Here is a 288,358-nt window from a genome sequence, read left to right as displayed (position 1 = left end):
CGTAAATGTGGTTCCTGCACAGTCACACCAGCAACTTGTCCAGGTGACGCGGCTTCCGCCTCCACGCCATTAGTCCAGCCTCTGCCTCCTCATCCTCCACCATGTCCTCAGCCTCCACTGCAGGGACAATTCACAGTGACCCTCCAGCATACCACATGTGCAGGGTACGGCGGTGTCACACTGTTCTGCACCTCATTTGCCTGGGCAAATGGAGTCACACAGGCGAGGAACTGCTCAGTGTGCTTCATCAAGAAATCGAATCCTGGCTTTCTCCACGACAACTGAAAACCGGAACCAAGGTGACCGACAATGGGAAGAAAATTGTGTTGGTGCTGCGTCAAGGAGGGCTGAGCCATGCGCCCTGCATGGCACACGTGTTCAATCTGGTTGTCAAGCAGTTCCTGAAGTCTTCCACCCATCTGCAAGACATCCTAAAAATGGCTAGGAAACTTTGCATGCACTTCAGCCACTCGCACACACCGCAAAGCACACCCTTCTTGAGCTGCAGTGGCAGAACGGCATCCCCCAACATATGCAACATTTCCACCCGTTGGAATTCCACCCTCCATATGTACGAACAGAGAAAGGCCATAAACGATTTCCTGATGATCCAAGCAGACAGTGTAACTTCGATGTCAGCCAGTGGCAGCTCATGCGTGACACCTGCTGTTTGCTCAGGCCCTTTGTGGAGGCCACGTTATTTGTCAGTCGCCAGGACTACAGGATGAATGATGTCATTCCATTGCTTCATGTCCTGGAACAGATGCTGGTAAATCTGGCTGGTCAGGGGAATGGAGATGTGGCGCCTAGACCTCACGACCACATGAGCCCTGTGAGGGCTGAAGTGGAGGAGGAAATTGGAGCACAAGCAATGTGTAGCGAAATGGGTGGTTTTGCTACACAGGTGACTGGAGAGGAGGAGCAGGAGCAGCCGGAGGAGCAAGAGGGAGATGAGGAAGATAACCCAGGCATACCATGGCAGTATGCAGTGTAGTTGGCGGCAGTGAGTCCCTCCGAGTTAATGACGCAAATGGCCCGCTGCATGCTCACTTGCTTGGGTAGTGACAGCCGAATTGTTAGCATTCAGCAGAGGGATGACTTCTGGCTCTCCACCTTGTTGGACCCTTGCTACCGGTCCAAAATGGGGGCCTTTTTTACACCAGCTGAGAGGGAGGACAAACTGAACTACTGTAGAGACATCCTATGTAGTCAGTTGCGCCATCGTCCATCCTCTCGTAGGTCGTCCCCGGGCCCTCTGCACTCACGTTCCACTGCCATGGCTGCCGGGGAGGGGTGGGGTGGCAGGAGCAGTACCAGCTCCATCAGCAGCAGCCTGAATCTACAGTCACTGATGAGCAGCTTTCTTCACCCGCCTATTGAAGAAACTTCTCACCAGCAGCAGCATTTAGACCTGGAGCAGAACCTGAACCAGCGGGTGGTAGCATCCTTGGAGTGTACCCTGCCAGCCGTCATTGAAGATCCGCTGAACTACTGGGCAGCCAAACTGTATTTGTGGCCGCAACTGTCCGAGTTTGCCCTGGAAAAGCTGTCCTGCCCGGCCAGTAGTGTGGCATCAGAGCGGGTGTTTAGTGCGACGGGGGCCATAGTTACCCCAAGAAGAATTTGCCTTTCCACCCAAAATGTGGAGAGACTGATCTTTATCAAGGTGAATCAGGCGTGGTTCAGCCAGGATTTCTACCCACCAATTCCTGATGTGTCAGACTAGATCATCCATGGTGCCACACCAACACTTTGACAAAAGAGACCGGTTTCCACCTGCCTCAACTACTATTCTGATGCTGCCACCACCTGATGCCACACATCTGATGCCAAGTGCTCCTTCTTTCACCCACCATCTTCAGTGGGTACTGGTATTGCCACCCACCTCCACACTATGTTACTTTGCCACTCTGTGGCCTCCTGATGCTGCCACCACCTCCACACTATGTCAACTTGCCACTCCGTGGTCTCCTCATGCTGCTTCCACCTCCACACTATGTCGCCTTGCCACTCTGTGGCCTCCTGATGCTGCCGCCACCTCCACACTCTGTCATTGTGCCACTCTGTGGCCTTCTCATGCTGCTGCCACGTCCACACTTTGTCATTGTGCCACTCTGTGGCCTTCTGATGCTGTTGCCACCTACAGAATCTGTCATTGGGCCACTCTGTGGCCACTATGTTACCTTGCCACTCTGTGGTCTTCTGATGCTGCCGCCACCTCCACACTCTGTCATTGTGCCACTCTGCTGCCTCCTGATGCTGCTGCCACCTACAGACTCTGTCATTGGGCCCATCTGTGGTCTCCTCATGCTGCTTTCACCTCACCACTATGTCATAGGGCCACTCTGTGGACTTCTCATGCTGTTCCCACCCTCCCCACTTCATGACTGGGCCACCATTTAGCCTTTTTGGCTTGGCTGACATCATCATTTATTTGACCCTTCTTCTGATCTGTCATAAGGAAGGTAAAATGAGATGCACAACATACCCTGTCTGTGTAGCAGCTGTAAGGCCTGTATGGTCCCATCAGAATTGGCTTATGACTTGGTAGCCAAAAGTAGGAGGGAGTGAGTGCAAAACACAGAAGACTTGCAAATATTCTGTTCACATGTCATCTCTGTTTTGGATCCACTCCTGTTTTTTTTGGCACTAGCAATACTGATGGATTACTGACCAAATGCTGACCGAGTAAAGGCAGATGCTCCACAGACAGGATCAGTTTTTTGGGGGTTATTGTTCTGACGGATCAGAGGAAGGGCAAAATAATCATTGACGTCAACACAAACTTACTGCTGACACCCTCTCCAGAGTCAGGGGACTCTACTTGTATCAGCGTTTAATAGAACAGGTTCTGTAGACATCTATGTGGAATCAGCTGACGACAGTGTAAAAGGAGTGCGCTTCTTCTTGGCGCTAACATAGACCTGTAAGGCTGAGTTCATACTTGAGTTATTTGGTCAGTTTTGGCCCTGTGACTGCCCTAATAAGTGAAGTGTGCAGTGATTCTAAGAGCGACGCCTGTCATCTGCATGTCATACTGACTCACAGTATTATTTCACTACCAAAGCAGACTCCCTATACGTGCTACTGCAAGGCTCTCTGCAGCCAGGCAATAGCCGTTTTTAATGGAATTCGCTGCAAATAAATTTGGATCGAACCAAATTTATTTATTTTTTTAATCGGCGAACCGGGTAAAACATATATTTTTTTAATTCGCTCATGTCTACTCATAATCATTCCTCCACTCCAATTAAAGGTTCACACTATGCAGATTTGATATGGTATTTTGATACATTGTTTTAAGCCTAGGCATAGTATATCATGAACAGAGAAAGACATACGGTATACTTGTACTACTCCTTAGATACAATTCGAGTTTTGGATTTAAAAAACAAACCTCATCCTATACGAAATACACACTATGGTCATGTTTTTGGTTATTGGTTTGTCTTCTGCTGGACCTTTGGGTGCTATTATTGGGTCAGAGTCTAGCTTAATACAATATCTCCTGGTATTCAGGTACCCCTCCATCCCTATCTGTATAGAAGTAGATCCAAAAATACTAAAAGTGTTTATGTAGAACTCAAGTAATTAAAATATATTTTGTATTTTCTATATCCATTTCCTCGTGTTAAACATGTGGTCACAACTATGATTTACAATAGACATATGTTCCATTCTTAGCTATAGCGCATTGCTTTATTCTCAGAGATATTTTAGAAAATATACTTTCTATAAACATTTTGATATATGTATGTTGTAAAAGTCACATCCGAGGAGTGGAGTGTTTTGTATAGAAAAATGTATGTCAAGAGCTCTTTAAAACAATAAGCACGTGTCAACTGGTACCTAATGACTGTTTATAGCCACGCGTCTCTCTATTTGGGTACAGTTTTGAAGATTTAAGGGCACATTGTAGCACACAGTAATATATCATCATTTTACAATTTTAGATGTTTATATGTCAGTAAATAATTTTCTTATACCAGTAGAACATCCACCCAAGTCAATATTATCGTAAATCAACTCTAGGGTCCTTTATTTGTTCATTTTGCCTCCTAATGCAAAAAATTGAGGTGTTTACCTACTGATGAGTTACCTACTGATGACCTATCCTTAGGATAGGTCATCAATTTCTGATTAGTGTGGGTCTGACTCCCAGGACCCTGACTGATTAAGGAGAGTGGCACCTACATGAGCATTGTGGCCTCTTCATAGTTTACCAAGCATAGCACTATATATTGCATAGTGGCTATGCTTGGTATTGCAGCTCAGTTTCATTCATTTGAATAGTTCTCCAGAGTGCCACTGCTCCTTCTGACAGCTGATCAACGAGAGTGCCGGGAATTGTACCCACAGAAATCAGATATTCATTACCTATTCTGTGTCAGTCAGGGCTACCACAGTGCATCAGGCTGTACTCCCTGGGTTCAACCAGTCACCGAAACACAGATTTCCCCTGTGGTGATACTGCAGAAGTATAAACACAGAAAATACATTTGATTAAAAATGGTCACAAAGGGGGTAATTTACTATCAGATATACGCCAGTTTTCTAGCATATATCTGTCGCAGATTTCTGCGCAAAGATTATTTAGGCTGCAATCTGCAACTTTTTATCCGCTCACGCCAGGTCTAAAAAACTGGTGTGGTGTAGGCAGGAAAGAGGCGGGTTGGCAGGCCCATCTCATTAATCATTTTTATTTATTTCACTTTTGACTGCGATTGCGTTCTGATGTTCAGTTTTTATCGAGCGGGTGCAATTCATTTTGCACGTGCGTGATAAAAAACTGACTGTGGTACCCAGACCCGTACCCGGAAGTACGGGTTTGGGTTCGGTGTTCTGTATATTTTATTATTTTCCACTATAACATGGTTATAAGGGAAAATAATAGCATCTTATTACAGAATGCTTACTAAAATGTGGCTTTAGGGGTTAAAAAATAAAAAAAATTAACTCACCTCATCCACTTGATCGCGCAGCTGGCATCTTCTTCTTTCTTCTTTCAGGACCTGCCAAAAAGGACCTCTAGGTAGGACCTGCTCACCACAAGCATGATTACATAATCAAAGGTTCTTTTGCAAGTCCTGAAAGAAGAAGAAAGAAGATGATGCTGGCTGCGCGAACAACAGGATTTTTTTTTTAACCCTTAAAGTCACATTTTAATATGCATTCTGTATTAGGAATGCTATTATTTTCCCTTATAACCATGTTATAAGGCAAAATAATAAAATATACAGAACACCTAAACCAAGCCCGAACTTCAGTGAAGAAGTCCGGGTTCAGTTCTTGTTACCACAGTCAGTTTTTTATCACGCGTGTGCAAAATGCATTGCACCCGCACGATAAAAACTGAATATCGGAATGCAATTGCAGTCAAAACTGACTGCAATTGCGTACCTACTCGCACGATTTTCCCTGATCACAGACGCAATGCATCCGGACCTAATCCGGACACGTTCGTCTGCAAGGGGCCTAAGAATTGCTGGATTTTTTTTTTTTCATTGATTGCCCTTTCTCCAGAATGTTCTATGTACCTGTGGGAAGCAGTGAGGTGAGCGGGTCTTGTTGCTATTTGCTCTATAAAAAGATGAGAGCAACAGAAATTGAGAAGAAAAGCACATGGCAAACAGTATACCTGACAAACAGACTTAAGTGAGGTTTGGATATAAGTAGACTCAACCATAGCACTCCACCCCAATCAACCAGACAAAGCTAGATACAGTCCTGATCAAAAGTTTAAGACCACTTGAAAAATGGCAAAAAATCATATTTAGCATGGCTGGATCTTAACAAGGTTCCAAGTAGAGCTTCAACATGCAACAAGAAGGAATAGGAGTGAGACAAAACATTTTTTGAGCATTCAATTTAATGAAAACAACGAATAAATTAAAACAGGCTGTTTTTCAGCTGATCAAAATTTTAGGACCACATGCCATTAAAAGGCCAAATCTGTGCAAAGATGTGGATTCATTGTCATTTTCTGTCAGGTAGTCACACGTTGTGATGGCAAAGGCAAAAAAACTCTCCCTTTTTTAACGTGGTTGGGTTGTTGAAGTGCATAAGCAGGGTCTCTCACAGCGCGCCATTGCTGCTGAGGTGGGACGCAGTAAGACAGTGATTTGGAATTTCTTAAATGATCCTGAGGGTTATGGAACATAAAAGTCAAGTGGAAGACCCAAAAACATTTCACCAGCACTGAGCCGGAGGATCCAATTGGCTGTCCGTCAAGACACTGGACGATCCAAATTAAGGCCCTTACTGGTGCTGACTGCAGCCCCATAACCATCAGACGGCATCTGAGACTGAAGGGCTTCAAAAACAAAAAAAGTCTTCAAAGACCTCATCTCCTTGAACGCCACAGAACTGCTCGTTTGGACTTTGCAAGAGAGCACCAAACATGGGACATTCAAAGTTTTATTCTCTGATGAGAATTTTTTTTACCTTAAAGGGGTTATCCCATCTTAGACAATGGGGGCATATCGCAAGGATATGCCCCCATTGTCTGATAGGTGCAGGTCCCACCGCTGGGACCTGCACTTATAAGGAGAACAGAGCAGAGAAAGTGAAGGAGGGCGCACTGCGCATGCGCAGCCGCCCTCCGTTCATTTCTATGGAGCCGCTGAAAATAGCCGAGCGCTGGCTCGGCTATTTCCGTCGGCCCCATAGAAATGAATGGGAGCGTTGGCCGCGCATGTGCGGTGCGCTCCCATTCACTTCAATGGGAGAGGCGGGGAGCTGCGCCTGGTGGTGGTCGGACCCTGGGAAACCTGGGGTCCTCCAGCCACAACTCTCGCTGGCTCCGTTCTCGTTGTAGGTGCGGGTCCCAGAGGTGGGACCCGCACCTATCAGACAATGGGGGCATATCCTAGCGATGTGCCCCCATTGTCTAAGATGGGATAACCCCTTTAATGGTCCTGATGGTTTCCAACATTACTGGCATGACAAGCAGATCCCACCTGAGATGTTTTCTATGCGCCACAGTGGAGGGGGCGCCATAATGGTCTGGGGTGGTTTTTCCTTCAGTGGAACAATGGAGCTTCAGGAAGTGCAGGGGCGTCAAACGGCCGCTGGCTATGTCCAGATGTTGCAGAGAGCATTCCTGATGACTGAGGGCCTCGTCTGTGTGGTAAAGACTGGGTTTTTCAACAGGACAACGCTACAGTACACAATGCCCGCAGGACAAGAGACTTCTTCCAGGAGAATAACATCACTCTTTTGGCCCATCCTGCGTGTTCCCCTGATCTAAATCCAATTGAGAACCTTTGGGGATGGATGGCAAGGGAAGTTTACAAAACAGTTCCAGACAGTAGATGGCCTTCGTGCGTCCGTCTTCACCACTTGGAGAAATGTTCCCACTCACCTCATGGAAACGCTTGCATCAAGCATGCCGAAACAGACTTTTGAAGAGATAAACAATAACGGCGGAGCTACTCATTACTGAGTTCATGTTTGGAAGTTGGATTTCTGTTTCGGGGGGGTTTAGTTTTTCTTTTAGAGGTGTGGTCATAAACGTTTGATCAGCTGAAAAACAGCCTGTTTCAGTTTATTTGTTGTTTTCATTAAATTGAACGCTCAAAAAATGTTTTGTCTCACTCCCATTTCTTCTTGTTGCATGTTGAAGCTCTACTTGGAACCTTGTTAAGATCCAGCCATGCTAAATATGATTTTTTGCTATTTTTCAAATGGTCTTAAACTTTTGATCAGGACTGTAATAACCCAATCTAGGTTCAGATGCATAGCAACTGCACAAACAGAGTTAGTAAGTAGGAGAGGTTAAAGAAACACGAAGACTCCTGTTGCTCTTAACAATAAGGGTTGGTTTGCATACATGTAATTATAGCCATAGTTCAGGAGAGCCTTCATATTGACCTTTTTAAATGTAAAAGGGGTATGCACAGTCTCCTGTCTATTGAGGTGGTGTGAGGGTCTTTATGGTTGTTATTACACGTACACCGCATATCTGTTTGACCATCTCAGGTTCTCTACTTTTTGGCAGGTTTATATGTTATGGCTGCTTCTCTGTTCTCTACTTATTACATTTTGAACAGGGTACCAGCTGTGTTCCTCAACTCCTAATTTGACATTTCAACCATGTTCTGATTGGTCAGGGGACATTAAAAATGGCCACAAAATATGAATAGATGCAGCATGTCTTTATTGGTAGTGCCATTGTTCAGCACCTTTCGTGTTCTAGTTCTAAGCCCTAAGGATCCACCCTTGCATCTCAGTGAGGAGCATTTAAAGAACATGGTGGGAACCTTGACTAACGGAAGGCACACTGGCATCAGTAGGCTACCTTGGCTTTGGAACCTGTGTATTTTCTGATAGGTAGCACAGTATGGTGGTATTGCTTGGTCGAAATGGCATGCCATGACCCCCATATCAAGGTAGCTAAAAATCAATGGAAACCATTAAAAGCAATGTCAGATGGAATAATCCATTCCATGAATATGAAGAAAAGAAATAGAATTTTTATTTCATGTCTTAAAGATATATTGAAAAGGAAATTCCTTTGGGTTTTAGGTGGTTTTGTGATGTCATTTTACCTGTTGATTGATCCATTATAATGTAATTTGCCTAAGACCTCGGCATGCAAAATCCATATGCATCAGTAAACCTCTAGGAATTTAGAAGATATCAGAATTTATACCTCTAACCTCATAATAACAGACAGGTTCAGGGCACAATGATATCACAGAAACACAAAGACTTCTCATGTTTATAATACACTTACTATATGATAGTTGATGACTAAATATCACTTATCCAATAATATTGATGTAGAACCTTCCAGGAACCTAAGACCCTAGAGTAAACTTGCCATAACACATCCTTAGCAAGATAATATAGATAGTAGAAGACACTTCAGTGTTAGAAATGACTCTGTAGGGGTCATTTTTGTAATATATTGCTTTGGCTTTAGTCCACTGGCCCAGCTTCTTTTACTAATAGGTTTTATTACCTGCATATGTGAATAAAAAATGGAATATCAGCCACACAATTCAATGATCTTTATTTAACTGTTGGGTATATATACTTTGCAGCATGGCGTGAACGTGAGAGGGAGAGTACATATGGGTAGGACCGCAGGATTAGGAAGCTCTTAACAAGCTCTGCTTCTAATGCCACCAGATGTACCCAAGGAGAGATAGTACCCCCCAAATCCAGGCTTAGGCCTCTCACTGAATGAATGCAGTACTCTCTGCTCTGCACTGATGAGGTGCAATCACCCCAAAACAGCTGTCTGCAGATGAGGTGCTGGCTTATTTAACATCCGAATCATGACTCAAGGCATATTTAAGGGTCGAACATTGACTCATAGGATAGCTGCCTTACATCTGGTGGCATTAGAGCTTGTTAAGGGTTCAGAAGAGAAGAACGGGGACTTTATCAGGATATAGTAAATATGCAGGGAATGCGTTTATTCATTAATTTGCAATGGGTCCAGATCAGACTCTTCATCAGGCATTCATTGTATTAACAGTTAGTGTTAAGTGTTAATTAGGGATGAGCAAATCGACTCTGGATGAAACATCCGAAGTCGATTCACATAAAACTTTGCTTCAATACTGTACGGAGCCAGCGCTCTGTACAGTATTAGAATGTATTGGCTCCTATGAGCCGAAGTTATTACTTCCCAAAGTCTCGCGAGACTTCGCATAATAACTTCAGAAATTAATTTGTACTGTACAAAAACATTTCCTCGGGTTCGGTTTCAAGGTACAGTATTGAAACTAAGTTTTATGCAAATCGACTTTAGATGTTTCATCTGAAGTCGATTTGCTCATCCCTAGTGTTACGCCTGACGAAGGGTTCAATCCAAAACGTGTTGCATATTAACTAATAAAAGCATTCCCTGCTGTGTCTTGGCTGTATTTTGGAGGTAAAGCAGCAAACCGAAAATCCCTGTTCTTCTCTTCTGAACTTTCACATACACCTCATAGCATGACGTGGCAAGTAGATACAGTAGAAGCTTTGCTAGGGATGACATTTTGTCTGCCGCACCCACCAGCCTTTATAATAAAATAGTATGCAGCTAACTTATAAGCCCCCATGCCACCCCTTTAAAGACCAATGGCATACAATGCAATATATGAAAAAATAAATGGGGCCATTAAAAAGTACAACTTGTCTCAGAAAAAAAAATCACCTGCGTTCATTTCTAAGAATTTTTCCAATAAAAGGACAGGTCACCATCAGGACACAACAGCTGCAGCATGATTCTGGGACAACAGCAGTGGTTGCCAAAGCCACCTCTTTCAATGGTCTGAAGCTATTGGTCATAGCTACAGGACATTGCTGTCCACGCAATCCAGTGCCATTCTGTACAGTGTTGGAGAGCTCTACATTCTCTTGCTCCTACTGGGAGGTCAAAGAGTTGTGTAATGACCATTATGGGTCAATTTAGCGAAAAATGACAATATTTTACATTACAAAAAACAAAATGGCTGCACACCGTTATATATACAAACAATAGAGCTAAGAAATGGGGGTAATTTTAGATAAAAGTGGTACAATACCGACTATAAATGAGTAATGGAAGCTCTTAGTGATAGGGACCCATCTGCGGAAGCCACCTTAACGCCTGGTAGATGGGCCCGACACGTATGTGCGCTAATAGCTTCCATTACTCATTTATAGTCGGTATTGTACCACTTTTATCTAGAATGACCCTCATTTCTTAGCTCTATTGTTTGTATATACAGTCCTGAACAAAAGTTTAAGACCACTTTAAAAATTGCAAAAAATCATATTTAGCATGTCTGGATCTTAACAAGGTTCCAAGTAGAGCTTCAACATGCACCAAGAAGAAATGGGAGTGAGACAAAACATTTTTTTGAACATTCAATTTAATGAAAACAACGAATAAACTGAAAGAGGCTGTTTTTTAGCTGATCAAAAGTTTAGGACCACACCTCCAAAAAAAAACTAATGTAATGAGTCGCTCCGCCATTATTGTTTATCACTTCCAAAATTCGATTCGACATGCTTGATGCAAGCGTTTCCATGAGGTGAGTGGGAACATTTCTTCAAGTGGTGAAGATGGCCGCACGAAGGCCATCTACTGTCTGGAACTGTTGTCCATTTTTGTAAGCTTCCCTTGCCATCCATCCCCAAAGGTTCTCAATTGGATTTAGATCAGGGGAACACACAGGATGGGCCAAAAGAGTGATGTTATTTTCCTGGAAGTCGTTACCACACAGACGAGGACCCTCAGTCATGAGGAATGCTCTCTGCAACATCTGGACATAGCCAGCGGCCGTTTGACGCCCCTGCACTTCCTGAAGCTCCATTGTTCCACTGAAGGAAAAAGCACCCCTGACCATTATGGCGCCCCCTCCACTGTGGCGCGTAGAAAACATCTCAGGTGGGATCTGCTTGTCATGCCAGTAACGTTGGAAACCATCAGGACCATCAAAGTTAAATTTTTTCTCATCAGAGAATAAAACTTTCTTCCACCTTTGAATGTCCCATGTTTGGTGCTCTCTTGCAAAGTCCAAATGAGCAGTTCTGTGGCTTTCAAGGAGACGAGGTCTTTGAAGACGTTTTTGTTTTTGAGGCCCTTCAGTCTCAGATGCCGTCTGATGGGTTTGGGGCTGCAGTCAGCACCAGTAAGGGCCTTAATTTGGGTCGAGGATCGTCCAGTCTCTTGACGGACAGCCAATTGAATCCTCCGGCTCAGTGCTGATTACATTTGTTTGGGTCTTCCACTTGACTTTTTTGTTCCATAACCCTCAGGATCATTTAAGAAATTCCAAATGACTGTCTTACTGCGTCCCACCTCAGCAGCGATGGCGCGCTGTGAGAGACCCTGCTTATGCAGTTCAACAACCCGACCACGTTCAAAAAGGGAGAGTTTTTTTGCCTTTGCCATCACAACGTGTGACTACCTGACAGAAAATGACAATGAATCCACATCTTTGCACAGATTTGGCCTTTTAATGGCATGTGGTCCTAAAATTTTGATCAGCTAAAAAACAGCCTGTTTCAGTTTAATCGTTATTTTCAATTAATTGATTGCTCAAAAAATGTTTTGTCTCACTCTTATTTCTTTTTGTTGCATGTTGAAGCTCTACTTGGAACCTTGTTAAGATCCAACAATGTAAAATAAGATTTTTTGCCATTTTTCAAGTGGTCTTAAATTTTTGATCAGGACTGTTTAACGGTGTGCAGCCATTTTGTTTTTTGTAATTATGTTTGCTTCATGGATATGCACCTGTGATTCTGAAGGTTCTAGTCTAAATTTTCTTGCAATATATTGAGGGTAGCACCTCTTTTAGACTGAACACGCCCATCTACCTGGGACTTCTGAGCAGAGGACGTTTGTAGCTGGTTCCTACACTGCCCTGAATATTGTAGGCTTAAGTAAGTCCAAAGTGAGGCAGTATTTTTAGTGATAGGGACCCATCTGCGGAAGCCACCTTGACGCCTGGTAGATGGGCCCGACACGTATGTGCGCTAAGAGCTTCCATTACTTATTTATAGTTGGTATTGTACCACTTTTATCTACAATGACCCCCATTTCTTAGCTCTATTGTTTGTATATATAACGGTGTGCAGCCATTTTGTTTTTTTGTAATTATGTTTGCTTCATGGATATGCACCTGTGATTCTGAAGGTTCTAGTCTAAATTTTCTTGAAATATTTTACGTTAAATACTTATAGACCAGGGTTCTACATTCTGCATAGAAGAGGCCTTTTTGGAAACAACTGCAATAAAGTTGTAGAGAAACACAATCCGACTACCCCCTCTGGTAATGATGGAGGAATGGATTTAAACTTCACCAGCCCTCAGGTAAACACTGTAAGGAAAATCCAGGTCTTATTTACCGATCTATAATGAATTTAGTGAAGATTGGTAGTTTTACAAAACTGACATCTATTACTCATTTACTTACAGATATTCTGTTGAGTGGTGAAGATTTCATAACTCTATAATGCAGGAATCTTATAGATCACCAGGAGTCAACTGTAGGTCGATCAGGTTGAGCTTGCTAGAATCAATCCTGTCAGTGACACAAAATTTTCACATGGAAATAACCTGTACTGTTTTACCTTCCAGATACAGCAAACAGAAGCAGAACCAGTGTAAGGAAGACAGAATGGAATGAAACACTGATGGCTTTTTCTTCTGAGAAGGACTTTGCCAGTTCCTTATCCCTCTGTTTCAAATCGTTGGAATTGGCTTCTATTCTGATGGCATTAGACTCTTCTGACTTCAGTGATAGATGCTCACAAAAGCTCTGCTTAGAATTACCCCTCAAAAAGGTGCCCAGTAAACGAACCTGCAGTAGAAGTTCCACAGTCCTTGGTTGAGCTGCTGATGGCTATAATGGTAATAGACCAAACCGCAACCGACTTCTAATTAGTTTCTAAGATTTTCTGCTGTAAACCCGAACTGGCTCTCTACATCAACACATCATGAAACGACTAAAGTGTAATAGACAAGGAATATTTGGCCAAATAATTAGCCCCTCGATTGCCAGTAGATGGTAGCAATGATAATAAGTGATAAAAGAGTGTAGGTGTGAAAGAATATGAAGATCCTAGAACAAGCTTTCCTGATAACCTAAGCAGCTTACAGGGTTATCCACACTCTATAGTCAAAGAGTAGCACCCCCTAAATGTTCAGGAGAAGAAGAGCTGCGTCCACCACTCTACCAACATAATAGCCATTGAAACCGGAGTAAATAGAAGAAGCAGGTGATGGCTCTTTTGGTGAAATATTTACACAGCAGCGAGAAAAAGAAGCAGAATACATCCCAGTCGGGCAACCAGAAACACACAGATAAAAAGGTTTGGGTCCTTAAGTCTCAGTCGATGTGCCTTTCATAAGAAATTCTTCCAGAAACTGAGTAATAAAAAGATCCTAGTGGTGGTTCGGCAAAATAATGTCAGGCCTCCTTCACACGTCTGTATCCATGATGACATCAGTGACAACATGGTCAGTGGTTCATCTGTAAAGATGTCCGTGAAGAATCCGTGTTTGGTCCATGTGTCTGTTTTTTTCCTCTCCATGTGTCATCCGTATTCCATGGACTGCTCAGTTGAAAATGTATTTCAAGAGCATCTCCTAGCAACGATTTGTGAAACACGGATGAAACACAGATGTCATCCGTGCTGTGTCTGTGTTTTTTCACAGACACATAGACTATAATTAGTGCAATGGATCACGCACTTTAAAGATATAGAAGATATGACATAGGAGAACAATCCGGTTTTTGGGCATGCACATACAGTGTAGCTAATATAACTGCAGAGGTTTTTAGAGCTGAAAAAACATGGAACCCCTGAATTATAGCGATAACCCCCTTAAAACAGTAGATAAATCCTGCAGCCTAGCGGGCTGATAACAGAGAACCATCGCTGTTGAACACTAGAGCTGTAATGACTGACAATAGAGAAGAATAGTGGTTGCAGTACTGACCTAACGGCCATTTACACTTCCTGATGTCCGGGCAGATTATCACTAACAAGTGTTCGTACAGATGCTCGTTAGTGATTATCTGGCGGTGTAAAAGTGCTGCCGATTACCTGATGAACGAACAAAATGCTCATTCATTGGGTCAGGTCATGGTGTCTAAACAGGACTCAGCTCCCGGTAAACAATGATTCTGTATGGGGACGAGCAACGGCTTACAGATCGCTCCTCTCCATACTGTGGAGGAGATCACTCCATATAATTGCAAGCATAGCTCAAGTTTTTGTGCAGAAGATGCAATCTAATGAATATTATAAGAGAATAATCAGTGTACATCTGGACTACAATAGAGACCATAAATCATACACTTATAGACTTCAGTGGCAATATAATGACTAATAGCACAGTGGTCAGTATTAGGGCTCATGCACACAGCCGTATGTTTGGCCTGCATTTGGACCCATTCATTTCAATGGGGCTGCAAAAGGTGCAGGCAGCATACTGTCCTATTCTTGCCTGTTTTGCAGATAAGGATGCAATATTTCCACAGAAGTATAAAAATAAATGGCAGCATGAGGCCTTACGGTGGGTGCACAATGCAGCAGCCGGTTGTCGGGAAGGAAGCGCGGGTGCAGAGCTGCATTTACATGCAGCAATCTCCTTCACAGTATGTGGATGAGCAGTTGCTACGGCTATCCCTCGCCCCCCCATACAGAATCATTGTTTCTGGGCGACAGATCGCTGTTTAGACAGCACGATGACTGATGTGTCTGCACGAACTACAGGATTACCCAATGACCGAGCGTTTCACTAATTCATGCGGTGATCGGCGAGTGTTCCGGATAATCTGCTTTATAATTGGCTCATGTAAATCTAGCTTTAATCTGGACTGTAGTAATAAGGTAATAACAAGAGAAAACAGAGGACAATAGCTCCTATACTGTATTTCTGTGCTGCAGTAAGGGGGGGGTTCACATCTGCAGTTTTGTCTCCAGCAGTCTGTTCCGGCGAAGGAACAGACTGCTGGAGTTTACTGTATCCGGCACAGCCGGAAACCACCGCACACTGCCAGATCCCCATTTAGCCTGGACCAAAAAACGCAGATGTGAACCCAGCCTTACAACTACTGACTGATAGCAGAGAACAAAACGGTAGCTCATATATTTCTGTGCAGCAGGAGCCGTCTAATGACTGATAACAGAGTAGTCAGTGTTCCCCTGGACTGTTGTTACCAGTTACGTAAGGCGAGTTTCACACTAGCACTAAACTGTTCCGGCAGAGGAACAGCCTGCCGGACTTCATCTCATCCGGCATACTGGGAAACTGCCGCCCCATTGACTATAGTGGGACCCGGTGGGGATCCAGACTGTTTCCAGTGTTAGTGCTGAGATGCGGCCGGACAAATATCGCTGCAAGCAGTGGTTTTTGTCCGGCTGAATCCTGGTACTAATGCTGGAAAGAGGCCAGATCCCTGCCGAGTCCCACTATAGTCACTGGACTCCAGTGGGGAAAGGTAGCGGCCGGCTATGCCGGATACGGTGAACCCCGACAGGCTGTTCCTCTGCTGGAACAGTTTAGCGCTAGTGTGAAACTCGCCTAATAAGAGAAAACAGAGAACAATGGCTCATATCATATACTTCTGTGCGGCACCAACTATTAATTGACAGAAAGCAGAATAAAAAGCCATATACTCAGCGCTGCAATATCAAACTGTCTGATGACTGGTCAGAGACAAAAGCTCCTTTCCTCTGCACTGCAGCAGTAATATACCTAATGACAGATAACAGAGAATAATAGCTCATATTTCCCAAAGCTGCAATATCAGTATATGTAATAACTGATAACAGGAGCAAAAATGTACAGAATTGCAAGCTAAGGAGAAGATACCCGCATCCATGGTGTACTAAACATAGAAGCCAGAGCTGCCCATAAGGCCTAGTGCACACCTGGTGCCAGTCTGGCCTGCTAAGTGCTGGCTGGCAGGAATATACATGGTGTGTGATATAAAAAGTGCCTGGATATCTATGGCATACAATACCTTAGATGCTGGGATAGAATCAAGTTAGGAACGTACCTGATATAATCCTGGTGGACAGAGTACAGTGGTCCCTCAAATTACAATATTAATTGGTTCCAGGATGACCATTGTATGTTAAAACTATTGTAAGTTGAGTAATCGGTTCTAAAGCCCCAAAATGTCATCCAAGATAAGAGAAAATGAAGATTTAAGAAAAATAAGCAGATAAAGCAAGTCCTTACATATAACAGTCAGGAATAGCTGATAACTAGCAATAATCCAGCTGTTTTACCAGAGAAGTGGCCTTGATTGGTTGGCTCTGAGTCTGAAGCATTGTATGTTGAGTCTAGTTTCAACTTACAATGGGTCAGAAAAGACCATTGTATGTTGAAAATATTGTATCTTGAGGCCATTGTATCTTGAGGGACCACTGTATTAGATAAGGATAGATGTCTCCATGGGCTTTAATTAACATGAAGCCATACACATTCATCCTCAAGCCAGCATGTTGTGTAACATGTCCGATGCCAGGGACGCCCCTAAATGTATTTCAGGCCAGGGACACCCCCAAGACATGAAACATCCCTGATGCCAGCATGGCGTGTAACATATGAGTTGCCAGGGACACCCCCCATTGGCAAGCAATTTCAAATGATGTCAGGGAACCTTCAAGGCACTCTTTGTCTGCTGTGTATGGTCTGACCTTGAAGCTGGAAACACTACCATATTACATGGTGTGTACTTGGCACCACAATCACCTGGTCTTTTGTTGCATAATTAAAGCAAGGGGAAGAAACCCATGATGAAACATAAATCCTAAATAAGGCATGATCCAAGATACAACTAAAGAAAAGAAAATCTGTACGAGAAGTCCCTTGTAGCTCCAGCAATTAATTATTTTAAAGTACTATGTACATTTTTTTATTTATCTTGTTCGGTTGGCGGTTCTAGGGTAGAATCTGGGGGTCAAAATATCCCAATGGTGCATTTAATGAATAAGAGAACTCTAAATCAAATCAATAATTGGTGTGACCGGCCTTTGCCTTCCAAACACCATCAATCATTCTAGGCACACCTACACACAGTCTTTGAAGGAACTCGACCGGGAGGTTGTCCCAAACATCTTGGAGAAATAACCACAGATCTTTTGTGGATGTAGGTTTGCTCAAATCCTTCTGTCTCTTCATGTAATCCCAGTCCCAGACAGTCGTGATGATGTTGAGATCGGGGCTCTGTGGAAGCCATATCATCACTTCCAGGACTCCTTGTTCTTTCTTACACTAAAGATAGTTCCTAGAGACATTGGCTGTATGTTTAGGTCGATGTCCTGCTGCAAAATAAATTTGAAGCCAATCAGATGCCTCCCTGATGGTATTGCATGAAGTATAAGTATCAGACACCAATCAGATAAATGTGCCGGGCAAACCCTACCCTCGCCCCGCTCCCTTTTTTAGAAAGTAGTCAGGGTGGTGTATAAACACATAAAGTGTGGCATAATTTTGTTTTGGCCTTTAAAAAGTTGTAAACACTGGGTTTTGTGACTTTTTTGACACCATAAAAATGGCATAAATTCCTGCTGTTTTGTTTATGAAGTAATTATCCGCTCTGTTGATTGCCCATTATTAGACTCATTAAACGGTATGTGCCATTAATTACTTTTCACTCTAAAGTAGTATTTTCATAAATTATTCCAGCTTCCATTCCTCGTTGGATAGTTTTTCCCCCTCAAATTTGCCTCATTTGCAGCTTTCTCTTACTCCCCATGCTTGAATCCTACTTCCTGGTGAGCTGTGTATCTAATCCTATCATGTGTGATACTGTCTGCTGAGCCGTGTATCTAATCCTGTGTGATACTGTCTGCTGAGCTGTGTATCTAATCCTATCCTGTGTGATAGTCTGCTGAGCTGCGCATCTAATCCTATCCTGTGTGATACTGTCTGCTGAGCTGTGTATCTAATATCCTATCCTGTGTGATCCTGCCTGCTAAGCTGTGTATCTAATCCTATCCTGTGTGATACTGTCTGCTGAGCTGTGTATCTAATCCTATCCTGTGTGATAGTCTGCTGAGCTGTGTATCTAATCCTTGCTGAGCTGCGCATCTAATCCTATCCTGTGTGATACTGTCTGCTGAGCTGTGTATCTAATATCCTATCCTGTGTGATCCTGCCTGCTAAGCTGTGTATCTAATCCTGTCATGTGTGATACTTTCTGCTGAGCTGTGAATCTAATCCTATCATGTGTGATACTGTCTGTTGAGCTGTTTATCTAATCCTATCATGTGTGAAACTGTCTGCTGTGTATCTAAGTCTATTGTGTAATACTGTCTGCTGAACTGTGCATGTCGTCATGTAGCCCTAGCCTAAAGCTAACTTACAGCAGTGAAGAAAAATGGCTGGGTTGTTCTGGAAAACTGGTTTAAAACTATGTATATGGAGACTAAGAGCCTGCAGGCTTCTATTAGCTGATAAGGGACATGTGACCATGTGTATGGCATTTGGGGGCTTGAATTGGCTAATGCAGGTCATTTGTTGGGAATATCTCATAAACGGTACATCCTAGAGAGTCGAGACCCACTCTAAAACCTTCCCGGACACCTAACTGTGGCAGAATCTCAGTTGAGGTCTCTTACTCAGGGGGACAGACCAGTAGAGGAGTACTGTACTCAATTATGCAAGTGGTGTGTTCCCTGTGGCTGGAATGAGCCAGCACATAGGTGTCAGTTTAGATCAAGGCTCTCTGAAAGTCTCAAAGACATGTTGGTCAGCTATCCCTGTCCTGACACCTTAGAGCAGACTATGACCCTAGCTGTTAGACTGGACCGACATATCAGAGAAAGACAGCGGGAACATCTGTTCTTTACACAGGCGGTGGGCAAACCAAATTCCTTACCTATGGGAGTCAAGGTGGAAAATCATCTTGAAGAACCCATGCAACTCAGGATGACCAGAAGAGATTAACGACGCCAAAGGGGTACATGCTTCTACTGTGGAGACTCTGACCACTGGGTACAACTATGCCCCAAGGTCCTTTCCTCCGGGAGATCATCCAAATAGGACGTCCCGAAGGATAAGGTACTCCCAGAGGTGGTAAAAAAGAAATTACTAGTACCGGTGGCTATTTCTTTGGGTTCTTGTAAAGGTCACAGGGAGGCCTTTATTGATTCAGGCTCTGCCTTAAATTTTCTTGATCATAATTTTGCTCTCTCTATTGGGGTACCCATTTTGTCTCTCCCTAACCCAATCTACATTGTTGCTATTGATTCTACTGCTTTGGTGGGCAGGACGGTCAAATTTTGTACTCCTGAGGTGACCTTGACTGTGGGGGCTTGTCATACTGAAATTTATTATTTTTTGATATTAGAAAATTTACCCGTGGAGGTGGTTTTGGACATGCCTTGGCTCCAATTTCATAACCCTGTCATTAATTGATCCACGGGTGAAATAGAGAAATGGGGACCTAAATGTAATTCATATTGTCTACCGGTTATTCAGGCTAAAATCACTAGTGGGTCAAAAACTCTTCCCCCATACATTTATGACTTCATTGATGTTATTTTCCCATCTGACGTTGAGAACCTTCCACCCTAATATGATTGTTTCATCAATCTCATTGCAGGATTCAAATACCCGAAGGGTCGTATTTATAACTTGTCCGGTCCTGAACGAACCTCCATGAGGGAATATCTAAAGGAAAGTTTAATAAAAGGTCATATCAGACCCTCGGTATCACCTATGGGGGTAGGGTTCTTTTTTGTGGAAAAAAAATAGGGGTCTGAGACGCTGTATTGATTATAGAGAATTAAACAAAGTTACTATTAAAAATCTGTACTCTTTGCCGTAGATTCCAGACCTGTTCAATCAGGTGCTTGGTGCCGTTGGTTCACGAAATTCGATTTAAAGGGGGCTTATAATCTGATTTGAATTAGGGAGGGAGACTTGTGGAAAACTGCCTTTAACACTCCTGAGGGTCATTTTGAATATTTGGTCATGCCGTTTGGTCTGAGTAATGCTCCGGCGTTTTTTCAAAATGTTGTTGTTATTTTCCGGCAGTTTATTGGAAAATTTATGATTGTATATTTGGATGATATCCTGATTTTTTCATGGAATTGGGATTCCCATGTCACTCAGACCAGACAGGTTCTGGAGGTCTTTAGAAAAAAACTATTATTTGCCAAAGAGGAGAAATGTATATTTGGGGTACAAGAAATTTTGTTTTTGGGATATATCCTTATTCCTCAATCTTTTAAGATGGATCCGGGGAAGGTGCAAGCCATTCAGGAATGGGTGAGACCCTCTTCCCTTAAAGCGTTGCAACGTTTTTTGGGGTTTTCCAATTATCGAAAATTTATTTAAATAAATTCTGTGGTCGCTAAACCTCTAACCAACCTTACCAGGAAGGGGGCGGATCTAGTGAATTGGCCATCTGAGGCCATAAAAGCCTTCGAAACTCTCAAGAAGTGTTTTGTTAACGCTCCAATCCTGGTTCAGCCGGATCAAGAAAAGCCTTTTGTAGTTGAGGTCGATGCATCTGAAGATGGAGTAGGAGCGGTTCTCTCTCAGGGATCATCAAATCTCAAAAATCTGAGACCTTGTGCGTTCTTCTCTCATAAAGTCTCTCCCACTGAGAGAAATTACGACATTGGGAACCGAGAGTTACTCGCTATTAAATGGGCCTTTGAGGAATGGCATCATTTTTTAGAGGGGGCTCAACATTGGGTTACAGTTCTTACTGATCACAAAAATTTATTGTAGTTGGAATCTGCTAAACGTTTGAATCCCAGACAAGCAAGAGTTTTAACTTTTGTATTACTTTTAGGCCAGGAAATAAAAATGTTAAAGCCGATGCCTTGTCCCGAAGTTTTTGTGCTTTTAAACCTTTGGATACTCCCCCAGAACCAATATTGCCGGCAGGTATCATTGTGGCTTCGGTGTCCTCCGATCTAACTACTGAAATAGAGGCAAGATAACACCTAGCTCTGCTACAATCCTCTACAGATAAATAGTTTGTTCCAGGTCATTTACGCCTCCGACTGTTGAGTGAGTGCCATAATTCAGTTTTTAGTGGACATCCGGGTATTATTGCCACCAAGGAGCTCGTCTTCAGGTCCCACTGGTGGCCCACGTTATATAGAGATGTCCACTCTTATGTGTCTTCATGAGAAGTGTGTGCCAGAGCCAAAACTTCCAGATCCCGTCCGGCGGGTGAGTTACAACCACTGCCCATCCCTAGTAGACCTTGGTCTCATATTTCCATGGATTTTATCACTAACTTGCCGGTCTCTGAGGGTTAGTCGGTAGTATAGTTAGTGGTTGATAGGTTTAGTAAGATGGTGCATTTTGTTCCACTGGAAAAGCTGCCCAATGCTAAGACTCTGGCTTCTCTGTTTATAGATCATGTGGTATGTCTACACGAGATTCCAGAAAATGTGGTCTTGGATAGAGGCGTTCACTTCATCTTTAGGTTTTGGAGGGCTTTTTGTCTAAAGTGTGATATTTCTTTGTTTTTTTCTTCAGCCTTTCACCCTGAAACTAACAGTCAAACTGAACATTTGAATCAGTCTTTGGAGCAGTTTTTGAGATGTTATGTTTCTGACAACCAACAGTTGTGGGTGAGACATGTACCCTTGGCCGAGTTTGCCATTAACAACCAGGTGAACTCATCCACTGGGGTGTCTCCTTTTTTCTACAACCTTGGTTTCCATCCACGATCTAATTATTTTTCACCATCTTCCTCGAAAATTACGGAGGCGGATAGGTTGGCTAGAGAACACACAGTCTGGGCCCAGGTTCAGTTGAACCTAAAAAAAGCTCAGGAGGTTCAAAAGATCAAGGCTAATAAAAAGCGCTCTTGTGGGGTGTATTTTAGGGTGGGTGAGAAGGTATGGTTATCCACCAAAAATCTATCTCTAAAAGTACCTTCAAATAAGTTTGCACCGCGATTTATTGGGCCTTATGAGATTGTGAGTATTATTAATCCTGTATCTTTTAAACTAAGACTGCCTGACTCCTTTTGCATCCATAATGTGTTTCACAAATCTTTACTAAAAAAATATGTGTCACCTGTATCTCCTTCACAAGATTCTCCGCCACCAGTGGAGGTTGACGGACAATTTGAGATCTCTAGGATTATCGATGTAAGAAAGGTCCGGAATTCTTTCCAGTATTTAGTCCTTTGGAAGGGTTTCGGTCCTGAAAAGAGGTCTTGGGTAACGGCGAGTAAGATGCATGCTGCCAGATTGGTAAAAAAAATTCCATCTTGCCCATCCAGAGAAGTCCACTCCAGTGACTATGGGTCCAGTGGCCCCTCGTGGAAGGGGGGGATACTGTAACGAGAGACCGGCGACACGTGCTTCCTTTGCAGTGCCTGCCGGCGCAAGGAGGGGGTCAAGAAAGCAGCCTGCATGGTGAGCAGCAGAGGATCTGAGCGCCGATAATGATGATCGGTGCTCAGCTGTGTTGCGCTGTGTACTGTGAGTCATGTGACTCTGGCCACGTCATTTGACTCACCAACAAGGGCTATTTAAACAGGTAGCCTGCTGGCCACAGGTTGCCTGTGATTGGTCTTATTTAGTTCACCAGCATATCCTCTGTTAGTGTTTGTTGTGTTTTGAACTTGGCTACGTATTTTGACTTTACTCTTTCTACTTTTGACGTGATTTCTTGGCTTTGACCCTGGCGTGAGTTTGACTTGATCTTGTTTTTCTCTTTTGTAATATTATTCCTCCTGGCTCCTGACCTTGGCTCGTATTGACTTTGATAGTGCCTGCCTGTCACTTTGTTTATTGTTTTCTCCTTTATTTTATTCTTACCTTTAAGGCCCTGCACGTACTCAGATTAGGGACCGCCGTCAAGTTGTACACCATCGCCTAGGGCGGACCGTGCATGTAGGCAGAGGTGAGGGTGGAGCTCAGGGCGGCACACACTCCTCCCTTACGTGACACCAAGTTAGGGGTGAAGGGGTTATATGGCAATGGCGCGCACAGTTGGTCTTGACTAGCTGCAGTAGGCAAGTGGAGGGTCGTGGGGAAATTGTTAGGGGAGGGTAGGGGGTGTTCAAGAATTTGCTATGAGGCACAACTTTTTCTAGTTACACCCCTGTTTGAATTAATATAAAGGACATACCCAATGAAGTCCTTCATCCAGTAGTAGGAGCATAAAGATGTTACAAAAAGCAATTATTGCTCTGAACCTTACATGTCCATGCATTACACACCCAAGCAATCCATTTTAATAAGGACTGTGTAATGCTTAAAGGCTATGTACACCTTTGGGGACATTTAAATTTATTTATTTTTTATTGTATTCATTTTGAGCGAATTAAAAAAAAAAAAATTGGTCTTTATTAAAAAATATGGCGTCCTTTTTTTCTGTACAGAGCTGAGATGCTCTTGTAGCACCCTTTAGATTTTCAGTCTTTTCCGTCAGACCAGCTGACGGGCTCCCTATCTCTGCTCTTTGACCTTATAAGCACTCATTATAGCTTAGGTCTTATCTTACTGATAAGAATGTGGCTTAAATAAGTGTTTACAACCTCTTAGTAGTTTAGAGATAAGGTTTATTAGATGACACAAAGTAAAAATGAAAGTACCAGTCACACAGTTAGAAAAACTGTTAACCCTTTGTGACTGAACGGCTTAACATTTTTAATAAAAGCCAGTTGAAAAAATGATTTTTAGCCAAAAATTAGTAATATTAAATCATTAAAAAAATGGCCTCCGAAGGTGTAGGTAGTCTTTAGGGTCCATTCACACGTCCGCAATTTCGTTCCGTATTTTGCGGACCAATTCATTTCTATGGGGCAGCACGATGTGCTGTCCAGACACGGAATTGTGGACCCGCACTTATGGGTCCGCAATTCCGTTCCCGAAAAAAATAGAACATGTCCTATTCTCGTCCGCAACTGTGGATAAGAACAGGCATATTCTATTAGTGCCGGCAATGTGCGGTCCGCAAAATGCGGAACGCACATTGCCGCTGTCCGTGTTTTGCGGATCCGCGGAAACGTGGATCGGCAAAACTCGTTGCGGACGTGTAAATGGATCCTTAAAGGGATATTCTTAATGGGATCACTAGAACAGGTTGCATCTTTGTACATTTACATGTTTCCTCTTTGAAAATAATATAATAAAATATAATATATATATATGTATCATAAAATAAAATTAATGAAAGAGAAAGAGTTGTCTGAGATTGGCTGAAAATAAATGAAAAAAAAAAAATTACTCTTCTTGTCGGCGTACAAGTGCTGCACTTCTGGTCTCTGCTGCTTCCTATGCCTGCTGGACCAGAAGAGTTTAAATGATGAAAACAGGTCAGGAGAGTCCAAAAAAAAAAGCATGGGGAAGCTGTACATGAGACCATAGTAATCCCAGAAAACCCATTTAAAGGGGTTTTCTCATCTCAGACAATGGGGGTATATCGCCAGGGACCCTCACCTACACCGAGAACTCAGCAAGGAAGGCGTGTCCGGAGGACCCTGGGTTTTCCCGGGTCGAGCCACCACCAAGTACTCTCCCCATAGAGAATAGGGGCGCACCACGCTTACGGGGCTACCACTCCCTTTCATTTCTATGCGGACGATGGAAATAGCCGACCCAGCGCTCGGCTATTTTCGGCTGCCCATTGTCTCAGATGGGAATACTCCTTTAAGGGGCTACTTTCATGGGCTATGACTGGGAGCAAACCATTTGTACCAAGCCACTGCCAGCTCATTTAAAGCTGCATTTACAATTTCCCGTATTAAACGGGGATGAACTGTGATCGATCATCCCCACACAGATCCATTGTTTGTTGGCAGTATATCGCTATTTACACAGGGTGATGTCCAGCTGATAAATTGTGATTTTATATGCCACATAAATGACAGCTCACCCAACAACTGAACACTTTGCTCTTATGTCAGGTGGTTGGTAGAACATGAACATGGGGCTATTATTGGGAATGATTGTTCACACAAATTTTCATTCCCGACAATTGGCCCAATACTTGGCCCATGTTAAAAAAGGCCTGAAATCTCCTACCCCCTGATGATGAGATGACTTTGTTTCTAACTATCTTTTCTAAGATGGTACAATGAATCATCGTAGATGATAGGTACGTGTCACCGAGGTTCCTGGCCTCGGTGGAGTAAGAGACGTTTTTTATGTGTCAGCAGCAGTTGCTGTTTGACACCTTAATACTTAGTATGGCTGTATAGCTGATCCAGGACGGCTCTTACTGGGAGAAGTCAAAGTGCTGTGTGGGTGACTACTGCCAGGCCTAAAAACCAGCCAGCACTGCCTGGTGAGGAGGATTACCTCAGTCTGACAGTGGAGCTCAGGAGGTGTGTGTGCTGGGATCTGAGGCTTGTGCCGTGCTGGAGGGCTGAGATCCATCTGTAAGGGAAACAGGCCCCCTAAAAGCCTGCTATGGACTGCTGGAGGCAGAACTGCCAACAAGGTGATTTTTGCTATGTGGACTTTCCATTGTGTGTGAACTAACACCAAGACTGAAAAGTGACGTTTTGTTTTTGCTTTATGTGTGAATAAACACAGAAGTTTGATTTAAGAACTGGCAGTTTGCCTCTGTACTGCGTCCCCACACCCTGTCTACCAGAGCGAATCCCCACACTTTGTTTAATATGAATAGTAACAAAGCACAACAAATGAAAATAAAAACCTGCTTTAAATTGAAAATAAATTAATATATATATATATATATATATATAATTTTCCCTTTGATGATGCAGTGGTACAGCTGGAAAATGTAGCCTTCATTCATTCGAAGCATTAATAACAAAAAGTAATCATCCAAAGAGGACTGCCTCTTTACACAAATATTGTCTAGATACGTCCACATAGTATTAACACATGGCTGCTAGTTTTATTCATTACTAGCTGATCATCTTTAGTTTAGTTCAGTTACAAAGTCGTTCTTGAGTAGTGGCATAAGTTTGGAGAGCAGCCAAGCCACAGTCATCTAGTATGTCACAAAGCTTAGATTAATTATATAAGTATGCAGAAGACTTTTCAGAGCAGCTGTTTTAAATAACTGGACTGCAATTTGACTTTTCAATGTCTTGGATTTTAATGGATTTTCTCATCTGACGGTTTTACATTATCACTTGGATTCCATTCAGATATTTAGAGATCGACTGATATCCAAGTTTTTAATTTTTGGAATTACTGGGAATTTTATCACAGGTTTTTGGTGCAAAACACGTGCAGCTTTCTCTTATTGAACAATGGGTTGTGAAGGTCTGCTTAATTAAAAGGAAAACAATCTGGAATGACTCATAGCCATACAGATAAAGTCTAATAGGTTCAACTGGTTCTAGTAGAAGGTGTTTGTCATAATATTCCTCTGATATAGGATATGATTTACTTTACGTATGCAGTCATGGCGGTCATTTATCAAACTGGTGTAAAGTAGAACTGGCTTAGTTACCAATAGCAACCAATCAGATTCCACTTTACATTTTTGACAGCTCCTTTGGAAAATGAAAGGTGGAATCTGATTGGTTACTATGGACAACTAAGCCCGTTCTACACAGTTTTACACCAGTTTGATAAATGAACGCCTATGTGTCTTGGGAATATTCATCATACTCATATATTTGAGATATTTTTCATACTCAGATATAGTGTTGAGTGAATTGAAGTGTCCAAAGTGAACTTCGATCCGAATTTCAGGAAAAATTTGATTCGCAGAGAAACTACATTTCCTTCTGCTTCGTTGTAACTAATTAAGTTTTCCTGAAATGGCGGTAGAAATAAAAAAAAATAATACTTATCTCATCCATTTGAGCGTGAAGAGGCCGACGTGGCCATCTTGGTTGAAGATACTGCGCAAAATCTCGTGAGTGGTGACGTATGAGGTCACCAGGATAGCCAGCGTGATGCCGTCATCATGTACCGCTCGAGATTTCATGCTGGATCTTCAAGTAAGATGGCTGTGGCGCCCTCTTTGAGCTCAAATTATTGAGGTAAGTACAATAAAAAAATAATAATTTTAACGATCAACACCTAAAATGCTTTAATATTGATCTCAGATGCTGCGATGTAACCGATCACACGTGGGAGCCGGGTGAAGAAGGGACTTCATTATCATCATCATCAGATGAAGAGGGTGACAGCTTGCTTGTGAAACAGCGGCAGGGTGGCAGTGTGTGGCTGAGGCAGTAGGGTGCAAGCGTGGCCGTGAGCCAGCAGGGTGGCAGCAGTGTAAGATCTGGAACCAAACGTGCTCGGGTAGACCATCTGCTACTCATGAGCCTACCTGTTCAGAAACAACTAGTGGTGCATGACTTCATAGAGGCAGCGGCAGGCAGTCAGCACGCAGTGGTGGGGGAAACTGGCATACTCGCCGATGTGAGAATGTTTAATTAAGTCGCCGGAGGTGTGGCCATATGTAGGATGTGTGGGCAGAAGGTGAAGCACTGGCCAGGGTACAAATGTTGGGACCACTGCCCTGGATCAATACATGGAGGGTCACCATAAAGTGGTCTGGGAAAACGGTGGCACTAATGTAGTGGTACAGCCTGAAGCACTGCATCTCCCAGTGGGCCGCACCCCTTCTCCAGCAGTCAAGGCTCCACCACCTCAGAAGAAGGAAGCTGTGTTTTCTTCCCATGGTATACTGGTCCCGTTGTTCCTCCTCCTCGTCATGCATTTAACCAGCAATTTATCACTGAGGTGATTGCAAAAAAGGCAACAGTATGTGTGCACTCATCCAACGGCGCAGAAGCTGAACATGCTCCTGGCCAAGTTGCCGATACTACTGTCCCTCCCTTTCCATATGGTTGACTCTGCCCGTTTCAGAGAACTGATGGCTTGTGCCGCACCAAGGTGGAAAGTCCCAAGCCATCATTATTTCTCTAGAAAAGCTGCACCAGCCCTGCACATGTATGTAGGTGGGCCAGTCCTTGAGCCTGTCAGTGTCTGCTAAAGTTCATGGCAGCACTAACATAAGGAGCTGTAACTACGGTCAAGGAAAATATATGTCCTTTACAGCCCACTGGGTAAATGTGGTTCCTGCCCAAGCACACCAACAACTTGGACAGGTGACGGCACTGCCGCCTCCACGTTCTCAAGCTGTGAGTCCAGCGCCAATGTCCGCCTCTGGCTCCTCATCCTCCACCTTGTCTTCAGCCTCAACTGTAGGTGCTGCTCCAGCATGCCACATGTGCAGGGCACAGCGGTGCTAAGGGATACCAACTTATCTACTGGTGAGCTAAGGATTGGGCACATTGAAATGTAACATCTACTTGATGTCTCCCCACTGGAGTTCTACTTGATAGGGGAATTTCTGGATTAGAAACAAATGGAGTCATTTATGAAACTGGTCTGAAGTAGAACTGGTTTAGTTGCCCATAGGAACCAATCAGATTCCATCTTTCACTTTTGACAGCTCCTTTGGAAAATGAAAGGTTAAATCTGGTTGCTATGGGAAACTAAACCCAGTTTCATAAATGACCCCAATAGTATCCAAATTATTATTATCATCAGGGGACCCTTCTGACAAACAGGAATGGAACTGGATGACCTCTATAATATAGTTGCACTACTAATTTAGCATCTTGACATATTCACTCGCTTTTTAGTGCATTAAAATGTATTGTTTAGCTCCTTTCGCTGTGCCTCTCTATTTAATATAAATGTATATACATTATGTACAGTATGTGTATATATATATATATATATATATATATTTTCTATAAACATTTACTGTATTCCATAAATATAGAACAATTATGTTTTACAAGTATTTAAAGAATATTGTCGCTAGCTCACCCGGGCAGACATATGTGCTCCATAATACCAGCATCCCAGGCAATGTATAGGCAACACTTGTGTTTCTCCATAAATAAATATTTACATTGAAGTGATATTTACTAAAGCTGTTCAGCCGTTTACAAACCAATTCATCATTTTGGCATTTTCACCCAGATTTCTAGCAGTATGCTGGAATATTCTTCCATTGGTAACAGATGTGGCAATATTGGTTTGAGATGAAATATTACAGACCTTCCGGTGAGTATATTTACTCCAGTAACTCCACTGCAGTGGTGCACCTGAGCTACAACTAATTCTAACATTTTTTAATTTATAAAATTAATTTTAGTTATTTGTATTGTGTGTGTGTGGGTGGGGAATGGCTCCCCCTAGCAGCGATCGGGGTGCTGTTCATTCCCTAGGGCAGCCTTGGTCCCCCTGAAGGCAGGACTGTGGCAGGGCTCCATGCTAATGCATTAAAGTCTATGAGAGACATTATCTGAAGATCGCTTGTTTAAGTCCCCTAGGGAAACTTTTAAAAAGTGTAAAATTGTAAAGAAAGAAAAAGTTTTTAAAGATATAAAAAAAAATATAAACATTCAGTAAACATTGAAGAGGAGGCAGCACTGGCAGAGAGCATGCCTTCTCCTCAAAAAGCTGATCGGCGGGAGTGCGACGCTTGAAGATAGGTCATCAATCAAAATAACTTGGACAACCCCTTTAACATAGCTCTGCTGATTTGTTGTGTATAAAACTCAACCGTCCAGGTCTTATGCACTCACAAGTCTTACTCAAAGAAATGTTCTAGGCACAATTAAGGGTTCTCTGGTTTCCTATATAATGGTTTTACCTGCTCAGAGTAACCCAAACCCTGTATATTTTTGACCTATATACCTGTTTTTCATGCATGCTGGGTTTACCTAATAAAGAAACAGCAGGAAGCTGATGAAAACAGGAAGTTCTGCATGTTAACATCCAGCCAGGATGCAGTGAAGCTGAAAAAAGGGGAAGGAAAGTTCTCATGACCTCAAGACCTACCTAACTTCTTCCTTATGTCTGCCTGTTGCACCACTTTCATTGGCAGGCTATGTTAGTGTGTCATATGAGTAATTCATGTTGCATTATTAGCAGGAGCTAATTAACTGACCCACAAAGCTTGGAACCCACTAGTAAAAAAAATATTACTGAACAGTATACCCCCCAGTCCCAGGGCTAAAGACATATTTAGACATTGCACTCAGCTCTACCAAGCATACAGAAAAATAAAGTACTACCTGCCTTCTACTGCTTCTCTTTGTCTATGTATGCCCATGCCAAAGAGATAAAAAAATTGAATGAGCAAGTGTGATGGGCCATGGCAGATTTCTTGTTGTTGGCCAGGTTGGCAAATTTTGTCTGCTCATTTACCATTTTGCTCAAGGACCAGGGTGCCAGATATTTTTTTTTTAACCACTTCCCATCTGGGCCATTTGCCCCCTTCCTGACCAGGCCTAATTTTGCAAAACTGACATATCTCACTTTATGTGGTAATAACTTTGGAACGCCTTTATTTATCCAAGTCATTCAGAGATTGTTTTCTCGTGACACATTGTACCTCATGATAGTCATAAATTTGAGTCAAAATATTTCACCTTTATTTATGAAAAAATCCCAAATTTACCCAAAAATTTGAAAAATTTGCAATTTTCTAAATTTAAATTTCTCTGCTTTTAAAACAGAAAGTGATACCTCATAAAATATTTATTACTTAACATTCCCCATATGTCTACTTTATGTTGGCATCATTTTGGAATTGTCATTTTATTTTTTTAGGACGTTAGAAGGCTTAGAAGTTTAGAAGAAATTCTTCAAATTTTTAAGAAAATTGCCAAAACCCACTTTATAAGGACCAGTTCAGGTCTGAAGTCACTTTGTGGGGCCTACATAGTGGATACCCCCATAAATGACCCCATTGTAGAAACTACACCCCTCAAGGTATTCAAAACCGATTTTACAAACTTTGTTAACCCTTTAGGCGTTCCACAAGAATTAAAGGAAAATGGAGATCAAATTTTTAAATTTCACTTTTTTGGCACATTTTCCATTTTAATCCAATTTTTTCTTTAACACATCGATGGTTAACAGCCAAACAAAACTCAATATTTATTACCCAGATTCTGCGGTTTACAGAAACACCCCACATGTGGTCATAAACTGCTGTATAGGCACACGGCAGGGCGCAGAAGAAAAGGAACTCCACATGGTTTTTAGATGCCATGTCCCATTTGAAGCCCCCTGATGCACCCTTACAGTAGAAACTCCCAAGAAGTGACCCCATTTTGGAAACTAGGGGATAAGGTGGCAGTTTTTTTTAGTACTATTTTTGGGTACATATAATTTTTTGATCATTCATTATAACACTTTATGGGGCAAGGTGACCAAAAAATTGGTTGTTTTAGCACAGTTTCTATTTATTTATTTTTTCAGCGTTCACCTGAGGGGTTCAGTCAAGTGACATTTTTATAGAGCAGATTGTTACGGACGTGACGATACCTAATATGTATACTTTTTCTCATTTATTAAAGTTTTACACAATAATAGCATTTTTGAAACAAAAAAATTATGTTTTAATGTGTCCATGTTCTGAGAGCTATAGTTTTTTTATTTTTTGAGAGATTTTCTTATGTAGGGGCTCATTTTTTGCGGGATGAGGTGACGGTTTTATTGGTACCATTTTGTGGGACATACGCGTTTTTGATCACTTGGTGTTGCACCTTTTGTGATGCAAGGTGACAAAAATTGCTTGTTTTGACACAGTTTTTTTTTTTTTTTTTTTACGGTGTTCACCCGAGGGGTTAGGTCCTATGATATTTTTATAGAGCTGGTTTTTACGGACGCGGCAATACCAAATATGTCTATTTTATTTTCTTTTTTCTATTTTTTCTTTTTTCTTTTTTTAATTCCTTACTTGGGGACCTTTTTTTTTTTACATGTGAAACTTTATTTTATTTTATTTTTTCAACCCTTTATTTATTTATTTATTTTTTTAGACTTTTCGTCCCCCATAAGGTCATACAAGACCTCTGGGGGACATTTGCTTCACTTTTTCATTTTTTTTTCACTGTTGATTTCTCCTGTAACTGGGGCTGACATAGTAGCCCCAGTTACAGAAGAAATGCACCCCCCAGAGAGGCTGTACAGCGTGATTCTGCGCTGTACAGCCTCAGAGCAGGGCTGATCGAGGTCTCTGTAAGACCTCACACAGCTCCTGCACGCTCCGGTCCCGGCACTCGGTGAGCGCTGTGTCTGCAGCGATCCGGAAGGCAGGGACACCTGGGAACTGTCCCTGCCTTATCTCTGGGTTGCCCTGCTGTCACTGACAGCGGGCAACCCGATCAGCAGCTGCACGATTAGCGTGCAGCTGCTGTTTCTGAAAGGACGTTTTAAAACGTGCTTTCAGAAATAGAGGTCCACCCATAGGACGTTTATATCCTATGGGCGGACGTAAAGTGGTTAAATGGTCACTAGTTTAGTCTGGCAAGTTTTTGGTGGGATTCTTAGTATGTCATATCATATACACGGAAGCAGCAGCAGCAATTTGGAGGACACCAGTAATAGTGAAAAATAGTGAGACATTGGGGTGAGAAGATCGAAGACTTACTAGAAATTACACTCACTCTCCACTCTCCATAGACTTCTATGCGCAGCACCTCTGGCTGATGTATCCTGAATTATCAGCAATTTTAGAGTAATTGATTAATAGACGAAGCTGGGAGGAAGTGGAAAGTAGTCTGCTGGGTGAAAAAAGTAGGAAGATTCTCTTCCTCTTTGTCATCTATCTGGCGGAAGATTCAAGTTAATGTGAAAAAAATGGGTGAAAGATATAAACGGATGGCTGACAAGAGACGTATGACTGGTCCGGACCTGTGTGTGGGTGATTTGGTGTGGTTGTCCACTAAAAACATTAAGCTGAAGGTACCCTCTTGGAAATTAGGTCCAAGATTTATTGGCCCTTACAAAATCTCGGCCATTGTCAATCCAGTGGCGTTTCGTCTGGAATTTCCGCAGGCCTGGAAGAAGAAATATGTGGAACCTGCGGAACCATCTCCTTTGCCTCCTCCCCCTGTTTTGGTTGATGGTAATCTGGAGTTCCAGATCTCTAGAATTCTCAACTCACGTGTTCTTCAGGATTCCCTTCAGTACCTGGTGCATTGGAGGGGATACGGTCCTGAAGAAAGAATGTGGGTTACGGCTACCGATGTTAATGCTAGCCGCCTTGTAAATGCCTTTCACAGGGCACACCTGGATAAAGTTGGGCCTGTGTGTCTGGAGGTCATCTGTAGAGGGGAGGGGGGTACTGTCACGCCCTGCCCTGTGGGTGTTCCGAGGAGATCTGTCAGAGTTGCTGTATGTAACTCAATCTGACAGTTTTTTTTGTTGTGGGTTTGAACAGAATCCCACCGCCTCCCAGGTGTTGTTCTTTAGGTAATTGGTGAGGCTATTTATTTCTCCCTCTCCCTATAGCCTTTACGGGTTATAGTTATGCCTTGTGTGAGCTCTGGAAGTTTGGTGGATTGTCTACTCATCTCTAGATAAGTCCCTTTTACTTTTTCCTTCTGTGTCTGTTTCCTTCCCTTATCTTACCTACCGTGACAGGCGGTCACCGTATAACAGTTTTACTGTTAGCCAGTTAGATTACAGACCCCAAAAATTATGCATTTACCGTACAGAAAAGATCAAGTGATTATGTGGCTGGAGGTATATTAGACGGTCATTGGATATAAATTTTACTGCAGGCCAGTGGAGTACAGGCCCCAAACATTAGGCATTTAATGGACAGAAAAGATCAAGTGATTATTTGGCTGGAGGTATATTAGACGGTCATTGGATAACAATTTTACTGTAGGTCAGTACAAATACATGTCAAATACATATGTTTAAAAGAACTAAAAAAATAAAATTGGATTAATGGCTAACGAAATCTCCCCTCTTGAATAAACCCCAAATGACAATAGGTGAAATTCGATAACAAGTGGTCATCACAAGTGTTGAATTCTTCAGAGGCTCCAACAATTAGGCATTCACCGTACAGAAAAGATCAAGTGATTATGTGGCTGGAGGTATATTAGGCGGTCATTCGATACCAATTTTACTGCAGGCCAGTGGAGTACAGGCCCCAATCATTAGGCATTCACCGGACTGAAAAGGCCTTTTATGCCGTTGTATTTACATAAGACAGTGACCATTCTTTGTTCCGGTTTGTGGCGGATATGTGTGGGCTGGCATGAGAAAATTCAATTAAACGTGGTCATCACAGGTGTTGAATTCCTTCAAGAATTGCCTCATTATGAACTTTGCCTCATTATGAATTTTGAGTGCTCTTATTGGTCACGATCCCCCTTGTTGCGCTGAACGTCCTTTCGGACAGGACACTTGATGAGGGGCAAGCCAAGAGTTCCATGGCAAATTGTGCCAGCTCTGGCCACAGGTCAACCCTGCACACCCAGTAGTCCAGGGGTTTCTCGCTTCTCAGAGAGTAAACATAGGCCGTTAACCCCATGTAGTCTAAGCTTTCCCTGAGGCTGGATCCGGAGGGCTGCTGTCAATGGGTTGTTGAATGATCTCATATCCAAAGTTACCAGCACATCTTCAAACCGCCCTCTTCTTGCATGCGCGGTACGATTGGTACCCGCAACTTTTTCTCTGTGGGTGAAAATTCCTCTGCCAGTGCTCGAAACAGCAGAATGCAGCATCTCTCGCGGCAAGGCCTGGAACTGCTGCTTTCTGACAGCCCTTTGTGATGCTGGTAACATGTCCTCCATTTTGTGTTTGTACCGGGGCTCTAAGTACGTTGCCACCCAGTATTGGTCCTTGCCCTTTATGCTTTTTATATGGGAGTCCCTCTTGAAACACTGGAGCATGAAGGCCCCCATTTGCACTAAATTTGAAGCGGTGGAGTGCCTTGGCTCCTGCTCATCGCCCAGGAGAATGTCATCCTCGGTATCCACCCCATCCACGGACAACACCAGGGATCCCCAAAAAATTTTAAGCCTGCTTTTCTTGCTCCTCATCCTCCTCCCAGGCACCATCCTCCTCTGACTCCTCTTCAGACTCCTGCTGACTTGTCTCAGATGGAGTAGCCCCCCCGGGAATTCATTCAGCATTGCGACTTCCTCATCTTCCAGCTCATGCTCCTCGACGGCTTGATCAATGACACAACGCAATGCACACTCCAGAAAGAACGCGTAAGGCACGATGTCACTGATGGCGCCCTGGCTGTGACTGACCAGTTTGGTGATCTCATCAAATGGCCCTAGAAGTCTGCATGTGTCGCGCATGAGCAGCCACTGGTGTGGTGAAAAGAAACCAAGCTCCCCAGAACCTGTCCTGCCGCAGAGTTCGTACAGATAATCGTTAACGGCACGTTGCTGCTGGAGCAGCCTATCAAGCATATACAAAGTGGAGTTTCAGCGCGTCGGGCTGTCACAAATCAGATGTCTGACGGGCAAGTGGTGTCGCCGCTGAACATCATCAAGGCGAGCCATGGCCGTGTAAGATCTTCTAAAATAGCCAGAGATTTTCCTGGCCTGCCACAAGATGTCCTGGACCCCGGGGTATTTGGCAACGAATCGCTGCACAACTAAGTTCAGGACGTGCGCCATGCACGGCATGTGTGTCATTTTTGCCTGTTTCAGTGCGCTTAGCAGATTGGCACCATTGTCGCACACCACTTTACCAACTGTCAAATTGAGCGGGGTTAGCCACTGATCGGCCTGTGACCGCAGAGCTGAAAGCAGTGCAGGATCGGTGTGGCTCTTGGCTACCAGGCACAACAGCCGCAGCATGGCAACGTTTCACCTGGCACGTTGAATAGGTTCTGGGGAGCTTGGGGGCTGCAGAGGAAGAGGCGGTAGCAGTGGAAAAGGAGGAGTCAGCCGAGGAGGAGACGGAGGATGAAATAGGAGAAGAAGAAGAGACAGGCCTGCATGCAATTCGTGGTGGTAACACCAAATCCACACGGGTGCCATGGGTTGCATTCTTTACAGCCGTCAGAAGGAACATCCGGTGGGCAAGTTATGTACCTTCCCTGCCCGTGTTTGCTAGACCACATGTCTATGGTCAGATGTATCTTGTCACCAACACTGTGTGCCAGAGATACATTCACTTGCCGCTGAACGTGGTCATATAGCTCTGGGATGCCCTTCTGGGAGAAATATTTCCTTCCGGGGACCTTCCATTGCGGTGTGCCAATGGCCACAAATCTTCTAAAGGCCTCCGAGTCCATCAGTTTATATGGCAGTAGTTGGCGGGCTAGCAGTTCTGAAAAGCCAGCGGTCAGCCGCTGGGCAAGAGGGTTATCTAGAGTCATCAACTTTTTACGTTCAAACATTTGGGCCACGGAAGCCTGCCTTTTGCGACGACGGACAAATGGGAGGAGAGAGGAGAAGGAGAAGAGGCAGGATGTGGAGCTCTGGGAGTGTGGCTTTGTGGGTTCTGACAGTGTTGCTCCCACTGGGCTCGGTGATGGGAGGCCAGGTGCCTTCTTAAGGTGGTCGTCCCTAGGTGAGTGTTGGGCTTACCGCGACTTATGCGTTGAGAGCACAGGCTGCAGATGGCAACACTATTGTCAGCAGCTGACACGTTAAAAAAAAAACACACTGCGGAGCCATGTGCCGGCGTCCTGGGAGCACCAGATGTGACCGTGCATGGTGGATGGCTCGCTCCAGATACATTTGCAGTCTGCTTTTTGCCTCCTGTGCACTGCGAGTTCTGCCTGCTTCTTCTCCTTCTACCCCCTATCTGCTGCTCTGTCTCTCCCTCTGAACTCCACTCCTCTTCCTCCTCTTGTGGGCACCCACATGACATCCATCGACACGTCATTATTGTCACCTACACCACCACTGACATTAGAGATCTCGGAGTAGGCAGCAACAGCGGGGACCTCTGTCCTTGGGTTGATCTGGGTACTGTTGTCAGACTGCTGGGTGGCGGACGTTGCTACCTCCTCTTCCTCATCCGATGCCAAGAATGGTTGCGCATCGGTATGGTCTTTGAATGGATGGGAAAATAATTCATCTGACTCGAGTAGAGGGGCTATGGAGGTGGTAGTGGTGTCTTTGGGGGTGCACACAGCAGAGAGTGAGGAGGGTGCAGATGCAGAGGATGAGGAGGGTGCAGAAGCAGAAGGCTGAGTGAGCCACTCAACCAACTATGGTGCATCCTTTGACATAATCGCACGCACCTTGGCCTACCTCTTCCTCTGCCTGTCATTTTCAAAATTACCCTGTGACAAAGTCCCTATAGAAGAGCAGTATTTGTGGAAGCAGGTATATTGCGGCCTCAATCAATATTTGGTGGAAGCCGGTATATCAATCCCCTCTATCAGTATTTTGTGGAAACATGTATATAGAACCACTTAATGAGTATTTGCTGGAAGCTGGTATATCAAACCCCTTAATCAATATTTGGTGGAAGCTGGTGTATTGCAGGCCTCAATCAATATTTGGTGGAAGCTGGCATATCAATCCCCTCTATCAGTATTTTGTGGAAACAGGCATATAGAACCCCTTAATGAGTATTTGCTGGAAGCTGGTATATAAAACCCCTTAATCAATATTTGGTGGAAGCCGGTGTATCGAAGGCCTCGATCAATATTTGGTGGAAGTTTGTATATCAATCCCCTCTATCATTATTTTGTGGAATCAGGTATATAGAACCCCTTAATGAGCATTTTCTGGAAGCCAGTATATCAAACCCCTTAGGGCCCAGTACTTTCACACTTGCGGCAGAGGATTCTGGCAGGCAGTTCCATCTGCGGAACTAGCTGCCGGATCCGTCAAAGCGTATGGAAACTGATGGAATTTGTCAGACCGATCAGGATCCTGATCCGTATGACAAATGCATTGAAATGCCGAATCCGTCTCTCCGGTGTCATCCGGAAAAAACAGATCCGGCATTAATTTTTTCTAATTTTTTGCGGTCTGAGCATGCGCAGACCGCAATGCCGGATCAGTTTTGCCAGAGCCAGATTATTAATGCATGTCAATGGGAAAAAAATGCCAGATCCGGCATTCCGGCAAGTGTTCCAGAATTTTGGACGGAGCTAAAACAGCAGCATGCTGTGGTATTATCTCTGTCCTGAAAAGTCAAAAACACTGAACTGAAGACATCCTGATGCATCCTGAACGGATTGCTCTCCATTCAGAATGAATTAGGATAAAACAGATCAGATCTTTTCTGGTATTGATCCCGAAACTCAATGCTGGAAAAGAAGAGCAGCCAATCAACAACTGTTTAACTTGTCTGCCCTTAGAAGCCATCACAGCAATGCCTACTAATGGCATGGCTGTGATTGGCCAGTTAAGCATGTGACCCAGCCTCTATGTAAGCGGGAGTCACGAAGCGCTGCACGTCACTCTGCTCTGATTAGTGTAGGGATAGCAAGCTGCTGCGAATAGGACAGAATCTTTAATCTGAAGTGCTTGTTAAATCAGCGATCTACCTAGATTTTGTTTTGTGGGTGCAGTGCACAATTTTTTTACCCTGCCCTGAGCCCAGTGACACAGAAAAATAACTTTTATCCGTCTGTTAGTTAGGTGGGCGGTGGCGGCCATTTTATGCAAGTTCTGTCTACTAGCACAGCATATGTGTATTTGTGAAGCTTTAAATACTGCAATTATATTCTGGGTTAAAAAAAATCACCCATTTTTGGCAAGACCCTACATCTGTGGCCTATGCAGCATTTGTCAGTGTGCAATTTAAGCTTGAAATACTGCAATCATTTTCTGGGTTTTAAAAAAAACACCAATTTTGGGAAAAATACTACATTTGCAGGCCTTTGCTGCATCGGTCAGTGTGAAATACACACGTTAGATACTGCTGTTATCTTCTGATATAAAAAAACACCCATTTTGGGCAAAAAACTACATTTTACAGCCCTTGCTGCATCTGTCAGTGTGAAATACACGTGTTAGATACTGCTGTTATCTTCTGTTATTTAAAAAAACACCCATTTTGGGAAAAATACTAAATTTGCAGCCTTTGCTGCATCTGTCAGGGTGAAATACATGCGTTAGATACTGTTGTTATCTTCTGCTATTAAAAATAAACACCCATTTTGGGAAAAATACTAAATTTGCAGCCTTTGCTGCATCTGTCAGTGTGAAATACACGTGTTAGATACTGCTGTTATCTTCTGTTATGAAAAAAAACACCCATTTTGGGAAAAATACTAAATTTGCAGCCTTTGCTGCATCTGTCAGTGTGAAATACATGTGTTAGATACTGCTGTTATCTTCTGCTATTAAAAAAAACACCAATTTTGGGAAAAATACAAATTTTGCAGCCTTTGCTGCATCTGTCAGTGTGAAATACACGTGTTAGATACTGCTGTTATCTTCTGGTATGAAAAAAAACACCCATTTTAGGAAAAATACTAAATTTGCAGCCTTTGCTGCATCTGTCAGTGTGAAATACACGCGTTAGATACTGCTGTTATCTTCTGCTATTAAAAAAACAACAATTTTAGGAAAAATACAAAATTTGCAGAGAATGAGGAGAGCGTTGAATAAGGGACGTGGCCCCGGTCGTGGTGCTGCTGGTAGAGCTCCTGTTGCAGGGAGATGACGTGGTCGATTTGTGCCAGCTACACGCACAAGTGAAACACCTTCCTCATGTGTGAGTAGGCGACAGAACCTTCAGCGTTATTTGGTCGGCCAGAACAAGTACAGGCGATAGTAGATTGGGTTGCTGACAGTGCCTCCAGTTCCTTCACATTGTCTCCCACCCAGTTTCCTGCTGAAAAATCAGAGTTAGCACCTGCAGCCGATGTCCATCAGTCTTTCACCTCACCCCCTTGCAAATCAGCCAAGCAGTCTGAGCCCCAAGTCATGCAGCAGTCTCTTCTGCTTTTTGATGACTCTGCTAGCAGGGTTTCCCAGGGCCATACACATAGCCCTGCCCCAGAAGTGGAAGAGATTGAGTGCACCGATGCCCAACAACTTATGTTTCAAGATAAGTACATGGGAGGACCACCGCAGAACGTCCCGGATGATGACAAAACACAGGTGCCAACTGCTGTGGCTTTCTGCAGTGTGCAGGCCAACAAGGAGGGCAGGGGTGAAGACTGGTTGGAAGATGATGTGGAGGACGATGAGGTCCTCGACCCCACATGGAATCAAGGTCATGCGAGTGACCTGTGTAGTTCGGAGGAAGAGGCGGTGGTCGCACAGAGCCACCAACACAGCAGAAGAGGGAGCAGGGTGTAAAAGAAGAGGGGCCGTCCCCTAGACAGTACGCCTGCTACTGCCCAATGCAGCAAGGGACCGAGCACACCAAAGCCTGCTCCATGGAGTTCCCTGGCGTGGCAGTTCTTCAGACAATGTGCTGACGACAAGACACAAGTGGTTTGCACGCTGTGCAATCAGAGCCTGAAGCGAGGCATAAATGTTCTCAACCTGAGCACAACCTGCATGACCAGGCATCTAAGTGCAAAGCATGAGCTGCAGTGGAGTAGACACCTCAAAAACCAAGAAAGGTCTCTGGCTCCTCCTGCTTCCTCTTCTGCTGCGGCCTCTTCATCCACCTCTGGAGTGACAGTGGCACCTGCCACCCCGCAAACAGAGGATCTGCCAGCAACACCACCACCTCGGTCACCAAGCATCTCCACAATGTCCCACGGAAGCGTTCAGCTCTCCATCTCCCAAACACTGGAGCGGAAGAGGAATTACCCCCCTAAACACCCGTGATCCCTGGCCCTGAATGCCAGCAATTAATGGCCTTTGAAATGCTGCTGTCATTCCGTCTGGTGGAGACGGATAGTTTTAAAAGCCTTATGGCGGAGCCATCCCTTCCCTGCACAAACAAGTGGGGGACAAAATCAGGTGCGCACTGCGCAACGCCATCTGTGGCAAGGTCCACCTAACTACAGATACGTGGACCAGTAAGCACGGTCAGGGACGTTATATCTCCCTAACAGCACACTGGGTAAATGCAGTGGCGGCTGGGCCTGAGCTGGATAGCAGTTTGGCGCATGTCCTTCCACCACCGAGGATTGCAGGGTGCTTCTGTTTGAATCCTGTTGCTTCCTCCTCCTACTCCGCTTCCTCATCCTCTACCGCCTACTCATCCGGTCAGCGTAATACCTTCACCACCAACTTCAGCACAGCCAGGGGTAAATGAAAGCAGGCAGTTTTAAAACGTATCTGTTTGGGGGACAAACCCCACACTGCGCAGGAGCTGTGGACGGGCATGGAACAACAGACCGATGAGTGGTTAGTGCCAGTGAGCCTCAAGCCCAACCTGGTGGTGTCCGATAATGGGAGAATCTCGTAGCTCTGGGACTAGCCGTTTTGACGCACATCCCTTGCCTGGCACATGTGCTGAATTTGGTTGTTCAGAGGTTCCTTAAAAATTACCTCGGTATGTCAGAGCTGCTTCAGAAAGTGCAGGCCGTCTGTGCGCGCTTTTTTCGTTCTCACCCTGCTGCTGCTCGCCTGTCAGCGATGCAGCGTAACTTCGCCCTTCCCGCTCACCGCCTCATATGCGACGTGCCCACAAGGTGGAACTCCACCTTGCACATGCTGGCCAGACTGTGCGAACAGCAGCAGGCGATAGTGGAGTTTCAGCTGCAGCAAGCACGGGTGAGTCGCTCGGCAGAACAGCACCACTTCACCACTAATGACTGGGCCTCCATGCGAGACCTGTGTGCCTTGTTGCGCTGTTTCGAGTACTCCACCAACATGGCCAGTGCCGATAACGCATTTCTCAGCGTTACTATCCCACTTCTATGCCTCCTTGAAAAAACGCTTCTGGCGATGATGGAAGAGGATGTGGCACAGGAGGAGGAAGAGGGATCATTTCATAGGGTTTCCGGCCAGTCATTCACAAGTGTCTCCGAGGGTGGGTTCCTGCACCCATAAAGGCCAGGTACACAATTGTCCAGCCAGGGCACAGTTCTGAAAGATGACGAGGTGGAGGATGAGGAGGAGGAGATGTAGGAGGAGGAACCGTGTTCACAGCAGGGTGGCACCCAGACCAGCTCATGGCCATCACTGGTGCGTGGCTGGGGGATACAGAGGACACAGACGATACACCTCTCACAGAGGACAGCTTGTCGTTGCCTCTGGGCAGCCTGGCACGCATGAGCGATTACATGCTGCAGTGTCTCTGCAACGACCGCCGAGTTTCCCACATTCTAACTTGTGCTGAAACTGGGTGGCCACGCTGCTGAATCCCCGTTACAAGGACAACATACTGTCCTTAATTCCGTCACTGGAGCGTGATCGTAAGATGCGCGAGTACAAGCGCACGCTGGTAGATGCGCTGCTGGTGGCATTCCCACCTGACAGCGGGGGCACAGTGGAAGCACAAGGCGAAGGCAGGGGAGGAGGAAGAGGTCACCAATGAAGCTGGGGCACCACCAGCACCTCAGAAGGCAGGGTTAGCATGGGCAAAATGTTGAAAAGCTTTGTCAGCACGCCACAACAACCAGCACCACCAGCTGATATGGAACGTCTTAGCAGGAGGCAGCATTTCAGCAACATGGTGGAGCAGTATGTCTGCACACACCTACATGTACTGAATGACGGGTCTGCCCCCTTCAACTTCTGGGTTTCCGAATTGGGCACATGGTCGGACCTTGCCCTTTACGCCTTGGAGGTGCTGGCCTGCCCTGCAGCCAGTGTATTATCTGAACGCGTGTTTAGCACGGCAGGGGACGTCATCACAGACAAGCGCAGCCGCCTGTCCACGGCCAATGTGGACAAGCTCACGTTCATTAAAATGAACCAGGCATGGATCCCATAGGACTTGTCCATACCTTATGCAGAATAGACATGTATACCGGCCTTACCCAGCCATTGTTATACTGCAGCGCAATTGCTTATTGTTGTATTTTTGATATTTCCCACTCTTTGGGCTGTACTCTAATAAAAAAATTAAAAAATAAAATGTAAACCAAAAACCAGTGTTGGCTACCTCCACCGCCGCTTCCACCTACACCGCTATGTTCACCGCCTCCTCAACCTCCTACTCCATATGGATCTCCACCTCATACATCAAGATTATTTTTTTTTAATTTGTAAGTATTTTATTTTATGTCTTATTTACTAATTTGTCTGTTACATTTTCGGGTAAAAATTCACCAATTTTTGGCTGTGATATACCCCTGCTCTACCTAGTAGACAGGTTAACAAATTTCACAAATTTGTCTGTTACATTTTCGGGTAGCCCTGATTTGCCGCTAACCGTGATCAACATGGTAGGAGCAGAAAAGAACATCGAAAGTTGATAGAGCAGATATCCAATTGGATCGTGGACATCACAGGGACGTGTGACATGGTGGAGCAGTATGTGTGCACACGCCTACACGTACTGACTGATGGGTCTGCCCCCTTCAACTTCTGGGTCTACAAATTGGGCATATAGCCTGAGCTTGCCCTTGGCGGTGCTGGCCTGCCCTGCATCCAGTGTATTGTCTGAACGTTTGTATGTTAGAAGGTATATTATAGGTATATCACACCCCTCAATCAGTTTTTTTTAGTGGGGGGGTGGCAACAGGTATATCACACCAGTGCAATTAATTATTCCAATACCGTTTGTCCCTCTATATAGCTGCAGTATCTCAGCAGAACCGCACACAGCTGCTGCACAATGCAAATGCAGTATAAAATACTTTCTATATTAGAAAGTATATTATAGGTATATCACACCCCTCAATCAGTTTTTATTTTTTTATATCACACCAGTTGCAATTAGGTACTTCAAATAGCGTTTGTCCCTTTATCTAGCTGCGGTATCTCAGCAGAACCCCACACAACTGCTGCACAATACAAATGCAGTATAATATACTTTCTATGTTAGAAGGTATATTATAGGTATATCATATCGGCATGATGTCCGCTGGATCTAGAACAAGGTCCCTGTGGTGAGAAAAAAAGAATAATCACATATGGAAGGGATGGTGACTGCCCCTGTGAAATCACCAGCAGGGTGAACTGTGCTGGCCTGTAAGACTGAGCCATGCCAATGTATAGCAGGGTAATCTAGGACATTTCTCCTAAGGGCAACCACACAGTACTAATGCCCAACTTGTGGCCCCTCACAGTAGTTATGCCCACCTTTGTTCCTGTCACAGTAGTTATGCCCAGATATGTGCCCCCTCATAGTAGTTATGCCAAATATGTGTCCCCTTACAGTAGTTATGCCCAGATATGTGCCTCCCTCACAGTAGTAATGCCATATTTTGTGTCCCCTCACAGTAGTAATGCCCAGTTATGTGCCCCCTCACAGTAGTAATGCCCAGATTAAGTGTCCCCTCACAGTAGTAATGCCAGATTATGTGCCCCCTCACAGTAGTAATGCCAGATTATGTGCCCCTCACAGTAGTAATGCCAGATTATGTGCCCCTCACAGTAGTAATGCCAGATTATGTGGCCTTTCACAATATTTATGCCCAGTTATGTGCCCCCTCAAAGTAGATATGCCCAGATATGTGCCTCCTCAGAGTGGTTATGCCAGATTATGTGTCCCCTCACAGTAGTAATGCCATATTATGTGTCCCCTCATAGTAGTAATGCCAGATTATGTGTCCCCTCACAGTAGTAATGCCAGATTATGTGTCCCCTCACAGTAGTAATGCCATAATATGTGCCCCTCACAGTAGTAATACCAGATTATGTGCCCCTCACAGTAGTTATGCCAGATTATGTGCCCCTTCACAGTATTTATGCCCAATTATGTACCCCCTCAAAGTAGATATGCCCAGATATGTGCCTCCTCAGAGTGGTTATGCCAGATTATGTGTCCCCTCACAGTAGTAATGCCATATTATGTGTCCCCACATAGTAGTGATGCCAGATTATGTGTCCCCTCACAGTAGTAATGCCAGATTATGTGCCCCCTCACAGTAGTAATGCCAGATTATGTGCCCCTCACCTAGTAATGCCAGATTATGTGCCCCTCACAGTAGTAATGCCTGATTATGTGCCCCTCACAGTAGTTATGGCAGATTATCTGCCCCTTCACAGTATTTATGCCCAGTTATGTGTCCCCTCAAAGTAGATATGCCCAGATATGTGCCCCTTCACAGTATTTATGCCTAGTTATGTGCCCCCTCAAAGTAGATATGCCCAGATATGTGCCCACTCACAGTGTCACGGTGGGGAGTGGGGGAAACCCCCCACCGTGCGGTGTCAAAGGGTAATCGGGATCAGCCTGGTCAAAAAGGAGTAATAAGGGAGCAGGTCACCTCCTACAACATCCCTAATCCTCTCCCTGACTCCTCACCGTATGAGCGGACCCCGATGGTAGGACGACTCATACTCAGGATACCTAGAGACCCTAAGTCGCCCTAGTAATCCCTCACCAAGGAGCAGGAAAGAGACGACCTGTTCATCCCAGTAATGGAGGAACAGGAGTCTCTATCTGAGGCCAGGCTGCAAGGAGAGGGGAACACATACAGCATAAGGAGATGGCAGGTAAGCGAAAAATTATAAGGCAAGTGTGGCAACAGTGTCACAGCGCAAACCAAAGGCCTTGACACAGAGTGGTTATGCCAGATTATGTGCCCCTCACATTAGATATGCCCACATATGTGCCCCTCACAGTGGTTATGCCAGATTACGTGCCCCCTCGCAGTAGTTATGCCTTCATATATGCCCCCCTCACAGTAGTTTTGCCAGATTAGGTGCCCCCTCAAATTAGTTATGGCAGATTAGGTGTCCCTCAGTAGAGATGCCAACTTTTGTGCTCCCTCACTCTAGTTGTGCCCATCAAACACCCCCCCCTGCCCCCAGTCTGCAGCATTAGAAAAAATATATAAAACATACTTACCTTGTTCCCTGATGACAGGAGGCAGATTCCAGGGCTTTCTGCTCTCCTCCCAAAGCCAGCAGTGCGATGTGGGGCCAGCAGGGGGAGCTCCTGAGCTCTGAAGATCAGTGGAGCAGGGAGCAGAGAGGTCTCCCTGCTTCACGATGGAAACGGAACTGCCTGGCCTGTAATGGAGCGCTCTTATGGGGCCCGAAATTGCCACTGTACTTCATCAGAGCGCTTCATTACATGTGAGTACAGTGGGGCCCCTGCCAGCGGCCTAGGGGGGGCAGTCCACAGGCGGCCTGGCCCCCTTGATGGCCAGGCCCGGTCGCAACTGCAACCCCTGCGACCCCTGTATGTACGCCACTGGCACTCGATTACATGTGAGTACAGCGGGGCCCCTGCTAGTGACCTGGGGGGGCGGTCTACAGGCGGCCGGGCCCCCTGGAGTGCCGGGCCCGGTCGCAACTGCGACCCCTGCGACCCCTGTATGTACACCACTGTCTTTGACTTAAATAGTGCAGTGTTTATTCACACATATTCAACAAAAATTACAGTTCGTCGTCTTGGTGTTCATTCACACCATGGCAAGTCCACAGAACAAAAAGCATTCACCTTGTCAGCTGTTTGGGCAGTAGCAGTCCCCAACAGGCTTTAGGGCCTGCTTCCCAGCAATGCAGCCCTTTAGTACGGCATACATCATGCAGATCCCAAACAACAGAGACTCCATAGATATTCACTGTGAAATGGAGGATAAACCACACCCAGCTGAGACTGCTGGCTGGGTTTTATATCCCTAATTAAAACCCGGCCTGGAACATGGGGAACAGCCACCCACCCTGCACTTTGGCTGCTCCCAGTAAGAGCCGGCCCGGATCGGCTTTACAGCCACACTAAATAACTAATAGTGTCAGTCAGCACTAGCTGCCACTGCCACTTAAAATTACCGGCTCTTACCTCACCGAGGCCAGGAACCTCGGTGACATATATCTTCCGTCAATGAGGGCCCCTTGCGCTTTCCTACAGGTGATACAATAAAATAATTGATTACATAGGCGAACATTGTCTTTGAATTCAGCATTATTAAAGGGGTTTATTGTCTTATAGGTCCCACTGCTGGGACCCGCACCTATATCGAGAACGGAGCCCCAAAAGTGAAGGAGAGCGCATGCGCAGCCATTCTCCATTAATTTCTATGTCGCCGCCGAAAATAGCCGAGCACTGGCTCGGCTATTGCCGTCTGCCCAATAGAAATGAATGGGAGGATGGCCCACGCATGAGCGGCACGCTCCCATTCACTTCTATAGAAGAGGAGGGGATTAGCGCTTGGTCGTGGATGGACCCCGTGAAATCTGAGGTCCTCCAGCCACAGGGCTTCCCGCTCCGTTCTTGATATAGGTGCGGGTCCCAGCGGTGGGACCCGCACCTATCAGACAATGGAGGCATATCCAAGCGATATGCCCCCATTGTCTAAGATGGGAATACCCCTTTAATGTAGATTCAGACATTGTTTTTTGAAGGAGGATTTTGAGTGCATGAACCGATTTCTTGCGTTTTTCCTGTGGTTTAGACAAATCTCATGTACACTTTGGGGCACATATATTAAGACCTGGCATTTTAGACGCCTGTCTTAATAAGCCCTATAGCTGGCGGTGGATTGCCGAAGTTATGTAGAGGCTCAGGACTCTACATAACTTCGCCACATCCAGTGCAGATTCTAAATGTAAGACAGCTTCCAAGCTGTATTACATTTAGACCATTTTCTACTCCTAAACCAGGCATAGAAAATGATCTTCCCCGCCCACACCACGACCCCTTTTTTAGACCTGGTATAAGTAGGGAAGAAGTCGCAGATTCTGCCGCACCATGGCATGCGACAGAATCTGCGACAGATATATTCCACAAAAGTGTTGCATTTTTCTTGTGTGGATTTCACCCTTTTCAATGGAAGGGTGTGATCTGCGGAAGATCTGCACCAAATGTGCACCAAAAACCACACAAAAAATGCACCCGACAAAGCTCTCATAAACAATGCATGAAACTTGTGGGTGTTTTTTCAAGCTCAAAAACAAAACAACACAAAAAAGTGTGTGTGAAGAAGCCTTACTAGAGTTAGAAGTTATGTTGTTTTATTCTACTTTATATAGAGCAATTTGCAATTAGTTTATTTACAAAAACATTTTTGACAATACTCTTTGTACTAAACTGACTTAAGTTTTCTACTGCAGCGTTCTATTAACCAACAGTGACATGTGACAAAACAATTAATCACCAAATTGCTCTCTGCTGCATAAGTAGCTGACTTCGCATCAGAATAGATTAGGTTCTTCAGATCAGATTTAGTGTAAACTTCATACTTTGCAAAATTCCATCCGCACCAATTTCTATAGTCATACGAATGTGTTTCCTCATTTATGCTTTGTGTATTAGGTTTTATTTTTGGTATTTTCCAAACTTTTTGTTAGAAGTTTCTCTCTCTTAGGAGAATCTGAATGATTCTTTTAATGTTTTAATTCCTGACTTCAGTTATCAGAGATTAATTTTACAGGCTGTCCGATATATGCAACTGACGGTTAGAGAATAAATTATTACTTTTACAAATTTAATGAGAATTGTTTAACCCCTTCTTGCCCCTTCCTGTTCAGTGACAAACTGTTACATCACTGAGCACAGTTATATAACCCTCAGTGCCTTAACAGTACATCACAGTGATTACCTCTTAGATGCCTCGGTCAATAGCAACAGCAGCATGTTAGAGGTTTAACAGAGGGAGCTCCCTGTGTCCTCTGATTGCCACTTCGTGAACTCAATCATGGGGTGTTGAGAAGTTGTCATGGCAGCTCGAGGCCTTCTGAAAGCCCCCAGACCTGCCATGTGCTCTGGCAGGATGTAATAGACTGTCTGTCAGTAGCACTATGCAATGCTGTAGTATTACAATATATACATAGTACAAGCAATCAAATGACCACAGGTTCAAGGCGACTAAAAATGTGAAAACAAAGTTGAATAAAGTTAAAAACTCCACTCCACTCCTGATTTTGGCTTCCAAAACTGCATGCAGAAACCTGACCATGTGGTCAGTCCCCTAACCTCAGGATAGGCCATCACAATCTGAACAGAGGGGTCTGACACTGCACACCTGCACCGATCAGCGGTTCTGCTGTAGCTCCATCCATTATGCTATGTTCAGAACTGGTTACTGCAGCGCTGCACCCATTGACATCAACAGGAGCAGCGCTGCAGTAACTAGCTCCGTCCACCACACAACAGATGGAGCTGTGCAGCTCCAGTACGGGAGCTACAGCAGAGCAGCTGATTGGCCAGGATGCGGGGTGTTGGACCACAGCTGATCAAAGGACAGGACATTACTTGTAAATGAATGGACAATCCTTTTAAGATCTTCCCCTGTAACTAAATGTAGACTTTGCATCCCTAGCAGAAATAGATTTGTGAAAAGAGAGTTGAACATATGTTACCCTGACTGGGAGCACATCTGTGCTGTGAAGAACACAATGAAGCAATATGTTTATGACATGCTATTTTTGTGCCTACATAATGTACATATTTATGGCCTCAAAACATTTGTTTGGGATTGAAGTGAATTTTGCATTAACTTTACATCCCACATCTGCACTGAAACACAATACGGCCATTTCCAGAGTCAACTAAACACAGAGCATCAGTGATGATGGGGGCGAGTAATATTTTGAAAGATGTTAAATGGAGAGATTTATGAAAACGGTCAAAATAAAAAAAATATTGGTTTCCCATAGCCACCAATCACAGCGCTGCTTTAATATCTTCTGCTGCTCTTAAAAAAATTTAATCTGGGTTTGTAATTGGTTGCTGTGAGCCACAAAGGCAGTTTTTCTTTTAGACAGTTTTCATAAATTTGACTAGTTATTACTAAACATATTAGAGCAGATTGATTAAACCTGTAGGTGGGGTAAACCTAGTGGGGGAATGTATCAAGATGCATCTTTTTAACCTTTTTTGGAGTGTCTGCTTGGTTTGAAGCCATCATATTCAAAATAGTTACAAAATGTTGCACGTCATTTGTAAAATTTGTCAAACAAAATACTTATAGATCAGGGGCCCTCCAGCTGCTGCAAAACTACAACTTCCAGCATTCTCTGATAGCTGTAGGCTGTTGGGGCATGATGGTAGTTATAGTTTTGCAATAGCAGGAGGGCCACAGGTGGGACTTCCCTGCAATAGTTATTTCAGTCTAAATTCTAATTGTATTTAGTCCCAAGGCTCCATCAGTTTGTACACCAATTTGTACAGGGGACTGGAGTGCACTTACGACTTTTTGCAAAAAGTTAGAAACGATAAATCTGAAAAATGTAGCTCCATCCATAGAGAACATCTGGTCGCCCCTTTAGTAAGTGTAAACTGCCGGCCATGGCTCAAACCGCCATGAAAAATGGCGCAAATATATCATACGTTTGGAACAAATGCCTACTCCACCGAAAAAAAACAGGCAAAATCACCTCACTTTTCTGGGACAGCGCACCCCCTTAGATAAACTGTCAGGACCTGCTCCAAATTTGTCACAGTGGCTCCCATTAGTAATGTGGACCATTATATGTTCTACTGCTGCACATAGAGGTCTGATAACACTCTAAACCTTCACCATACCATCCTGCTCTTCTACCGTACAGTGGCTGTTTACATCCCTTTTTACTGCTGCATGTATATGTTTGAGTGCAGCAAAATCACCTAGAAACTTATCATTGATTTACCCATAGACAGGGGCGTGGCTATAGGGGGTGCAGAGGTAGCAGTCGCTACCGGGCCCAGGAGCCTGAGGGGGCCCAAAGACCCTTGTGCTGCATAAGAAGACACACAAAGCACTGAGGGAAGGGGGGCCCAAGCCTAACTCTTGCACCAGGGCCCATGAGCCTTTAGCTACGCCCCTGCCCATAGACTATGACTGGCCAACTGTAGTGCAAACGTGCATACTTTCACCTATGTTTGTTTTTATTTATATACCTATGTCCGGTCTTTCAACCCCTCAGATGCTGTGGTCAACTGTGGCCATGGCATCTGGAGTGGTTTTCCCCGGGAACAGCTCTCCCATTTGGCATTGGCAGAGCCATTGGTTGTATGTGAAAGCCCTGGACTCCCTGAAGAAACCAGGATTTTTACAGCTGGCAGGTGGCAGGGGTCCATAAGAACATAGCAAATCTGCAATCAATTGCAATAGCAATTCATTGCAATGTATTGGATAAACAATCTAATGATCACTTGTTATAGTAGACTAGGGTGACCTAAAAGAAAAAAGTTTAAAAATATTTATAAAAAGGTGAAAACAAATGAATAGGGATGAGCGAACTCGAACTGTATAGTTCGGGTTCGTACCGAATTTTGGGGTGTCCGTGACACGGACCCGAACCCGGACATTTTCGTAAAAGTCCGGGTTCGGGTTCGGTGTTCGTCGCTTTCTTCGCGCTTTTGTGACGCTTTCTTGGCGCTTTTTGAAAGGCTGCAAAGCAGCCAATCAACAAGCGTCATACTACTTGCCCCAAGAGGCCATCACAGCCATGCCTACTATTGGCATGGCTGTGATTGGCCAGAGCACCATGTGACCCAGCCTCTATTTAAGCTGGAGTCACATAGCGCCGCCCGTCACTCTGCTCTGATTAGCGTAGGGAGAGGTTGCGGCTGCGACAGTAGGGCGAGATTAGGCAGATTAACTCCTCCAAAGGACTTGATTAACTGATCGATCTGCAGCTGTGGATCATTGAGCTGCTGATCCTCAATTGCTCACTGTTTTTAGGCTGCACAGACCGTTTGTCAGTCTCATTTTTCTGGGGTGATCGGCGGCCATTTTGTGTCTTGTGGTGCGCCAGCACAAGCTGCGACCAAGTGCATTTAACCCTCAATGGTGTGGTTGTTTTTTGGCTAAAGCCTACATCAGGGTGAAGCTGTCACACCAAGTGCATTTAACCAGCAATAGTCTGTTCATTTTTTGGCCATATACAAAATCAGGGGCAAGCTGCGCCTGTCACCAAGTGCATTTAACCCTCAATGGTGTGGTTGTTTTTTGGCTAAAGCCTACATCAGGGTGAAGCTGTCACACCAAGTGCATTTAACCAGCAATAGTCTGTTCATTTTTTGGCCATATACAAAATCAGGGGCAAGCTGCGCCTGTCACCAAGTGCATTTAACCCTCAATGGTGTGGTTGTTTTTTGGCTAAAGCCTACATCAGGGTGAAGCTGTCACACCAAGTGCATTTAACCAGCAATAGTCTGTTCATTTTTTGGCCATATACAAAATCAGGGGCAAGCTGCGCCTGTCACCAAGTGCATTTAACCCTCAATGGTGTGGTTGTTTTTTGGCTAAAGCCTACATCAGGGTGAAGCTGTCACACCAAGTGCATTTAACCAGCAATAGTCTGTTCATTTTTTGGCCATATCCCAGTCTAATTCTGTCACTAAATCCATACCGGTCACCCAGCGCCTAAATACTAGGCCTCAAATTTATATCCAGCTAAATCTGTCCCTAGTGCTGTAGCTGGGCGAGTTATTTAGTGTCCGTTCAAGCACATTTCTTGTTCTGGGTTGAAATACAATTCTCAATTTAGCAATTTCATAATTTAGTGGTTCCTGCTATATCAGAGCTCTTTGAAATCTATCCCAAAAAGGGTATATAATATTGAAGGTGCACATAGGGTCATTCAGAGTAACTTCACACACACCCGCTACTGTGTATTTCCAAGTCTAATTCTGTCACTAAATCCATACCGGTGACCCAGCGCCTAAATACTAGGCCTCAAATTTAATTCCCTCTAAATCTCTCGTTACCCACCGCTGTACTGTTGTTGCTGGGCAAGATATTTAGTGTCCGTCAAAGCACATTTTTTGTTCTGGGTTGAAGTACAATTCCCAATTTAGCAATTTCATAATTTAGTGGTTTCTGCTATATCAGAGCTATTTGAAATCTATCCCAAAAAGGGTATATAATATTGAAGGTGCACATAGGGTCATTCAGAATAACTTCACACACACCCGCTACTGTGTATTTCCAAGTCTAATTCTGTCACTAAACCCATACCTGTCACCCAGCGCCTAAATACTAGGCCTCAAATTTAAATCCCTCTAAATCTCTCGTTACCCACCGGTGTACTGTTGTTGCTGGGCAAGATATTTAGTGTCCGTCAAAGCACATTTTTTGTTCTGGGTTGAAGTACAATTCCCAATTTAGCAATTTCATAATTTAGTGGTTTCTGCTATATCAGAGCTATTTGAAATCTATCCCTAAAAGGGTATATAATATTGAAGGTGCACATAGGGTCATTCAGAATAACTTCACACACACCCGCTACTGTGTATTTCCAAGTCTAATTCTGTCACTAAACCCATACCTGTCACCCAGCGCCTAAATACTAGGCCTCAAATTTAAATCCCTCTAAATCTCTCGTTACCGTTGTCCTGTTGTAGCTGGGAAAGTTATTTAGTGCCCGTCAAAGCACATTTTTTGTTCTGGGTTGAAGTACAATTCCCAATTTAGCAATTTCATAATTTAGTGGTTCCTGCTATATCAGAGCTATTTGAAATCTATCCCAAAAAGGGTATATAATATTGAAGGTGCACATTGGGTCATTCAGAATAACTTCACACACACGCTTCTGTGCATTTCCAAGTCTAATTCTGTCACTAAATCCATACCGGTGACCCAGCGCCTAAATACTAGGCCTCAAATTTAATTCCCTCTAAATCTCTCGTTACCCACCGCTGTACTGTTGTTGCTGGGCAAGATATTTAGTGTCCGTCAAAGCACATTTTTTGTTCTGGGTTGAAGTACAATTCCCAATTTAGCAATTTCATAATTTAGTGGTTTCTGCTATATCAGAGCTATTTGAAATCTATCCCTAAAAGGGTATATAATATTGAAGGTGCACATTGGGTCATTCAGAATAACTTCACACACACACGCTTCTGTGCATTTCCAAGTCTAATTCTGTCACTAAATCCATACCGGTCACCCAGCGCCTAAATACTAGGCCTCAAACGCAGCCGCCTGTCTACAGCCAATGTGGACAAGCTGACGTTCATAAAAATGAACCAGGCATGGATCCCACAGGATCTGTCCGTCCCTTGTCCAGATTAGACATTAACTACCTCCCCTTAACCATATATTATTGGACTCCAGGGCACTTCCTCATTCAATCCTATTTTTATTTTCATTTTACCATTATATTGCGAGGCTACCCAAAGTTGAATGAACCTCTCCTCTGTCTGGGTGCCGGGGCCTAAATATATGCCAATGGACTGTTCCAATGTTGGGTGATGTGAAGCCTGATTCTCTGCTATGACATGCAGACTGATTCTCTGCTGACATGAAGCCAGATCCTCTGTTACGGGACCTCTCTCCTCTGCCTGTGTGCTGGGCCTAAATTTATGAAAATGGACTCTTACAGTGGTGGGTGACGTGAAGCCTGATTCTCTGCTATGATATGAAGACTGATTCTCTGCTGACATGAAGCCAGATTGTCTGTTACGGGACCTCTCTCCTCTGCCTGGGTGCTGGGCCTAAATATATGCCAATGGACTGTTGCAGTGGTGGCTGACGTGAAGCCTCATTCTCTGCTATGACATGCAGACTGATTCTCTGCTGACATGAAGCCAGATTGTCTGTTACGGGACCTCTCTCCTCTGCCTGGGTGCTGGGTAGTGTTGAGCGCGAATATTCGAAAAGCAAATTTTTTTCGCGAATATCGCAACTTCGCGATTTCGCGAATATTTCGAATATAGTGCTATATATTCGTAAAAACGAATATTCGTTTTTTGTTTTTTCCCCCCCCCACAAAATTACAGTACACATATAATTGATTGTTTCCCAAAGGTCCAACAGCTCAGATCTTACTCACATTGCCTAGAAAGTGATTGAGGCGCGAATCTTCGTAAGGCGATTTTATTAGCGCACATGCGAATATCGGCACGTCCCAGAACAGAGGCAAAGGGCTTTGCATTCATACATTAGTGAATTGAGTTGCGAATCTTCGTAAGGCGATTTTATTAGCGCACATGCGAATATCGGCACGTCCCAGAACAGAGGCAAAGGGCTTTGCATTCATACATTAGTGAATTGAGTTGCGAATCTTCGTAAGGCGATTTTATTAGCGCACATGCGAATATCTACACTTGTCCCAGAACAGAGGCAAAGGGCTTTGCATTCATACATTAGTGATTGAATTGAGCTGCGAATCTTCGTAAGGCGATTTTATTAACGCAAATGCAAATATCTACACTTGTCCCCAGAACAGAGAGGCAAAGGCCTGTGCATTCATATAGTATAGCACCATATTCGCGAATACGTAGAACTTCGTAAAATTCGATTTACGAATATTCGTATTTTTTATTTTACTTTCCACCTTACAGATTACATTGATCTGTACTCTGTCAACTACTGTCATCACCCCCCACTGTATCTCGATTGATTCCCAAAAGTCTCACATTCCCTAGAAAGTGATTGAGTTGCGAATCTTCGTAAGGCGATTTTATTAGCGCACATGCGAATATCTACACTTGTCCCAGAACAGAGGCAAAGGGCTTTGCATTCATACATTAGTGATTGAATTGAGCTGCGAATCTTCGTAAGGCGATTTTATTAACGCAAATGCAAATATCTACACTTGTCCCCAGAACAGAGAGGCAAAGGCCTGTGCATTCATATAGTATAGCACCATATTCGCGAATACGTAGAACTTCGTAAAATTTGATTAACGAAAATTCGTATTTTTTATTTTACTTTCCACCTTACAGATTACATTGATCTGTACTCTGTCAACTACTGTCATCACCCCCCACTGTATCTCGATTGATTCCCAAAAGTCTCACATTCCCTAGAAAGTGATTGAGGTGCGAATCTTCGTAAGGCGATTTTATTAGCGCACATGCGAATATCTACACTTGTCCCAGAACAGAGGCAAAGGGCATTGCATTCATACATTAGTGATTGAATTGAGTTGCGAATCTTCGTAAGGCGATTTCATTAGCGCACATGTGAATTTTGCATAGCATATGTATTATGCGATGCGAAAATTCGAATTATCGCATATGCGAAATAATAACGAATTTGAATAATCGCGAATATTTTACGAATATTCTTTCGAATATTCACAAAATTTCGCGAATTCGAATATGGGACATGCCGCTCAACACTAGTGCTGGGCCTAAATTTATGACAATGGACTGTTGCAGTGGTGGGTGACGTGAAGCCTGATTCTCTGCTATGACATGCAGACTGATTCTCTGCTGACATGAAGCCAGATTGTCTGTTACGGGACCTCTCTCCTCTGCCTGGGTGCTGGGCCTAAATATATGCCAATGGACTGTTGCAGTGGTGGCTGACGTGAAGCCTCATTCTCTGCTATGACATGCAGACTAATTCTCTGCTGACATGAAGACAGATTCTCTGTTACGGGACCTCTCTCCTCTGCCTGGGTGCCGGGGCCTAAATATCTGAGAATGGACTGTTCCAGTGGTGGGTGACGGGAAGCCAGATTCTCTGCTATGGAACCTCTCTCCAATTGATTTTGGTTAATTTTTATTTATTTAATTTTTATTTTTATTCATTTCCCTATCCACATTTGTTTGCAGGGGATTTACCTACATGTTGCTGCCTTTTGCAGCCCTCTAGCTCTTTCCTGGGCTGTTTTACAGCCTTTTTAGTGCCGAAAAGTTCGGGTCCCCATTGACTTCAATGGGGTTCGGGTTCGGGACGAAGTTCGGATCGGGTTCGGATCCCGAACCCGAACATTTCCGGGATGTTCGGCCGAACTTCTCGAACCCGAACATCCAGGTGTTCGCTCAACTCTACAAATGAACAATAGAAAGATAAACATAATAGACATGGCCATATGCCAAAATGCTATATAAAAATATTTATCCCATGCGGCGAGTGGCATTGATTCAACATTTTTTCGTTGCTTCACCTACCTAAAAAATGGAATAAGGGTACTTTCACACTAGCGTTATTCTTTTCCGGCATTGAGTTCCGTCCTAGGGGCTTAATACTGGAAGATAACTGATCAGTTTTATCCTAATGCATTCTGAATGGAGAGCATTCCGTTCAGGATGCATCAGGATGTCTTCAGTTCAGTCTTTTTGCTTTTTCAGGACGGAGATAATACCGCAGCATTCTGCGGTTTTATCTCCGTCCAAAATTCCTGAACACTTGCCGGAATGCCTTTATCCGGCATTTCTTCCCATTGACATGCATTAATGCTGGATCCGGCCCGAGTGTTCCAGCAAAACGGATCAGTTTTTGCAGTCTGCGCAAGCTCAGACCGCAAAACATGTAAAAAAAAATAAAAGCCGGATGATGGATTATGTTTCAGTGAAAGGCTTTATCAATCGCAATGAAAGTATTGATTGTAAGCATCAAATGTCCAGATTTACTTAGTTCTGCTATTCTGCAAAGTGGGCACGGTCTCCGCTTGTTAGGGTTGGCTGGGAATTCTATCTCATTTCAAGATCTGCATGCTGCCAACCATGGGGCAGACCATCAAGCAAAGTTCACAAGAAGATGTGAAAGAGAGATTCTGAAAGAAGGAAACCAGAAGTGGCTGTTATTGATCGCATCGGTGTAGCTGGAAGGAATGTTAAATGTGACAAGGCATTAACTGACACGGCAACAATGACGATTTACTCACCATAGGTGTTGAATGAAAAGCTCTAAATGAACCACAGCACTCGTCTTGGAGGAATAGACAGCTTGGAACAAGGAACACTCTTGGCAACCAGACCTTAACGTTAGCTCTTTGTTACATATGAACACTAATTATCAGATTTCATTGAATTCATTACAGAGTATACTAAACACTTTACCCTATGTGTGAGCCACTTCACAGCTATGCATGTTCAAACATTTTTAGACACAGAGGGCAAGAACTTATGTTGGTTAACAGGTGTTTAGAGGGGATGTGAAGAATTTGTAGGATACTTTGAAACTCATTTTTGAGCTTGCTTGGAGGAATAAAGTATTGGTAACTTACAAAATGTCACCTACAAAAAAAATTTCAAAGTAAGCATACCACCATGTAGGGTAGAGAAGTGTTTCTTTTTATCTTTATGCAGATAAGGTTTTGGTGTACCAGTCCATTTGATGCACCTAGATTTCCTTGTGTCATCCCTACCGGCTCTGAAATCTCAGGGACTGACAATCAAACAAAGCAAAGGTGCTTCAAATGAAGTGGACAACATCTGCATGGATTTTGCATGTTCTCCCAATGTTTGCGACTGTTGCAAGGCCCCCCCCCACTCCAAAGACATATTGATAGGGAACTTAGATTGTCAGGTCCATTGGAGACAGCAAGCAATGATAATGTCAGTAAAGCACTGCGGAATATGTCAGTGCAATTAAGGGCAGAACTTTGACTTAGCCATTTCAAGACTTTGGTGGTCATTTACTATGGGACTTGACACTATTTTAGTTGTAAAAATAGTCACAAGTCTCTTTTTTTACTGGCCATGTGACAATATTTTGTTGTACGGTCTGTTTTACGGCTTGCGTTGAGCGGGATGGGGGCGGAGCTGGGGCATGTTGGGTCCAGGATTTCAGCCCCAACAAATTTACTAAAATTTTAACAGGGGCGGAAGTTCATTTCTCTACAGGAGCACGGACTGCCGTAGATTTGCCTAATTTATGACGAAGCGCATGCCTTGTCATATATTAGCCACTTCTTACTGCAGCTGTAGAGGGGGAGTATAAAAAGCTGGTTTTAGTAAATAATCCCCATTAACTTTATTCTTTTTTAATCATGCTTTAGTAGAACGACTTGTGTGCTAAGATCACTGCCTTGATGCATGACCCAGGTTCTCTTGACATTCAGCTCACAGACAGATGTCTTGACATTTTCCTTTAGAATTTTCTGAGATAATTCAGGATTCATTGTTCCATCATCCTAAACCATAATAATACTACCACCCCGTTTCACAGATGGAATGAGGGTTTATGCTGGAATGCAGTGTATTTCTTTCTCCAAACATATATGCTTCTCATTTAGCCAAAAAGTTATCTTTTGGTCTCATCCGTCCACAATACAGGTAGCAATGTTCTTTTTGAGGAGCAGTTTCTCCTTGAAACCTTGCCTTACACACCACTTTTGTTAAGTGTCATCCTGATGGTGAACTCATGAACATTAACCTTAGTTAATGTGAGAAAGGCCTTTAGATGCTTAGAGGATACCTCGGGTTCTTTTGTAACCTTGTGGACTATTACACGCCTTGCTCTTGACGTGTTCTTCGTTGGTCAACCTGTGGAGGGTGATAAAGGTCTTGAATTTCCTCCATTTGTACACAATCTGACTATAGATTGTTGGAGTTCAAACTGATTCAGAGATAGTTTTTTTTTTTTTTTCAAGCCTGTTGAGCATCAACAACTCTTCTTCTGAGATCCTCAGAAATCTCCTTTGTTCGTGTCATGATACACTTCCAAAAACATGTGCTATAAAGTCTGATCTTATTCCATTGACTGAGAACATCTGACTTTAATTTCTTTCTCAAATTATCTGTCAATCCTAACGCTTTATATACTTTTTCCACTCACAGACATATGATATTGGATAATTTTCCCCAATAAATAAATCATTTTGTTTGATGTGGTTATCTTTATGTACTTTTAGGACTAGTGTGAAAATCTGATATAGTTTAAGGTAAAATTTATGCAGATAAATAGCCACTGTATATTTCTGTTCAACATTGCTTTGCTTTATAATAGCAACAACCATTTTTATCTTCCAGCTGCTAATTCAGGATGGAATTCTTGCTTCAATTATATTAAAGGCTATGTATACTTTTGGGAGCAATATATATTTTTTCATTATACTCATTTTGAGCTAAAAATATTTTTTTACTTGGTCTTTATTAGAAATATGGCGTCCTTTTTGTACACAGCTTGTCATGGAACCATGAACCAGACGTACAACAAGAGATACCGTATTTTTCGCCGTATAAGACGCACTTTTTTCCCCCCAAAAGTGGGGGGAAAATAGCAGTGCGTCTTATACGGCGAATGTAGCTGATTTTGCCCAGTTTTCAATGATACACCCGCCGCGATGCCGCGCGGCGGGTGTATCAGCTGTGAGGGAGGAGGGGCTGGGGGCGGCATCTGCATTAATAATGACAGCGGGGCCCGTGCAGTGACTATTCTACTACACGGGCCCCGCTCACTGTATAATCATATCTCTCTAATAGTTAATTGTTGTATGCATGTAATCGCATAATGAGCGCTAATGAGCGCTGTGTATTACTGTACTTAAAACTAGCAGCGCTCGCTGTTCGGAGCAGAGAGGAGGCAGGAGGCAGGCCGGGAGGACGGGCACTTGCAGCGTGAGTCATACGTCACGCGCCTGCACCGCCCACTTATGAATGAAGCAGGCGGCGCAGGCGCGTGACGTATGACTCACGTTGCAAGCGCCCGTCCTCCCGGCCTGCCTCCTCCCTCCTCTCTGCTCCGAACGGCGAGCGCTGCTAGTTTTAAGTACGGTAATACACAGCGCTCATTAGCGCTCATTATGCGATTACATGCATACAACAATTAACTATTAGAGAGATATGATTATACAGTGAGCGGGGCCCGTGTAGTAGAATAGTCACTGCACGGGCCCCGCTGTCATTATTAAAGCAGATGCGACCCTCACCCCCTGTATTGAGGGTCATTCACTACAGGGACACTTATCCCCCATAAGTGTCACCCACAGATCCCCCATAAGTGTCACCCACAGATCCCCATAAGTGTCACCCACAGATCCCCCATAAGTGTCACCCACAGATCCCCCATAAGTGTCACCCACAGATCCCCCATAAGTGTCACCCACAGATCCCCCATAACAGTGCCACCCACAGATCCCCCATAACAGTGCGTCACCCACAGACCACAATTAGTTCAAAACCCACCAAAAGTGCACCTTTTGGTTCAAAATATTTTTTTTCTTATTTTCCTCCTCAAAAACCTAGGTGCGTCTTATAGGCCGGTGCGTCTTATACGGCGAAAAATACGGTAAGTGGAAATAAGAAGGCTTTATTGAAAAACAAGCTGTAAGCAAAAGTCCAAACGGATGGCTAAACCGAAGCAGGGTCTTGCGTAGACAGATGTCAGGAACCAGAAGGGTAGTCAGACGAAGCCTGGATCAGGAACCAGCAGGGTAGTCAGACGAAGCCAGGATCAGGAACCAACGGGGTAGTCAGACGAGGCCAGGATCAGGAACCAGAAGCAGCAGCAGTCTTAGAAGCATGTGAACACAGGAGGACCAAGCAAGGAACTGAAGCCACAGACCTCCTATATATATGAGCTAGGCATCCAGCTCCTCCCAGTGGGAAGGAGAAGCCGCAGGGTGGGAGGCTACAAGAAACCCAGAAACCAAGATGGCCGCCAGCACATGTCAAACGAAGGAGAACAGTAAGAAGGTAAGACCATGACAGTACCTCCCCCTCAAGGGCCCCTCCTCCGCGGAGTAAGGAACGGTTTCTGAGGGAAGCGTGCGTGGAAGGCTCGGAGCAAGGCAGGAGCATGGACATCTGCGGAGGGAACCCAGGAACGCTCCTCTGGACCATAACCACGCCAATGGACCAAAAACTGCAACCGACCGCGGACCAGGCGTGAGTCCAGGATATTGCTCACCTCATATTCCTCACGATTGCCCACTTGGACCGGACGGGGCCGAGGAACCGAGGAAGTGAAACGATTACACACCAATGGCTTCAACAGGGAGACATGAAACACGTTGGAGATCCGCATGCCAGGAGGAAGCGCAAGGGCGTAGGCTACCGGGTTTACCCTGCGAAGCACTCGGAAGGGACCAACAAAGCGAGGCGCCAGCTTGGGAGTGGGCACTCGAAGGTTGAGGTTGCGGGTGGACAACCATACACGGTCTCCAACCTGGTAGGAAGGAGCGGGCGCTCGTCTGCGATCAGCCTGGAGTCTCTGGCGCTGCGCAGAGACCTCAAGGGACCTCTGGATCTGTACCCAAGAAGCACGTAGGACGGAAAGGTGATCCTCCACAGCCGGAATATCCTGGGGAGAGAATACCTCCGGTAACACGGCAGGTTGGAACCCATAATTGGCCATGAAGGGAGACGTCCCAGAGGAAGAGTTCACCGCCGTGTTCCTGGCAAACTCAGCCCAAGGCAGGAGGTCAACCCAATTGTCTTGGTGATCGGAGACATAGCAACGAAGGAATTGCTCCAAGGCCTGATTGGATCGTTCTGCGGCCCCATTGGACTGAGGGTGGTAGGCCGAGGAGAAAGAGAGATGAATCCCCAACTGGGAGCAAAAGGCGCGCCAGAACCTGGACACAAACTGACTCCCCCGATCCGACACAATCTCCTTGGGCAAACCGTGCAACCGGAAGACCTCCCTGGCGAAAATCGTGGCCAACTCTTGTGCAGAGGGTAACTTCTTGAGAGGAACACAGTGGCACATTTTGGAAAACCGATCCACAATCATGAGAATGACCGTATGGCCTCGGGATGCAGGGAGGTCCACAATGAAATCCATCCCCAGGTATGACCATGGGCGCTCCCCGGTGGCTATGGGTTGCAAAAGGCCCAACGGAAGGTGCCGAGGGGACTTACTCTGGGCACAAACGGAGCATGCCGCTACATATGCGGCGATGTCGGAACGTAGAGAAGGCCACCAGAACAGACGTGAAACAGCCCAGGACAGCTGATTCTTTCCAGGATGCCCCGCGGCCTTGGAGTTATGGTAGGTTCGCAACAACCGAGTGCGCAACTCCTCAGGCACAAAACACCTGCCGTTGGGTCTCCCAGAGGGAGCACCAGATTGAGCCGCCAAAATCTGCTCACCCAGGGAAGAGGTCAGGCTGGTGCGAATGGCGGCCAGGATCTGATTCGGAGGTATGACCGAAGTCGGAATCGACTCCTCCCCGGACAGCTCGGAGTACTGCCGTGATAAGGCATCCGCTCTGATGTTCTTGGAACCGGGTAGGTAGGAGACCACGTAATTAAAACGTGACAAGAACAGAGCCCATCTGGCCTGACGTGGTGTCAATCTCTTGGCCTCAGAAAGGTAGGTCAGATTCTTGTGGTCCGTCAGGATGAGAACCGGAACCACCGAACCCTCAAGCAAGTGCCTCCATTCTTTAAGGGCCTGCACGATGGCCAATAACTCCCTGTCACCAATCTGATAGTTGCACTCCGCGGAAGACAGTTTCCGGGAGTAAAACCCACAAGGAAGCAGAGGACCCTCGGGTGTTCTACGCTGAGACAGAAGGGCGCCTACTCCCGTCTCAGACGCGTCCACCTCGAGGACAAAGGGCAACCCAGGGTTGGGATGCGACAGAATCGGAGCCGACACAAAGGCGGACTTTAGAGCCTCAAAAGCTCGGATGGCCTCGAGCGGCCAGACCTGGAAATTACTGCCCTTCCTGGTCAGATCCGTGAGAGGCTTGGCTAGCATAGAAAAGTCCCTGATGAACTTCCGATAATAATTGGCGAAGCCCAAAAAGCGCTGCAGGGCACGGAGACCACTGGGCTGGGGCCACTGTAAGACAACCGAAACCTTCTCAGGATCCATGGAGAACCCCTCAGCGGAAATGATGTAACCTAAGAAGGTTACCTGGGATCGGTGAAATTCGCATTTCTCAAGCTTACCGAACAGCCTGTTCTCTCGTAACCGTTGCAACACTCGTCTGACATCCATAATGTGGGCCTCCATGGATTCAGAATATACCAAGATGTCATCCAAATAGACCACCACACACTGCTGCAACAGGTCACGGAAAACATCGTTGATGAATTCCTGGAAGACTGCGGGCGCATTGCACAACCCAAAGGGCATAACCAAGGATTCATAATGACCGGTCCTGGTGTTAAACGCGGTCTTCCACTCATCGCCCGCCTTGATCCTTACCAGGTTATATGCCGCCCTCAGGTCGAGTTTGGTAAAGACCGTGGCCCCTTTGAGGCGATCGAACAGCTCGGAAATCAAGGGTATCGGGTAAGCGTTCTTGATCGTGATGCGATTGAGACCCCTGTAATCGATACAAGGCCTCAACTCACCGCCCTTCTTTTTCACAAAGAAAAATACAGCCCCTGCCGGGGACGAGGATTTGCGAATGTGTCCGCGTGAAAGCGCCTCCCTCACGTACTCCTCCATGGCCTCATTCTCCGCTACCGACAGTGGATAGACTTTGCCACGAGGAGGAACGGCACCAGATTGTAACTCTATGGCACAATCGTATGGGCGGTGCGGAGGTAGGGCAACCGCGCGCACCTTATCGAATACATCCCGGTACTCTTCGTATTCAGGAGGCAACAGAGAGTCCGAGGAAGTACACAGCAACTTGACAGGCCCATGGATGCAACTAGCCCCACACTGCGGTGACCACGAGAGGATCTCGGCCGATCTCCAATCGAAAGTCGGATTATGCTTCTGGAGCCAGGGGTAACCCAAGACCACCGAGTAGTGTGGAGACGAAATCACCTGGAGACAGACCGACTCTCTGTGAACGGCACCAATGGCTATCCCCACTGGAAGGGTCTCATGAGTCACGTGTGGCGGCAGAAGGGGTCTGCTGTCTATCGCCTCAAGAGCCAGTGGGGAACCTCGAGGCTGCAGAGGAATGGAATTGGCGGCAGCGAACACACTATCAATGAACAAACCACCAGCACCAGAGTCCACCAACGCCTGGGTCGTCACCGAGCCCCCGACCCAGGAGAGGACAACAGTGATCAGTGGTTTGTCAACACGGGAAACCGGGGACGAGGAGACTCCACCCAAGATCTGCCCCCGACAGGATCTCAGGTGCGAGCGTTTCCCGGACGGTTCGGACATGCCAACCGAAAATGCCCACCGAGACCACAGTACATGCATCGGCCCTCGCGTCTCCGGAGTACCCTCTCCCCCTCGGACAGGCGAGCAAACCCCAGCTGCATGGGTTCACCCCCAGACAAGTCATCCCCAGGAGGCGTGGGAGGAGAGGGAGGCACGGGTGGGACAGCAAACGTAGGCGCCAATCTGTTAGAAGACCTCCGCAGGCTCTCCTTAAAGGAAGGTCTCTCCCTGAGTCTGGTGTCAATCAAAATCAGGAAAGAAATAAGAGACTCGAGCTCCACCGGTAGGTCCTTAGCTGCAACCTCATCCTTCAAGGCATCCGAGAGACCATGAGAGAAAGCAGCGACCAGAGCCTCATTATTCCAGCCCACCTCTGCTGCCAGGGTACGAAACTCAATGGCGTATTCAGCTACGGATCGTGAACCCTGTCTGATGGACATAAGGAGCTTCGCAGCAGAGGCAGCACGAGCCGGCACATCGAATACCTTCCGAAGAGAAGCAACAAAACCGGAAAACTCGGCAACCACCGGATTGTTGTTCTCCCATAAAGGGCTGGCCCAGGCCAAGGCCTTGTACCTAGAGCAGCGAGATCAAGAAGCCCACCTTTGATCTCTCAGTAGGAAAGGCATGTGGCAGCAACTCGAAATAAATGCCCACCTGGTTAAGGAAACCTCGGCACTGAGTTGGCTCTCCCCCAAAGCGCTGTGGAAGGGGGGCAGAACCGGTCATACCCCGAGACACCGCAGGCGCAGCAACAGGTGTCGGGGTAGACTCTGGCGCAACAACCGGAGCGGCAGTAGGAGCGGGCCCAGGAGCGACAACCGACCCATCGGCAACGGAAGCGAAATGAGCCGTGCGTTCAAGCAGGGTTTGCAACGCCACAGCGAACCGACCCAACAGGTGATCCTGCTGATCAAGTCTGGCAACCAGCGTAGGTAGCGAGGATGGCCCTGTACCGTCAAAATTCATGGCTTGGTCCTAATGTCATGGAACCATGAACCAGACGTACAACAAGAGATAAGTGGAAATAAGAAGGCTTTATTGAAAAACAAGCTGTAAGCAAAAGTCCAAACGGATGGCTAAACCGAAGCAGGGTCTTGCGTAGACAGAGGTCAGGAACCAAAAGGGTAGTCAGATGAAGCCTGGATCAGGAACCAGCAGGGTAGTCAGACGAAGCCAGGATCAGGAACCAACGGGGTAGTCAGACGAGGCCAGGATCAGGAACCAGAAGCAGCAGCAGTCTTAGAAGCATGTGAACACAGGAGGACCAAGCAAGGAACTGAAGCCACAGACCTCCTATATATATGAGCTAGGCATCCAGCTCCTCCCAGTGGGAAGGAGAAGCCGCAGGGTGGGAGGCTACAAGAAACCCAGAAACCAAGATGGCCACCAGCACATGTCAAACGAAGGAGAACAGTAAGAAGGTAAGACCATGACACAGCTGACATGCTCTAGAAGCACCCTTTGGATTTTCTATCTTTTCTGTCAGACCAGGAGCTGATGGACTTCTTATCTCTGCTCTCTGATTCATTATAGCTGAGTTCTTATCTTACTGATAAGAATGTGGCTTAAATAAGTGTTTATCACCTCTCAATAATTTAGAGATAAGGTTTATTAGATGACCGGTAAAAAGTGAAAGTACCAATCACACAGCTATAAAAACAGTTAACCCTTTGTGACAGTACAACTCAATATTTTTAATAAAGGTTAATAAAAAAAATTTTTTTTTGCCAAAAATGAGTAAAATGCAATCAATAACTTGCCTCCGAAAGTGTACATAACCTTTTAACCCCTTCCTGACATATGATGTACTATTACATCATGGAAGCCAGTGACTTCCCGCATCTTGACATAATAGTACGTCACGGTGATCGAGCGGGCACCGGATTGGTGGCGCACGATCACTGCAGGGGTCAATGATAGCCTGGCCCCTGCTGTATCAGCCTGCATCACTGTAAAAGCCAATGCCGGCGGTTTAACCCCTTCTATGCCGTGGTCAGCGCGGACCACGACATAGAAAGGGGTTGCTTTGGGTAAGAGAGCCCATCGGGTCCCCGAGCTGCTGTGGTGGGGACCTGACAGGTGACAAGGCAGCCCGATGCCATGTAGAGGCTGCCCAATGCCTTGCACGGCATCGGGACCTGCCTTATATGGGTGCCCAGAAGATCCAGCCATGAGCCCGGTCTACTAGGCAACCTGTTAGTGTATTACTCAGTCTAATACACAAACAGGCAATGAATTACAATACAGATGCATTGTAATGCATTGCAGAGGGGATCAGACCCCCAAAAGTTTAAGTCCCAGAGTGGGACAGAAATAAAGTTAAAAACTATGCTTTTAATAAAAATAAAAAGGTTTCAATTAAAAAAAAGAAAAAAACGCCCCTTTCCCCAGATTTTATAATAATTTTTTTTTAAAGAACACACATATTAGGTATCACCGCATCTGTAACGACTGGCTCTATAAATATATCACATGATCGACCCCTTCCGAAAAACACCATAAAAAAACAGTGTAAAAAAATGTCATTTTTGTCACCTTACATCACAAAAATGCGATCAGAAAGGCGTATGTCTCACAAAATTGTACCATTAAAATCGTAACCTCATCCCGCATAAAATGAGACCTTACATAAGAAAATCGCAAAAAAAATAAATAAAAATATAGCTCTTGGAACATGGAGACACTAAAACATCATCTTTTTTATTTTTCACATATGCTATTATTGTGTTAAAGTGAAATAGATAAAAAAAAGTATACAAATTCGGTATCGTCACGTCCGTAACAATCTGCTCTACAAAAATATCACATGAACTAACCCCTCAGGTGAACACCATAAAAAAATAAAAACAGTGCCAAAAAAGCAATTTTTTGTCACCTTACATCACAAAGGTTGCAACACCAAGTGATCAAAAAAGCGTATGCCCCCCTAAAATAGTACCAATCAAACTATCACCTCATCCCGCAAAAATGAGACCCTACGTAAGACAATTGGTCAAAAAATAAAAAAGCTATGGAGACACTAAAACATATTTTTTTTGGTTTAAAAAATGCTATTATTGTGTAAAACTTAAATAAATAAGAAGTATACATATTAGGTATTCCCACATCCATAGCAATAAATTCAATAAAAATGTCACATGACTTAACCCCTTAGGTGAACGCTATAAAAAAAAACGGTGCCAAAATTAAAAAATTTTTGGTCACCTTGCCCCATAAAGGGTAATAATGAATGATCAAAAAATCATATGTACCCAAAAATGGTACCAATAGACATATTTGATATTATTGCTTCCATAAAAACCTGCTCTATAAAAATAGCACATGATCTATTCTGCCAGATGAATTTTGTAAAAAATAAAAAATAAAAACGGTGCCAAAACAGCCATTTTTTGTTACCTTGCCTCACCAAAAACTTAATATAGAGCAATTAAAAATCATATGTACCCCAAAATAATACCAATAAAACTTTTGGTAGTTTCTTGTGTAAGGTGCATCTGGGGGGCTTCAAATGGGACATGGCATCTAAAAATATAACAAAATAATAGCAAAGACAGGTGCACTCTGCGGTCTTACTAAACCCTCAAACTGATTTTAAAATTGAGAGATTAGGTGTAGGACATGTCTGAGCCCGAGCACCGCGCCAAGGTTTCTCAAGTAGCTCGGGGACCTAACACTCACCTACCTGTGCCGTATGGGCATTACCAGGAGCCAGTGGGCAAATTACAGGAACACCTCCCCTAAAGTGGGGAAAATTGGCTTCTACCTCACAGTTTTTTTTTTTGCCTTCCTCTGGATCAACTTGCAGGATAACAGGCCGAACTGGATGGACAAATGTCTTTTTTCGGCCTTATGTACTATGTTACTATGTTACCGTAGGACATGTTGGCTAATCTTTCAATTTTAAAATCAGTTTGAGGGTTTAGTAAGACCGCAGAGTGCACCTGTCTTTGCTATTATTTTGTTATATTGCTATATTGATTATCACATCCACATAATTGCTATCTTGTGTAGGATGTCTATTGTGGTACTTGTGGTTCACTGCGGGCATCCTCCACTGTATGCATTTTTTGCTGGGGATCGTCATTAGCAACGGACCACAAGTGCAGGATTTGCTCCCCTATATATATGCACAACTGCATGTGGGTTTGAGCACTTCCTGCCTGTTTAATACCACGCCATTCTTTTCAGTTTGTATTTATGGCATCTAAAAACCAGCAAAATCTGCTTTCCAAAAACCATATGGCGCTCCTTTTCTTCTGCGCACTGCCGTGTGCCCTTACATCAGTTTACGACCACATCTGGGGTGTTTCTGTAAACCACAGAATTAGGGTAATAAATATTGAGTTTTTATTTTATTTTATTTTTTTATTGTCTTTATTTAAAGCTTTTCTTTTTAAAAAGAAAAAAGACATGAAAAACCGACTTACAACACGGTTTTAAGACTAGAGTCAACAGCATTACTTGTACATGCTCAATATTTGTGTACATCATAAAGATACTTCGTTACATACTCTTGTTTAACAACATTAGTACATATCAGTTTTAGTGTTGAGCGCGAATATTCGAATATTGAATTTTTTTAGCGAATATCGGCACTTCGCTAATTCGCGAATATTTTGAATATAGTGCTATAAATTAGCTATTTCGAATATTATTTTTTTATTTTTTTTATTGTTATATTCTTTTCTTTCTCACTTCCCAAAAGTAGTTCTTACCTGTCCTTAGGACTCCTGGCTTCCTGGATGCTCCAGTCAGTGCCCGTTGCCGCTTCTGCCGACTTCCGTGCTCATGGAGCATCCCCATCACCATTGGAACGTCTCCATACTAGAATGTACTGTCGGATTTGAGAATTATGTTGAAATCGCAATGCGATTAATATAACTTGAATTAATCGCATTGCGATTTCAACTTAGACCCGGTTTACTATGGTTGGCTTGGTAGAATTAGCGAATATGACAAATGTATTTGTCATATTCCTCAAAACGAAGATAACGAAGTATTCTCCATCTTCGTTTTAGCTCCATATTCGTCAACTTCGCTAATTCTAGCAATCAAATAGGAAAGTTGACTATAGAGACAGCTGTGTTTAATTCGCTATGCGATTATATAACTTTTTTTGTTTTTTAATAAATAGAATAATTTTAATAATTATCAAGTATTATAATTATTCTATTTATAAAAAAAAGCTAAGTAATATAATCGCATAGCGAATTAAACACAGCAATTTTTGTTTAACTGTTAACCCTTGATGTGTTAAAGAAAAAAATTGATTAAAATGGAAAATCTGCCCAAAAAGTGAAATTTAGAAATTTCATCTCCATTTTCCTTTAATTCTTGTGGAACACCTAAAGGGTTAGCAAACTTTGTAAAATCAGTTTTGAGGAACTTATAGGGGTGTAGTTTCTACAATGGGGTAATTTATGGGCATTTTCCACTATGTAAGCCCCACAAAGTGATTTCAGAATTGAACTGGTCCTTAAAAAGTGGGTTTTGGAAATTTTCTTAAAAATGTTAAGAATTGCTTCTAAAAATGTAAGCCTTCTAACATCCTAAAAAAATAATATGACATTTACAAAATGATGCCAACATAAAGTAGACATATGGGGAATGTTAAGGAATAAATATTTCATGAGGTATCACTTTCTGTTTTAAAAGCAGAGAAACTGAAATTTAGAAAATTGCGAATTTTTCTAAATTTATGGTAAATTTGGGATTTTTTTTATAAATAAAGGTGAAATATATTAACTCAAATTTATGACTAGCATGAAGTACAATGTGTCACGAGAAAACAATCTCAGAATGGCTTGGATAAATAAAAGTGTTCCAAAGCTATTATAACATAAAGTGACACATGTCAGATTAGCAAAAAATGGCCTGGGCAGAAGGGCGAAAACTGGCCCGGGGTAGAAGGGGTTAAAGAGGTTTTCCTGCTAACATTTATCATCTAGCCACAGGATTGGTGATAAAACCATGATTGCCGGTGGTCTAACTGCTGGGACCCCACCAAACACCAGAACACGGGTCGTGAATGGATTGATGCCTGACCACCACTCTGTTCCCTTCTGTTGGACTGCCGAGTACAGCGCTGAGGTGTTGCTGTGTAATCTGATATGTCATAGTGCAGAGAATAGTGTTAGAGTTTAGTAATATGTGTACTGTAGTTGCACTTTAGGGATTTAAACTGTTCTTCACCATGTGACATTTGACCTTTAAGTACATTGTTTTGCAGTTTGGCAATGTGTGTGGTTACTATTCCAAGAAATGCAATAAACATCATATAAATGACAAACGCTTTGATGAAACATTTAGGAGCTTTTACTTTTCTATGGGATGAGAGATTCATTTCGATTTGGTGTGCCGAGTGTAAATAGAGGGAGTTATAGAGTAACATAAATTTTAGTTTGTGTAGGGATATACCATCTCTATAAGGATCTATAATTCCAACTAGAGATGAGCCAAGTATTCAAAAGTTTTATTTGGCTGCTTTGTCACTAATTACTTTGTCACAAAGCGCATTTAATTGTAAGTAGTGGGTGCAATGACAGGGAGGGCCGATTGCGCCGTCACCCATCATTGTACCCTTCAGATGCCGCGTTCATACATAAAAAAAATTTAATCATACTTACCTCATCCATTTGCTCGCGACGGGCTGGCCGGCGCCATCTTGATTGGAGATCTAGCACGTGATGATGTCACCACGTCACTGGATTTCGTGCAAGATCTTCAATCAAGATGTTGGCGGCCTGCAAATGGATGAGGTAGGTATGAATTTTTTTGCACTATTTCTTTTTTTGCATTTTTTTTACACTATTTCAGGGAAAATCTATTTGCTATTACGAAGCACAAAGAAATTAGGCTTTGCAGCTAAATTTTCCCTGAAATTCGGATCGAAGTCCACTTCGCTCAACACTAAGGCTACTTTCACAACAGCGTTAATATTTTCCGGTATTGAGATCTGTCATAAGGTCTGAATACCGGAAAAAAAACTCTTTCGTTTTTTCCCTATTCATTGTCAATTGGGACAAAACGTAACTGAACAGAACGGTATGCTCCAAAATGCATTCCGTTCCGTTCTTATACCAGAGAGCAAACCGCAGTATGCTGCGGTTTGCTTTCAATCCTGGGATGCGCAGCAAGACCAATGCAAGTCAATGGGGACGGATCCATTTTCTCTGACACAATAGGTTGTCAATAGCCTAACACTGCACTACTCATTTATTTAAGAATATACACATTTCAATACCAGACCCATCCAGCAGGCAAGAACGGCACTGTTTCTGGAAGAAATAGACCTTTTTTCCTGTTCATAATAAACAGTTTGAGAAAATGGACCAGTCAGTTGGTGATAACAGCAATCGTGTTACCTTGAAAGAAGCGTATTAAACTAGGTTAAAGAAACTGTGCAATAGTTACCAATAGCAAGACATTTATTTAAATACCTTATATTTTTTTACCAATTAAATAGTGAAAAATATTCCTTTTTATAATTTTTCTGATTGTAGGTATTTATATAATAGTCATTGTAATCCTGCCTTTGATGATAAGTAAATAATTGCTGAAAAGTGGTTTCTACAGAATCATAACTATTATTAATTGAGCAGTATGAAACTTCCTATGGGAGTTCCAGAGATAGCCGTGTACAGTGCTTGGCTATCTCTGGAACTCCCATTGATATGAATGGAACGGCCGCACGCATGCATGTGCGACCGGCCTCTCCGCTGTTTTAAGGGAGGCTGCAGGGGGTATGGGCCCCCATTTTCATGATTAGTGGGGATCCCAGTGGTAGGACCCCCACTAATCTAATAGTTATCCCCCATCCTGTGGATTGGGGATAAATTGTAACAATGGTAATACCCCTTTTAAGTAGTATGTGGTTTACCTGATGATGATGACTGTACACCATTGCCTATATATTGTGGTTCTGAACAACATTCTCTGGTTTATACAGATATATATATATATATATATATATATATATATTGTGGGGTTTTGCTCTGGTAGACAGGATTAGCAGACGCAGTATAGAGGCAACAACAAGTTCTTTGGATCAAACAATCAAACAGTTCAGTGTTTTATTCACACTTTAGGCAAGTGACAAAACAAGCAGTCATAATCACAAGACAAAAACTCACCTTGCGGTGTTGGTGGTAATTCACACCATGCAGCAATTCTGCCTAAAAAGAGTCCTTGCTGACAGCAGCACCAACCTGTTTTCACGCCAAAGGCTCCCGGATCCCAACACAGAGACATATCTTTTGAGCCCAGCTGCCTATTTAAGGACAGCCCAGCAGCACATGCTGGGAGGAAAATACCTGTTTTCCCAGACAAAACCTCTCACTGTGTCACATACCCCCCCCTTTGTTTAACCCTGAGGGGGTGAACACACGCCAGACAGTGTACCCAGGACAGGGCATTCGCATTTCCCTGTAACGTGCATGCCCTGTGTTCCACCGAAAACTTAAAGTTTTGTAGGGAGAGAAAATATCGTGTGACCTGGGCATTTCTGTTCTTGGCCTGGCTCATCCCTCATGAAGGGCAGTGGTCAGTCACCATTCGGAATTTTCTCCACAATAAATAATAGTGGAGAGACTCGAGTGCCCACTTGATAGCCAGGCACTCTCTCTCTACTATACTATACCGGGTCTCGGCTGGGGTGAGCTTACGGCTGAGGAAGACAACGGGATGCTCCTCCCCATTGCATTCCTGAGACAGTACAGCACCGAGGCCTACTTCGGAGGCAGCGGTCTGTACTATAAACTCCCTTTTGAAGTCAGGCGCCACCAAAACCAGGGACCCACACAAGGCCGACGTCAAAGCGGAGAAACCCTCATCCCAGCGAACCATCATTGACTTGTGTCCCTTCAAGAGCCCTGTCAAGGGCGCTGGCTAGAGTAGCAAAGTGAGGAACAAACCTCATGTAATAGCCCACCATTCCCAGGAATTACTTTATTTACCTAGTGGTGACAGGTCAGTGTCAATTCCGTATTGCCTCTATTTTGTTCACTTGGGTTTTGATGACTCCGCGCCCAATGACATAGCCCAGGTACTTAGTCTCTTCTAACCCTATCGCACATTTTTTTTGGGTTAGCGGTTAGGCCAGCTTTCCGAAGGGAGTCCACTACAGCCTGCACTTTGGGTAGGTGACTTTCCCAGTCGGTACTGTGAATGACAATATTATTCAGGTAAGCTGAAGCGTACCGACGATGTGAACAAAGCATGATGTCCATTAGTCGCTGAATATTGGCGGTGGTGCCATGCAGACCAAAGGGTAAGACCTTATATTGATACAGCCCCTCAGGCATGATGAAGGCAGTTTTCTTTTTGGCAGCCTCAGTTAAGGGTACCTGCCGGGCTTGTCCTAACCTCTCGATGAGCTCATCCACCCGGGGCATGGGATACGCATCGAATTTGGAAACCTCGTTGAGTTTTCGAAAGCCGTTACAAAACCACAACGTCCCGTCCGGCTTGGGTATCAATGCTATAGGACTGGCCCACTCACTTTTTGACTCCTCAATCACATCTAGCTGCAACATTAGCTGCACCTCCTCCAATATGGCCTGTCATCGAGCCTTAGTTACCCGGTATGGTTTTAATCGGACTTTTGCCTGAGGCTCAGTGACAATGTCATGCTGAATTATGGAAGCTGCGTCCAGGGAGGTTTGATGAGAACACATCCGTGTTCTGACTAATGAACTCCCTGGCCTCCTGAGTCTGTTTAGAGGAGAGGCTGTCAGCAATTCTCACTGTGGCAGCCGTTTCTCTTGCATCAGTCAGAGGGGCCAGTACCTCTTCTCCTAGAAAACCCAGCTGCGAGCTGTCTTCTGTACAAGTTTTCCTATCTTTCCATGGTTTGAGTAAATTCACATGGTAAACCTTTTGCCGCCCTGGCTGGTGTACCTTGTAATTTACATCTCCAATTTTCTTGAGTACCTCATTGGGCCCCTGCCACCTAACCAGGAACTTACTGTCCACGGTCGGCACCAGAACCAGAACCATCACCTGGGTTAAAGATCCAGACCTGAGCCTGCCGATTATATACCCAACTCTGGGCTTGCTGAGCTGCCTCCATATGCTCCCTAACAATAGGCAACACTGTCTCTATCCAATCTTGTATCTGGGTAACGTACTCAATGACACTTTTATGTGGAGTGGATTGTTGTTCCCACGCCTCTTTGGCCACATCCAAGAGACCGCGAGGGTCTCTGCCATATAGCAGTTCGAAGGGTGAGAACCCAGTAGAGGCCTGGGGTACCTCTCGCACGGCGAACAAGATATAGAGCAGAAGGAGATCCCAGTCCTTCCCATCTTTAGTTACCACCCTTTTCAACATATTTTGTAATGTTCGGTTAAACCTTCCGTTTGCGGTTGATAAATTGACATCCGTAGCTGTTTTATGTGCAGCAACTCACAGAGTTCCCTCATCACCTTGGACATAAAAAGGGTCCCTTGGTTGGTCAGAACCTTTTTAGGTAGTCCTACTCGGGAAAACATCTCCATTAATTCCTTAGCTATGAGTTTTGCCGAGGTATGTCGCAGTGGCACCGCCTCCGGGTACCGAGTGGCGTAGTCTAGAGTGACTAAGATGTGTTGATGCCCTCTGGCGGTCTTCGGTACTGGGCCTATGAGATCCATAGCTATTCGGTCAAACGGTACTTTGATAATCGTAAAAGGTACAAGGGGACTACGAAAATTTAGCTGGGGGCTAGTTATCTCGCAGGTTGGGCAAGACTTACAAAACTCTTCCACTTCTTTAAATATGCTGGGCCAGTAAAACCGCTGTAGAATACGATCCTGAGTTTTCTGCAGCCCCAGGTGACCCCCAAGAACGTGTTGGTGGGCTAGATCTAACAAAAGCTTGAAATAAGCCTTGGGGACCACCAATTGTTCAATAGGTTCGCCCCGTAGTTGGTTTACCCGATACAACATATCCTGATGAACCACAATAAAAGGGAAACACTGACTCTGCACAGGGAAACACTGACTCTACCCCAGGTTGCTGTGGTTCACCATCTACTATTAACACATTTTCCCAGGCACGGGATAGGGTTGGGTCCCGACATTGGGCGGTACCAAAATTATCCCTGGAGACATTGAGGTCTGCCAATTCAGGACCCGGCGGCAAGTCCTCTACGTCTCCCACCATCACACTTAGCGGGGTTGTCTCCCCCTCTTCGACTGAAATGGCGGTCACACCTACCGCTGCCCCTTCGGTCTCAGGTTCCCAGGGTTCTGGTCTCCCCCCAGAGCCAGGCCACTCTGCTAGTGTTAACCCTGTCTCATGGGCATCAGTTACTCTCATAGAAGGTCAAAGTGCCGGGACGCCACGGCAGTCTCTCCCTATTATGAGTTCATAATGAAGATTTGTGGCGACAGCCCCTCGTGGGTCCATCTACCGGCACCAGCGCGGTTGGGTAGTCTTTTAAGTCTCCGTGGATGCAAATTACCCTGACTTTCTGGCAAGTATACTAAAGAGACCGCACCAGGGTAGCCCTTACTAAGGTCACCAGACTCCCGGAGTCCAGCAAAGCCTCCGCCTGAGTGTCTCCCACTTACACCTGGCACAAATGATCTAGAGACTCTGGGGTACCTGTTGCACACAGCCTCCTGTCATATAGCGACTGACGGTAGCCATAGTTAGTGTCCATGGGCTCAACCCGATAGGGACAGTCTGCCCTTACATGGTCCAGGATCCTGACACTGCCAGCAGACTATCGGAGCTAGGTCTGCCATGGGTACATTCCAGGTGGGTTTTATCGGCTCAAATCTCTGTGCCTGGGTTGGAGATTTCCATGGGTTTGCCAACCCCCCCTCTCGACAGAACCCTCCTTTAGATTCCTGGTAGCTTCATAGAGTTCCACCAGGTCCACCATCTCAAGGGCATTGCCAGGAAACACCTGACTGATCCAGTGCTGGAGAATGTATGGCAAAGCCCTCCAGAACAAATCGGCCAACAGAAGATCCAGCATAGCAGTGGGACTCATCACGTCAGGCTTTAGCCATTTTTGCAAGAGGTGAAGAAAGTTATAATACTGGGGTCTTACAGGCTCAGTCGGGTTGAACCCCCACTGATGCACCCGCTGGGCCTGGACAAACACATTCACCCCCAGTCTTGCCAGAATCTCATCCTTGACTTTCTGGTAGTTGGCCGCTTGATAGTCCGGCAAGTCGAAATACACCCTCTGGGAATCGGATCCCAGGAACAGAGCGATGACCTCAGCCCACTGGTCACGGGGTAGCTTTTCCCTGATGGCCACTTTCTCATACATCGCCAGGTAGGTTTCGATATTGTCTGCGGGGGGCATCTTAGGAATCGCGGCCTGGACTGCTTTCTGGGCATCGTGGATGCTCGGGGTTGCTTCTGCTGTCTGCAAAGCCATCATGTGTTGTAGCAGCAACTTGTTAGTCTCCTGCTGCTGCTTATTAGCCTTGCGTTGCTGCAGGTTTGTCTCTCACTGCTGCAGATTAGCCTTCATTAGGGCCTTCAAAACAGCCTCCATTTGGTCGTGGGGCACTGGTTGTAATACAGCTGGTTTAATGTACGACATACAGCCATGCCTGAAAAATGCAGAAACACTAAAAAAAATTGGCGTTGACGCCAGCCTCACTGCTAATGCACACGCATCCTCCACTATCCTCCACTATCCTCCATGCATTGGTAGACAGTATTAGCGACGCAGTATAGAGGCAACAACAAGTTCTTTGGATCAAACAGTTCAGTGTTTTATTCACACTTTAGGCAAGTGACAAAACAAGCAGTCATAATCAAAACAAAAAGTCACCTTGTGGTGTTGGTGGTAATTCACACCATGCGGCAATTCTGCCTCAAAGAGTCCTTGCTGATAGCAACACCAACCTGTTTTCACGCCAAACAGGTAGCAAGCCTTTATCTAGACACAAGGCTCCCAGATCCCAACACAGAGACACCGCTTCTGAGCCCAGCTGCCTATTTAAGTACAGCCCAGCAGCACATGCTGGGGGGAAAATACCTGCTTTCCCAGACTAAACCTCTAACTGTGTCACAATATATATATATATATATATATGTATATATACACACAGTATATCCTTCCTGTTTTCCTATTGACCTGTTCACTTCCTGCCCTTATCAGGAAAGACCGGAACTAAGTTTCCCCTCACCTGTACTTATATATGGTCCCATGACACTAGCAGATGAATTGCGTGAACAAGCATTGGTCAGTGATATAGTCACTTTTTTCTTTGCTTTCACAGGGTAATTTTTGGGAGGGGTTTGAACAAACAATCGTTCTTCCGATTGTTTGTTTGAACTACTCCTCATAGAATTAGATTGTTTGTCGGTATCAAGTTCGGTACATCCCTTGTTTATTCGGGGAGATGTTCTGCCGGCAAATGGTCATATTTATGTCACACACAATTTTTTTTTTATCTCCGTCAAATGAGTATTTGTTTCTGTTCTGTTCCTGTCATCAACCACCCATGGAGGCACATTACATACTGCACCTAGAGACTTTTCCATTACTACTAGTAACCACCAAGTCCTGTGCCTTACTATTCCATCTGTGTAACCATCAAGCTCTGTGCCACAATATTGTGTGTAACCATTTGATTTCTAACTTTGCCAAGTCCTAGTGAGTGACTGTGATGTCCTTGAATGGGCTGCCATGTAATGGTTACACTCATAAGTTTCTGACCCCCTTATTTCATTAGACAACTGTGATATTAGGAATGAAAAGAAACAAGCAAGTCATAATTCTGAAAATCATTAAGGTATTATTTAGGGTATAGCCACACGGTCAGGTTTCCTGATGCAGTTTTTGAAGCCAAAATCAGAAGTGGATCATAAAAGGAGAGAAAGGACAGATATGACTTTTCATCTTTTTGTAATTCATTCCTGGTTCTGGCTTCCAAAACAACATCAGGAAACCTGAACATAATCTTGTGCCCTTAAACACAGATAGAGGTAATTTCAAAATCATGAGGGTAATATTTCAAGTCAGTTTGCTCGAGTTTGCATTGGTGTACAGCAAATTCATTGAAAGGTATACGTTATTTTAAAATTTGGTGCAATTTTTGACGTAACATCTTGGGAAGGTGGAATTGTTTCAAGTTTTTGTTACTTTCTGGGCTTCTTATTTATTTAACAATTTGCAACTTTTTTGCACTGATACTAATTACTCCAGGTTTAAAAAGTGGCTGGGAAAATGGGCCTGGGTAGCTATGGTAATTTATTTCACTCCAGATTTATCACAGTGACCTTTTTTTTTTTTATCACAAACTCACTCCAAATCAAGTAGCATTTCTAGCCAAAAGTGTTAAGTTTAGAGATGTATACGACATATGCATAAGTCATGTACAAACCAGATTCCAAAAAAGTTGGGACACTATACAAATCGTGAATAAAAACTGAATGCAATGATGTGGAGATGGCAAATGTCAATATTTTATCTGTAATAGAACGTAGATGACAGATCAAATGTTTAATCCGAGTAAATGTATCATTTTAAAGGAAAAATACGTTGATTCAAATTTTCACGGTGTCAACAAATCCCAAAAAAGTTGGGACAAGTAGCAATAAGAGGCTGGAAAAAGTAAATTTGAGCATAACAAACAGCTGGAAGACCAATTAACACTAATTAGTTCAATTGGCAACATGATTGGGTATAAAAAGAGCTTCTCAGAGTGGCAGTATCTCTCAGAAGCCAAGATGGGTAGAGGATCACCAATTCCCACAATGTTGAGCAGAAAGATAGTGGAGCAATATCAGAAAGGTGTTACCCAGCGAAAAATTGCAAAGACTTTGCATCTATCATCATCAACTGTGCATAACATCATCCGAAGATTCAGAGAATCTGGAACAATCTCTGTGCGTAAGGGTCAAGGCCGTAAAACCATACTGGATGCCCGTGATCTCCGGGCCCTTAAACGACACTGCACCACAAACAGGAATGCTACTGTAAAGGAAATCACAGAATGGGCTCAGGAATACTTCCAGAAACCATTGTCAGTGAACACAATCCACCGTGCCATCCGCCGTTGCCAGCTGAAACTCTACAGTGCCAAGAAGAAGCCATTTCTAAGCAAGATCCACAAGCTCAGGCGTTTTCACTGGGCCAGGGATCATTTAAAATGAAGTGTGGCAAAATGGAAGACTGTTCTGTGGTCAGACGAGTCACGATTCGAAGTTCTTTTTGGAAATCTGGGACACCATGTCATCCGGACCAAAGAGGACAAGGACAACCCAAGTTGTTATCAACGCTCAGTTCAGAAGCCTGCATCTCTGATGGTATGGGGTTGCATGAGTGCGTGTGGCATGGGCAGCTTGCATGTCTGGAAAGGCACCATCAATGCAGAAAAATATATTCGGGTTCTAGAACAACATATGCTCCCATCCAGACGTCATCTCTTTCAGGGAAGACCCTGCATTTTTCAACAAGATAATGCCAGACCACATTCTGCATCAATCACAACATCATGGCTGCGTAGGAGAAGGATCCGGGTACTGAAATGGCCAGTCTGCAGTCCAGATCTTTCACCTATAGAGAACATTTGGCGCATCATAAAGAGGAAGGTGCAACAAAGAAGGCCCAAGACGATTGAACAGTTAGAGGCCTGTATTAGACAAGAATGGGAGAGCATTCCTATTTCTAAGCTTGAGAAACTGGTCTCCTCGGTCCCCAGACGTCTGTTGAGTGTTGTAAGAAGAAGGGGAGATGCCACACAGTGGTGAAAATGGCCTTGTCCCAACTTTTTGGGGATTTGTTGACACCATGAAATTCTGATTCAACATATTTTTCCCTTACAATTGTACATTTTCTCAGTTTAAACTTTTCTTCCGTGATTTATGTTCTATTCTGAATAAAATATTAGAAGTTGGCACCTCCACATCATTGCATTCAGTATTTATTCACGATTTGTATAGTGTCCCAACTTTTTGGGAATACAGTTTGTACGACATTTGATAAATTTGGAGCAAAGTATTCCAATACTGACTCAAAACTTAAACTGACTTCAAATATTAAACTTATGATGAGTTTTCCCTTTTTTGTCTAGAAATTTTACTTCAGTCATTTTATGGCACTTCCCTACTGGAGTGAGTTTGTGATTTTTCTTTTGTGACGTTTTTTGATGGAGTGAAAAGAATTAAAGGGAGTCTGCCGCCTACTCTGAGCGTTTTAGAATGCTCAGATTGAATTAGAAACTAAATAGAACGTCCCCCCCGCATTGAAATAGTATCTCTCTTCTGTCTGTCCCTCGTAGAGATCCTTAGAAAAGTACTTTATAAAGTTATGCAAAGTAGATGTCATAAGTGCCCAGAGGCAGAGTTGTGAACGCAAGTGCCCAGGCCCCCCAGCTATGTGCCCAGATAACCGCTCCACTTGCAGTCCTATGGCCCGCCCTGCTCTCCTACTTCGTCCTCCTCCTCTGGCTTGGAGATCTCACGTAAGCATCGGCCACCGCCAGCCCACGCATGCACACTTCTCTGCCCACTATGGACAGAAGCACTGATCTTAACAGTGCGCATGCACAGGCCTTGCGGTGGCTAAAACTCCCAGAGTAGGTGACAGACTCTCTTTAACATCACTTACTAGCAGGAGCTTAGCTATAGTAAAAGCAGTGGAAGCGTTTGCTCCGGGGCCCGAACTCAGAAGGGGGGTCTAAAACATTTTATTGTCAGGGCCCCTCAACAGTATTATACAAAGACATTATATTCAGTGACACTATATACAGTGACATGACGGACAAGTGGCTGCCGGGCCTGGTCTGAGAGGGCTATCTTGACTAGCTTTAGGAATGATGGTTGCATGGAAGAGGGGGTTGCTGGGGGTCTAGGGGGGCCCATTCAAAAATTTATTGTGGGACCCAGTGAGTTCCAATCATGCCACTGCTACTAGGTCTACTTTTCAAAACTGGAGTGGTGTGAACATGCAAAACTTTGCAAATATTTGCCGCGAGGAAGCAAAAAAAAAGTTGGAAAGCCCTATTTTGCTACATTTTGAAACCAGAACACCGGATGGGGCAGGGTGTGATGCATTCACCCCATAAAATTTAAGAAATTCATTGAGCTTTGCTTGAATAGCAATACACTGACCTGTAGGATTTAGCTTCTGTAATTATTAAACAGTCACTCCTTCGGGATCTCTTCCAGTGTCATTACAGCCAGTATTAGTCCGTGGAGAGTTATTACTGTGCACTTCCTCTGTTTCTGTTCTCATTTGAATGACTATTGCGACCCAAGGCTATGCCGAATGTACAAGTCAGAAAAAAACCTACAGCTGCCTCAGGCCTTGCTACCACATACTGTTTAGTTAATGACCAATAAATCCCCGTGTAGGTTAATATATTGTAACCTTTTGCTAACCGGGCCCCCTGCTACCTAGCTTTCTCCCCTGCAATTTTATTGAAAAGTGGTGTGAACTCTGTCAGTATCTTCATGACATGTATCACTTTCTTATTAAATCCCTCTGTTGGCTTCTTCTACGATTCTTAAGCTTTCACCAAGTTTCCTTTCACTCTGCTCGCCTAGTAGAAGTCAGTTTAATCATTGTTTTTCTGTAATCCTGATTTTTTTAAATATATTGAATTTTTTAAAATGCTATAAAGTAGAAAAAAAATATTTTGGTTACATAAGAGGAAGAAATAATGCAGATGTCAGCTCTGGCAATGCTTAATTCTGCAATTTACTGAGAATCAGTTATGGCTTTAAACCTGAGTGGAGTGTATTTCAGTGAGAACTGTAGCATATAACTACAAGAGAACATTTTGAGGGGAGATTTATCATCTATAAAATCACGGAAAATAATGCACTAACACAATAGATGCAAACAAAATATATGGACTAAGCCCTCACTCTAATAATAAAATCTGAGACTCTCAGCCAATATATTTGGATCAAAACACATCTGTGCCCGCCTACCCACACCAAGGTGGTCTCAATCAGTCAGGTCCTACTCTGCACCTACCTATACCTTTGGGCATCTACATTCAGGAAAGCAGACCCTGCAAATATAGTGTGCTGCTCCTAGTTACCTCTGTGTGCACCAAGCAACCAATGAGAGGAGGAGCCCGCAAGGCTATATATATACCACCTAATCAAGGTCGCCTGTTAGATAGGTGGGGCAAAAGTGCACAAAAATGCTACTCCCAAAATAGAAGCGCATTCACACCTGAAGATGCCACTCCTTCAAGACTAATAAAAAATCATGGAAAAAGATACAAAACATCCTGCACGATATGATAGTAAATATGCAGATGTGCATGGCTACATTTATAAAATCATGGAGATTTATCATGAGGAAAAAAAATTTAATTCAGTTTTGCTTCAGTATGCATTGCCATAATTTGTGCCAATATTTGTGCTTCATAAAATTTCCACATTGTGCTTGAGGATCTGCACACCTCAAACCTATAGGAGACATGGGGTGAATTACGAGAGTAGTGTTTGACCTCCATTCTGTCAGCTCACTTGTTGCTGCACACTTGTTAAATTTGACTCATCTTTAAAACTAACACTTTTGTCTAGAAATTCTACATTAGTTTTCTGTGCCACCCCCTACTGAAATTAATTTGTGATTATTGCAGTAATGAATCGGGAGTGAAACTAATTAAAATAGCTAACCACACCCACATTCCTACCTACTTTAAAAAAATGGAGTGTTGTAAAAATGCAAAAAGTCACAAAAGTTTTGTGAATGTAAGCCCAAAAAGTCGCAAAGCCCCTATTTTGTGTCTTTTGAAAGCCAGAATACTTGAGTGCAAGCCAAGATAAATTCCTTCCATACAGTGCACCTAAAGCTGGCCATACACATGAGATATAGCTGTCGGCCAAACAGATGTAGAGTCAAGTTGTCCCTTTTACATTGATTGATCATTTTAATTAATTACCAAAACAGTACTACTTTGGGCATACACATTACATTGCTGTCAGATGAACAGTTCTGACTCCAGTAGCATTGCTAGCCCTGAGTGTACAGGCATATATTACAATCAATAGCATCTGTGTCAGTTAAATACTGATCAGAAGCCTATGTCGTTGAGGTCATTGCCAGCCCATCCTCTGGGTTGCTGCCGTCTGCTGGCCCAGAAGAGGCACCAACTTTTTTTTTTTTATCTTTCTGTGGCATGCTTAGTTTTTGGCCTTGAAATACTGTGGAGAAGCATTAATACTAACTGAGGTATTGCCGAGAAACAGTGTTACTGTTTGGGAGCACTGTTACTAACAAGGAGACTCTCTAGGGGGCATTGTTATTGCTGAAGGCATTACGGAGAAAACTATTAATAAAGGGGCACATTTTGGGGAGGATTATTACTTTTGGGGGCACTAGCAGTGCACTGTTACCAATGGAGGCAGTCTGGGGTTGCATTATTATTATTAGGGGAACTACAGCGGCACTACACGCATTACTAATATTTTTACACTGTGGGAGAACTGCTAATATTGTTTGCACTTTTGGGCCACTCTTACTATAGGGGCAACTTGGCATTGGCCTAGGATTAAGAATTTGTCTTTGGTGTAGGGGGATCAATTCAATACCTATGCCTTTGGGCTTGTGATTCATGTGGGTTTTGTAACAGTTCCCTGTACCTACTATGTGTATTTTTCCATTACCCCTTTTGTGATGTCCTGGGCACTGCTGTGTAATAAATGGACATTACAATGTAGAAGTGAAATGACCTTACGTATTAACCTGTAATAAACAATGATTGCTGACATTAGGTTTAAAATAAATCTGACGTTTTAAGAACATTTCCTATCAGAAAGGCTAAATGGAGGTGACTGTTGTATAAATGTAAGGAAGGTAGCCCCTATGTTTCTGTATCACTCCTTAAGTGTTTATATGTCACTTTACTTTGCCTTGAAAAAGTATTCATACCCCCTTAATCTTTTCCACATTTCTTTACATTACATCCACAAACTTGAATGTATTTTATTGGTAATAAATAGAGTTGAGCGAACACCTGGATGTTCGGGTTCGAGAAGTTCGGCCGAACATCCCGGAAATGTTCGGGTTCGGGATCCGAACCCGATCCGAACTTCGTCCCGAACCCGAACCCCATTGAAGTCAATGGGGACCCGAACTTTTCGGCACTAAAAAGGCTGTAAAACAGCCCAGGAAAGAGCTAGAGGGCTGCAAAAGGCAGCAACATGTAGGTAAATCCCCTGCAAACAAATGTGGATAGGGAAATGAATTAAAATAAAAATTAAATAAATAAAAATTAACCAAAATCAATTGGAGAGAGGTCCCATAGCAGAGAATCTGGCTTCACGTCACCCACCACTGTAAGAGTCCATTTTCATAAATTTAGGCCCAGCACCCAGGCAGAGGAGAGAGGTCCCGTAACAGAGAATCTGGCTTCATGTCAGCAGAGAATTAGTCTGCATGTCATAGCAGAGAATGAGGCTTCACGTCAGCCACCACTGCAACAGTCCATTGGCATATATTTAGGCCCAGCACCCAGGCAGAGGAGGGAGGTCCCGTAACAGAGAATCTGGCTTCATGTCAGCAGAGAATCAGTCTGCATGTCATAGCAGAGAATGAGGCTTCACGTCAGCCACCACTGCAACAGTCCATTGGCATATATTTAGGCCCAGCACACACACAGGCAGAGGAGAGAGGTCCCGTAACAGAGAATCTGTCTTCATGTCAGCAGAGAATTAGTCTGCATGTCATAGCAGAGAATGAGGCTTCACGTCAGCCACCACTGCAACAGTCCATTGGCATATATTTAGGCCCAGCACACACAGGCAGAGGAGAGAGGTCCCGTAACAGAGAATCTGGCTTCATGTCAGCAGAGAATCAGTCTGCATGTCATAGCAGAGAATGAGGCTTCACGTCAGCCACCACTGCAACAGTCCATTGGCATATATTTAGGCCCAGCACACAGGCAGAGGAGAGAGGTCCCGTAACAGACAATCTGGCTTCATGTCAGCAGAGAATCATTCTGCATGTCATAGCAGAGAATCAGGCTTCACGTCACCCAACATTGGAACAGTCCATTGGCATATATTTAGGCCCCGGCACCCAGACACAGGAGAGGTTCATTCAACTTTGGGTAGCCTCGCAATATAATGGTAAAATGAAAATAAAAATAGGATTGAATGAGGAAGTGCCCTGGAGTCCAATAATATATGGTTAAGGGGAGGTAGTTAATGTCTAATCTGGACAAGGGACGGACAGATCCTGTGGGATCCATGCCTGGTTCATTTTTATGAACGTCAGCTTGTCCACATTGGCTGTAGACAGGCGGCTGCGTTTGTCTGTAATGACGCCCCCTGCCGTGCTGAATACACGTTCAGACAAAACGCTGGCCGCCGGGCAGGCCAGCACCTCCAAGGCATAAAAGGCTAGCTCTGGCCACGTGGACAATTTAGAGACCCAGAAGTTGAATGGGGCCGAACCATCAGTCAGTACGTGGAGGGGTGTGCACACGTACTGTTCCACCATGTTAGTGAAATGTTGCCTCCTGCTAACACGTTGCGTATCAGGTGGTGGTGCAGTTAGCTGTGGCGTGTTGACAAAAGTTTTCCACATCTCTGCCATGCTAACCCTGCCCTCAAAGGAGCTGGCATTGACACAGCTGCCTTGGCGACCTCTTGCTCCTCCTCTGCCTTGGCCTTGGGCTTCCACTTGTTCCCCTGTGACATTTGGGAATGCTCTCAGTAGCGCGTCTACCAACGTGCGCTTGTACTCGCGCATCTTCCTATCACGCTCCAGTGCAGGAAGTAGGGTGGGCACATTGTCTTTGTAGCGTGGATCCAGCAGGGTGGCAACCCAGTAGTCCGCACAGGTTAAAATGTGGGCAACTCTGCTGTCGTTGCGCAGGCACTGCAGCATGTAGTCGCTCATGTGTGCCAGGCTGCCCAGGGGTAAGGACAAGCTGTCCTCTGTGGGAGGCGTATCGTCATCGTCCTGCCTTTCCCCCCAGCCACGCACCAGTGATGGACCCGAGCTGCGTTGGGTGCCACCCCGCTGTGACCATGCTTCATCCTCATCCTCCTCCACCTCCTCCTCATCCTCGTCCTCCTCGTCCTCCAGTAGTGGGCCCTGGCTGGCCACATTTGTACCTGGCCTCTGCTGTTGCCAAAAACCTCCCTCTGAGTCACTTCGAAGAGACTGGCCTGAAAGTGCTAAAAATGACCCCTCTTCCTCCTCCTCCTCCTCCTCCTGGGCCACCTCCTCTTGCATCATCGCCCTAAGTGTTTTCTCAAGGAGACATAGAAGTGGTATTGTAACGCTGATAACGGCGTCATCGCCACTGGCCATGTTGGTGGAGTACTCGAAACAGCGCAACAGGGCACACAGGTCTCGCATGGAGGCCCAGTCATTGGTGGTGAAGTGGTGCTGTTCTGTAGTGCGACTGACCCGTGCGTGCTGCAGCTGAAACTCCACTATGGCCTGCTGCTGCTCGCACAGTCTGTCCAGCATGTGCAAGGTGGAGTTCCACCTGGTGGGCACGTCGCATATGAGGCGGTGAGCGGGAAGGCCGAAGTTACGCTGTAGCGCAGACAGGCGAGCAGCAGCAGGATGTGAACGCCGGAAGCGCGAACAGACGGCCCGCACTTTATGCAGCAGCTCTGACATGTCGGGGTAGTTGTGAATGAACTTCTGCACCACCAAATTCAGCACATGCGCCAAGCAAGGGATGTGCGTCAAATTGGCTAGTCCCAGAGCTGCAACGAGATTTCGCCCATTATCGCACACCACCAGGCCGGGCTTGAGGCTCACCGGCAGCAACCACTCGTCGGTCTGTTGTTCTATACCCCGCCACAACTCCTGTGCGGTGTGGGGCCTGTCCCCCAAACATATGAGTTTCAGAATGGCCTGCTGACGTTTACCCCGGGCTGTGCTGAAGTTGGTGGTGAAGGTGTGTGGCTGACTGGATGAGCAGGTGGAAGAAGAGGAGGAGGAAGCCGAGAAGGAGGAGGTGGCAACAGGAGGCAAAGAATGTTGCCCTGCGATCCTTGGCGGCGGAAGGACGTGCGCCAAACAGCTCTCCGCCTGGGGCCCAGCTGCCACTACATTTACCCAGTGTGCAGTTAGGGAGATATAGCGTCCCTGGCCGTGCTTACTGGTCCACGTATCTGTGGTTAGGTGGACCTTGCCACAGATGGCGTTGCGCAGTGCACACTTGATTTTATCGGATACTTGGTTGTGCAGGGAAGGCACGGCTCTCTTGGAGAAGTAGTGGCGGCTGGGAACAACATACTGTGGGACAGCAAGCGACATGAGCTGTTTGAAGCTGTCTGTGTCCACCAGCCTAAATGACAGCATTTCATAGGCCAGTAGTTTAGAAATGCTGGCATTCAGGGCCAGGGATCGAGGGTGGCTAGGTGGGAATTTACGCTTTCTCTCAAATGTTTGTGAGATGGAGAGCTGAACGCTGCCGTGTGACATGGTTGAGACGCTTGGTGACGGAGGTGGTGGTGGTGGTGTTGGTGGTACATCCCCTGTTTGCTGGGCGGCAGGTGCCAACGTTCCTCCAGAGGCGGAGGAAGAGGCCGAGGCGGCAGCAGCAGAAGAGGCCGAGGCGGCAGCAGCAGAAGAGGTAGCAGGGGGAGCCTGAGTGACTTCCTTGGTTTTAAGGTGTTTACTCCACTGCAGTTCATGCTTTGCATGCAGGTGCCTGGTCATGCAGGTTGTGCTCAGGTTCAGAACGTTAATGCCTCGCTTAAGGCTCTGATGGCACAGCGTGCAAACCACTCGGGTCTTGTCGTCAGCACATTGTTTGAAGAAGTGCCATGCCAGGGAACTCCTTGAAGCTGCCTTTGGGGTGCTCGGTCCCAGATGGCGGCGGGCAGTAGCAGGCGGAGTCTCTTGGCGGCGGGTGTTGTGCTTTTGCCCACTGCTCCCTCTTTTGCTACGCTGTTGGCTCGGTCTCACCACTGCCTCTTCCTCCGAACTGTGAAAGTCAGTGGCACGACCTTCATTCCATGTGGGGTCTAGGACCTCATCATCCCCTGCATCGTCTTCCACCCAGTCTTGATCCCTGACCTCCTGTTCAGTCTGCACACTGCAGAAAGACGCAGCAGTTGGCACCTGTGTTTCGTCATCATCAGAGACATGCTGAGGTGGTATTCCCATGTCCTCATCATCAGGAAACATAAGTGGTTGTGCGTCAGTGCATTCTATATCTTTCACCGCTGGGGAAGGGCTAGGTGGATGCCCTTGGGAAACCCTGCCAGCGGAGTCTTCAAACAGCATAAGAGACTGCTGCATAACTTGAGGCTGAGACAGTTTCCCTGGTATGCATGGGGGTGATGTGACAGACTGATGGGGTTGGTTTTCAGGCGCCATCTGTGCGCTTTCTGCAGAAGACTGGGTGGGAGATAATGTGAACGTGCTGGATCCACTGTCGGCCACCCAATTGACTAATGCCTGTACCTGCTCAGGCCTTACCATCCTTAGAACGGCATTGGGCCCCACCATATATCGCTGTAAATTCTGGCGGCTACTGGGACCTGAGGTAGTTGGTACACTAGGACGTGTGGATGTGGCAGAACGGCCACGTCCTCTCCCAGCACCAGAGGGTCCACTAACACCACCACGACCATGTCCACGTCCGCGTCCCTTACTAGATGTTTTTCTCATTGTTATGGTTCACCACAACAACAAAAATATTATTTGGCCCAATGTATTGTATTCAAATTCAGCGGGATATAAATTTGAGGCCTAGTATTTAGGCGCTGGGTGACCGGTATGGATTTACTAACAGAATTAGACTTGGAAATGCACAGTAGCGTGTGTGTGAAGTTATTCTGAATGACCCTATGTGCACCTTGAATATTATATACCCTTTTAGGGATAGATTTCAAATAGCTCTGATACAGCAGAAACCACTAAATTTTTAAATTGCTAAATTGGGAATTGTATTTCAACCCAGAACAAAAAATGTGCTTTGACGGACACTAAATAACTTTCCCAGCCACAACAGGACAGCGGTAACGAGAGATTTAGCGGGATATCAATTTGAGGCCTAGTATTTAGGCGCTGGGTGACAGGTATGGGTTTAGTGACAGAATTAGACTTGGAAATGCACAGTAGCGGGTGTGTGTAAAGTTATTCTGAATGACCCTATGTGCACCTTCAATATGATCTACCCTTTTAGGGATAGATTTCAAATAGCTCTGATATAGCAGAAACCACTAAATTATGAAATTGCTAAATTGGGAATTGTATTTCAACCCAGAACAAAAAATGTGCTTTGACGGACACTAAATAACTTTCCCAGCCACAACAGGACAGCGGTAACGAGAGATTTAGCGGGATATCAATTTGAGGCCTAGTATTTAGGCGCTGGGTGACAGGTATGGGTTTAGTGACAGAATTAGACTTGGAAATACACAGTAGCGGGTGTGTGTGAAGTTATTCTGAATGACCCAATGTGCACCTTGAATATTATATACCCTTTTAGGGATAGATTTCAAATAGCTCTGATATAGCAGAAACCACTAAATTATGAAATTGCTAAATTGGGAATTGTATTTCAACCCAGGACAAAAAATGTGCTTTGACGGACACTAAATAACTTTCCCAGCCACAACAGGACAGCGGTAACGAGAGATTTAGCGGGATATAAATTTGAGGCCTAGTATTTAGGCGCTGGGTGACAGGTATGGGTTTAGTGACAGAATTAGACTTGGAAATGCACAGTAGCGGGTGTGTGTGAAGTTATTCTGAATGACCCTATGTGCACCTTGAATATTATATACCCTTTTAGGGATAGATTTCAAATAGCTCTGATATAGCAGAAACCACTAAATTATGAAATTGCTAAATTGGGAATTGTATTTCAACCCAGAACAAAAAATGTGCTTTGACGGACACTAAATAACTTGCCCAGCAACAACAGTACAGCGGTAACGAGAGATTTAGCGGGATATAAATTTGAGGCCTAGTATTTAGGCGCTGGGTGACAGGTATGGATTTAGTGACAGAATTAGACTGGGATATGCACAGTAGCGTGTGTGTGTGAAGTTATTCTGAATGACCCTATGTGCACCTTGAATATTATATACCCTTTTAGGGATAGATTTCAAATAGCTCTGATATAGCAGAAACCACTAAATTATGAAATTGCTAAATTGGGAATTGTATTTCAACCCAGAACAAAAAATGTGCTTTGACGGACACTAAATAACTTTCCCAGCCACAACAGGACAGCGGTAACGAGAGATTTAGCAGGATATAAATTTGAGGCCTAGTATTTAGGCGCTGGGTGACAGGTATGGGTTTAGTGACAGAATTAGACTTGGAAATACACAGTAGCGGGTGTGTGTGAAGTTATTCTGAATGACCCAATGTGCACCTTGAATATTATATACCCTTTTAGGGATAGATTTCAAATAGCTCTGATATAGCAGAAACCACTAAATTATGAAATTGCTAAATTGGGAATTGTATTTCAACCCAGAACAAAAAATGTGCTTTGACGGACACTAAATAACTTTCCCAGCCACAACAGGACAGCGGTAACGAGAGATTTAGCGGGATATAAATTTGAGGCCTAGTATTTAGGCGCTGGGTGACCGGTATGGATTTAGCGACAGAATTAGACTTGGAAATGCACAGTAGCGTGTGTGTGAAGTTATTCTGAATGACCCTATGTGCACCTTGAATATTATACCCTTTTAGGGATAGATTTCAAATAGCTCTGATATAGCAGGAACCACTAAATTATGAAATTGCTAAATTGGGAATTGTACTTCAACCCAGAACAAAAAATGTGCTTTGACGGACACTAAATAACTTTCCCAGCCACAACAGGACAGCGGTAACGAGAGATTTAGCGGGATATAAATTTGAGGCCTAGTATTTAGGCGCTGGGTGACCGGTATGGATTTAGCGTACAGAATTAGACTTGGAAATGCACAGTAGCGTGTGTGTGAAGTTATTCTGAATGACCCTATGTGCACCTTGAATATTATATACCCTTTTAGGGATAGATTTCAAATAGCTCTGATATAGCAGGAACCACTAAATTATGAAATTGCTAAATTGGGAATTGTACTTCAACCCAGAACAAAAAATGTGCTTTGACGGACACTAAATAACTTTCCCAGCCACAACAGGACAGCGGTAACGAGAGATTTAGCGGGATATAAATTTGAGGCCTAGTATTTAGGCGCTGGGTGACCGGTATGGATTTAGTGACAGAATTAGACTGGGATATGGCCAAAAAATAACCACACTATTGCTGGTTAAATGCACTTGGTGACGGGCGCAGCTTGCCCCTGATGTAGTATATGGCCAAAAAATGAACAGACTATTGCTGGTTAAATGCACTTGGTGTGATAGCTTGACCAACCACACTACTGAGGGTTAAATGCACTTGGTGACGGGCGCAGCTTGCCCCTGATGTAGTATATGGCCAAAAAATGAACAGACTATTGCTGGTTAAATGCACTTGGTGACGGGCGCAGCTTGCCCCTGATTTAGTATATGGCCAAAAAATGAACAGACTATTGCTGGTTAAATGCACTTGGTGTGATAGCTTGACCAACCACACTACTGAGGGTTAAATGCACTTGGTGACGGGCGCAGCTTGCCCCTGATGTAGTATATGGCCAAAAAATGAACAGACTATTGCTGGTTAAATGCACTTGGTGTCACAGCTTGACCAACCACACTACTGAGGGTTAAATGCACTTGGTGACGGGCGCAGCTTGCCCCTGATGTAGTATATGGCCAAAAAATAAACAGACTATTGCTGGTTAAATGCACTTGGTGTGACAGCTTCACCCTGATGTAGGCTTTAGCCAAAAAACAACCACACCATTGAGGGTTAAATGCACTTGGTGACAGGCGCAGCTTGCCCCTGATTTAGTATATGGCCAAAAAATGAACAGACTATTGCTGGTTAAATGCACTTGGTGTGACAGCTTCACCCTGATGTAGGCTTTAGCCAAAAAACAACCACACCATTGAGGGTTAAATGCACTTGGTCGCAGCTTGGATGCACTTGGTCGCAGCACCGCACAAGACACAAAATGGCCGCCGATCACCCCAGAAAAAAGTGACTGACAAACGGTCTGGGCAGCCTAAAAACAGTGAGTGAGCATTTGAATTTCAGCAGCTCAATGATGCACAGCTGCAGATCGATCGATTAATCAAGTGAAGTCCTTTGGAGGAGTTAATCTGCCTAATCTCGCCCTACTGTCGCATCCGCAACCTCTCCCTACGCTAATCAGAGCAGAGTGACGGGCGGCGCTATGTGACTCCAGCTTAAATAGAGGCTGGGTCACATGGTGCTCTGGCCAATCACAGCCATGCCAATAGTAGGCATGGCTGTGACGGCCTCTTGGGGCAAGTAGTATGACGCTTGTTGATTGGCTGCTTTGCAGCCTTTCAAAAAGCGCCAAGAAAGCGTCACAAAAGCGCCAAGAAAGCGACGAACACCGAACCCGAACCCGGACTTTTACGAAAAATGTCCGGGTTCGGGTCCGTGTCACGGACACCCCAAAATTCGGTACGAACCCGAACTATACAGTTCGAGTTCGCTCATCCCTAGTAATAAACCAACACAAAGTAGCAAGCATGTGTGAAATGAAAAGAAGCTAATACATGGTTTTCTAAGTTATTAATAAGTTAAAATCAGAAAAGTATTCAGCCTCTGTACTCTGATACCCCTAAATAAAACCCAGTGTGACCAATTGCCTTCAGAAATCACCCATTAGTAAATATAGTTCACCGCTGTGTTATTTATTTTCAGTATGACTACAACTGTTCTGTGGAGGCCTCAGAGGTTTTTTAGAGAACATTAGTGATCAAACAGCATCATAAAAATCAAGGAACACACCAGACAGGCCAGGGATAAAGTTTTGGAGAAGTGTAAAGCAGGCTTAGGTTATAAAAAAAATATCCCAAGCACTGAACATCTCACGGAGCACTGTTCAATCCATCATCCGAAAATGGAAGGAGTATGGCACAACTGCAAACCTAGCAAGGCATGGCCATCCACATAAACTGACTGCCCAGGCAAGGAGAGCACTAATTAGAGAAGAGGCCAAGAGGCCCATGGTCACTCTGAAGGAGCTGTAGAGATCCACAGCTCAGGTGGGAGAATTTATCCACAGGACAACTATTAGTGTTGCACTCACAAATTTGGCCTTTATGGAAGAGTGGCAAGAAGAAAGCAATTTTTGAAAGCAAGTCATAAGAAGTCCCGTTTGCAGTTTGCCATAAGCCACGTAAGGGACACAGCAAACAAGTGTTCTGGCCAGATAAGATCAAAGTTGAAATTTTTGGCCTAAATACAAAACTCTGTGTGGTGGAAAACAGATGATGCACATCACCCTGAACACACCATCTCCACTGTGAAACATGGTGGTGGCAGCATCATTCTGTGGGGATGCTTTTCTTCAGCAGGGACAGGGAAGCTGGTCAGAATTGATAGGAAGATGGATGGAGCTAAATACTGGGCAATCCTGGAGGAAAACCTGGTAGAGGCTGCAAAAGACTTGAGAATGGGGTGGAGGTTCACTTTCCAGCAGGACAATGACCCTAAACATACAGCCAGACCTACAATGGAATGGTTTAGAACAAAGCATAGTCATGTGTTAGAATGGCTAAGTCAAAGTCCAGACCTGAATCCCATTGAGAATCTGTATCAAGACTTGAATATTGCTGTTCACAGACACTCTCCATCCAATCTGACTGAGCATGAGCTATTTTGCAAAGAAGAACGGGCAAAAATGTCAGCCTCTAGATGTGCAAAGCTGGTAGAGACATACCCCAAAAGACTTCTAGCTGTAATTGCAGTAAAAGGTGGTTCTACAAAGTACTGACTCAGGAGGGCTGAATACAAATGCATGACACACTTTTCTGATTTTTAATTATTAAAAACTTTGAAAACTATGTATCATTTTATTTTCACTTCACACATTCTTGGTTCTTTGTGTTGGTCAGTCTAACACATAAATTCTCAATAAAATACATTTACATTTCTGGGTATAAAGTGAAGAAATGTGGTAAAGTTCAAGGGGAATGAATATTTTTTCAAGGCACTGTCAGTAACTGTTGTCAGATGATACATAATGTTGCTTGTATAGCACACCTTTGTTTGTGCACCATTAATTTTTTATATAAAGTGTTTGCAACAATGTAGCTTGAAAGGGTCAATAAATGTGTTAAAATGGAGTATTTGGCGCATGAAGTGCTAGAAGGTCCATGTCACTGCCAGCGGGCGAGGATAGTCGCAACGTCATCATTCCTGGACAGCAAGTGTAAAGATGCACTGCATAGCGCAACAATACTGAGTGGAGAGCATAAGAGAGGTGTTAAAAAAGACAGAGTTGGTAACAGAGAGCAGTGTGTGGCTGTGTGTAGTGCCTCAGACACCTGCGTAGGGTATGCCCGAGGTGAAGGCCTTGTACGGTCACCCTAAAAGGGAAGAAGGCAAAGGCAAGGGGAGGAGAGAACTTTTGTGCTGTCCAACAAGACCCAAGTTTATACACAATAAGACAACCAAATGGTTGGATCTTTGGTCTGAGAGACTATAGAACCCTGAGTGGTAATACACACCGAGACCCAAGTCCAGCTGCCATGAGTCATTGTGAGCTGAGGATGTGCCAACCCAGAGTTGAAGTGACCAGCGTGTAGTGAATGGCTGACTGTCCTGAGACCCACCAAGAGGCATGTTTATACAAGTGCCATAGAGTCAGAGGATTTTTGGAGGGGCAGTCCATAACCAAGTGTGCATCGAAAGACAAATTTCACTGTTAACACGTGTTGATGTTACTGTTGTTCTAGTGTTGTTGGCGCTTTTTCAAGTTAAGCGGTTGGTTTCATAAAAACATAGTACCCCTTTCTGACAAAATGTGGACAAAAACGATGTAAAGCACACTATTGCCCACAGACCTTACTCATGCTTGAGCAGAGCATTGTGTAATGTGCACAACTTTTTGCAACCGAGGATAGTTAGAAATCAGAAAAAAGTAGTGGTCTAGCAGCCACGAGGACCTAAAGGTCAGCATTCATATATACTATGTGTCTGATGCAAACCTATGTGTAGTGTATAGGCAAGGTAGGCTTTGACAGGGAATGGCTTCCCAGACTCCTACAGCGGCAGAGTAGGAAGGTCACTTTGGCATAACTTGACTCTGGTGAAACCTCAGGTGGATTTGGTTAAATAAACTACTTGTGCAACCACACAGGTCTGCTTTGTTTAAATTGGGAAACTGGCTTACATACTGGCTGTTACTCTGACAGAGCTGGAAGAGGTAAACCTGTAAGCCTTACCACCCATCACTAATGTGACTTTGTAATTTTTTTATATTTGTTGCCCTTGATGTTTGTTTGTTGTCGATTTATAATTTAATGCATGAGTTAATGCTGTTATCACCAGATGTCACTGTAGTTGCAGAAACAAATGAAGTAATATAAAGAGCTGCAAGCAGGTAGTGAGTCAGTTTGTGGCTGAAGCCACATAGCAGGCAACACTCCATGTTACCTGGTAAAAAAAAGTACTAGGCCGGAGGCATAGAGTAGTTCCCAAAAAAGGAGCCTGAAAAAGAAAGCATCAGTGGACTTTGAGCAGCTGCAGAGGGACCTGCCAATAATGAAGGGATTATAGTAGATTCCAGCTCAGCCCTTGTGAGATGTGCCTGAGGGGAAGTAAGGCTATGGCGCTATAGCACAGAAGTACAACAACGGTGAGGACAGTGCACTGTAATATGCGAGACAGACTCATGGACTTTGTGATCAAGATAACATTCATAAATAGTGGCGAAGGTTGGGCAGAGTTACATAAAGAGCCAAGCGGCCTATGCTTCTCTGTTTGTGCAGCAGCTCCCCTAGAGGTTAATGGTAACTACAGTATACCAAAGCGAGCTACGCTGTTTCGGGAACTCTTAAGTTATGGAAATAGCATAGCACAGCCTGCGTGGCGGTATCCATAAATTCATCCACTCCTGGCTGCCACTTACAAGACTTATTCTGATCTCAGCCGTTAAAGGGATTATCCATCCCCTAAAATGCTTCCTCATACACCCGGGCCTCTCACAGAGGTTGTACTTACCTCACTCCCCGGCACCCGAGTCGCTTCTCATACCGGCACGGCCCCGGCTGCATCTCCCTGTTGCACGGGTGAAAACATCCGGCATCAAGGGGAGCAGCCAATAGCAAGCTGTGACAGAAACGACCCTCCGTAGCATCGTGGGTGGCTTCCCCCTCCCCGACGCTGGATATTTCATCAGCGCGACAGGGAGATACATCGGCGGCCATGTCGGTATGAGAAGCAATGCGGGTGTCGGGGAACGAGGTAAGTACAACATCTGTGAGAGGCCTGGGTGTATGAGAAGGCATTTTAGGGGTGGGATAACCCCTTTAAAGGCAAATAAGCGAATAACTATTTAACAACAGGAAGGGATAGTTTGCAGAGTTCTGTACAGACTGGTGCTGGGGTGGTGAGGTTGAGCATTTCTCAACCCTGGGAGAAGTCAAGGAAGATCATTGGGGTTTGTGAGATATCAGCCAGGAATCGAGTCCAGAGAGATTGTGGGAGGCTTTAACTCTGGGGTAGGCTATAGCTGAGCCTAGGGGGGCTGTGTAGGATGTCAGTTTTGGAATGTAAGGTGACCAGTTTGTATTGGGAGACTCTCAGCCAATATATTTTAATCAAAACACATCTGTGCCCGCCTACCAGCACCAAGGGGGTCTCAGTCAGACAGGTCCTACTCTAAACCTACTTATGCCATTGGGTAGCTACATTCAGGAGAGCCGACCCTGCACATATAGGTCCTGCCTGACTAAGACCACCTTGGTGCTGGTAGGTGGGCACAGATTTGTTTTCACCAAAATGTACTGGCGAAGAGTCTCAGATTTTATCATATCAGAGTGAGGGCTTAGTCCATATATAATGTTAGTGCATTATTTTCTGTGATTTTTCTATTGTAGGAATTAGGTGAAATATTTCATTATCACAGACAACCGCTTTAACCCCTTTGTCAGTACTAACACAGCCTATAAAACTATGAAATATCTACTTATAATCCCTGCTAATCCGCACTGGGGTAACATCCTGCACAATTTTATTTTCCCAGTGTTGTGAAAAAGTCCAAAGTATGGGTCAATTAAGCCCAGTGGCCCACGTTTGCATGGTGCTGATACAAGCCATGCCTTATGTGTATGTTAGAAAAGAAACAGACTTTCATATAAAGTTAACATTTTTATTTTTTTAACAGGTTGTTAGACTGGACAGCACATTTAATCAGTAAGACCATATACTATTTATATTTTCAAAGAATATTTAAAATACATGCAAAAATATAAAGAATGTCATTGCATACTAGGGATTTCAACCCCTCCTTAAAGGGAATCTGTTACCCTGATTTTGGACCATTATCTGCAGTAATACAGTACATGAGTAGTCCTGCACATATAGAGTCTAGATCACTACTTTTTATTTCCCTACTGCCCCAAGTTCCACCACTGTCAGCACTCAAAGCTGCACAAAAATATATTGTCAGCAGGGGTGGATTAGGTGCATGATAGTCCCGGGGCTGTCTACCTAACTTGGACCCCTCAGGTCCTAAACTGAAAAGTTTGGTCGCCAAATTTAAAATACATATAATTATAATAAAAAAAGTCATGGGGGAGAATACAGCACCACATACCTCTTACATACAGTGACATCTCCTGTTATGCAGACCTTCTCTTTCCTCTTCTCCTCCATTTGACCCAGACCGTCATGGCAAATTCTTTCAGCCGCAGCTCGTCTCTACAGAGTTTTTAATACAGACACGTTAGATTTCTCATATTTTCAATCAGCCTCCCCATCCTGGTGTCCCCAAAGTGTCATCCTACTGCCACTCCCAATACTGTGCCCATTGTGCTCCCTAATGCCAGGTACTATACTGCTGAAAACATAGTGACCCTAATAGACATAATTGGGGTCATTTATCAAACTGGTGTAAAGTAGAACTGGATTTCCAAAAGAGCTGTCAAATATGAATGGCGGAACCCGATTGGCTGCTATGGACAACTAAGCCAGTTCTAGTTTACACCAGTTTGATAAATTACCCCAAATGTCCCTATAGTGTCCACAACAGCTATAATGTCCCCAAGAGTGCCCCCAGTAATTATAACACCCTATATTGTGCTCCAGGCAATAATCCCTGTATAGTGTCCCCAAAATAATAGAATTACCCCTACACTGTTTCCCTAATAGCAACGCCCCCATACAGTAATTTTCCCCACACTGCCCCCACATAGCAAATTGCCCCAACACAGTAATTTCCCCAAACTGCCCCATATAGTAATTTCCACCACACTGCCCCAACACAGTAATTTCCCCCACACAGTAATTTCCCCCAAATAGTAATTTCCACCACACTTCCACCATACAGTAATTTCCCCCACATTGCCCCCACACAGTAGTTTCCCCCACACTGCCCTTCATAGTATTTTTTCCCCACACTGCCCCACATAGTAATTTGCCCCCACATAGTAATTTCCCCTACACTGACCCACTGTCACGGCTGTAAGTGAGCAACACACAGTGAATAGCGACTGACGGACCCAAACTAGGGAGGATAAAGTGTGAACCCTGTCAGACCCTAAAAGCTTTCCCTAAGCTGCTATGCACATGTCCGGATCCATATGGTGGATCGAGACATGCCCGCGTACCTTAGGCTGATGACCACTGAAACCCCTAAAATAGTGGAAGGGGCATGGCCACCGGTGCCCTGCTCAGTATATAGACGGAACTGGGGTCGCCTCGGATCCAGTCAGCAAAGAAACAGAAACACACAATGTCTGAACACTTAACTGAAGGAGTTGCGGCTGCAGTGAAAACAGATCCGAAGTCAGCAGACAATATCCGAAGTACTTGCTTCAGCAGAACACAGATCCAGTGAAAAGATATCACACAGGTGAAGATACTCAAGCGAGAGATACAGCTCAAATGAAAAGTATAATCCGCACCTCTACAAAGGAGGAGAAGTGATTTAAAGGCAGCGAAATCAAACACAGGAGAGACAGCTGGGAGGAAGGAAACAGAAAATAAAGACCTCATCACAGGGGCGGAGAAACAGGGCAGAGGGAACTTCTCCAAGCTCTAGTAGTGACATCATCACAGGGGTGGAGAAACAGAGCTGTGAGAACGTCTCAAAGCTCTGGTAGTGACACCCACACAGTAATTCCCCCACACTGTCCCTACATAGTAATTTCCCCCACACTGCCCCCACACAGTAATTTCCCCCACACAGTAATTTACCCCACACTTCCCCTGCACAGTAATTTATCCCACACTGCAGTTTCCCCCACACAGTAATTTCTCCCCACACTGCACTATATAGTAATTTCCCCCGCATAGTAATTTCCACCATACTGCCCCAACACAGCAGTTTCCCCCACACTGCTCCACATAGCAATTACCCCCACACTGCCCCACACAGTAATTTTCCCCCACACTGCCTATACATTGTTATTTCCCCCACACTGCCCCTACATAGTAATTTCCCCCACACTGCCCCCACACAGTAATTTACCCCACACAGTAGTTTCCCCCACACTGCCCCCACACTGCCCCCACATTGCCCCCACATTGCCCCCACATAGTAATTTCCCCCACACTGCCCCCACACAGTAATTTACCCCACACAGTAGTTTCCCCCACACTGCCCCCACATAGTAATTTGCCCCCACATAGTAGTCCCTCCCATAATAATTTGTCCCCACACAGCCCCCACATAGTAATCCTTTCATAATAATTTTCCCCCATATAGTAATTTGCCCCCATACAGAAGCCTCAATATAATAATTTCCCCCCGATGTACTCGATGGCTCTTAATATAGCCTCCTGTGTGTCCCCACCCCACATGTCCCCCAAAGTAGGCACATGAAATTAAATAAAAATTAAAATTAAAAGCTAAATACTCAGATAAGACCAGGTGCTTGCTCGCAGAGGAAGGCGGGATGAGGCAGGCATGCACGCGTCACAGTGCAGCGTCCTGGCACAGTCGTGCGATGATGTCATCGCGGCCGCCTGTTCCGGGATTTCACTACCGCATAGGCCTCAGGCCTACTAGGCCTAAAGCCTATGGCGGTAATTGGCGGCGCGGCAGGGAACTATGCACTCCCGTGCCCCGCCGCAGTATGTGGGCGTTCGGATCGGCGTTGAGCCTCTCAGTGGTGCTGGACCAGGGTCTGCCGACCCGAACGTCCCTATTGTAATCCGCCACTAATTGTCAGGACTGCTGTGCATGCGCACAGGAGTCCTCTCCATTATGTTACAACAGCACAACAGTCCAGACTGTGTATTTCAGTGGAGCTTTGAGGGCTGACAGTGGGGAAAAAGGGGGCAGTAGGAAAATAAAAATGAGTGATCTGGACTCCTTATATGCAGCGCGACTCATTTATTACTGTAGATAATAGTCCAAAATCAGGGTAACAGATTCCCTTTAAGAAAAGTTAATGGACAATGGACAGCCTAGTACCCTAGTGCTAGAAAAAGAGAATGAGAGGGATAGATAGATAGATAGATAGATAGGTGAATGGATGGATAAAATCAGGATATCCAGTATCTTTTTTTTTTGCTTAAAATCAATGCTTTTCCACTCCACCCCAGTTGACTTTGTACACCGCGTACACTTATCGTCTCACTGCTTCATTTGGGCCAAGATGGATTTAAAGTACAAACTATAAATGCTGGAAAAGGTCAAAGAGTAGGTCACAGAATTTAAGGGTTCTACTTCAAAGACATTTATCTCCTTTAGAACACCATTAAGTCCCTGGTAATGGCTCATTGTCTTTCATCATCCCAACCTCTTCACCTGCCTGTTTGCTTTCGGCAAACCACAAAATTGAAGGAGCAGTATAAACAGGTGCTTCTCTGCTACTTAAGTCTTTTTCAATCCACAACTGTCATTCAGTGCTTGATCCCTCAGAAAAAGTGAAAGAACGGCGGAATTAGCAGAGAGGTAATTTTATGTTGTGTCATTAGGTGCCCTGCCAGGATCCCACCACACAGCAGACCATGAATGCTGGAAAACACTACATGACAGTCCAGATGAAGAATTTCTGCCTTCATCTCAACATGCATGATCCTTAAGTTAAATAGTGTATAAAATAACTTAACAGATTGTTTCTGATGGAATGCTGCATTCAGGTGACACTTCCAGGAAATTGCAGCATTGAGGTCTCGTGCATGCATCGAATGCATCCATAGATCTCTATGGGTCTAATACATGCCAGAAGAGTGCCTTCCTTTTAGCATCCTCTAGGCTGGTATACATTGTCATATAATTTGTTTTGCTGCATTTTTTGGGTGGTCTATGGATGATGTATACAAATGTATGGGATCATTGTGCTAGCTTCTAGTTCTCTAATGGTATCTATCCACACTGGAGAATGTGGATGTTGACCAAACTAATTAATTTTGGCAAGACCAGCCAATCATCTAATGTGTATGGTGAAGTCCTAAATCTCCCCGTCAGCAGATGTGGGTAAAAAGGACCTAGCATGTTGAATTTCAACATGCACTATTCTTTGTTCTCTAAGTAAAGAAGCCACCACCAAAGATGTCTGGGAGCAGCTTAGTCCTGGTGAGGTGAGGAAGATGAAATACGGAAGTTCTTGGTAAGCTAAAATACATCTTTTTTTAATTTATAATAAATATCTCCAGTCTCTGTCCATGACTCCCTCTCCCTGCTCCCTGCTCAGCTGAGTGCGGATCTGTTGGGGGTTTGGGAGGAATCTCATTTGGATGATGAATATCTTAAAGGGAACCTGTCATTAACTTTATGCTGAACGTAGTGAGGGCAGTATAAAGTAGTGACAGAAATGCCGATGTCAGCGGTGTGTCACACATCAGCTAAAAGTAAGTGGTTGCTGAGAACCAGCATCATAATCATTGCAGCACAGGCCTTGAAAAGAGTCAGATCTACCTGAGAAGAGTCAGAGTTATTCCTAATCTCCTGCTCTCTCCGCCCACCTGCTGATGACTGACAGTCTTCTACCTAGTTTTCTCCCTTTCTCTCTAGGTGGGAGTGCAGGAGATTATGGATAACCATGACTCTTCTCAGGTAGATTTGACTCTTTTCAAGGCCTGGGCTGCAATGATTATGATGCTGGTTCTCGGCAACCTCTTACTTTTAGCTCATGAGTGACACACCGCTGACATCAGCATTTCTGTCACTACTTTATACTGCCCTCACTACGTTCAGCATAAAGTTGATGACAGGTTCCCTTTAAGTGCATGGACAATGTAGGCCTATTCACACTGCATAGTCACCTAAAAAATGTTGTGTTTGGTATATGTCTAGATAGTATATGTTTGGCTACTTTTTGTAAGGGGGTTTTCCCATGATTAATATGAAAAATGAAAATCAGACATCATATAGTACATGACAAGCTCTTTCTAACAATGTTGTACCTAACAGCCCTGTACCTCACATGGATGCAGAGATCTCCCCATTCATTGCTTTAATTGTAGTTGGCAGCTCAGGGGGCATGACCTTCCTTGGAGTATATGTCCTTTCTCAGGGGGCATGTCCTTTTTATGTAGCTCTCTGCCTATAATAGTCACAGCTTCTAACAGTAGATACAGCTGGCAGATGAAACTGAGCGTGTGTGTCCACCTCAGTGTGGTGGACAGAGAAATAAGAAGAGCAAACAGCAGGTGGCACTATACAGATAGATTTTATTGAATAACTCAGTGGCTATACAAAATGTTTACTTACATGTAAATACAAAAATATTCAGACCCAGGTGCTAGTTTGAAAATGTTGAATACATTAACTGTTGAACTGAGAAGCACTTCCAAGTACAATACATCTAATGTTGCTGTGTGCATGAACCCTCAGATTCTAAAAACACATTTTGATCCCTTGTATGGTTATTGTATTGCTGAAAAAAATGTTACTTGTCCCCTCTATTGACAAATGACCTGATGAGTAGGTACAAGGGGGGAATTTAGTTGAACATTTCGGGATCCTTAGCACTTTTCACTGTGATCTCTCTGACTATGTGCAACTTTTGGAAAAAATACTAAAAAGTCACAACCTACACCAGGCAACCCCCTGGTGTACTTTTAAACCTAAAAGTGTAGTCCACAATGCACTTGTGCCAGATATATTATTAAGGTGCACCATTTCATAAATTTGGTGCAGGCACACAAAGCAAAGCTTTCTCAATTTAAGGGCTCATGAACATTGTTTAGTTCCGCATCCGAGCCAAAAAATTTTGGGGCTCAGATGCGGACCAATTCACTTTAATGGGGCTGCAAAAAATGAAGACAGTATTCCGTGTGCTGTCTGCATCCGTTGCTCCATTCCATGGCACCGCAACAAAAATAGAACATGTCCTATTCTTGTCCGGCTCCTCACCACCATCATTTCATACCTTACAACATCATATCTGGTCTCCAACTCAAGCTGTAAACCATTACAATCTGTAATGACTGCTGCTAGAGATAAATCCCACCCTGCTCTCCACTCTTCTTCCACCCTGGGAGTAAAAATGAGCTTCATTTATGTTTTTTTTTACCTCCCGATCATGTCATACTTGTCCTTCCTGCATTTCTCCACAAGTACTCTCCAACTACGCTTTTATTTGACCTGCTACTGTTCTCCTAGGTCATCTTTCTCAGAACCTCTAAAGGCCCTTTACAAGGCCTGATGGTCAGAATAGAACAGCTCTCATTGCTGTGTAAAGGTGCCGACAATCTCCCGTTATATGAGCAAATACGTGTGTTGTGTGATCGCATCACAAAAATCGTTGTTTAATATGTAAACGCGTCTGGTATTAATCCCCCAACTTGGAAAAAGGATATTGCCAGACTGAGGAGGCCTGGATACCATCGTACGAATATCGAATTGCCAAAGTAAGAAACTACTACTACACGAAAGACATTTGGTCCCACATACAAGACCACGTGTATCTAACAACTCCTTTGGCGCTAAATTCAAATCTGAGCAAACAGCCCCTGAGACCTGGAATCCTAAACTTCTAAAGAAAGCAGACCGAGTCGAGGGCTTACAGTCCAGTTAAAAGACCTCCTGGTAAGACTGCGCATATCACATCTGAAATTAAGCGATCGCCTTCCAGACAAATACAGCGGGGCGCTGCTGTGCGTATGAGCAGGTGGAACATTGTTTTATAAACAATACCACATACGCTTTGAATCTTGGTTATCACAATGAATGTGTGTTAAGAACTGCCCATGAGTTGACATTTATCCTGATTATTCGGCAGAGATCGATTATTTTTCCATTCTCAGCGAATTCGTATTATCGAATATTTTCTATTGAAAAAACTTATCGAATATTATAGCCGAATCTCTATGACCAACTACTTCTCTCGATTATTATAATCTAATTTCCCACTTCAATATCTTTTAACTCATCTGTCTATTGGGATCTATATTTATGCTTGATTTTATTGTTTTAGGTTTTAAATATACCATTGAGTTTAATATCACTACCACTTACTACCTATTACTACTGATTTTTACACTATTAGGCCCCATGCACACGGCCGTGCGCACGGGCCGCGCACGTTGTTCACAGCCGTGTGCGGGCCGTGGAACCGCGGCCTGGATCCCTCCTGAGAGCAGGAGCGCACAGCGTCACTGGTTGCCATGACGCCGTGCGCTCCCTGCTGCCGGCACAGTACAGTAATACACTGGTATAGATCATACCAGTGTATTACTGTATTGCGGCGGCAGCAGGGAGCGCACGGCGTCATAGCAACCAGTGACGCTGTGAGCTCCTGCTCTCAGGAGGGATCCAGGCCGCGGTTCCACGGCCCGCACACGGCCGTGAACAACGGCCGTGTGCATGGGGCCTTACTGTGATATTTATTGCCAATCTTGATATCTTATTGCTAATCCTGTTATTATATTCAATAAAGATCCCTTTACTTATAGAGAGTGCCCCACTTCTATTTATCTATTACATTTATCTTTATCAGACTGGGTGTTGTCTGTTAGTGGGAGCACCTCTGCTGGATCTTCCCCCCACTCTAGTGCGACATTACCTCGTATTTAAAAATCGTTGTTTGTCAGCAGCACATCAATCCATGTAAACAGATCATGTGCTGCCAATAGAAATGATTGAATCACTGAACATTTGATTTGAGTTTGATTCTGTCAACCAATTCAATTTGATTCTGTCAATCGGTCGACCAATTCAATTTGGGTCCAAATTGATTCCACCTTGAATAGAAAGTGCTCCAACTGGCAGGAAAATCCGTGCATGACACTCTGAGGTCTCCTAGGGCTCATATTTTATTTTATTTTTTGTCTCGCGTTTTGTGCCATGGACGGATCCGTTCAGATAATACAACTGTTTGCAACCGTTCAAAAGGGATCCGTTTGTATTATCTTTAACGTAGCCAAGACGTATCCGTCTTGAACTCCATTAAAAGTCAATGGGGACGGATCAGTTTTCTATTGTGCCAGATTGTGTCAGTAAAAACGGATCCGTCCCCATTGACTTACATTGTGTGCCAGGACGGATCCATTTGGCTCAGTTTCATCAGACGGACACCAAAACGCTGCAAGCAGCATTTTGTTGTCCGTCTCCAAAACGGAATGGAGACTGAACTGATGCAAACTGATCCTTTTCGATTCAGAATGCATTAGGGCAAAACTGATCCGTTTTGCACCGCTTGTGAGAGCCCTTTCTTCTGGATCCACCTTAAATTTTTATAAAATTTGGGTGAAATCCAATTACTTTAGATTCGATTTATTCATCATTATCTGCCAACAAATAAAAACTACAGAAGAAGACATTAGTATTATAAACGGGACATGCTAGGTGGGAGGCCCATGACGGATTTTACACTGCTGAATGAATCAATCATCTCCAATATTTCCTATATTCCCATGTATTATCTGAAGGCTTTCCTTCATGTTAACCAAGTTTATCCTTACTGATTTATGTCTGGCTCTGCTGCGAGGCGATATTTTGTGTTTCAATGAAAGAAGGTCGACAGGAAAATCTTCAGTAGTGTGCATTAAAATGTTTTCCTCCATATGTCATTTAGGTGATTCATAATCCACATGACCATCCACCTCCATTTAGCACCATTCCGCCGGGTTAAATGTTTCGAGTGTTTACCTCTAGCGATAAGGGACTTGTATCTGTTCTCAGTCAAACACAGCTAAGCATGACACAGCTTCCTGTACAATTTGTCATGCTGTAGGGTGACCCCTAGTAACATATTTTCAGGGAGAATTCAGATTAGGTCAAAAAGGTATCAGGAATAATGTATGTCGTTAGGCCAAAGGTCTTACTGAACACATATGATACAAACATACAATGTTCTCTAATTACATCGTGAGTGGGGGGATGTTGCTGAACCAAGTAGCTGAGAGTCATCTTTATGATAACTGCATGGAAAATAATGGCTATCCTTGAAGTAAGGCCTCTTTCACACTTGCGTTGTCCGGATCCGGCGTGTACTCCACTTGCCGGAATTACACGCCGGATCCGGAAAAACGCAAGTGTACTGAAAGCATTTGAAGACGGATCCGTCTTCAAAATGCTTTCAGTGTTACTATGGCAGCCAGGACGCTATTAAATTCCTGGTTGCCATAGTAGTAGTGGGGAGCGGGGGAGCGGTATACTTACAGTCCGTGCGGCTCCCGGGGCGCTCCAGAATGACGTCAGAGCGTCCCCATGCGCATGGATCATGTGATCCATGCGATCACGTCATCAATGCGTGTGGGGCGCCCTGACGTCACTCTGGAGCGCCCCGGGAGCCGCACGGATGGTAAGTATGCTGCTCCCCCGCTCCCCACTACACTTTACCATGGCTGCCAGGACTTTAGCATCCCGGCAGTTATGGTAACCATTGAGAAAAAGCTAAACGTCGCATCCGGCAATGCGCCGAAACGACGTTTAGCTTAAGGCCGGATCCGGATCAATGCCTTTCAATGGGCATTCATTCCGGATCCGGCCTTGCGGCAAGTGTTCCGGATTTTTGGCCGGAGCAAAAAGCGCAGCATGCTGCGCTATTTGCTGCGGCCAAAAAACGTTCCGTTCCGGAATGGAAGACATCCTGATGCATCCTGAAGGACGGACTGTCCATTCAGAATGCATTAGGATAATCCTGATCAGTATTCTTCCGGCATAGAGCCCCGACGACGGAACTCTATGCCGGAAGAAAAGAACGCAGATGTGAAAGAGCCCTAACTTAAACAATGTATGTAATTTTGTTCATATAGTCCCATAAAATATACATCTGTCTCATCCACAACATAAGCAACTCCATGGCAAGGAGTTGCATAGTTCATTTATAAGCCTAATGTGTACAGATGAGACTATGCTATCCAATACCGTGAAAGGTAAGGTATGATGTCTCTTACCTCCAGTAGGGCATATACTGGGGTAAATTAAACGCACGCGTATACCACCTAACCACTAGGACCTCCAAAAAAGCCTGGAACAGATCACATCTAGATGTTTCTATATCAATTCCTCCCCCACTATAAGCCATATTTTGACATTGGCAACCTGAGTGGATCATTGCCTTGGTCTTCTCTTGGACCCCTTACAATGTCCTTTGCTCTTCTCTCCTCTGTTCTTCTTCTTTTGTAAATGTATCCATTTTAGCAAAATTATTTTAATAGATTTTTGAAGAGAACTTCTAAATCACTTCCACATTTCCCCATGACATCTTAAGGGTAAATGGTTATTTTACTGTTCATGTTTTACAGGCTTGTGGCCTTGGGATAACATAAGCATCTGTTCTGTCGTTGTATCCAAAGTAGTGGAATATATACTTATTCCCCCCAAGGACCAGCAAAGTCCTGTTCCTCACCACTATCATTTCATACCTTACAACATCATGTCTGGTCTCTAACTTAAGCTGTAAACCATTACAATCTGTAATGACTGCTGCTAGAGATATATCCCACCCTGCTCTCCACTCTTCTTCCACCCTGGGGGTAAAAATGTGCTTAATTTATATGTTTTTTTTTTTTTACCTTCAGGTCACTTCATACTTGTCCTTCCTGCATTTCTCCGCAAGTACTCTCCAACTACCCTTTCCTTTGACCTACTACTGTTCTCCTAGGTCATCTTTCTCATAACCACTAAGGACCCTTTACAAGGGCTGATGGTCAGGAAAGAACAGCTCTCATTCCTGTGTAAAGGTGCCGCCAATCTCCCGTTATACGAGCAAATACTTGTGTGTCAGGTGATTGCTTCTTTTATTCAGCACTAAAAATCGTTGTTTGTCAGCAGCACATCAACCTAAACAGGGCATGTGCTGCCAATAGAAATGATCAAATCACTGAACATTTGATTCTAGTTTGATTCTGCCGAATCGGTCGACCAATTCGATTTGGGTCCAAATTGATTCCACCTTGAATCGGTTTATAGCCATGACCACGGACATGTCTTCTCTTGGTGCAGTATCCAGATGTATGCCACTACTGGAACCTGTAGTAGGCATCCATGGCATTAAAATTGAAAACCTGTGGCAGGTAGACTTTGCTAAATCCATTGTGTGAACGAGCCCTTAATTTGCCATGCCCAGCTAAAAGATCTCTCATGGCCGATCCCTACTCTCTTGCATGTCCTAATATAGTCCTTATAGTCCCTCAAAATGAATTTTTTGCTGCTTTCTAACTCTTCTCCTTTTCATTGTAGAACGTAGAAAATAAATAGATGACTGCAAATGATCACTGCAGTGATCTATTTACTCTTATATTTTCATCCACACATTATTTCATCTTGTGTAGGATGTTTTTGTGGTGCATGTTGTCTGCTGCCGGCATCCTCCATTGTATGCATTTTTGCTGGAGATTGCCATTAGCATCGGATCACATGTGGAGGATCTGCCCCCCTGGTTATAAATATGCTACAGTATTTGGGGTTTGAGCATTTCCTCCCAGTAAGGCCACTCTATTCTTTGATTTTTAATGTACAAAATAAGTAAAAACTCTGAGATTTAAAAAAAAGTCTGAGGTAAAAAGTCAAAATTCCTAGGTAAATAATGAAAAATATGTTTTCATTTCAGAATTCTCACTTTTTTTTTATCTCAGAGTTTTTATTATGTGACCCATGGACTCCTTTTTATGTAGGTAAGCTTAGCTTGTTACATCATTAAAACTTTACTCTGCTAAATTAATAAATGAAACCCAATAGGACTCCATGTTGTTTTTCAGTTGTAATTATAAATCGTCAAGCTGACCATTGCATCTGATTCCTTCTTCCTTGCCAAATGTCTGACATGATCCTCCACCTTTTAGATTGTACACTGTTTTGTGTAGGATGTGGTTTTCCTTATGTTATATTCTTGTATTTTTTCATTTAGACCATCCCTCTCAGTTGTTTGATCATGTAGTAAGTAATATATTGTTGCTTCATGAATACTACTCATTTTTGTGACTTTCCGCCGATGGTAAAAAAAGCAGCGAGCCTTTTGGTAATCACAGCATGTGCGAATTAGTGTAGGCTGCATCTGTAAGCAAAGTCAATTTATAATAGACTCCAAATATTTGCCATTACGTATGGACATTCCCTTTGGATACGTTTGGAAATGAAATACGCTCTACTCAATGCTATGGAAACAGACTGCACAGAACAGTCCCTGAAATGTGATATGTGCGTTAATTAACATTCTCATGAACCATATTGTCAGGTTTTAGTGTGACATTAGACTCACTCCGTTGCCTCGGGCTGCCTACAGGAGGCCATTCCCCTATTTTCCTGTAAAAATGACTTCCACATTCTTACAACCAATTACTCTGAAGGGCATACCCATGCCTGTAATAAAACCATGCCTGAACATAAAGTGTATACCAGCTTAATATCATGCACATGTTCCCAATCGCAAATTGAAATTCTGCAAGGGAAAAAAATTATGGGGCAAGTATAGTAGTAACGACACTCCAAACGACATATTTATGGCAAGGTTTAACATTTAAATATGAAACAGATAGAGCATGCTCGGGAACAATCTATTGTATCTGGAAAATTACAGTTGTATATTTAGTACAATTGTCACATAACATAAAAGATTTGCAGCCGGAGGCCTTTCTCATGGCGAGTCATAAGTGATTTCACATGTCATTTAGCTTCTGAAAAAACATGACTCGCTGCAAAAGAAGATTTTACAGAAGCAAAGCCAATGGTTTGCACGCCAAATCAACTGCAATAAATGAAATCTTTACTTGTCAACTAGGCACAGTAGAGTCCTGGGGCCATGTTCAAATATATAAATTAGCACAATGCTGAGACAAAAATGTAAAAAATAATATAAAAGTCTGAGATAAAGGGAATTCTGAGGTAAAAAGTCAAAATTCTGAGGTAAAGTTTTTAATCTCTCAATTGTTTTTATTACAAGGCCCCTGGGCTACTCTGCATTTAGGTAAGGCCTAGTTCACACGAACTTATGGCTTTTATTGTTTTTTGCGGTCCATTTTTCACGGATCCGTTGTTCCGTTTTTGAGTTCCATTGTGTTTCCGTTTCCTTTCCGTTTTTCCGTATGCCAAGTACAGTATACAGTAATTACATAGAAAAAATTGGGCTGGCCATAACATTTTCAATAGATGGTTCAGAAAAAACGGAACGGAAACGGAAGACATACGGATGCATTTCCGTATGTGTTCCGTTTTTTTTGCGGACCCAGTGAAATGAATGGAGCCACGGAACGTAATGTGAAAAAAAAGTTAAAGTCCATAAATGGTGGATCAGTTTTTTCCAATGCATTTTTTCATTGTGATCAAAATCCTGATCAGGATTCAAATGTAATCCGTTTTCACACGTTTTTCCGGATCCGGCAGGCAGTTCCGGTGTCGGAATTGAACGCCGGATTCAAACAACTCTAGTGTGAAAGTAGCCTAATTTTAGCTTGTTTTGTTATTAAAAGTTTACTCCATTGAATAAATTAATAAATGAAACACAATAAAACTTTTTTTTTTTTTTTTTTACTCTGTTTCGATGATCATGATTTTACTAAAAAAGAGTATTCACTGTCTTTGTGTTCTGGAGATGAGACCATTTTGAAACAGTTTCATCTGTCCAAGGGTTTGTATCAAGAATCAAAACTTATACACTGTCCACAAGACAGGGAACAAGTAGCTGATCACTGGGGGTTTGGAGCATGGGGTCCGATTTCCCTGAAGGAATGGCGTTGCATTTGAGCATGCATGCTGCCACTCCATTCTCTGTGGAACTGCTGGAGGTAGTTGAGCTCTGTACCCAGCTCTATCCAGCAGTTCGATAGAGAATGAATGGAGCAGCCGATGCTTGCTCAACCTCCGCTTCAATCATTTGGGGGAATCAGAAACTGTGCTTCGTATAAATGGGAGCCCCCCATGGTTGGAACCCCACTGATCAGATGCTTGTGCCTTATGCTTTGAATAAAGCCTCATGCTTTCTTCCGTTTACGGGCCCTTTTTTGCGCTCCGTATACGGATTGTATACGGAACCATTCATTTCAATGGATCCGCAAAAATTTTTACTCCGTATGCATTCCGTTTCCGTATTTCCGTTTTTCCATTCCGTTGAAAGATAGAACATGTCCTATTATTGCCCATAAATCACGTTCCGTGGCTCCATTCAAGTCAATGGGTCCGCAAAAAAAAAACGGAGCACATACGGAAATGCATCCGTATTTCTTCCTTATTAATTCAGTTTTTGCGGAACCATCTATTGAAAATGTTATGCTCAGCACAATTTTTTCTATGTAATTACTGTATACTGTATATGGCATATGGAAAAATGGAATGGAAAAAAGGAAACACAACGGAACCACAGTTCTGTGAAAAACGGACCGCAATACACTGAAAAAGCCATACGGTCGTGTGCAATAAGCCTAATTATTATGGATACATTTTGATCTTGGTACAAACCCTTTGACACATGGTGAAAACATAAAAAAAAGTTCATCACTAGACCAGAAAAATAATTAATGCTCTGTATTAATAAAATGATAATCATCTAAACAAAGTTCAAATTGCAATTTGAGGGATTTTTTTTGGGGGGGGGGGGGGGGGGGCTGGGGGGGGGTAATTTATTATTTAATTTATTAAAGTAAAGTTTTAATGATATAACAGGTTAAAATTGACCTCAGAATTTTTACTTTTACCCCAGAATTCCTTTTATCTGGAACTTTTAGCTTATTTTATTTTTGAATTGTAGAAAAATAAGAATGGAGCTGCAGTTGAAGGGAATGTGTCATTAGAAAATGACCAATTTAAAAAAAAAATATGATATTTTAAATTTTTCATGTCAATATCTATATTCAAACATGAAATCCTGCAGTTTGTGCACTGTCCACTAAATAATAAGAGCCACTTCTTGGTCTGTACAGATCACTTCACAGCAGTTACCTTCTTATCTGTCATTCTAATCCTGCCTGTACTGATATCACCTCTGTGTAAAGATAACACAGGATCCACCATTCGCAGTAGGGGATTGTCAAAGCTTATCTATTCTTTCCTTGTACAATGACCTCTGCACAGGACACAGCTCATGCCCAGAAAATTCTCCCATAGAAGTCAGTGAGGTCCCCTCCAGACCATTTTATTTATTTAGCTGCAGTAAAGCAATGTTCTTAATTATTTCTAATTGCTATTAAGAATAGCTCAGGCAAGATGGCCGCCCATCATGTTCAGTAAATAGAATAAATAAATCTGTAATCAGAAAATAAAAACAGATGAGAAAAAAGGAGATGCGTTGCTATCTGGTTTTAACTGGCAAATCAAATTTTTGGTGACACATTTTCTTTAAGCATGTTGAGCTCTGTACCCAGCTGTTTACAGCAATCCTTTAGAGAATGAATGGAACAACGGCATGCATGCTTGACCGCTGCTTCATCATTTGGAGTAATCAGAACCTCTGTTGGGTGGGAATTCTAGTCATCGGACCCCCACCAGCGAGACACTTATATAGTTGGTTATACTTTTGTGTGCTCTTTTTAAGGCTACATTCACAAGAACAATGGTAGTCTATGAGGGTATTCACATGGAAGTTCTTTTGATGGCCAGTGAATAAAAGACATAAAAAAAATAGAACATGTTCTGATTGTACAGAGCTGCAAAATATGTTGGAGCTATAAAAATAAAGATTATTATTTTGTCAATTTTCACTGACGAGCAGTCCCAATACTATTGAAGGGGCTCATCCGTTTCTCAGTGGAAAAAAAGTATTTTAAAAATAGACTGTCTGCAGTTTTTAAATTACTTTTTTCAAACTATTGTACGAAGGTAGCCTTAGAATTCCAACCTACAAATACATGAATTTAAACAAATTTATATAATAAAATATTTTCGATTTAAAAGATACGCAACCTGAATAAGTTAAAATGAAATATATTAACTAAAATATCCTTTCTAAACTATGCAATGTATACAGTGTCTAATCTGACTCTATAAAGCATCAAAGGGTACAGATTAAATGGTGTTAGGTGAAAAGCCTTTAGAGTAATCTATGAGTAGTCCTTATTGGTTTCTCTGTAAAGGGCAAATGCCATATTGCTTTTATGCTTTGGTTTCCATCTCCTCTGAAGACCCTAAGCTCTAATTATCTACCTGTGTTTTGAGGAGTGATCTGAAGTAGCAGGGATTTGTTTGTTTTAGCCATTGTACCTCCATTTTCAGTGAAAACCTGTAAATTGCTCCGCAATCCACAACTCAACAGAATGCTCTCTGTTCAAATGCTTAAGGATAAAAATCAAAGGATTCCAACTCTATGGAAAAGTGAGTGGCCAACAGGTCAACTTCTAGAGTTCTCATAACATAGTCAATGGGGCGTAAGGAAATGTGTGGATTATCTGCTGGTAAACATTTTTGGGATAGTTTCAAAGCTAATAGACCACAGCACTCTTTCTGAAACTGGCAAAATTGGGTTGCACGTCCGAATTATGTTCTATAGCTCCACCTCAAGAACTGTAGTAATCACACAAATTTTAGACAGCACTTTGTGATGATGATGATAATATGTGAAAATGTATTTCATATTATTTCAGCCGGGCACAGTGGTACACAAGTTGCTTGCAACGTTTCGGGCTAACATAAGCCCTTCATCAGGCTCAAACAGGACCACATAACAGGTGTTGCTGGCGCTGGCAACACCTGTTATGTGGTCCTGTTAGTACTGATGAAGGACTTATGTTAGCTCGAAATGTTGCAAGCAACTTGTGTACCACTGTGCCTGGCTGAAATAATATGAAATAAACATTTTTGGGATGTTAGATGCATTGACAAACTTGGGCAGAATTACGAGGAATCAAAATTACCTCTACTTTAAGGAAAATGTATTTTCTGTTTCCAAAAATAAGAAATATGAGTTTACTATTCTTATTGTTGTAAATTATTTTGATCAAATTAGGGAGACAAAAGCTTAAAAATAATTTAAGTCAGTATAACAAGGCTTGTTTCAAGCTAGCAATGTTGAATCCAAGGGTCATATGTTGACCCTTTACATGACCGCAAAGTAATCACCACAAACTGACTTCCTCAGGGGTTTAGGCTGAGGAACCCAGCTTAGCTGGCAAAACATGTTGGGGCTCAGTTATAGTATATCTTCCATGTACTTTATCATTTAGCTATAACAGCCTGCCTGCATTCAATGCACTGCTTGTGCTGTTCATACTGGGTCATGAGCCGGTGAATTACTGGAAAAGTCTAAGGCATATTGGTACACCACAGACTTTTTCCTGGGTGCTGGTGCCCACAGAGAGGGCTCTGAGTGCTGCCTCTGGCATCCGTGCCATAGGTTTGCCACCACTGGGATAGGGGATAACCAACTGATCGCTGGTGGTCTGACTGCTGGGACTGCCACCAGTCCTCCGATCTGATCGAGCAGCAGGTCATGCATGCTCCTTTCCACTCCATTCATTCTCTGTAAGACCACAGGAAACAGTCGAGTGCTGTTCTCTGCTATCTCTGGCAATCCCATAGAGAATGAATGGAGTGTCAGGGCACATGCTCGACCTGCCACTCCATCAGATCCGGGGAATTGGTATTCGGACCCCAAGCAATCAGTTAGTTAACCTCTATCCTGTGCGGATAGCTGCAGAATTAGCCATATGCAATGTGGTTCTACTTTGTTTTTGGCATTCTATAACAGTAAAACATCGTCTTCATCCAATAATGCTGTCAATATGTCACAAAATATATAAAAAGAAAAGATATGAAACTACTACATCACACAATACCCCAAATTCACAAAAAGTGGAGGCACTATCCCTTTTTCCCTCTATTTGATGGCTAATTATGCTATTGCTTCTTTTGTCTACACTTACTTTGGCGTGGAGCAGGCGCTTACACTATAGGTGCAGCTACATCTGGCAGCTTTCGATTTCATGACTCAGAAGTAAAAATAACAAGTTGCATACCAAAAAATAAACACATTGTAAAGCATATTTATCGTCGGATTCCAGGCCCTCTGAACACCGCATGATTTAATGATGGATAAGAAGGTAATAACATCCCAGTGGAGAGGAACATTGCCTGGAGATCTACAGCTACTATGCCAAACCAGAATTTTATATATTCCCTTTGATTAATTACCAAATGAATTAGATTAATACAAGCTTTTGCATTCAGATCTAGGGCCTTTGATTAAATCTTACATACCAGGAGAAATCTGAAACTCAAGAACAGTTTAATTCTATCAACCTTGACTTTCCTTCGTACTTATGACAATATTAGCTCTCAATATATTTAATAATTTGCAACACTTTTACGCTTTATTTCACTGCATGGAACTTTCATTGCATAGATATCTGAGCCGAGAAGGTTGTTTTCTAGAAATTAGAGAATAGGTGATCAATATTAGATCTGTGCGGGTTCAACTCCCCGATCTTCATAATATACCAAGCACAGCGCCACACATTGTATGAATGGGAACTTGATTGGGACTGATCTGCACGAAGACCATGAGACCGATGGACGTGAGGTCAGTGGCCTAGGAAGAGGCTGCAGCGCTCTTCTGAATGCCATGGCCTCCTACTTGGCAGGGCTGTGAGGAGTCGTAGGTGTAATATAGATGACTGACCCTGAGAATAGTTTATCAATATTTAAAGCATCTCTGAGCTTTCAAAAAACATTTGATATGTCATTGCGAAATATCAAACATTTTGGTCGGTGGGGGTCCCTACCAATCTATAGAATGAGGAGAGAGACGCACTCACATAGTGCACTATCTGGGCTGAATAGAAAGTCTATGGGGCACATTTATTAAGACCGGTGTTTTAATAAACCCTTGCACTGGCGGTGGATCCGCCTCATTTATGTAGAGCCACCGGCCTGTACATAACTTTGCGGATCCTCAGCCGCTTCTAAATGTAAGACAGCTTCCTAGCCTAAAGCAGGCGTAGAAAATGGTAAATGAAACCGTCCCTTTCCCCGTCCACACCATCTACGCCAGAAATGCACCTAATATAGGCGTATTTCTGTTTAATAAATGACCCCCATTATCATGTCTTCTATCTAGACATTACACAAACCCAATGGGTACCGCCGCCGCCCGGTCGGAACCATTTACATATAATAGGGTTTTCTTTGTCATGGTTTTCATAGTTTTCTTTGTGTGGACAGGCAGAGCAATGCTGTATGCAATGGTATTCTTTCCGTCAACTCTGATGTAATTTTACCCTAAGGGTGCGCTTACTTGGTGTAGTCTGGCCACAGGATATGCATGTGGATTACTGCTAATTGCTGGACTGCACCTCTACCCGCCAGCCAGTGCAGTCACTGTACTATTGCTTCAAATACAGGTACAGTACAGGTGCAGTCTGGCAAAAATCAGTAATTCCACAAGTGGATCCTGTGGTCGGGTTGTACCATGTAGCACACCCTTAGGGTGCATTGACATGAATGTATGTATTTTGCTGTCTGCAAAACGTGAATCCACAAAAAATATGGATGACATGCATGTGACATCTGTGTTGCACCCATTTTTTTGTGGATCTATTGTAACAATGCCTATCCTTGTCCCCAAAACAGAGAAGAATAGGACATGTTCTATCTTTTTTGCGGGGCTACAGAACGGATATATGGATGAGGACAGCACACCAAGAAATGAATGGGCCCTCTAAAAATATGGTTATGTGAATGGGGTAAAATAACATCAGAGTTGATGGGAAGAAAAGCGTTGCATACAGAGCTATGCTGGGTCCCTAATAGCAGAACGTTAGTAATATCCATTAGAGATTAGTAAATTGCTTTGAAAAGAAGCAGATCAAAAAATAGATCTAAATCTGAATTTTTGTTGATTCAATTCGGGCTAATTTCGGAGACAGGGACAGACAGAAAACTTATTTTAAAAAAGTTTAAAAAGTGAGAAATAAGGGGAAAATAAATATGAGTCCTAGGAGACTTAAGAAATTTTCAGACCAATTAGAGCACTTACGATTTGTGTAAAACTAATTCAGACCTGAATAGAAATGGTCAAACAATTCGGCGAAATCGAGCCTGAATCAAATTATCAAATTTGCTCATGTATATAATATTCAGTACTGGCTAATAGGATAAGAATGATTCTAAGAGGGATGTTTTACTTATAGATTAAGCTTCTGATTAATCTATGGCATGAGCCATATATGAAGACAGTCAAATGGTATAAATAAGAAGTAAAGTTCAGCTGAGAATAAATTGACCATTAATTTGATAATATGTTAATCTTCAGTGGAATTCCTGATTATTAAATCATTAAACAGCAGATGGCAGACTGTTCCTCCTCTTCAGTACGCAGCCATCACCATGCTGTAACATGTTATCTTTAGTAACGCTCATAAAATATAAACTGAACACAAATAAACAGGTCATATAAATCTAACTGGACAGCATTTTTGTAATTTTGTTGCTATCAGAAAACATACTTTAATGTCATGGTGATTCACAATATAGTGTCTTGTCATCCCTGGGGCTTCCAGCCCTTAAATATTCCTGCAGCCTTCTTCTTATGTATGTATATCACAGTCCTATTGTTTAGCACTGCAACAAACCTAGTGTTTACACCAGGTGCTTTCCAGTTATCAAGTGTTTTATTTCACATCACACTGAATTATAGGATGGAGAAGCTGTTAGGGGCAAAGTACTGCTGATGGATTCCAAATAGGAACCCGAAATTTGTAGTAGGGCAGAAAGCACTCCATGTTCCACCCTAAAATGCCTTCCTATGGCACTGTACCTAGAAGAAATGCATTTTAGGTAGAACATGTTCTTAAAGAGGTTGAGGCAGATATACTAAGACTGGCATTAAAAACACCAGTTTGAGTGTAAAGTCTGATGGCACAAAGTGTGCCAAGTTTATTGCCCTCCTGTTAGAGATGTGATAGATTGCAAATTACAGTTCAAATATGGGATTCATCATTCCATTATTTTTGGCACAAAATTAATGATAAATGTGCCTCGTCTTATGAAGACAACCTACATCAATTTGCCTATGGACATCATAGAGCAGGGTCTTTTGCTTGGGACCCCCCGTTTAGGTCAAACGGAGATCATCTAGCAAGCGGTGTAGTAGTTGTATTACAAGCATGGTCATTTATCTGAATGGCTACCCTAAAAGACTACATTTCTCGTGCAATGGCTGGCCATGGTGTCCCCTAACAAATTTGTGTCAGGAGTATGACTGACCCTGGGTTCTAAAAGGAGTTGTCACTAATGTTCTTTGCCTCAATAAACCACCGGGGTGGCACATAATGTATGATTGGGCCTGGGTCAGACTTGGTGTCACGGTCATATTGTTGTTTGACCTTGACGCGGTTGCCGTTCAGACTGGTTGTTGGTGGCAACGCGTTGTTGTTGGTTTGCACGTGCATTTCCCCTTTAAGGTGTGTCTCCCTGCGGTTTGGTGAGCGAGGGGTTAATCTTCTAGCTGGTGGGGATTTAGGTGTGTCCTGGGTGTGGCCACTATGTGGATATTACCTGTGGCTTCCTGGCTAGAGTCAGTTGTACTCCAGCCTTGTTTGGTGTTTCCTGGGTGAACTTGCCCAGTCCTTGAGGGCCACCTTGTTGGACACAAATTATCTTCCTTTTGTATGCTCTTTATACCCTACCTCACTTGTATGTTAGGTTTGGGTTTATGTTCAGGGTGTGTTGTACATCTTGATTGTTGTTAGTGTTTGTCCCTGCATGTATGTAACACGTTTTTCCTGTGTGTTGTGTCCTCCGGAAGGGTCTTGGTTTCCCGGAGGGGTGAACCACTAGCCTGTATGCAGCGCTACCTGGTGCTGCCATGCACCTTGCGGCATGGGGATCCTGGCGGAGTCTGGTGTGCTGGATAAAAGTGTGAGTTGTTGGTACGGCGTCCTGTTTGATGTTAGGGCTCTTGTATGCATGTTCGGGTTCCAGTTGTGGAGACTTCAGCAGGTAAGTGTGTTGTCTTGTTTTCTTACCTGCAGATCCTCTTGCTGGATGTGGTCTCTCCTTTTACCTGCTACTAGGCCTTTTGAGATTCCGGTTCTTAAGTGTCCTGGAAGAACAGGGCGCCTCTCCTCAGCTCCTTTGTGAGGGATTCTCAGGGCGACTCAGGGCCTCAGGTATCCAGGGTATGAGCCGTCCTACCATCCAGGTCCGCTCATACGGTGAGGAATTTGGTGAGAGGATTAGGGACTCTATAGGAGGTGACCTGCTTCCCTTATCCTGGCTTCTTGGCCTAGCAACTATCCTTTATCCCTTTACATTGTACGGTGGGGGTTTTCCCCCACTCCCCATCGTGACACTTGGCTATGAAAGTGCTACCAAAGACCAGTTTGACCCAATAGGTAAAAAAAGACTGTGCCATTTGGTTTTAGAGCCCATGATCACTTACTTCTAAGTGCAAATCTTTCTGAATTTAATCATAAATAACTTAAATAGCCCTGTATGTAAATACAATGGCAAAAGGCAGTATGGGTTGTTGGCACCCAACCTCCAACCTCCCCAGTTACGGCAAGTTTGAGCTGTCACTGGGAAAAAATGGACAGTGCTTATGTAAGCTCCACCCATAACTGAGTATTTTTGGGAGGGTTTGAACATGCCCAGGACAATGTTGGAAAGTATGCCCCACCCCGGTACAAAGCACCAAGTGCAAATGCCCTACTACAATTCTTATACCAACTCCCCTGTTCTGTGTGCACAATATGAGCATCAGAATCTAGGTTTAAATGAAAGTGGATAGATGTACATAAGTCAGTCTGAAGAGATTGACTGTAGGCTTTCAGAATCATTTCTTCTGGTGAATCCAAGGCATGTCAATCCAAGACTTAAAAAGGTATTCCCATCTCAGCCATACTCATTGAACTCTGTCTCTGTAACTTCCTTTAAAGGGTTATTCAGAGTAGCCAATCTCGAGTGATGATCATACTTTCCTGGTGCCCGCAATTGGGTTCACTGTCTAACACTTCCCCTGCTGCACTGAGATAAACATCCATTAACGGAGGGACAAGTGGCCAAAGCAGCCAATCACAGGCTGCAGCGGCGACCCATTTTTATTGTATCACGTAACCAGTTGTCGTGATGCAAGGGGAGCATGCCACTGCTGCAGCCTGTGATTGGCTGCAGTGGTCACATGTCCCCCCATCGATAGATGTTGATCTTGGAGAGAAGTAGCTGGCCCAGGAGCGTTAGACACTGAACCCAGTGGTGGGGACCAGGTAAGTATAATCTCTGCCATGGTTTGGCCACTTTGGAAGCTCCATTTGACTCATAAATAATCCCTTTAACTTTAGTTGGAGTTATGGAAGGATTGTAGCCCAGCCAACACAGCTTTTTCCATTACTAAGCCACCTCTGACCGCTACTTATGTTTTATTTCGATTTCAGCTATGAATGTGAATACCCCTTTAATGAACCATTCATGAAAGATGGTGTGCTATTCGTGTAGGTGATGAATCAACCACTATGGGGAAGATTTATGAAACTGTATTTGGGGAATCTTCCCCTATGTCTCAGTCTACTTATGATGTGTCCAAGAAAACAAGACAAGTGATTGGTGTTTTCCAACAAAAGATAAAAAGACGGCATGATGGAAAGATGGAAACATAAAATGTTATCATTATCAGCGCAGAATTCTTTTATGAACCTTTTTAGCATAATATTGAACCCAGTTGCGTGATCGATGAACACTTGTAGCTTGCATTTCAAAGCCAAGCTTATATAAAGATCAGTAAACCTGAGATGGAGTTGACAAATCTTCTGAAGGAGCAGCTTTCAGGGTGTCCTGGGCAAGAAGTCAAAATTTCCATTTAGCCAGTGATGTTTAATAAAAAAAATATATATATCCAAGCCCTTGTTGAAGCGGTCATGATTCTGAAGATGTTTGAACTGTGTTGTCACCGTAAAAGATTACCGTAAGGGGAATTAGAAATAGCTAGAAGGGCTTATCTCCCAAGAGATCTCACATCCTCTTCAAGCTTTATTCATAACTTACAAACTTAGTTTATGTTATCCAGCTATTATGCTAAGACATGCACCGCTCGTACAGAGATGACACTAATGCAGATCGTTTTCACTTGGAGCATTCAGAAGATCAAAGTGATAATTGAGAAATATTCCAAGGGACATTATGTAGGCGCTTATTATTTTTTTTTATTTAGCTATTATGTTCCTTGTACGTTGACATTTGTTTTCACAGGAGTTTTTCCTTTGTAAATCTAAAAAACATCACCATTCCAGATATATATGGGAAGACATTTATTAGGCTGGTTACTAATTCCCTTTGATTTTTTACTAACAGACGTGGAATATAAATTTATACAATGTGACTGTATACTGGCTTACATTTAATAAGTATGTATATGTGATACCTCAATTAGAGAGATGTGCCATCTCAAGACTGTTTGAAAAGCATGCTATGTTTGGAGTGAGTCCCAGGCACAGCAAGAGATTAGACTCAGTGTCGTTTTACAAGGTCGGTAATTGTCCTTGCTTGCAACCTTAGATATCTGGTGTGCCATCGTTATTTCAACTGGATTCATTGTAAAATAGAAATATGCTGTATTTGCATTTGCTGTATGGTTAAGGCCCTATTACACGGTCAGATAGAGTAGACGATTGGGAGGCGTTCCCTCCCATCAATCACCGGCTCACTAGAGGAGAAGACCGCTTCTATTACATGCAGCAATCTCCTCCTCAGTATAGGAACGAGCGATCGCTAATGCATGTCTCATTTTTGCCGTCAGCAATATGGTGTGATCTGCCGCCAATAAAGCAGGATATTTTAATATGTTAAAAGATCCCGATGAATGAGCATGTTAGCGATCATCTTAACAATAATCTGTCCATGTAATAGGGCCTTTAGAGATGATGGGACAATTCGTGTAGATTATCTCATTTGACTTAAAAAATAATGACCATAATATCTGATGATCTGTTAAAATAAAAAAGGATTAGGGGCTAAAATAAAATAAAAGAGGTTCTATACTTTGGAGAATTCAATTTTGTGAAAAATATCTTCCAATGATATGCTGATCAATGGGTTTCACATTGCTGGGACCTCTAGTATTCTGGTGTAATCTTTCTAAAGACCTGTTCAAAATTGAGTATCGCACAGTACCTATTGACATCAATGAGTCGTCCATGTAATGCATGAATATTTTGGGTCCTTCAGAGCTACTCCCCAAACCTTGCTAAAAGATAAGGACCCTGATAAGGAGACCTCTCTTTACTAACTCATGATTTACTAATAGGTCAATTCATAAGAGGTTTTTTAAACTATTGAACCCCTTGAAAATACATGTTCAGTTTGGCCATCAAATTCCAGAACAAATTGGATAATCTAAAAGTCTTGGATAAGGATTTCATTTAAAAGTGAAATATATTTCAAGATAATTTCCCTTGTAAACCAGAGGGAACTCATCTCTGAAGAGATGTAATGGAGAAAAAAAAAAGATGGAGGAAGGAGAGGAAGGAAATAATAGTGGTGGGAAGGAAATTTGGAAGAATTAGAGGAAAGAAGCATGAGAGGAAGAAAGCATGGAAGAGAAGAAGAGAGAGAAGAATAGAAAAAGTATGGTAAGAAAAAAAATGAGTGCTTGGTTAGAAGGAAGGATGGAGATGAGTGAGCAATGAAGGAAAATGGTTGAGAGGAAAGAATAGAGGTAGAAATGAAATAGGAAGTCATGGAAGGGACAAAAGAAGGAAGGACGCAATAAAATGAAGTAAAAGAAAGGAAGTGAGTTAGAGGGGAATGAATGGGAGGAAAGAATAGAGGTAGGAAGGATATGGGGAATAAGGAAGGGTGGAAAAAGGGAAGTGAGTTCAGGAAGAAGGAAGTGAGGGATGGTTGGGAGGAAGGAACAGAGTTAGGAAGGATGTAGGAAGGAAAGGAGAAAGGGAAAAGAAAGAAAGAACGAAAGAAAGACAAAGAGGACATGGAGAGTGAAGAAGAAAGGATATGAGGCAGGAGGAGACAATCTAGAAGTTAGAACTACAACATTAAAGACACAGATCACTAAATCAATGATTAACACACACGGCTATTTTTAAACTCCAGTGCTTCTTCTTTAAGCTTTCCTTTTCCTTAGCATCAATCAGTCTTTATGTTTTGTCACATTTTGTTTGATTTGTTTGAGCTCTTCCTTAGCAGGAAATGTTCTTACCTTGGCAATGTCAGAGTAAATCTCATCCAAGAAGTGAAAAGTTTTTGTAAGCATCAGAAAACTCTTGTTTAGATTTGTATTTCTCCTGGATCATAAGATCATTTCATTTTTCAGCACAGCACACAGTACAGTGGTTTATAAATGATCAAAACTAACGGCTGTTCCGACTTGTTTCCATTATTCTCTGAGAAGACTATTTTTCTCGCTTTTTGGAAGCTTGCTTCTGAAGAATTACTGAACACGAATCCAGTAGATATTTGTCACGTTAACAATTAAAGTGACCGAGCCAATTTTAGAAACCTCCACCCAGGGGCGGACTGACAACTCATGGGGCCCCTGGGAAATAGGAGATTATGGGACCCCTGTGTCCCCACCCACCCTCAAGCGACACCCACACACAGCTTGTCCTCCACCACAATACAAGCGTATCTCAGACTCAGTCTATCGCATAGCTCCACAGCAATGCAACTCACAGTAATGTGCGATGTGCAAGTACATCACAGATCACTGCAGCAATAAAATGCATAGAAAAAGGCAGTGTGTGAGTATCGCAAGCTCTACAGTAGTATAAGTCACAGTAATGTGCAGTGTGTGAGTGTATTACAGAACACCTCATCAATACAATGCACAGGAATGTGCAGTGTGTGAGTATTTCATAGCCAACCCACTGCTTTCCCATAGGGAATCATTGGGAGGCTATTGCGTATGCGTGGCTTCATAGAGATGCTTTGAGTCAATGCATTTCTATGAAGAGTGCTTAGTGTGAATGCCAGTGTCACGTGAATGCCAGTGTTGCACATTGGAAGCACCTCTAGTGGCCGTCTGATGAGTGGCTTCCTTGGCAGTAATGTAAATACTGCCTTTTTTTCTGAAAAGGCAGTGTTTACATTAAAAAGCTTGCAGAGACATGCTATAGACACCAGAACTACTACGTTTAGCTGTTGTGGTTCTGGTGACTATAGTGTCCCTTAATATAGAGGGAGAAAAAATCAGCACAAAAGTATCAAGAAAAAAGGCTGTATCATTATTCTAAAAATTCAAAAAGCACTACTTCTGACACAAATATATAGTATTTTGCTGATTACCTTTTTTTTTACAATGTGCAGATTATACTGTACCCCTCCCTCCACTCCTCCCTCCCTCTTCTCCATTCCCCCCACCCCTTCTCCAACCACCCAGCACCCTTACTTACATAAAACAAGTAATATATATATAATAAAGCCTACAGTGAATTACTGAGCAGGCTCAGGATCAGTGCTCTGGGCAGGGGGCAGCTGCGCTCAGGGCTGGAAGTGGGCACCGCTCTGCAGTTCAGGAAGGAGACCTATAAGACGCACCAAGGTTTTAGAGTGGGACAATAAGAAAAAAAAAAGTTTCATTACACCTCAGGTCAGACCACCAATCAGACTCCCAATGTTAATCAGACCTCAGCTGACAGCCCCAATCAGACCCCCAATGTTAATAAGACCCCAATAAGACCTCAAATCAGACCCCCAATCAGACCTCAGCTATGACCCCAATGTAAATGACCCCCAATCCGACCTCAGATGAGAGCCCCATGCCTCTCATCACCCCCATATCAGCCCCCATGCCTCTCATTAGCCCCCATAATCATCCCTTATGCCTCTCAGACCCCATTATCAGCCCTTATGCCTCTCATCAGCCCCCATTATCATCCCTTATGCCTCTTAGCCCCTATTATCAGCCCTTATGCCTCTCAGCCCCCATTATGCCACTCTAAGCCCCCATTATGCCACTCAGGCCCCAATATGCCTCTCAGCACCCATTATGCCTCTCAGCCAGCCCCCATTATGCCTTTCAGCCCCCATTATGCCTCTCAGGCCCCCCATTATGCCTCAGCCCCCAGCAGCCTGGCCATTATGCCCCCAACACCCTCATGGACTCCGCCGCTCCTCACCGGCACCACAATCTTCTTCCTCCTGCTGCACAGCCGACAGCCGAGGACCAGGAAGCGGTGAGAACCGATTCTTCACCGCTTCCCGGTCCTCCGGTACTAACCAGCGCTTCCAAAATGGAAGCGCTGATTTATGCGAGCCATGCCGCTCGCGTAGTGAAGGATAGGATCGGGACACACACGGAGCCGGCGGAGCGGAGGCAGTGGCCAGCCGGGTCTGACGGGGCCCCCTAGTGGCCGGGGGCCCTTGGTCCATGCCTGAGTGGCCGAATGGTCAGTCCGCCCCTACCTCCACCTACAAAGGAAAATTCTGCAATTTATTGTTGAAAACAAACATGTATGGAATTGCTTGCAGGTTATAACAAAAAGATGTTACAGCTAATGCTATGATGGGTTTAATGTCAACTGAATGTATACATTCCTCATGCTATATCTAGTGGTGTATCTTGGTTTTGTGCTGCCCTAGGCGAGACTAACTCGGGCACCCCCCTAATATAAATTTTGTATTTTGCAGATGTATAAAAAATATATAAAAATCTGTAAAATACAAAGTATGTGTGTATGTGTGTCAGAAGTTGTGCTTTTTTAATTTTTAGAATAATGATACAGGCAGCCATTTTATTTAATACATTTGTGCTAATTTCTGTGTTGGTTGGAGGGGGGTGAGGGGCAGTATTACACAAATTGGGTGGCCCCCTGAGCATTGGCCCACCAAGAAATTTCTCTGTGGTGTCTATGGCCAGTCTACCCCTGTATGCTTCCCTCAACAGGTCCAGCTGTGTGTGAAGGGCGATGAAGATATGCAAGTTTAATCACGGTATGGACAAATCCACTGTCAGTCACACTAACTGCAGACCTAACCCACTGCACTGCTGAGAGTTTGCTACAACTGTTCCAGTCTAGACAGTCCTTTGGGAGCTAAACACATGAGCAGCACTGAGCTCCCCTGTTCTGATAGTTTGTCACAATGTATCAGGTGTAAATTAAATGTATCAATCTGCAGCTTCCAGATGAAGCAAACCCTCAGCTGGGTTTCTGGACCTAACTAAGAACGTTCCAATTCAATGACAGCAAGCAGAGATCGCTAGACTGGTGGGGAGCTGAAACACACAGTATGTCAGAATATTGTATACACGAAGGCGGAAACCTAATGATTCTCAGTCTGTCATCCTAGGAGGCAGCATATGAGCAGCACACACGCCACCCCCTGCTCACCTGATGTGCCCCGGCCCCGCAGGACAGACCCCGCCACCAGCCGGCCCGACAACATCGCACAACCCCTGAGGAGAACAGGCGTCCGAGCCCGGCACTCATCTCACTGCAATGGGGCTGAGGCAATGTCACTGAAACTGGCAGCTGCTCGGCACCTAAGCGCCTGTCAACTTCCAGCCAATTGGAGAGTGGCATTTCGGACAGGCAGCGAGCAGACACACCGTGGGGGCCTTCAAAGCCGGTCCTTTTAGTGTTCCCACATATTATCGTACCGTCAGGAACGAAGTATCGATTCCTAGGTGTTTATGTAACCTTTATAATGTAACTATCACTAAGCAATAAGGCATTTTGCCGCCCCATTGGCAAATGCCGCCCTAGGCAAATGCCTTGTTTGCCTCGTGATAGATACACCCCTGGCTATATCTAGAAAGGGGGTGCTAAAGCTAGTGTAGGGAGTGGCAAACTGGGCAGTTGCCCAGGACCACCATTTCCAAGAGGACCCCCCCAAGAGTAGAACATGCTTTTCACAGAGTTTGAGACAGCACGCCAATGACATATGTTTTAAGAAATTTGCTTGTTTTATTAGTACATTTCAACTCCAGTGGTACATATCATCAGTGCAACCTTTTGGGCCCTGTTCAGGGGCCCTTCTTCAGGCTGTCGTTTGGGCCGACCATGTGTGGATCTACGGATTCAGATAAAACAACAGATCTAAACTAGACAGTCTGTTTTTCAGCTCCAAAACTTTCTATAGTCCCTTATAGTAACTGTGGAAGATTTCTGACTTCTCAGTGCATACATAGAAAGTCCCATAGTCTCTCAGTATTAGCTGGCTGTAAATTAACCCTTTCACAGTGCAGTGCAGGTATAGTGCAATAACAGTGCAAATAAACAGGATATATTAAAATAAACATGTGCAACGCAAATCAGCAATTTGAAACAGTGTAAGTATAAAGAATAGAATAAATCACAGTGCAAGTTAACCCTTCCAAGTACACTAAAGTAGTGAGTTGATGGCTTTGTACAGTAGCAATAAGGCCAAATATCCACAAACGTTCATATTCCAAAGTGTCTTTGCTCCAGAGCACTACACTGTTAGGACCCACATTGATCAGCTATAATCGTTTAGAAGGGTTCTCCATCTATGAGTTGATGATAGGATGTCCCAGCACTGGCACCTTCAGTTTCTGACCATCTGCAACATCACCACAGATGAAATGAAGCATTTCACATTTCCAATTTAATCAATTTGCTGAGGTCCAGTTCTAACAGGATGAGAGCCCTGAACCGTTAACTTAATATTCACTTAGGCTTGGATCACATCCATGTTTGGTAAATCTAGTAGTCTTTTCCGGCAGAGGAGCAGACTACTAGAATAACCATAGCTGGTATAGCCAGACACCGTTGGGGCTTGCCATATCCCCATTCACTAAAATGGGATCCATCAAGTTTCTGACATATTTCCAGTTTAAATGTCAGCTTTAGGCCAAAAAATACCGCTGCATGCAGCATTTTTTTTAGATAGAAAGTTGGCATTCTTGCCGGACACCCGACAGACCCCATTACAGTGAAAAGGGATCTAATGGCCCATGGTGGTGTCCGGCTATGCCAGATTGAATAATTCTGGTAGCTGCTCCTCTGCCGGAACAGACTACTGGGTTTCTCGAATGCAGATGTGGATGTAGCCTTATTGGATTTTTTCAAAATTGGGTTTTCTAAACTGTCCAGTAGATTTTCCGCTCGATAACATAGCAGATACATATTTGGTGTGAGGAATCAGCATGCAAATTGTTCTTAGAAATATTCTAAACGCTTCTCTTTGAGTACAGTTCAATCTTTTACTTAGTTCTGCGTACTTCAGCATCATTGTATGATTTATTTCAATTAACATACTTGAAACCTGGCAGAGGTTTAGCACATGTGCATGAATTTGTCATCACCTCCCTTAAGAGGCATCTCTTAGGAAACTGTTCATCTGTCTACTCCGTTCAGGACAGATGACAAGTGCATGCGGCGTGCCAGCAAACCTGCTTGAGTCCTCAAAAGAGAGTCTTGACCTGTTCGTAATGCCACAAAGCCTCAGCCGGCGTTATACTATATAGTATAACTCATTCTCTTGGCAATTTGAGGTGCTTTCCTGGTTGTAATATTCAGCTACAGTGTCATAGTGTAGGAAGAACGCCAGGCAAAGTTTATTTGTCTCAATATTAAGGTAATTAAGAACGTGAGGAATGAGTCAAATATTCCTGCATCTAATTTTTAGCTTCATTTATTTCAGATGTTTATTTGATTAAGTAATTTATATCGATCATGTCATCATTGATAACACCTGCTTTATCACCCTGTATTTTTGGCACCGTGGTCCAGTTTCCTACGGCATAGCATTAGCAAAGTATTGGCTAATTAAATTCATTGTATGAGATAAATCAGGAATGTATTCATCCGGATTAATTGCTAGCCAAGTGGATTTTACAATTTCATTATGCATTTTATAGTCACACACTAAGGCCTTGTAATCGAAACTTATTCACTTGCTACTATGGACTGTGGGAAGAAATTGTAGCATTCGGAGAGAAAACAAAATGTTAGGAAACACAAGGACATATCTACTGCATGAAAAGCTCATGTGGTTGCTATAGGACCCTTGGAGAGCAATGGCCCAAACCTTGGTTGGTCCAGTCTTATTTGCTGTTATGACTGGGAATGGCCCTGGGGTCATGGAAAATGATGTCCAGGAGAGACAAATAGCAGGATCTTCAGTTAGGGAGGAGGGTGAGGATGGGGAGCAGACAAATAATGGGGGCCCAACTTAACAGTTTTATAGAAAATGGAGATTTACAAATATCTTGAATGGTTATCGGCAAGGTACCATTCCTTGTATTGTTGTACAACTGGAGTGGATTATATTCATGTTCTACTCTTGTAGATGAAGTTGTAACCACAGCACTCATCCGCTTATGGCTTTGGCGGGTGCACGTCTCTGAATTGACTTCTTCCACCTCGGGGATCAGTAAATATCCTTTTCACAGAGTTCGACACAGCACGCCAATGGCATATGTTTTTAGAAATTTTCTTGTTTTATTAGTACATTTCTGAAGACTTATGTCTGATAAAACTGCTTAGTCATTCCTTTAGACTTGTATTGAAACTCTATGCAAATCTGACAGACTGAAATTTCAACATTGTTTCTGTTTAAGCTGTGCTTATTCACTCCAACCCTCCTACTAGAAGGTCATAGTTCAGTTAGAAACTATATATAAAAAGACAGTTAGAGCCCCTAGTTGTCTGCAGATAGAAGAGACTATGACAGTCTGTAGATAGGGACCAGTACTCAATAGGAGAGACTCCACTAGACTTTATGAGTGACCAGAAGAAGACACTGAGATGGGCATACTGAGCCCTTTGACCAGAGGGCCAGATGGATGACTGAACTACAGACCCTGACCCACCAGCTCTTTGGCTAGGATACCAGCCTTCTGAAAGAGAGAGAGGGACAGCTATATCAGGCCTTTCCTCAGCACAGAATCTTTTTCTGTCAGGGAGCAGGGCCGTCTTTACCAAGGGGCAAAAGGGGCAGCTGCCTCTTGAGCCCTGCTAGCCACTGCCCCAGGTGTCAGGCTGTCAGCTACACAGAGGGTGCTGCCATGCCATGCCTGCTGGCACTGAGGCCAGGCATCGTACTGTTAGAGCTGTGAATGTGATCTAGGACCTTAGATGACATCATTACCATGTGACCAGTAACCTAGCAATATTACTGGTCACATGGCTATGAGGTCATCACAGGTCCTAACTGGAGTGTTGCAGGAGAAGTTTGGAGCTTTTTTTGTGAAGAATACATCAGAAAAAGGTGACGGGGCTGTTATGCTAATATACTGTAAACTACTGTATAGTCGGGTGCTGTATACTGTGTGGGGGCCTGTATACTGTGGGGGGCTGTATACTGTGGGGGGCCTGTATACTGTGTGGGACTGTATACTGTGGGGGACTGTATACTGTGGGGGACTGTATACTGTGGGGGACTGTATACTGTGTGGGGCTGGCTGTATACTGGGGGGCCTGTATACTGTGGGGGGCTGTATATTGTGGGGGGCCTGTATACTTTGGGGGGCTGTATACTGTGTGGGGGGCCTGTATAATGTGTGGGGGGCTGTATACTGTGTGGGGGGCTGTATAGTGTGTGGGGGCCTGTATAGTGTGGGGGGGGGCTGTATAGTGTGGGGGGGCCTGTATAGTGTGGGGGTCTGTATAGTGTGGGGGTATGTATACTGTGGGGGGGCTGTATAGTGTGGGGGGCTGTATAGTGTGGGGGGCTGTTTACTGTATACTGTGGGTGCTGTATATTGTGGAGTGCTATACTGCTGTACTAAATACTGTGGGGGGCTGTATACTGTATACTGTGGGTGCTGTATAGTGTGGAGTGCTATACTGCTGTACTGTATAGTGTGGGGGGCTTTATAGTGTGGGCTGCTTTATCGTGTATAGTTTGGGGTGCTGTATACGGTGAGGTGCTATACTGCTCTACTGTATACTGTGAGGTGTTGCATACTGTGGGGTGTTGTATACTGTGGGGTGCTGTATACTGTGGGCTGCTATACTGCTCTACTATATACTGTGGGGTACTGTATAGTGTGGGGTGCTATGCTGCATACTGTGTGGTGCTGTATACTATAGGGTGCTATACTGCATACTGTGGGGTGCACTGTAACACTAGGGTGAGCCGAGCCCTGGTCTCCTTCCTGCAGAGCAGTGCCCACTTCCAGCCTGAGCCCAAAGCACTGATCCTGAACCGCTGGAGTCTTCAGAACTCGAAGTATTTACAGTCATTCACTGTACTCTACCAGATGTGTGGATTTTTTGTGTGTATGTTGTGGTGGAGGGTGTGATTGCCTGCTAAGGTGTGGGAAAGCGGGATCCAGGGGGCCCAAGTAAATTTTTCCCCAGGGTCCAATCAATATTAAAGATGGCCCTGTCAGGGAGGAGACTAAAGAAGCCAGCTCAGTGCCTTGGCAGTATTGTTTTGCACTTGAGTTCTTCCAGTAAATCAGCACACTAATTTATTGCAAACCCTGACTCTCTGGACTTATTTCGCTTTGGGGTAAACAACACCTTACCATCCCCTCCGGAGAGCATTAACACGTGGTGACACCCTGAAAGTGTCCAGTAACCCAGTGTAGCACCCAACAAACTACAGTTACCATAACAGAGTATCATGACATAAAAATGCATGTGGTGCAATTTCCATCCAGCCCTGTTTTCCCTTATCATTGGAAGCAATGTGAAAGAATCCTTGAGAGTCAAGGGTTCAGTCCATAAAAGAGTCACCAATGACACTATAGCCTGATGAAGAACCATACCAAAGAACCACTGAAACTTTGTAGGTAAGTGTTACCTGCTTCTAAGGGACCAACAAACTAACTGACATGCAAGACTAGTGTTGTTCTAGCTAGAGAATTGATGCTCACTCAGATTTGATCTTTTCTAACTTGTGGTCGGATCGGCTATCAGAAAGGTGAACCTAACCTATCTAACCCTATCTACAACAAGCAGTGAAGTTATGCCATAACTGCTGTGGTAGGGCAGCCTAAAGGGGCCAAAAAGAGCAGACCTTAGTTTAGAGTAATATATACATACTGTTACGACACCAGATTTTGAACGGAAAAGATGTTTCACGATGAAGGTGCGGAATATACCGTATATATCAGTGACTTCCATCTACCTTACCTTTTTGTTATGTGCACCACCACATCGTTCTTGGAGATGGTAAATGCTGATGCGATTGAAAGAGTGGCCGGTAACCAGGAACGATTTCCTCCTATGTTGACTAACATATGACCCTATAACGAGAAGGTCTGAATCCTGAGAGCTGCAGACTGAAACAAACAATGGTGAATCTGTTGGAAGGCCTACATGAACTCCAACCATCCGCCAAGGGCCCTGATCAGGCACCAACTGTTCCTGGTGGCAAAATACTTACCTCTTGTTCCCCAGGCCACACTTTCTATTAAGGGCCCAAAAGTTAGAACATGGCGTCTTCCGTCTTACTGTAGTAGTAAATTAAGTGAAATGTGTAAACTCACCAGGCCTGGGGAACCATACACAGGAATACATGGCTATTTCCATTAACGAGCTAATGTTGCCTGTAATAAGGACAGAACGTACACATAATACCTGCAGTTGTGACAGAAAATAAGCTTAAAGTCGTAATAAACTATGTATGCTGCGCCTGTAGTCGTGATAGGACTTGTCGTGTCTGTAGTCATGACAGACTTCGTAAACTGCGCCTTATTACTGTACCTCCTACTGGAAGACGGCCGATACCCAGGACTTAGGCCGGACACCAACACCCTCGGCCCAAGTTTGTAGATGAAGTAAGCATGCCTGGGAGTAGATGATGTCCGCAAAGGCAGGCTTGGGATGACTGTTTATAAAGAAAACAATGAAAACCCAACAACCCAAATAAAAGTCAGGGAAAACAATAACACGAGTGAGACTCTAGTGGCACAAGCCATGCGTGCGAGCCACCACAAGTATTGTATTGTGAGCCACAGATGACCAAGCCATGCAAGCGGGTCCGAAGGCAGAAAATGACATGGAACTTACTTGTTGTGGGACCACGCAGCCGGCCTCGAATGGCGGAGTTATGTGTGTAAAATTTAAACGGAGAAGCCATACGTGAGAGACTAATGGCGGAGCCATGCGTGAGAGACTCTAATGGCGGAGACATGTGTAACACTAAAGGGAGAAGCCATGCTTGAGAGACTGATGGCGGAGTCATATGTGTAACACTAAAACGGAGAAGCCATGCGTGAGAGAATAATGGCGTATTCATATGTGTAACACTAACAGGGGAGAAGCCGTGCGTGAAAGACTAATGGCGGAGTCATATGTAGCACTAAAAGAGGAGAAGCTATGCGTGAGAGACTCTAATGGCGGAGTCATATGTGCAACACTAAAACAGAGAAGCCATGCGTGAGAGACTAATGGCAGAGTCATTGTGTAAGACTAAAACGGAGAAGCCATACGTGAGAGACTCTAATGGCTAAGCCATGCGTGAGAGACTCTAATGGCGGAGTCATATGTGACACTAAAAGGGGGAAGCCATACGTGAGAGACTCTAATGGCGGAGTCATATGTGACACTAAAAGGGGGAAGCCATACGTGAGAGACTCTAATGGCGGAGTCATATGTAACACTAAAAGGGGGAAGCCATACGTGAGAGACTCTAATGGCTAAGCCATGCGTGTGAACGGCTCTAATGGCGGAGTCATATGTGACACTAAAACGGAGAAGCCATACGTGAGAGACTCTAATGGCTAAGCCATACGTGAGAGACTCTAATGGCGGAGTCATATGTGACACCAAAAAGGGAGAAGCCATACGTGAGAGACTCTAATGGCTAAGCCATGCGTGAGAGACTCTAATGGCGGAGTCATATGTGACACTAAAACGGAGAAGCCATACGTGAGAGACTCTAATGGCTAAGCCATGCGTGAGAGACTCTAATGGCGGAGTCATATGTGACACTAAAAGGGAGAAGCCATACGTGAGACTCTAATGGCGGAGTCATATGTAAGACTAAAAGGGGGAAGCCATGAGTGAGACTAATGGCGGAGTCATATGTAATGTGTAGAATGACAACTTTGTATAAAAAAAATGGGAAAAGTTGTCTTTTACAGAGATATTTATCTCACACAGTATGGGTATATGTAAAAATACATCCCAAAACACATTGCCCTACTTCTTCTGAGTACGGCGATACCACATGTGTGAAACTTTTTTGCAGCCTAGGTGCGCAAAGGGGCCCAAATTCCAATGAGTATCTTTACGATTTCACAGGGCATTTTTTACGCATTTGGATTCCAAACTACTTCTCACGCTTTAGGTCCCCTAAAATGCCAGGGCAGTATAAATACCCCACAAATGACCCCATTTTGGAAAGAAGACACCCCAAGGTATTTCGTGAGGGGTATGGTGAGTTCATGTAAAATTTTATTTTTTGTCACAAGTTAGTGGAATATATGAGACTTTGTTAAAAAAAACAAAAAACATTTTTCGCTAACTTGTGACAAAAAATAAAAACTTCCATGAACTCACTATGCCCATCAGCGAATACCTTAGGGTGTCTACTTTCTGAAATGGGGTCTTTTGTGGGGTGTTTCTACTGTTTGGGCATTGTAGAACCTCAGGAAACATGGCAGGTGCTCAGAAAGTCAAAGTGCGTAAATTCACATTTTTGCACCATAGTTTGTAAACGCTATAACTTTTACCCAAACCAATAAATATACACTTATTGCATTTTGTTTTATCAAAGACATGTAGAACAATACATTTAGAGAAAAATGTATATAGAAATGTAGTTTTAATTGAAAAATTTTACAACAGAAAGTGAAAAATGTCATTTTTTTGCTAACATTTTGGTCAATTTTGATTAATATAAAAAAAGTAAAAATCTCAGCAGCAATGAAATACCACCAAATGAAAGCTCTATTAGTGAGAAGAAAAGAAGGTAAAATTCATTTGGGTGGTAAGTTGTATGACCGAGCAATAAACCGTGAAAGCAGTGTAGTGCAGAATTGTAAAAAGTGATCTGGTCATTAAGGGGGTTAAAGCTAGGGGAGCTGAGCTGGTTAAACAGTCCTCCTCATCATGCTGTTTACATTTTGACATCATGAGACCAAGACAACACCTAACAATTGATCAACAGTCCCTCGCCATTGCAAGGCTTCAAGCTGGATGTTTTTAGATGGAAGTGACCACTGAGCTTAGAGTGTCACAGAGTATCATCAGCAGGTTGCAACAGAGATACAGAGAGACTGGAAGAGTCACAGAAAGGCATAGAAGTGGACATCCTTTGGCCACATCCCACACTGATGACCGCTTCATTGTGAACAATGCTCTGCGGAACCAGATGATGAATGCCAAACAACTCTAGGAACATTTAAGGGAGGTGGGAGGCACCCAATGTCACATCAGACCATTCAAAACCGTTTACATTAGTGTGGTCTGCATGCTAGATGACCTGCAAGGATACATGACCACACCACCAGGCAATCTTTCATGGGCCAGGGAGCATCTATGCTGGATGAGGGACCAGTGGACCTCAATGCTATTCACTGATGAAAGTCTTGGTAGAGGGAGTTTCCAGTCCACACACTTCCAATACGGGTTTTCCTTTCTACCTGAGGTGATCGCAGGTGAGGCCTGCTGTAATCAGGCTGGCATAAAGCGCCTCAGAGTAGGTCAGTCTGGGGAGAGATACGCTGTTAGATACAGAGACCCAGAGCAGAGGCTCTGTGCGTGGTCTCAGCTTGCCAAGCTGAGAGACCCCGGGGCACTGTGATGGCCCGAAGTTTGGGGACCGCCAGGATTCAAGGGTCACAAGGCCGGAGTCAGAAGGACTGTTGGGTCACACTTTCCTATACAGGTACGGGACTGATTACAGACAGAGAGGCTGGGGAACTACGGGCTGAGAAAAAGCTGCATATTGGTTCCATGTGTGAACAGGGTTATGTAGCGGAGTCAGGGCTACGTTAACAGGTGTAGTGAGAGCCCAGCTGGGCAGGTATTTGTTTTGATGTATGTGGGAACCTCATCACACCCAGTGATTATTAACTGGACTGTTCCGTGTATGAAAAATGTCCCAATAAATGCAATGTTTGGCCCTGAAAGCTGCTGTGGACGACGATTCTTGTGAGAATGACCCCCCAAGTACAGCGATCCCTTACAGGTAGTGGACAATGCGTGCAAGTTGTCCGTGGAAGAAGGGCAACAGTCGGTTGATAGGGGTAACCACAAGACAAAGAGCAGGTGCTACCGAGTGCTGCTTTGTTGCCGTGTGAGGCTTAAACAGCCGGAAGCCTCTTTCGTCCAGTGGAGCTGTGGCGTGTGCTGTTCTAGACTCTTGTTACTATTTTGCTGTGCAGTGATTTAAAGGGCCAGTTGGCCAAATATAAAAAAAATATAAAAAATGACCTGTGAAAATGGCTGCGGCTTGGTATCATCCGTGGGAGAAGGACTGCGAGCTAGTGATGGGGGGAATCCCGCTGGGGGTCACTCTAGATGCCCGCCAGCAGGTGTCTCGGGTCAGGCCTGAAGTGCTAGACTTTCTGGAGAGAGGGCCAGAGACGGATGCCACCGTGTCTCTGACCTTTGTGAGAGAGTATGGCTCTGTGCAATGGGAGCTGTTAAAATGTGAGACACTGGAAGTGGAATTTGTGCTGGGCAAGGACTTTCTATTGTTTGGGCAGTTGTGGAGTGGAGCTCCTAATAAAAAGCAAAGATATGCCATTACCAAGGGCAACCTTCTGGAAGACAAAGAGGTGGAGAGCGGTGCAGTTCTCGCGAGTACATATCTTCTCGGCGACTGTGCACAAGATTCTAAAGGGTGCGGCTGGAATGAATGTCCAGGAAGAGTCTTAACTGCAGGCCAAGTTGTTTCCAGTACCAACTCTTGGAGTAAGGAGTCTAAGAGTGAAGGAAAAAGAAATGTACGATCTGCTGTTAAAATAAAGAGACAAAAAGAGGCGAGTAGTAAGAAGCGTGCTCGGCTGAAGCAGCTGTGTAAGTCAAAGAGAGAGAAAGATAAAAAAATTAAAAGAAAGGGTCTGTCTATCACATGGACACGGGAACCTTGTAGACAATGTCTCTTGGGCAAGATGTCAGTGTGGGTAACAAACCCAGCACTGATGGTATGGGTCTGGCAAAATAAAGGGAAGCCTCTGACGCTGACCACATCTTCCAGGGGGGCAATAGCAAGATAATTCGGATGCCCTGTCACAAGCATCTGGTTGGTAAAAGTGTTCACCCCCATGGGTTTGAACAGAGGGGGGGGGGATATGTGGTATTGTGAACAGTGCTGGAAGGTGTGTTGTCCTACTTCAGGTACCTCAGATGGGTGAGACAGATAAAATCCAGAGAGTGGCAGTAGTCTCAGCAAAGCATAGTTTGCTGAGAACTTTTTGTATACATTTTCTGGGCTGGATTTTACTTGGACTGGTGGCTAGACTTGGTAGAGGGAGTTGCCAATCCACACCCTTCCAGTACAGTTTTTTTTTTCTACCTGAGGTGATTGCAGGTGAGGCCTGCTGTAATCAGGCTGGCATAAAGCGCCTCAGAGTAGGTCAGTCTGGGGAGAGACGCTGTGAGATACAGAGACCCAGAGCAGAGGCTCTGAGCGTGGTCTCAGCTCGCCAGGCTGAGAGACCCCGGCGCACTGTGACAGCCCGAAGTTTGGGGAACGCCGTGACGCCGGAATTCAAGGGTCACAAGGCTTGAGTCGGAAGGACTGTTGGGCTACACTACGCCCATACAGGTACGGGACTGATTACAGCCGGAGAGGCTGGAGAACTACAGGCTGAGAAAAAGCCGCATATGGGTTCTGTGTGTGAACAGGGTTCTGTAGCTGAGTCAGGGCCACGTTAACAGGTGTAGTGAGAGCCCGGCCGAACTGTTCCGTGTATGAAAAATGTCCCAATAAATTCTATTTTTGGCCCCGAAAGCTGCGGTGGACGACGATTCTTGTGAGAATGACCCCCCCCCCCCAAGTACAGCGATCTCTTACAATATGTATGTATGTATGTACTGTATCTATGTATGTATCTATCTACGTGTCTATCTATATATCTATCTATCTATATGCTGGATGCATTTAGAACCTTTTCAAACCCTTTTACTTTTTTTACATTTTATGTTGTGGCCTTGTGCCAAAATAATAACAAATTTAATTTACTATAAAAAGGGTTTTCTCCATTATTCTGCACCATAAATAGAAAGTGAAAACAGAATGTTAGAAATCTTTGCTGATTTATTGAAAAGGAAAAACTAAAATCTTACACTGACATATTCAGACCCTTTACTCAGGACTTGGTTGAAGCACCTCTGGCAGCGATAACATCCTCCAGTCTTCTTGGGTATGATGCCACAAGGTTTGCACACCTGGATTTGGGGATTTTCTTATTTCTGCAGATCCTCTCACACAGTTAGGTTGAATAAGGACTGCTAGTGGACAGCCATTTTCAGGTCTCTCCAGAGATGTTCACTTGGATTCAAATCAGGGCTCTGGCTTAGCCACTCACGGACATTAACAAAGTTGTTTCTAAATCATTTCTTAGGCCACTCATTGGCTGTGTGTTTATGGTCATTGTCTTGTAGTAAGGTGAACCTTTGGCCCAGTCTAAGGTCCAGAGCCCTCAGGATCAGGTTCCCATTAAGAATATTTCTGTACTTTGCCCTATTCCGGTTTTCCTCAACTCTGGCCAGTCTCCCTGTCCCAGCCACTGAAAAACACCTCCACAGCATGATGCTACCACCACCATGCTTCACTGGAGGGATGGTATTGGGCAGGTGATGAGCTGTGCCTAGTTTCCTCCAAACACTTTGAACTGAGGACAATCTTGGTTTCATAAAATCAGAGAATCTTGTTTCTTATTGTCTGAGAGTCTTATAAGTCTGTTTTTGAAACTCTAGCCAGATTTTGGCTTTTACTGAGGAGAGGCTTCTTTATGGCCACTCTGCAATAAAGCCTAGATTGGTGGAGTGCTGCAGTTGACCTTCTGGAAGTTTTTTTCTATGTCTAGTTTGGTGGTGTGGCCAGCTCTATAAAAAGTTCTAATTGTTCCAAATGTTCTCCATTTAAGAATTATGGAGGCTCTTGGGAACTTTCAATGCAGCTGAATTTTTTTGTACCTTTCTCCAGATCTGTGCCTTCACACAATCCTGTCCCTGAGCACTACATGCAGTTCTTTCCTCCTCATGGCTTGTTTTTTGCTCTAATATGTATTGTCAGCTGCAAGACCTTATATAGACAAGGCTGTGTCTTTCCAAATCATGTCCAGTTGGTTGAATTTTCAAGAGTTGAACTCCAATCAAGGTGTAGAAACATTTCAAAGATGATCAAGAGAAATGCGAGGCCCCCCAGAGATAAATTTCAAGTGTCATAGCAAAGGGTCTTGAGCAAATATTGTGGCATCATACCCAAGAAGACTGGAGGCTGTAATCCCTGCCAAAAGTGATTCAACTAAGTCCTGAGTAAAGGGTCTGAATACTTATGTCAACTCAAGATTTAAGTTTTTTCATTTCAATAAATTAGCAAAGATTTCTAACATTCTATTTTCACTTTCTCATTATGAGGTATTGAGTGCAGAATGATAGAGAAAAATGTGAACTTTTTTTTTATTTTAGCATAAGGCAGCAACATAAAAAAAGTGAAAAAAAAAAAAAGTGAAAGGGTCTGAAGACTTTCCGAATGCACTCTAGGGACTGAATAACATTTTAGATTGTGTCCATGTGACTAAAAACATGCAGATAAGTAATCTGTCAGTTTACAGAAATGTGATTGTATGAATATACAGCAGGCATTCACGCAGGGATAGAAATTGGCCTCTAAATTTAATAAGGAACAATTAGTCTTTCTTAGCTATTTAGAACATGTTATTCTTCCCCGAGTAAGATTGATAATGGACGGTGCTGTAAAGTAAATTATTTAGCCAAAAGTAATGCTCCATTATTTGTGTCTGTTTTCAATCTACCTAATGCAAATCTAGCTGTACTGAAGGAACTTCTGACAACACTGCGTATTACATACCGCACGTCTTCCTATTGCAAGGCCGGACACTTTGGCACATGATCTCTTCAATGCACAGTTGTAGAAGATGAAAGGTCAGTTTATGCATCCGAAGGAAACAATGAGTAAATGATTAAATTATCTTTCCAGTAAATAGTGTCAAGAAAATGTTGATGAGTAACATAAGCCATGAGATAAAGATCACAGCAACGGCTCAACTACAGCCCATGATGGATCTATGCAGAAATGTGTTTAATTTTCTCCTTCACCTTGTAATACAATTAAGGTCGTTTGTGACCTATTGACTAAACGCCTCATTACATCAACTACCAATGCCACCACATTTCTAGAGCTGGCTTCATTTTTGAAGCTCGATGACAATAATCATATTGCCAAATGACCACATCAAATCATACCACCTATTGCAGGGTGCAGTTAATGGCAGTCTATGAATGGGGTTCAGACCACAGACTGTCATAAAACAGATTGCAGTCTGCTGAGGGATAGGCAGGGAAGCTACAAGGAATATTGGCGGATTAACACTGCACAAATGTCAGGCAGTTTATCAGGAAAGAAAGTTACTACGAATGCTCGTTCCCGATATTCTGCCTGTCTAAATATGCTGCCAACTACCCGATGAACAAGCAACAGTGGATGTAGACCCACTGTGCTGACCAATTGGCTTTGCTTTGGGCTATTACTAATGGTGTTATATTGGCAGTCACTTTATTTTTACCCTTTAACCCCTATACAGGGATCTGGTAATTGCTGCAGGGGAGCCTACCTCTACCTCTTGGAATATTCCCAGTGTTTGCTGCTAACGCACGGGGGCCAGAGACACTGGTACGAAGCACCGATGGATCAGACAATACTCAGGAAACAGGCTGAGGCTAGAGAAAGCAGAGTTAGTGAAAATGTGAAACTTATATGAGATCAGGGCAGGCAGCAAAGGTCAGTATGTCACACGGGCAGTGGTTGGGTCAGACAGCAGAGAGTCAGAATCAGTGGACAGACAGAGTTTGGTACATGGGTGGACAGGAATAGCACAGCTTCACTAGGAAAGTGGCAAGCTAGAACAACCTAAAGCTCAAGCACCCACCCATTGTGTGAGGTGCCTTAAATGCCCTAAGACAGCCAGCTATAGGCTGGGGAAGGATTAGGATGTGCTCACTCTGTCCCTTTAAGAGCCAGGAAGCACACGTACACCCTAGGGCTGGGGAGATCAGACTGGCCAGCAATTTGTAGACTGCGGCCTGTAGAGGGAGAATCAGGCCCACTGTGAATAAGGACAAGGAAAAGCAGGGGGTCCAGACTGCTGGACAGAATGGGAGGGGTGAGTAAGGCAGCACACATGCACACCCAGGACAGCAGCGGCCATGGGCACACCCCTAACTGAATACACACTACACACCAGACTTACTAAATTAAAATATAGAACCCAGTCTAACTCTCCTTTTGTACAGACGCCAGGCCAAACCTCCCTTTATACAATACCATCCCAGCCCAATCTATGGTTCCAGAACCGCAAGCAGACATCTCTGTCTGTCACAGTCACTCCCAGGCTAGGTGTTAGAAAGTCAGAGAGGCTGTCTGCACGTGATGTCATCTGAGAGCCTCTTTTAATTTCACTTTGTTGTTGATGGTAATAACCACACCTTTAGTCAGGTGCAGCATAGTGGTCATTACTATTTAAGTCTGGCTACTCTCTTCACTTCTTGCGGTGTATAGCTTCATTTGCAAGTGGAAGAGCTGGTGTGTGTTGTCTCCTCTGGTGTTCCTGCTCTTTCTTCTACTTCTGGAGTTAAGTGTCTCATTCCTTTGTATTTGTTTTGTGTTGTTTCCCCTGCCTTCTGGTACTGTATCTAGTCTGATTCAAGACCCCTGTTCCTTCAGCTTAAGGCTCTTTGGGCTCTATCACTACCTCAGGGCATTACAGGGTAGTCAGGCTTTAGGTTCCAGTGAATGAACGGTCCTACCACTGAGGTCCGTTCATTTGGTTAGCAGTCAGGGCTAGGGTTAGGAGGTGGTGACCTTTTCCTCCCCCTAGCTTCTTGGCCAAATCCCCCCCCCCCCCTCTTGTGTTTGGTGTGGTGTTCCCTCCCACACCTCATTGTGACACTGTCTACTTTGTAGTGGACTGAGCTTGTCATTGCAGTGCTGCTCCCATTGGGCTCTCTGCTTCTGGCACTGGAACTATGGCTGAACAGCTGATTGACTGGGGCGTGGGGTGTTAGATCCTCCCAATCAACTAGTCGTGGCCTATCTTGAAGATAGGCCATCGCTCAATAAAAGGTGGACAGCTTCTTTTTAGTGCATTAGACATTTTATTTGGCCCATTAAAGGGTGTGGCTTATCAGAAGTGGGTGTGGCTTAAATTGCAAGATTGTCTGCCAAAAGTTTTCTCCAAAAAATTGATGCACAATTCTGGCACAAAGTAAGCCACCTAATAAGTGATATACACTTGACAAAGTAAAGGTGCTCCAGATTTATTCCGTGGAACAATATAGCAGGATTACAGGTTGGACTTTTGTTCTTTTTCCAACCATAATAACTATGTAACTATGCACCCCTTAAAATTAGGTCCCTGGTTAACATGCCTGTATTTTACAGGTGCCATGCTGTTAATATGTTATTCATATGTTTTACACTGCTCATGGCAGGCACATGGGCTGGTCTCTGGTGTGAATGCAGTCATGTAGTGCTGAATGTGTTCTGTGCTAAAGTGGAGCCAAGATATATAATGAGGTATTATGGTGTGCCTTGGGGTCTATAGTGTGTGCAATGAGATTGTACATAGACCATCCTGTCAGGTGCGCGATAAGTAGTGCACAGGACTGGGACTGCAAATGACACCCAAAGGAGATCTGAAGAGTACCACCTTGCCATTATTAATTGCTGAAAAGGCAGTAACTACGAAAACTTTGCTAAGTGGTTATGGGCTGCTTCCGGCACCTTGACCCTCAATCAGACTGCTACATTACTTCAATATGCCAGGGAGGAGCTCCATGACTAGAAAAGGTGATGTGCATCCTAAATATGGTCCCAGAACACTTCCAGTATGCTCCTATACTGTTGCTGGTTTGTAGCCCTGGCTTGTAATTGTGACCAAAGAGACAGAAAGTATTAAAAGCCCATGGTGGCCCTGTGTTGAGTATTTTCCATCAGTTGCTCTGTGAGACAATTAGAGACTGTAACCTTAAATTTGTGTGCCCATAAGACACTGTAACCACCAAGATGTGTGCTCATAAGAGACTGTAGCCACCAAGCTGTGTGCCCATAAGAGACTGTAACCACCAAGCTTTGTGGCAAAAAGAGACTGTAACCATCAACCTGTGTGTGCCCATAAGAGACTGTAACCACCAAGCGGTGTGCCGAAGAAATGACTATAACCAGCAAGCTGTGTGCCCAAAAAAAGTGGTTACCACAAAACCATGTGCCATTACTTGTAACCACTCAGCTGTGTACTCATCTGGGACTGTAACTGTCAAGCCAAATGAGACTGTCTGTAACTATTATGCCTTGGGCTCCAGCAAAATTCTGTTCCTTACAATGGTGCTGTTTATTCCTCTACTGATGAACCATCCACAAGTGCGGTACCAGGCCACTCACTATAAACTGACCCTCCTACAGGCATCTTCAGACTGCTATGGATTGTTATCAATGGAAAGTTATCATTGTTTATTGTTTTTTATACAAAGAATGTGGATGCCTTTTCATGATTTTACTCTCTTTCAGGATATGTCCTTGGCATCTTGTTAGATCAACACTTTTTTTTGTAAGTTAAATCATTGCAAGGCTATGCAAAGAGAAAAAAAAAAAAAAAAACTTTGCAATTCATTATGAAATTTGTTACTTTACTCTTTTCAACCAGATTTCCAAATATTCAGAATCCTTAATCTCATTGTGTGAGGTCAGTTGATTAGGAAACATGAAGACGTCCCTGAAGAAACCCAGAGCTTGGAATTTCAGCAGATACAGGCCAAACTGCTTTGAAATGACCTTATTGTCAACCTGCATCAATATGCACTTTAGAAAAGTTTTAAGCCACACAAGATGGCTGTCATATTTTTGGATTTCTGTGAAGGTTAATAGGCTGTTAAACTTTTAACAAGGTTTACTGAACATTCATTTAGGCAGCTGAAGACAAGTCATTTTGTACTTGGAAGTATTAATACATTCAATCCATGGTGGAGCAAGGCCAACAATTGAAACATGTTATTTCTTGATGAGTGGAAGATACTGTGATAATCCATGATATGTAGCGATCAGCTTGGCATTATTGCCTAATTATAAACACAAGAGAGGAATGGAAGAATTTTGGTTGGCCGGTAGAATTCCATAATGGCATACATCACATAATCCAGTAATCACACAACCGCACATCCCGAACAGCTGCAAAGCCCCATTATACTGAAGCAGGCGCAAATCAGAAAGAAACTATTGGAATCTCACCACAAACATGTTGTCAAATAGTTTATTTCGCAAAAGTAAATAAACTACTCCAGAAGCAAGTGGTCAGAATATTTCTTTTTTGAATCATCCCCAGGATGTTTTTGGAAAAGTATCAGCAAACACTGTCACATATGCAGAATGAAGAAATGACTCAGGGCCCTGCTCAAGCTAAAATTTCAGAGCCAAATAGCACTGGCAGTTATAGATAATACAACACAATCCATAATGAGGCACATGAATACAGAAAGTAACATGCATAATTATTATGGTGGTGGTCCATGCCCAACACCACTCCTTTTCTGCTGGTGGGCACAACCACCACATGGATCACTAGCTTCATAGCTGCAGGGCTCCGACTGCTTGGTCTTCCTCTTCCTGCTGCCGGCAATGCCTCTTTATGCCTGTAGGGCATATGCTGCCTTCAGCCCTTGAAGAGCAACCATGTGCTGACCCTAATCTTCCCCAGCCAATAGCTGGTTACTTTGGGGTGCTTCCCTTTTGGTAAAGTGCTTAAGCAATAGGTTCTAGTTTGCTAGTTTCATCCTAAGGTGTGCTATGTTCATTGCCTCTTCCAATGTATGGACAGAAAGGATAGCCTATAAAATGTTAGCCAGACATGGCCATAGTGGGACACCATTTCTATCTAATGTAGGGGTGTCCCATACTCTGCACAGGCAGGTAGGAATGAGGGAGATGCAATGTTTAAATTGTGGGGTGGGGTGGGGTTTTATTAATGTGTACCTGTACTGTTAAAAAACCTTTTGAAATGTAATTTCAAAGATTTTGATCAGTGGAAGTCCGAGTGCTGAGACCCCAACCAATCTCTAAAACGTGAAGAAGGAAGCACTAAGGCTCGCTCTGCTAGCTGTTGAAGATGAACTCAATGTCTCCTGTCTATCTCCATCAGCGAGGAAAGAGAGCGTTCTGTGTCAGTGCTTCTTGTTTTTTGTGATCTGCAGGGGTTTCAGCGCTCAGAGTTCCACCGATCAATATCAGTGTGACATATCAAAAGTTTTTTTTAAACTGCAGGTATATTTTAAATACATCCAATTTAAAAGCCATCTAAGGATGCCTGTGCATGAAGCAGTTGGGTGGTGTAGCCAAGAACTAAAGAGCTATACGGTAAAATCTGCATGTTTTATCCGTGAATAGTTTTGAAATGCAGTCTATAGGTATAAGTTATGAAATGTTTACATGTAAACATAAATGAAAAAAAGCTTTGTCCATTTCTCTAATTGTACAAACTGAAATCTTGTTTTGCACAGATCCATATTCCAAAATTTTCATCTGGCCCTTTTTCAACCAATAAGGGAATATGAGCACAAAAAAGTCAAAGACATGTTTCATCTGCCAACAGACTAAGGCCTCATGCACACGACCGTTTTTTTTTAAGGTCCGCAAAACGGGGTCCGTAGGTCCGTGATCCGTGTCCGTTTTTTCTTCCGTGGGTCTTTCTTGATTTTTGGAGGATCCACGGACATGAAGAAAAAATCGTTTTGGTGTCCGTCTGGCCGTGCGGACCCAAACGGATCTGTCCTGACTTACAATGCAAGTCAATGGGGACGGATCCGTTTGACGTTGACACAATATGGTGCAATTACAAACGGATCCGTCCCCCATTGACTTTTAATGTAAAGTCAGGAGTTCCTATTATACCATCGAATCAGAGTTTTCTGCAATCCGATGGTATATTTTAACTTGAAGCGTCCTCATCACCATGGGAACGCTTCTATGTTAGAATATACTGTCGGATATGAGCTAGATCGTGAAACTCAGATCCGACAGTATATTCTAACACAGAGGTGTTCCCAATGGTGATGGGGACGCTTCAAGTTAGAATATACTAAGAAGTGTGTACATGACTGCCCCCTGCTGCCGGGCAGCACCCGATCTCTTACAGGGGGCTGTGATCAGCACAATTAACCCCTCAGGTGCTGCACCTGAGGGGGGTTAATTGTGCGTAACATAGTCCCTTGTAAGAGATCAGGGGCTGCCAGGCAGCAGGGGGCAGACCCCCCTCAGCCGCCCCTCCTTCCCTCTATTGTATTAGTTTCATTGGTGGCACAGTGTGCGGCCCCCCCGGCCCCCCCTCCCTCTATTGTATTATTTTCATTGGTGGCACAGTGTGCGGCCCCCCCGGTCCCCCCTCCCTCCCTCTATTGTATCATTTTCATTGGTGGCACAGTGTGCGCCCCCCCCCCCGGCCCCCTCCCTCTATTGTATTAATATCATTGGTGACATAGTGTGCGGCCTCCCCTCTCCCCCCCCCCGATCATTAGAGTTCTGATCGGAGTCCCAGTTTAATCGCTGGGGCTCCGATCGGTAACCATGGCAACCAGGATGCTACTGCAGTCCTGGTTGCCATGTTTACTTAGCAATATTAGAAGCATCATACTTACCTGCTGCGCTGTCTGTGACCGGCCAGGAGCTCCTCCTACTGGTAAGTGACAGGTCTGTGCGGCGCATTGCTTAATGATCTGTCACTTACCAGTAGGAGGAGCTCCCGGCCGGTCACAGACAGCGCAGCAGGTAAGTATGATGCTTCTAATATTGCTAAGTAACCATGGCAGGGCCACCAATGAAAATAATACAATAGAGGGAGGGAGGGGGGACCGGGGGGGTCCGCACACTGGCCACCAATGAAATTAATACAATAGAGGGAGGGAGGGGGGGGGCACACTGGCCACCAATGAAATTAAAACTTGGGAGGGAGGGGGGTCGGCCCCTGATCTCTTATAGGGGGCTATGATATGCACAATTAACCCCTCAGGTGCGGCACCTGAGGGGTTAATTGTACGGATCACAGCCCCCTGTAAGTAATCGGGTGCTGCCAGGCAGCAGGGGGCAGTCATGTACACAGTTCGTAGTATATTCTAACTAGAAGTGTCCCCATCACTATGGGAACGCCTCAGTGTTAGAATATACTGTCGGATCTGAGTTTTCACGAAGTGAAAACTCAGCTCTAAAAAGCTTTTATGCAGACGGATCTTCGGATCCGTCTGTATGAAAGTAACCTACGGCCACGGATCACGGACGCGGATGCCAATCTTGTGTGCATCTATGTTCTTTCACAGACCCATTGACTTGAATGGGTCCGTGAACCGTTGTCCGTCAAAAAAATAGGACAGGTCCTATTTTTTTGACAGACAGGAAACATGGATCACGGAGGCGGATGAACAACGGTGCATTTTCCGAGTTTTCAACGGACCCATTGAAAGTCAATGGGTCCGCAAAAAATCACGGAAAACTGAACAACGGCCACGGATGCACACAACGGTCGTGTGCATGAGGCTTTAAAGTGACCCTCCATTAAATGGGGAATAAACAGAACACTTACATGTTGTCCTCCTTTTCATCTTTTTTGGTGCCCAGTGTACATTAGTAGCCCACTTCCAACTTGTTCAGCCCTTCTTTTAGATTGTCCAGCACTCTTTACGTGAGCAGTGGTGGCCCATCCAAGAGCAGCAGGAAGTGTTCCGGGCAAACTGTGCATCAGGCAGTTTGAGAAAAGGTGCGTCCATCTTGTATGGCAGAAAAGGAAGCGGGAATTGACAGATCTTCAGAGTATGTAAGTACTCTGTTAGTTACCTAGTTAATGTGATTTTGTTTTCTTGAGCCAGAGGGTTGTTCAAACTACTAGGGTAACAGGAAAAACAACTGTTATGGGCCCATCGCCACATTGGGAGGCCAATAACATATTGTTAACATTCACATTGTCCCGTGTATATAGGGGATGCGCTGCCAACATATGAAAACTTCATGTTGATAATTGTATTAAAGATTGCTCATCCTGACATATTCCACAGCACTTTATAGACATTAGCATCACGCTGTCCCCAATGGGGCTCACAATATAAGTTCCCTATTGGTATGTCTTTGGAGTGTGGTAGAAAACCCACACAAACACGAGAACATACAAACTCCAGGCAGATGTTGTCCTTGGTTGGATTCAAACTCAGGATACCAGCACCGCAAGGCACCAGTGCTAACCACTGAGCCACCGATTGACATGCCTCAATCAAAACTCATTACTGGGCAGAACAGCTGCCTGTGTAAAATAGCCCATAGAGGTTAGGGGCAGAGATAACTATCACTATGGAACGGGGAGTGCAGAAATTTGAATAAGGCCCACATTCTATGTTGCCATTGAGTCACATGGTTTCTAGTTGTATTGCTGCAGTATGTCTCTTCTGTGTCTCATACTGTGCTGTAACATCACTGTGTGCATTATTCCAACAATGTGTTTATCCGTGATGTCACTGTGTGCATGGTGGCATGTTTGTGTTCGTTATTCCTGTGCTGTGGTGTTGTGTGGTTCATCTTTGCACTGTGACATCACGGTTTGAATAATCTCCATGCTGTGACATCACTGCCTACTTTATCCATTGAGTGGCACATCACCATGTTCATGATCTCTGCATAAGCTTTTCATGTTCTGAAGTTGAAGGTGGTCATGGAGGAGTAGGGCCACAATTTTTCTATGAGGACCCATAGTTACTTGTTACACCTCTGGGTCTGGTACATGACACAGAACCCGAGACAGTCCTAGGCAGAAGTGCACACTTACATCAACATGTTCTTGAAACGTGAAAGCAATGTAAACCTCCCTACCACATTTAATTATTTTTGGCCCTCACAACCTTCAACCACTAAAAAGTCATCAGGATCTGTGTGTTCTTCACTTGGCTCAAGTTTTAACGTTCTAAATGTTTCTCATTTTGAAATTGTAAATCTCTTATCAGTTCCTAAATCCCTCTGAAATGTTGTAGTAAGAGTATACGTCCTGCATTCTGTAACAATTCATTTAAATGTTATGCCAAAATCCATTGTAGATAGCTTTGATCTTTCCAATTTGACATTTTCCCCCTGAAATCACATCTGTTTATTGTTGACTTTAACTTTCTCGTAGCGATACATGAGGAACAGCATACTTATGCCTTCATTACTTCAACGAGGATTTTTTTTTAATGTATGTTGGGAATCTTGATTTTTTCAGTAGTGCTGTGCATTATCGGCCTTATTATTAAGTTACCATGGCCCAAGTAGCTCAGTATATTGGGCTCGGTGCCACAAGAAACATTTGCCTCACCGCGATAACTCAACTGTGATTTATCCTTGTAATCTTGCCAAGAACACGTATTACTACTGTAACATCTTGAAATCATAACTGTACCAAATTAAAGTACTGAAAGGTATAATCATGAATAAAGCTTTTCTTTGGCTACTTTTGAGATTTAAAGAATACCATGGATTCAAAAACATTCTGAAAACATGCAGGAGAGAACAATTGTGTTTAGCAAAAGTTTGTAAGAGCATTAAAGGGGTTATCCCACAAAACATATTTATCATGTATCCACCAAAGAGGTAATGAATGCTGGATGGTAGGGGGTCCGACTGCCAGTGATCCAGAGAATGGATGGTCCCTAGGAAGTAGTGTGCATGTTAGTCCACTGCTCAGTTGACTTCAGTGGGACTGATAGACTTCTTCAGTTTCATAGAAGTGAATGGAAAGATAGACCAACATCTCCACTACGCCTCCATTGATAAAGGGTTCTAAGGGAAATGCATTCTATTCCTCCTAACTTTTTTTTATTAATATTTTACTTACTTACAAAACATTTTCTGCAGTGCTTTAAAGGGGTTGTCCCATCGGGACATTTATGGTATATGGTTAGGATGTGGCATAAAGGTTTCATCTCTGGGACTCGTTCCTATCTCAAGAATTGAGCCCCGCCATAAATGGAGAGTGTATTGTGCAAGTTTGGTGTCACGGATGTAGTAGGGGAGAACACCAAAAGACAACAAGAAGGAAGGGAGAAGACACTAGGCCGCACCGCTAGGGAAGGAAAAGGGTCACCACCTATAAAACCCTGCTCCTGGCACTAACTCCTATGCGTATGGGCACCTCTCGATGGTAAAGATACCCATACACAGGAACCTAGAAAACCCTGGTGGCCCTCGGATGCCCTAATGGTAATGACAGGGCAGAGACAACCCGCTCCTTCCCCGGTGAAGGAACCAGCGTCTCGCTGAGGCCTAGTAAACAACAAAGGTGGGGGAGAATACAAAATACAACAAGCGGAACACTTAACTTCTGAGGCTGATAAATGATGGATGAATAGGACTTCAACTAGAACCACACTCCAGCTTTTCCAAAAACCAAATGAAGCTATCCAGAGCAAGGAGTGATGGGTAAAGTCAGACTAAATAGGGGAAGGTAAAGGTCACATGATCCACACCTGAACAGGAGGTGTGGACATACCAGCAACACACAGACAAAGCGAAAACAAAAGAAGCTGTCAGATCACTAACGTGCAGATAATCTTTCAGACCTTCTCAAACCTGTCACATTTGGCCACTTCTCTACTCACTATGGGACGTCTGAAAAAAGACAAGCAAGCGCTCAGCTATTTTTTTAAGTTCCATAGTAGTGAATGGAGGAAGCCATGTATGCACAGTGTGCTCTTTACTCACGTTGGGCCTCAATCTCAGAGATAGGACCCACACCTATTGGACACGTATGGCATATCCTGTCAATATGTCATAAATGTCCCAGGTGGGAATACACCTTTAATGGTTACTACATATTGGTGTCAAACTAGGGTTCCCTGGGGCCAAAATAACAATAGAGGAAATTATTTTGACCATTATCCCGCTATACAAAAATATGTCCATGATCACTAGAGATTAGAAATTAGCTTGAAATTTCTTGAAATTTGTTTCTGGTCTGATTCTAACGAATCGGTAAAAAAATTGATTTGGGTCCAAATCGATTCTACCTAAATCAAAAGTGCTCTCATTGGCCTTTAAATAAGTATATAACACTGTAAGGTTTCCGAGGACTCATATTTTTTTCTCTCTTGTCTGTCTCTCTATTTTATTTATTTAAATGCCTGGTCGACGGTGTATGTTTTATAACACACTGCTCCATCAGATTTATGCTTTTTAAAATTAAAAATGTTCCAAAAATTGTCCTTGATGTCTGCCACTGTTCAAAATCACATGGTGGTATTTATTGGCGCAAATATGTTTATTGACAAATAAATGGTAGAAAAATTACAACAGGTTTTTGGGAAACATTAAAAGGCTATTCCCTGAGTGTGAACAAACTATTCACTGCTATTGATGCACTTAAATATGTTTCATTGTGCATTGTAGAAAAATGTCAACAGGTTTTTGGAAAGAAAAAGGGGCAATTGTACAGTGAATGCAGTGAAATATATGATGCTGGTGATGCTAGCAAATATGCCTTTTGAACACTTATGAACTGTAGAAGCTTTGCAATAGGTTTTTGGACAAAAAGGATGCTTACAGAGAAAAGGGAGAACTGTCTCTTTAAAAGTTCATGTGCATTGTGCAGTGCAATACCTGAAGTTATGAACAGCTCCAGCTGCCCTGACTGTAAGACACACAGTACACTAACTACCCCTAGCTCTCCCTAATGATAAAACCTTTCTACCTAGTAATTTAATCTACCTAACTAAATAACTCTTCTTCACAGTCCCTACCAGAGTCGGACTAGAGTTACTTGGGCTGACCAGAGGAAATTATTCTAGAGGCCCAACCCCAATATCAATAATAAAGTTCAACAGGTTTTAAATCAAATAAATAGTGGCAAATGATTGGCTTAAAAGGCAGCCAAATAGTTTTTTTTTCTCGTGGATCTTTGGGGTCCATTATGTTATCAGAGCCTGGTCCCACTGAGGATCATATGTTATTCTAGTGGGCTAGTCCGACCTTGATCCCTACACTGTCCCTGTCCTGTCACCTCAGTGGCTAAGCTCACAATGGCGTCTGTGCTTCAGAGCTAGGATAGAGCCTGATTGACCAGTCAATATACTCCCTACTGATTGGCTGTAAGGGCTCATGCACACGACAGTATGGCTTTTTCAGTGTTTTGCGGTCCATTTTTTACAGATCCATTTTTCCGTTTTTTGTTTCTGTTGTGTTTCCGTTTCCTTTCCGTTTTTCCATTCTGTTTTTCCGTATGCCATATACAGTATACAGTAATTACATGTAAATAATTGGGCTGGTTCAGCAAAAACGGAACGGATTTGGAAGACATACGGATGCATTTCCGTATGTGTTCCGTTTTTTTGTGGACCCATTAACTTGAATGGCGCCAAGCACCGTGATTTGTGGACAAGAATAGGACATCTTCTATCTTTTCACGGTACGGAAATACGGAAATACTGAAACGGAATGCACACGGAGACACTTCAGTTTTTTTTGCTGAACCATTGAAATGAATAGTTCGGTATATGTACCGCATACTGAACTAAAAAAACGGCCAGTATACTGAACGCAAAATACTGTAGTGTGCATGAGCCCTTAGGCTGACTGCAAAGCATTATGGGCAAATACAAGATGTAATGAATCCCATATCCCATGAAAGCACAATTTTTGACTCATCAGAACACAGAAAATTATCTGAAAAAGCTTGGGACTCATCAAGGGGTTCCTTTTTTGGCAAATTCTTTATGTTCCTCTTGATCACCAGTTTTTCCAGTGGCGCATACCATTTTTTCTACCTGACAACACCTTTGTGTATACCATTGTAGCCCAGTCTCTTCCTAATAATACAACAATGAATGCTGACCTGATGAAGCCAGTGAGGGCAGCAGATCCTTGTTCTTCTGGGCTTGTTATGATTTCCTGGGTAAGTCAATGGTGTTCTCTTCTGATTTTTGGAGATAATGGCTCTTACTATCGTTTTCTGGAGTCCTAGAACCTTAGAGATGTTTTTTTAACCCTCATAGGATGATATAAATATTTTAATAAGTTTCGGTGTAAGTTGTGTTTTTGTTTCTTTTGATCATTGCATAATTTGCTACTTGATGACATTTTAGTTTAACTCACACTACTGAAATATTCAAGTAATATTTAGCTTAAATTGAATATTTAGATTTTCCTCTTGGATTCATATAGAATGTGATAGAAAAAATACCGTATCGTGGTGTCATACCTACAATGAGAGATGACTGACAAAATTCTATCAAACATGATGTAATTCCACAGCTTTCTCTGGCATAAACCCATTAAATATCTTTGTTTTTCCAGGTGCTGCCATCTAAAAAACAAGGCATGTGGGAACTAAAAAATGTGTGTTGAGTAGATGTGAGGGCTCCTCAGCATGCATGTAATTAGTTTTCATTAAGTATTTTCTTCACTGAAAGTGTATGAGCTATTTATGACCTCTCGTTAGGCATCAGTTTTTCCATTAAAGCATTCAAACGGCTCTTGCTAAATGACAATTCCCTGTTCAGCAGCTACAACTGTTATAAAAGTATAGCCAGGCGAAAAGTACATTTTTTAATCCATATGCATACATATATTTTGTGTGAACTGTACATTGCCTTTAGATTTAGGGTTCATTTACACGTCCACAATTTTTTTTATAGATCCGTTCCGGATTTTGCGGACTATTTGTTTTCAATGGGGCCGGAACGGATGCTATGTGCTGTCCGCATCCACATTTCCGGATCCGCAATTCCGTTCCCCCCAAAAAATAAAACATGTCCTATTGTCCGCAACTGCAGACAAGAAAAGGCATTTTCTATTATAATGCCGGTGATGTGCAGTCACATGCGGAATGCACATTGCCGGTGTTTCGTGTCCATGTTTTGCGGATCCGCAATTTGCGGATCCGCAAAACACCTACGGACGTGTAAATGGACCCTTATTGCGATATCTTATAGATCTAATTAAGGGCATGGCATTCACACATGGTGAATATGCTGAGGGTTTTTCAGGCAGCCACCGATAGACCGTATTTAATTAAATGGGCTCCACTAGGGTTTCCATAATTTTCAAGAGCAAGAAAACCACATGCTTTGCTACTCTTACCATTAAAAGGGTCAGGCAATAACCACCATTTATCACTGTCATGTCCTGCTCTGACTATGTACGGAGGTCGGACAGAATTGCAGCACGTGTTTAGAGTTCTGTTTAGGAGCCGTGTTGGATCCGCCTCCCATCAGGTGCACTGGGTGGGGTCATTAGTTTAAATGGCTCTCTATCCCAGTTCTCTGAGCGGGTTATAGAAATCATTCTGGCCTTGGAAGCAAGGAGGGAAGGCTGTCTGTTCCAGCTCAGAAAAGATAAGTGTGGTTTCAGTTTTTGTTGTTTGCTATCTTGGTTGTGTTGGTGTCATCTCTCCCATCCCAGGTTCTGTGCATGCAGGCTGCTCCTATTCCCCTTTTCACCATCTAAGGGAATCCAGGGTGTTTTAGCCAAGGCACGAGGACAGATCATTGCTACCATTAAGGTGTGTATGTGGGCTAAGCAGAGAAGGGAGTTGCTAGGAGGTGACCCTTCCCCTACTTCTCGCCTACAGCCTGGTTTGCTGGTTTATCTGTATGTCTGAGATCCCGTCCGGCGTGACATTATAACCCGCCATACGTTGACTGTCATTGCTCAGCGGTTTTTGTGATGGCGTCAATTGATACGTTAGCTAACCGCATGCAGGGGCTATCCCTAGAGGTTGCGGAGCTACGTGGTTCGGTCACACAGTGTCAGAATGCTCTGGCATCAGGAGGAGGTCAAATTTATGTGGAGCCTAAGGTTGCTCTTCCTGATCGATTTTCAGGGGGTACGGATGATTTTATCCATTTTAGAGAGCCTTGCAAATTATATTTTCGGCTGCGTCCATCGTCTTCTGGTGATGAGAGTCAGAGGATAGGTATAGTCATTTCTCTACTTAAGGGGGACCCGCAATCCTTGGCCTTTTCTCTGCCGCCCGGTTCTCGGGCCCTCCGGTCGGTGGAGGAATTTTTTAAGGTCCTGGGATTGATCTACGATGACCCAGACCGGGTCTCGATGGCGGAATCGAGATTACGTAATTTATTTTAGGGTGAACATACTGCAAAGGCTTACTGTGTTGAGTTTAGGAGATGGGTGACCGAATCAAAGTGCCCTTGCTTTTCATGAGTACCCAGATTCTTTGGAGAATGCTATGTCTTTAGCAGTATGGTTAGATAGACGTATCAGAGAAAGGAGTAGGGCTCCCTCCGCGCAAGGAATCCCTTCTGTGAGTGGTTTTGTCTCGACTGTCTCCCCGGGTGATGTTACAGGTAACCCTGGGGTAGCGGAGGAACTCATGCAGCTGGGTCAAGTTTCTTGCCGTTCTGATAGTAGAAACTTTAGGAGATTGCACAAACTGTGTTACTACTGTGGGAAAAGTGGTCATTTTGTTTTGGCTTGTCCTTTTGTTAAACCGCAGGTGGAAGAGAAAAAGGAAAAAAAAAAATTCCTGACTCTTGGTGGTGTGAATGGTGTGGTAGAGCAGGCAGGTATGCAAGCTCCCTGCAATTCCCGTTTTCTCCTTCCAGCTAGGGTGGCGCTGGAGTCAAGAGAAATTTTTGTTGAAGTATTCCTTGACTGTGGTGCTGGTGTAAACCTAATTGACTACCTTTTTCTTCAAAATTTGGGTCTAAGTACTTGCACTTTAGAGAAAGAGATTCGGGTTTTTGCAATTGATTCTTCCGCTCTTTCTCAAAAGAGTCTCACTCACATTGCTCATAGTAGTCACTTAAGGGTGGGTGATTCACATGTTAAGATTATGTCCTGTTTTGTCATGAAGGATTTGCCAGCTCCTATAGTTTTGGGGTTACCATGGTTGACTAAACATAACCCAATTATTGATTGGCAAGCGAGACAGATCATTGGTTGGAGTGAGTTTTGTTCAGATAATTGTCTGGGCACATCTATCTCTGGTGTGTCCACTACGGCTTTACCTCAGTACCTCTCAGATTTTTCGGATGTCTTTTCGGAGGGTGGGGCTCAGGAATTGCCCCCTCATCGTGACTATGATTGTCCAGTTAATCTCATTCCTGGGGCTAAGTTGCCAAAGTCTCGGCTTTACAACCTCTCTCAACCAGAAAGAGAGGTCATGCGAAAGTATATCGCCGAGAGTTTGGCAAAAGGTCATATTAGGCCATCTAAGTCTCCGGTGGCAGTGGGTTTGTTCTTTGTAAAAAAAAAGGATGGATCGCTGAGACCGTGTTTGGATTTCCTGGAATTGAACCGTATTACGGTCCGGGATCCATATCCCCTGCCTTTGATCTCTGACCTTTTTGATCAGATTCTTGGAGCCAAGGTGTTCTCCAAGTTGGATTTGAGAGGGGCCTACAATCTGATCAGAATCAAGGAGGGGGATGAGTGGAAAACAGCCTTCAATATGCACGAGGGTCATTTTGAGAACCTGGTTATGCCTTTTGGGTTGAAAAAACGCGCCAGTAGTATTTCAGCGATTCGTCAATGACATTTTTCATCATTTGGTGGGGAGGTTCGTAGTAGTTTACTTGGATGACATTTTAATTTACTCTCCTGACCTGAAGACCCATCAGGATCATGTGAGACAGGATTTGATGATCCTTCGGGAGAATAAATTATATGCCAAATTGGAGAAATGTTTGTTTGTGGTGCAAGAGCTTCCGTTCTTGGGATATCTGCTTTCTGATTCTGGTTTTCGTATGGACCCCGAAAAGGTCCGGGCGGTTCTGGAATGGGACCGACCAGAGAATCAAAAAGCTTTGATGCGGTTCTTGGGGTTTACGAATTATTATAGAAAATTTATTTCAAACTATTCTACCATAGTAAAACCTCTCACGGATATGACTAAGAAGGACGCTGACGTCTCTGTCTGGTCGGATGAGGCATTGCAGGCCTTTTCGGCTATTAAGGAGCGTTTTGCGTCTGCTCCCATTCTGGTGCAGCCGGATGTGTCTCAGCCATTCGTAGTGGAGGTTGATGCATCAGAAGTGGGGGTTGGACCGGTGCTGTCGCAGGGTTCATCCCTGGCAAATGGGTCCCGTGTGCTTTTTTCTCCAAGAAGCTCTCGGTCGCCGAGAGGAATTATGATGTTGGAGATAGAGAGTTGTTGGCTATCAAGTTGGCCTTTGAGGAATGGCGTCACTGGTTGGAGGGGGCGTCTCACCCCGTTACGGTATATACAGACCATAAGAGTTTGGCTTATCTGCAATATGCCAAGCGTCCGAACCCTAGACAGGCCAGATGGTCACAGTTTTTTACCAGGTTCAATTTTGTTGTTACTTTTCGTCCGGGGGTCAAAAACATCAAGGCAGATGCGTTGTCTCACAGTTTTCCTGGGGGAGGTGATTCAGAGGATCCTGCTCCGATTTTGGCTGATGGGGTTGTGGTTTCCGCTCTGTATCCCGAATTGGAGATGGAGGTGTTGGGAGCCCAGGAGGGGGCTCCTGGTTCTTGTCCCCCAGGGAGGTTGTTTGTTCCTGAGGGCCTGCGATACAAGGTGTTCAAGGAACATCACGATACTGTCCTTGCTGGACATCTTGGTGGTAAATCCACCTGTGATCTGGTGTCCCGGAGGTTCTGGTGGCCAGGGTTGCGTAAGAGCATTGAGGATTACATGACAGCTTGTGAAACCTGTGCTCGGTCAAAGGTTGCTCATACTCGACCGGCTGGTTCCCTTCTTCCATTTTCTATTCCGTCTCGTCCTTGGACGCACTTGTCTATGGACTTTATTACGGATCTGCCGAGTTCCTCCGGGAGAACAGTGATTTTGGTGGTAGTTGACCGTTTCAGCAAAATGGCTCACTTTATATCATTAACTAGTCTGCCTAATGCCAAGACTCTTGCGCAGATTTTTGTGGATAATATTGTGAGATTGCATGGTAGTCCTTCGGATGTAGTCTTTGATAGGGGCACGCAGTTTGTCTCCAGGTTTTGGAGGGCGTTCTGCTCTCAGCTTGGCATTCAACTATCATTCTCTTCGGCTTTTCATCCGCAGTCGAATGGTCAGACGGAGAGTACTAATAAAAACCTGGAGACCTACTTGAGGTGCTTTGTGGCTGAGAATCAGCAGGACTGGTCCTCATTCTTGTCCCTAGCAGAGTTTGCGTTGAATAACCGTAGGCAGGAGTCCACGGGTAAGTCGCCATTTTTTGGCGCATACGGTTTTCATGCTCAGTTTGGTACCTTTTCTGGGACTGGTTCCTCTGGGATGCCAGAGGAGGAGAGATTTTCTTCTGCCTTATCCTCCATCTGGCGGAGGATCCAAGGGAATTTGGAGAAGATGGGTGAGAGGTATAAACGAATGGCTGACAAGAGACGTGTGACTGGTCCGGACCTCTGTGTGGGTGATCTGGTGTGGTTGTCCACTAAAAATATCAAATTGAGAGTGCCATCTTGGAAACTGGGTCCAAGATTTATTGGTCCGTACAAAATATCTGCCGTGATCAATCCTGTAGTGTTTCGGCTGGATCTTCCGCAGACTTGGAGGATCCATGATGTGTTCCACAGGTCTTTACTGAAAAAATACGTGAAACCGGTGGAACCATCGCCATTGCCTCCTCCTCCTGTTCTGGTCGATGGAAACTTGGAGTTCGAGATGTCCAGGATTCTCGACTCTAGAATTCTTCGGGGTTCCCTTCAGATGTTGGTTCCGGCGCTGGATGTCAACGCCAGCCGACTGATGAGGGCTTTTCATAGATCCCATCCGGATAAGGTTGGTCCGGGGTGTCCGGAGGTCACCCGTAGAAGGGGGGGTACTGTCATGTCCTGCTCTGACTATGTACGGAGGTCGGCCAGAATTGCAGCACGTGTTTAGTGTTCTATTTAGGAGTCGTGCTGGATCCGCCTCCCATCAGGTGCACTGGGTGGGGTCATTAGTTTAAATGGCTCTCTTCCCAGTGCTCTGAGCGGGTTATAGAAATCATTCTGGCCTTGGAAGCAAGGAGGGAAGGTTGTCTGTTCCAGCTCAGAAAAGATAAGTGTGGTTTTCAGTTTTTGTTGTTTGCTATCTTGGTTGTGTTGGTGTCATCTCTCTCATCCCAGGTTCTGTGCGAGCAGGCTGCTCCTATTTCTCTTTTCTTTATATTAACAATTTTTATTGTTTTTCAAATAATAATAGACAGATTACAATGGCAGTAAGATAACGCCAATATGAAAGTACAAAAATAAAAATACATGGTATTAAGTCATACCAGCACAACACAACCTGTCCACTCAGATAGCAATGCCATAGATTAACATAAAAGGGAAAGGGAAATGGAGTAAACATTAAAACAAATGGTATAAATTAGGCAATGTATAAATTATAACTCACATGATGCAGCAACAGGTTATGGTAGTAAGTCAATTATACGCCCTGTACATAAGAGAAAGGGTGAGAAGGTAGAAAAGGTAGAAGGGGGAAAAAGAAGCTAGGAAAATAAGTAAGTATCAAGGGAGGCCCCTAAATGTCTTCCAAGGAGCCCACATGTCCAAGAAAGTACTTCTAGTGCGGGTTTCCCAGTGGGAGAGTTCCTCCTATCTATACAATTGGTCTATTTTTTGTGTCCATTTAGCCTCATCCGGGGCCTCCGTGGAAAGCCAAGCGGCAGCAACTAAAATTCTAGCTGCGGCTAAAAGTATAAGTAACAAGGACCTGACTTTCTTGTGGATCCCATTCAGCCCCAAACCAAGGAGAGTCAGTTCTGGAGAGCATACAAAAGAAGTGCCACAAATTTTATTGCATTTAATTATTATGGAATTCCACCATGTTTGAATAATTGGGCAATCCCACCATATGTGATAAAAAGTGCCCTTGGAGGATTTGCATCTCCAACAGGAGTCGGAAACGTTGGAAAAATATTGTGCAATATTTTCTGGTGTTTTGTACCACCGCATCATAATTTTATACCCATTTTCCTGGACACGTACGCACCTCGAAATTTTATGAGGAACAGAAAACATAATCTTAATTTCAGTGGGGGTCAGGGATCGGTTGAGATCTTTTTCCCAGACTCTCACTATTGCTGGTTTAACATCGGTCACCGATGACTTAATTCTTTTATATAGGAATGATATTAATCTAGTAGGCGCTTGTTTAGATCCGATTAGCATATCAAACCAAGGGAACAGAGGTGGCACCTTAGGAAGGCTCTTAGCCGAAGTGTATAAATGAAAGAGACATAGATTCTTTCAAGCTATTGAAAAGGAGAGGAAGAGGGGGAAAACTATCGTGCTCTTTTAGGATATCCGAGATGAGTAAGTTAGACTGCTTAATCATCGGGTTACAAGTCTCCTTTAAGTCTAAGGGTGCTAATTCGATGACATCTCCTAAAGTCAGAAGTGAAGAAGGCGTAGTAAGCATTTTACCTCGAGAGGAGAACCATTCCCAAACTGCTAATGAGCATCTTATCATGGGATTATGGATTTGATGAGAAAGGGGAAGGGGTTTTCCAGCAAGCAAAACAGCTCTAGGAGTGGAGGGGAGGAAGCTACTTTCCATCTGAACCCAAAATTTATGGGGGGGAGCTCTAATTCAATCAACCACTCTGGCTAGATGTATGGCCTTCATGTATGTTTCAGGATCTCCTATTTCTCTTTTCACCATCTCAGGGAATCCAGGGTGTTTTAGCCAAGGCACAAGGACAGATCATTGCTACCATTAAGGTGTGTATGTGGGCTGAGCAGAGCAGGGAGAGAAGTCAGGGAGTTGCTAGGAGGTGACCCTTCCCCTGCTTCTCGCCTAGAGCCTGGTTTGCTGGTTTATCTGTATGTCTGAGATCCCGTCCGGCGTGAAAATCACCTATTGACAGAATAGGTGATCATTGTATGAGTGCTGAGGGTCTAACTGCTTCAACCATGAGATCAACGATCACTGGTTTCCCTATGCAAATGTGCTGTGGTACTCATGCGTGACCACTAGCCCAGTCACTATCTAATGCTCGGCAATCTTCCACAGTAACATATAACTGAATGGAGTGGTCAACCACTCCATGCATATAGTGGACTTGGACCTCTGTTCTCCAGATTGCTGGGGTTCACGGCAGTCAAACCCCAAGCGATCATACATTAATGACCTATACTGTGGATAGACAAATGCTGTTCATGGTCCAGTCCCTTTAACCCCTTAAGGACACAGCCCTATTTCACCTTAAGTACCAGGCCATTTTTTGCAAATCTGACCACTGTCACTTTAAGTGCTGATAACTTTAAAACGCTTTGACTTACCCAGGCCGTTCTGAGATTGTTTTTTCTTCACATATTGTACTTCATGACACTGCTAAAATTGGGTCAAAAAAGTTAATTTTTTTGCATAAAAAAATACCATATTTACCAAACGTTTTGAAAAATTAGCAAATTTCAAAGTTTCAGTTTCTCTACTTCTGTAATACATAGTAATACCCCCAAAAATTGTGATGACTTTACATTCCCCATATGTCTACTTCATGTTTGTAGCATTTTGGGAATGATATTTTATTTTTTGGGGATGTTACAAGGCTTAGAAGTTTAGAAGCAAATTTTGACATTTTCAGAAATCTTCAAAATCCCACTTTTTATGGACCAGTTCAGGTTTGAAGTCACTTTGTGAGGCTTACATAATAGAAACCACCCAAAAATGACCCCATTCTAGAAACTACACCCCTCAAGGTATTCAAAACTGTTTTTACAAACTTTGTTAACCCTTTAGGTCTTCCACAACACTTCATGGCAAATGGACATACATTTTTAGAATTTAGATTTTTTGGAAAATTTTCCAATATAATCAATTTTTTCCAGGAAAAAAACAAGGGTTAACTGCCAAACAAAACTCAAAATGGGTTGCCCTGATTCTGTAGTTTGCAGAAACACCCCATATGTGGTCGTAAACTACTGTCTGGCCAAACGGGAGGACATAGAAGGAGGGGAACGCTATATAGGTTTTGGAAGGCAGATTTTGCAGGACTGGTTTTGTTTATACCATGTCCCATTTGAAGCCCCCCCTTGCACCCCTAGAATAGAAATTCCAAAAAAGTGACTCCATCTAAGAAAGTACACCCCTCAAGGTATTCAAAACTGGGTTTACAAACTTTTTTAACCCTTTAGGTGTTCCACAAGAGTTAATGGCAGATGGAGAAACAATTTAGAAATTTCAATTTTTTGGAAAATTTTCCATTTTAACCCATTTTTTCCAGCAATAAAGTAAGGGTTAACAGCCAAACAAAACTCAATATGGGTTGCCCCGATTCTGTAGTTTGCAAAAACACCCCATATGTGGTCGTAAACTACTGTTTGGCCAAACGGGAGCACGTAGAAAGAGGGGAACGCCATATGGGTTTTGGAAGGCAGATTTTGCAGGACTGGTTTTGTTTATACCATGTCCCATTTGAAGCCCCCTTTTGCACCCCTAGAATAGAAATTTCAAAAAAGTGACTCCATCTAAGAAAGTACACCCCTCAAGGTATTCAAAACTGGGTTTACAAACTTTGTTAACCCTTTAGGTGTTCCACAAGAGTTATTGGCAGATGGAGAAACAATTTAGAAATTTCTATTTTTTGGAAAATTTTCCAATATAATCAATTTTTTCCAGGAGTAAAACAAGGGTTAACTGCCAAACAAAACTCAAAATGGGTTGCCCTGATTCTGTAGTTTGCAAAAACACCCCATATGTGGTCGTAAACTACTGTTTGGCCGAACGGGAGGACATAGAAGGAGGGGAACACCATATGGGTTTTGGAAGGCAGATTTGGCAGGACTGGTTTTGTTTATACCATGTCCCATTTGAAGCCCCCTGTTGTACCCCTAGAATAGAAATTTCAAAAAAGTGACTCCATCTAAGAAAGTACACCCCTCAAGGTATTCAAAACTGGGTTTACAAACTTTGTTAACCCTTTAGGTGTTCCACAAGAGTTAATGGCAGATGGAGAAACAATTTAGAAATGTCTATTTTTTGGAAAATTTTCAATTTTAACCCTTACTTTATTACTGAAAAAAATGGGTTAACAGCCAAACAAAACTCAAAATGGGTTGCCCTGATTCTGTAGTTTGCAGAAACACCCCAAATGTGGTCGTAAACTACTATTTGGCTAAACGGCAGGACATAGAAGAAGGGGAACGCCATACGGTTTTTGGAAGGCAGATTTTGCTGGACTGGTTTATTTACACCATGTACCCTTTCAAGCCCCCTGATGCACCCCTAGAGTAGAAACTCCATAAAAGTGAACCCATCTAGGAAACTATGGGATAAGGTGGTTGTTGTTTTGGGACTATTTTAGGGGTAAATATGATTTTTGGTTGCTCTATATTACACTTTTTTGAGGCAAGGTAACAAAAAAATAAAATTCTAAAATTTTTCTACATTTGCTATTTAGTTTTGTGGAACACCTAAAGTGTTAACAAAGTTTGTAAAGTAACTTTTGAATACCTTGAGGGGTGTAGTTTCTTAGATGGGGTCACTTTTTTGGAGTTTCTAGTCTAGGCTACATCAGGGGGGGCTTCTAATGGGACATGGTGTCAAAAAAAAAAACTGTCCATCAAAATCTGCCTTCCAGAAACCATATGGAGTTCCCTTCGTTCTATGCCCTGCCGTGCGGCTATATAGCCATTTACGACCACATATGGGGTGTTTCTGCAAACTACAGAATCAGGGCCATAAATATTGAGGTTTTTTCTGGCTGTTAACCCTTGCTTTATTACTGGAAAAAAAGGATTCAAATGGAAATTTTGCCCAAAAATTTGTGTTTTGGCACCGTTTTTATTTTATATTTTTAACGCTGTTCATCAAATGTTATTTTTATAGCGACGACTTTTACGCACGCGACGATGCCCAATATGTATGGCTCTCAGACTTTGGAGACACTAAGCAGGCATCCTAAAACTGCGGCCCTCCAGATGTTGTAAAACTACAATTCCCACCATGCCCTGCTGATGGCTGTAGGTTGTCTGGGCATGCTGGGAGTTATAGTTTTACAACATCTGGAGGGCCGCAGTTTGAGGATGCCTGCACTAAAACTAATATTTTTTTGGGGGAAAAAAATTGTTTCTGTGTCTCCAAAGTCTGAGAGACATAGTGTTTTATGTTCTCTAGTGAACTGTTGGAGATTATAAAAATTTAGTACTCCATGGAAGTGTGATACTCCCTGAAGCAATCGATAACGCAGAGGCCCGGATGATCGGGGCAAGTGTCACACTGAGTAGTGGTGTCCTTCCGTATCCCCCTCTTGTGACACACTCTGCATCTTTTTTGGGTTCGTCCCTTCTTTCCAGTATGGGGGACCACACCTGGAAAGTGTTGGCCAGGGACGATCCGGGCGCCTCCAGTTCCCGAGGTACTCCGGCCTGCTCTTTCCCGGTCCGAAAAGATCAGGTCTTTGAGGACTGCCTCATAGAACTGGATGAATGTCCCTGTGCTGCCAGCGCTTCGGGATAGTACAAAAGAGTTGTACATGGCAACCTGTACCAAGTAGACCGCAACTTTTTTGTACCATGCCCGGGTTTTGCGCATGGCATTATATGGCTTGAGGACTAGATCAGAGAGATCAACTCCTCCCATATACCGATTGTAGGCGACGATACAATCGGGCTTGAGGACCGTTGCCGCGGTACCTCGCACAGAGACGGTGGTGGTGCTGTTACCGTGGATTGTGGACAGCATAAGGACATCCCTCTTGTCCTTATACCTGACCAGCAACAGGCTTCCACTGGTAAGGGCACGGGTCTCACACCTGGGGATAGGTACCTGGAGGGGGTGGGCAGGGAGGCCGCGTTGATTTTTCCGCACGGTCCCACAAGCGAACGTGGATCTGGCGGCAAGGGACCTGAACAAGGGAATGCTGGTATAAAAGTTGTCCACGTACAAGTGGTAACCCTTATCCAGCAGTGGGTACATAAGGTCCCACACGAGTTTCCCGGTAACACCCAGAGTGGGGGGACATTCTGGTGGTTGAATCCGGGAATCTCGCCCCTCGTACACACGAAATTTGTAAGTATACCCTGAGGTACTCTCACAAATTTTGTATAGCTTCACGCCATACCTCGCCCGCTTTATGGGAATGTATTGGCGGAAACTGAGTCTCCCCTTGAACGCAACGAGAGACTCATCAACCGCGACCTCCCTTCCAGGTACGTAGGCCTGCTGAAATGTGGCCCCAAAGTGATCGATGACCGGCCGTATCTTGTACAGCCGGTCATAGGCAGGATCACTTTGGGGGGGACATGCTGCATTATCGGAATAATGCAGACATTTCCGGATGGCCTCAAACCGGGAGCGTGTCATGGCCGTACTGTACAGTGGGGTCTGGTAGAGTATGTCCCCACTCCAGTAATGCCTGACACTGGGTTTTTGCACTAGACCCATATGCAGCACGAGGCCCCAAACTGGTGGTGGGGGGGGCTGGTGGTGGGGGGGGATGCGGGGGGGCAAGTGGCAGGGGGGGTCTGGGGTCTGAAAGCTGAAACAAAAAAGTTTAAAATAAATGTGCTTTTTTTTTTTCTTTTTCTAACTTTTCCCTTCTATCCCTGCCTAAAGGTGCCTCTCCCTCACTGACCCTAACCTACCTGGGTGGCGATGGGTGCAGGAGGGTGATGGATGCCGATTAGGGGGACACAGGAGCTGGTGCTGGACGATGCTGCACGGTCAGGGTGCTGGACAGGAAGAGGAGGGGAGAGAGGAGCGCAGGAAGTTTGAATCTCGCGCCTCTCTCCCCTGCACCAATCAGCACCCTGGACAGCGGCGTTCAGCACCAGGGCCAGCACCGCCTCTCCAAATCCTCGGACTGTGATAGGTGGTGTATAATTACGCCACCGATCGCAGTCTTTTTCCGGTTCATCGGGTCACAGGACACCCGAATGGACCGGAAACGCAGAAAACCGCAGGTCTGAATTGACCTGCGGTTTTCTGCGATCGTCGATGCGGGGGGGTCAAATGACCCCCCCCTGCATTGTTACAGGATGCCGGCTGAATGATTTCAGCCGGCATCCCGTTCCGATTAACCCCCGCGGCGCCGGCATCGCTATTTAAAGCCATGACGTACCGGTACGTCATGTGTCCTTAAGGACTCGGGAAACATGCCGTACCGGTACATCATGTGTCCTTAAGGGGTTAAAAGTACCAAAAACCCTTAAGAAGGCTCTGAACGGTAGTATGAATTGAGTCTTAGGCAGCTTTTTCTGATCACAGAGAATGATGTGCTGTTGTATATGTCCCCATACATATTAGATTATTGGCCGATCAAGCCAAAAACAGTGCGTTCATCCAACGATAGCCTAATGAGCATGGTGCCTTTAACTCAAGCTAGCCATACCAGTTTAATAGACTTATCAATAGAGGCCCTCCAATGTCACGGAGAACTTAAAGTAGACTTCAGGCTCTTGGAGAGAGGGTGTTTAGCCCTTATTGATCCCATCCTCTTTGTTATTGAGTGTCAAATACCTGTGTTGGATTCCCCTTCCTTGAGGAGCTGCATTGTTAGCAAACAAGGGTGTGGAGAATTAGCCCAATGAACTTAGAAAGAGCATGGAAGTAGAAAGAAACAGTAGGCCCTTCTGTCCTGAGGGGGCAAAACATTACACCATTATGGGGGGTTTGATATTTTCTATCTGCTCTTTCTCTTCTGTTTAAAAAATTCAGCCCAAAACCTATTCCATAGTAAGCCCATATACAGCTAGCAAGGACGAAGGAGGAAAGAAACGTGCCTGTCCAGTATTTACAACGGAAGGACGTTTTATGTTCTAAGTTCATTATTGTGGTTTGAAATATTAAGATATTAAAGTCTTAGCCATTGTGGTCTATTTTCAAAGCGATTTCATAACCTAAAGGAACGAGAACAAAAAATGTTTTGACAATCTATCACAATTAGGTTAAAGTTGTTCAAGTTATTTACAAAGATATAAACACGGTGCTACATCATTGACTACATCTGGTCTAAAAATGAACAATCACATAAGCACAGTATCAAAGGCTACAAATATATCAGTTCATTGCAAGTTCATTATAAACATTATTGCAATCTACTGGAATTTGGCATGTGACGTTTAAAGCCTGAACAGATTCACAATCCAGTTCACCTGTAGTTTAAGCCAATAGTATTATATTATATTACTATACTATAGTAGTGCTATATATATGACACTGTATTAATGGTATGGCCCAATATCATTTGCATTAAATCCAACAATTAGTATAACATGATGTTTCTGATGAAAAGCTGATGATATCTACAGTTCCAGGGCCTTTAGGAAAATGAGTGTTAATGTCCGATCCACTAGCCACATGATTGTACAAAGAAAATGTAGTAATGAGATTATGTTAGAGGCTAAAGAATGCAGCCACTGCCATTTGGAAGATATGCCCCCGCTCAAATTATTTTGCCTGGAAATTAATCTAGGCACAACTCCAAGAGTTTTAACTATTTTGTAGAGAAAAACCTAAAGGAGTGCTTTAGATTTATTTTTTTAAATCCCTTTTTGGTTGTCCTGTTACTTTTTACCCCATAATCAGCTGTACTCTGCAATAGAACCTGGTTCTTCTTAATGGAGGTGCCAAATGTGGGAACCATCTGTCCTGATTTAAAATTCTCTGTGTGGGTGGTCCACCGTAGGATGGCCACATTTCTCAAACCAACCACAGCTCATCACTGCATCCTAGTAATCAATTATAATGAGAGCGGTAGCCCAACTGTGGGTCTACTGTCCTGTACTTGGAGCATCATTTGTGTATGGGACAGTAGCCCTGCAGTCAGGCTGAAACTCCCAGCATAATCACTATGATGCAACGAGTTTGGCTCAGATGAGCAGCTGATGTCACAAGGACTGTGTTTTATGGACCACACCCAGCTGTGTGATAGCAACCTAAGGCACTTGAGTGTTTTCTAAACCAGATGCCTTTTTTTTAAATGCAGAGTAATGACGTGATGCCTGTTGAGACATCATGGCACATGACCATGACAGACAATCATTGGCATGGCATGACCCTGTGCAATGCTATCATAGTCATGTGATATCTCATTTTAGTTTCCTTCGTCTTGCAGAGTTTTTTCAATATTTCCCTGGATCTCCAGAAACCCCCTTCAAATGCTTGTTTGTTCAACAGTTATTCCTCCCGTCTTCTCCACAAACTCCCCCTGTGGTACCACAGAGGACTATTGCAAAAGGGTTAACTATTACTATAAGAGTTAAGGTAATGTTGACAAGTTAAATGCTGTGATTTGTTGTTAAAAGCATTTGTCTTTCGAAGCACTGTGAATCCCCAATAGCCATGTATGGGCAATACATTGGCAGACTGTTTAGGTTGCTAGGGTGATGGACTGGGTCTGCCGCCTGGTTATTATTTTGAAGAGTCTAGTCTGAGCAGAGCTACAGGAAGGATGTGTGAGAGATTCCTGCAGACCACACCCAAGTCCAGAGAACCTCTGTCTCTGAGACTAGAGCTGCCAAAGGAGCAACTCTACTACCAGAGTACTCCTGAAGGAAAGAGACCATACTTTATAGAAGATCTAGAACCAACTAGGCTGTGCAGGCTACAGACAGCAAGTTATTCACTCTTTATTGGTGCTTAAACAATATAAGGGTTGTCCCCATTAGACCACATTTATATGACTGCTGTTTGATAGTGCCTGACTCCCTGAGCAACTGTGGGACATGCACAGGTACCAGTGGAAGGTGTTGCTTCCTGCCAACATCATTGAATCATCGATGGTGCACTTTGGTGTTGTGGAGGGTGTGGTCTCCTCCTTCCAAGTTATCGACATTCATGCTCTGCAGCCGCCATTTTAGGGGGATTATACAGGCACTTGGTAATTATTTACATCCACACCAGATATTTATGTCACTGATTGCTTGCCCTATAAGAAATTCCCTCCAACTCCACGTCCCATCTCTCCCTGAGGAAGCTACACAAAACATGCATTAAAGGGTGCTGTGTGAGGCCGTGGCAGGAACTATATAGACATAAGGACAGTTCCGATCGGTATATATAATTTATATTTTAATTTTTTAAGCATAAGGGTACTTTCACACTAGCGTTTTTCTTTTCCGACATAGAGTTCCGTCACAGAGGCTCTATACCGGAAAAGAACTGATCAGGCATATCCCCATGCACTCTGAATGGAGAGGAATCCGTTCAGGATGCATCAGGATGTCTTCAGTTCAGTCATTTTTACTGATCAGGCAAAAGATAAAACCGTAGCATGCTACGGTTTTATCTCAGTCGAAAAAAACGGAAGACTTGCCTGAATGCCGGATCCGGCATTTTTCCCCATAGGAATGTATTAGTGCCGGATTCGGCATTCAAAATACCGGAATTCCGGATCCGTCCTTCCGGTGTGCGCATGCGCAGACCTTTAAAAACGTGAAAAACTAATACGGTGTTGGACCCCCTTTTGCCTTCAGAACTGCCTTAATTCTACGTGGCATTGATTCAACAAGGTGCTGATAGCATTCTTTAGAAATGTTGGCCCATATTGATAGGATAGCATCTTGCAGTTGATGGAGATTTGAGGGATGCACATCCAGGGCACAAAGCTCCCGTTCCACCACATCCCAAAGATGCTCTATTGGGTTGAGATCTGGTTCTGTTTACGCCAAATTCGGACTCTACCATTTGAATGTCTCAACAGAAATCAAGACTCATCAGACCAGGCAACATTTTTCCAGTCTTCAACAGTCCAATTTTGCTGAGCTCATGCAAATTGTAGCCTCTTTTTCCTATTTGTAGTGGAGATGAGTGGTACCCGGTGGGGTCTTATGCTGTTGTAGCCCATCCGCCTCAAGGTTTTGAGTGTTGTGGCTTCACAAATGCTTTGCTGCATACCTCGGTTGTAACGAGTGGTTATTTCAGTCAACGTTGCTCTTCTATCAGCTTGAATCAGTCGGCCCATTCTCCTCTGACCTCTAGCATCAACAAGGCATTTTCGCCCACAGGACTGCCGCATACTGGATGTTTTTCCCTTTTCACACCATTCTTTGTAAACCATAGAAATGGTTGTGTGTGAAAATCCCAGTAACTGAGCAGATTGTGAAATACTCAGACCGGCCCGTCTGGCACCAACAACCATGCCACACTCAAAATTGCTTAAATCACCTTTCTTTCCCATTCTGACATTCAGTTTGGAGTTCAGGAGATTGTCTTGTCCAGGACCACAACCCTACATGCATTGAAGCAACTGCCATGTGATTGGTTGACTAGATAATCGCATTAATGAGAAATAGAACAGGTGTTCCTAATAATTCTTTAGGCTAGTTTCACACTAGCGGCAGGACGGATCCGACAGGCTGTTCACCATGTCGGATCCGTCCTGCGGCTATTTCGCCGTGCCCGCGGACCGCCGCTCCGTCCCCATTGACTACAATGGGGACGGGGGCGGAGCTCCGGCGCAGCACGACGGTGCACGGAGAAAGCCGCCGGACTAAAAAGCCTGACATGCAGTAATTTTAGTCCGGCGGCCTTTCTCCGTGCAGCGCCGTGCTGCGCCGGAGCTCCGCCCCCGTCCCCATTGTAGTCAATGGGGACGGAGCGGCGGTCCGCGGGCACGGCGAAATAGCCGCAGGACGGATCCGACATGGTGAACAGCCTGTCGGATCCGTCCTGCCGCAAGTGTGAAAGTACCCTTAGGTGAGTGTAAATACCGTATCCGTTTTGCCTGATGACACCGGAAAAACTGATCCGGTATTGCAATGCATTTTTCTGACTGATCAGGCATTTCTCTGACTGATCAGGATCCTGATCAATCTGAAAAATGCCTGATCAGTTAGAAAAATGACATGCGTTTGCATACAGTTTGCCTGATCAGGCAGTCAGTTCAGGCAACGGAACTGCCTGCCGGAATCCTCTGCCGCAAGTGTGAAAGTACCCTAAGACTGTTTTTATGAGATTGAGTACATGTATTAGCTTTAATGCAGTGCTTATGATAGCTTTATCAACTTTGGTTTAAAAAAGGAACGCTTGTTTTTTCCTGCTGCGTCCCCACACCGTTTATTATTGGTGCTATGTTTTTAAATGTTTTTTGTGCTATTTGTATTTGTGGGGCTGTTATAGCCAGTGCTTTTAATATATTTTTCTATTTAATAAATGTATTATTTTTTGCAATTGAGCAGTAGTGTGATTAGAGATGGCCTTGCGGATTCTCCCGGCGGTCGTTTCGTGGCAAACTTCTCTCGTTCGCTGCTCGCCAAATAGGCATCAGCCAGTGAAAATTCAGATCTTGCTACTAGATAAACTCAAGGCTGCACAAAGACAGTGGTTCAAAATTTTTAATAAAGACCAATTGAAAATGAGTACAATGCAATAATATAAAAGAAATTGCCCCAAGGGTGCATATATATAAAGACATTTGTTTAATGACAGCGAGGTTCACATCTTAGACACAGAGGAGGACTGGTTTAAGAGAGGTGTGAAAGAAGCTATTTATGTTAAATTGAAGAAACCAAACTTTAATAGAGGTGGAGGTATGTAACATCTAAGGTATTGTCGGCCACTTACAAAGTGGTTCTAACACTTCTCCCGAGGTTGTTTACTCACACCTAATAGCTTCAGTCACGCAAATGCAATCAGCATCTTACCTCCATGACAGTTGACCATTGAGACGTTACTAGTGTTATTAGTCTTCAAGAAAATAATATACAAGTTCAGTTGCTCTGACTTATTACTATGAATGTAGCAGGCAAAAAAGAATGTACAGTGGATATAAAAAGTCTACATACACCTTTAATGTGACCTATAAACTGTACCACTCAATTGAAAAACAAACTAAAATCTTTTAGGTGGAGGGAAGAAAACAAAATAATAATAATAATAATGTGGTTGCATAAGTGTGCACACCCTCTTATAACTGGGGATGTAGCTGTGTTCAGAATTAAGCATTCACATTCAAAATCATGTTAAATAGAAGTCAGCATACACCTGCCATCATTTAAAGTGCCTCTGATTAACCCCAAATAAAGTTCAGCTGCTCTAGTTGGTCTTTCCTGAAATTTTCTTAGTCATGGTCCATAGAGAGCTTCCAAAGCATCAGAGGGATCTCATTGTTAAAAGGTATCAGTCAGGAGAAGGGTACAAAAGAATTTCCAAGGCATTAGATATACCATGGAACACAGTGAAGACAGTCATCATCAATTGGAGAAAATATGGCACAACAGTGACATTACCAAGAACTGGACATCCCTCCAAAATTGATGAAAGGACAAGAAGAAAACTGGTCTAGGAGGCTACCAAGAGGCCTACAGCAACATTGAAGGAGCAGCAGGAATATCTGGCAAGTACTGGCTGTGTGGTACACGTGACAACAATCTCCCTTATTCTTCATATGTCTGGGCTATAGGGTAGAGTGGCAAGACGAAAGCCTTTTCTTATGAAGAAAAACATCCAAGCCAGGCTACATTTTGTAAAAACACATCTGAAGTCTCCCAAAAGCATGTGGGAAAAGGTGTTATGGTCTGCTGGAACCAAGGTTGAACTTTTTGGCCATAATTCCAAAAGATATGTTTGGCGTCAAAAACAACACTGCACATCACTAAAAGAACACCATACCCACAGTGAAGCATGGTGGTGGCAGCATCATGCTTTGGGGCTGTTTTTATTAAGCTGGAACTGGGGCCTTAGTTAAGCTAGAGGGAATTATGAACAGTTACAAATACCAGTCAATATTGGCACAAAACCTTCAGGCTTCTGCTAGAAAGCTGAACATGAAGAGGAACTTCATCTTTCAGCATAACAACGACCCAAAGCATACATCCAAATCAACAAAGAAATGGCTTCACCGGAAGAAGATTAAAGTTTTGGAATGGCCCAGCCAGAGCCCAGACCTAAATCCGATTGAAAATCTGTGGGGTAATCTAAAGAGGGCTGTGCACAGGAGATGCCCTCGCAATCTGACAGATTTGGAGTGTTTTTGCAAACAAGAGTAGGCAAATCTTGCTAAGTCAAAATGTGCCATGCTGATAGACTCATACCCAAAAAGACTGAGTGCTGTAATAAAATAAAAAGGTGCTTCAACAAAGTATTAGTTTAAAACTCGAAAAATTAGAATATCGTGCAAAAGTTCATTTATTTCAGTAATAAAACTTAAAAGGAGTTGCATTAATGCAACTTAAAATTAGAATATTGTGAAAACGTTCGATATTCTCAGCTCAAAGTGTCACACTCTAGTCAGCTAATTAATTTATTCCCCCTGAGCAATGGGTACCTGAGATTATGACTTTGGTGTTTTTATAAGCTGTAAGCCATAATCATCCTTGAAATATCTCGCTTTGCATATATTAGTTTCATCTTTTAAGTTGCATTACTGAAATAAATGAACTTTGCACAATATTCAAATTTTTCAAGTTTCACCTGTAACATAAAAATTTTAAATACTGATCAAAATTTATTTAATGCAAACCTAAACTTACCAAATATTTTAAATCTAATAATGGTAAGTAATTTCCTTTTATATCATTTAGACTATTATATTGTCTTTGCCATGGGATAAGTTATGAATCTAGTGGGACATATGCAGGTCTTTTTATGAGACATATGTTTTGCATTTAAATCCTTGCTCATTACTCTTGATTCTGACAATGAGTACAACGTCCTATAACTTTTTTTAGAAATCTCTAGCAAATGCAATGTTAAATTTCTGCCACTTGGTCAGTTTATATTGTCATCAAGATACATAAGTCAGGATTGAAAGCTCTTGTTAATTTCATGTTATTTGCCAGGTCTGTACTTTGAAATATAAGCTTTCATTTTAATGGCAATCTTCTGACCAATAAAGCTTGAACATTTCAGCTTCAGTTCTTTGTAAGAAAGGTTCTATTGTAGGTGTTTTTCTTTATTTTTAAGTCAAATTGACAATGACAGTATATTGGCAAGTCTTACAAGGTTAAAACAATCTAGTTGTTATTACAAGTGTTTAAATGTATTAATAAAAAAAGGAAACAATGCGATTTCTCAAACATTCTTTTGAAGCATCTCAGCAGCAGCTGAATGGATCACATTTTTATCTCTTTTCTAACACTTGCTGGGGACTCCAGTCAGCAATTTTTCTGAAACTGATAAATGTTATTTTCACTCTAAGGGTTCTAAGAGTTCATTTTTTTTCTGACAGTTTTAAAGACTTGGGAAGAAAATGGTTAGAGGGAGAAAACGATTAGATCTGGGGTCAACTTCATTTATTGCAGTAGTTTTTCAAGCTTTACTGTATTAACAACTTTTAATGACTGTGTCATGTGCACTGATGCAAAAAGCATTAGAACAGTTATTCTATAGACAAAAATAACCTGTCTTTGTGGAAGCGTTCTGTTTTTTACTTGCTGCTCTGCTTTGTAAACTACATGAGAAATAGTGAATTGGAGTTTGTTTTCTTGCTTGCTACCTTATTTCAGCGATACAGGCTTTAGTTTGGGTCTGCCACTGCATCATGTCTACTAGAGTCTTAAATGGGTTATCCGATTTCAGAAACATCCCCCCATGTGCCAGGCCCCTCATAGGTAATATACTTACCCCGCTTCCCGCTCTCTGCACTGCTCCTGGACCCCGCACCACTGCTGCTGCTTCTCCCTGCACGACGATGAAAACATCCGGTGTCGTGGGGGGAGCAGCCAATGGCAGGCGGGGACAGGGACAAGCCTCCCCAGCGTCACCCGTGATGATAGAGAGGCTCGTCCTATCATCGCGGGTGATGCTGGGGAGGCTCGTCCCTGTCCCCGCCTGCTATTGGCTGCTCCCCCCCAACATCAGATGTTTTCATTGGTGTGCAGGAAGAAGCAGCAGCGGCGGTGCGGGGACCAGGAGCGGCACAGAGAGCGGGGTAAGTATATTATCTGTGAGGGGCCCGGCACATGGGGGGGATATTTCTGAAATCAGATAAGCCCTTTAAGGCTCCCATGCAGATTACTGTATTGTTGGTAGTGATGAGTCAAGCATTGCTGTCTCCGAATATTACAAAAAATTTTGCTTTCTGATGAATTATTTCGTCATGAAGAGCATTTCTTTGTAAGTGGTGGGTGCAGCCTGTGATGACATCATCACATCAGATGGTGTGGTGATGCCATAATTCATCGTGCACGGGATTTCGTTCGGGATCTCCAATCAAGATGATAGCAGCTCAAACGGATGAGGTAAGTATAATATGACTTCACACCAAATCAAATTTTTCCCGAAATTCGGATCGAATTCCACTTTGTGGAGTTCGATTCGCTCAACACTAAATAGGTTCAGCCAACATTCTAAGTTGTCTTGGAAGCTCCGAACTCTCCTCCAAAAGATGATGTCCGGGAAGAAAAGGATAGGGTGAAATTAATATTTTCATCCAATTCTTTTGTTCTCCAAGAAGATAAGCCACTGCCAAAACTGCTGACCTCTCCTTTCTCCCCACTGAAGACACATACACATTTTTCGGAACTAAATTTGTATGTGTATGGGGGAATCAGCAGGGAGTCAGGAGAGGAAACTGTGAATTGATTGATTAGGCTGAATTGATGTCAGTGTCTGTATATGTGTCCCTCATTGTGAATAATTGCCCTGGTTTATAAGCTACATGAGAATTCGGGAAGTGGAGTCAATCCTCTCACCGGCCACTTTATTGCAGAATTATGGACTTTGGTTCTCATCTGCTGTTAAATGTCTGACTATGTGAGTCTTACAGTATGTTCAGTCTCCCCATACATTTCTATGAGAAGAGTCTCAGTGTGAGTCTATGCTTGCATCGATCCATCCAGCAGATGCTGTAGGACTCATCTTCATCCTTGGATTATTTTATTGTGTTTATATAATCAATGCTTTTTGGTTTTAAACTGCTCCCTGATCAGTACTCACTAGTCTCCCACGATATAGACGGAATAGAATTTGAGCTTTATCCCTGCAGACATTGTATATATTCATTACTTGTATTACTTTGCAGTGTTTTGTGTGCCTTTTGATAAAATCTGCCAACAAGAGCCCTCTGGGCCAGGCCTTCCTTCCCATCTGTCCAAGGCTTTTAATGAGAGCAGAGTATAGTTGGATCATAGCAGCCCTGAGTTAATTTGGTAGGCCTTGGACCAGGAAAGGTCAGTCTGAAGAGGCCACTTTGTTGTTGATAGATCATATTGCTCGACAATTTGATCAAAATCTGTGCAAAGAACAACCTCTATGTACAACAAATACAGCAGTAATTAAATTCAGAATATTGTATATGAACTGCTTGGAAGTGCTGGTCTAACTTTTTTTTCACGAAACCTATAAAGTTTGGACGGAAGTGTACTTTTCGAGATATTGTATAAAGTCACACAGTGGCTTCATCCATAAATTTATAGACTTTATATAAAAGTAGTGCAATGGTGAATAAATGAGCAAAGGAAACACTAAACTGTCCCCACACGGTGTCCCAGAATTGATCATATCTGAGAGCAGGAACGGAGAGCATGAACAGACTTGTTACCTTTCATTGCCGTTCACAGTACAAATTAGACCCCTGTCTCTTGATAGTACAACATATATGAAACCTCCAAAGCAAAGAAAATGTTAGCTTTTGTACCTAAATGAAACACCTTCCTCAATGCAGCCAATGTTTCTGTCTACCTGTTCATGATCAGAACTGCCATAAACAGTACAGAGTAACATAACTCAATATATAAACACCATATTTAATATCAGTATTTCAATTCAGAAATGGGTTTGAATGAGGTAAACATTACATGCCGGCTGAGGGCCACGAGTTCTTCCAGTATTTCACAAATTTAGTATGCCTTCCCCAGTTACTAATAAGATGTTGTGTAAGACTTTATTACTAGATGGAGTTTGTTCAGGGAATGATTTCGGATTTGAAACAACAACCAGGTGAGCAATAGGAGGATTCATCATGAATCCAAAGTCCAAGGCAAGACATAAAAAATTTACTGACGGTGGTAGTGTGACTCTGTGGTAAGCCCTACAAGTTCAACACTATTAGTAGAACCATTCTATTACCGGATAAAACCTACTAATTGTGTACAATGCATTTGGAAAGTCTTCTTGTACGAAAATAAAAATACAAATCTAGTTTTCCCCCGTGATTCTGCACTGAATACCCCATAATGAGAAATCTTTGCTAATTTATTGAAAAGGAAAAACTAAAATATTGCATTGACATAAGTATTCAAACCCTTTACTCAGTACTTAGTTGATTACAGCCTCCAGTCTTCTTGAGTATGATGTCACAAGGTTTGCAGACCTGGATTTGGAGATTTTCTGCCATTCGTCATTGCAGATCCTCGCAAGCTCTGTCAGGTTGGATGGGACCATTGGTGGACACCCATATTCAGGTTTCTCCAGAGATGTTAGATTGGGTTCAAGTCAGAGCCCTGGCTGGGCCACTCAAGGACATTCACAGTGCTGTCCCTAAGCCACTTATTTGTTGTCTTGGATGTGTGCTTAGGGTCATTGTCCTGTTGGAAGATAAACCTTCGGCTGAGTCTGAGGTCCAGAGCACTTTGCATCAGGTGCACTGTAAAATTAGAAAATATTTTATGCAGTCAAAGAGAAAATCTGTTATGGTAGCTTGTATAGATATAAGCATTTTGTAAAAGGGCTCTGGACACATACATATCATAGCAGTACCCTTGTGTGACCCTTGTAGGGCTTGTGTCTACTTCAATCTTGTCTAGACAAGTGTTTAGCATGTTTACCAATAACCTGGTGGACCCTTGAATGTGCCATGTTAAGCTGGTGCTGACACTAACCCTATATCATTAAAATACAGAGGCATTAATTTAATTACATTAGACCATGTCCCCATGGGGGATCATCATCTCATTTTCCTATTTCACCACGTAATCCTTAAAGGGGTTTTCCGGGATTAGAAAAAACATGGATGCTTTCTTCAAAAAAGAGCACAGCACCTGTCCATAAGTTATGTACTTATTGCATCCCACATCCTTTCACTACTCTTGGATAGATGTAGCACTGTTTCTTAAATAATGTCATGTCCTAATTCTGGACAATCCTTTTATGACCAGTTTCAGATGATCATAATATGGTCACATTTAAGGGTTCCTATTACAGCCATAACCCTTAGACTTCTGCTGATCTACTGAACTGAGCTTAGATCAAAATAGAATCTTTTGATGAATTAAGTTGGATTCCGTAAAACTATTGGGTGGTTTTGGGTGTTGTGGACATCTGAAACCAGCCCAATAATACATAGAATCTTTTTAATGCATATTTTACCTTGTGTTGTACTTTGTAGATTGTGTTAACCGGGGTACCACAAAACATAAATTCTATGGACTAATCTACAGGCTAATTTAAATTAGTGTAGTATAAAGCTGAAGCCTGCTATCCCTGTTTATATAGGAGGCCAGCTTGGCACCAGGAGAGGTAGCATACAGAGTCCAGAATATAAGCGGAGCCGGCCTTCCCTAAATTAATTGGAGGTCTATGGGCACAGAAAGAGGTAGCATTTAGCATAGGTTCTTTTTCTGGGCGGCGCTTCAAAAATGGCAGTTGGGCTGATGCTGGCTGGGCGCAAGAGAAGCTGAAACTCCGCCCCTTGGGCAGAAAGAACAGCGATTAGTTCAGGTTATAAAACGTGAGTTAACTGTATTCATAATGTGGACAGGGGGGTTATACTTATATGTTTTTAATGCACATTAGAAGACCTGTGCATGGATATGTACAGCTAATTATGGTTATTGGGCCTGTCAGTGTCCCTTTAATCTTCACAAGGTCCCAGGCTGGCATAGCAACTGATCAGAACTCCATGATTTTGCTGTGGGGTTTGAGTGTGCACCCACCCTCTGACCAACCTCTAAGATGCTGCGGTTTCTGTTGACAATGGCATCTAAAAGATCAAATGACCAGAATTGAACTTAATTCTGATCCTAGTAATGTCAGGGGGTTTCAACTCTATAAAATACATACGAAATGATCCCAGCAGACGTGCTTGCTCTTCAGAATGTATTTATTAAACGGTTCACAGAACTTAAGAGCAAGCACGTCTGCTGGGATCATTTCGTATGCATCATATGGGGATCGCTCCTTTTCCGTGCAGGCATTGAAAAGGTCGTGAGCTGTCTGTCTTATTTGGGAACTGTAACTCTATAAAATAGACGCCACCAACCAATGGGTTTATCCATACTCCCTTGAGGTCTTTATGCCCTAAATGTACGCCTATGTCACCAAAGAGTTGGTGCATGGAGTTTGTATGTTTTTTCCTGGGTCTGAGTGGGTGCCCACTGAGTGCTCTAATTTTCTCCCATATTTGAAAACGTACGTACCAGTCAAATTGGCTTTCCATAACATTGTCCCTAGTGTATCTAAAATATAGAGATATTACAGTCCAATTAGTGACAGGGACTGATGATGACAAATATATACAATAAGACATGTAAAATTAATATAGAAAATGTAAAGGCAGAAAATATACTTGCAACACAAATTACAAATCAAATTATTTTATATATATATATATATTTTTTTTTTTTACATAACTAGAATTCCTATTAAGTTTTCGATTAATTAGAAAGGCAGATTTTTTTCTTTTTTCTGCATCAGAAAGTGGCCGCCTTTCCCGGGTTTTGGATGAAGTTTAAAATTTCAAATCCAGCTCTGGGTTTTCTTCTGATTAGAAAGTTTGATATTTATCATGGACTTTCCTGTCTTCCGTATCCAGGGTGAGTGAGATTGTAAAAGGTAAACTGAAAGGGGCTATTCTTTTATCCGACAATTAACCCCATCTGGGTATATAATACCGTGTTGAGCAATTGAGCCTTTGCTGTTATGCACTGAGTACCGAATCTGAAACGGCTTCAAAGTCTGGCTCACAGGATGATGACAAGATGCTACAGAAACAGCTTTTTATGTCGAATATAATGCGAGGATTGTGTTTCGTGGTACAGTAACAAATGGAGTAACGCTGTAATGATATAGCAGATAACGTGTCTGGAAGTACTTACCTGGCAGGTAACCCAATCTCTTCCCAGTGCTTAGGTTTATAACTTTGTGCACACTAGATGCTTCAGAATGTAAAGTATGAGAAGAGGCATTTTATGAATGTTGATTACATCAAACGGAAATATAAACAGGTAGTTAGGTCAGGAAAACAAATAATTCACTTGTCACTGGACGGACAATTGTAACTGTTCTGTCTGTGAATGACATTTCCCCCCGGAGCAGCATATGGGACAGCTGAAATGAAAGGAGACCTAGCAGAGCATTAAACCCTGCAATAGACATCATTCAGCAAATGGAAATCAAGACTATAGGTTAAATGTTCCAATGAAAGAAGCAGTCAAGGTCAAAGACTTTGAGAACAAACTGAATTCACAATTACTATTGTCTCAATCATAACAAAACGAGAAAGATCTGTTTCCGCCTTTTTACCTTTTTTGTATCTGGTTTAACTATGGACTTTTTAGGCTTGTATGTTTTATGACTTTATTCTCTTGTTTAATGTTTGTTTTTGTTCTTTTATTTTTTGTTGCTTGGAAAAAAAAGAAAAAAAAGGTATCGTAGATTTGCAGTTTTGAACATGATAAGGCTAGATGTAAGGTAAACCTTGGAGGTTACAATTGGGAACCACAGCCAGCAACCTCAAAATTGCTACCAATCTTTCTACACCAGTATTGTTAGTAGATTCTAAGGCAACCCCTAGGTGTTCACTAGAGCATGCCAAAAGACTTGGCTGCAAGGGACCCAGGTTACCTCTTTGGCAAAAGACGACAAGTGCAGGCTCACAGGTAGCTAAACTATGCAGAATGACCAAAAGGGAAAGCTAGCCAAGGTCAAATCCAGGAGAGTCAGTTGAAGCCAAATTAGTAGACAAGAGGTTAATAAGGAGCCAAGCTAGAGGAGGTACATGGAGGAAATCTGCACAAGAATAGGGGATAAGCAGTAAGCACAGTAGGCCAAAAAGGAGCCTGGACACATATAGAATCACAGGCACTGACCAAGAGTCAGTGCCTAATTTAAACCCCCTGCCCAGTCCTCTGATTGGATGCCAAGCCAGAGGCGGAACTGGGCTTGGTGTCCTGTCTGTCTGATAGGTCAACCAAACCAGAGCTTGGTTGGTCTGTATGGCAATCTTCCAGGAACAGCCATGCAACTGGCACTCCTGTTCTCCCCCAGCATTGCAGCATGGACTAGAGCCGACTCCTGACTCTGCAACACTAAGATTGCCAATAATACGACAAAGATTGCAACTAATAATGGTGAATATGGTCATACAGAAATCCAGCACGTTTAGATTTCCGTTATGTCACAGGCAAGGTAAATTGTGGGACGTGACGCGACTGCATTCACCATAATAAGTTGCTATGTATTAGGGAGATTGCAATCTTATGCCTTATCAGATGTTGAAGATGTAGTCCTAGTTGCACATATGTAGTATGTGAATGCTTGTGAGGACAACTGTCTAGATAATTTAAATACATAGCTAAGTTACAGGGTCCAGGTTTAGCAATATAATTTCTCATTTACTGTAACTTAGGCAAATTTTGTAGAAAATAAAACATCCAAGTTCACCAAGAAATTTGATTAGGTCTGAATAAATTTGTCACAAATCACTATAAATCAGGTATACTCAGACCACTATGCCTTACGGTATGGCCACACAGAGCTGCTCTGTATAGTCCTTCTTTATTGTTAGAGGCCATGTGGCACCTTTAATGCACCTTTAAGCAGGGGCTGTTGCTGGTAGGTGCAATCTCCTGCAGGTTATTTCACAGTAGACAATGAATATTAATCAGCTCTAGCATACCCACTTCTCCAACCCCAGTGCTCTCCTGCCCTACAGGTAGGAGCCCTTCTTCTGCCATCTGCTTTTCCTCCTTTTCCACATAATCTAATATCAATGAGAATATGCCATCAAGAACATCCAGCTCCTACTCTCTCTGCATCTTACTGATTTTTCTAGGACATGGAGACCAAGAAGGATGATTTGGAAGAAGTAAAGCCAGCAAAAGATAAGGATAGTCGCCATTAAGACCTGGCCCCCCTAAGGGGTGCAGACTGGATGGTATTGGTTGGCACGCTGGCACAGGAATAATAAAGGCTTCCATCTTATTTGTATTGAATTACATTTATGTCTGATGTAGAAAAAAATGTAAATGTAGGACTAAATAAATAAAAGAGACTGAGTGGAATGAGGGTTTTATAGAACTGTGACATCACAAGGGATGGCTATCTGCAGATTGGCAGGCTGCAGGGCATTATGGGTGATCTTGCGTTTCCAGGCTTGTCTCCTCTATACTTAGTTTTACTTTGTAACACATGCAGCTGCCATTTTAGGAAAACCTGATTTGACCACAAAGTGTGAGGAAATTCAGATTTGTTCCAAATAATGCAACACTATCCATATGCTTTTAGCATGTTGAAGGACACCCACACAAAAACAGGGAGAACATACAAACTTCCTGCGCTAAAGTTTCACCATTGGCCAAATTGTTTTCTTGCTGGTTTCTGCGTGGCAGAGCTGAGGATTGCAGAATGGTGGCTTAAAGCCCTGGCTGTGCCAAGAAGGAACATGTCTGTTCTTGACGCGGTTGCAGCTTTAAACCGCCGCTCCGCAATCTTCAGCGCTGCCTCCCATTACAATGAATAGAAGGCAGAAAGGTCATGGCTGCTGGCAAGATTATGTCAAAACTTCAGCGTGGCTGTCCATGCCAAAATTATGCAGATAGAAACGCCATGTGAATGCCCCCTATGGAAAAAGCCTCCATGAGACACTCTGCAATACCAGTACAGCATTGTCACTACCAGAGCTTTGAGAAGTTCTCACAGCTCTGTGTCTCCACCCCTGCGATGATGTCACTTAGAGCTTGGAGGTGTTCTCACTGTTCTGTTTCTCCGCCCCTGTGATGAGGTCTTTACTCCCAGCTGTTTCTCCTGCGGTTGATTTTCCTGCCTTTAAATCACCCCTCCTCCTGTTGCAGGGCGTGGATTATATTTCTCATTTCAGTTGTAGCTCTGGCTTGAGTATCTTCTCTTGTAAGCTATCAGTTCACTGGACCTGGTTTCTGCTGCAGCAAGCACTCCGGATATTGCCAGCTGTCCTTGGATCCGTCTTCTCTGCGGCTGCATCTCCTTCAGCTAAGTGTGCAGATATTGTTGTTTACCTGGTTATTTTCTGACTGGATCTGAGGTGGCCACGGTTCCCTCCATATACTGAGTAGGGCACCGGTGGCCGTGCCCCTTCCACTATTGTAGGGGTTACAGTGGCCATCAGTCTGAGGTACGCGGGCATGCCTCATTCCACCATTTGGATCCAGGCATGTGCTTTAGCAGCATAGGGAGAGCTTTGAGGGTCTGACAGGGGTCACCCCTTATCTTCCCTAGTTTGGGTCCGGTCAGTAGCTCTTTTCACTGTGTTTGTTACCCTCAAACAGCCGTGACAAGCATCCAGTGAAGCATGTCACTTTTTTCTCACCAATTTTTTCTAAATCCATGATATAAAAAAAAAAATTGCCTGTAGAGTCCATGATCACCTTGTACAAACAGATCCATAAAGTTGTGGGTGGGAGAGGTTTACAGGTCACCAGCATTAGGATCAAAAGCAGGGGTCATAACTTTAATACGAAAAAATCTACCATATACGATACAGAGAGAGGAATCAGATTCTGAGGGGAGAATTCATCATATTGTACTCAGCTCCCCCACGGATGAGGTTAGCATATACAATGTTTATGGGCCGAATGATTCAAGTGGTCCTTTCTTCCAGAGGCTGACGCAACGGATTTGATCCAATCTAGTAAATAACAAAATCATAGCAAGGGATATGAATCTGACAGTACGGTCACTGGAAGATAGGACACGAGGGATAACCACAGAAGGGAGCCGGAGAAGGAACGAACATGTCCTTTAGTAGATTCTTGGATGAAGTACAAGTCACAGATGCTTGGAGGTCTTTTCACCCCGAAGGGAGAGAATTTACACACTTCTCCCACGCACATTCCTCTTGGTCATGACTAGATTACATACTGACATCTCCCCCTCTGGCAGCAAGGAGCCTATCGGTGACAATTTAGGACCTAATCATATCCGACCATGCTCTAGTCACACTACATGTTCAAGATCAGATACCCAGTGGGACAGATTACATATGGAGATTCCCCTCCCAACTAGTTCAAGATGAGGGGTTTTGCGACAAACTTAGAGGTTGGTGGAGTGAGTACTTTGAAAATCATACAGAAACAAAATGCCCCTGATTACTGTGGGAGGCAGGAAAATCGATGCTTAGAGGGAAAATATTGTCCTATGTGTCCTTCAGGAAAAAACAGATAAACACGCAGTTAGCTCATCATAGCCAGACATTGCGACAGTCAAACACAGACTATATCTCCGTGCCAACACCAGCAAACAAAAATAAGTGGCAGGGGGCTAAGACCCAATATGAAACATGGTTACAGGAAAGGGAATCCTTTTACAGGTCATAACAGGAAGCCCACCTATACAGGTATAGCAACAAAGCCGGTAAATTACTAGCAAGACTGACCCGGGGCCCGTATGCCTCCACACAAATACTGACTCTCAAATCAGATGAAGGGACAGTACACCATGACCCAAAGAAGATTAACGATATCTTACTACATTGCTAAAAATGACTGTATACATCTGATGCTGGGCAGGGGCAAGGGGGTGAGGCATAGCTACGTACTTTAACACTACCCAAACTTACAGAAAACGAACTACAAGACCTGAATACCCCCATTACTACCGAGGAAGTGCAGGCGGTAATCAAAAACCTGAAAATGGGGAAGGCTCCAGGTCCAGACGGGTTTACGGGAAAATTCTTTAGAACACTCAATAGTCAGATCTCGCCCCTCCTGAGTTATATGGAAAATACATGACGGGACTGGAGATGTCCCCCCAACTCCAACACAGCATATATAAAGGTACTTTCCAAACCAGGAAAGGACTCCACGCAGCCATAATCCTATAGACTAATTTCACTTATAAACATGGATACTAAGATATAATCTAAGATATTGGCTGATAGGTTGGATTGATTTAAAAACACCAGGTGGGTTTTATTCAAAGGAGGGCGGCCGTATACAATATTCAGAAAGTCATGATGGTCCCTAGATCATGAAAAAAATCATACAAACCTATATGACCACCCAGCTATACTAACTATAGATGCCGAAAAGACTTTCGATAATGTTAGGTGGGGTTGGCTACGTGGGGTGCTAGATATCATGGGTTTCACGGGGGCCTTTAGGACGTATTTAAAAACCCTGTACAATAACCCTCATGTGAGAATTTACACGCCAGGTTTTTTGTCCCCAGCCTTTATCCTTCAGAAAGGTACGAGACAAGGATGTCCGTTGTCCCCACTATTATTTAACCTGGCCCTGGAACTCTTGTCCAAGAGCATCACATTAGTGGAGACAATTAGAGGTATAAAGATGGGTTAAGAAGAAATCAAACATACTGTACATTATTCGCAGACGTTCTGTTCTTCATGGATCACCCCCAGGCAGACCTGCCAAAAGTGTTTGAACTGTTGAGATGTTTTGAGTCCTTGGCTGGCTTCAAGGTGAACCAAAGTAAATGCAAATTATTAGATCTGTTGCCCAAAAAGTCACACAGTGTTTGGAGGGGATTTGCATACCAGTCACTTCTAAGTAAAACATCCATAAAATATCTAGGAATCTGGATAGGAAGGAAACCAGACACCATATATAACTTAAATTATCCCCCTATAATCTCAACGATAGTGAAGGATCTTAATAAGTGGCACAACTTACCATTGTCTCTGCTAGGCAGATGCCATTTGGTAAAAATGATGTCAGTATCAAAATTGCTGTATCCTCTTCAAACTATCCTGTTATTACTGAAACACGCGGATATATCTTTATTGGAGAAGGAATTCCGTGAATTAATTTGGAGATCAAAACGGAGCAGGATATCTCTGTACAAGCTCAAATTACCTAAGGAAAAAGGGGGAGTAGCTTTCCCAGACATTAGAGCATATGACTTGGCTGGTATATTTCACCATTGCGTAGATTGGATACAGAGATCAAGTTTCTACTCCAATTATGAGTTGGAATCAGCCTTAGCGCAACCATGGGATTTAGTTACACTACTACACACTCCCTTTAAGATGACCCCAGATAGGATTAAAACATTATGCTCAGAGTTACCATTATGACCTGGAAGATAGTAAGAAAAAACTATGGTTTGCCATATCAGATATCTAAATATCTGGATCCCTTGAAGGTCATTGTAGCGGAGGGGGGAACGCAGGCTAAACTAAAAATCCCAGCAGGTCACTCCCAACTAAAATCCATAGCAGACATATGGAACGTAGAAGAAGAGAGATACTATAAATTCCAGGAAGGCAAGAGCAAATTTAACCTGGACGATACATCCTTCCTAGCTTTTTACCAAATAATTAGCTCCCTCAAAAAAAGACTTAGAAATTACACTGGGGAACTGTGAATGAATGAGTTTGATATTTTGATACCCTCCTCATGCATCAAACAGAACTTGTCAAGCATATACACTAAGGTCAGAGACAAGCTTCTAAAGATATCAGACTTTAATTTGTTCAAAGGTTGGAAAAAGGAATTTCCTAACGATCAAAGTAATGATATAATACTGAGAGGTTGGAAAACAGTGAGGAAGGTGACCGTAACCAAAAATTGGATAGAAACCCAATTTAGGATCATACATAGGGCAATCTACGGATTCCGAAAGAATAGACACGCAGATAATACCAAACTAACAGCATGCCCCAAATGAAGCCTGAAGACACTGATCTTTATCATGGTCTTTGGACTGCCAGGCCTCAAAAAATTTCTGGATTGAGCTAAAAACTTACCTAAAACGAAAACTGTCCATTGACCTTCTGATCTCTCCAGAGATGATACTTTTCCAAGCAATAGACACTAAGTCAAATTACCCATATATAATAAAAAATTTAAATGGAGAGCCTTTATTAGTAAATTTCTGACTGACACTGAAATACAGAAATTAGTATACCCATTCAGAGATTCCACTTGGTATCTAAAAGAAGATATAAACTAAAATGCACCACCACATAGTACCTATCTAGCTGAGCAGCAAGAAATCTAGATGTTCAGGATTACATAAACTCTGAGTAAGAAATTAGTCCATTTGAGAGGGGAGGATAGGGGAGGGAACAAGGGTGGGGACATGCTGAAATACAAACGTAAATTTTTTTTTTTACTTGTTTGAAAAAACTAATAAACATATTGTTCCGATCAATACTTTTTTATTAATTTTAAAAGAAGAGACATACATGATTATGCATAAAAAGAAAAAAAAACGGCAACACAGTCAGCACTTTACATAGCCACATTGGCAGCACCGACTTAGCCGAAATCAATACAGCAATAAATACACAACAAACAAAATAGACTAAAGACAGTGCAATCATTAGACAATATTTGTACAAATATCATTTTGTACCTACAGGACATCAAACTACATACTAAGCATATCAGTCAGAGGATGATACTGCAAGCGGAGAGGCCCTCCATATGCCCCATTCCCTCTCAAACTTCTTAGCTGCGTCTCCAGCTCCCGCCAGCACGCGCTTATGTATATAAGTGGAATTTAGCCTACGGATAATCTCCGTTAGGCTAGGAACGTTCCGTGATTTCCAATTTTGGGCTATGGCCAATTTGGTTGAAAGAAAAAGGTGTCCCAGTACCACCCTCCCCTCACAAGGTATCCTAACCAAATCAATCCATAAAAGGGCCAATGAAGGGGATGGCAGGAGCTGGAGACCCAACAAATCCGAAGCAAGAGAAAACGTTACATTCCATGTGTCCTGCAACATAGAATAGGACCACAGGCTATGGTATAGTGTACCTCTCTCACCGCATCCCCTCCAACATAGATATGAGGAATCGGGGAAGATATGACTCAGGCGGTCAGGCGTATAATACCACCTTAGTATGGTTTTCATCAAAGACTCATAATGCAATGCACATTGAAATTTTTTTTAAATAAAGGAAAAGACAGAGGACCACTGCTCATCAGAGAACATTAGCCCTAAGTCCCTTTCCCAAATAAGTAGTGGAGTCGTTTTAACGAATAATCCTTTATCCCCCAGCATCATATACAAAGGCCGCAATCGTGTGCCTTGTGGCGAGGCAAGTGACCAGAGTTTAAAGACTTCCTGATGGCACGCAAGATTAAACGGAAAATTAGCAGTTAAAAAGTGTCTAATACACAAATATTTATAGAAATCTGTATGTGGAATCAGGAATCGTCTATGGAGATACTCAAAGGGGCAGAGGGTGTCCGAGATAAATAACTTAGAGAGAAGGTCCAATCCACTCAGCACCCAAGACGAAACCGAAATATTTGGGATAAGAAAATTGAATACAGTTATGGGGGTATTGGGTGGAAAGGATCCGAACTCCCGGGTGCATAATTTATGAAATCGGGCCCAATTTTCCAAAGCCATAAATACTAATGTCGGGACAGATGGTCGGTTAAATGTCGGATGAAGGGCTGCCAATAGAAGGGTTTGTTACGCTGAGCGCTCCGGGTCCCCTGCTGGCCTCGGAGCGCTCACAGCGTATGCCCCCAGGCAGCACTCCTGCGTCTCGGCGTGTGCGTCCTCGCTCTCTAGGGCGCGCACGCGCCGGGACTCTTAGATTCAAAGGGCCAGTGCACCAGTGATTGGTGCCTGGTCCAAAGGGGTTATTAAGGGTTAAGGTTGTGAGAGGCAGTGCTGACTTAATTAGGCTGCACCTGTGCACTGCCCATATATACCTTCTCCTCCCACAGCTTTCTGCCGGATCTTTGTGCCTTGTGCCTCAGAGAAAGCGTTCCCTACCGTGTTTGTTTGCCTTGCCTGTTGCCGAACCTGTTGCTACCGTCTACTCGCCTTTGAACCTTTGCCGCCTGCCCTGACCTCTGCTACGTCCGACTACGCTCTTGCCTTCTCCCTGTGTACCACGCCTGATCAGCTGCCAGAGAGGTCGAGTTGTTACTAGGGGACACGAGCCTGGTAGTTACCGCCGCAGCAAATCCATCCCGCTTTGCGGCGGGCTCTGGTGAAGACCAGTAACTGCTTAGAACCGGTCCTTTAGTACAACCCGTGCCATCGCCTCTCTGGTCCAGAGGATCCACTACCTGTCCTGCTGCTTCGTGACAGGGTTTTTAAGCTACTACCAGGGGATAATGTTGTTTCTATATGTACCCACTGTTTAGCATAATTGCCCACCCACCATTCCCTTAGTTGTGATACCTGCGAAGCCAAAAAATACTCGTGAATGTTCGGAAGGCCCAGTCCGCCCTGAAGTTTAGCTCTCTGCATTATTGTGTTTGCTATTCTGGGTCTGTGCCGTTTCCAAATCAATGCATTAATTAACTGGGAACACTTCTTAAAAAAACTGCTTGGGGGAGTGATAGGTAGTGTCTTAAATATGTATAGGAGTTTAGGAAGGGTGAACATCTGAAAAGATGCAATGCGGCCTACCCAAGACACCTCGTATTTAGCTAAATTGTCAAGGTCCTTCTCTAAAACCCCTAAAAGTGGGACATAATTTGCAGCGTATAGCTTCTTAAATGACGCTGTAAGCTTTATCCCCAGATAGTCAATTTGGTTATCTTGCCAGTCTAAGTCAAAGGTATCCTTCAACTTCTTCATCTGGGTAGGAAGGATATTTATTGGAAGAGCCTGGGATTTGAGAGCATTCAGTTTATAAAATGACAGTTCTCCAAATCGAGTTATAATATCTATGGCAGCTGTAAGAGATGTTTGGGGTTTTGATAACATCAAGATGATGTCGTCTGCATATAAGCTGACTTTATGTTCTATACCCCCTATACTAACTCCTTCTATGTCCGGAAACTGACGTAAGGCTTGGGCTAACGGCTCTATGGTCAGACTAAATATCAAGGGAGACAGGGGGCAGCCCTGGCGGGTACCATTAGTTATATCAAAGGGGTCCGAAAGCGCCCCATTGACCCACACTCTAGCACTTAGTTGAGTATAAAGTGCCCTGATAGCCGCCAGAATTGCCCCCGAAAATCCCATCTTTGATAATACCGAGAAGGCGAACCGCCAATTAATGCGGTCAAACACCTTCTCGGCATCCAAAGTGACCAAAAGAGTTGGAATTTTCGATCTCTGGACATAGTCCAAAATATTTAATGTCTGCCTGCCGTTATCTTGTAGCTGCCTACCTCTTACGAATCCCACTTGGTCTATCTGGGTAAGGGTTGTGATATAAGGAGCTAGACGACTCGCCAAAACTTTTGCATATATTTTTGCGTCAGTATTTAACAGCGAAATCGGACGGTAGCTCCTTACATCATCCGAGGGGGGATCAGTTTTCGGTATGGTGACTATCGTTGCCTCCAGCATCTCTTTTGGAGGACAACTGGTATTCACCATTTGTAAAAAAAATTGACATAAGTAGGGAGAGAGTTCTTTTTGGAATATCTTATAATATGCGTTTGAGAACCCTGGAGCTTTATTATTAGGTAATTTCACAATATCTTCAATAATTTCTTGCTCTGTCACAGGGGAGTTTAATTTCCCTAATTGGGCCTCAGTAAGATTCGGGAGGTCAATAGAAGCCAAAAACTGATCTATGGCTGCCGATGCTACAAAAGATTTATCCAACGGGGATTCTAAATTATAGAGGGCTTTATAGAAACCCTGAAAGGAATTTGCGATACCTTGACATATTGTTCAAACAGATCCATAATACAGCCATTTACAATAAGTATGGGGTATTCCAGCTTTGAGATAGGTCATCAATATGAGATTGGTGGGGGTCCGACACCCGGCACTCCCGCTATTCAGGTTTTTCGGGTAGCAGCCAGCAACAGAAATTAAACACTTGACAGAGCAGGAAGCAGAAGGCTCTATCCAATGTGTAGGGGCCATGCTGGGGTACTGAAGCCCACCTCCAATTTACTTGATGGTTTTGGAACACTATGAGTAACACATTGTGTATGACGTTATCCTTGTGACTTTAGTAACTGGACAAATGTTTGTTGATCTCGCCTGTTATGTGGATCATTGTCTTTGCAGTAGAGAAAAAATCAATAGTTGCCTTTTTTAACTGTATACTGAGGCATTCTATGTAGATAATGTGTAACATTGGCCCCACCACCACCACCACCCCAGTGGGGGTATCTATGATAACATCAATTTCAGAGGACTATTCTAAAAATGGCACCAAATAATAAAAATTCAGTCAGCATTACAGCCATGAACCTTTGTTGACCCAATGCAACATTTCTACTCAAAATGAGCCAAGCTTCTAAAATATAATGGAACTAGTGGGGAACCATTTCCTAGATGTGATTTATTTTTCAGTAATATAATTACATATGCTATATGTTTGATGTACAGCTTTTTGTAGTAGTATTTCTTATTTTTTCTTTCAAGGTACAAGACTATGAATTCTTCACAAATTCATTTTGGAAAATCCAATATAAAGGAAAAAAGTTAATAAACTGGAATGTAAACATTGGGGTAAAGGCGCACAGCCACACATGTTGGGTTACATCAGAAAATATTTTATTCAAAAGCATTTTTTAGTTGTTATTATCATGTTTTGGCAAATTATTACTTGTGCAATGTATCTAAGGCCAGTAAATCTTGTTATCTTCTCAAAGTGTAATCAGCCCGTGCTTTGTTTTCCTTTCTGAGAAAGGCAGGGTTCACCCCTGGAAGCCTTCTCTATTACACAAAACATGAAATAGTAATGAAAGTTCAGCGCAGAGCACAGAAAACCAGAGTTTAACCGAACAGAAATTACAATCCAATAGAGCAGCGATGGGCAATGTTCAATTCCATATCACTTATCAGGATAATGTTGCCCATACACATAACGATAATGTTAGACAGGATGTAGGACCACAAGGTTAACATGTGAAGCACTGTCTTGGAAGAACCTGTTTTATTTTAACCTAAGACTCTTAGTTTGGTTTGCTGTTTATGTTCTCCCACTCCACACTATCATCTGCCATACAACATCCTCCCTCAACCTGTTGTTATCCCTAATACTGAAAAGAGAGGGGGAGAGCAGTGTTCTGATGGATTTATGTCAGATATATGGCAGCATTACCATCCAGTTGCAATTGCACACGGTCCACAGAAGCAAAATGGCAGAACATTTTAATTAAGGGCTCATGCACATGACTGCAAAAAAAAGGAAGACATCCGTGAGACGTCCATGTTGTATCGCCTGTCCTTGTTGCAAAACGGTCAAGAATAGTTCTATTTTTTTTTCCAGAACGGACATGTGGACATGCGGACACAGAATGCACATGGAGTCATTTCCATTTTTTTTCAAGCTCCATTGAAATGAATGGTTCCGCATACAGCCCAGTTAAAAAAACGGAACGTAAACAGAAGAAAAATACGTTTGTGTGCGTGAGCCCTAAGTCTACTTCGAAGTTGCTTAATTTTTCATTTAAGAAGCAAATCTACAATAGAAAACATTTCAGGGCAAACATATACATATCCTTGAATTTTCTTTACGTGTCCTCCTCCATTAGGACACAAAGGCTAGGACTACACGGCAACATTTGTCGCCCAATTTCTTATCACAGAGAAGTCACAGGACAATTTTTTATAACGATAGCCAACGGTGTCGCACAGCGACGTGCTGTGACTGTGACACGACAGTCGCAAAAAATCAATCCAATTTGGATTTCTGTGCGACTGTCACGTTGCAGTCACAGCACGCCGCAGTGCGAGACCATTGACTATCATTACAAAATTTTTTCGCTACATTAGTGACATGAATGTTGAGCGACACATGTCGCAATGTAGTTGTACCCTTTTTGTCACGCGACACATGCCATCGTGTAGACCTAGCCTACGACTGTACTGTATGTTCTCCAGCAAGAAAAAGGAACCTCATTCATAGGATTTTTGGGGTGCAGCCACATGGTCAGGTTTCCCAATGGAGTTTTGGAATACAGAATCAGGAGTAAATTAAAAAGGTAGTATAAAGTCTGTTCTTTATACAGATGTAGCGATCCTGATTTTGATTTCTCCTGAGTTCAGTAAGCAATGGCTATAAACTTATAATTGACTTTTTCAATGGCTTTCATTGATCTCAATGGCATGACATCAAGTTTGATGGCGGTACAACCTGTCTTACTGCAGCTCACTCCTCACCCCTTTCCTCTCCATAGTCTTGGGACTGGGAAGGATTTACTCTGATACTTCAGTGATCTGGACATCCATCTCTAAAGACAGACTTGGCAGAAAAATGTTTCTATCATAGTTTTAAATTAGATGGGCAAAGGGTTAAAAGTAATATCAGGAAGTATTACTTTACTGAGAGAGTAGTGGATTCATGGAATAGCCTTCCTGCAGAAGTGGTAGCTGCAAATACAGTGGAGGAGTTGAAGCATGCATGGGATAGGCATAAGGCCATCCTTCATATAAGATAGGGCCAGGGGCTATCCATAGTATTCAGTATATTGGGCAAACTAGATGGGCCAAATGGTTCTTATCTGCCGACATATTCTATGTTTCTATGTTTCTAAAAGCATTTTCTCTGATAAGATATATTACAAAGTTTCTTATATTCATTTTTTGTACTGTTGATTTATGCAAAGTTTGTAGAAGCGACAGTGGACATTTATATTACCCACCAACAATGACTGGTTGCCGTAGCAAAAAAGAACCAAGGGAATTTCTAGTTAAGAGATCATTTGTTGACACACCATAAGATAACAAAATTTAAGGAAATGTCAGTCACAGAGGATGCAAAAAATGGAATCATACAGTTGACATTTGTAGAGGCAAATCAACCATGTAAATGTAATAAAGAAACAAAAGCCAGCGGCCATTAAAAACTTAGAATTTTACAGTTTTAATGAAAAATGCAATGACTAGCTTAACAAATAAATCTGCGATTTAATCATTCACTTATTACAAGCGCTTTCACATTAATGATATACACCTATGACATTTGTAAAGTCCTCAAATTACACACTTAGCAGAAAAGAAACGTGTCTTATTAGTCACGTATGTCCTTCAAAAGACGTTCCAAAAAGAAAATACACAATCTTAATTCACTTTAATCAAATTTAAATCACTTTCATACTGTTACAAAGGGAAGACACGCGGAGAATGATGGTCCCTGCTGTCTGCATGTCAGGGTTGGCTAATTAGATTACTGCCCTTTTGGGTAAAGTGTCAAGTCTAGGGATTATGTGGCTTGTTGGATGTGTTACTGTACTTCTATCAATTTCAAATTTAAAACATGGAGTTCGATGAATATGTTGAGGGGGAATTAATACAATGGGTAACGTAGTATAAAGAACCTGTATGTAGTATACCATATATGTATCTGCCTATTGAATATAACATTAACTTATCTCAGGAGACTTTAGAGGTTTCTTTATTTTAGAATTTAAGTACCAAATGTTTTTTGGTCCAGATCTAGATAAAATGTGTTTTATTCTCTTAGAAAATATAACACAACATCTATAGAGGGCATTCAAATCTTAACGTAAAACAAATGAACTGGGGACCTGATTATCAAGCAGCTTAACAGCTATACATCATTTTTCCAACATATTTAAGTTAAAAACCAATGAAGCAACTTTGCATATAAACCTGATTAAAAAATACCCTTCTACACAAAGCTATGTGTCTTCATGGTTACAGATCAGTGATGAGCGAATCGAAGTCCACAAAGTTCAGAATAAATTTGATTTGCTGAAAAGCCGAATTTCCTGGTGTTTTGCGGTAGCGAATCGATGTAAACTGAGTGTAAAAAACCCCCCCAAAAATAACTTACCTAATCCATTTGCTCAAGACGGGCCGCCCGCCGCCATCTTGCTTGAAGATCTAGGCTGAAATCCTGTGTGCAGTGAAGCATGACGTCACCACGCCGGCCTGCGTCTCGAGCAAATGGATCAGGTAAGTATTATTTTCTTAATTTTTTTATTTATTTTACACTATTTTATCAAGGGGTACAATGACGGAGAGCTGTGCAATCACCGCTTCCTGACATTGCACCCACTACTTACAAAGAAATAAAATTTGGCGAAGCAGCCAAATCGAATTTTTTGTACTTTGCTCATCACTAGGTACAGTCAACAAAAAAGTCCCATGTAGTCTGATCCCATAGTCATGTTATTTCACAGAATCTGTAATTTTGCTTCTTGCAACTTACCAGCAGAAGATGGGTCATAGGGAGTGGTGTAATACATGATTGAAGGGCCAGACTACACACAAGATTTGCTTGTAGTCAGTAGCCATGGAGATACATAGGTCTGCATAGGTGCTTTATGCACACAAATGCATTTATTTTTATTTTTTATGAAGACTGTTTGCAATGTTGCTTCATATTTTTAGATGCATTAGAGAAATAATAACATTGATTGTAAAGGTAACACAGTTTTGAATATTCTTGTATTTTGGGATATCCCGTATCAGGCCACAAAACAGTGTAGAATAAAGGGAAGACCAAGAAACATTTTCTCCATAATTGCTTGGCTGTTAGAACAGTTCATGCATGGTGTTCACCAGTGTTAATAGACAGCATGTCTAAAGCATCTACAATATCTAAGATATCTAAGGATATATTCATACTTGCAGTTTCAGGCTTTTCTGTTTTAACCCTTAAGGACATGCGGCATACATATACGGTTCAAGTTAGGGCTTTAAAGATGGCACATGATCAGAAGCTGATTGGGTGCCATTGCAATCTTTCCCTGGAGTGCTGCGCTCCGAGGGACCAACTGGTTCTCCCATGCCAATTTTGAGGGAGCCATTCAGTTACTACTGTATGGCAGCCTTGGTGCTTTGGAAGGTTCCAAGGACTGTCATAGCAAAGTTCCTATGGAGCCCTGTCATAGGAACATAGGGAATCTCCCTTAGGATACAATTTTAAATCAAAGTGAAACGATTAGATAGCCGCATGTTACAGTCCCCTAGGGGGACTTACAAAAAATGTAAAAGAAGTGAAAAAGTTAAAAGTTTTTAAAAATATAGAAATAAAATCTAAAAACTCAAATCACCCTCTACATTTTTTTATTTTACTCAAAATAACCAATAAAAAACATAAACATCCATTAGCATGGCTGCATCCCAAAAGCCCATACTATTTAAATATATAAGTATTTATCTTGTGCGGTGAACAGCATAATGGAAAAAATGGCCCATGCGCCTCTTTTTGGTTGCTTTACCTCACAAAAAAATTGGGTTAAAAGTTATCAAAAAGTCATACAGACTCCAAAATAGCATCAATAAAAACTACAGATCATGCCACAAGAAAAAGAAGTAAAACTATAAAAATGTGTTATCGCTGTAAATGACCCACAGAATGAAGTTAACATGTCAGTTTTACCGCATATGGAAAGCTGTAATAAGCGAAACGAAACGAAAGCTTTTTTTTCCAATTCCACCCCATTTTTCCAGCTTCCCACTACATTGTATGTATAATAAAAAATTAGAAATTATAACTTGTCCTGCAAAAAAAAAGTTCTCATGTGGCTATGTGAATGACAAAATGTAAAAGTTATGACTCCAAGAAGGCAGCGAGTAAAAAATGAAAATGGATAATCATTCTGCCCTTAAGGGGTTAAAAAAGTATAGCAGAAAAACACTGGAATATTTCAAATAGTTAAAATTAGTGACTAAGACTGTGCCATTTTGGGGGAATGCTGCAGTCATCACTGCATTGTGCCCTGCCACATTTTTCCCTGTTGACTTAATTGCAGCATGGAAATACACATTAATGGAGGTCATTTATCAAACTGGAGTAAAGTAGAACAGGCTTAGTTGCCCATAGCAACCAATCAGATGCCACCTTTCATTTATTACAGCTCCTTTAGAAAATAAAAGGTGGAATCTGATTGGTTGCTATGGGCAACTAAGCCAGTTCTACTTTATATGGCATGTATGGAGTACCATATGCACAGAGGGCTCCATAGTAAAGATCCACGAGGACTCCAGTATTTTATGAATTCTAAAGCACAGAATAATTTTTATCATTTTATTAATCAATCTATTTTTTTAATTGTTTCCAAATTGTACTAACATTTTTTTCTCTAAATCTCACAACTAAACATATTTAATCTCTCTGAATATCACCTTTCCTCGTTGTTTGTGATTCTTCTCTAAATCCACGTTCCAGTGTCTGTTTCTAATTTTTTCATTTGCCGAATTCCTTATACTTAAGTGTATTCTCTATCCTATGCTGGAAATATTAACTTGTGCAAATATTATTTGAACTACTTAGGATTTAATGTGCTCTAATGAAGTCATTTTTCTCCCATTCTCTATGATCATGATGTATAAATGTGTTCTTAATTGGCTAGTAAAAGTATCTTTGTACATGTGATTCCTCAAACATGTCAGGGTAAGTCGATTTTCCAAGATCAGTTGGTTTTCATTTGGACTTTGCATTATCAAAATGTACAAGGGTGCAGGGAATAAACGAGATTTCCAGAGGTTCTTAGGATAACCAGTAATGTTTGAAACACTTCTAAGGAAGTTTATTATTGTGAATAACACAGCACATGTAGCGCTGCCAGGCACCTGTTGTGAATTACGTTCAATCTGAGATCTATCACATTAATTTAGATTACAGATATGCAGATGCGCAAAGTTAAAAGGCTTGGCTCAAATTTCCAGAGTAAGTCAATGTAAGATCTACATCTCGGTTTGCCAATTTATCTATGTTTTAATGCTTTAAAAATTCAGTAGAGTTCTTATTATGGACAAAGAATAATTCTAAGCTGTTTAAGGTATTTGTGGTTACTATGCAAAAAAAAATTATCTTTGTTTATTAGATGTATCTCTGTACCCTTCCTTGGTACCATTTTATGACTTGAAATACATTCTTGAGACATTGTATAAATTACGCGACACACATAGTCTTGTAGCACAGAATATTATACTGTATTTTGGACTCCATAAGTGAGAGTTACATGACTTATAGATTCAAAATACACTAAGGATAAAAGTCATGCATTGCCCTTTCAAGCCTTGCACTAGGTATAACACAGTGGTTCTAGGGACCCTGCACTAGGTATAACACAATTGCTCTGGGGACCCTGCACTAGGTATAACACAGTTGTTCTGAGGACCCTGCACTAGGTATAACACAGTAGTTCTGTGGACCCTGCAGTAGATATAACACAGTTGTTCTGTGGACCCTGCAGTAGATATAACACAGTAGTTCTAGGGACCCTGCATTAGGTATAACACAGTTGTTCTGAGGACCCTGCACTAGATATAACACAGTTGTTCTGTGGACCCTGCAGTAGGTATAACACAGTGGTTCTAGGGACCCTGCACTAGGTATAACACAGTTGTTCTGTGGACCCTGCACTAGGTATAACACAGTTGTTCTGGGAACCCTGCACTAGGCATAACACAGTTGTTCTGAGGACCCTGCACTAGGTATAACACAGTTGTTCTGGGGACCCTGCACTAGGTATAACACAGTTGTTCTAGGGACCCTGCATTAGGTATAACACAGTTGTTCTAGGGACCCTGCACTAGATATAACACAGTTGTTCCAGGGACCCTGCACTAGGTATAACACAGTTGTTCTAGGGACCCTGCATTAGGTATAGCACAGTTGTTCTAGGGACCCTGCACTAGGTATAACACAGTTGTTCTAGGGACCCTGCATTAGGTATACCACAGTTGTTCTAGGGACCCTGCACTAGATATAACACAGTTGTTCTGAGGACCCTGCACTAGGTATAACACAGTTGTTCTGAGGACCCTGCACTAGGTATAACACAGTTGTTCTAGGGACCCTGCATTAGGTATAACACAGTTGTTCTGGGGACCCTGCACTAGATATAACACAGTTGTTCTGGGGACCCTGCACTAGATATAACACAGTTGTTCTGGGGACCCTGCATTAGGTATAGCACAGTTGTTCTAGGGAACCTGCATAAGGTATAACACAGTTGTTCTAGGGACCACGCAGTAGGTATAACACAGTTGTTCTGGGGACCCTGCAGTAGGTATAACACAGTTGTTCTGGGGACCCTGCAGTAGGTATGACACAGTTGTTCTAGGGACCCTGCACTAGATATAACACAGTTGTTCTGGGGATCCTGCACTAGGTATAACACAGTTGTTCTGAGGAACCTGCACTAGGTATAACACAGTTGTTCTGGGGACCCTGCAGTAGGTATGACACAGTTGTTCTAGGGACCCTGCACTAGATATAACACAGTTGCTCTGTGGACCCTGCAGTAGGTATAACACAGTTGTTCTGAGGAACCTGCACTAGGTATAACACAGTTGTTCTAGGGACCCTGCAGTAGGTATAACACAGTTGTTCTAGGGACCCTGCATTAGGTATAACACAGTTGTTCTGGGGACTCTGCAATAGATATATCCACCTGTCTACAGAAGGTGTGTGTATAACTACAGTATATAGGTGTGTATGGGAATGTATGATATATATATATATATATATATATATACAGTGGATATAAAAAGTCTACACACCCTTGTTAAAATGTCAGGTTTCTGTGATGTAAAAAACATGAGACAAAGATAAATCATTTCAGGACTTTTTCCACCTTTAATGTGACCTATAAACTGTACAACTCAATTGAAAAGGTGGAGGGAAGAAAGCAAAAAAATAACTAAAATAATGTGGTTGCATAAGTCTGCACACCATCTTATAACTGGGGATGTAGCTGTGTTCAGAATTAAGCAATCACATTTAAAATCATGTTAAATAGGAGTACGGCATACATATTAGGACATCGTCAGACATCATCCACAACTCCATCCTCCGTCAGGCAAAACTCAATCAGCCCTCAGACATCAGACAAAACTCCGTCCTCCGTCAGGCAAAACTCCATCAGACATCAGACAAAACTCCGTCCTCCGTCACCCAAAACTCCATCAGACCTCAAACATCAGACAAAACTCCGTCCTCCGTCACCCAAAACTCCATCAGACCTCAGACATCAGACAAAACTCCGTCCTCCATCAGGCAAAACTCCATCAGACCTCAGACATCAGACACAACTCCGTCCTCCGTCACCCAAAACTCCATCAGACCTCAGACATCAGACAAAACTCCGTCCTCCATCACCCAAAACTCCATCAGACCTCAGACATCAGACAAAACTCCGCCCTCCGTCACCCAAAACTCCATCAGACCTCAGACATCAGACAAAACTCCGTCCTCCGTCAGGCAAAACTCCATCAGACCTCAGACATCAGACAAAACTCCGTCCTCCGTCACCCAAAACTCCATCAGACCTCAGACATCAGACAAAACTCCGTCCTCCGTCACCCAAAACTCCATCAGACCTCAGACATCAGACAAAACTCCGTCCTCCGTCAGGCAAAACTCCATCAGACCTCAGACATCAGACAAAACTCCGTCCTCCGTCAGGCAAAACTCCATCAGACCTCAGACATCAGCTAAAACTCTGTCCTCCCTCAGACATCAGCCAAAACTCCGTCCTCCCTAACTCAAAATACGCCCTACTACACACACTCTTCACCTGACGGAGCTGCTAGCTGCTGGAGAGGCAAAGGACCTGTGATGACGTCATGACCATGTGACGAGTCACGTGTGTGGGAGGGGTCAGATGTGCACAGCAGCTGGTAGAGTGTACAGAACAGTAGCCATCAAATAGAGCTCTGTACTAGAGATGTGTGTGTAACCTGCATGTAGCAGAGCTGTGTACTGTGTTACAGAGATGTATGTGTAACCTGCATGTAGCAGAGCTGTGTACTGTGTTACAGAGATGTATGTGTAACCTGCAGGTAGCAGATCTGTATGTGTAACCTGCAGGTAGCAGAGCTGTGTACCGTGTAGCAGATCTGTATGTGTAACCTGCAGGTAGCAGAGCTGTGTACTGTGTAGTAGATCTGTATGTGTAACCTGCATGTAGCAGAGCTGTGTACTGTGTTACAGAGATGTATGTGTAACCTGCAGGTAGCAGAGCTGTGTACTGTGTAGCAGATCTGTATGTGTAACCTGCAGGTAGCAGAGCTGTGTACTGTGTAGCAGATCTGTATGTGTAACCTGCATGTAGCAGAGCTGTGTACTGTGTAGCAGAGCTGTATGTGTAACCTGCATGTAGCAGAGCTGTGTACTGTGTAGCAGTGCTGTATGTGTAACCTGCATGTAGCAGTGCTGTGTACTGTGTAGCAGAGCTGTATGTGTAACCTGCATGTAGCAGTGCTGTGTACTGTGTAGCAGAGCTGTATGTGTAACCTGCATGTAGCAGAGCTGTGTACTGTGTTACAAAGATGTATGTGTAACCTGCAGGTAGCAGAGCTGTGTACTGTGTAGCAGATCTGTATGTGTAAACTGCAGGTAGCAGAGCTGTGTACTGTGTAGCAGATCTGTATGTGTAACCTGCATGTAGCAGAGCTGTGTACTGTGTAGCAGAGCTGTATGTGTAACCTGCATGTAGCAGAGCTGTGTACTGTGTAGCAGTGCTGTATGTGTAACCTGCATGTAGCAGAGCTGTGTACTGTGTAGCAGAGCTGTATGAGTAACCTGCATGTAGCAGAGCTGTGTACTGTGTAGCAGAGCTGTATGTGTAACCTGCATGTAGCAGTGCTGTGTACTGTGTAGCAGAGCTGTATTTGTAACCTGAATGTAGCAGAGCTGTGTACTGTGTAGCAGAGCTGTATGTGTAATCTGCATGTATCAGAGCTGTGTGCTGTGTAGCGGAGCTGTATGTGTAACCTGCATGTAGCAGGCTGTGTACTGTGTTACAGGGATGTATGTGCAACCTGCATGTAGCAGTGCTGTGTACTGTGTTACAGAGATGTGTGTGTAACCGCATGTAGCAGAGCTTTTTACTGTGTAACAGAGATGTGTGTGTAACCTGGGAACTATAAAAAAGTGTAAAATAAAACATAAAAATTCAGATCACCCCCCTTTTCCCAAAATGAAAATAAAAGAACTAAAAAAATACACATCATGGGTGTCGCAATGTGTAAAAACACCCATTGTATAAAAATATATTCCCCATACGGCAAACGGCAAAACAGAAGAAAAAAAAGAGTCCAAATGTCCGATTCGCCGTTTTTGGTCGCTTCATTTGCTACAAAAATGTAAATAAAAAGTGATCAAAAAGTCTTAAACACCCCAGAATGGTATCAGTGAAAAGTTCAGATTGCCCCGCAAAAAATGAGCCCCCATCCAGCTCTGTACACATAATTACAAAAAAGTTAGAGAGCTCAAAATATGACGACAAAAAAAAAAATCTGATTCTGTAAATCTCCTGTCACTCCGAGTTACTCAGAATTGGTAACCCTAATTAATAAATACATGCAACATGAATGCATATATGCCGCTTCACACAGATCACAAGTGTTAGGCCTCTTGCACATGAACGTTGTTGGTCCATTCCGTGCATTGGGGACAGCAATTTGCAGTCCCGAATGCACGGGCAACGTGCGTGCAGCAGCCGGGACAGATCCAGACCCATTCAACTTGAATGGGTCCGTGAATATGTTCTACTTTTTTGCTGTGCGGAGGCATGGCCAGAAACACCACGGAAGCACTCTGTAGTGCTTCTGTGGGGATCCGATCCGTGTTTCTGTTCCGTTCAAGTGAATGGGTCGACATCACGGATGCGGGATGCACACGGCTGGTGCCCTGTGTATTGCGGAACCGCCGTATGTGGTCCACAATACGACCATGTGCAAGAGGCCTTACAAAGATGGGATTTAAGGTGCACATCCTCTTGTGCTTCCCATATTCCACAGATTTATATCACACAGCTACTTACAGTTGTGCTGATAAGTTTACATACCCTTGCAGAATTTATGATTTCTTAAAGGGGTATTCTCATCTTCCCTTTTTATACTTACCTTCCTTGAGCGTGACGTTCACTTCCTGTATTCTTCTCCCGGCCGGGCCGCGCTTGCGCAGAAGACTGAAGATTCTCTCCCGGCCGGGCCGCACAATGTCCTGAACGCGCACAGCGCCGCGCATGTGCCATGGTGACTTATTCCTGGCCTGTATAGTACAGAGTCGGCGTGCGCATTCGCGGCTCTGTACTATACTGGCCAGGAAGAAGTCATCATGGCGCATGCGCGGCGGCATGCGCGTTCAGGACATTGCGCGGCCCAGCCGGGAGAGAATTTTCCGTCTTCTGCGCAAGCGTGGCCCGGCTGGATTCGACAGGAGAGGTGGCCGTGACCAGGGGAGACCAAAGACAACATCAGGTAAGAGGGGACTTATTTTCTAAAAAAGGATGGGAATTGGGTAATAAAATGTATTTAGAAAAATGGTCACTGTCAAATCATTAACAGATTTACCGGTGATCATTAAGATGAGAATACCCCTTTAACCATTGTGCAGAGAATATGAATGATACCACAGACACTTTTCTCTCGCTCACGGTTAGTGGTCGGCTGAAGCCATTTATGTCAAACAACGGTGTTTACTCTTTATAAATCATAATCACAACACAAACTCCCCAAATGACCCTGATCAGAAGTTTACACGCCCCAGTTATTAATACCATGTATTGCCCCCTTTAACATCAATGACAGCTTGAAGTCTTTTGTGGTAGTTATGGATGAGGCTCTTTATTTTCTCAGATGGTAAAACTGCCCATTCTTCCTGTTGAAAAAAAAAAAAGCAATTCCACCACAGTTTTACGTGATTTTTATTTACAACATTCGATGTGCGATAAAACTGACTGGTTACTTTTATTCTACAGGTCAGATCGAATCCGGCAATACCTTATATGTATAGTTTTTCTTGCGTTTTAATAGTGATCAAAAAATTAAAATATCCGATTTTTTTTGTCGCCATATTTTGAGCCCCATAACTTTTTTGTAATTATGTGTACAGAGCTGGATGGGGGCTCATTTTTTGCGGGGCAATCTAAACTGTTTACTGATACCATTCTGGGGTGTTTAAGACTTTTTGATCACTTTTTATTTACATTTTTGTAGCAAATGAAGTGACCAAAAACGGCGAATCGGACATTTGGACTCTTTTTTTTTTTCTGTTTTGCTGTTTGCCGTATGGGGAATATATTTTTATACAATGGGCGTTTTTACACATTGCGAAACCCATGATGTGTCTTTTATTTTAATTTTGGGAAAAGGGGGGTGATCTGAATATTTATGGGGTTTTTTTACACTTTTTTATAGTTCCCAGGTTACACACACATCTCTGTAACACAGTACACAGCTCTGCTACATGCGGTTAGACAAACTGCTCTATATACACAGTACACAGCTCTGCTACCTGCAGGTTGCACATACATCCCTGTAACACAGTACACAGCTCTGCTACATGCAGGTTACACACACATCTCTGTAACACAGTACACAGCTCTGCTACATGCAGGTTACACACACTGCTCTATATACACAGTACACAGCTCTGCTACATGCAGGTTACACACACATCTCTGTAACACAGTACACATCTCTGCTACACAGTACACAGCACTGCTACCTGCAGGTTGCATATACATCCCTGTAACACAGTACACAGCTCTGCTACATGCAGGTTACACATACAGCTCTGCTACACAGTTCACAGCTCTGCTACATGCAGGTTACACATACAGCTCTGCTACACAGTACACAGCTCTGCTACATGCAGGTTACACATACATCTCTGTAACACAGTACACAGCTCTGCTACCTGCAGGTTACACATACAGATCTGCTACACAGTACACAGCTCTGCTACATGCAGGTTACACATACATCTCTGTAACACAGTACACAGCTCTGCTACATGCAGGTTACACACACATCTCTAGTACAGAGCTCTATTTGATGGCTACTGTTCTGTACACTCTACCAGCTGCTGTGCACATCTGACCCCTCCCACACACGTGACTCGTCACATGGTCATGACGTCATCACAGGTCCTTTGCCTCTCCAGCAGCTAGCAGCTCCGTCAGGTGAAGAGTGTGTGTAGTAGGGCGTATTTTGAGTTAGGGAGGACGGAGTTTTGGCTGATGTCTGAGGGAGGACAGAGTTTTAGCTGATGTCTGAGGTCTGATGGAGTTTTGCCTGACGGAGGACAGAGTTTTGTCTGATGTCTGAGGTCTGATGGAGTTTTGCCTGACGGAGGATGGAGTTTTGTCTGATGTCTGAGGTCTGATGGAGTTTTGGGTGACGGAGGACGGAGTTTTGTCTGATGTCTGAGGTCTGATGGAGTTTTGGGTGACGGAGGACGGAGTTTTGTCTGATGTCTGAGGTCTGATGGAGTTTTTGGTGACGGAGGACGGAGTTTTGTCTGATGTCTGAGGTCTGATGGAGTTTTGGGTGACGGAGGACGGAGTTGTGTCTGATGTCTGAGGTCTGATGGAGTTTTGCCTGATGGAGGACGGAGTTTTGTCTGATGTCTGAGGTCTGATGGAGTTTTGGGTGACGGAGGACGGAGTTTTGTCTGATGTCTGAGGGCTGATGGAGTTTTGTCTGACGGAAGACGGAGTTTTGTCTGATGTCTGATGGAGTTTTGCCTGACGGAGGACGGAGTTTTGTCTGATGTCTGAGGGCTGATGGAGTTTTGCCTGACGGAGGATGGAGTTGTGGATGATGTCTGACGATGTCCTAATATGTATGCCGTATAGGAGTCAGCATACACCTGCCATCATTTAAAATGCCTCTGATTAAGCCCAAATAAAGTTCAACTGCTCTAGTTGGTCTTTCCTGATTTTTTTTTTGTCACATCCCACAGCAGAAGCCATGGTTCACAGAGAGCTTCCAAAGCATCAGAGGGATCTCATTGTTAAAAGGTATCAGTAGAAGAAGGGTACAAAAGAATTTCCAAGGCATTTGATATACCATGTCTGTGAAGGTTCTCATTCATCCAGGTCATGGTATATCTGTAAAGAATAAATCAAGGCAACTGGACTTACTGTAGATTTCTTGAAAACGTTTCACTCGTTCTTCCAATGAGCTTTCTCAATTCTGAGTGACTGTACAAGTATTCTCTGGGAATAAATATGTAACTGAATTACCAAATGTTGATTTAGTTACATATTTATTCCCAGAGAATACTTGTATAGTCACTCAGAAGTGAGAAAGTTTGTTGGAAGAACGAGTGAAACGTTTTCAAGAAATCTACAGTAAGACCAGTTGCCTTGATTTATTCTTTACAGATAGATATACCATGGAACACAGTAAGACAGTCTTCATCAAGTGGAGAAAATATGGCACAACAGTGGCATTACCAAGAACTGGACGTCCCTCCAAAATTGATGAAAAGATGAGAAGAAAACTGGTCTGGGAGGCTACCAAGAGGCCTCCAGCAACATTAAAGGAGCTGCAGGAATATCTGGCAAGTACTGGCTGTGTGATACATGTGACAACAATCTCCCATATTCTTCATATGTCTGGGCTATGGGGTAGAGTGGCAAGACGAAAGCCTTTTCTTACGAAGAAAAACATTCAAGCCAGGCTACATTTTGCAAAAACACATCTGAAGTCTCCCAAAAACAAGTGGGAAAAGGTGTTTTGGTCTGATGAAACCAAGGTTGAACTTTTTGGCCATAATTCCAAAAGATATGTTAGTACCAAAAACAACACTGCACATCACCAAAAGAACACCATACCCACAGTGAAGCATGGTGGTGGCAGCATCATGCTTTGGGGCTGTTTTTCTTCAGCTGGAACTGGGGCCTTAGTTAAGCTAGAGGGAATTATGAACAGTTCCAAATACCAGTCAATATTGGCACAAAACCTTCAGGCTTCTGCTAGAAAGCTGAACATGAAAAGGAACTTCATCTTTCAGCATGACAATAACCCAAAACATACATCCAAATCAACAAAGGAATGGCTTCACCAGAAGAAGATTAAAGTTTTGGAATGGCCCAGCCAGAGCCCAGACCTAAATCCGATTAAAAATCTGTGGGGTGATCTAAAGAGGGCTGTGCACAGGAGATGCCCTCGCAATCTGACCGATTTGGAGTGTTTTTGCAAACAAGAGTGGGCAAATCTTGCCAAGTCAAAATGTGTCATGCTGATAGACTCATACCCAAAAAGACTGAGTGCTGTAATAAAATCAAAAGGTGCTTCAACAAAGTATTAGTTTAAGGGTGTGAACACTTATGCAATCATATTATTTTATTTTTATATTTTTTCTTTCCTCTACCTAAAAGATTTCAGTTTGTTTTTCAATTGAGTTGTACAGTTTATAGGTCACATTAAAGGTGGAAAAAGTTCTGAAATGATTTAGAAAAATGTGAGGTAGAAGCCAATTTTCCCCACTTTAGGGGAATAAAAAATTCCTTCCCGACTCCAATCAGGCAATCGGAATAACTCCCTGGATCAACGACCCCTCTCTAGTAGCAATAGCCTGTAATATTATTACACTCCAGAAATACATCCAGGCCCCACTTGAACTCTTTTAGTGAACTCACCATCACCACCTCCTCAGGCAGAGAGTTCCATAGTCTCACTGCTCTTACCGTAAAGAATCCTTTTCTATGTTTGTGTACAAACCTTCTTTCCTCCAGACGCATAGGGTGTCCCCTCGTCACAGTCACAGTCCTGGGGATAAATAGATGATGGGAGAGATCTCTGTACTGACCCCTGATATATTTATACATAGTAATTAGATCTCCCCTCAGTCGTCTTTTTTTCTAAAGTGAATAACCCTAATGTTGATAATCTTTCAGGGTACTGTACTTGCCCCATTCCAGTTATTACTTTAGTTGCCCTCCTCTGGACCCTCTCCAGCTCTGCTATGTCTGCCTTGTTCACAGGAGCCTAGAACTGTACACAGTACTCCATGTGTGGTCTGACTAGTGATTTGTAAAGTGGTAGGACTATGTTCTTATCTGGGCATCTATGCCCCTTTTGATGCAACCCATTATCTTATTGGCCTTGGCAGCAGCTGCCTGACACTGGTTTTTACTGCTTAGTTTGCTTTTTATTAAAATTCCTAGGTCCTTTTCCATGTCAGTGTTACCCAGTGTTTTACCTTTAGTATGCATGGGTGATTTGCATTAGTCCTTCTCATGTGCATAACTTTACATTTGTCAGTGTTAAACCTCATCTGCCATTTCTCTGCTCAAGCCTCTAATCTATCCAGATCCATCTGTAGCTGTATACTGTCCTCTTCTGTGTCAATTACTTGACACCGTTTAGCGTCATCTGCAAAGATTTATATTTTACTGTGCAAGCCTTCTACAAGATCATTAATACATATATTAAAGAGAATAAGGCCCAATACTGACCCCTGAGGTACCCCACTAGTGACAGTGACCCAATCTGAGAAACCTGATATTTTAACAGGGGTGTGTAGACTTTTATATCCACTGTATAATGAATTTGGAAAGTCTTCAGATCCTTTCATTTTGTTCACATTTTGTTATGCTGCAGCCTTTTAATAAAATTTCAAAAAGTTAAAGTTTTCCCCCATCATTTTACACTCAATACCCCATAATGAGAAAGTGAAAACAGAATGTTGGAAATCTTTGCTAATTCATTAAAAAGGAAAAACTATGATGGTTGACCCATCTGCACATAGGATTTCTAGAACTCAGCCAGAGTGACCATTGGGCTCTTGATACCAAGGTCCGTCTCCTCTAATTACTTAGTTTGGTGGGGCGGCCAGCTCTAGGGAGAGTCTTCCAAACTCCAGGATAGTTCCTCAGTATCTGTTTAATGGGGTCCAACTTCTGGCTGACCACTGGTCAGTCTGTGTGACATCATGTTCATGGTATGAAGAAGGCCTTGTATTGTGTTGACTAAATGAAAGAATTATACTCACCTGCTGGCCACAGCTCTGGGCCTGTACCCTGGATCCATTTGACGATCTTCTAGTCCCCAGTATATTTACTCTTGGCTGGGGTATGAATCGGGTCATGTGCAGTGCTGCAGCCAATGCCAGGCCTCTGGGTTAACGTGTCCCCAAATGGCATGTGACCCAGCAGTGACATTCCACTTAGGGACACAACACAGTTTAGTCCAGTCATTGGCTGCATAAGCACATGTACCCCAGCCTGGAGTAAACAAACTGGGGACCAGAAGATCGTTAAACTGTGACAGGGCACTGGAGCAACGGGAAGCAGGCGACTATGATTTGTCAGTAGTTCAAACATGGTACATGACCCAATTAAAAAGAGTCCAATCCTGGAAAACCACTTTAAGGTTCCATATGCTGTCAGGTCAAAGGAAAAAAGGTTGCAAATGAAACCTCGTAATCATGACTGCCGATTATTCCAAAGTAAAATGGTGAAAAAATGAACACAGCCAAATCTTAACACAAATGTTATTTCCTTCCCTGGCAGAGAATTTTTGAAATCCTGTCCAGAGCATTTCCAAACAGCTGTGTGCTGCTAATTGTCTAAAAATTGGGGAATTATTCACAGCAAGTTCATAATACAGAAAAAATGAGAGTGTTTAGATTTGCAATTGCTTAAGGAAATGAGGAATGATATCTGTAAAAGCCAGCTCTACAAAGGATAGGAGTCTTTTTCACCGTGTTTGTAATCTCTGCAGGCCAAATATATATTTCAAAGTCCTGAAAACTGTTACTGAGAATAAAGTGTTTAGTTTGGACCGCGCGCCATTGAGTGAAATAAATAGAAAATGAATAACATTTTCGCAAATGTGTCAACTTGTTGATATGTTCAACTTTGTTAAGGAAAGCAATGTTTCTAGATTTATGTGAAATAGGCTGAATAATGATCCAGTCAGTTAAGGTTACGATGACATAACCACATATAAGAAATCTTTTACATCGTAGTCAAACATTTTGATAGCTCGTTATTCACATTAAGCTTTATTGCATCAAAATCCAACTTGAAAATTGGACCACCTAAACAATGAGATGTTCCCTATGATCTACACATGTACCAACAAAACCAAAGTGAATCAGGGGTGGCCACAGGGCTGTCTGAGCACATTGGTTGGCCCAGTGCAACTCCAGCTCCCAGTGAGTCCTGAATAGACATCAGGAGGAGTTGCTACATACTAGTTTTTTCAGATCCTCCGACTCTAGCTCTGCCTGCCTCACCTTCTGATTTTAGTTAATGCCTCTGGGGTCTGTGTCCTGCTGTTAGTGATCTCTTTTAAGTGGACCTGGTGCTCATTGATGCAGCTCCTCACATTCCCCCTCTCACATTTCCACTCCAAACGGCTAATCTCAATTAGAGATTAGATATGTCACTATTAGAACTTGTAGCACTGGCGGCAGCTCTGGGAAGAGCAGAAAGATAAGTCTGGTGGGGTCAAGAATGGGATCCACAGAGGGAACCGAGGAGCACTGGATGCTCAAGAGAAGGAGAGAGGAAGCATGCAGAAGGATTTGTCTGACTTGTGTCGTTGACTACCATACAATTGATACAGAATCGGCAGAAGTGCAGACAAAATTATTGGGCTATATGATGCACCATATAGGAGCCCAATGTAGCTATTAAGATGAGTGAATTGAAGTTGACAAAGTGGAATTCGATCCAAATTTCTGAAAAAATTTGATTTGCACCGAATCTGAATTTACTCATGCTTCATGATAACGAATCACATTTTTTGCTAATATGGCTGCTGCACGTGTTAGGACATGGAGCAAGGAACTCTGGGAATGAGGGATCACCCACAATGCCGTGCATACAGCCAATCAGCAGCCAGTCAGCCCTGTGATGTCACAGTCCTATAAATAGCCTCAGCCATCTTGGATTCAGCCATTTTCCAGTGTACTTAGTGCAGGGAGAGACGTCAGCAGGGACAGTGGTAGAAAAGACTTTAAAACTATTATTTTGCTGCATAGATGTTCAGGGAAAGGATAGGGAGGAATCATTCCATAGTATTGAAGCAGAACAGGGTTCAGTAGGAGAGTTTACAGCCTGGGTAATAGGAACAGTCCTATTACACCTTGCTGTACTGACTGGGGATCCAAATTGCCATTATACAGCTCTGTAATTCCAGCAAACTGTTCTTGTTATTGGGATGCAAGTGCTGTTTGATACAGCCATTAACAGGGTTTATTACAAGGAAATATTTCTACGGCTTATTTACCCTTATGCTGTGCAGTTATATGTTCTAAAGCATTTTTTGGCTTGTATTAGTGGGAAAATAGGGCTTATTAGCCGTTGTGAGGTTAAGTGAGAAAATTACCGCCCTTTTTGGCATGTATTAATGGCAAAACAAAAATATATATGCCGTTCAGCGGTGCAGTTATATGTTCTAAAGCTCCTTTTGGCGTGTAATTTAGTGACAAAAAAATATATTTAATTTGCCGTTCAACGGTGCAGTTATATGTTCCAAAGCACTTTTTTGTGTGTATTAGTGGCACAAAAAAAGTATTTGACGTTGTGTGGTGAAGTGAGAAAATTACAGCCCTTTGTGGAGTGTTTTAGTGGCAAAAAAATATATATATATTTGCCATTCAGCGGTGCAGTTATATGTTCTAAAGCCTTTTGTGGCGTGTATAAGTGGAAAAAAGTAAGGGCCTATTTGCCTTTAGCGGTGCAGTTATATGTTCTAAAGCCCTTTTTTGGCATGTATTAGTAGCAAAAAATATATTTTATTTACCGTTCAGCAGTGCAGTTATATGTTCTAAAGCCCTTTTTTGGCGTGTATTAGTAGCAAAAAATATATTTTATTTACCGTTCAGCGGTGCAGTTATATGTTCTAAAGCCTTTTGTGGAGTGTATAAGTGGAAAAAAGTAAGGGCCTATTTGCCATTCAGCGGTGCAGTTATATGTTCTAAAGCCTATTGCGGCTTGTATTAGTTGCCCAAAAATATTTATTATTTGCCGTTAAGTGGTGCGGTTATATGTTCTAAAGCCCTTTTTTGGCGTGTATTTGTAGCAAAAAAAGATATATTATTTGCCATTCAGCGGTGCAGTTATATGTTCTAAAGACTTTTGTGGAGTTTATAAGTGGAAAAAAGTAAGGGCCTATTTGCCGTTCAGCGGTGCCGTTAAATGTTCTAAAGCCCTTTTCTGTGTGTATTAGTGGCACAAAAAAAAGTATTTGCCGTTGTGTGGTGAACTGAGACCCAAGCCTCAAGCACCCAAGCCTCTAAAACTGCAGCTCGGATGTGGACCCGAAAAAGGGTCGTGTGCATAAGGACTTAGTGGCAAAAATATATATATATATTTGCTGTTTAGCGGTGCAGTTATATGTTCTAAAGCCTTCTTTGGCGTGTATTAGTGGAAAAAAAGTGCTTATTACCCGGTGTGTGGTGAAGTGAGAAAATTAAAGACTTTTTTGGGGTGTTTTAATTTACTTTTTATTTATTTATTTGATCTAACAGTATGTCAGACAGAGAAGTGCCAGGCCCTGCCCATGAGAGTGGCAGAGACCTAAATGTTTCTGACGCAGGCATAGGTCGCAGCAGAGTAAGAGGGTGTGGCAGCAGAAGTCACAGTGAGAGGCTCCCGGTGTCATCTAGCGGTTGTGCCTTGACCAGCAACCCAGTGGTTCTTGAATGGTTGACTTGATCATCCACTTCATGCCAAGTGACATCAGATACCCCTAGCCAAGAGTCGGCGGGTTTGTCAGACACAACCCATAGTTGGCATGGCCCGGGAGCAGGCCCTGTGCTCTTACATGTCCTCAACATGCCTCTGTCCTTTTCTGTTCCCTCAGCCAGAGAACTCAGCAGCTACTGCCCAGCCAAGATCCAGAGGAGACACCTGCCGCTTCCTCCTGTAGACGGGAAAAGTAGTGATGAGGAGAGTGGCGTGGGAGCTGGTGTTGTGAGCTGTCAGGCTCCTGACCAAGAGACTATAGAGGAGGACATCAGTGACGTGCAGACAATACTCGATGATGATGATGTAGCTGATCGCACTTAGGAGCTTCATCATCATCGGAAGAGGGTGGCAGCTTCCCCGTGAGGCAGTGGTGGAGCCAGCAGGTCACCAGCTTGGCTGAGAGTCAGCAGAGTGGCAGCAGTGGGAGGTCGGGAACCAAACGTGCCCGGGGTAGACCTCCCTTCATCGCAGGAGCCTACCTGCCCAGAAAGTAGTGGGGCAGGGGTTCACGGAAGCAGCAACGGTAGCAGTCAGTCAGTGCGGAGTGTTGGGTGTAAACTCACCTACTCGGCGGTGTGGCAGTTTTTTGTTAAGCTGCCGGAGGAGGTAAACATGGCCATTTGTAGAATCTGTGTGCAGAAGGTCAAGCATGGCCAGGGTGCCAATGTTGGCACCACGGCCCTGTATCAATATATGCAGCGTCACCATAAAGTGGCCTGGGAGAACCGTGGCACCGATGTGGTGGTCCAGCCTGCTGCAGCAACCGCTGCATCACCCAGTGGCACGCACCGGATTTCAGGCAGTCAAGGCTCCACCACCTCAGCCAAATGGGAGCTGTCTGTCCTTCCAATCATCTGCTGGCCCTGATGCTCCTGCTCCTCCTCCTACTCCTCGTCAGTCATTCCGTCAGCAATCGGTCACTGAAACGATTGCCAAGAGACAACAGTATGCGTGCACTCATCCAATGGCACAGAAGCTGAATGTGCTCCTGTCCAAGTTGCTGGTGCTGCAGTCCCTCCCTTTCCAAGTGGTGGACTCTGCAACTTTTAGAGAACTGATGGCTTGTGCCGAGCCGAGGTGGAGAGTCCCAAGCTGTCATTTATTTACCAAAAAGGCAGTACCAGCCCTGCACATGTATGTAGAACAGAAGGTGGGCCAGTCCATGAGCCTGTCGGTGTCTGCCAAAGTTAACGGCAGTGCCGACGTTTGGAGTTGTAACTACGGTCGTGGAAAATACATGTCCTTTACGACCCACTGTATTTGCTGCACAGCCACACCAGCAACTTGACCAGGTGACGCTGCTTCTGCCTCCACGTTCTCATGCCATTGGTCCTGCGACAATGTCTGCCTCTGCCTCCTCATCCTCCACCGTGTTCTCAGCCTCCACTGCAGGGACAATTCACAGTGCCCCTCCAGCATATTACATTTGCAGATCACAGCGGTTTCATGCTGTTCTTTACCTCGTTTGCCTGGGCGAACAGACTCACACAGGGGAGGAACTGCTTTCTCTGCGACAACTCTAAATCTGAACCATGGTGACCGACATCGGGAAGAACATGATGTTGGCGCTGCGTCAAGGAGGGCTGAGCCATGCGCCCTGAATGGCACACATGTTCAATCTGTTTTTTAAGCGGTTCCTGAAATCTTCCACCCATCTGCAAGACATCCTAAAAATAGCCAAAAAAGCTTTGCATACACTTCAGACACTCACACACCGCCAAGCACAGCCTCCTTGAGCTGCAGCGGCAGAATGGAATTCCCCAACATAGGCTGATATGCAATGTTTCCACCCGTTGGAATTCCACCTTCTATATGTTGGAACTGAGATAGGGCATAAACAATTTCTTGATGCTCCAAACGGACAGGAGTACTCCCCTGTGTAACTTCCCCAGTCAGGGGACTGGAGACATGGCGCCTACATCTCACGGCCACATGAGCCCTGTGAGGGCTGAACTGGAGGAGGAGGAAGACATTGGAGCACAAGCAATGTGTAGCGAAATAGGTGGTTTTTATACACAGGTAACAGGAGAGAAGGAGCAGCCAGAGGAGCTACAGGGTGATAAGGAAGAGACTGTATAGGACCCAGACACACCGTGGCAGTGTGCAGTGGAGATGGAGGCAGGGTGTCCCTCCGAGTCACTTGCACAAATGGCCTGATGCATGCTCACTTGCTTGCGTAGTGACAGCCGAATTGTCACCATTCGGCAGAGAGATGACTTCTGGCTCACCACCTTGTTGGACCCTCGCTACCGGTCCAAAATGGGGGCTGTTTTTACAGCCGCTGAGAGGGAGGACAAACTGAACTTCTATAGAGACATCCATTTGTTGTCAGTTGGCCGCTGCCTATCTGCGACATCGTCCATTCTCTCGCCGGTCTGACCGGGGGAGCCCTCTCTGCTCATGTTCCTCTGTCATGGCTGCTATGGCAGGGTGGGGGTAGGAGCAGTTCCAGCTCCATCAGCAGCAACTTGAGTCTAGAGTCACTGATGAGTAACTTTCTTCACCCGCCTAGTGAAGAAACTACTCACCAGCAGCAGCAGCAAGACCTGGAGCAGGATCTGAACCAGCAGATGGTGGCATATTTGGACAGCACCCTGCGGCATGGGCCATAGTTAACCCAACAAGAACGCGCCTGTCCACCTAAAATGTGGAGAGACTGACCTTTGTCAAGTTAATTCAGACATGGATCAGCCATTAATTTCACCCACCAATGCCTGATGCAGCAGACTAGATCATCCATGGTGCCACACCAATACTTTGACAAGAGACCGGTTTCTTCTGGCTACCTGCCTCAGCTACTATTCTGATGATACCCCCCACCTGATGCCACTCATCTGATGCTAAGTGCTGCTTCTTTCACCCACAATCTTCAGCTGGTACTGTGATTGCCACCTACCTCCCTACTCTTTCACGGGTCACTCTGTGATCTCCTGATGCTGCTGCCACCCTCGCACTATGTCACCTTGCTGCTCTATGGTCTCCTGATGCCACCTTCACACTATGTCACCTTGACACTCTGTGGTCTCCTGATGCTGCTGCCACCTCCACACTATGTCACCTTGCCACTCTGTGGTCTCCTGATGCTGCTGCTACCTCAACACTATGTCACCTTGCCACTCCATGGCCTCCTGATGCTGCTGCTGCCACCTCCACACTGTCATTGTGCCACCCTGTGGCCTCCTCCTGATGCTGCTGCCGCCACCTCCACACTCTGTCATTGTATCACTCTGTGGCCTCTTGAAGCTGCTGCCACCTCCACACAGTCATTGGGCTACTCTGTGGTGTCCTGATGCTGCTTCCACCTCACCACTATGTCATAGGGCCACTCTATGGACTTCTCATGCTGTTCCCACCCTCCCCACTTAATGACTGGGGCACTATTTTGCCTTTTGGCCTGGCTGACATCATCATTTATTTTACCCTTCTTCTGATCCATCAGAAGGAAGGAAAAGTGAGAAGCAACACGGATCCTGTCTATGTAACAGCTGTAAGGCCTGCATGAAATGGTCCATATTTTGCATCAGAATTGGCTTATGATTTGGTAGCCAAAAGCAGGAGTGTGTACAAAACACAGAAGACATGCAAATATTCCATTCATGTAGCATCTCTGTTTTGGATTCACTCCTGGTTTTTTTGGCTTTAACAATACTGATCGATTACTGACTAAATGCTGACCGAGTGAAGGCGGATGCTCCGCAGACAGGATCTGTTTTTTTGGGGTTATTGTTCTGACGGATCAAGGGAAGGGTAAAATAATCAGTGATGTCAACACAAACTTACTTCTGACACCCTCTCCACTCTGTCGGAGGGGCTCTACTTGTATAAGCGTTTATTAGAACAGGTTCTGTAGAAATCTATGTGGAATCAGTGAATTGGTGTAAAAGGAGTGAGCTCTTTCATGCTATAGCAGGTTCTTGAGCCTCTACACGGTTCTTTATTCCTGGCGCTAACATTGACCTGTAAGGCTAAATCACGCAGGGTAAAGGCATTTTCAAGAGTCCTGGTGACGTACCTGGCTCTCCATGGGGCTGCCAGGAAGCCTGGTGATGTCACAGGCACTGATGGGTAGGCTTTAGCGCTGCCCTAGCCAGTAAAACGGCTAGGGCAGCGCTAAAGCACGCCCATCTGAGCCGGTGACGTTACTGAACACATTGCCGGGCGGAAGCTTCCACCCAACAGCGTGTTATTGTAAACAAAAGCATGAGATGCTCCGATGCCAACATCAGGGGTGCTGCCTGGGTGAAAATAAGGGTATGTCGGGGTTCAGCTCTGAACCTGGACAACCCCTTTAAGTTGAGCACAGATCTCACTCATTGGTTCTCAACCCAAGCCCTTTCTACCACTTTGCATGTCAGAAGCCAGAATAGGTGAGTTTGCCACATCTCTCAAGTTACGTCCGCTCCTACCTCTTTGCCTGGCTTCTGGAGCAGACATTGTTACACTGCACTAATCAAGTACATCAATCACAGATGATTGTAGCTTGGCAAAAAAGAAAAAGGGGGAGAAGTGTACCATAGGGCAAGTACATACAGAAAATGTTATGGCAAAAAAACAGATCAGGGAGACTCCCCATTACTGCTTGTGCTTCCATAGGCACAACACTATTGTAGGCATTAACCCACTTATCCCCATTTTCTGATGCTGCTGGTGTCCAATAAGTGCACCCCACAGGAAAATTCACAGGTACAGTGAAATAATGCAGATAAGACATTCAGTTGTCACCACAACAGGATGAACAGAAGTTCCAAAGCAGCAAGAATTAAGCAGGAATGGCCATGCTAATGGTGCATGGTTAACTAGCATGGCCAGCAGAGCTGCTTGTTAACTAGAGACAGCATGGAGGCTTGGTGGTTAGCACTGATGCCTTGCAGCGCTGAGGTCCTAGGTTCAAATCCAACGACGGAGTAAATCTGCATGGAGTTTGTATGTTCTCCCTGTGTTTGTGTGGGTTTCCTCCCTCAATCCAAAGACATACTGATAGGGAACTTAGATTGTGAGCTCCATTGAGGACAGCTTGGTGCTAATGTTTGTAAATCGCTGCGGAACATGTCAGCACTATATAAGTGTGTAAAATAAATAAGTAACATGGCTTGTATATTATAGCTGATACACACTTGCATGGCTAGTGCACTGTAGCTGATACAGTATCACACTGTGTTTTTTCTTCATTTTCTGGTAGTCTATTTTATATATGTATGCATACCTATGTTCATATGAAAAGTGCCCTTAAAAATAAATAATATATACAGTTGAAACCAGAAGTTTACATACACATTATATAAAAAGACACATATGCATGTTTTTCTCAATATGACATATGACATGAAATCAGAATAAACCTTTCCTGTTTTTGGTCAATTAGGATTACCATAATTATTATTATTTGCCAAATGCCAGAGTAATGAGAGAGAGAGAGAGAGAGAGAGAGAGAAAGAGAGAGAGAAAGAGACAGAATGTTTTAAGGCATTTTTATTACTTTCTGCAATGTCAAAAGTTTACATACACTAAGATTACTATGCCTTTAAACAATTCTGGACTGCCCGTATAAGCATATAATTATATGCAAGTACAAACAAGATGGGAATGTCCAGCCATCATACTGCTCAGGAAGGAGACAGGTTCTGTGTCCCAGAGATGAACGTGCTTTGGTCCGACATGTGCATATCAACCCAAGAACAAAAGCAAAAGACCATGTGAAGATGATGGCGGAAGCTGGTAAGATTGTGTCAATATCCACAGTGAAACGAGTACTATATCAACATGGGCTGAAAGACCACTGTGCCAGGAAGAAGCCATTGCCAGAAAGAAGCATTAAAAAGCCAGATTAATGTTTGCAAATGCACACAGGAACAAAGACCTACATTTTTTGAGACATGTCCTGTGGTCTGACGAAACGAAAATGGAACTTTTTGGCCATAATGACTATCTTTACATTTGGAGGAAAAGGGTAAAAGCTTGGAAGCCTAAGAACACCATCCCAACTGTGAAACACGGGGGTGGCAGCATCATGTTGTGGGGATGTTTTCCTGCAGGAGGGACTGGTGCACTTCACAAAATAGATGGCATCATGAGGAAATAAGATTATGTGGAAATACTGAAGCAAGATCTCAAGACATCAGCCAGGAAGTTAAAGCTTGGGCGGAAATGGGTCTTCCAAATGGACAATGACCCAAAGCATACTGCCAAACTGGTTGCAAAGTGGCTTAAGGATAACAAAGTCAATGTTTTGGAGTGGCCATCACAAAGCCCTGATCTCAATCCTATTGAAAATGTATGGGCAAAGCTGAAAAGGCAGGTGCGAGCAAGGCGACCAACAAACATGGCTCAGTTACACCAGTTTTGTCAGGAGGAATGGGCCCAAATTCCGACCAACTATTGTGAGAAACTTGTGGAAGAATATCTAAAACGTTTGACCCAAGTCATACAGGCAATGGTACCAAATATTTATGAAAAGTATGTAAACTTTTGACTTTGCAGAAAGTAATAAAAATGCTCTAAAACATTCTCGTTCTCTCTCAATATTCTGGCATTTGGCAAATAATAATTATGGTAATCCTAATTGATCAAAAACAGGAAATGTTTATTCTGATTTCATGTCAGATATTGAGAAAAACGTTTTTCTATAGTGTATGTAATCTTCTGGTTTCAACTGTAATAGTAAATCCAATGGATGGTGCTGCAGAGGTATCAGAGATCTCATGTACTTCTATGGCAGTTATATTACAGCTTCATAAAAAAACAGGATATAATTTAGCCATGAGCATCAATCCTGGGTGATTTTGTGGCTCTCTCCACCATTGTGTCCTGGTGGAGACAAAACATCCAGTAATCAAAGTGGTTCTGGGAACATTTCCCTTCTCCATTGCAACCTAAATTGCTCCTATGTAAACAAAGACTTTTGCTATTACATTCAAATATGTAATTCATTGTTTAGTAATTAGTGCTAGATGGTGAAAATTAATATTCGTTTTAAAATAATTATTTTTTAATGTAGCATATTAATATCATTGTCATGCATTTCCTTCCCATTTGCATTCAATGGAATATCTTTTGTGAAAGTTTCTCATGCTCAACATTCGATATTCCATAAATATGAGCTACTGGATTCAGGCCATGAATAATGAAATACGGTAGAATTAGAGTTAGTGCTTGTTACACGAGGAAATACTTTGGAAGATTCTATCAGAAAATTGCTTCCGATTCTTGATTGATCTGCATTATTCTATCACCATGTCTTGAGGTTTTTATCCTTTGCACGCAAAGATCTTGACAACAGTTTGCATATTGCTGCTATGGTATAATTATTATTATTTTTTTACAGGTGTATGACATTGTGATTACTGATCAAAATCAGTGTTTTAAAGTTGCTACTCAACAGTGGGGTTTTTTATGTATTTTTATTCATTTTATTACTATGGAATATATCTTCAGCATATGAAGCATATCTTTGTTGTAATGAAAAATTATCCATAAAACTTGTAGTATTAATTTTTCACAGTTTTCAAAATTTCTGCTTGCTGTCATTCATTGGAAACCTTGACATCTACTTCCAGCTTCTAAAAAACCTTCTACTCTGGTCAATGATTGTACTAACGTTCGTAGAAATGTCTGTTCGCCCAATCATTGCCACGTTCAGATATTCCTCTGATCAGCTGAAAACAAAAACAATCAAAATGGCGTCTGCCAGATTACATATCAAGGAACATGAGAAGATGAAGAAGGACATGACTCCATCCCGCAGGATTTCCCATAATGCCTTGCAGTCAGTTCAACCCATCATGAGGGACTATAGCTGTGAAACGAAACACAATGCAACAGCACTCCACAAGCACAAAATATATGAACTAATGCCATATTCAGTATAAAATATATACTAGTACTAATGCAATGCTCATTACATAAATGTAAGTTTAAAAAAAATATATATATATGTATATATGTTAAATCTGCCTTCTCTAAATTTATTGTAGGCCGGTTGACACCAAAAGAGGTAACATTTAATATAGGTTCTTGTCCAAATGAGATTACCTTGCCATGGTGGACAGGCACAAATTATGGTGATCAAAACATATTTGCCAAGAATCTCACATAAATATAAGGAGCATAGCATTAGTACTAGTATTTTTTTCAGGTATATTTTATTTAGTATGAGTTCATATATTCATGAGTTCTGTTGCATTGTGTTTGGTTTTGCATTTTCAGCCATGGCGATCTGTACCTGTGCTTTGGATTGTGTTGACTGCTTCATTATACTGTATAAGATCCCAGGCTAGATCTGCCATGTTTCTCTGGGCTCGTACATTGTAGGGACATTACAATTAGGTAAAGGAAAGGATCTTATAGAACAGAAGACAGGTAGTTTAGGGTCAGATAGGTTATTTCACAGTGAAGATAAGACAATAGCTACACTAGTTAGATTTATTTTTATTAGAAAGATAAGAGAGATGTGTTTTAGAGAAAGAAGTCAGTGTTTCAAAATGTGCAACTTAATCAGGCTTACCTCGGGGAGGCTTATGTCAAATATATCTCAGAGTGCTTGTGCTAGTGTGCAGTATTTAAAGCTATACTACTCACTTTATTATTGTGATTGAGCCCAGTCTTCATCATGTAATTCACAATCTGTCTGTTGATCATGCTGTCTGCCTGTCCATCATGTTCTGATGGTGCTGCCTCAGTTGTGGGTGCTACTGCCACTGCTGTCGATACTACTAGCCCTAGGCAGCCGCACATCTTCTGCCTTGTCCATCATGTTCCACACTGTGCTGCTGCTGCTACTACTACCACCCCTACACAACCTCCCATCTTGTGTCTTGTCCATCTTGCTCTACACTGTGCTGCTGCTACTACTACTACTACTACTCCTACATGACTGTCCATTGATTATGTTCTATACTGTATATCTGCTGCTGGGATCCCTACTCTGTGCAGGATAACATACCTGAAACTGCTCCCCAAAAGGGATAATTTTATGATAGCTTTTGTCAAAAGCCATTGCTTCTTCACTTACCTGGACAAAATATATACGTATATATATATAAAAATAAAACAAAAAAAAAACACCAAACCTTATGCTGAACCCCCTAAAATGGGATTATTTATTAAGTGTTCTTGCATGGCAAGACCACTTGCTGTTATCTCATATATATATTCTTATTATTATAACCAAATTTACCACCCTAACTCCTCCCACAGTTTTTACACTACATAGACAGCAATATACCGCTCTTCTCTGCCCTTGCTGTAGAGTGAGTTGCCATAGGAACCCAGGTGTGTGATAGCAGCCAGCAGAGTGACAAAAGCTAGAGTGTGAGCTGAAAAATCAGGACATGATTTCTAAACTGCCACCACTTCCTCATCTTCAAGCCCACCTACACAAATCCGCTGCTAATGTTTTTATAAATGTATGTTTTAATGTAACTGTGAAGCACTTTGGGCAACAACATTGCAACTAAATGTGCTATATAAATAAATAAAAGTTGGAATGCATTTCTCACTCTATCAAGCTTGCCATGTGCACTTTTTAAATTTGATCAATCAATTAGTTAGTGTAATGTTTACTATCTTTACTCACTCCAAACAATCCACACAGTTACTCTGCCCACTCCATAAAGTTACTCTGCCCAGTCCAACCTTTCCACAGTTACTCCAGCCACTCCAACCACAACAGTTACTCAAGCCACTCCACCCAGTTACTCCGCCCACTCCAGTTGTAGACTACTGGTGGAGGCAAGAACACTTCACACAATTTACCCCATAAATTGTAGCTTTTCTAGTTTTTTGATTGTTAGCTATAAAAAAAAGCCATTGTTACTTCTAATACGACCTTACATATGTATAAAACAGCATCAGACATCTGCCCTAAAAAGGAATAATTTTAGAACTTTACAAATCTGACAGTGGGTTGTGTTATTAAAAACTATGTTTGTTACCACTGACTACCATCCATTTACCCATAGCAATATATACCTGTATGTTGCTGTCACTTTGTCCTTACCAATTTTGTCTTGAAAGGGGTTGGATACAGTCCTAGGAGGCCTTATAATGTCATGCACGACTGTTGATGGCACTTTGGTCACTTTCAAATTGGGTTGAATTTATTCAGACAGAATCGAATCTGATGGCCAAATCGAAAGAATCAGAACAGAAACAAATTTCAGGAAATTCGTTCATCTCTTCTTGGCTGGAATACATCCTTACAACTTTTACTAACCTTATTTGTACTTTTTACAATAGGATTTAATGTTTCGGCTGCTTTGCCGAACTTCGACAAGAAATTTAATTCGTCACAAATTACTTTGTCATGAATCGCTTTTCATTGTATGGAGCAGGCGCAATGATAGGGAACGGTGATTGTACCGCCCCCCCATCATTTAACCTCTCAGTTCAATGTTGATTTCGACATCTGTGACTCACATTCAGCCTATTAGGGGTTAAAAAAATAATAATAATGCTTATCTCATCCACTTGCTCGCGAAGAGGCCGTCGGCTCCCATCTTGATTGAAGAAAGCCCACCAAAGGACCTTACAGTAACGTCATCACTGATGGCCTCTCCGCGAGCAAGTGGATGAGGTGAGTATATATTTTTTTTATTTTTAGCCACTATTTTAGGAAAAATGTATTAGTTACCACGAAATGTGAGTAAATTCGGCTTCTGCTCCACGCTCAACACTGATAACTACATACAGTGGGTATGTATACATACAATTACATGCCTTTCGTGAGCATGCATTGGTGGCATGCAACATGCCAAACATAAGCATAAAACACAGTGTGGACAGAGTCATACCTCAACATAGAAGAGCAGTTAGCAATAAAAGCATAGCAACGTTTCCTCTATAGATATTTCAGTGCTTCTGATTCTTGGAAGTTTCAGAAAAAAAAATATATGACTACATTGTATCATGATGTCAGCCTGACAATGACAATGACATATTGAGGTCTCAAACAAATATTTTCCATTTTAAATATGCATAGATGAAAAATGTTGCAACTCAATGTTTGCAATGAAATCTAAACCTTGGATGTTAATCATTTGAAATGAGTTGATATACGAAATAATTGAATTTACAGTAGAAGCTATTTCATTGCACATGTTCTCCTGGCCTGGTGCCAGTAGAATGTCACAACGGCTGCCAAAAGTAGATTATGCAAAGTGCGAACAGAACTGTAACCCTCTCAGGAGTCAGGAGGACATTTCTGGGCAACACAAAAAAAAGCTTCTCAGGGCCAAAATGCTAAGGATGCGGAAAAAAAATGATTTCTCATATGGGATACATATGCCTGTTAAAAGGTGTTGAGGTCTTTATAAAATGTGAACATTATAGGCTATGAACCACCTCTACAATGGAAGTACAGTGTGTTACATTATCACTCATTTACTGTGTCACAATGCTAATTCCAAAAACATGTACAATATGAATTACAGTATGCACATCTATTACTATTTTATAAGAGATATGTTTATCCTTAAAAGGTCTCTGTCAGCATGATCAACCCTATTAAACCAGGCATATTGCCTGGTAGGGTTGATCATGTTGATTAACCTGTTGGGGACATATGACGTATAGTGATGAGCGGCAGGGGCAATATTCGAATTCGCGATATTTCATGAATATTTGGGCGAATATTCGCGAATTCACAAATTCGTGATCTCCAGGCATTATTTTCTTGATTGTGTAAAATTCGCATTAACATTAGCAAAAAAATTCGCATGAAATATTTTGCGATACTCTAAATTCTCGAAGTGCCGATATTCGCGATTAAAATTTGCAATTCGAATATTCTTGATCAACACTAATCGGTGCGCATGATGTCCTGGTACTTAAGGACACATGATGTACCGGTACGTCATGTATAGTTCCGATCACTGCCATCGGGTCCCCGTGCGACTGTAACAGGGACCTGATGGCATAGGAGGCAGCGCGATGCCTTCCTTAGGCATCGGCGCTGCCTTCCGGTGAAGAGCCTGTGAGATCCAGCCCCCTGGATCTCACAGGCAGGAAGCTGTATGAGTAATAAAAAAATAAATATATAAAAACTGTGCTAAATAAACCATTTTTTTGTCACCTTACATCACAAAAAGTGTAATAGCAAGCGATCAAAAAGGCGTATGCCCACCAAAATAGTACCAATCTAACCGTCACCTCATCCCGCAAAAAAAACCTAAGACAATCGCCCCCCAAAAAAAAAACTATGGCTCAGAATATGGAGACACTAAAACATATTTTTTTTGTTTTAAAAAAACTTATTGTGTAAAACTTAAGTAAATAAAAAAAAGTATACATATTAGGTATCGCTGCGTCCTTAATAACCTGCTCTATAAAAATATCACATGACCTAACCCCTCAGGTGAACACCGTAAAAAATAAAAATTTAAAACGGTGTATAAAAGCCATTTTTATCACTTTACATCACAAAAAGTGCAATAGCAAGAGATCAAAAAGTCAAATGCGCACCAAAATAGTGCCAATCAAATCGTCATCTCATCCTGCAAAAACAGTACCCTAGCCAAGATAATCGCCCAAAAACTGAAAAAACTATGGCTCTCAGACTATGGAGACACTAAAACATGATTTTTTTTGTTTAAAAAATGAAATCATTGTGTAAAACTTACATAAATAAAAAAAAATTGTATACATATTCGGTATCACCTCGTCCATGACAACCTGCTCTATAAAAATACCACATGATCTAACCTGTCAGATGAATGTTGTAAATAAAAAATAAAAACGGTGCCAAAACAGCTATTTCTTGTTACCTTGACTCACACAAAGTGTAATATAGAGCAACCAAAAATCATATGTACCCTAAACTAGTACAAACAAAACTGCCACACTATCCCGTAGTTTCTAAAATGGGGTCACTTTTTGGGAGTTTCTACTCTAGGGGTGCATCAGGGGGGCTTCAAATGGGACATGGTGTCAAAAAAACACTCTGCCTTCCAAATACAGTATGGCATTCCTTTCCTTCTGCGCCCTGCCGTGTGCCCGTACAGCAGTTTAAGACCACATATGGGGTGTTTCTGTAAACTACAGAATCAGAGCCATAAATATTGAGTTTTGTTTGGCTGTTAACCCTTGCTTTGTAACTGGAAAAAAAATTATTAAAATGGAAAATCTGCCAAAAAAGTGAAATTTTATCTCTATTTTCCATTAATTCTTGTGGAACACCTAAAGGGTTAACAAAGTTTGTAAAATCAGTTTTGAATACCGTGAGGGGTGTATTTTCTAAAATGGTGTCACTTTTTTGGAGTTTCTACTCTAGGGGTACATCAGGGGGGGCTTCAAATGGGACATGGTGTAAAAAAAACAGTCCAGCAAAATCTGCCTTCCAAAAACTGTATGGGCTTCCTTTCCTTCTGTGCCCTGCCCTGTGCCCGTACAGCGGTTTACGACCACATATGGGGTGTTTCTGTAAACTACAAAATCAGAGCCATAAATATTGAGTTTTGTCTGGCTGTTAACCCTTTCTTTGTAACTGGAAAAAAATTATTAAAATGGAAAATCTGCCAAAAAAAGTGCAATTTTGAAATTGTATCTCTATTTTCCATTAATTCTTGTGGAACACCTAAAGGGATAACGACATTTGTAAAATCAGTTTGAATACCTTGAGGGGTGTAGTTTCTAGAATGGGGTCATTTTGGGTGGTTTCTATTATCTAAGCCTCACAAAGTGACTTCAAACCTGAAGTGGTCCTTAAAAAGTCAGTTTTTGAAAATTTCAGAAAAATCTCAAGATTTGCTTCTAAACTTCTAAGCCTTGTAACGTCCCCAAAAAATAACATGTCATTCCCAAGATTATCCAAACATAAAGTAGACATATGAGTAATGTAAAGTAATAACTATTTTTGTAGGTATTACTATATATTATAGATGTAGAGAAATTTAAACTTAAAAATTTGCTAATTTTTCAAAAATTTGGGTAAATTTGGTATTTTTTTATAAATAAAAAAAAAAAAAATTATTCCATTTTACCAGTGTCATGAAGTACAATATGTGATGAAAAAAACATTCTCAGAATGGCCTGGATAAGTGAAAGCGTTTTAAAGTTATCACCACATTAAGTGACACTGGTCAGTTTTGCAAAAAATGGCCTGGTCCTTAAGTTGAAAATGAGCCCGGTCCCTAAGGGGTTAAAGTGATAACTTATTTATCTTTGTAGGTTGCAGTGTTCTGGAGAAATGAGGATTTTTGTCTTTTTGCAAATCAGGCAGTTGGAGCACCAAGCGGTGGGCTGTAAGGCTTGAAGCACTGGTACAGCTCTGCCCCTAGTGTTCATTACACTCTCCCTTCCCCTTTAAATGGGTAGTGCTAATAGCCCTGTCTAATGGTGTTTGCACTGTGACTCCAAATAATCATTAGTGGTCCAGTGTTAATACAGTGAGTGCAGAATTATTAGGCAAATGAGTATTTTGACCACATCATCCTCTTTATGCATGTTGTCTTACTCCAAACTGTATAGGCTCGAAAGCCTACTACCAATTAAGCATATTAGGTGATGTGCATCTCTGTAATGAGAAGGGGTGTGGTCTAATGACATCAACACCCTATATCAGGTGTGCATAATTATTAGGCAACTTCCTTTCCTTTGGTAAAATGGGTCAAAAGAAGGACTTGACAGGCTCAGAAAAGTCAAAAATAGTGAGATATCTTGCAGAGGGATGCAGCACCCTTAAAATTGCAAAGCTTCTGAAGCGTGATCATCGAACAATCAAGCGTTTCATTCAAAATAGTCAACAGGGTCGCAAGAAGCGTGTGGAAAAACCAAGGCGCAAAATAACTGCCCATGAACTGAGAAAAGTCAAGCGTGCAGCTGCCAAGATGCCACTTGCCACCAGTTTGGCCATATTTCAGAGCTGCAACATCACTGGAGTGCCCAAAAGCACAAGGTGTGCAATACTCAGAGACATGGCCAAGGTAAGAAAGGCTGAAAGACGACCACCACTGAACAAGACACACAAGCTGAAACGTCAAGACTGGGCCAAGAAATATCTCAAGACTGATTTTTTTAAGGTTTTATGGACTGATGAAATGAGAGTGAGTCTTGATGGGCCAGATGGATGGGCCAGATGGATGGGCCCGTGGCTGGATTGGTAAAGGGCAGAGAGCTCCAGTCCGACTCAGACGCCAGCAAGGTGGAGGTGGAGTACTGGTTTGGGCTGGTATCATTAAAGATGAGCTTGTGGGGCCTTTTCAGGTTGAGGATGGAGTCAAGCTCAACTCCCAGTCCTACTGCCAGTTTCTGGAAGACACCTTCTTCAAGCAGTGGTACAGGAAGAAGTCTGCATCCTTCAAGAAAAACATGATTTTCATGCAGGACAATGCTCCATCCACACGCGTCCAAGTACTCCACAGCGTGGCTGGCAAGAAAGGGTATAAAAGAAGAAAATCTAATGACATGGCCTCCTTGTTCACCTGATCTGAACCCCATTGAGAACCTGTGGTCCATCATCAAATGTGAGATTTACAAGGAGGAAAAACAGTACACCTCTCTGAACAGTGTCTGGGAGGCTGTGGTTGCTGCTGCACGCAATGTTGATGGTGAACAGATCAAAACACTGACAGAATCCATGGATGGCAGGCTTTTGAGTGTCCTTGCAAAGAAAGGTGGCTATATTGGTCACTGATTTGTTTTTGTTTTGTTTTTGAATGTCAGAAATGTATATTTGTGAATGTTGAGATGTTATATTGGTTTCACTGGTAAAAATAAATAATTGAAATGGGTATATATTTGTTTTTTGTTAAGTTGCCTAATAATTATGCACAGTAATAGTCACCTGCACACACAGATATCCCCCTAAAATAGCTAAAACTAAGAACAAACTAAAAACTACTTCCAAAAATATTCAGCTTTGATATTAATGAGTTTTTTGGGTTCATTGAGAACATGGTTGTTGTTCAATAATAAAATTAATCCTCAAAAATACAACTTGCCTAATAATTCTGCACTCCCTGTATGTTATATGGAGTGATTGGTATCAGTGTGTTTTATCATAACCATGCGCTCCCATAGCAATGCATGATTTTAATAACGTGTTGTGGATAATATGCATGCAGTCACTGGTGGCAGTGGAGCCTCTGCAGTGGGGAGTGAGCTGGCGGCTTTACACACAGCAGAGGGGCGCAGCGGCCATCAGGATGGAAAGGTAAGTATGCACTCCTCCCCTATCCTCTGGATAGGTCATCTGCAATGGCCGGGTTCAGCATCTGGGGGATCCCTTGCCCCTTGGGAGGTTTCTAGTAAATATGTCTCTCTTATAGAGCAAGTAAACGTGACGCCAGTTGCAGTTAAGCAACGGTGACATGGAGTGTGGGTACCCAGTATAGGAATGCCAGAATGGTGTTAAATAGGCCACTATATCCCTGGAGATGTTGTGTAGCACTTTGTCATGGTGCTCCTACCTCAATAAGAGTGGATCCAAGACGTGGCCGTCTGAAACAGTGCAAAAGGTGTTGATAACTTGGATGGCGTAGAACAAAGTTGAGTCCAGACTTGGTAAACAGTTGAACAGTTGCTTTACTTTGCATAACTGGTAATCCATACAGTTTCCAGACTTTATCTTGGTTTCCAATAGGTTTCAGCAGGCAAATGACAGGCAAATACTTTCTCTGCAAACAAACTCCTCTCTGCTGTTTACTTAGTGTAGCTCTCTCAGCCCTGCTATGTTAGCAATAGTAGTCTGTCTCTTACGGTAGGCAATCCTAGGAAATTCTTGTCCTCGCATTTAGTACCTCAAGCTTTAGCTTGGAATTAGGCAATGAAAGCTTAGGAGGGGACAAGCAACCATGTAGCCCTTTTCAGGCAGGACCTGCAGGCCCAGCAGAGCAGGCAGTGCTCTTCTGGCCTACACACAACCTCTCCCTTAGGAGGGTAGACTAGACACTGACTCACATTAGCTAAACTCCTCCTCTCCTTCTCCCTCTAGAAGGAGAGAGAGAATGGACAATCCAGTCAATTCCCTGCAATTAGCACTGCCAAATGTTTGCTTCCACTTACTGGTAGACCAGGCACATTACATGAAATATAACAGTTTCATAAAAATAAATATGCACATTATTAGGAGATGACTAGGGATGAGCGAACTCGAACTGTATAGTTCGGGTTCGTACCGAATTTTGGGGTGTCCGTGACACGGACCCGAACCCGGACATTTTCGTAAAAGTCCGGGTTCGGGTTCGGTGTTCGTCGCTTTCTTGGCGCTTTTGTGACGCTTTCTTGGCGCTTTTTGAAAGGCTGCAAAGCAGCCAATCAACAAGCGTCATACTACTTGCCCCAAGAAGCCATCACAGCCTACTATTGGCATGGCTGTGATTGGCCAGAGCACCATGTGACCCAGCCTCTATTTAAGCTGGAGTCACATAGCGCCGCCCGTCACTCTGCTCTGATTAGCGTAGGGAGAGGTTGCGGCTGCGACAGTAGGGCGAGATTAGGCAGATTAACTCCTCCAAAGGACTTGATTATTGATCGATCTGCAGCTGTGCATCATTGAGCTGCTGATACTCAATTGCTCACTGTTTTTAGGCTGCCCAGACCGTTTGTCAGTCACATTTTTCTGGGGTGATCGGCGGCCATTTTGTACAAGCTGCGACCAAGTGCATTTAACCCTCAATGGTGTGGTTGTTTTTTGGCTAAAGCCTACATCAGGGTGAAGCTGTCACACCAAGTGCATTTAACCAGCAATAGTCTGTTTATTTTTTGGCCATATACTACATCAGGGGCAAGCTGCGCCCGTCACCAAGTGCATTTAACCCTCAGTAGTGTGGTTGGTCAAGCTATCACACCAAGTGCATTTAACCAGCAATAGTCTGTTCATTTTTTGGCCATATACTAAATCAGGGGCAAGCTGCGCCCGTCACCAAGTGCATTTAACCAGCAATAGTCTGTTCATTTTTTGGCCATATACTACATCAGGGGCAAGCTGCGCCTGTCACCAAGTGCATTTAACCCTCAATGGTGTGGTTGTTTTTTGGCTAAAGCCTACATCAGGGTGAAGCTGTCACACCAAGTGCATTTAACCAGCAATAGTCTGTTCATTTTTTGGCCATATACTAAATCAGGGGCAAGCTGCGCCCGTCACCAAGTGCATTTAACCCTCAGTAGTGTGGTTGGTCAAGCTATCACACCAAGTGCATTTAACCAGCAATAGTCTGTTCATTTTTTGGCCATATACTAAATCAGAGGCAAGCTGCGCCCGTCACCAAGTGCATTTAACCAGCAATAGTCTGTTCATTTTTTGGCCATATACTACATCAGGGGCAAGCTGCGCCCGTCACCAAGTGCATTTAACCCTCAGTAGTGTGGTTGGTCAAGCTATCACACCAAGTGCATTTAACCAGCAATAGTCTGTTCATTTTTTGGCCATATACTAAATCAGGGGCAAGCTGCGCCCGTCACCAAGTGCATTTAACCAGCAATAGTCTGTTCATTTTTTGGCCATATACTACATCAGGGGCAAGCTGCGCCTGTCACCAAGTGCATTTAACCCTCAATGGTGTGGTTGTTTTTTGGCTAAAGCCTACATCAGGGTGAAGCTGTCACACCAAGTGCATTTAACCAGCAATAGTCTGTTCATTTTTTGGCCATATACTAAATCAGGGGCAAGCTGCGCCCGTCACCAAGTGCATTTAACCCTCAGTAGTGTGGTTGGTCAAGCTATCACACCAAGTGCATTTAACCAGCAATAGTCTGTTCATTTTTTGGCCATATACTAAATCAGAGGCAAGCTGCGCCCGTCACCAAGTGCATTTAACCAGCAATAGTCTGTTCATTTTTTGGCCATATACTACATCAGGGGCAAGCTGCGCCCGTCACCAAGTGCATTTAACCCTCAGTAGTGTGGTTGGTCAAGCTATCACACCAAGTGCATTTAACCAGCAATAGTCTGTTCATTTTTTGGCCATATACTAAATCAGGGGCAAGCTGCGCCCGTCACCAAGTGCATTTAACCAGCAATAGTCTGTTCATTTTTTGGCCATATACTACATCAGGGGCAAGCTGCGCCCGTCACCAAGTGCATTTAACCCTCAGTAGTGTGGTTGGTCAAGCTGTGACACCAAGTGCATTTAACCAGCAATAGTCTGTTCATTTTTTGGCCATATACTACATCAGGGGCAAGCTGCGCCCGTCACCAAGTGCATTTAACCAGCAATAGTGTGGTTATTTTTTGGCCATATCCCAGTCTAATTCTGTCACTAAATCCATACCGGTCACCCAGCGCCTAAATACTAGGCCTCAAATTTATATCCCGCTAAATCTGTCGTTACCGCTGTACTGTTGTGGCTGGGCAAGTTATTTAGTGTCCGTCAAAGCACATTTTTTGTTCAGGGTTGAAATACAATTCCCAATTTAGCAATTTCATAATTTAGTGGTTTCTGCTATATCAGAGCTATTTGAAATCTATCCCTAAAAGGGTATATAATATTCAAGGTGCAAATAGGGTCATTCAGAATAACTTCACACACACGCTACTGTGCATTTCCAAGTCCAATTCTGTTAGTAAATCCATACCGGTCACCCAGCGCCTAAATACTAGGCCTCAAATTTATATCCCGCTAAATCTCTCGTTACCGCTGTCCTGTTGTGGCTGGGAAAGTTATTTAGTTCATTCAACCCAAAGTTTAATGAACCTCTCCTCTGTCTGGGTGCCGGGGCCTAAATATATGCCAATGGACTGTTCCAATGTTGGGTGACGTGAAGCCTGATTCTCTGCTATGACATGCAGAATGATTCTCTGCTGACATGAAGCCAGATCCTCTGTTACGGGACCTCTCTCCTCTGCCTGGGTGCTGGGCGTAAATTTATGAAAATGGACTCTTACAGTGGTGGGTGACGTGAAACCTGATTCTCTGCTATGATATGAAGACTGATTCTCTGCTGACATGAAGCCAGATTGTCTGTTACGGGACCTCTCTCCTCTGCCTGGGTCATGGGCCTAAATTTATGACAATGGACTGTTGCAGTGGTGGGTGACGTGAAGCCTGATTCTCTGCTATGACATGCAGACTGATTCTCTACTGACATGAAGCCAGATTGTCTGTTACGGGACCTCTCTCCTCTGCCTGTGTGCTGGGCCTAAATATATGCCAATGGACTGTTGCAGTGGTGGCTGACGTGAAGCCTTATTCTCTGCTATGACATGCAGACTAATTCTCTGCTGACATGAAGCCAGATTGTCTGTTACAGGACCTCTCTCCTCTGCCTGGGTGCTGGGCCTAAACTTATGAAAATGGACTCTTACAGTGGTGGCTGACGTGAAGCCTGATTCTCTGCTATGACATGAAGACTGATTCTCTGCTGACATGAAGCCAGATTGTCTGTTACGGGACCTCTCTCCTCTGCCTGGGTGCTGGGCCTAAACTTATGAAAATGGACTCTTACAGTGGTGGCTGACGTGAAGCCTGATTCTCTGCTATGACATGAAGACTGATTCTCTGCTGACATGAAGCCAGATTGTCTGTTACGGGACCTCTCTCCTCTGCCTGGGTGCTGGGCCTAAACTTATGAAAATGGACTCTTACAGTGGTGGGTGACGTGAAGCCTCATTCTCTGCTATGACATGCAGACTAATTCTCTGCTGACATGAAGCCAGATTGTCTGTTACGGGACCTCTCTCCTCTGCCTGGGTGCTGGGCCTAAATTTATGACAATGGACTGTTGCAGTGGTGGGTGACGTGAAGCCTGATTCTCTGCTATGACATGCAGCCTGATTCTCTGCTGACATGAAGCCAGATTGTCTGTTACGGGACCTCTCTCCTCTGCCTGTGTGCTGGGCCTAAATATATGCCAATGGACTGTTGCAGTGGTGGGTGACGTGAAGCCTCATTCTCTGCTATGACATGCAGACTAATTCTCTGCTGACATGAAGCCAGATCCTCTGTTACGGGACCTCTCTCCTCTGCCTGGGTGCTGGGCCTAAATTTATGAAAATGGACTCTTACAGTGGTGGGTGACGTGAAGCCTGATTCTCTGCTATGACATGAAGACTGATTCTCTGCTGACATGAAGCCAGATTGTCTGTTACGGGACCTCTCTCCTCTGCCTGGGTGCTGGGCCTAAATATATGCCAATGGACTGTTGCAGTGGTGGCTGACGTGAAGCCTCATTCTCTGCTATGACATGCAGACTAATTCTCTGCTGACATGAAGCCAGATTCTCTGTTACGGGACCTCTCTCCTCTGCCTGGGTTCCGGGGCCTAAATATCTGAGAATGGACTGTTCCAGTGGTGGGTGACGGGAAGCCAGATTCTCTGCTATGGGACCTCTCTCCAATTGATTTTGGTTAATTTTTATTTATTTAATTTTTATTTTAATTCATTTCCCTATCCACATTTGTTTGCAGGGGATTTACCTACATGTTGCTGCCTTTTGCAGCCCTCTAGCCCTTTCCTGGGCTGTTTTACAGCCTTTTTAGTGCCGAAAAGTTCGGGTCCCCATTGACTTCAATGGGGTTCGGGTTCGGGACGAAGTTCGGATCGGGTTCGGATCCCGAACCCGAACATTTTCGGGAAGTTCGGCCGAACTTCTCGAACCCGAACATCCAGGTGTTCGCTCAACTCTAGAGATGACATAAAATACATTTGGATGTCATAAGTTAGCGTATAGAAAATGGTAGCAAGGTGCAAGAACTTGGCTTCATGTACCTTGTGAGGTAAGCGCACTTCACGTGGGACGCCACGAACGAACACTATCTCCTCAACAGTGAGCACAACAAACAGTACTGTTGGAATATTCAGTTATATTAACAAATTACTTTTAGAAAAACATTTGAATAATTCTCAAGATTTCGATAGAATAGGAATTAACCTTAATATAAGAACCATACTTAATTTTTTTTTTTTTACCAAAACAACATTTAGAGTCGAACAACGCTATATTACGAGTATACACGTCGATTCTACAGCGCAATACCACCAGTGCATCTCAATACAGTCGCTTTTACTTCAAGACTTTTTATCCTTTTTTTATGTTATCTTTTATATGCTTATTTGAAGTGTTATTTAGTGTATTTTGGCCATCACTACAATTATTGATTTTAATAATAAATATTCTTTAATGTACCCTACGTGACTCCTCATATTAGAGTGCCCAGACATATATCTTCCATTCATTTGCTACTTGTGATTAGGGTGTATCACTAGTTTGGAGCACCTTATTCCATCCACAGAAAAAGGAGAGCCGTCCTTTATTTATATTTCCTCATGTATCTATATTGAGTCTGTACTGCCTGTCCAGGCCTCTACCTAATTACTGTATTGACCCTTTGTTTCCAGTCTTGACCTTTACTGTATTGCATGATCTCTGCCTGTCCTGACCTTGTCTTGCCCTCTGATCATACTTTAGCCTACGTCCTTGGTGCCACACACTGGTGCCTCTTGACCCACCTGGGTCAACAGCTTCTGAACGGAGACTACTCCTAGAGGTAGCAGCCTGGTGACCCCTGACGAATAGTCCAGATACCCATACAGGGGTGACAGGGTGAATGTCAGGGAACCACTTTGACAATTCCTTCTGAAGTAGTCCCAAGTCAAGTTCATTTAATGGCACAGTGGGTCCACACCTTCTGTATTGCATCAACTCCCACTGATTAATAGAATGATGCTGCTTCATTCTGCCGACTAGTGTGGGTCCCACCTAGTGGCATACATAGGAGAGGAGTCCCCTAGCAAAGATCAAATTGGTCCTCATTACAGTGATAGATTTTGCACATCCTTTACATGACTTTTAAGTCCAACTGATGGGATGTTCACAAGAATGGAGGGACTTCACTTTGAATTTAGATGATCAAGAATCAGAAGAGAGATGCCAGGGAGCATTACTGCAAGATAAGACTTACAATGTCTGTAGCCATGGAGACACATAGGTCTTCAAAGGAAAATATAGTTCCAAATTCTTGAGGCTACTTCCCCTGTTGGGGTTACAACTTACAACTTTTGGTATGTCCACATCTGTGACAGATATATTGCCAAAAAACAATTGACAAAACCATCCTTAATGCAGAACTTTTTATCTGGTAAAAAAGCAGTGCACTGAAAGGAAACCAAACAGACCCCTTTATAGTCATTGGGGTCTGTTCAGTGCAGTTGCACTGCTCCTCTAACAGATGTGTTACCATTACATTTACAGGAATAGGGTGGGTGTACAGAGTAGTGTTGAGCGCGAATATTCGAATTGCGAATTTTTTTCTCGAATATCGCAATTCCGAGATTTTGCGAATATTTTGAATATCGTTCTATATATTCGCGAAATCGAATATTCATTTTTTTTTTTTTTTTTTTAATTGCTATATTTTTTCTTTCCCACTTCCCTAAAGTTGTTCTTACCTGTCCTTTGGATTCCTGGCTTCCTGGCTGCTCCAGTCAGTGCCCGTTGCCGCTTCTGCCGACTTCCGTGCGCAGAAGGGAACGTCTCCATATACTAGAATGTATATATAAAAGAATGGAGGTGGGGCACTCCCTAAAAGTATAGGGATCTTTTATTATACATATCACAAAAATAGAGAAGCAATCACAATATAATGTCAGCGATAAAATAGAAGGAGAGCAGATAAAATGTTGGTACTAACAATAGTATAAATAATAAAATAAGAAAGATAAAAATATATTAAATTCAACAGTATCAATATAAATAGGATCCCAAAATGTATGTGAATTATTGAGGATAGGATGTTATATTCAGATATTTAATGATAGTAATGTTCACTAATCTTATTCTGATGTGTAGTTCCATACACGGTAGTCCAATCCGGCAACCAGTCTTTATAACAGGTCTTTAGTATATAATAGTCAGAGTCCCAAGCGTATGCAGCTTTGAGGGTTTGTTTGGACAATAATTCAGCTGCATATACGCACAGCGGCGTCCCGCTGTATTGATAGGGAGCGATCGCTTTAGCTGGGATATGCAAGGTCTTAACCGAGGATCCTTTGCGCTGGATGGTAGCCCCTCAACTCGGCGTGTTGTTCCTGACTCCGGTCTCAAGGGTTGGTATTCAGATTCGAATTTGGCGCCAGTAGAGATGTTTGCTGAATGGACGCCGCAGCTGCCGAGCCCATGCGGAAGGAATGTCCTGTGATCGAGAGAGGATCGACCCCTGAACCTGTTAACTAAACCCGAATGTGCTGAATACCTGCCAGGTATAGTTAACAGTGCTATAGGACAGGTTTAATTGAGAGTGGCAAAAACCCGACGAAGCCCAATAGGTGAGTGATAGGCCCCCAGCCAGCGGCCGGGTAGGTGTTCATATTTCTGAAACAGGCGCCAAGCTGTCTTGTAAGCCCTCAGAGTATTACTGGCCAAGGAATTGGCCATCAGTCTGTTAGCTATGGTGAGATGAGAGACTAGTCCTGGTGAGGAATTGGCATTGGCAACCGATCTGCCCCTGGACAAACCTGAAAGAAAAAGTGGAAAATTAATATATATTTTTTTTTTTTTAAACTGAGAAGCCATGCGCTAGACTCTAATGGCTGAGTCATATATGTAAACCTAAAACTGAGAAGCCATGCGCGAGAGACTCTAATGGCGGAGTCATATGTGTAACCTAAACGGAGAAGCCATGCGTGAGAGACTAATGGCGGAGTCATCTGTGTAAACCTAAAGCGGAGAAGCCATGCGCGAGAGACTAATGGCGGAGCTATGCGTGAGAGACTCTAATGGCGGAGTCATATGTGTAAAACTAAAACGGAGAAGCCATGCGTGAGACTCAGATGGCGGAGTCATATGTGTAACCTAAAACGGAGAAGCCATGTGTGAGAGCCTCTAACGGCGGAGTCATATGTGTAAACCTAAAACGGAGAAGCCATGCATGAGAGACTCTAATGGCGGAGTCATATGTGTAAACCTAAAACGGAGAAGCCATGCATGAGAGACTCTAATGGCGGGGTCATATGTGTAACCTAAAACGGAGAAGCCATGCGTGAGAGACTCTTATGGAGGAGTCGTATGTGTAAACCTAAAACGGAGAAGCCATGCGTGAGAGACTCTAATGGTGGAGTCATATGTGTAAACCTAAAACGGAGAAGCCATGCATGAGAGACTCTAATGGCGGAGTCATATGTGTAACCTAAAATGGAGAAGCCATGCGTGAGACTCAGATGGCGGAGTCATATGTGTAACTAAAACGGAGAAGCCATGCGTGAGAGCCTCTAACGGCGGAGTCATATGTGTAAACCTAAAACGGAGAAGCCATGCGTGAGAGACTCTAATGGCGGAGTCATATGTTTAAACCTAAAACGGAGAAGCCATGCATGAGAGACTCTAATGGCGGAGTCATAAGTGTAACCTAAAACGGAGAAGCCATGCGTGAGAGACTCTAATTTTGGTTTGTAAATTATATATATATATTTTTTTTAACTATAAACCACTTAAGCAGCTCCAGTATGGGCACAGCTCTGAGTATGAGCATGAAGAGCATGGTATAACGCAGGTCACCTGCACGGACTAACTAACATCCTGTGCCTAAATAACCCCCTTGGAACCTTATGTACGGCCGGCAGCAGGAAGCCAGCCACCGCCTATGATCTGCTCCCCCTGACCGAGCCTAGTACTCCTTCCCCTGATCCCTGCCTACCTAACGGCACGGCGGCCCGTGCCAGACTTTATTGAAGATGAGGAGCGGGGAAACGGTGTCCTGCACCTTTACCCCCAGCCGCGTGGGAGCTCACGCTGCTCCCTGGCAGAGTGCACCAGTGCGGGGGAACCCCCCCCTCAGCCAGGGGCCGACCCACCGCCGGCTGGACACTCGTACCGCGTGGGGAGCAGCGCCGCTCCCTGGCAATGTGCACCGGATCAAAGGGAGCTCTTCCTTTACCGTGGGCCCCGGCCCCCGCCGGTTTGAATCGTGTGCCGCGTGGGGAGCCGCACAGCTCCCTGGCATTATGCGCCGGTGCGGGAGTGCCCCCACCTAGGGGCTGGTTATTGTGACTGGAACCCGCTGGGAGACTGAGGCCTGACCGGACCTACCTGTGACCGTGAAGGCTGACCTCCCAGGCCGTGGCTGACCCGCGTGCGTAGACGTGACGCAACTACCTGTAGATGCCCACCCAGTGCCTGTAGTCAACGGGAGTGCGACCAAGTCTGTGGATGTGACCGACTGGCCCCTGTAGTCGTGAGGGGAACATACATCGAGAGTAGCGGTAACGGACCATCGCCTGTAGACGTGGTAGTATTACCTCACGAGTCTGTTGACATGAGACTAATGCCTGCAGTCGTGGCAGGGCTTTATAACGAGTCTGTAGTCGAGAAAGACTAATGCCTGCAGTCGTGGCAGGCCTTTATAACGAGTCTGTAGTCGTGACAGACTAATGCCTGCAGTCGTGGCAGGGCTTTATAACGAGTCTGTAGTCGTGACAGACTAATGCCTGCAGTCGTGGCAGGGCTTTATAACGAGTCTGTAGGCGTGACAGACTAATGCCTGCAGTCGTGGCAGGGCTTTATAACGAGTCTGTAGTCGTGACAGACTAATGCCTGCAGTCGTGGCAGGGCTTTATAACGAGTCTGTAGTCGTGACAGACTAATGCCTGCAGTCGTGGCAGGACTTTATAACGAGTCTGTAGTCGTGACAGACTAATGCCTGCAGTCATGGCAGGGCTTTATAACGATTCTGTAGTCGTGACAGACTAATGCCTGCAGTCGTGGCAGGACTTTATAACGAGTCTGTAGTCGTGACAGACTAATGCCTGCAGTTGTGGCGGGGCTTTGTACCAAGTCTGTAGCCGTGACAGACCTGGCAAACCAACAATTATGTATCTATATTATTATTTATCTTTTTTTTTTTCTTTTACAACTTCCCACCAAAGGCCACGACTGTAGGCGCCACCCTGCAAGACATGCATCAGTGGCCTGAGCTTAGATAGGCCACCATACCCAGTCCTCTAAGTCCACGCAGGTGTAAAGGGGTGGCCCATGCATGCGCACCACACCTGACCCAACTGGCGGCCATGACAGCCACAAACCCCGCAGAATCGCAAAGTAGCCAACCCCCTGTGGACCTGAATAAACAAGGACAGACATGTGAGTGAGCGAACCCTGGCTGAGTGATCCTTCACCCACGCAACTGCTCCTAAATATCCACCGGCTTGTCGCGGCTGTGCCCCGAACCACTAACTCCCCACGTACCGTATGTGCTATGGGCGGCCAGGCTACGTGCCCGAGGTATAGTGGCAATCCCCCCTTCTTATTTAATAAACCCCCCCGGTACAAACATGTTATCTGCTTCTTCCTCCTGTTTACTAGTTATCTAGTTCATCCATTATACAAATAGATCTGCAAACGATGTTGCCTTCTGGTATTATGTCCCATAAATGTATACAGTTTGATAAAATCATTGAATTCAGAGTATCATTTCTGATCAGTTTGCTATACAGGATGCATGAAACTTTGACTAGTTATTTGGGCCGATGGCACATTATATAAAATCCACTTGTATCCCTGTCCCACTCATATGCTTTACACTAAAACCTGTAAGAATGGTCTGCCTGTAGGTGTCGCCCTCTCTCAGCTAAGAACCTGCTGGAGCACCGAAGGGCAGTAAGCCGCACTGTGAAGCCGGTGGGCGGCGTGAGCGATGCGCAGCGCGCGATGGTATGAGAGCGGGAGTGCGACTGGCCGCAGCGGAGCAACAGGTGAGGGGTGACGGAGGAGGCTATTGTACCGTTAGCCTGGGGGACGCTGCATGTGAGCGGGGGAGCCTGAAACCAGATCGGAAAGTGCGGGCAGTCCCAGGTGCGGCTGGGGACCGCGGCCACGCTCGGCCGCGTAACATAACATAAATAAACGAGACAGGTGGGCATCCCCCCGGCCTACCTGTACTCCGCAGCGATAAGCCCGACGCAGCCGACCATACGAATTAACAACGAGACACGCGACCTCTCTGGAAGGACAGCCAACCCACGAGCCGATTCGAAAGCGTTCGAACCGACAAGTGGGGGCAGGAGAGCCAGGTTTAAATAATTAAAGCCCCACCTCCCCTCACACAAACACGGCACTCTTTAATTGCCTACCACTTGCGCTGTATTAATAGCAAAAAAAGTATGTGCTATTAGCCGTTCTGCGGTGAATTTACATTGTCATTCAGTGTTGAATTTTTTTTGTGAAACAGCCTTTTTTGGGAAAATTGGTGGGTGATTGTAGAGTATCTTCCGTAGGGACTAACAATTCGTCTATTAGCCATTCAGTGGTGAAATATGTTTGTGATACAGCCTTTTTTGGCAAAATTGGTCGGTGAATGTAGACTTTCTTCTGTAGGGACTGAGTAATTGCGTTGATTAGCCATTCAGTGGTGAAATTTGCAGTGATGAGCTGCAGGGGCAATATTCGAGTTCGCAATATTTCACAAATATTTGGGCGAATATTTCTCATATATTCGCGAATTCGTTATCTCCAGTCATTATTTTGGCAATCGGAAAATTTGCAATAAAAATTCGCGATCAACACTACTCCTAAAGTCAAAGATGTTGCAGCCTACTCATTGGCCCACAAGCAAGAAGCAGTGAGGGATCATGGGTACTGATTAGAGTTGAGCGAACACCTGGATGTTCGGGTTCGAGAAGTTCGGCCGAACATCCCGGAAATGTTCGGGTTCGGGATCCGAACCCGATCCGAACTTCGTCCCGAACCCGAACCCCATTGAAGTCAATGGGGACCCGAACTTTTCGGCACTAAAAAGGCTGTAAAACAGCCCAGGAAAGAGCTAGAGGGCTGCAAAAGGCAGCAACATGTAGGTAAATCCCCTGCAAACAAATGTGGATAGGGAAATGAATTAAAATAAAAATTAAATAAATAAAAATTAACCAAAATCAATTGGAGAGAGGTTCCATAGCAGAGAATCTGGCTTCCCGTCACCCACCACTGGAACAGTCCATTCTCAGATATTTAGGCCCCGGCACCCAGGCAGAGGAGAGAGGTCCCGTAACAGAGAATCTGTCTTCATGTCAGCAGAGAATTAGTCTGCATGTCATAGCAGAGAATGAGGCTTCACGTCAGCCACCACTGCAACAGTCCATTGGCATATATTTAGGCCCAGCACACACACAGGCAGAGGAGAGAGGTCCCGTAACAGAGAATCTGGCTTCATGTCAGCAGAGAATCAGTCTGCATGTCATAGCAGAGAATCAGGCTTCACGTCAGCCACCACTGCAACAGTCCATTGTCATAAATTTAGGCCCAGCACCCAGGCAGAGGAGAGAGGTCCCGTAACAGAGAATCTGGCTTCATGTCAGCAGAGAATCAGTCTTCATATCATAGCAGAGAATCAGGCTTCACGTCACCCACCACTGTAAGAGTCAATTTTCATAAATTTAGGCCCAGAACCCAGGCAGAGGAGAAAGGTCCCGTAACAGACAATCTGGCTTCATGTCAGCAGAGAATCAGTCTTCATATCATAGCAGAGAATCAGGCTTCACGTCACCCACCACTGTAAGAGTCAATTTTCATAAATTTAGGCCCAGAACCCAGGCAGAGGAGAAAGGTCCCGTAACAGACAATCTGGCTTCATGTCAGCAGAGAATCAGTCTTCATATCATAGCAGAGAATCAGGCTTGACGTCACCCACCACTGTAAGAGTCAATTTTCATAAATTTAGGCCCAGAACCCAGGCAGAGGAGAAAGGTCCCGTAACAGACAATCTGGCTTCATGTCAGCAGAGAATCAGTCTTCATATCATAGCAGAGAATCAGGCTTCACGTCACCCACCACTGTAAGAGTCAATTTTCATAAATTTAGGCCCAGAACCCAGGCAGAGGAGAAAGGTCCCGTAACAGACAATCTGGCTTCATGTCAGCAGAGAATCAGTCTTCATATCATAGCAGAGAATCAGGCTTCACGTCACCCACCACTGTAAGAGTCAATTTTCATAAATTTAGGCCCAGAACCCAGGCAGAGGAGAAAGGTCCCGTAACAGACAATCTGGCTTCATGTCAGCAGAGAATCAGTCTTCATATCATAGCAGAGAATCAGGCTTCACGTCACCCACCACTGTAAGAGTCAATTTTCATAAATTTAGGCCCAGAACCCAGGCAGAGGAGAAAGGTCCCGTAACAGACAATCTGGCTTCATGTCAGCAGAGAATCAGTCTTCATATCATAGCAGAGAATCAGGCTTCACGTCACCCACCACTGTAAGAGTCAATTTTCATAAATTTAGGCCCAGAACCCAGGTAGAGGAGAAAGGTCCCGTAACAGACAATCTGGCTTCATGACAGCAGAGAATCAGTCTGCATGTCATAGCAGAGAATCAGGCTTCACGTCAGCCACCACTGCAACAGTCCATTGTCATAAATTTAGGCCCAGCACCCAGGCAGAGGAGAGAGGTCCCGTAACAGAGGATCTGGCTTCATGTCAGCAGAGAATCAGTCTGCATGTCATAGCAGAGAATGAGGCTTCACGTCAGCCACCACTGCAACAGTCCATTGGCATATATTTAGGCCCAGCACACACACAGGCAGAGGAGAGAGGTCCCGTAACAGACAATCTGGCTTCATGTCAGCAGAGAATTAGTCTGCATGTCATAGCAGAGAATGAGGCTTCACGTCACCCACCACTGCAACAGTCCATTGGCATATATTCAGGCCCAGCACCCAGGCAGAGGAGAGAGGTCCCGTAACAGAGGATCTGGCTTCATGTCAGCAGAGAATCAGTCTGCATGTCATAGCAGAGAATGAGGCTTCACGTCAGCCACCACTGCAACAGTCCATTGTCATAAATTTAGGCCCAGCACCCAGGCAGAGGAGAGAGGTCCCGTAAAAGAGGATCTGGCTTCATGTCAGCAGAGAATCAGTCTGCATGTCATAGCAGAGAATCAGGCTTCACGTCAGCCACCACTGCAACAGTCCATTGTCATAAATTTAGGCCCAGCACCCAGGCAGAGGAGAGAGGTCCCGTAAAAGAGGATCTGGCTTCATGTCAGCAGAGAATCAGTCTGCATGTCATAGCAGAGAATCAGGCTTCACGTCAGCCACCACTGCAACAGTCCATTGTCATAAATTTAGGCCCAGCACCCAGGCAGAGGAGAGAGGTCCCGTAACAGAGGATCTGGCTTCATGTCAGCAGAGAATCAGTCTGCATGTCATAGCAGAGAATCAGGCTTCACGTCAGCCACCACTGCAACAGTCCATTGTCATAAATTTAGGCCCAGCACCCAGGCAGAGGAGAGAGGTCCCGTAACAGACAATCTGGCTTCATGTCAGCAGAGAATTAGTCTGCATGTCATAGCAGAGAATCAGGCTTCATGTCAGCCACCACTGCAACAGTCCATTGGCATATATTTAGGCCTAGCACACAGGCAGAGGAGAGGTTCATTCAACTTTGGGTAGCATCGCAATATAATGGTAAAATGAAAATAAAAATAGGATTGAATGAGGAAGTGCCCTGGAGTCCAATAATATATGGTTATGGGGAGGTAGTTAATGTCTAATCTGGACAAGGGACGGACAGGTCCTGTGGGATCCATGCCTGGTTCATTTTTATGAACGTCAGCTTGTCCACATTGGCTGTAGACAGGCGGCTGCGTTTGTCTGTAATGACGCCCCCTGCCGTGCTGAATACACGTTCAGACAAAACGCTGGCTGCCGGGCAGGCCAGCACCTCCAAGGCATAAAAGGCTAGCTCTGGCCACGTGGACAATTTAGAGACCCAGAAGTTGAATGGGGCCGAACCATCAGTCAGTACGTGGAGGGGTGTGCACACGTACTGTTCCACCATGTTAGTGAAATGTTGCCTCCTGCTAACACGTTGCGTATCAGGTGGTGGTGCAGTTAGCTGTGGCGTGTTGACAAAAGTTTTCCACATCTCTGCCATGCTAACCCTGCCCTCAGAGGAGCTGGCCGTGACACAGCTGCCTTGGCGACCTCTTGCTCCTCCTCTGCCTTGGCCTTGGGCTTCCACTTGTTCCCCTGTGACATTTGGGAATGCTCTCAGTAGCGCGTCTACCAACGTGCGCTTGTACTCGCGCATCTTCCTATCACGCTCCAGTGCAGGAAGTAAGGTGGGCACATTGTCTTTGTAGCGTGGATCCAGCAGGGTGGCAACCCAGTAGTCCGCACAGGTTAAAATGTGGGCAACTCTGCTGTCGTTGCGCAGGCACTGCAGCATGTAGTCGCTCATGTGTGCCAGGCTGCCCAGGGGTAAGGACAAGCTGTCCTCTGTGGGAGGCGTATCGTCATCGTCCTGCCTTTCCCCCCAGCCACGCACCAGTGATGGACCCGAGCTGCGTTGGGTGCCACCCCGCTGTGACCATGCTTCATCCTCATCCTCCTCCACCTCCTCCTCATCCTCGTCCTCCTCGTCCTCCAGTAGTGGGCCCTGGCTGGCCACATTTGTACCTGGCCTCTGCTGTTGCAAAAAACCTCCCTCTGAGTCACTTCGAAGAGACTGGCCTGAAAGTGCTAAAAATGACCCCTCTTCCTCATCCTCCTCCTCCTCCTCCTGGGCCACCTCCTGTTCCATCATCGCCCTAAGTGTTTTCTCAAGGAGACATAGAAGTGGTATTGTAACGCTGATAACGGTGTCATCGCCACTGGCCATGTTGGTGGAGTACTCGAAACAGCGCAACAGGGCACACAGGTCTCGCATGGAGGCCCAGTCATTGGTGGTGAAGTGGTGCTGTTCTGTAGTGCGACTGACCCGTGCGTGCTGCAGCTGAAACTCCACTATGGCCTGCTGCTGCTCGCACAGTCTGTCCAGCATGTGCAAGGTGGAGTTCCACCTGGTGGGCACGTCGCATATGAGGCGGTGAGCGGGAAGGCCGAAGTTACGCTGTAGCGCAGACAGGCGAGCAGCGGCAGGATGTGAACGCCGGAAGCGCGAACAGACGGCCCGCACTTTATGCAGCAGCTCTGACATGTCGGGGTAGTTGTGAATGAACTTCTGCACCACCAAATTCAGCACATGCGCCAAGCAAGGGATGTGCGTCAAATTGGCTAGTCCCAGAGCTGCAACGAGATTTCGCCCATTATCACACACCACCAGGCCGGGCTTGAGGCTCACCGGCAGCAACCACTCGTCGGTCTGTTGTTCAATACCCCGCCACAACTCCTGTGCGGTGTGGGGCCTGTCCCCCAAACATATGAGTTTCAGAATGGCCTGCTGACGTTTACCCCGGGCTGTGCTGAAGTTGGTGGTGAAGGTGTGTGGCTGACTGGATGAGCAGGTGGAAGAAGAGGAGGAGGAAGCCGAGAAGGAGGAGGTGGCAACAGGAGGCAAAGAATGTTGCCCTGCGATCCTTGGCGGCGGCAGGACGTGCGCCAAACAGCTCTCCGCCTGGGGCCCAGCTGCCACTACATTTACCCAGTGTGCAGTTAGGGAGATATAGCGTCCCTGGCCGTGCTTACTGGTCCACGTATCTGTGGTTAGGTGGACCTTGCTACAGATGGCGTTGCGCAGTGCACACTTGATTTTATCGGATACTTGGTTGTGCAGGGAAGGCACGGCTCTCTTGGAGAAGTAGTGCCGGCTGGGAACAACATACTGTGGGACAGCAAGCGACATGAGCTGTTTGAAGCTGTCTGTGTCCACCAGCCTAAATGACAGCATTTCATAGGCCAGTAGTTTAGAAATGCTGGCATTCAGGGCCAGGGATCGAGGGTGGCTAGGTGGGAATTTACGCTTTCTATCAAATGTTTGTGAGATGGAGAGCTGAACGCTGGCGTGTGACATGGTTGAGACGCTTGGTGACGGAGGTGGTGGTGGTGGTGTTGGTGGTACATCCCCTGTTTGCTGGGCGGCAGGTGCCAACGTTCCTCCAGAGGCGGAGGAAGAGGCCGAGGCGGCAGCAGCAGAATAGGCCGAGGCGGCAGCAGCAGAAGAGGTAGCAGGGGGAGCCTGAGTGACTTCCTTGGTTTTAAGGTGTTTACTCCACTGCAGTTCATGCTTTGCATGCAGGTGCCTGGTCATGCAGGTTGTGCTCAGGTTCAGAACGTTAATGCCTCGCTTCAGGCTCTGATGGCACAGCGTGCAAACCACTCGGGTCTTGTCGTCAGCACATTGTTTGAAGAAGTGCCATGCCAGGGAACTCCTTGAAGCTGCCTTTGGGGTGCTCGGTCCCAGATGGCGGCGGTCAGTAGCAGGCGGAGTCTCTTGGCGGCGGGTGTTCTGCTTTTGCCCACTGCTCCCTCTTTTGCTACGCTGTTGGCTCGGTCTCACCACTGCCTCTTCCTCCGAACTGTGAAAGTCAGTGGCACGACCTTCATTCCATGTGGGGTCTAGGACCTCATCGTCCCCTGCATCGTCTTCCACCCAGTCTTGATCCCTGACCTCCTGTTCAGTCTGCACACTGCAGAAAGACGCAGCAGTTGGCACCTGTGTTTCGTCATCATCAGAGACATGCTGAGGTGGTATTCCCATGTCCTCATCATCAGGAAACATAAGTGGTTGTGCGTCAGTGCATTCTATGTCTTTCACCGCTGGGGAAGGGCTAGGTGGATGCCCTTGGGAAACCCTGCCAGCGGAGTCTTCAAACAGCATAAGAGACTGCTGCATAACTTGAGGCTGAGACAGTTTCCCTGGTATGCATGGGGGTGATGTGACAGACTGATGGGGTTGGTTTTCAGGCGCCATCTGTGCGCTTTCTGCAGAAGACTGGGTGGGAGATAATGTGAACGTGCTGGATCCACTGTCGGCCACCCAATTGACTAATGCCTGTACCTGCTCAGGCCTTACCATCCTTAGAACGGCATTGGGCCCCACCATATATCGCTGTAAATTCTGGCGGCTACTGGGACCTGAGGTAGTTGGTACACTAGGACGTGTGGATGTGGCAGAACGGCCACGTCCTCTCCCAGCACCAGAGGGTCCACTAACACCACCACGACCATGTCCACGTCCGCGTCCCTTACTAGATGTTTTTCTCATTGTTATGGTTCACCACAACAACAAATATATTATTTGGCCCAATGTATTGTATTCAAATTCAGCGGGATATAAATTTGAGGCCTAGTATTTAGGCGCTGGGTGACCGGTATGGATTTAGTGACAGAATTAGACTTGGAAATGCACAGAAGCGTGTGTGTGAAGTTATTCTGAATGACCCAATGTGCACCTTGAATATTATATACCCTTTTTGGGATAGATTTCAAATAGCTCTGATATAGCAGGAACCACTAAATTATGAAATTGCTAAATTGGGAATTGTACTTCAACCCAGAACAAAAAATGTGCTTTGACGGGCACTAAATAACTTTCCCAGCTACAACAGGACAGCGGTAACGAGAGATTTAGAGGGATTTAAATTTGAGGCCTAGTATTTAGGCGCTGGGTGACAGGTATGGGTTTAGTGACAGAATTAGACTTGGAAATACACAGTAGCGGGTGTGTGTGAAGTTATTCTGAATGACCCAATGTGCACCTTCAATATTATATACCCTTTTTGGGATAGATTTCAAATAGCTCTGATATAGCAGGAACCACTAAATTATGAAATTGCTAAATTGGGAATTGTACTTCAACCCAGAACAAAAAATGTGCTTTGACGGACACTAAATATCTTGCCCAGCAACAACAGTACAGCGGTAACGAGAGATTTAGCGGGATATAAATTTGAGGCCTAGTATTTAGGCGCTGGGTCACCGGTATGGATTTAGTGACAGAATTAGACTTGGAAATGCACAGAAGCGTGTGTGTGAAGTTATTCTGAATGACCCTATGTGCACCTTCAATATTATATACCCTTTTAGGGATAGATTTCAAATAGCTCTGATATAGCAGAAACCACTAAATTATGAAATTGCTAAATTGGGAATTGTACTTCAACCCAGAACAAAAAATGTGCTTTGACGGACACTAAATATCTTGCCCAGCAACAACAGTACAGCGGTGGGTAACGAGAGATTTAGAGGGATTTAAATTTGAGGCCTAGTATTTAGGCGCTGGGTCACCGGTATGGGTTTAGTGACAGAATTAGACTTGGAAATACACAGTAGCGGGTGTGTGTGAAGTTATTCTGAATGACCCTATGTGCACCTTCAATATTATATACCCTTTTAGGGATAGATTTCAAATAGCTCTGATATAGCAGAAACCACTAAATTATGAAATTGCTAAATTGGGAATTGTACTTCAACCCAGAACAAAAAATGTGCTTTGACGGACACTAAATATCTTGCCCAGCAACAACAGTACAGCGGTAACGAGAGATTTAGAGGGATTTAAATTTGAGGCCTAGTATTTAGGCGCTGGGTGACAGGTATGGGTTTAGTGACAGAATTAGACTTGGAAATACACAGTAGCGGGTGTGTGTGAAGTTATTCTGAATGACCCAATGTGCACCTTCAATATTATATACCCTTTTAGGGATAGATTCCAAATAGCTCTGATATAGCAGGAACCACTAAATTATGAAATTGCTAAATTGGGAATTGTACTTCAACCCAGAACAAAAAATGTGCTTTGACGGACACTAAATATCTTGCCCAGCAACAACAGTACAGCGGTAACGAGAGATTTAGAGGGATTTAAATTTGAGGCCTAGTATTTAGGCGCTGGGTGACAGGTATGGGTTTAGTGACAGAATTAGACTTGGAAATACACAGTAGCGGGTGTGTGTGAAGTTATTCTGAATGACCCAATGTGCACCTTCAATATTATATACCCTTTTAGGGATAGATTCCAAATAGCTCTGATATAGCAGGAACCACTAAATTATGAAATTGCTAAATTGGGAATTGTACTTCAACCCAGAACAAAAAATGTGCTTTGACGGACACTAAATATCTTGCCCAGCAACAACAGTACAGCGGTAACGAGAGATTTAGAGGGATTTAAATTTGAGGCCTAGTATTTAGGCGCTGGGTGACAGGTATGGGTTTAGTGACAGAATTAGACTTGGAAATACACAGTAGCGGGTGTGTGTGAAGTTATTCTGAATGACCCAATGTGCACCTTCAATATTATATACCCTTTTTGGGATAGATTTCAAATAGCTCTGATATAGCAGGAACCACTAAATTATGAAATTGCTAAATTGGGAATTGTATTTCAACCCAGAACAAGAAATGTGCTTGAACGGACACTAAATAACTCGCCCAGCTACAGCACTAGGGACAGATTTAGCTGGATATAAATTTGAGGCCTAGTATTTAGGCGCTGGGTGACCGGTATGGATTTAGTGACAGAATTAGACTGGGATATGGCCAAAAAATAAACAGACTATTGCTGGTTAAATGCACTTGGTGTGACAGCTTCACCCTGATGTAGGCTTTAGCCAAAAAACAACCACACCATTGAGGGTTAAATGCACTTGGTGACAGGCGCAGCTTGCCCCTGATTTTGTATATGGCCAAAAAATGAACAGACTATTGCTGGTTAAATGCACTTGGTGTGACAGCTTCACCCTGATGTAGGCTTTAGCCAAAAAACAACCACACCATTGAGGGTTAAATGCACTTGGTGACAGGCGCAGCTTGCCCCTGATTTTGTATATGGCCAAAAAATGAACAGACTATTGCTGGTTAAATGCACTTGGTGTCACAGCTTCACCCTGATGTAGGCTTTAGCCAAAAAACAACCACACCATTGAGGGTTAAATGCACTTGGTGACAGGCGCAGCTTGCCCCTGATTTTGTATATGGCCAAAAAATGAACAGACTATTGCTGGTTAAATGCACTTGGTGTGACAGCTTCACCCTGATGTAGGCTTTAGCCAAAAAACAACCACACCATTGAGGGTTAAATGCACTTGGTCGCAGCTTGTGCTGGCGCACCACAAGACACAAAATGGCCGCCGATCACCCCAGAAAAATGAGACTGACAAACGGTCTGTGCAGCCTAAAAACAGTGAGCAATTGAGGATCAGCAGCTCAATGATCCACAGCTGCAGATCGATCAGTTAATCAAGTCCTTTGGAGGAGTTAATCTGCCTAATCTCGCCCTACTGTCGCAGCCGCAACCTCTCCCTACGCTAATCAGAGCAGAGTGACGGGCGGCGCTATGTGACTCCAGCTTAAATAGAGGCTGGGTCACATGGTGCTCTGGCCAATCACAGCCATGCCAATAGTAGGCATGGCTGTGATGGCCTCTTGGGGCAAGTAGTATGACGCTTGTTGATTGGCTGCTTTGCAGCCTTTCAAAAAGCGCCAAGAAAGCGTCACAAAAGCGCCAAGAAAGCGACGAACACCGAACCCGAACCCGGACTTTTACGAAAATGTCCGGGTTCGGGTCCGTGTCACGGACACCCCAAAATTCGGTACGAACCCGAACTATACAGTTCGAGTTCGCTCATCCCTAGTACTGATGAAAAAAATTCTAGAATATTCGCGATTATGAAGATATAGCACTATATTCTAGCACTATATCCAACAAGTGTGAACAGCACAGCAGTGTTCTGTGATGGCGGGTGCCAGCGGCTGATGAAGCGATCCAAACTTCCAAATAACTATAATCCAAGAGAATCCACAGCACTTCCTTACGTAAAAGCGTGTAGTTTATTCAACCTTTTTCAAGCAGTGATACATAGCATATATAGCATATATATAGCATGTTGCATATCAAGCATATATATAGCATGTTGCATATCAATTATAGCATGTTGCATATCAATTAATCAATAACATCAATTAAGTACAAAACATAATAAAATTCATAAAATTGTGTATCAAAATCAAAATTAACATGATTCAAAAACAAGTAAGTCCCATGTTCGACATACACGTGACCAGAACATATATCTCAACAATGGTGTATATACCTAAAAGACTCTAAGTCCCTTTTTTATAATAATTGAGATATTCATTAAAGGGGTTGTCCCACTTTGCTTTTTTAATCTTACCAGCAGTAGATGTCCTGATAACTTCCTGGTTCGGCTCCTGTAGTTGAGTGAAGGCCGGCCACGCCTCCTCATGACTCACCCTGAGAGCTCAGTCCTTGCGTGCTCGTTCATGTGGATGAGTCATCCACATGGAGCCGTATGTGAGGTCCCGCCCCCCCCCCCAGTATAATAAACATTGAGTGCAGCCCCCCCAGTATAATATACATTTAGTGCGCCCCCCCAGTATAATATACATTGAGTGCGCCCCCCCCCAGTATAATATACATTGAGTGCGGCCACCCCCCCCCAGTATAATATACATTGAGTGCGCCCCTCCCCCCCAGTATAATATACATTGAGTGCGGCCACCCCCCCAGTATAATATACATTGAGTGCGCCCCTCCCCCCCAGCATAATATACATTGAGTGCGGCCACCCCCCCAGTATAATATACATTGAGTGCGCCCCTCCCCCCCCAGTATAATATACATTGAGTGCGGCCACCCCCCCCAGTATAATATACATTGAGTGCGCCCCTCCCCCCCAGTATAATATACATTGAGTGCGGCCACCCCCCCCAGTATAATATACATTGAGTGCGGCCCCCCCCCCCCAGTATAATATACATTGAGTGCGGCCCCCTCCCAGTATAATAAACATTGGTGGCGCAGTGGGAAGTGCCAATGAGGGTTAAAAAAATAAATAAAAAATTAACTCACCTCCTCCAATTGATCGCGTAGATGCAGGTCTCCTGTTCTTTCTTTAGGACCTGTGAAAGGACCTTTGGTGACATCACTGTGGTCATCACATGGTACATCATATGATCCATCACCATGGTAATGGACCATGTGATTAGCTCAGTGACGTCACCACAGGTCCTGAAGCAAGAACAGGAGACCGGCATCTACGCGATCAATTGGAGGAGGTGAGTTATTTATTTATTTATTTTTTTAACCCTCATTGGCACTTTCCACTGCGCCACCAATGTTTATTATACTGGGAGGGGGCCGCACTCAATGTATATTATACTGGGGGGGGTGGCCGCACTCAATGTATATTATACTGGGGGGGGGTGGCCGCACTCAATGTATATTATACTAAGGGGGGGGGGGTGGCCGCACTCAATGTATATTATACTGGGGGGGGGGGGTGGCCGCACTCAATGTATATTATACTGGGGGGGGGGGGCGCACTGCGCCACCAATGTTAATACAAATGCAGGAGGTGGGTGCCGGAGTGAAATAGCCGGCACCCGACCTCTATGATAGGGGGCTGCGATCAGCGGCAGTTAACCCCTAAGGTCCCGCTCCCTGTCATAGAGGTCGGGTGCCGGCTATTTGATTCCGGCACCCGCCTGCTGTATTTGCGCATGCGCGGGCGTGCGCGTACTTGTAAGAATGGAGAGGCGGCCCGAGTACTTGTTCAGCCGTTGTGCGCAGGCGCGGCACACAGACGCGGCCGGACGAAAGAGGCCGTATCCATGGGATACAGAAAACAACAAAGGAATCGCTTTACATGATTTTTTGAATGAAAGGTAGCTTTTGGATAATAACATGGATAGGAAGATATGTTGTGTGGGGGTAAATAGATTAGATAAAACCTATTTTATGAAGTGGGACAACCCCTTTAACACGCAGGTGATTAAAAACAATAGCCGAGCGTTTGTAACCTGATTAGGATCCGAGCGACACATGGAGATCTGGCGTGGTGTATGAACAGCTGTGCCTGTGCGACGCTGCTGCGCAGTCATCTTGGTGTGAGCAGTCTTCTATGAGTAAATGTATCACCTGATCTGCAGGTTAGCTGATCCACAGGTCAGGTGACCGGAGTATTGGGATCACATGCAGCCTGTTTGTAAACGTTGCTGCGGCAACAGTCACATGACTAAGGTCCTGCAAATATATTTGCAAATTCTAGAAGTGCCAATATTCGCGATAAAAATTTGCGATTAGAATATTCGCGATCAACACTAGAAATTTGTTTGTGATACAGCCTTTTTGGAGAAAATTGGTCGGTAGCTGTAACTACGGTCAAGGACAATATACAGGTGAAACTCGAAAAATTTAAATATCGTGCAAAGTTCATTTATTTCAGTAATACAACTTAAAAGGTAACACTAACATATGAGACTCATTACATGCAAAGCGAGATATTTCAAGCCTTTATTTGTTATAATTTGGATGATTATTAAAAGGAGTGCGCTTCTTCTTGACGCTAACATTAACATGTAAGGCTGAGTTCATACTTGAGTTATTTGGTCAGTGTTTGCCCTGTGACTTCCCAAATAAGTGAAGTGTGCAGTGATTCTAAGAGCGACGCCTGTCATCTACATGTCATACTGACTCACAGTATTATTTTACTACCACAGCAGACTCCCTATGCGTGTTACTGCAAGGCACAGTGTTCTACACCACTATACACGCTCTCTGCAGCCAGGAAATAACAGTTTTTTAACGCGATTTGCCGCAAATAAATTCTAATCAAATCGTTTCGGAAAATTTGAGGAATCGGACAAATAATTTTTTTTTTTATTCGCTCATCTCTAACAGTCATATATGCTTGAATGGAGCAGGTATAACTGTATATGGCATTTTGACAAATTAAATTACAAACTGGCCAACCCTCTTAAATGTCTGTGATCAGAGTTATCTCCAATCATAAACACTGCCCACGGGTGTAAGTTGTGAGACACAGTTCTCACTGGCTAGCTTTGACACTGGCAGATGTCGCTAAAGGGTTAAGCTTAAAATCCAAAAACACAGGACTCTACATGCCATTTAGGGTCCATTCACACGTCCGTTTTTTCTTTCCTGATCTGTTCCGTTTTTTGCGGAACAGATCAGGACCAGATCTGGACCCATTCATTTTCAATGGGTCCTGGAAAAAAATCGTTTCCGTTGTTCCGTTCCGCATGTCCGTTTAAATATAAAACATGTCCTATTCTTGTCCGCAAAATTCGGATCCTGGTACAATACAAAGTCAATGGATCCGCAAAAAACGGAAGACATTCGGATGTCATTCCATATGTCATCCGTTTTATGCGGATTCCGTTCCTGGAAACACATAACAAATTTTTTTATTTATTTTTTTTCAATTTTTTTTCAAAGAAATCCAAACAACTTTATTTGATTATTGAAATTTATACATGTTTCCGTTTTTTGCGGATCCGCAAAAAACGGATGACATACGGATGACATACGGAAACATTTTCAGGAACAACGGATCCGCAAAAAACGGACCGAAAATCGGGATATAGGAAAATACTGACGTGTGAATGTAGCCTTATACTGGTATCTTCTTATTTGTCAAAGGGACGTCTCAGGTATCCAGCAGCACCAGAGCCCATGTGCAGTGCCACCTCTGCACACACCCTATTGCTACAGCCCTTCTAGTTCTAAAGAATGGAAAAGAATAATGACCTCTTGAAGAAAGACCATGTAGATGAAAGGAAACAGTCGCTTCATGTGCAATTAAGAGTTATTTTACCCCGAGCCACAGTTTACTTATGTAATATACATTTCCCATCTTCAGAGTCACCTTACAGAGGCTGCTGGGATATATGACTTCAAATGATTAAGTTCAGGAAATACAGTAGACTTAGACATTCAAATGGCTCGAAACGTAAGTAAATAATATATATTACTACAAATATCTTCTCTGTCGGCTCTCATGGTAATCAAAAAATCAAAAAGATTTTCATAATGTTCAAAGTCAATCCCATAAACGACATTAGCCGTTAAAGAACCATGCCTCGTCGCCCTACAATGAGGGGCCTATTACCAGAAGCTGCACGTGAATGTTCTTTTAATTAACTACATTTATCTTTATGTGCTGTTATGACAGAAACTGTAACATAAACACCCGTTAGAAATACAAAGGGTAAAAATCAAAGTGTGAACGTCGGCGTTATATTTAACAGACGTACAGTGAGAAATGCTGAACTCCGCTGCATTTAAAAATTGGTCATGAAATGATGTCATCAAAATCTAACTCTCAAGCATAGTACAGCAATGACATAGTCCAACTCCAAGTGCCTATTTTTTCACAGCCAAATGAACAAAAAAAAAAAAGGCTTAAAAAAGACCTTCCAGCTTTCTTGACAAGTCAGTTTTAATAAATACGATTTCAAACTATATTACAAACTAAGGGCGGGTTCACATCACTGTAATGGATTCCGTTATTGTTTTCAGTTATAACTAGAGGTGGGACAAATCCAATTATTTTCGAATCCGAATCCTACAAATCCTGTACATAAGAATTGTGTGAACGGTGTAAGAAACAAAGTTATCCAAACACTTATGGGGAGATCTGTGGATGACACTGCTATGGGGGGATCTGTGGATGGCACTGTTATGGGGGGATCTGTGGATGGCACTGTTATGGGGGATCTCTGGATGGCACTGTTATGGGGGATCTCTGGATGGCACTGTTATGGGGCTCTCTGGATGGCACTGTTATGGGGGATCTGTGGATGTCACTGTTATGGAGGGATCTGTGGCTGTCACTGTTATGGGGGGATCTGTGGATGTCACTGTTATGGGGAATCTGTGGATGGCACTGTTATGGGGATCTGTGGATGGCACTGTTATAGAGGATCTGTGGATGGCAGTGTTATGGGGGGATCTGTGGATGGTACTGTTATGGGGGGATCTGTGGATGGCACTGTTATGGGGAATCCGTGGATGGCACTCTTATGGGGGATCTCTGGATGGCACTGTTATGGGGGATCTGTGGATGGCACTGTTATGGGGGATCTCTGGATGGAACTGTTATGGGGGATCTCTGGATGGCACTGTTATTGAGGATCTGTGTATGGCACTGTTATGGGGGATATGTGTATGGCACTGTCATGGGGGATCTGTGGATGTCACTGTTATGGGGGATCTGTGGATGGCACTGTTATGGGGGGGGATCTGTGGATAGCACTGTTATGGGGGGATCTCTGGATGGCACTCTTATGGGGGATCTCTGGATGGCACTATTATGGGGGATCTGTGTATGGCACTGTTATGGGGGAATCTATGTATGGCACTGTTATGGGGGATCTGTGGATGTCACTGCTATGGGGGATCTGTGGATGGCACTGTTATGGGGGATCTGTGGATGGCACTGTTATGGGGGATCTGTGGATGGCACTGTTATGGGGGATCTCTGGATGGCACTGTTATGGGGGATCTCTGGATGGCACTGTTATGGGGGATCTCTGGATGGCACTGTTATGGGGGCTCTCTGGATGGCACTGTTATGGGGGATCTATGGATGGCACTGTTATGGGGGATCTGTGGATGGCACTGTTATGGGGGATCTGTGGATAGCACTGTTATGGGGGATCTCTGGATGGCACTGTTATGGGGGATCTCTGGATGGCACTGTTATGGGGGCTCTCTGGATGGCACTGTTATGGGGGATCTGTGGATGTCACTGTTATGGGGAGATCTGTGGATGGCACTGTTATGGGGAATCTGTGGATGGCACTGTTATAGGGGATCTGTGGATGGCACTGTTATAGAGGATCTGTGGATGGCAGTGTTATGGGGGGATCTGTGGATGGTACTGTTATGGGGGGATCTGTGGATGGCACTGTTATGGGGAATCCGTGGATGGCACTCTTATGGGGGATCTCTGGATGGCACTGTTATGGGGATCTGTGGATGGCACTGTTATGGGGGATCTCTGGATGGAACTGTTATGGGGGATCTCTGGATGGCACTGTTATTGAGGATCTGTGGATGGCACTGTTATGGGGGATATGTGTATGGCACTGTCATGGGGATCTGTGGATGTCACTGTTATGGGGGAACTGTGGATGGCACTGTTATGGGGGGATCTGTGGATAGCACTGTTATGGGGGGATCTCTGGATGGCACTCTTATGGGGGATCTCTGGATGGCACTGTTATGGGGGATCTGTGTATGGCACTGTTATGGGGGAATCTATGTATGGCACTGTTATGGGGGATCTGTGGATGTCACTGCTATGGGGGATCTGTGGATGGCACTGTTATGGGGGATCTGTGGATGGCACTGTCATGGGGGATCTGTGCATGGCACTGTTATGGGGGATCTCTGGATGGCACTGTTATGGGGGATCTGTGGATGGCACTGTTATGGGGGATCTGTGCATGGCACTGTTATGGGGGATCTGTGCATGGCACTGTTATGGGGGATCTCTGGATGGCACTGTTATGGGGGATCTCTGGATGGCACTGTTATGGGGGATCTGTGGATGGCACTGTTATGGGGGATCTCTGGATGGCACTGTTATGGGGGATCTCTGGATGGCACTGTTATGGGGGCTCTCTGGATGGCACTGTTATGGGGGATCTCTGGATGGCACTGTTATGGGGGATCTGTGGATGGCACTGTTATGGGGGATCTGTGGATGGCACTGTTATGGGGGATCTCTGGATGGCACTGTTATGGGGATCTCTGGATGGCACTGTTATGGGGCTCTCTGGATGGCACTGTTATGGGGGATCTGTGGATGTCACTGTTATGGGGAGATCTGTGGATGGCACTGTTATGGGGAATCTGTGGATGGCACTGTTATAGGGGATCTGTGGATGGCACTGTTATAGAGGATCTGTGGATGGCAGTGTTATGGGGGGATCTGTGGATGGTACTGTTATGGGGGGATCTGTGGATGGCACTGTTATGGGGAATCCGTGGATGGCACTCTTATGGGGTATCTCTGGATGGCACTGTTATGGGGGATCTGTGGATGGCACTGTTATGGGGGATCTCTGGATGGAACTGTTATGGGGGATCTCTGGATGGCACTGTTATTGAGGATCTGTGTAACTATATTACAAACTAAGGGCGGGTTCACATCACTGTTATGGATTCCGTTATTGTTTTCAGTTATAACTAGAGGTGGGACAAATCCAATTATTTTCGAATCCGAATCCTACAAATCCTGTACATAAGAATTGTGTGAACGGTGTAAGAAACAAAGTTATCCAAACACTTATGGGGGGATCTGTGGATGACACTGCTATGGGGGGATCTGTGGATGGCACTGTTATGGGGGGATCTGTGGATGGCACTGTTATGGGGGATCTCTGGATGGCACTGTTATGGGGGATCTCTGGATGGCACTGTTATGGGGCTCTCTGGATGGCACTGTTATGGGGGATCTGTGGATGTCACTGTTATGGAGGGATCTGTGGCTGTCACTGTTATGGGGGGATCTGTGGATGTCACTGTTATGGGGAATCTGTGGATGGCACTGTTATGGGGATCTGTGGATGGCACTGTTATAGAGGATCTGTGGATGGCAGTGTTATGGGGGGATCTGTGGATGGTACTGTTATGGGGGGATCTGTGGATGGCACTGTTATGGGGAATCCGTGGATGGCACTCTTATGGGGGATCTCTGGATGGCACTGTTATGGGGGATCTGTGGATGGCACTGTTATGGGGGATCTCTGGATGGAACTGTTATGGGGGATCTCTGGATGGCACTGTTATTGAGGATCTGTGTATGGCACTGTTATGGGGGATATGTGTATGGCACTGTCATGGGGGATCTGTGGATGTCACTGTTATGGGGGATCTGTGGATGGCACTGTTATGGGGGGGGATCTGTGGATAGCACTGTTATGGGGGGATCTCTGGATGGCACTCTTATGGGGGATCTCTGGATGGCACTATTATGGGGGATCTGTGTATGGCACTGTTATGGGGGAATCTATGTATGGCACTGTTATGGGGGATCTGTGGATGTCACTGCTATGGGGGATCTGTGGATGGCACTGTTATGGGGGATCTGTGGATGGCACTGTTATGGGGGATCTGTGGATGGCACTGTTATGGGGGATCTCTGGATGGCACTGTTATGGGGGATCTCTGGATGGCACTGTTATGGGGGATCTCTGGATGGCACTGTTATGGGGGCTCTCTGGATGGCACTGTTATGGGGGATCTATGGATGGCACTGTTATGGGGGATCTGTGGATGGCACTGTTATGGGGGATCTGTGGATAGCACTGTTATGGGGGATCTCTGGATGGCACTGTTATGGGGGATCTCTGGATGGCACTGTTATGGGGGCTCTCTGGATGGCACTGTTATGGGGGATCTGTGGATGTCACTGTTATGGGGAGATCTGTGGATGGCACTGTTATGGGGAATCTGTGGATGGCACTGTTATAGGGGATCTGTGGATGGCACTGTTATAGAGGATCTGTGGATGGCAGTGTTATGGGGGGATCTGTGGATGGTACTGTTATGGGGGGATCTGTGGATGGCACTGTTATGGGGAATCCGTGGATGGCACTCTTATGGGGGATCTCTGGATGGCACTGTTATGGGGATCTGTGGATGGCACTGTTATGGGGGATCTCTGGATGGAACTGTTATGGGGGATCTCTGGATGGCACTGTTATTGAGGATCTGTGGATGGCACTGTTATGGGGGATATGTGTATGGCACTGTCATGGGGATCTGTGGATGTCACTGTTATGGGGGAACTGTGGATGGCACTGTTATGGGGGGATCTGTGGATAGCACTGTTATGGGGGGATCTCTGGATGGCACTCTTATGGGGGATCTCTGGATGGCACTGTTATGGGGGATCTGTGTATGGCACTGTTATGGGGGAATCTATGTATGGCACTGTTATGGGGGATCTGTGGATGTCACTGCTATGGGGGATCTGTGGATGGCACTGTTATGGGGGATCTGTGGATGGCACTGTCATGGGGGATCTGTGCATGGCACTGTTATGGGGGATCTCTGGATGGCACTGTTATGGGGGATCTGTGGATGGCACTGTTATGGGGGATCTGTGCATGGCACTGTTATGGGGGATCTGTGCATGGCACTGTTATGGGGGATCTCTGGATGGCACTGTTATGGGGGATCTCTGGATGGCACTGTTATGGGGGATCTGTGGATGGCACTGTTATGGGGGATCTCTGGATGGCACTGTTATGGGGGATCTCTGGATGGCACTGTTATGGGGGCTCTCTGGATGGCACTGTTATGGGGGATCTCTGGATGGCACTGTTATGGGGGATCTGTGGATGGCACTGTTATGGGGGATCTGTGGATGGCACTGTTATGGGGGATCTCTGGATGGCACTGTTATGGGGATCTCTGGATGGCACTGTTATGGGGCTCTCTGGATGGCACTGTTATGGGGGATCTGTGGATGTCACTGTTATGGGGAGATCTGTGGATGGCACTGTTATGGGGAATCTGTGGATGGCACTGTTATAGGGGATCTGTGGATGGCACTGTTATAGAGGATCTGTGGATGGCAGTGTTATGGGGGGATCTGTGGATGGTACTGTTATGGGGGGATCTGTGGATGGCACTGTTATGGGGAATCCGTGGATGGCACTCTTATGGGGTATCTCTGGATGGCACTGTTATGGGGGATCTGTGGATGGCACTGTTATGGGGGATCTCTGGATGGAACTGTTATGGGGGATCTCTGGATGGCACTGTTATTGAGGATCTGTGTATGGCACTGTTATGGGGGATATGTGTATGGCACTGTCATGGGGGATCTGTGGATGTCACTGTTATGGGGGATCTGTGGATGGCACTGTTATGGGGGATCTCTGGATGGAACTGTTATGGGGGATCTCTGGATGGCACTGTGATAGGGGGGATTTGTGGATGACACATATATAGCATCTTATGCTATGTGCCATTTACAGATCCCCCCATAACAGTGTCCCTGCAGTGTGAATGACCCCCAATACAGGGGCTGGGGGCCGGCATCTGGATTAGGAATGACAGCGGGAATCGGTGCAGTCCCTGTATTCAAATGCACCGGCCCCGCTCACTGTAGTATAATCTTATGATCTAACCTGCATTGTTGAGATATAATAATCTGGAAGAGCTATCCTCATGGGAACTGAGATCCCATCATAAGTTTCTAAAGATCTGGAGACAATGGATTTCCTTTAGAGGCTATTAGAAGGAGGTTAGCACAAATAGCATTATCCCTAGAGATACAGCATTAAGGGCCCATCTCAGCTAGCTCCCCATCTACTTTTCTCCTGACCCCCCTCACATTACTTAACGTTGAGTTGCTCAGATGGTAATACTGCTCCCGCTTTGGGCCGTCTCGGATGGATCGTAACACTAAGACTTAAGGTAATTGGTAGTTATCTTTATGACAATATTGCCACCTGGTTACCAAACGTGTTTTTATAAAGTATATCTTCCATTGGAAGTTTCTCTACTGATTAACCCTTGAGATTTTGTCTTATCATACTTAGTGTATAATTAATATTTGACAGACCTGTACTCTGTTTCTCTTGTGTGTAAGAGTAGAGGAGCATGTTACTTCTCTTCTGCTCTATTTTTGTATTGTATTGTTTTATTCAATAAAATAAAATAAAAAAATAAAAAAAGATTTTATAATCCATCTGTATTACTTACATTACAACATTAAGTTCCATAGCAGAGAGGAGGGAGGAGGCAGTCCGGGAGGATGGACGGGCGGCGCGTCACTCACTATGTCACGCGCCCATGCCGCCTGCTTCATTCATAAAGTGGGCGGCGCAGGCACATGACGTAGTGAGTGATGCGCCGCCCGCCCGTCCTCTCTGCTACGGAACTTAATGTTGTAATGTAAGTAATACAGATGGATTATTATATCTTAACAATGCAGGTTAGATCATAGGATTATACTACAGTGAGCGGGGCCGATGCATTAGAATACAGGGACTGCACCGGTCCCCTCTGTCATGGATTTGTCAGATTTGAATTTAGTAAATCATGTCGGGATTCGAGTCCACGAATCCTTCGAATCCAACAAGATTAGAGGGATTTGTGGATTCAACAGATTCATCGTCCCACCTCTAGTTATAACATAAAATAACAGAATCCATAAGATGGAAGTCAAAATGGAAGCCTTTAAGAGACATTTCGTTTTGATCCTTTATAATACAAGTCTATGGGCAGCATAACAGATCTGTCCTGGTTTACATTATGTAGGAGTCCAGTCCTGCATAACGGAAACCAAGACGGATCCGTTATGCTGCCCATAGACTTCTATTATGACGGAATGCAAAACGGAAGCCTTTAAAAGGCATTCCGTTTTGCTTTCCATCATAATAGAAGTCTATAGGCAATCATAACAGATCCATCTAGTTTCCGTTATGCAGAACAGAAAAAAAGTCCTGTCAACAGGACTTTGTTTTCCGTCTTGCATTATGGAAACCAGACGGCTCATTTTTCACCTTAAAGGTAACCTGTCACCAGTTTTATGGTGTCCTAACTAAGGGCAACATAAATAAGTGACTGATTCTCTTAGCAAAATGCTGGGTCACTTTCTTTAATTGACCCAGTCAATCTGCCAACATCTTGTATTGAAAAGCTCCAGCTGATAATGATGAGTCATGAATATTCATGAGCTCCTGACTCTCCCCGCCTACCGGCTGCAGATTGACAGTTTTTTTCCATAAGAATCAGCAGCAGATGGGCAGGGGAGTGGCCTAGCCTCTGAATTAAATAAACGCTGGACTCCATGACATCACGCTGGACTCAAATCAGTTCATTAGCATGTGGTATGTGGCATCTTTGTGTGTATATTATGAGGTACCGTATTTTTCGCCCTATAAGACGCACTTTTTTCCCCCCAAAATTGTGGGGGGAAAGGCAGTGCGTCTTATGTGGCGAATACTTGACTTTGTAAACCGCCGACCGCATGCTGCGCAGCGCGGTGGCGGGTGTATTAGTGGGCATGGATGAGGGTGGAGGGGCCGGCATCCAGGTCTGTAACTACAGCGGGCCCCTCCTCCCTCATCCATGCCCACTAATACACTGAATTCTGCTACACCGGGCCCGCTCACTGTAGGAATCCTAACTGCAGGCAATGCTAACAGTCTTTTATCCAGCCTGTACTTACGATACTAACTTTCCGGCAGGCAGCGGGCAGGAGGCTGAACTGGTGGGCGGGCTCTTACAACGTAACTCACTATGTCACGTGCCGGCTCCGCCCACTTTATGAATGAAGAAGGGAGAGGCGGCGCGTGACATAGTGAGTTACATTGTAAGCGCCCGCCCACCAGTTCAGCCTCCTGCCCGCTGCCTGCCGGAAAGTTAGTATCGTAAGTACAGGCTGGATAAAAGACTGTTAGCATTGCCTGCAGTTAGGATTCCTACAGTGAGCGGGCCCGGTGTAGCAGAATACAGCGACTGCACCGGGCCCGCTGTAATTACAGAGCTGGATGCCGGCCCCTCATCCCTATTGGGGGTCATTCTATGGATGGCACTGTTATGGGGGTCTGTGGACACATAGCGTAAAATGCTATTTATGTGTCATCAACAGATCCCCCATAACAGTGCCATCCACAGTCCCCAATAACAGTGCCATCCACAGTGCCCCCCATAACCGTGCCATCCACAGTGCCCCCCATAACCGTGCCATCCACAGTGCCCCCCATAACCGTGCCATCCACAGATCCCCATAACCGTGTCATCCACAGATCCCCATAACCGTGCCATCCACAGATCCCCATAACCGTGCCATCCACAGATCCCCATAACCGTGCCATTCACAGATCCCCATAACCGTGCCATCCACAGATCCCCATAACCGCGCCATCCACAGATCCCCATAACCGTGCCATCCACAGATCCCCATAACCGTGCCATCCACGGACCCCCCATAACAGTGCCATCCACAGACCCCTATAACAGTACCATCCACAGATCCCCATAACCGTGCCATCCACAGACCCCCATAACAATGCCATCCACCGACCCCCCCATAACAGTGCCATCCCCAGATCCCACATAACACCATTAGGCACACCTTTTGGTTCAAATTTTTTTATTTTTTTTTTCCTCCTTAAAAACCTAGGTGCGTCTTATGGGCCGGTGCGTCTTATAGGGCGAAAAATACGGTAACCATCTATCACACCAGTAAGTGAATACATCTAAGGTACTTTTTAGTAGTTAATGAATGTATATAATTAGTTAGATTATAATCAAATATCCACATGAAAGGTTCCTTTTAAGGACCAGACTGATTTTTGCAAATCTGACATCTGTCAATTTATGTGGTGATAACTTTAAAACGCTTTTACTTATCCAAGCCATTCTGAGATTGTTTTCTCTTCACATATTGTACTTTATGACAGTGGTAAATTTGAATCAAAATATTAATTTTTTTTTATAAAAAAATACAAAATTTACCCAAAAATCTAAAAAATTCACAACTTTCCAAATTTTAATTTCTCTGCTTTTAAAACAGATAGTCATACCTCAAATAATAGTTATTACTTTACATTTCCCATATGTCTACTTCATGTTTGGATCATTTTGTGAATGCCATTTTATTGTTTGGTTAAGTTTAGAAGCAAACCAGTTCAGGTCTAAAGTCACTTTGTGAAGCTTATATAATATAAACCACCCAAACATGACCCCATTTTAGAAACAACACCCCTCAAGGTATTAAAAACTGATTTTACATACGTTATTGACCCTTTAGGTGTTCCACAAGAATTAATGGAAATTGTAGATTACATTACAGAATTTAACTTTTTTGGCTGATTTTCCATTGTAATAATTTTTTTTCGCTAACAAAGCAAGGGTTAACAGCTAAACAAAACTCAATATTTATTGCCCTGATTCTTTAGTTTCCATAAACACCCCATATGTGGTCGTAACCTTCTGTATGGCCACACGGCAGGGCGCAGAAGGAAAGGAACACCATATGGTTTTTGGAAGGCAGATTTTGATGGACTGTTTTTCTAAAACCATGTCCCATTTGAAGCCCCCCTCATGCACCCCTAGAGTAGAAACTCCAAAAAAGTGACCCCATTTTAGAAACTACACCCCTCAAGCTATTCAAAATTTTTCAAACTTTGTTAACCCTTTAGGTGTTCCACAAGAATTAATTAAAAATGGATATAAAATTTCAGAATTTCACTTTTTTTGGCCGATTTTCAATTTTAATCATTTTTTTCCGCTAACAAAGCAAGGGTTAACAGCCAAACAAAATGTAATATTTGTTGCCCTGATTCTTTAGTTTATAGAAGCACCCCATATGTGGTCGTTAACTGCTGTACGTGCACATGGCAGGCCGCAGAAGAAAGGAGCGCCATATGTTTTTTGGAGGGCAAATTTCACTGGGATAATTTTAACTTGCCCCCTGAAGACCCCCTGATGCATCCCTAGAGTAGAAACTCCAAAAAAGTTACCACATCTTGGAAACTACGGGATAAGGTGGCAGTTTTGTTGGTACTATTTTAGGGTACCGATGATTTTTGGTTGCTCTATATTACACTTTTTGTGAGGCAAGTTAAAATAAAAATAGCTGTTTTGGCACTGTTTTTATTTTTTGTTATTTACAAGGTTCATCTGACAGGTTAGATCATGATCTATTTTTATAGAGCAGGTTGTTACGAACGTTTGTTTTGTTGTTTGTTTCAGTTTTACATAATAAAGCATTTTTTTATTTATTGTTTTTTAGAGTCTCCATATTCTGAAAGCCATAGTTTTTTATTTTTTTGGGGCGACTGTCTTTTTTGGTGGCTCATTTTTTTTCGGTATGAGATGACGATATGATTGGTACTATTTTAAGGTGGATATGACTTTTTGATCGCTTGGTATTACACTTTTTGTGATGTAAGGTACAAGAAAATGGCTTTTTTTACACCGTTTTATTTCTTTTTATGATTTTCATCTGAGGGGTTAGGTCATGTGATATTTTTATACAGTAGGTCGTTATGGATGTGGCAATATGTATACTAATATGTATACTTTTTTATTTATTTAAGTTTTACACAATAACAGCATTTTCTAAACAAAAAAAATCATATTTTAGTGTCTCCATATTTTGAGAGCCATATTTTTTTTAATTTTTTGGGCAATTGTCTTAGGTAGGGCTTATTTTTAGCGGGGTGAGATGATGGTTTGTTTGGTACTATTTTGGGGTGCTTATGACTTTTTGATCGCTTGGTATTACACTTTTTGTGATGTAAGGTGACAAAAAAATTGCTTTTTTGACAGTTTTTATTAGATTTTTTTTACTTTGTTCACCTGAGGGGTTAAATCATGTGATGTTTTTATAGAGAAGGTTTTTAAGTACGCGGCGATCCAAAATATTTTTTTATTTATTTAACTTTTATACACTAATATCATTTTTGAAACCAAAAAAAATCATGTTTTAGTGTCTCAACAGTCTGAAAGCCATATTTTTTTTATTTTTTGGGCGATTGTCTTAGGAAGGTTAACATTTTTGCGGGATGAGATGACGGTTTGATTGGTACAATTCTGGGGCGCATTTGACTTTTTGATCGCTTGCAATTACACTTTTTGTGATGTAAGGTGCTTTTTTTGCACCGTTTATTTTTTTACGGTGTTCACCTGAGGGGTTAGGTCATGTGGTATTTTTATAGAGCAGAATGTGACAGACGTGGTGATACCAAATATGTATACAAACCGGATTCCAAAAAAGTTGGGACACTAAACAAATTGTGAATAAAAACTGAATGCAATGATGTGGAGATGGCAAATGTCAATATTTTATTTGTAATAGAACGTAGATGACAGATCAAACGTTTAATCCGAGTAAATGTATCAGTTTAAAGGAAAAATACGTTGATTAAAATTTTCACGGTGTCAACAAATCCCAAAAAAGTTGGGACAAGTAGCAATAAGAGGCTGGAAAAAGTACATTTGAGCATAACGAAGAGCTGGAAGACCAATTAACACTAATTAGGTCAATTGGCAACATGATTGGGTATAAAAAGAGCTTCTCAGAGTGGCAGTGTCTCTCAGAAGCCAAGATGGGTAGAGGATCACCAATTCCCACAATGCTGCGCAGAAAGAAAGTGGAGCAATATCGGAAAGGTGTTACCCAGCGATAAATTGCAAATACTTTGCATCTATCATCATCAACTGTGCATAACATCATCAAAAGATTAAGAGAATCTTGAACAATCTCTGTGCGTAAGGGTCAAGGCCGTAAAACCATACTGGATGCCTGTGATCTCCGGGCCCTTAAACGACACTGCACCACAAACAGGAATGCTACTGTAAAGGAAATCACAGAATGGGCTCAGGAATACTTCCAGAAACCATTGTCAGTGAACACAATCCACCGTGCCATCCGCCGTTGCCAGCTGAAACTCTACAGTGCAAAGAAGAAGCCATTTCTAAGCAAGATCCACAAGCTCAGGCATTTTCTCTGGGCCAGGGGTCATTTAAAATGGAGTGTGGCAAAATGGAAGACTGTTCTGTGGTCAGACGAGTCACGATTCGAAGTTCTTTTTGGAAATCTGGGACGCCATGTCATCCGGACCATAGAGGACAAGGACAACCCAAGTTGTTATCAACGCTCAGTTCAGAAGCCTGCATCTCTGATGGTATGGGGTTGCATGAGTGCGTGTGGCATGGGCAGCTTGCATGTCTGGAAAGGCACCATCAATGCAGAAAAATATATTCAGGTTCTAGAACAACATATGCTCCTATCCAGACGTCATCTCTTTCAGGGAAGACCCTGCCAGATTCTGCATCAATCACAACATCATGGCTGCGTAGGAGAAGGATCCGGGTACTGAAATGGCCAGTCTGCAGTCCAGATCTTTCACCTATAGAGAACATTTGGCGCATCATAAAGAGGAAGGTGCAACAAAGAAGGCCCAAGACGATTGAACAGTCAGAGGCCTGTATTATACAAGAATAGGAGAGCATTCCTATTTCTAAACTTGGGAAACTGGTCTCCTCGGTCCCCAGACGTCTGTTGAGTGTTGTAAGAAGAAGGGGAGATGCCACACAGTGGTGAAAATGGCCTTGTCCTAACTTTTTGGGGATTTGTTGACACCATGAAATTCGGATTCAACATATTTTTCCCTTAAAATTGTACATTTTCTCAGTTTAAACTTTTGTTCTGTGAATTATGTTCTATTCTGAATAAAATATTATAGGTTGGCACCTCCACATCATTGCATTCAGTTTTTATTAACGATTTGTATAGTGTCCCAACTTTTTTGGAATCCGGTTTGTACTTTGTTTTATTTTTTTTACATTTAACATAATAAAAGCATTTTTGAAACAAAAAAAATCATGTTTTAGTGTCTCCATAGTCTGAGGGCCATTGTTTTTTTTGTTTTTTGGAGGAGATTGTCCTATGTAGGGGTTCATTTTTTGCATGATGAGGTGACTGTTAGATTGGTACTATTTTTTGGGGCATGCTCCTTTTTGATCTCTTAGTGTTGCACTTTTAGTGATGTAAGTTGACAAAAATTGCTTTTTTTGACACAGTTTTTTTTTTATGGAGTCTATCGGATGGGGTGGATCATGTGATATACAGGGAGTGCAGAATTATTAGGCAAGTTGTATTTTTGAGGATTGATTTTATTATTGAACAACAACCATGTTCTCAATGAACCCAAAAAACTCATTAATATCAAAGCTGAATATTTTTGGAAGTAGTTTTTAGTTTGTTTTTAGTTTTAGCTATTTTAGGGGGATATCTGTGTGTGCAGGTGACTATTACTGTACATAATTATTAGGCAACTTAACAAAAAACAAATATATACCCATATCAATTATTTATTTTTACCAGTGAAACCAATATAACATCTCAACATTCACAAATATACATTTCTGACATTCAAAAACAAAACCAAAACAAATCAGTGACCAATATAGCCACCTTTCTTTGCAAGGACACTCAAAAGCCTGCCATCCATGGATTCTGTCAGTGTTTTGATCTGTTCACCATCAACATTGCGTGCAGCAGCAACCACAGCCTCCCAGACACTGTTCAGAGAGGTGTACTGTTTTCCCTCCTTGTAAATCTCACATTTGATGATGGACCACAGGTTCTCAATGGGGTTCAGATCAGGTGAACAAGGAGGCCATGTCATTAGATTTTCTTCTTTTATACCCTTTCTTGCCAGCCACGTTGTGGAGAACTTGGACGCGTGTGATGGAGCATTGTCCTGCATGAAAATCATGTTTTTCTTACCTTGCAGACTTCTTCCTGTACCACTGCTTGAAGAAGGTGTCTTCCAGAAACTGGCAGTAGGACTGGGAGTTGAGCTTGACTCCATCCTCAACCCAAAAAGGCCCCACAAGCTCATCTTTGATGATACCAGCCCAAACCAGTACTCCACCTCCACCTTGCTGGCGTCTGAGTCGGACTGGAGCTCTCTGCCCTTTACCAATCCATCCATCTGGCCCATCAAGACTCACTCTCATTTCATCAGTCCATAAAACCTTAGAAAAATCAGTCTTGAGATATTTCTTGGCCCAGTCTTGACGTTTCAGCTTGTGTGTCTTGTTCAGTGGTGGTCGTCTTTCAGCCTTTCTTACCTTGGCCATGTCTCTGAGTATTGCACACCTTGTGCTTTTGGGCACTCCAGTGATGTTGCAGCTCTGAAATATGGCCAAACTGGTGGCAAGTGGCATCTTGGCAGCTGCACGCTTGACTTTTCTCAGTTCATGGGCAGTTATTTTGCGCCTTGGTTTTTCCACACGCTTCTTGCGACCCTGTTGACTATTTTGAATGAAACGCTTGATTGTTCGATGATCACGCTTCAGAAGCTTTGCAATTTTAAGAGTGCTGCATCCCTCTGCAAGATATCTCACTATTTTTGACTTTTCTGAGCCTGTCAAGTCCTTCTTTTGACCCATTTTGCCAAAGGAAAGGAAGTTGCCTAATAATTATGCACACCTGATATAGGGTGTTGATGTCATTAGACCACACCCCTTCTCATTACAGAGATGCACATCACCTAATATGCTTAATTGGTAGTAGGCTTTCGAGCCTATACAGCTTGGGGTAAGACAACATGCATAAAGAGGATGATGTGGTCAAAATACTCATTTGCCTAATAATTCTGCACGCAGTGTATTTATAGAGCCGTAATGGACAAGGTGATTTATTTTATTTTAATTTTTTTATTATAAAATCAGGGGAAAGGGTAGTTTTCTTTCTTTTTTTAACTTAAAAGTAATTTTTTTTATTGAAAACACTTTTTTCACTTTTTTTTAAACTTTATTTATGTCCCACTCTGGGACTTTAACTTTTGGGGGTCCGATCCCCTCAGCAATGCATTACATACACTGAGTAATACACTAAGGCCTTTTTCACACGGGCGGGTGCAATGCGTGAGGTGAACGCATTGCACCCGCACTGAATCCGGACCCATTCATTTCTATGGGGTTGTGCACATGAGCGGTGATTTTCACGCATCACGCATCGCTCTATTTTGTGCATTTTTCACACAACGCAGGCCCCATAGAAGTGAATGAGGCTGCGTGAAAATCGCAAGCATCCGCAAGCAAGTGCGGATGTGGTGCGATTTTCATGCACAGTTGCTAGGAGATTGGGACCCGATCATTATTATTTTCCCTTATAACATGGTTATAAGGGAAAATAATAACATTCTTAAAACAGAATGCTTAGTAAAATAGGGCTGAAGGGGTTAAAAAAAAAGAAAATATAATTTTACTCACCTTAATCCACTTGTTCGCGCACCTTGGCTTCTCTTTTGCCTTCATCTGTGAGGAAAAGGACCTGTGGTGATGTCACTGCGTTCATTACATGGTCCATCACATGAGCCATCAACATGTTGACGTCACTGCGCTAATCACATGGTTTCATCACATTCCACGGTGATGGATCATGTGATGGGCCATGTGATGAGTGCAGTGACGTCACCACAGGTCCTTTTCCTGTGGTGTTAAGAAGGGGTTAATCCACCGGCATCGCTGTAAAAAGCGATGTCGGCGGATATAGCAGGTGCCCGGCTACCAGGGACTGCCGGACCCCTGCAGCGATCAGCCCACCGTGCATGTACGACGAAATGCATTCTGGCACAGTATCCCCTGCCGTACATGCACAGCGTTTTTTGCGTTAAGGGGTTAAAGGCTTCCATTTTGACTTCCGTCTTATGAATTCAGTTATTTTCATTTATAACCATGTTACAACGAAAAACAATAACGGAATCTATAACGGTGATGCAAACTCACCCTAAGTTGCTATATTACTGTTTCCAGAAATCTACTAATATACGGAGAACTGGGCATTACCATTCCTCGTACCACAAGGTGTGTCCGTATAAACATTCCCTAGTCAGTGCTCAGTAGAGATGGCCTTGCGGTTCGCCCGGCGGTCCGTTCGCAGCGAACTTTGCGCGTTCGCAATTCGCCAAACACGCGACCATATGGAGATATTTACGTCCGCAATATTCTTTTACATTGTGAAGAACTTTGACCCATGACACATCCATCAGGTGGTACAGGACAGCCAATTGAGACGTTTCAGCACATGGACATACCCCCTACCCTATAAATAAACCTGATCTGGGCGCCATTTTACATTCAGTCTTTTGTCAGTGTTTAGGGAGAGGTTGCTGTGTGGAGCAGGGACAGACTGTTAGGGACAAAAACGCTATCAAATAGGTCCACAAAAGTCCTTTTAAGGACTGGTATAGGTGTAGTATTGATAGGTGTGCAGTACAGAGGGGTGTAATATACTTATAATGTACTTTCTAACATAGAAAGCATATTATAGTGGCTTTGTGTTGTGCAGCAGTGGTGAGCGGTTCTGCAGCTACACAGAGTGACAAACGCAATTAGAAAAAATAATTATAACTGGTGTGATATACCAGTCGCCCCCCAAAAAACTGATAGAAGTGGGGTGTTATATACCAATAATATACTTTCTTTATAGCGCATTTGGGTAGTGCAGAATTTGTTTGTGGTTTTGCTGCGTTTCCTCTGCGACACACAGTGACAAACGGTATTGGAAAAAATAATTATAACTGGTGTGATATACCAGTCGCCCCCCCCCCCCAAAAAAAAAACTGATTGAAGCGGGGTGTTATATACCAATATAATTTCTTTATAGTGCATTTGGATACTGTATAGCGCATTTGCGCATGCGCGTACACGAAAATTATATTGCCGATATTTCGCATTGAAAAAAATAATGAATGGAGATCGCAAATTCGAATAATACATCTGGTATGTCACTGTCCATGTTGTGGGACTATTTGTGCACTTCTAGTGATTATTTCTTGGCTGCAAATATGAGCTCAAGGTTTTTCAGGTTCGCCTGCCATTAGAATGAATGAGATCACCCGTGAACTTGCAGTTTGCGAACATTTGATCGCGTCCTCGCGCGATCGCGTTTGCGAACCGTCCCGGCAGATGTTCGTCCATCACTAGTGCTCAGAATGTAGGTACAAGGAGATAGGTAACACCGTTATCACTTAGGGTAGGTTGACATCACCGTTTCTTTTTCCGTTCGTCTGATCTGTCAGAGGAACAGAAAAAAAGAAAATATGTCTTTTATTTTAAGCCTCCATTATGCTCAGTTATGCTAATTTTGCATCCATTTTAGCCATGTCCATCTGAGATCCGTTATTTTAGATGGAACAAAAAGTCACTGAACAAGTGTTTGTGGAGAACATCCATCTAAAACAGTGGTGCCCAACAATTTTTCGTCTGAGGGCCTCACTAGACTTGGTATAAATTTTGCGGGCCAGAACCAGGTAGCTTTGCCAGAAAGAAATGCAAAGGCTGTGAGGGGGCACGTGTGAGCATTACTACTGTGAGGAGGGCACATATCTGGCATAACTACTGTGAGGGGGCACATATCTGGGCATAACTACTGTGAGGGGGCACATATCAGGGCATAACTACTGTGAGGAGGGCACATATCAGGGCGTAAGTACTGTGAATAGGGCACATATCTGGGCATAACTACTGTGAGGGGGCACAGATCTGGGCATAACTACTGTGAGGGCGCATGTGCAAGCATTACTACTGTAAAGACTGGCGTAGCTACAGGGGTCGCAGCGGTCGCAATTGCGACCAGGGCCCCTGAGCCAGGGGGGCCCACGGCCCCCCCACCGCCTCCTATTCAAAATCCAGGCCAGTTGTGATCTAATAGTGCCAGCGGCAGTGCGCACGGCGCAGCGCAGGCTGTAGGCAGCTTGAGTGAGGTCTGAGTGAGGAGGAGCCGGAGGCGTGGTTTCCGCGCATCTCCGGCTCCCAGTCAGACACTCAGAAGCAGCAGGCCGGCGGCAGTGCGGACGTGCGGTGGCTGCCGGCGCGGTGAATTTTGACTAGCCTCTACTCTCTCTGACTGAGAGGGTTAAAGGCAATCAATCCTTGTGGCTCAATGAAGGAGCAAAGGCTCTTCTAGTGATGCACAAAGCACACTTTGCACGTTCATGTGCTCTCTGCTGCAGACTGCCAGAATATCAATGCACATGATGTAATTCAGACTCATTTCTACCTGGGTAGAATCTGTTGGTGCAGCAGAAATATAAGGTAAAGCTGATACTTGTTGAGGAAAGTCATAAATCTGCATCTAGTGAGATTATTTAAAAGCTGAGTGTCCCCTGGGTGTTCCCTGCACTACAGACAGCATCTGTGCAGCTGATAATGTAATTATTGTACACATTCAGTACATTTCACATTGCAAAGACAAACATCTCCAAGGCATGAAATTGAATAAGAAGCTGTAATGAGAGCTGCCTTCTTTCAAGCACATTATAGAGGATTCCTTTCCCTTAGGCCCCATGCACACAGCCGTGTTTCACAGCCGTGTGCGGGCCGTGGAACCGCGGCCTGGATCCCTCCTGAGAGCAGGAGCGCACGGCGTCACTGGTTGCTATGACGCCGTGCGCTCCCTGCTGCCGGCACAGTACAGTAATACACTGGTATAGATCATACCAGTGTACTACTGTAATTGCAGCGGCAGCAGGAAGCGCACGGCGTCATAGCAACCAGTGACGCCGTGCGCTCCTGCTCTCAGGAGGGATCCAGGCCACGGTTCCACGGCCCGCACACGGCTGTGAAACACGGCCGTGTGCATGGGGCCTTAGTCCTAAATAGAACTATCATACACAAAAAAACAACAACATAAAAGTAACATAAAAAGTTACAAGGCTTTTAAAGCTAGTTCTCTAGCGTGTATACTCTGAATGTTTATAGATCTTCTGGTTTTCAAGGATTGCTTCTTACATTATTATCTCAAGAACCATTTTGGGTACTACATTGTGCATGATAAAATCATAAAATCACTGCACAGAATATGTGCACAAAATGTCATTTATATCACAAGTCAAACATGGAAAATACTCATCTATGGTAAGATAACCCATGAATAGGGATGAGCGAACTCGAACTGTATAGTTCGGGTTCGTACCGAATTTTGGGGTGTCCGTGACACGGACCCGAACCCGGACATTTTCGTAAAAGTCCGGGTTCGGGTTCGGTGTTCGTCGCTTTCTTCGCGCTTTTGTGACGCTTTCTTCGCGCTTTTTGAAAGGCTGCAAAGCAGCCAATCAACAAGCGTCATACTACTTGCCCCAAGAGGCCATCACAGCCATGCCTACTATTGGCATGGCTGTGATTGGCCAGAGCACCATGTGACCCAGCCTCTATTTAAGCTGGAGTCACATAGCGCCGCCCGTCACTCTGCTCTGATTAGCGTAGGGAGAGGTTGCGGCTGCGACAGTAGGGCGAGATTAGGCAGATTAACTCCTCCAAAGGACTTGATTAACTGATCGATCTGCAGCTGTGGATCATTGAGCTGCTGATCCTCAATTGCTCACTGTTTTTAGGCTGCACAGACCGTTTGTCAGTCTCATTTTTCTGGGGTGATCGGCGGCCATTTTGTGTCTTGTGGTGCGCCAGCACAAGCTGCGACCAAGTGCATTTAACCCTCAATGGTGTGGTTGTTTTTTGGCTAAAGCCTACATCAGGGTGAAGCTGTCACACCAAGTGCATTTAACCAGCAATAGTCTGTTCATTTTTTGGCCATATACAAAATCAGGGGCAAGCTGCGCCTGTCACCAAGTGCATTTAACCCTCAATGGTGTGGTTGTTTTTTGGCTAAAGCCTACATCAGGGTGAAGCTGTCACACCAAGTGCATTTAACCAGCAATAGTCTGTTCATTTTTTGGCCATATACAAAATCAGGGGCAAGCTGCGCCTGTCACCAAGTGCATTTAACCCTCAATGGTGTGGTTGTTTTTTGGCTAAAGCCTACATCAGGGTGAAGCTGTCACACCAAGTGCATTTAACCAGCAATAGTCTGTTCATTTTTTGGCCATATACAAAATCAGGGGCAAGCTGCGCCTGTCACCAAGTGCATTTAACCCTCAATGGTGTGGTTGTTTTTTGGCTAAAGCCTACATCAGGGTGAAGCTGTCACACCAAGTGCATTTAACCAGCAATAGTCTGTTCATTTTTTGGCCATATCCCAGTCTAATTCTGTCACTAAATCCATACCGGTCACCCAGCGCCTAAATACTAGGCCTCAAATTTATATCCAGCTAAATCTGTCCCTAGTGCTGTAGCTGGGCGAGTTATTTAGTGTCCGTTCAAGCACATTTCTTGTTCTGGGTTGAAATACAATTCCCAATTTAGCAATTTCATAATTTAGTGGTTCCTGCTATATCAGAGCTATTTGAAATCTATCCCAAAAAGGGTATATAATATTGAAGGTGCACATTGGGTCATTCAGAATAACTTCACACACACCCGCTACTGTGTATTTCCAAGTCTAATTCTGTCACTAAACCCATACCTGTCACCCAGCGCCTAAATACTAGGCCTCAAATTTAAATCCCTCTAAATCTCTCGTTACCCACCGCTGTACTGTTGTTGCTGGGCAAGATATTTAGTGTCCGTCAAAGCACATTTTTTGTTCTGGGTTGAAGTACAATTCCCAATTTAGCAATTTCATAATTTAGTGGTTTCTGCTATATCAGAGCTATTTGAAATCTATCCCTAAAAGGGTATATAATATTGAAGGTGCACATAGGGTCATTCAGAATAACTTCACACACACGCTTCTGTGCATTTCCAAGTCTAATTCTGTCACTAAATCCATACCGGTGACCCAGCGCCTAAATACTAGGCCTCAAATTTAAATCCCTCTAAATCTCTCGTTACCCACCACTGTACTGTTGTTGCTGGGCAAGATATTTAGTGTCCGTCAAAGCACATTTTTTGTTCTGGGTTGAAGTACAATTCCCAATTTAGCAATTTCATAATTTAGTGGTTTCTGCTATATCAGAGCTATTTGAAATCTATCCCTAAAAGGGTATATAATATTGAAGGTGCACATAGGGTCATTCAGAATAACTTCACACACACGCTTCTGTGCATTTCCAAGTCTAATTCTGTCACTAAATCCATACCGGTGACCCAGCGCCTAAATACTAGGCCTCAAATTTAAATCCCTCTAAATCTCTCGTTACCCACCGCTGTACTGTTGTTGCTGGGCAAGATATTTAGTGTCCGTCAAAGCACATTTTTTGTTCTGGGTTGAAGTACAATTCCCAATTTAGCAATTTCATAATTTAGTGGTTTCTGCTATATCAGAGCTATTTGAAATCTATCCCTAAAAGGGTATATAATATTGAAGGTGCACATAGGGTCATTCAGAATAACTTCACACACACGCTTCTGTGCATTTCCAAGTCTAATTCTGTCACTAAATCCATACCGGTGACCCAGCGCCTAAATACTAGGCCTCAAATTTAAATCCCTCTAAATCTCTCGTTACCCACCGCTGTACTGTTGTTGCTGGGCAAGATATTTAGTGTCCGTCAAAGCACATTTTTTGTTCTGGGTTGAAGTACAATTCCCAATTTAGCAATTTCATAATTTAGTGGTTCCTGCTATATCAGAGCTATTTGAAATCTATCCCAAAAAGGGTATATAATATTGAAGGTGCACATTGGGTCATTCAGAATAACTTCACACACACCCGCTACTGTGTATTTCCAAGTCTAATTCTGTCACTAAACCCATACCTGTCACCCAGCGCCTAAATACTAGGCCTCAAATTTAAATCCCTCTAAATCTCTCGTTACCCACCGCTGTACTGTTGTTGCTGGGCAAGATATTTAGTGTCCGTCAAAGCACATTTTTTGTTCTGGGTTGAAGTACAATTCCCAATTTAGCAATTTCATAATTTAGTGGTTTCTGCTATATCAGAGCTATTTGAAATCTATCCCTAAAAGGGTATATAATATTGAAGGTGCACATAGGGTCATTCAGAATAACTTCACACACACGCTTCTGTGCATTTCCAAGTCTAATTCTGTCACTAAATCCATACCGGTGACCCAGCGCCTAAATACTAGGCCTCAAATTTAAATCCCTCTAAATCTCTCGTTACCCACCGCTGTACTGTTGTTGCTGGGCAAGATATTTAGTGTCCGTCAAAGCACATTTTTTGTTCTGGGTTGAAGTACAATTCCCAATTTAGCAATTTCATAATTTAGTGGTTTCTGCTATATCAGAGCTATTTGAAATCTATCCCTAAAAGGGTATATAATATTGAAGGTGCACATAGGGTCATTCAGAATAACTTCACACACACGCTTCTGTGCATTTCCAAGTCTAATTCTGTCACTAAATCCATACCGGTGACCCAGCGCCTAAATACTAGGCCTCAAATTTAAATCCCTCTAAATCTCTCGTTACCCACCACTGTACTGTTGTTGCTGGGCAAGATATTTAGTGTCCGTCAAAGCACATTTTTTGTTCTGGGTTGAAGTACAATTCCCAATTTAGCAATTTCATAATTTAGTGGTTCCTGCTATATCAGAGCTATTTGAAATCTATCCCTAAAAGGGTATATAATATTGAAGGTGCACATTGGGTCATTCAGAATAACTTCACACACACCCGCTACTGTGTATTTCCAAGTCTAATTCTGTCACTAAACCCATACCTGTCACCCAGCGCCTAAATACTAGGCCTCAAATTTAAATCCCTCTAAATCTCTCGTTACCCACCGCTGTACTGTTGTTGCTGGGCAAGATATTTAGTGTCCGTCAAAGCACATTTTTTGTTCTGGGTTGAAGTACAATTCCCAATTTAGCAATTTCATAATTTAGTGGTTTCTGCTATATCAGAGCTATTTGAAATCTATCCCTAAAAGGGTATATAATATTGAAGGTGCACATAGGGTCATTCAGAATAACTTCACACACACGCTTCTGTGCATTTCCAAGTCTAATTCTGTCACTAAATCCATACCGGTGACCCAGCGCCTAAATACTAGGCCTCAAATTTAAATCCCTCTAAATCTCTCGTTACCCACCGCTGTACTGTTGTTGCTGGGCAAGATATTTAGTGTCCGTCAAAGCACATTTTTTGTTCTGGGTTGAAGTACAATTCCCAATTTAGCAATTTCATAATTTAGTGGTTCCTGCTATATCAGAGCTATTTGAAATCTATCCCAAAAAGGGTATATAATATTGAAGGTGCACATTGGGTCATTCAGAATAACTTCACACACACCCGCTACTGTGTATTTCCAAGTCTAATTCTGTCACTAAACCCATACCTGTCACCCAGCGCCTAAATACTAGGCCTCAAATTTAAATCCCTCTAAATCTCTCGTTACCGCTGTCCTGTTGTAGCTGGGAAAGTTATTTAGTGCCCGTCAAAGCACATTTTTTGTTCTGGGTTGAAGTACAATTCCCAATTTAGCAATTTCATAATTTAGTGGTTCCTGCTATATCAGAGCTATTTGAAATCTATCCCAAAAAGGGTATATAATATTCAAGGTGCACATTGGGTCATTCAGAATAACTTCACACACACGCTTCTGTGCATTTCCAAGTCTAATTCTGTCACTAAATCCATACCGGTCACCCAGCGCCTAAATACTAGGCCTCAAATTTATATCCCGCTGAATTTGAATACAATACATTGGGCCAAATAATATATTTGTTGTTGTGGTGAACCATAACAATGAGAAAAACATCTAGTAAGGGACGCGGACGTGGACATGGTCGTGGTGGTGTTAGTGGACCCTCTGGTGCTGGGAGAGGACGTGGCCGTTCTGCCACATCCACACGTCCTAGTGTACCAACTACCTCAGGTCCCAGTAGCCGCCAGAATTTACAGCGATATATGGTGGGGCCCAATGCCGTTCTAAGGATGGTAAGGCCTGAGCAGGTACAGGCATTAGTCAATTGGGTGGCCGACAGTGGATCCAGCACGTTCACATTATCTCCCACCCAGTCTTCTGCAGAAAGCGCACAGATGGCGCCTGAAAACCAACCCCATCAGTCTGTCACATCACCCCCATGCATACCAGGGAAACTGTCTCAGCCTCAAGTTATGCAGCAGTCTCTTATGCTGTTTGAAGACTCCGCTGGCAGGGTTTCCCAAGGGCATCCACCTAGCCCTTCCCCAGCGGTGAAAGACATAGAATGCACTGACGCACAACCACTTATGTTTCCTGATGATGAGGACATGGGAATACCACCTCAGCATGTCTCTGATGATGACGAAACACAGGTGCCAACTGCTGCGTCTTTCTGCAGTGTGCAGACTGAACAGGAGGTCAGGGATCAAGACTGGGTGGAAGACGATGCAGGGGACGATGAGGTCCTAGACCCCACATGGAATGAAGGTCGTGCCACTGACTTTCACAGTTCGGAGGAAGAGGCAGTGGTGAGACCGAGCCAACAGCGTAGCAAAAGAGGGAGCAGTGGGCAAAAGCAGAACACCCGCCGCCAAGAGACTCCGCCTGCTACTGACCGCCGCCATCTGGGACCGAGCACCCCAAAGGCAGCTTCAAGGAGTTCCCTGGCATGGCACTTCTTCAAACAATGTGCTGACGACAAGACCCGAGTGGTTTGCACGCTGTGCCATCAGAGCCTGAAGCGAGGCATTAACGTTCTGAACCTGAGCACAACCTGCATGACCAGGCACCTGCATGCAAAGCATGAACTGCAGTGGAGTAAACACCTTAAAACCAAGGAAGTCACTCAGGCTCCCCCTGCTACCTCTTCTGCTGCTGCCGCCTCGGCCTATTCTGCTGCTGCCGCCTCGGCCTCTTCCTCCGCCTCTGGAGGAACGTTGGCACCTGCCGCCCAGCAAACAGGGGATGTACCACCAACACCACCACCACCACCTCCGTCACCAAGCGTCTCAACCATGTCACACGCCAGCGTTCAGCTCTCCATCTCACAAACATTTGATAGAAAGCGTAAATTCCCACCTAGCCACCCTCGATCCCTGGCCCTGAATGCCAGCATTTCTAAACTACTGGCCTATGAAATGCTGTCATTTAGGCTGGTGGACACAGACAGCTTCAAACAGCTCATGTCGCTTGCTGTCCCACAGTATGTTGTTCCCAGCCGGCACTACTTCTCCAAGAGAGCCGTGCCTTCCCTGCACAACCAAGTATCCGATAAAATCAAGTGTGCACTGCGCAACGCCATCTGTAGCAAGGTCCACCTAACCACAGATACGTGGACCAGTAAGCACGGCCAGGGACGCTATATCTCCCTAACTGCACACTGGGTAAATGTAGTGGCAGCTGGGCCCCAGGCGGAGAGCTGTTTGGCGCACGTCCTGCCGCCGCCAAGGATCGCAGGGCAACATTCTTTGCCTCCTGTTGCCACCTCCTCCTTCTCGGCTTCCTCCTCCTCTTCTTCCACCTGCTCATCCAGTCAGCCACACACCTTCACCACCAACTTCAGCACAGCCCGGGGTAAACGTCAGCAGGCCATTCTGAAACTCATATGTTTGGGGGACAGGCCCCACACCGCACAGGAGTTGTGGCGGGGTATTGAACAACAGACCGACGAGTGGTTGCTGCCGGTGAGCCTCAAGCCCGGCCTGGTGGTGTGTGATAATGGGCGAAATCTCGTTGCAGCTCTGGGACTAGCCAATTTGACGCACATCCCTTGCTTGGCGCATGTGCTGAATTTGGTGGTGCAGAAGTTCATTCACAACTACCCCGACATGTCAGAGCTGCTGCATAAAGTGCGGGCCGTCTGTTCGCGCTTCCGGCGTTCACATCCTGCCGCTGCTCGCCTGTCTGCGCTACAGCGTAACTTCGGCCTTCCCGCTCACCGCCTCATATGCGACGTGCCCACCAGGTGGAACTCCACCTTGCACATGCTGGACAGACTGTGCGAGCAGCAGCAGGCCATAGTGGAGTTTCAGCTGCAGCACGCACGGGTCAGTCGCACTACAGAACAGCACCACTTCACCACCAATGACTGGGCCTCCATGCGAGACCTGTGTGCCCTGTTGCGCTGTTTCGAGTACTCCACCAACATGGCCAGTGGCGATGACACCGTTATCAGCGTTACAATACCACTTCTATGTCTCCTTGAGAAAACACTTAGGGCGATGATGGAACAGGAGGTGGCCCAGGAGGAGGAGGAGGAGGATGAGGAAGAGGGGTCATTTTTAGCACTTTCAGGCCAGTCTCTTCGAAGTGACTCAGAGGGAGGTTTTTTGCAACAGCAGAGGCCAGGTACAAATGTGGCCAGCCAGGGCCCACTACTGGAGGACGAGGAGGACGAGGATGAGGAGGAGGTGGAGGAGGATGAGGATGAAGCATGGTCACAGCGGGGTGGCACCCAACGCAGCTCGGGTCCATCACTGGTGCGTGGCTGGGGGGAAAGGCAGGACGATGACGATACGCCTCCCACAGAGGACAGCTTGTCCTTACCCCTGGGCAGCCTGGCACACATGAGCGACTACATGCTGCAGTGCCTGCGCAACGACAGCAGAGTTGCCCACATTTTAACCTGTGCGGACTACTGGGTTGCCACCCTGCTGGATCCACGCTACAAAGACAATGTGCCCACCTTACTTCCTGCACTGGAGCGTGATAGGAAGATGCGCGAGTACAAGCGCACGTTGGTAGACGCGCTACTGAGAGCATTCCCAAATGTCACAGGGGAACAAGTGGAAGCCCAAGGCCAAGGCAGAGGAGGAGCAAGAGGTCGCCAAGGCAGCTGTGTCACGGCCAGCTCCTCTGAGGGCAGGGTTAGCATGGCAGAGATGTGGAAAACTTTTGTCAACACGCCACAGCTAACTGCACCACCACCTGATACGCAACGTGTTAGCAGGAGGCAACATTTCACTAACATGGTGGAACAGTACGTGTGCACACCCCTCCACGTACTGACTGATGGTTCGGCCCCATTCAACTTCTGGGTCTCTAAATTGTCCACGTGGCCAGAGCTAGCCTTTTATGCCTTGGAGGTGCTGGCCTGCCCGGCAGCCAGCGTTTTGTCTGAACGTGTATTCAGCACGGCAGGGGGCGTCATTACAGACAAACGCAGCCGCCTGTCTACAGCCAATGTGGACAAGCTGACGTTCATAAAAATGAACCAGGCATGGATCCCACAGGACCTGTCCGTCCCTTGTCCAGATTAGACATTAACTACCTCCCCATAACCATATATTATTGGACTCCAGGGCACTTCCTCATTCAATCCTATTTTTATTTTCATTTTACCATTATATTGCGATGCTACCCAAAGTTGAATGAACCTCTCCTCTGCCTGTGTGCTAGGCCTAAATATATGCCAATGGACTGTTGCAGTGGTGGCTGACATGAAGCCTGATTCTCTGCTATGACATGCAGACTAATTCTCTGCTGACATGAAGCCAGATTGTCTGTTACGGGACCTCTCTCCTCTGCCTGGGTGCTGGGCCTAAATTTATGACAATGGACTGTTGCAGTGGTGGCTGACGTGAAGCCTGATTCTCTGCTATGACATGCAGACTGATTCTCTGCTGACATGAAGCCAGATCGTCTGTTACGGGACCTCTCTGCTCTGCCTGTGTGCTAGGCCTAAATATATGCCAATGGACTGTTGCAGTGGTGGGTGACGTGAAGCCTCATTCTCTGCTATGACATGCAGACTGATTCTCTGCTGACATGAAGCCAGATTGTCTGTTACGGGACCTCTCTGCTCTGCCTGTGTGCTAGGCCTAAATATATGCCAATGGACTGTTGCAGTGGTGGGTGACGTGAAGCCTCATTCTCTGCTATGACATGCAGACTGATTCTCTGCTGTCATGAAGCCAGATTGTCTGTTACGGGACCTCTCTGCTCTGCCTGTGTGCTAGGCCTAAATATATGCCAATGGACTGTTGCAGTGGTGGGTGACGTGAAGCCTCATTCTCTGCTATGACATGCAGACTGATTCTCTGCTGTCATGAAGCCAGATTGTCTGTTACGGGACCTCTCTGCTCTGCCTGTGTGCTAGGCCTAAATATATGCCAATGGACTGTTGCAGTGGTGGGTGACGTGAAGCCTCATTCTCTGCTATGACATGCAGACTAATTCTCTGCTGACATGAAGACAGATTCTCTGTTACGGGACCTCTCTCCTCTGCCTGTGTGTGTGCTGGGCCTAAATATATGCCAATGGACTGTTGCAGTGGTGGCTGACGTGAAGCCTCATTCTCTGCTATGACATGCAGACTGATTCTCTGCTGACATGAAGCCAGATTCTCTGTTACGGGACCTCTCTCCTCTGCCTGTGTGCTAGGCCTAAATATATGCCAATGGACTGTTGCAGTGGTGGCTGACGTGAAGCCTCATTCTCTGCTATGACATGCAGACTAATTCTCTGCTGACATGAAGACAGATTCTCTGTTACGGGACCTCTCTCCTCTGCCTGGGTGCCGGGGCCTAAATATCTGAGAATGGACTGTTCCAGTGGTGGGTGACGGGAAGCCAGATTCTCTGCTATGGAACCTCTCTCCAATTGATTTTGGTTAATTTTTATTTATTTAATTTTTATTTTAATTAATTTCCCTATCCACATTTGTTTGCAGGGGATTTACCTACATGTTGCTGCCTTTTGCAGCCCTCTAGCCCTTTCCTGGGCTGTTTTACAGCCGTTTTAGTGCCGAAAAGTTCGGGTCCCCATTGACTTCAATGGGGTTCGGGTTCGGGACGAAGTTCGGATCGGGTTCGGATCCCGAACCCGAACATTTCCGGGATGTTCGGCCGAACTTCTCGAACCCGAACATCCAGGTGTTCGCTCAACTCTACCCATGAATAAAAAGTCTTCGGTAATTATACCTAAGGGCCAACCTTAGGTTGAATGATACCCTTTGTGGTACTTTCTGTTAATCCCCCCTTCTAACTTAGAATACGCCATATAGTGCCCACATAATACATTCATAGAATACTCAAATAAAATTGCCATAGAAGAGTCCAACTAAGACTTTCCATTAAAAAAATTTACAAATGTGCTGAATCCTGTGCAGCTGTCTTTCCACTGCCTCGGGCTCGAATTGTGGGATTGGAGCTTCAGGATCCAGGTGCCCAGGTCACCAGACATGTGAAGTGCTGTGTATACTTATCTGATGACTGGGGCATGGATGAGCAAAGAAGTGAAAATGGTGAACCATACTTGTATTGCCTCCTATTAACAGAACAGAATAGTTTGTTGTATAAACAGCATATTGGTGGAACACAAATTGTACCAAAAGAGACCACAACCCAGTCTGAATTGTGGAACCCAGGGGCGTAGCTCTAGGGGGTGCAGAGGTACCAGTCGCTACCGGGCCTAGGAGCCTGAGGTGGCCCAAAGACCCTTGTGCCACATAAAAAGACACTGGCATTATAGAAAGTGCATACTGGTCAAGTTACTCCTCTGGCTGGAGGGAAGGGGTTAGGCCAAGAATATGGCATTGCGGGGGTGGGGGTGAGGTTTTTGCCTCAGGCAGCATGACGGCTATGTGCTTCCCTGCCCCTGACCGCAAAGCACTGAGGGAAGGGGGCCCAAGCTGAACTCTTGCACCAGGGCCCATGAGCCCATAGCTACGCCCCTGGTAAAGAGGGCACATATCTTGGCATTATTACTGTGAGGGGGCACATATCTGGGCATAACTACTGTGAGGGGGCACATATCAGGGTATAACTACTGTGAGGAGGGCACATATCAGGGCATAACTACTGTGAAGAGGGCACATATCAGGGCATAACTACTGTGAGGGGGCACGAGTGAGCATTACTACTGTGAGGGGGCACATATCTGGGCATAATTACTGTGAGGGGGCACATATCAGGGCATAACTACTGTGAGGAGGGCACATATCAGGGCGTAAGTACTGTGAATAGGGCACATATCTGGGCATAACTACTGTGAGGGGGCACAGATCTGGGCATAACTACTGTGAGGGCGCATGTGCAAGCATTACTACTGTAAAGAGGGCACATATCTTGGCATTATTACTGTGAGGGGGCACATATCTGGGCATAACTACTGTGAGGGGGCACATATCAGGGTATAACTACTGTGAGGAGGGCACATATCAGGGTATAACTACTGTGAGGAGGGCACATATCAGGGCATAACTACTGTGAGGGGGCACGAGTGAGCATTACTACTGTGAAGAGGGCACATATCTTGGCATTATTACTGTGAGGGTGCACATATCTGGGCATAACTTCTGTGAGGGGGCATGTGTGAGCATTACTACTGTGAAGAGGGCACATATCTTGGCATTATTACTGTGAGGGGGCATGTGATGTATACATGTGTGTAATGTATGTAGTGCAGTATGTGATGATCACATACTGCACTACATACATTACACACATGTATACATCACATACTGCGCTGTCACCTTCTTCTGCAGGTCTACCTTGATGTCTGGTCTTTAGGCTTCAGTCAGATCCTCCACCGCCATGCTTGCGCCATGTGCCCGACACCACCAGGAGCTGGCCCCTCCTCCTTTCATCTCCCGCCAGCTTCTCCTACAGCAGGGCACTCTATCGCTCCAGTGCCCGCCCAATCTTACCAATCAGGGGCGTAGCTAGAAATGACTGGGCTACATAGCAAAAAAATGTATGGCCCCCCCTCCCGGATCTCCCACCCCCACATACCTATCGGACCTCCCACCCCTTCCAGAGCTCCCACCCCAACATCCCCACACCCCTCCCTAGATCCCCCCCTCAGTGTCATCCACAGATCCCCCCTCAGTGTCATCCACAGATCCCCCCTCAGTGTCATCCACAGATCCCCCCCTCAGTGTCATCCACAGATCCCCCCATTAGTGTTATCCACAGATCCCCCCTCAGTGTCATCCACAGATCCCCCCTCAGTGTCATCCACAGATTTTCCCCCTCGGTGTCATCCACAGATCCCCCCCTCAGTGTCATCCACAGATATCCCCCCCCCCCTCAGTGTCATCCACAGATCCTCCCTCAGTGTCATCCACAGATCCCCCCCTCAGTGTCGTCCACAGATCCCCCTCAGTGTCATCCACTGATCCCCCCTCAGTGTCATCCACAGATAACCCCCCTCAGTGTCATCCACAGATAACCCCCCACAGTTTCATACACAGATAACCCCCCTCAGTGTCATCCACAGATATCCCCCCCTCCGTGTCATTCACAGATAACCTCCCCTCAGTGTCATCCACAGATAAACCCCCCTCAGTGTCATCCACAGATATCCCCCCTCAGTGTCATCCACAGATATCCCCCCTCAGTGTCATCCACAGATATCCCCCCTCAGTGTCATCCACAGATATCCCCCCTCAGTGTCATCCACAAATATCCCCCCCCATCCAGAGCCGCTTCCTAGCTAATTTATTCACTGCACTTGCCTTGCCTTTGTGAAATTGAAGAGAAGCGCCATAATCTCGCACAGGCGCACTGGCAGAGGCCAGGAAGATGGTGCATGCGCACTTCAATGCCTCTGCCAGTGCGCCTGTGCGAGATTACGGCGCTTCTCTTCAATTTCACAAAGGCAAGTGCAGTGAATAAATTAGCTAGGAGGCGGCGCTGGGCGGGGAGATTGCAGGCACAGGCAGCATCGCTTTGCTGCCTGTGCCGTTCGCAGCGCTCCCTGCGCTGATAAAGTCCAGATTACTGCGCGGGCCGCATGACATGGCTTCGCGGGCCGCATTTGGCCCGTGGGCCGTAGGTTGGGCATCACTGATCTAAAATAACGGATCTTAGATTAAAATATCTAAAATGGATGCAAAATTCGCATAACTGAGCATAATGGATGCTTGAAATAATGGATCCATGTTTTTTTTTTTTTTTTTCTGTTCTTCTGATGGATCAGACAAATGGAAAAATAAATGGTGTTATGAACCTACCCTTATTTATATATTTCCTGGAGGAACAACAGAGAAACAGCAAAGAGTACTAAGAAAAGATGCTGCATAATTGTTTTATCTCATGGAAATTGCAAGCATTTACTAAAACAGATTGCTACCTTAGCACCTCTAAATCAACTCCCCTGTGATGACCTACAAAAAAGACTGTAAAACCAAAACGCATCTTCTCTAAAATTGTACTGTCCCTGAGGGTGAAAAAATTGGAAAGCTGAGAAAAAAAACCCATCTATTTACATTAGGGACTTGGACAATGACAGTCTCAGAAGAAGCAGAAAAGCAGTAGGAACACTTTTCTATCTGTAGTGCCCAGAAGCA

Source organism: Bufo gargarizans, chromosome 5, assembly GCF_014858855.1.
Source record: "Bufo gargarizans isolate SCDJY-AF-19 chromosome 5, ASM1485885v1, whole genome shotgun sequence".
NCBI lineage: Eukaryota > Metazoa > Chordata > Amphibia > Anura > Bufonidae > Bufo > Bufo gargarizans.
This window is presented reverse-complemented; position numbering follows the sequence as displayed.